Below are 226,849 nucleotides of genomic sequence, written 5' to 3'. Positions count from 1 at the left end.
GCATCAGAGGAGGAGGCTGGGTCCAACCGGGCCTCCAGGAGAAACAGTGATGCCAGAGATGCACAGAAACTGAGGACAAGGCAGGAGTCTTGGGAAGAAGATGCTGAGTTCCATGTGACAGAGGCAGGATGACCATGTTCCCGGACCCTGTGAGGTTATCATGGGCAGGGTCCGGCCCTGTACACTCTCCCCATGTCGGAACTCCTGGGGCTGCTGGAGAACAGGGGGTGTTCCCACTGACAGGGAGCAAACGGAAGGCTTGAGCACCCCAGGAAGGGAGCAGGGGCCTGCATGCAGGCTCCGCACCTGCTCTGGTTTGTCTCCACACAGGCTGTGGCTGCTTTCTGAGCGGGGAGCAGCGGGAAGAGAAAGGCCATGTCAGGTGGGAGTGGGCAATGGGGACACACTCGGGAAACCAGGTGCGTCTGACAGCATGCGGAGCCCCACCTGGGGCTCAGCAACTCGCCGCTCACTGCAGGTCGTGACCCAGCACCACGTCTACGCCCTTGGCCTGAATGGGCTCCTGCCTCTCCTCTCCCGAGATCCCCTGGTCTGCGTCTGGAGGTCCACGTGCCCTTGATATGGTACCCCTTTCTTCATCGTTTGCGCTTTTCAGCACTTTCCTCAGAGCAATGAGATGCCCAGAAATCATACACATTAGGACCAATTCATATATGTTCTCCCAAAGTGTCACGTTCTCCCTCCACCAGGGGGAAATGCATCTCCAGGAACGTGTCCACGCGGCAAATCAGGCCAGGAGGGGGCAGCGTCTCACCACCCACAGAGCACAGAGCTGTGGCCTCTCAGTGGGAACCTCTGGGGGTCACGGCCAGTCCCCAGCTGCTGCCCAGACGGCCGGCAGGCCACAAGGTCAACTGAGCCTTGTGCCTCCTGTGTGTGCACATTTATTCATAGGAGCAGAATGCTCTCAGCACGCAGAGAGGCATAGCCAAGAGATTAAACAAGTAAAAACAAACAAACAACAACAACTTTTTGGTTATGTGTTCTATGCTGGCCTTCACTGAAGGAGCAGAACGACTGAGAAGCAGAATGTTCTTCAAAACCCCAGCCATTTGGCCCCAGGTGCCACGCACATTCCTGGAGCATCAAAGCGTATGTTTCCAATTGTGGCATGAGTCGCTCGGAAGGACCAGCAGGCAGATTAGAAAGCCGGAGAGAGGGATGCTGTGGACTGGCCGGGGAGGCAGGGATGAAGCCCATGGGGGAGACCGCGAGGGTGGCCCGCATGGGAAGCACACAGCCCCGGAGGGCGGGGGCAGGGCTCCCTGGGCTCTCACAACAGGGGCCGCCCGTGAGCACCAGCCCTGGCCGAGCCTCCTCAGGCAGGCCTATGACTGACCCCCCCACTGACTGGGTAATTGAGGAAAGTCTGAAAATTGAAAGAAGAGAAAAGCAACACAAAACAAAATGGGGGTTGGCAGAGAAAAGGACCAGTCACGAAGAGGACACAAGTTGAGGACTCACAGGAGTTCTAGCACAGAAAAGGGAGCGATGACACGGGCGTGGCCTTTCTCAGGTGCCTTGATGCCCAGGGTCACACGATCACACCCCAAGTCGGGAAAGCCAAGTGACCTTCTTCCCACCTCAGGGAAGAGAAACCTGAGACAAAGCAACCAATGACCAAACCAGTCAGGTCCCAGGGCGGCCGCTGACGAGCTGGCTCCTCCCCCTGGTTAGACTCCTCCCCGGTCAGACTCCACCCCCTTATCAGACTCCTCCCCCGTTCTGACTCCGCCCCCTTATCAAACTCCTGCCCCATCAGCCTCCTCTCCCCCAGGTCACAGCTCCCATGTGGATCCAGCAGCAGGCTGTGGGACACCAACCGATTTCAGCCCCAGGGGAGGCTGCAAGTGCTTCCCCAAGGGCCTAGGTCCAGACGAGAAAACCTCACCTGAGTAATGGGAACGATCAGCCACAGGATTTCAGGGGTGGGGGGTGCTCAGGGGCTCACTGGAATCCATATGAAAGGTACATAAGCCCCAAACCTCCCAATGGCACCCGCTGCCCCAGTCATGCACCTGCTCCTGACCAAAGACCCTCCCGGGGTGTGGGAGCAGACCAGGGGCCTGAGTGGGGCAGATGCCTCGAACTCCTGCACCGTGGGGGAGGAAGGGACCCGCTGGCCACTGCACTCTCCCTCCCAGCACTCCTCAGATGCAACCTCGACGGGTCGTCCAGCCAGAGCACGGCAGGCGCTGCCAGCCAAAGAGTTGGCCCATCTTCTAAGGAGTACATCCACCATCACCTTCCCGGTGGACCCACAGGCCACACCTCCAAGCGGGCCTCCCTCCAGAATTCTCCCTCCGCTCCTGACCAGTATCACAGCCCCTCTTCACTTGTTTTGCAATATTGCCTTTGTTCCACGGGTCCCACTGGAAACCACGATTTTAACAAGTGCCATGAGCACAGAGCACTATTGTCTTAGACAGTCGGAGGGCTGCCTCAGCTGGTGGCATCCTGCTTCCTCCACCAGCCTCCCAGCCTGGCCAGCACCTTACACCTGCACTGCCCTTGGGATGATCAAATTCTCCCACCTCTCCACACCCCACTTTATCTTGTATACACCCTACACTGGAAGGACAGCACTAGATAGTATTTGAGAGTATTTGTGAGATTCTGACTTAAATATGAATTTGGTCTTCCTCCCATCCATTGCACAGCTTCTAAAACCCTCGAATTTCCTAAGTGATGAGAGCAACCACACCCAAGTTTATGCTGATAAGGTGACTTTGAGAACCACACCTTGAGATGGGCTGGTTGCCAGGGAAACCAAGGATGGGATTCGAGGTTGGAACTTTCAGCCCTACCCCTGACCTCTAGAGAGCTCAAAGGATGGATGTTGAATTCAATCACTGATGCCCCATCACTGGATCAGTCATGACTGTGGAACGAAACCTCCATAAACCCCAAAAGGACGGCATTCAGAGACCTTCTGCGTTGGTGAACACGGGGAGACCGGGGAAGAGTGAGCCCTGGAGAGGGCGTGGGGGCTCTGAGCCTCTGCCCACAGCCCATGCATCTCTCACCCTGAGTTACAGCCTTTGCAATAAACTGCTGATCCAGTAATGGGTTTCCCTGAGCTGCTCTAGCAAATTAATTGAACCTGAGGAGACTGTGGGCACCTCCGATCTTTAGCAATGAGGTCAGAAGCAAAGGAGACAAGCTGGACTTGAGACTGTTCTTTGAAGGCATTGCTATCTTAGCCTGTGGGGTCTGCAGCTCTGTCCAGGGGGATGATGTCAGAATGGAGTTGAACTGCACAACTCCCAGATGGTGCTGCAAAATGGCCTGTTGGGAGGGAAACTACACAGAGCTAGTGACCAGAAGTGCCAGGGTATTCAGAGGATTTTGTGCAGTGCAGTCAAAAACACAAGAGTTTTCCCCTTGCAGTACCATTTCACAAAAAAGGAAGCCAAAGTAGAAAAAAAACCCAGGTGCTGCAGTCCATGGTCCCAGTCCATGCAGCTGGGGATCACAGACCTGCTGCATTGTTCAGGTACAACATCATATTCCAGAAGCCACAGAATCATGGAAAGAGACGTAAAGAAGGCCAAAAAGGCCTCTTACCTGACTCCAAAGACCCAATGTCTTCATCTGAGGAGGCAAGATCAGCCTGTGATGACGACACAGCCACAAAACTGTCCTTAAATTCCTCGAAGTTAACCTGTGAATTTTAAAAAAAGTGGTCAAAACTGCTTCCGACAGGCCACAAACATAACACATTGGCCTTTGGGGTTTTCTCAGATGGAAGATTCTTATGTTGCCTTCAGCACTGAGGACATTTATTTTTTCAAATATTTACTTAAGGTTTTAAAATCCTGAAGATATAGTGAGGCAATTAAGAGTGAATCATAAGCTCTTCACCGAAAAACACTATTAACAACTCCATAAAAGTAAGTTAGATAAGATAGTTAGAAAACAGTGCAGAAAAGAGGTGTCTGATGACCACAAACATTAGCACATAAAGAAATATCCATGCCTTCACTACCCACCAAGAAAGAGAACATGCCAGCACCTAGGCTAGTCCTCCACCAAGGTTCCTTTCCTGATTAAATCCCCCACCCCTACACTGAGGGGAAAAAAAAGCTCTGAACAGTCACACATATGTCCTAAGTGTTTCTCTGGAGTATACGCACCAAAGAATGGGATTGCTGGGTCACAGAATATACATTTATGTCGTCTTTGCAAATTGAATCTTTTGTCACTAAACAATGCTGACCCTCTTCAGTTCACTAATATTTTTACCCGAGACTAGCTTTCTTATGGAGCTTAAAAGTTTCATTATCAACCAGTTTTACCCTCCTCAGGGACAACACAAGGCACGTCAGATAATTCGTGTCTTTGTTATCATTCATATTAACTCCTCACAAGATATTTTTGTTTTACATAGCCAATGTTCATTTAGAATTACTCAAATATTTGCCACTTTGTTTTTACTTTCTTCCTTCATTTCCTACCTTCTGCCTGGGATACGTTTCCATCTATCTGAAATAGATCTTTGAGACTTACGTTTTGCTTAAATATGCTGGTGCTACGCCCTTTTAGTGTGATTGTCTAAAACATTTTCATTTCACTTTGATTCTTTTCTCAGCAAAAACATAATTTATTAAAAGAATATTGGAAATGATCCAGATGTACTTAAAGAAAATAGGTAAATAAACTGTGATTCAGTCAGACAATGAAAGACGACAACAGGGGAAACAAAAGCACTGACAGAGACAATACTTGGACCCTGACCTGCACTCTCTGAATACAGACTGCAGACATGATACTGAGTAAGAGAACCAGAGTATGCACTGAGCATGTGCTGTGTGTATGTCCACCTGTAGGAAGTTCAGCAACAGGCAAACAAATCTCTGCTGTTCTCATCAAGACAGTGGCAACTGCTGGAGCCAGAGGGACCCCAGGGGCACCTGAGGAGGGATGCAGGATGCTGGGGCCCAGGGCCGCTTGCAATGCATGTTCACTGAGCTGCACACTTCCCAACTCTTTTCTCTGCCTGTGCTTCACCTGACCTCACACAGAAAGAAATCAACGCAGGAGATACTTGTAGGTCAAAATGTCATCAGTATGTGCTAGAGAAGCAGGCCTGGGGCTCTAGTTCCAAGCATGCTTCCCACACCTGGCACAGAACTTGAATGAGCACATTTCTACTGCTGCCTCTGAGCACTAAATGCAGCTGTTGGCTGTGGAACGTCTCTGTCTGGGTTATACACTATCAGACTTGAAGGTGGACTACTTATATGTGTGTTTATCTTCTGGCTCCCCAACTAGCATGTGGTCTCACGGCTGACACATTGTAAATACTCAACAAAGGTCTACTGGATGTGTTGGTCTCTATATCCCTTCAAAACTGAGCAGAATTCACCTTCTCAAGGAGACATTCTTTGACCTTTTTTCTTTAAAAAAAAAATCTATTTATTTATTTTTGGCTCTGCTGGGTTTTCGTTGCTGCAGGCTTTCTCTATTTGTGGCGAGTGGGGACTACTCTTCCTTGTGCTGTATGGACTGACCATTCTAGTAGCCCTCACTGGAAGGTGGGCGTGAATTTGCTAAACTGCTAGTATAACAATGTCTGAAACTTCTTTTTTACGATGATGCATCAATTTCATCCGGTGTATCTATTACTGTTTTTCAATCACAAGTCATGTCCAACTTTTTGTGACCCCATGGACTGCAACACACCAGGCCTCCCCTGTCCCTCACCATCTCCCTGAGTTTTCCAAAGTTCATGTCATATCCGTGATGCCATCCAACCATCTCATTTTCTGTTGTCCCCTTCTCCTCCCTACCCTTAATCTTTCCCAGCATCAGAGTCTTTTCCAATGAGTTGGCTCTTCCCATCAATGGCCAGAGTACTGGAGCTTCAGCTTCAACATCAGTCCTTCCAATGAATATTCCAGGTTGACTGCCTTTAGGATTGACTGGTTTTATCTCCTTTTCACTCAAAAATCTCCAGCACCACAATTCAAAACCATCAATTCTTTGGCACTTAGCATTCTTTATGATCCAACTCTTACATCCGTATATGACTGCTGGAAAAACCACTGCTTTGACTATATGGACCTTAACTAATCTCATATTGAAAAGCCTGTGTCCAGACTTTTGCCATGTGGATCAATACTAGAAAGAACATTCTTGCATAGCTTTCATTTCACAGAGATATTCTATTGCTTTCATTTTACTTTCCTAGCTTCTAGGAGTGCTCTAGCACATAATAAGTGCTCAAAAATACTTGTTGAGGGACTTCCCTGGTAGTCCAGTGGCTAAGACTCCAAGCTCCCAATGCAGGGGACCCAGCTCCACTGTTGGTCGGGGAACGAGATCTCACACGCTGCATCTAAGAGTTCGAATGCCCCAACTAAAGATCCCTCATGTCGTAGAGAAGACTGCTGCAGCTAAATAAGTAAATATTAAACAACAACAACAACAAAAAAACCTTGACTATGTGGGAGCAGAATGAAATGGCCATTTTCTTTGATTCAATCTCAGATTTTTGTTTCATTGATAATACTTATCAGCTTTCCTTTGAGCCATCAAACGGGAGGGGATTTGGGAATTCTCTGGTGGTCCAGTGGCTAGGACTCTGCACTCTCACAGCCAAGAGCCCAGCTTCAATCCCTGGTTGGGGAACTAAGATCCCACAAGCTGTGTAGTGTTACCGAAAATCAAAAACAGGAGGGAATCTGATGGCTCAGTGTGCTGCTGTTTTATCTGAGATCATTGACTGTGTTTCTGTGTCCTCTCCCATCACAGCTCACAAAAGGACAAAGGGCCAGGATAAAAAACATCAAGGAAACCAGATAACCTGTTCATGATGTTTTAACCAGTGTTGATTTTCACAAATGTGCCTTTTGCTCACCTAACCCTCGAGTACAATTCCAGGAGATATCAAGAAGGGCTAGGACATGAGCAATCAAAATCACACCCGATTTTTTTTTTCTTCTGGCCACACCACGCATGGCATTGGCATCTTAGTTCACCAGCCAGGGATGGAACAAGTTCCCCCTGCACTGGAAGCATAGCGTCTTAACCCCTGGACCACGAGGGGAGTTCCCACACCCGAGTCTGAAGTCCATAAAGAAAAAGCAGTAGAGGGAAAGTCAGAGGAAAGCCGGCTGGGGCGGGTGTGTGAGGCAGAGCCCTCCTCACCCCAGGAGCAGCTCTGCTGGCAGCACCGGCCACGCGGGCTCTGGGGGAAGCAACAGGAGGCAGATGCACCTCGAAGCTCCCTGGGGCCAGCAGGGAGTGGTTTTAGGTGGTTCTTCATTTGTTTCTGCCCAAGAACCAATTCAGGAATCTTTCCAGGCTAGTTTTTATTCTCATTCAAATTGAGACCACTTTTATTAAATTCTGTGGGGGGAAATACTCTTCCATCAAAGGGAAGATGACCAACACAACTATAGGCACTGCTTTTTTGTTTCCAGTTTGTTTTTTTTTTTTTTTTTTCCCCAGACTGTGGGATCTTAATTTCCAAACCAGGGACTGAACAGGGCCCCTGGCAGTGAAAGCCCAGATCCCAAGTGCCAGGCCCACCAGGGAGTTCCCAGGCACTGTTTTAAATGAACGCGCGCACCTCCCTGGGGTCTAGTGGTTAAGAATCCGCCGCCACGTTCAAGTCATGTTTAAATGGAGGAAGAAGTCTGACGTCAAATGTTAAGAACGAGAACAACACATCTGTGATTTTCTTCAAACTTTTCCATTTAAGGAAAAGACAGAAAGGTGAGAAAATTTACACACAAGAAACAGTGTCCCAGCAAGTTTCAATTCTGAAGATGTTTAGCCAGAGGGATTCTCTCCTAAGTGTGAGTTTCCGAACTATGGCCCATAGACGGGGAAGGTCCCACAGGGGTCACTGCGGGGATGGGGAACAGAGAAGTCACAGCTGCGGGGCCTCTGGCCGCTCTTCAGCTACAAGGCTCTATGCTTGTCTCCGTTTTGTGTAACACGGTTCCCTGCAGGAGTCTTCTTTTTTAAAAGAAAGGTTCCTTTCTTTGGGAAAAAAAAGAATCTTTTTGTAAGGTATGAGAGTCATTGATTTAGTCAAAGTTCCTAATTCTACAAAAGAAGTCACAAAGGCCATGTCCTTCTGACTGAGCCCACAGTCCTAGGCCAGCTACTTTCTCAGATTAAGAAAAAAACACATAGATTTTTAAATATAACAGACAAAATGAACATGTAAAACCTTGTTATACACTTGATTAATGCTTGTGGTGTGACATGACTTTCGAAGTAAATTATGTGTTTTAAATGCATGAACAAGAATAAATCAATATCAAATTCCTATTAGTCGCAGTCGATACAGTTAATTTAGAAAGCATACGTATTTTTAAACACAGGACAGGGAACTTGAAGGAGAGAATCTTTAGTTGAATCAAGCAGGCCAAACGTGAAGAGATTCAACCTTAAAAGGATGTTCAGTTCCTCTAGATAAAACCTGGCTTGCTAAAATGACTCAGCAATGAATTATCCACATTTTGGGCTATTGAGGACAAAATTTAAAACACACAACAGATCTCTCTTTACTGTTTAGCATACTTCTATCCAAGCTGTCATCATTAGTTGGTATATACAAAAAGCATGAGTGTAAGCTCAACTATAATCTAAATCCGGTCAGAAGTTGCAGTTGAACTTCATTTCTTCAGCCTGAAGTTTCAAGGGGAGCACTTATACTCCTACCCTCCTCATGAGAAGCAAGATTTACCTAACGGGCGAGTTTGGGAGAAGGAACTAAGAAGTGCTTGCCTGGTTCTCAATCTCTTCTTTGAAAAGATGTATGTGCGCACAGCACCATGAACTTGGGTCTGTGGTAGGCAGCCCGCCCCTGGGATGGGGGTCAAGCCTTTGCTTCCTCCTCTTAGGCCTGTGCGGGCAAGTCTCTGACTTGAGATGAAGTGTTTGGAGGCCCGCTGTGACTGCACAGCTAAAGTAAGTCCTCCAGGTTCATGGCTCTCAAGTACTAAGACCCAATGTAGCTCCAGTGCTGTCAAAGAAACCTTAGATTGCTCTATGACGACAAGAAGCCAAATGGGAAAACAGGTTGAGATTGCACTTAACAAGGGTTGCTTTTCTCTGCATCACCAACATCATGGAAACACCATCAAAACCATAAACTCGTGTGCACTGACTGAAATGGACATTTTAATCACAATGATTTCACAATGAAAACTAGCTGCAATTTAAAGACTCCCCTTCATTGCTATCTCAGGCATCATTCATCCAGGTGATGTCAAGACAGACAAAACTGAGCTTCATTTACGAGTTTTAAATATTCGATTTAACTACAAACTTAGAAACATTCTACAAATGCTCAGCAAGATATGTTTTAGAAATTTAAACCAAAATTCTGTAAGTAAAATAGCAACTAAAGTTGTACTCTTGTACAAGAAAAAAACAAAAAATGTTAACCTAAAACCAGAAATTAATCTTTTGATTATGTATCACAAGTTTGTTTAATTCATAAAAAGGATTTATCTAGGATTCCTTCAAATAAAAAACACCCATATGTGGTTAGTGTTTAGATGCCAGTCACTTACACTTAGGGGTAGAAAAACTGTGGTGGAAGCAGCAGAGCCTGGAAATGATTATGAACCACTGCCAAAGTGAAATCAATTAGAAAGTAAATCAAACAAACATCTGAAAGTACACTTTCGGTTACTAGACAATAAGATTTCATTTCTAAAGTAGAATTTCAGTGTAGCTTTTTAAGAAATGTAAGAATTAAAGATGTATCTCTTAAAAACAAGATCTAGCGCAAAAAAATCATTAAATGTCTCATTGATTATCACAGTTGATTATGGTTTTACTTAGCGTGCATAACTCAAAAAAAAACAACTCAGAAGTTTACCAAGTTAAAAATAAGGATCATTTATATCAGAAATTTGAAACCCAGTAAAAAAAATAGAAAAGAACTAACCTTGGTCAAGTAAGTCTCCACGCTGTCATTTGAATGGTGTGGAATTGCGGTAGAAAATCCTACGTTTGCTCCTGAATTAAGATTTGCATTGAACCCTGAAGTAGGATTGAAATTTCCAACAGAACAGGGCTCCAGGACTGGCGTGCTGCTATGATTGCTGAGTAAAGAAAGATCTGTTCTGCTGTTTCTCCACCTCAAGTTTGGTGCTGATCTCTGCCAGCCTCTCATTAGTCCTGGGGAAGAAGGAAAGCACTGATGTCATTCATGCTTCCCTAACACTTGAGCTTGTAAGTTGCCATAATTTCCATTACCCTGTGTGAACACTGAAAGCAGAGCAGACCTGCTGGGAACAGTGACAGCTCTGACCTTGTTCTAAAGAACCTCACCTGTGTCTGGGGCTCCTCAGGTGACAAGTCACAGCTGCGAGAGGAGAGAAAGGGCATCAGAGGGAAAGGGAGGTGGGCTCACAGCGACACCTGCTGCCTCTGGGACATGCCTGCCGCCAGGAAACAGCTCAGGGATGAAGAAACACACCTCCCACAAAGCCACGTTCAAGTGCTTCCTCTCACCACCCTTGTACATACGTGTCACTCATGACCTCGGAGAAATTTAGCACTTGGCTCTGAGGAATCACCTCAAGCCACAATCTCAAGGGGAGGATGAGAAAGTCAGTGGGTGAGACTGAAGAGAGCTAAAACAGCCCCAGGAACAAGGACAAGTATCCCCTGCTTTTCCAAAGTTCACCTTACTTTACTTCACTTCTACGATGGGCCTGTGTCAGCACCTGTTTCTGACGGTTCAAAATCAATCAATCAATCAATAAAGACCCAAAGACAAATTTTGGTCTCATATTTAAAATGCCAAAATTCTAAACAGCGTTCAGTGTACGTTTTAGAGGGAGAGGCACGGCGCTCCCCATGCAGGGAGACTGGCCCCACCGAGCTCCTTCCCCGGAAGCCACACCCCAGCATCAAGTCCCACAGCCCTGAACCCTCTCTGGGAGCCCCTGTGCTTCCCTTGTGTATGCTTATTTTTGGCACTGACTAGCAGAACGTGCCCTAGGTCCCTGCTCCTTTGCTGTATGCTCTCTGGGCTTATGAAAGGCGTCCTAGGAGTGCTCTGCTTTCAGAGGCGGGGAAGCCTGGACTCCGCACTGCAGGTGGGATCTGCCCTTTCCAGCCTCCATACAACCCCTCAGTCAGGTCACCATGCCAGCGGCAGCCACTCTGTGAATTACCCTGCCTTTCACCCCTGTGTGAATGTTCCCTGATTTCACAAGCATGCTTTTACTTAGTGTAGGAAAACTTACCAGGATATCTTATCACTCATTTTTCTTAGGGTGCCCTCTAGCAGTGATTATCTAGTTAGTTCTCACTTCCTACTAATCTCAGGAACTGGCTCTATAAAAATTAGGCTTCAGACACAAATTAATGGACTAAATATATTTTCTGTGATTCTGGCTTTTGACTTACTTGTCTAGTTTCTTTTCCAAGGACTTTCTAACTTTTAGTTCCTCTAGGTAGTGTTGCTTATATTTTTCCAACTCTGCTTTATTAGAATCTTGAAAAGTTTTCCTCTTGGATAGTTCAGATCCCAAATCTTTAATTCTGAGTTCCATCTGACTTCTTATGGAAGCAACATGCTCCTCTTGGGACTGCTGTCAATTTTCTTCAGATGCTGCTTGTATCTAAGTCAAATTTAAAAAGATACTTTTGTTAATGATTATAACCTGAATAATATTTGTTCCATTTAGTTTTGAATCAGTAATTCAGACAGCGATTTTAAATGCGAAAATAAGAAAATTGGAACTTGAAAATAATCATCGTCAATGTGACATGAATTAAATCTGAATTATAAAATTAATGTGGACTCAATGTTATAGTAGTTATAGTAGTCTCCTGCATTGCAGGTGGATTCTTTACCAACTGGGCGATCAGGAAAGCCCCTATTAAAACATCACTAAAGCAAACTGCTGTTGTCACAAGCCCATATATTTATCAGTACCCCCCCCCCATGCTTTTGTGTCTCTTGAAATGTTCCCTGCAGATCAACTTGACAATCCAAACACGGTAATACTTTCAAGTTTCAAGAACTATCTTTTCAAGGCCCAAGGGGTAAAACAGCACAATTCAGCCTCTTTCTCTCTGATCCTCTCTAGCACTTTTACACATACATGCACAGGTACCAAAGAAACATACACTTGTTGGGAGACTGGGACTCACACACGCCACACTACGCACGATTGTTTCTAAAATAGATAACTAACGAGGACCAACTCTATAGCACAGGGAACTCAACATTCTGTAACAGCCCATGTGGAAAAAGTGTTTTTATAAAGAGCGGATATACATATATACACGTAAGTGATTCACTTTGCTGCACCCCTGACACTAACACAATATTGTAAACCAACTCTACGCTCTAAACTTCTTCTCCTGAGAAGAACGGAAGGAACAGACACAAACATTTGGCTATAGACTGACCTGGCATTATGCAGTCATTTTTAGATAAAAGTCACTTCGGACTTTTAGGGTACGAATATCAGGATATTGTCACTGTCTTCAAATTAAAAACAATAAGCAGCCCGGTGGCGGCAGGACGCACGCACCGGCCAAGCCCACCGCTGGAGCCTCCTAGGTTTCTAAGCCGCCCCCCTCCCCCGGACCCAGGCGGAGGGGGCCGGGGTTCAACCGCCGACTGCCCGCCCTTCGGGCCAGATGGTGACCGCCCGCCCTCCCGGCTCCCAGGGCCCCATTTCCGGCTCACACGCCCCCTTCGCAGCAGGCCCGGCTCACTGCGCCCGGGGCGCCGGCCCGCGTGTCCCACTGACAGAGCCCCTTATCCGGCTCACACGCCCCCCGCCGCGCTCCCCAGGCCCCCGGCCCCGCGCCGGCCCCGCTCGCCGCTCACCAGCTGCCGGCTCACGCTCCCCGCTCACACGCACCCCTCTCCCCGCCCGCCCGGCTCCCGGTCGCACGTTGCAGGCTCACGCTCCCCGCTCACACGCACCCAGCTCCCCGCTCCCCGCCGGCCCGGCTCGGCGCTCACACGCTGCCGGCTCACGGTCCCAGCTCACACGCATCCCGCTCCCCGTTCCCCGCCGGCCCGGCTCCCGCTCACACGCTGCCGGTTCACGCTACCCGCTCACACGCATCCCTCTCCCCACCCCGCCGGCCCGGCTCCCGCTCACACGCTGCCGCTTCACGCTACCCGCTCACACGCACCCCTCTCCCCGCCCGCCCGGCTCCCGCTCGCACGTTGCCGGCTCACGCTCCCCGCTCACACGCACCCCGCTCCCCGCCGGCCCGGCTCGCCGCTCACACGCTGCCGGCTCACGCTCCCCGCTCACACGCACCCCCTCCCCATCCCCCGCCGACCCGGCTCCAGCTCACACTCACCCCTCTGGTCGCTCCCCGCCGGTCCGGCTCGCCGCACACACCCCGCCCTCGCCCCAGTGCGCCGGGCCGCGCTCCCCTCTCTCACGACCCCCGACGCCTCACGCACTCCCCGGCCGCACGCCCCCCGCGCAGGCGCACGGCCGGCTCGCCGCCCACACAACCCCCGCCCCCAGGCGCCGGCCGGTGCTCGCCGCTCACACGCCCCCCGAGCGCCGCCGACGCTCTCAGAGGCCCGGCCTAAGTTCTCCGCCTGGTGTCTGCGCCACGTTCTGCGAGAGGCCGTGGAGCCGGCCCTGGACCGCCCCGCGCGACCGACGGAAAGCTGCCTGAGGCGGGGCGCCGTCAGGGCAGAGGCGAGCGGGCGCCTCCTGGGCCGCTGCTCTGGGGCTGCGCAGCCGCGAGCGGATGGCGGGTGTGCCTGTGGCTCCACTCCGTGGCTGTGGGCAGGTCGGTTTCGGCAGCTTCCCGCGCGCGCGGGCGTCGCCGCCACTTCCTCAGCGCCCCCCGCTGCCCCCCGTCCTCGAAGCCGCTGTGCGCGCGGGCTCCGGTGGGCGTCTCGCCCCGGTGACGCGCGGAGAGACCGGGAGACGGGCTGCTGGAGCTCAGGTGAGAGTTACACCGGGGAGGTGGGGACAGCGTAGCCCGGGAGTTAGGGCCGCGCCCTGAGGGCTGCGGTGAGGGTAGCCCCACCGGGGAGCCGGCCCTGCAAGCACCCTCCCCTCCCCGCCGGGGAAGGGCGGGCAGCAACCGGGCTCTGGAGCCTGAGGTTCGCTCTTCACTCACAAGGCATTTCAGAGAAGCCATGGGATTACTCTGTGTTTAGATAGCTGTCGCAGCGCTTATGGCTCACCTGGTCAAGAATCTGCCTGCAATGTGGGAGACCCGGATTCAATCCCTGGGTTGGGAAGATCCCCTGGAGAAGGGAAAGGGATGTTTTGAACATCCAAGAGCACTTGGTCTGACACTTGGGCCATTTAACAGATGGGGAAGCTGAGCCACTGGAATTACGCATCAGGTTAAAGGGCTTGTCTGAACTTGACACTGTTGGAAGCAGAGCCCCAACTTGAATAGTTTTCTTTGGTTACAGTCTGTTATTCTTGCAACTTCAGGCAGTTACCTTATGTAAAAAGTGAGGAGCCCACAGAGGGAGGTTTCCTGGAGCCCTAGAACTCAGAGGGTTGTTGTTCAGTCCATAAGTCATGCCCCGGTCTTTATGGCCGCATGTACTGAGGCACGACACCAGGCTTTTCTGTTCTTCCCTGTCTCTCTGAGTTTGCTCAAATTCATGTCCATTGGGTCAGTGATGTCATCCAACCATCTCACCCTCTGTAGCCCCCTTCTCCTTCGTCATGTCGTGAATCTTTCCCAGCATCAGGGTCTTTTCCAATGAGTCAGGTCTTTACATCAGGTGGCCAAAGTATTGGAGCTTCAGCATCAGCATCAGTCCTTCCAAGGAATATTGAGGGTTGATTTCCTTTAGGATTGACTGGATTGATTTCCTTGCTGTCCAAGGGAGTCTCGAGAGTCTTCTCTAACACTACAGTTCAAAAGTATCAATTCTTCAGTGCTCAGCCTTCTTTATGGTCCAACTCTCATATCCGTACATGACTCCTGGAGAAACCATAGCTTTGACTATAGGGACTTTTGTCTGCAAAGTGATATCTCTGCTTTTTAAAATGCTCTCTAGACTTGTCATAGTTTTTCTTCCAAGGAGCCAGGGTCTTTAAATTTCATCGCTGCTGTCACCATCTGCAATGATTTAGGAGCCCAAGAAAATAAATTCAGCCACTATTTTCATTTTTTCCCCATCTATTTGCCATGAAGTGATGGGACCGGATACCATGATCTTAGTTTTTGAATGCTGAGTTTTAAGCCAGGTGTTTGAGAGGGGTGGAGGCTTTCCAATAAGTCCCCACTAGGGTGGGAAGACTAGATCACACGGGGAGAAAGGAGCGCAAAGGCGCAGACACTGCCCACAGGTGCTGGCTTTTCAGCCTGTGAGTCCAACTGTCTGTTTTGCCCAGACTTGAAGTGTTGGTGTCCCACTTTGGGAAGTGGCAGGGTGGAGGGGGGGAATCAGGGGTGAACTTACAAGTGTAAAGTCACTGGCTTTTCTGGGTCTTAGAGGGCGTCGGTGCACCTTTTCCTGCAGTCCTGGCTGCCTTTGGGGGCTGGCCACTGGGACAGCTGAGCTGGGTTAGACTAAGAATTGGTCTTGATCTGATTGACCCCTCACACCCTGGACCCACACATGCTTTCGAGAATCATGCCTCCGTGGCAGATGGTAGCTGGTTGAGAGCAGGTACTCTGCCGTTTTCATTCCAGAATCCCTCATGGTTAGGTGCTGTGTTTGGCAGATTGGAATGATGCCCTTTGTATCTGCAGAACTGATAACCGTTTGAGTCTTTAGGAAAATTATCTTGAGTTCCCAGGGGTTACAGCTGGAGGTGGGAGCACAAAATGATGCAATTCCCAGTGTAAATTTTAACAATTTAAGTCTTAAAAGTATAACTAAAAATTCAGATCTGGCAACTCGGTTGTATCTTTACAAGTTTATTTCATACTTGTCTTTTGTATACCTGCTGATCTCCTAATCGTGCAAGAGTTTCAGTTGTCCCTTAAAATAATACTTGTGATAAAAGGAATATTTAATTGAATTCTAGTAAATCAGACTTTTCCATGATATCTTTTTAACCATTTGGTGAAAGAGTAGGTACAAATCATGCTTTCATTTTTCATTAGAAATCATTTCATACATCCAAGCAGCATTAAATAGTATAATTTTGTAGTTATACCCATAGTGCTAAAGCATTTTTTTTTAATGGATCTAACAGTAGATGGGTTGTTTATCATTTTGTTTTGAAGTTTGTTGTTGTTGTTGGCTGTTGTTGTTATAGTGTTATTAGGGGGTTTTTTTTGGTAAAAATTTTAATTGAAATATAGTTTATTTGCAGTGTTTCAGATGTAGGAGTTGCTTGTTCACAGACATTGTGTAGCATTTATGAATTTTATAATTCTCATGTTTTTATCCTTCCAAGGGAAGTTTTTTTAGAAATTTGCCAAAGTAGATAGCAGAAAAACTCCTTTGGCCTCTCTGTCTTCTGTCCTAGCAGTGTGTAGGTTTTTTCTTTTCCCTTTTGGTAGTAACCTTTTAAGATCATTTTCCAATAAATAACAAGTAATTTACATGCTTTTGTCATGTGTTATTACTTCTTTAGACTGTTGGTTTTTTGTCATTAGTTTTATTGTGGTATAATTTGTGTACAACACAATACATATTTTACTAGAGTTTTGACAAATGTATACAATCCTTGTAACCAGCAACCCAACCAAGATGTCTGCCATCCCAAGGACTCCCTTTTCTCTTTTGCAGCACTGGCTACCTCCCACCTGCAGCTTGAGGCAGCCAAGGATTTTCTTTCCCCTACAGATTATATTTGTCTTTTTTTATTGTATTTCTGGAGTCAGCATGCCAGCAATTGCAAACTTTTCTGTACAGGGCCAGTTAGAAGCATACAGTGTGTACTCCTTTCTGTCTGACTTCTCAGTACAGTGTCTTTAAGATTATCCTCAATGACTGTGTTGATTGTGTATTTTGTTAGTAATTCATTCCTTTTTTTTTAATTGTGGTAAACAATACAAAACTTAAATGTTGCCATTTCTAACCATTCTTCTGTGTCCTCTTAGTGGCATTAATTATATTCGCATTGTTGTGCAACCATCACCTCTATTTCCAAAGTTTTTCATAACCCCAAATAAACTCTATAGCTTTTAAGCAGTAACTACCCACTTTTCTCCCCCCTCACCTGGTAGCCTCTAATCTACTTTGTTTCTATGAGTTTGCCCATTCTAGACATTTCAGATAAGTTGCATCATACCATATTTGTCCTTTTGTGTCTGGCTTATTTCACTAAGCAGTGTTTTCAAAGTTCATGTTGTTGTATGTATCAGCACTTTTGTTTTTTGACTTAGCAATATTCCATTGAATTGACATACTTTGTATGAACATAGGTTTTCACTTCTCTTGAGTGTATACCTAGAAGAGGAATTGCTGGATAACGTGGGAATTCGAAATTTGACTTTTTGTGGACCCACAAGGCTGTTTGCTATAGGGCTGTACCATTTTACATTCCTACCTGCATTGGACAAGGGTTCCAGTTTCTCCCCATCCTCTGCAACACTTGTCATCATAGCCATGTTAGTAGGTGTGGAAGGACTATTGGTTTTTCATAAGGTACATGAGCATAGAGTATTGCTACAAACTTGGTGGGTGAATGAGGGAGTGTAATTTTATATGTTCCAGGAGGATGGACGGAGGCAAATTCTGGAGGAGATGAAAGTTTTATGCGAGCAAACCCTACCTGATGTGTAAGTTGGTCAGTTGATATTCTAAAACAGTTTAAGAAATATGATATTGATGTCAGATCATCTTTACATTAATTTTTGGATATGTTTTCTTTTTTTTAATTCTCTGTGAGCCTGATCATACCCTAGCTATACAGAAGTAGAAGGATTTGTGTTAATGATTGTTATGTCTCCAGGGACCAGATAGATAGTGCTTGGCACATGGTAGGTGTTCAATAAATTTTCTCATTTGGTATGATTTGAACAGAATTAGGGTGGATCCAAGAGAGATGACACAAGAGCAAGTAAGAGACCTGACGAGTGAAGTGTCTTGTTTCCACTGCTTGTTTTCATCAGGTGAGGCCTTAGTGGGTTTAAAGGGAGAACAGGCAGTTTGCAAATTTACCAGGAGTAGCAGCGACTTCCGAAAGCTTGAGTGAAGTGGGTTGGGAACTCGTGCTGCAGAACACTACAGCTTGGTATGTTAGAGGGTTCTGAAGTTGCGGACTGTTTATAGAGCCAAGCATGGGAGTGGGCACAGAGGAGAATTTGAGCTGAACAACAGACTTCAGAGGACCTGTGATTGGGTGAAGAATAAGACCCAAGACTACTGACTGCTGGAGGAAAAATGAGTTATTGAGAGCTCATCCTGGAGAGAAGTATGTCTGCAACTTGAGATTTCGTCCCTGGCCTTGTTTGGTAGTGTTTTCATCAGTTAGTTGGGCGCAGAAATCAGTAGCGTGCTGTTAGGGTGTGTGGAGGACACAGAACAGTAGGAACACTTTGCAGTGACTGTTTAAAGATAGATGCTGATGAACGAGGAACTGATGTGCAAGAGGTCTGCAGTAAATGTAAGGGAAATGGAAAGTCCTGCACTCAGGTTCCCAAGTTCTTCATTTGTTCATGCAACAGATATGCACTTAGCAGTTATGAGCTGATAAAAGGCTCAGGTGATTCAGTTGTAAACAGCAGAATCAAGAGGTTTGTCCCCGTGGCCCCCAACAGTGTCATACAGAAAGCACATGTTAAATGCAGGTAAAGCAGGTCAGAGTACCTGCCGTGAAGGAAAACACCACATTGGGGGAGAGAATCATGCACTGAAAACGTTGGTAGATTGAGAAATCCGGGAAATTCTCTCCGAGGAAGAGACTCTTCAGCTGGAACCTGAAGAAGCAGGTTTTAGCGAGGAAGTAACTGTGGGCAGAGGGCATTCTAGTTGCGGGAAACAGCATGTGCAAAGGCCCTGAGTCTTGAAAGAGGGTGACCTGCCCAGGGACCTGGGCATTCCCAAAGGCCAGCGTGGCTAGAACTTAGTGAGCAGGCCGAGGGCGACACCAGGGGAGATTTCTAAGCATGTGGGGCCGGTGGTGGCATGTTTGTGTTCTAAGGACCACCCTGGCGGCCATGTGGATAGTGGATGGTGGACTCGAGAGGGAGGATGGTGATCATGCAGGTGACAGGAGGGGTGAGCCAGACTAGGAGAAAGGAGAACAGTTTACACACCTGTTTAGGAGGTGACTGAAGAGGCATTGGTTCGGTAAGGGAATGATTGTCCTGTATTCATACCATGGGGAAATTCAGGATCCAAAATTCTGTGCCCTATCCTCCTGATTTGTTTCTGGGCAGGAGAGTCACAATGACCAGTTTCTGGTTAAAATTCTTTGTCAGAAGAAATCTATTCTTATTTAATTGCTCATGTGAAAATGTGACTTTTTTAAAGAAGTTCTTGTGTTCTTAATCAAGAACCTTGGTGTTAAGTTGGATATATTTTATTTGTGCTATTTCATTATAATCAAAAGAACATTGTAAGCAGTGTGGATAATAAATCTAATGTTTGTAGAGTGGCTGAAATGTCTAGAGCAGATCTAGAGGACGTGGGACATCTACGTACGTGGTACATGTACATCTCTACATGGTGCAGATCTAGAAGACATGGGACATGTATTTTGCCTCTATTTTCAGGCACATACATTTTGTGTTTATCTGTTTCCTTTTAAAACTCCAAAGTAATTCTGTACATCTGGTTTTGTTTTGTTTCCCTTTTTTTTTTTTTTTTTTCAATTGCCGTTAAGATATACACCAGGTAGCTCAGTGGTAAAGAATCTGCCTGCGTATGCAGGAGATGCATTCCCTGGGTCGGGGAGATCCCCTGGAGAAGGAACTGGCGATGCGCCTCAGTTCTCTTGCCTGGAAAATTCCATGGACAGCCTGGCAGGCTACAGTCCACGGGGTCAGAAACAGTCTGGGGTCGGACACAACTGAGTGACTGAGCACACATACTGTTGAGTGTATGGGTGTATTCAAGCCATTCATCATGTCATATAGTCATCACCACCACCACCTTCTCCAGAACTCTTCATCTTACAAAACTGTAACACCATACCCAGTAAACAGTTATAGATCTGATTGGAAAGGGTGATATTATCTGATATCTAAAGAGAGAAATATTTTGTAGGTGAAAACCAAAATTTTTTCCCTCGATTTTCTTTTGGTCACTGGGGCAACTTTCTCTGTGCTCACTGAAGCCCCTGGTCCGCTTTCCTCCTCATCCACTATTGTAATGGAACTGTCAGGATGAGCCAAAGGCTATTATTTCAGTCATCCTTCAAGCTGCAGCTGGGGCTCCATGCTGTTTTCTCACAAGTTTCTGATTGAGCTGGAGTCTCCCTCACTCCTTCTGCCACATTAAATATTTTTTTATGTATAAACATAGCTAATGAGAAACATAAGTGCATGAGCTGTCATAGTGAAAAATATCCTTCTTCCTTATTGATTCATCATGTCCCATAGCTTGAAAAACAATCTTTAAAGGTTTATGTATTTCTTTTTATTTCTGGCTATATCCTTCTTCTACTGCCTCCATCCCTGTGGAACGATCCGCCTGCACCTGACATTATTCTCAGGAAATGTGGCGTTCACCCGCTTCTCAAGCGCCGGTAGCAGTTAAGGCTGGAAACTCAGACTCAAGTAGTCACGGGTGTGCAGCTGTCACTTGGAGGGTTACTAAAATTTCTCTGTCACTGACTTTGTCACCAGTTTATCTTTCCCCCTCAGGAAAAGCTCCAAACACCCACATCGGTTTGGGTCCTGCCAAAGTAGGCAACCTTATCTCCTTACCACCCTCCTCTGCCCTCAGCTCTACATCTAACCAGCCAGACTGTAGGATCCCACAGCTGCGTGTCCTCACCTCCGGTCTTTGTACGTGCTTTCCCCGTCCATCTCCTGCACTTTTTCCTGTCCTCCAGGCATCTGCTTTCATAGCACCTCCACCAGAAAGCTGGCAGTACTGACACGAAGCTGGCTGTCCCTTCTGAGTGTCCCTGTGCCGTCTTTTAAATCTGTTTTGTGTTTATGAGTCTGTGTGGAAGTTGCCTGTTTGTCTGTTTTTCCAGTTGAGGGCATATCATTTTCCAGGGTGGACCTGGGTCACCTTCATCTTATAATTGCGGTCTTTGTCCCAGCACCTTTGCACACAGTTACTGAGTGAACCAATGAAGAATGAGGAAACCAGAAATCTGATGCTCAGCCACACATGCGACCATGAGCAGATTATAGAATTGTAATCTTGTATTTCACATCATGCCACCTATAGATGGATTTCATTTTTCGGAACACTAGGAAAGGTCTCAGGTTTTTTGGTTTTCTTGTTACTTTGTTGTAACTAATACTTAACTCAAGTATTTTAGGTAAAGAACATAATTCTTTCTTTTTCCAATTGATGCTGAATTTGCATCTGATACCTTTAGAGTGTCTCCTTGAGGATCTGCAGATGGGTAAAATGTGTATGATGATCAAATTTTGAAAACAAAAGCACAGTATAAACAGAGTTTGAAGAAAAAATATATGATTTAGAAAGATAAGCAGTTGTCACCGAAACCACAGGAGAGCCTTTCAAGGTTAGAGGTGACGTCTGCTGAAAAGGTCACAGCTGAGAGGAAAAGACATCCATCAGATTTGTCAAGGTGAAGGTCACTGGCGGCCTTGGCGGGAACACTCGATGGTGTCTGAAGACACACAGGGTTGAAGAGCTAGAGGTGAGAAAGACAGAATTAACACCTTTAAAAGGTGATGGTTCCTGGGACTTCCCTTGGGGTCCAGTGGTTAAGACTCTGAGCTTCCACTGAAAGGGCATACTAGGGGCCTGGAAAAAAAGTTGAGGGTCCCCATCCCTCCTACCTATATGCAACACAAACTAACTTTTGATTTTCAAAATAAAGTAAAATTAGCATGTGTGATAAAATTCAAGTAAGCCATTTCTAAATTATCTTAAGCACAACAACCTTAATTTATTGCCACTTTTCACTGAAGTGACCTTTCCTATTCCTATTGCAGTTGTTCCTCTTGGCTGGCTCTTGAAGTGCGTCGCTGGTTTGTCTGTTAGGTAACCCAGCAGGGTATGGAGACACACATGAGGGGAGAACAGGGGGCAGGATGTGTGAAGAAGGGAGATTTGGGCTTTTTTACTTACTCATTTATTTTTAATGAGGAAAGTCTTTGCAAGTATCTGTATAGTCTACAGATAGATACCCAAAGACTTGGATGCTAAAAATGAAAGTGATCAGGACTAATCAACGAAACAGCAGGGTGGAAGATGGAGGTGTCCAGAGCACAGGGGGGGCAGCTGAGGGTATGGAGTGACCTCCCGTGTGCTACAGAGACAGAGGTGCCCCCTCTGAATACAGTGGCCGCAGCTGTGTGGGACAGTGGGGCATGAGGTCTGAAGGAAGGGACAGGCATTGACTGCGGGCAGGGCAGGAGCTAAGGATGGACAAGAGGAGGGAAAAGAGAAATGGGGAAGCTGGCGCCTTTGGGTTGGAACCTGAGGCCCCTGATTCAAGCAACCGGGGGTGAAATTAGATACAGCCTCTCCCTCAGCATCTTCAAGACAGGACTGAGTGGAGGAGGGACCACCGACTTGGGGGACCCTGCTGAGCCTCGTCTGGCCAAGGCCCTTGCCAGAAAGCTCCCACTCCCTGCTCAGGGCCCCCACCCCACGCTGCTCAGACGCCCCCCGGAAGGATGGGAGAGCTGGAATGTTGAAATAGTTCCTACCCAGGCCTGTCTCGGCCTCTGAACTTCCGGCAGCAGCCTGTGGTGGCTCTGGCTTCCTGTGTGAGTATTTGGAAAGATAAATCTCTGCTGAAGGTGGGGGCTGACCCCTGGTGGCCGGGGAAGGTGTGCAGAAGGCACAGGTGGCTCCCAGAAGTATAGACATAAGGGCAGAGATGGCAATTGTGTTGGAAGGAGGGGCAGGCCAGGGGACACTCCTTTTATTCAGATTAAGTGTTTCCTGGATGGTCTGGGTGAGAGTGAGGAGGTATATGTCCAAAAGCCCTCCACAAGTTTCCCTTTGGTGCCACCCTGGAGAGAACAATTTCCAGAATCCTGGGTTCTGGCCCTGGAGAGACACGCTGGCAGAGCAGGAGTTAATGCCTCCTGGTTTGCCTTCCTATGAGGCCAGAATGCTCCACTCCAGACTGAGGCAGGCAGCTTGGGGGAAAACTGCCTATCACCCAATGAATCAGCCATCACATTGAATTCAGCACCTTCAAAGCCTGAGATGAAGGCCAAGGCTGGGGCTGCAGAGAGTAGTGAGGAGGGAGGGGGAAGCAGGTTGCTAAGAGAGAAGCCTAGTTCCCTCTGCGTGAGTAACAGGAATGGTGATACTGATGACTGGGGTGGGTTGATGACGTGCTTGGCACTCTCTGGAATGGCCTGTCCTTCTGTGTCCCCCTGGGGACGAGAGGTCACTGCTTTGCAAGGCCAAGCCCCCAGGGTCTCAGGCTGCATTTCCAGGGTGCACAGACAGCCCCCTCGTCTGCTCGCCCCACCTCACTGCCCTCCTCCACCCCTGACCTCATTCCAGCTCTCCCCCACCCTCCCAGTGAGGTCAGGTTGGTGCTGGGGCACTTCCAGGGTGCACAGACAGCCCCCTCGTCTGCTCGCCCCACCTCACTGCCCTCCTCCACCCCTGACCTCATCCCAGCTCTCCCCCACCCTCCCAGTGAGGTCAGGTTGGTGCTGAGGCACTTCAGGGTTCTGCCTTGCTCAGTACACCCAAATCCAATCGCTGTCAGAGCTGGTGGTCCCTTCCCAGCCACGTGGAAATCAACACCCTCTCTCAGATACAAAGGGCTAGCCTGTTCCACCTGCCTGAAACGGGAGCCAGTTCTGTGGTGCCATCATGCTCTGATGCTCGCCTGAGAACCAGGCTGAGGACAGTCTCCAGATGAGAACACTTCCAAATCCATGTTTAACTTTCTTCCTCTTGTCCTGTCTGGTTCCCCTCACTCATCTTCTCCCAAGAGCACTCCCTAAATAAATACAATAAGTAAATAATCTCTTAATTAAGATTGATTCATTAATCTTAATTTAATTAATGTCTTGATTAAATTAAGATTTAAAACAAATCTCTTAAATAAGAATCTTAAGTAAGAACCTCTAGAGCTTCCCTGGTGGTCCAGTGGTTAAGAATCCATCTTGCAAAGCAAGGGACACCTCTTCAATCTCTGGTCCCGGATCATTCCATATGCCTCGGGGCCACAACTATTGAGCCTCTTCTCTGAAACCTGCAAGCCGCGCCAGCTACTGAGCCCACGCGCAGCAACAACTGATGCCCATGCACCCTAGACCCCATTCTCCCCAACAAGAGAAGCCACCACAATAATAAGCCTGCACACCGCAACTAGGGAGTAGCCCCCCTCTCTGCGACTACAGAAAGCCCCCACATAGCAACAAAGACCCAGCACAGCAAAAAAAATAGTAATAAAAAATATTTTAAAAAATCTCCACTGCAGATGCTGTTCTAGGGACCCCACCCTATGAGAGCCTCTTGATATTCATAATTAGCATCAGCCACAGTTTATTGCCTCTAAAAATTCAGCTTTACCCAGTACCTGGGTGAGGGAGTGAGTGAAAGTCACTCACTTGGGTCCAATTCTTTGCGACCCCATGGACTGTATAGTCCATGGAATTCTCTAGGCCAGAATACTGGAGTGGGTAGCCTTTCCCTTCTCCAGGGACTCTTCCCAATCTGGGAATCCAACCCAGGTTTCCCACATTGCAAGTGGATTCTTTAACAGCTGAGCCACAAGGGAAGCTCAAGAATACTGGAACGGGTAGTCTATTCCTTCTGCAGCCGATCTTCTCCACCCAGGAATCAAACCGGGGTCTCCTGCCTGGCAGGTGATTTCTTTACCAACAGAGCTATCAGGGAAGCCCACACAGTACCTAGAACCTTTTAATACACCCGTTTCTTTTTAAACTGAGAATTAGATTCCGTGGTTTGCACAAAGCACTTTCACCGATACAGTGATTCACACCAAAAATAGTTGCAGCAATCGACACTGAAGGGAATGAGAGTCTGGCGTCCTTAGGGGTGAGATTGGTCATCCTCTCTGGTTGAGTTTGAAGGCAATGAAAATCCTATTAGTAGTAAAGGATGATATATGGTGAGGACTATTCATTTCTTGATTTTATTTTTTAAAATAATGTAATGAGAACCCATGAGTTTGGTACTCATCCCAGGAGCTAAACTATCATCAGTAAGTAACTTAGGTCTACCATGCACTCCTCTCCCATGCAATACTCATGCCTCCTCCAAGAGGTCACAAATATCTGAGGGTTTTATCACATCTCTTGATGCCTAAATAAGATATTGTTTTGTTGTATTTGCTTTTGGTCTTAGTGAAAAGAGTAGTCTTTTGACACTTGCTTTTCCACTCATAATTATAATTATGAAGACTAGCCAGGTTGTGGCACAAAAAGGAGGATCATTTTCACTTTTACTGCTGTGTAGCATTCTATGTGCGAATACACCACAAACCATCCATTCTGTGGTCAAAGGGCGTATGAATTGTTCCTTTCTTCCTTCTCTCTTACAGGCAGTGTTACTGGCAACTAGTTTGTTCTCTGTATCTGTGAGTCTGTTCTTTTCTGTTATATTCACTAGTTTGTTGTATTTTTTTAGACCCCACCTATAAGTGATATCACACAATATTTGCCCGTCTCTGTCTGACTTATTTCACTTAGCATAATGCCTTCCAAGTCCATCTGTGTTGCTGTAAAAGGCAACATTTCATTCTTTTTTATGGCTGAGATGGGGTATATATACCACATCTATAAAGTTCTATTTTCTTTACTCATTCATGTGTTGATAGATACTTACGTTGCTTCCGCATCTTTGCAATTATAAATAATGCTGCTGTGAACATTGGGATGTATGTGTCCTTTTTAATTAGTGTTGTTTTGGGGGGAGGGGTATGTACCACGGAGAGGAATTCCTGGTTCATGTGGTAGTTCCGCTTTTAGTCTTTTGAGAAAGCTTCTTACTGTGTTCCACAGTGACTGTACCAATCTACATTCTCACCAACAGTGTACAAGGATTCTCTTTTCTCCACAGCTTCACCAGCATGTTTTATTTATGTTCTTTTTGGTGATAGGCATTCTCACAGGTTTGAGATGCTCTCTCATGGTGGTTTTGACCTGCATCTCCCTGACTGATTAGCGATGTTGAGCATCTTTTCACGTGCCTTTTGGCCATCTGCGATTCCTCTTTGGAAAAATGTCTATTCAGGTCTTCTGCCCATTTTTTAATTGGGTTGTTTGATTTTTGTTTTTGATGTCAGATTGTATGAGCTGTTTACATATGTTGAATATTAATCCCTTGCCGATCAAATCATTTGCAAATATTTTCTCCTATTCAGTAGGTCATCTTCATTTTGTCAGTGGTTTCTTATGCTATGCAAAAGCTTTTTTGTTTCTTTAGATCCCATTTGTTTATTTTTACTTTTATTTCCTTTAAGAGGTGGATCAAAAAAAAAATTGGTGCAATTTATGTCAAAGAGTGCTCTGCCTATGTTTTCCTCTAGGAGTTTTATAGTATGCTGTCTTACAGTTAGATGTTTAATCCATTTTGAGTGTGTTTTGGTGTATGGTGTTAGAGAATGTTCTGATTTCATTGTTTCATATGTGGCTGTCCAGTTTTCCCAGCAGCACTTACGGACAGATTGTCTCTCCCCATTGCATACTTCTGCCTCCTTTGTGGTGGATTAACTGACCACTCGTGTGTGCGGTTATTTCTGGGCTCTCTATCCTGTGCTGTTTATCTATTTTGTCCATTTTTGTGCCTGCACCGTAACAGTTCTTGACTTTTAAACAATATAAAGTGCTTTCTAAAGATACCTAGTTAACTTTGTCTGAAAAACTGCATTAACTATCAACCTGTTTTCATATTAAATTATCTGAAAGTCCCTTGTCAGTGTTTTTGTACACAATCAACAGCTTTCAAATCATCATCAGTTACAATAGCGTTTTACTCATGAAAAATGACATATGTATTTATACTTCAACTGACTGATAGAATTTCAACATATAAAGCAAAAGAAGTACATTTCACTGAATTACATCTTAAATAACACTTGCATTTGAAATTGAATATTCAGATGTTAATAATCGATCCAAGTTATGTGGCTACTATTGTTATGTTGACAAGATGTGATAGAAATATACACAGTCGGTCACACACAAGTTCAAGGGTGTCAGAAATGATATTGAACTAGGTTGAAGATGATTGTTTTGGGGTTGTGGCATTTGGGGCAATTAAAAAAACCTTTTTTTTTTAGTATGTTCTGCATTGATTTTTATGAGGAACATACGTCTTTTAATGATCATTTATTTAAGAATCTTTCCATAATCATGATATCAAGAATTATTCACAGTTAACCACAGCGAGTATTTTCATGTTACACTGCAATATCAGTGAGATATAGCATAAGACTAAAGCTGCACTTGGCATAAAGATCTGAGTCAGTAACATCTCTCTTAATAGCAGGCAGTCACTTATCGTTTTTCATCTTATTGGCATATAATTTAGATACAGTAATGAGTACAATATCAATTTTAAATACATATATCCCATAGAATCTCCACCCAGATCAAGAATAGAATAAGTCCAGCCTTGCAGAAGACTCTCTCGTGGCTCCTGAAAGTTAGTGCCACTTCCATGGGTGACATCTGCCTTGCCTCTCCCACTGTATTGGTTAGTTATGCCAGTTTTTAACTTCCTATAATTGGAATAATTGGAATATAGCCTCTTGCAACTGATGTCTTTTGGCCAAAATCCTGTGAGGTTCCCCTCTGTGGTGGTGCTGCCCGTACATTGCTCCTTTTTATTGCTGTGTAATATTCATTGTATGGACACATCACAATGTATTTCCCCTTCTACTGCTGCTGGACTTCTGAGCTGTTTCCAGAGTGGGTGATCAGGAAGACAGCTGCTGTGGACACGCTCACCCACGCCTTCTGGTGGACAGAAGCTCTCGTTTCCATTGGGCACATACTCAGGAGGAGACCTGCTGGTCAGGGGTACATGTATGTTTAGTTTTAGGAAATACTGTGGGAGATTTCCAACGTCATTGCACCAGTTGACACTTGCACCAGCAATGTAAGGTTGTTCTGGCTTTTGCTCATCCTTGACTTTAAGATTCATGGTGTTGGGACTGCCCTGGAAGTCCACTGGTTAAGACTCTGCATTCCCAATGCCGAGGGCGAGGGGTTCAACCCCTGGCTGGGCAACGAAAACCCGCATGCTGCAGAGCAAAAAAAAAAAAAAGAAAAGCCTAGCTGAGTCAATAAAACTTAAATTTTTCATAAAAGCATGCATGATTTTGAAAAGACTGAAAAGTAAGTTTATCATTTTTAAATTTGAGGGGTATATGTGTATAGAAAGTAAAAGACATCTGCTTGTATATCTGATCTTTTAAAAAAATTATTAGAGAATAGTTGATTTAAAATGTTATAATAGTTTTGATCTTAATAAAATAAAAATAATATCTCTAAATTCTGTCTTATGTTAGAGTTAAAATGCATTCAATTAAAGTTTTCAGCTAAAATATAGTTTATGATTTCTTTTGAGGGGAGGGAGAGACTGATAACACCAAGAATTGAAAAACATACGAAGTTTCTGTGACGGTGGGTATTGGCAGTGTTGTACTGGTAACTAGTTGACAACTGGCTCACTAGGAAAGAAAGTGTGATTTGTAGAAGTTGCCAGTTTCTGTGGGATAAATACTGTTACCATGACTGACTCTCACACATTGTTGGTAGGAGTGTAAATTGCTACAGCCACTTTATAGAACCATTTGATGAAATCTGTTATAGTTGAATGTGTACAAATGCTGGGAAACAGCAATCCCAACCCTAGGTATGTGTACCAAAATATTTATATTTTCAGGTCATCAAAAACTGAAAAACTAGAGTGAATAAATAGTTGTGTATTCATGCAATGGAATACTATACACCAATAGAAACGAATAAGCTGCTATTACACATAACAACATGAATGAATCTCACACAGACAAAAGCATATAGACTGCATAATTCTAACTATAAAAAGTTCCCCTCCAACTAATAAAAAAAATTAAAAAAATATATACAATTTCCAAGACTCAAAAATAAAATAAAATAAAATAAAACCAACGTATTAAAAAAAAAAAAGTTCCAAAAGAAGCAAAACTACTGGGGTGGGGGTGGTTGTTAGAAGTCAGGGTAGTGGTTGCTTTGAGAAGGACAGAGAAGGTAGTGATCAGGAGCATGTTTCCTGGATGTTGACTGTATGGACCGATTGTTTGTGTTCCCCCAAATTTATGTTTAGTTCAGTTCAGTGTTTATGTGTTAAAATGTATGTGTTGAAACCCTAACCCCGAATATGAGGGTATTGTTACCGAGTCCAAGCTCACACTGCTCACCACGTGACAGGTGTCCCAAAGAGCCATCTTCCCCGAGTTAGAACTCAGGCTGCTCTTGTCCTGAAAGGGTAGGGGATGCGGCTGGTTGTCGCAAGCGTCTGGGTGCTGACCAGACCCCAGAGGGAGTGGGACATCCTTCCGTCTTGTCCACTCTAGGTCTCGTCACCATTCTCCTATACATCTCCAAAAGAGAAAAATTGTCTCTATGTGAATGAAAATTGTTGTATCTTTAATAGTCCAGCCTGGGAGTCCGAGCCCTGAAAAGGAGCTATGATGTGTGTTTCAGGCTGTAGGCGGCATTCCTTTCCAGGGTGCAGAGCCAGCAGGAGTAAGCACAGGAAACAGAGCACAGGGGTTAGAGCTAAAGCCGTAGCTCCGATATGGAGTCAGGTGTGTTCTCTGTTACATTATGAGGTGGGGCTTTGGGGAGGTATGTGCGTGGGTTTAGATGAGATCGTGAGGTGAGGCCCCCATAAGGGGACTAGTGTTTTATGAGAAGAAACCAAAAACTTCTCTCTCCGTCGTTCTCTCCCTCTCTCCCTTCGTCCCTCCCCACCATGTGTACACACAGCAAAAAGGTGACCTTCTGCAAGCCAGGAAGCCAGCAAGAAGGCTCTCACCAAGAACTGAATCTGCCAGCACCTTGATCTTGGACGTCCCAGGCTCCAGAGATGTTAGATATAAATGCTTAAAGTTTGAACCTCCCTGTGTATGGTATTTTTTACGGCCTGAACAGTCTAAAACAGTTATGTTTGCAGATGTGTCCAAGTTATAATGGTGTATTAATGAGCAATTTCAAGTAAATTTTATTAAACTAATGGATTGTTCGCACACACAAAACCAAAAAAACACTTAACATCATTATCAGAATAAATTAGCTTTTTCAATATCTCTTAATTCATAGATAAATCTTCCTCTGTTCATAAATGAAACAAATTATACCTTGGCCAGTTAAACACATAAAGACAGTTTTGCCAAGAGCAATTTAGGCTCATAGTAGAGCAATTCGTTTGCATACTTAACAGAAGCCATTCAAGCAAACAGAATATTTTCTAAATCCCCAGATACTAATTTTTAATTTTTAACCAACTAGCTCTAAATGCAGTTGGATCAAAGACAGTTTTTGGCTGGAAACAAAGAGTGTGGTACCCTCTCAGAAGGAGGAAAAGTTAAACACATATTTAAAGACAACTGTATTCACCATTAAGATGAAATCTCTAACTCATCTCCTCTTACATGCCCTTCCCCCCAAACCCTCCTATTTTCTTATTCTGACAAAAATGTACTTTTATTTACTGCAGGTATACTATCTCTTGGTCCTTCTCTTCTTTTACTTTGTTTTTTTTTTTTTTTTTTTTTAATAATGGCATAGCACTTTTTATTTCTTGTTCCCAGTGAATCAAGGGAATAAGTGTAACCAGAGTATTTTTCAGTTTAACTGATATCTAGAATCGCCCAGGCAGACATCCAGTTCTGCTTGGAAAGTTACTGGCGGTGCCTTCTTATTGAAATCACCTTACTTAGTCCACGTCAAGCGAGGGGGAAAGTTCCTATCTCCATAGACTTAGATTTTCTCACATTTTAAATAAAATCCTTGGGTTATTGCCATCAACTATTCCCATATCTTTCTTCTCTAACCATTTCCTGATTTCTGCATGGTGAAGTTAGGCAAAGCTTCATAGCTCCCAACACACACACACACACACACACACACACACACACACACACACACATGGTGAAGTTAGGCAAAGCTTCATAGCTCCCAACACACACACACACACACACACACACACACACACACACACACACACACACACACACACACACACACACACACACACACACACACACACACACACACACACACAGTGTTTCTTATGGGCCTGCTTCCCAAACACTCTGAAGACCACCCCCTTGGTTTAAAAAAACCAACAAAACCAACTTGCCACATCCAGTCTGATATTGTGTAAATTCACAAAGTGTCCACTAGAGAGCACTATAAACCCACCTCTGACGTCAAATTCCCCAAGGGAAACTTCCTCATCCTATCAACCCACTCGCATGCTTTCATCTGGTTATTGCTTATACTAAGCACCTAAGAAGGGTTAGGTGATATGAATAAGGATGTAAGTAGCGCACCTATCTATCTATGCCCCTCGTCTCGCACCCTTGGCCCTAGGGCAGGATAACTCTCACAATGCAGGCATTCTTTCCCTCAAGATGTGTGCAACTGACAGCAGATGTATTATTAGTGACTTACTGATTTGACTTTGCTATATCCCTATCAGTACTTTAGGAAAAGTTGAAAGGTTGAGTCCCGTCTTGGGTCATCATCCAAACAAAGAATTTGTCAACCGTGGCAGTCCTATCTCAGGACCAGGCCAGATTCTATCTAGACTTAGTTCTGCTCATCACCAAGGTCCCTTTCTCCCTCCTACCCCACCCTTCACCCCAGGATCAGTTCTTATTGTTTTCTCTCACCAAGAAAATCACAACCATCCTCTCATTAGCCCACTCACAAAACCAGATGACTAATGCCTAATGCAATTGCTTTATCTTAGAAAAAGAAAAATGAGCAACTCTTTGTAATGAAAATGCTTCTGTGATTGTACCTTATGAACAAATACAATGTTGCTTCTTATTGCACATTTTAAAATAAAACCTGATATATCTAAATACAAACATTCAAGATGGTAGTTGTGAAAGAAGGGTGCATCTTTTTAAGGCAGAGTGTCTTGATGCAATTTTGGGTTTGCAAGTTACTGAACCTCTGGGCATCAGTTTCCTTAACTGCTAAAAGAGGAAAGTAAGAGTTCTACTCCAGAGAGTTGTCATGAAAAATTTTGTCATTGTTGCTGTCTAGTTGCTAAGTTGTGTCTGACTGTTTGTGACCCTATGGACTATAGCCCTCCAGGCTCTTCTGTCCATGGGATTTCCCAGGCAAGAGTACTGGAGTGGGTTGCCATTTCCTTCTCCAGGCGATTTTCCTAGCCCAAGGATTGAACCTTGGTCTCCTGAATTGCAGACAGATACTTTACTGCTGAGCCACCAGGGAAGTCCTCATGAAGGATAGAAGAGTTAGTCTATTTATGTGGTGTTCTGCAAAATGTGGGTGGTCAGGTGACCCAGGCTTAGCCAATCAGAGTCGTTTCTTTGGGACTGATAGGTATTTGTCTCTTTTCCCCAGAAATAACTACACCTGCGTGACATGAAGAGACCGGCTGAAACCTGGGACCTGGGGCCCTTTGCTGCAATGTTTACATCTGGACAAACATTCCTGGAGCAACAAAAATACAAAGAAACTATAATGCATGAGAAATAACCACGCACATGCAGTTTGGGCAAATTACGGACAAGACATAAAAAGGCCGGAAACCCAACTGCCACTTCTAAGAGCTGGGAACAAAAGCGGGGATCGGGAACAAAAGCGGGGGTCAGGAACAAAAGCAGGGTGTTCGGCATGCCGCCTGCACTCAACAGCCCCTAGGGGTGGGCAAGCCACGCAAGCCACTCCTCTGGCCCAAGCCCTGGACACAGCCCTGACTTCACCCCATATATGGGACCACCCTGCCCTCCCTGCCCAGAGAGCCAGCAAGGGAAACTTACTTGTTTTTGTTTTCCCTTGCTGCAGTAGAAACCCCAATAAAGTCCTTGCCTGAATTTCCTGTCTGGCCTCTTATTTTTTATTGAGTAAGGAAGACCAGTACTTTGGTCAACTGATGTGAAGCCGCGACTCGTTGGATAAGACCCTGATGAGGGCAGGAGAAGGGACACCGGAGGATGAGGTGGTTGGATGGCATCACCAACTCAATGGATGAGAGTTTAAGCAAACTGCAGGAGACAGTGAAGGATACAGAAGCCTGGCGTGCTGCAATCCGTGGGGTTGAAGAGTCGGACACGACTTAGGGACTGACCCACAAGGAAGGCCTGGTCCCTGGTCCGTAACTACAAGACAGGAGCGCTTTTGGCCATGCGGTTTCCTAAGATGGAAGAAGCCTGTGTGAAGTACACTGTAACGAGAAAGGAAGAGAACATTTGAGTCACTGAATTTAAAGCTGCCCTTGTTCTCTCCAGGCCTGAGTCAGAAAACAACACCTACTCTGTGCCAGGCCCAATTCTAAACACTTGACAAGAGTCAGCTCAGCAATCCCAGCACCGCAGAAGGGTGCCGCCTGGGTGCTCCATGTTAGACATAAGAAGACTCATCCAGAGTCACAGAGGGCAGGAGCTAGGATTTCAGCTTGGCAGTTGGGTTTCAGAGCAGGCCCCCTCACTTAGGTCCTTGTGGACTGTGAAGGAACATACTGGCTCTACACGCTACGTGCTGATAGCACACCTTCCCTCAGATGTGGCGACCGAAGCTCTCTCCACACACAGCCAAATGTTCATGGAGGGGAGGGACTTACTGCTGTCTCTCGGCTGGCCAAGAACACATTTTGAATCGCTCTGAGTCACCCGATCCTGTGTTAGCCACACACTCAGAAGTCACCCAGCCTGTGTGTCAAGTACGAACAGTCCAACATCCTTCAAACCTCAAACCCGCAATGCGTTGCCACCGAGACCCTGTGCTGTCTAAGGCCTCACATCACCTACAAGTCTGTGTCTGTGTCTCCAGAGACTTGCTGTCACCCACTGCCCCGTCACTGAGGTCTGTGCAGCCCATTTGCTAGTGGTGTCTGTGCCCCTCTGTCAACCCCCCAGGGCTTCAGGGAGTCAGGGCCTCAGAGCTCTTCACAAAGACAAGGCGCAGAATACACGTGGAGTCGGGGAGACCAAAACACAGAGGCCCCGCACAAGGCCAGGCAGGCAGAGGAGTCCCAGAAGCAGAGATTCACAGAGACAGGGACGCAGAGAAGCCTGGTCCCACGGGGCCACAGCTGGTGAGGCTGCATGGGTCACTGGAGACCTATCAAAGCCCTCCCCCGCTCACCTCTGGATTAGACTTAGGGGTGGAGAGGCTCCAGTTCCGAGGGTAAGGAGCTTAGACCCAGCGTGACAGCTAATCGCCTGCACAAGGTTCTGTCCAGGTCACCGAGCCCTGAGCAGCCCCACCTCGCACAGACACTCCTCTACTCCTCCCATCAGGTACTCAGTTGACAAGGTCCTATCCCTAATGCGTCTCAGCCCAGAAGTGCAGAGGCGAGGGGTCAGCCCAGCCCTGCCTCCCTTCCAGTTCTGCCACCTGAATGCCCTGAGGAGACGCTCACCAGCGTCCAGAGTGCTGGGGTGGTGCGGGCCTGGACAGAGAGCCTGGATTTCCTCCTGGACTGTGCTGGCGAGGACCTGGCTGAGACCGCAGAAACTTCCTGCCCTGAGCTGAGAGACACGGTGGGGAGCAGATGGTCCCTGCTGGTCTGGATCTCCCAGTCCTCAGGGCCCCCGGACATGACCACGATGAGAGGAGCAGGCCTATGTTCTGAAGCAATAAAAGACTTGAAAGCAGCCCCACCCCACTCCCATCCTGTCTGGCCTGGTTGCCATGGTGATGCCCCCCCCCCCCCCCCCCCCCCCGTTGCTCCAGAGGCGGCTGCTGGTCCTTGAAGTGGGAGTGGTGGGGGCTGTGGATCCTGAGCTGAAGAGGGCTGGGGTGAGAGGTCAGCACTGTCTGGGAACATTCCTGGCTGTGGCCGGGGGCCGAGAGCCCAAGGCTCCTCTCCATGCCTGCTTCTCTCGGCTCACACTCCGTCTCTACCCACTCCCCTCACGCTCCAGCCCCCACTTCTGCTGCTGCTGCCTAAAAGGTGCCGTTGGAGTCTGAACCCACCCAGATCTCAACTCCAGGAGTGAGGTTCTGGTGCGATGGTGGGTCACAGGGCCCAGGCATACAGCATGCAGTGAGGAGCTCAAGCCTGTTGCCCCAGGTGAGGGCTCAGAGAGACCACTGGAGAGAATGTGGGGGTGAGGTGGGGGTGAAGGCTCGGCATAAAGCTTCTGGAAACAGTTCCGGCAAGACATCATCAGCAGGGCTCAGACATGCTCTCAGCATGGGGGGGTCTCACCGGCCAGGACCCAACATCCTCAGGGCTCGGGTGCGGATCTGTGCTTGTGTCTCCCTTCAGTGCTAATTTATTGCTAAGAACTGAACTGAACTGAATTGTCCAAGTACCAAAATTCAGCTGGGCAACGTTTTGAATGTGTGAATTAAAAGGGCTTTCAAGTCATTTCCATTCCTAGAGGCTTCTCCTAACCTTTCTGAGGTTGAGTTTGCTTCCCTATAAAATGAGAATCATAGTTTCTAGCCTGTAGAATCACTGTGAGGATTAAATGAGAAAATACATATAAAGTTAACACAGTTCTTAACAAATAATTGCTTTTTTCAAAGGGTGTTTAGAAACAGGAGAGACGGGATGAGAAGGAGGGCCAGTAATTACATACAGCCCAGCCAGACATCTGGCCGATGTCACCGCTCCTGGAGGCAGGAGCTCCTGAGGGATCAGTTTTTCTTCTCGTGAAGGAAGACCAGGCCATACAGGGCGAAGGTGACAAGGTGAACATTCCACAAGGGAGAGAAAACGCCACCAGGCTCCCCGTGAAAATGAGGAAAACCTGTGACTTCTTTGCATTGTGATCGAAGCAGTAAAAGAAGCTTATTCTCTAATAGTACATTAATAATGACAAGAAAAAATGAAGTCTCCTTTTAAAAAATAATGAGATATAACTAATATATAACACTGTGTACATTTAAGGGGACCACATATTAATTTGATACATCTATATATTGCAATGTGATAGCCATTGTAGCATTAGCTAACGGCTCTATCGCTTTATGTAATCATTATTATTATAGGGACAAATAAGATCTAGTTTCCTAGCAAGTTTTTAAACACAGTTTTGTCCTTTTTTAAGTAAAACTCTAATTCAGTGGTTCTCAAGCTTTTTCATCTTAGGAACCTTTAAGTAATGGAGGACCTTCCTGTATCGCACCTCAAAGGTGTGTGGCTCAGATGGTAAAGAGTCTGCCTGCAATGGAAGAAACCCAGGTTCAGTCCCTGGGTCTGGAAGATCCCCTGGAGGAGGGCATGGCATCCCGCTTCAGTATTCTTGCCTAGAGAATCTCGTGGACAGAGAAGCCTGGAAGGCTACAGTCCACTGGGTCGCAGAGTCGGACGTGACTAAGTGATTAACACTTTTTTCACTGTATAGCACAGGGAAATCTGCTTAATGTTATGTGGCAGCCTGGATGGGAGGGGAGTTTGGGGGAGAATGGATACATGTGTATCTATGGCTGAGTCCCTTTGCTGTCCACCTAAATCTATCACAACATTGTTATTGGTCATTCTTAAATATAAAATAGAAAGTTGTTTTTTTTAAATTGAGGACACAAACGTTTTTGTTTGAGTTTTATCTGTTGATATTCATATTGACTCATACTGATTCTCATACCTACTTTTCTATTCAATCTGTTGCAGTAAATGGTTTTGGTTGTAAGATGTGAAGGAAACTCAGCCTCACAATATATGTAGCTGGGAAAGAGAGAAGTTAACATCCTTTTCGGGCCTCCCAGGTGGCTCAGCAGTAAAGAATCCACCTGCCAATGCAGAAGACACTGGTTGGATCCCTGGGTTGGGAAGATCCCCTGGACAAGGAAATGACAACCCACTTCCGTATTCTTGCCTGGAGAATCCCATGGACAGAGGCGCTTAGAGGGCTACAGTCTAAAAATGTTCACAAAAGAGTGGAACACGCCTGAGCCACTAAACGACAACTATAGTCTTTTTGTTTGCTGTGGCTATTCCTCTTTGGTACTACACCAAAACTCAACAGATGTCATTTTGTAAACATCAGTGACAGTGTGGAATCGGAAGCTGTATCAATGAACCCATTATACTCTATTAAAATCCATTGGTCTGTCTTGATTTTTGCATAATGTTTCTGTCTACAGGGCTTCCTTTGTGGATCCATGATGTATCCCCAAAGCAGAACTTAGTGTATTTGTTGAAGAACTTTAAACACACATGCATGCGTGCACACACACACACAGCCTGCTCCTTAGAGCAGCGGTCCCCAGCCTTTTTGGTACCAGGGATCAGTTTTATAGAAGACAGTTTTTCTGTGGATGGAGGGGTGGATGGTTCCGGGATGATTCAAGCGCACTACATTTATTGTGCACTTTCTTTCTATTATTCTTATATCAGCTCCACTTGAGATCATCAGGCATTAAATCCCAGAGGGTGGGGACCCTGGCTCTAAGGGGCTCCCAGGAGTGCTTTCTCTTGGTCCGAACAAGGTAACTCTCACTGGTGGCGAGAGCTGCAAGGGAGGGTGGGGGCAAATGCCCCAGAGATTCCGGCTCTCCCCCTGCCTCAGCGGTCAGTTCCCTGTTTCCTCTTGGTGATCCTTCCCCAATCGTGAGAGAAGTTTAAAAACATATATATCTGACTAGAGCGGGCAATGCAGTTCTACTGGCACAAATGACATTTGGTCGCAGTACAGTTACATGCGTCAAACACACGTTCAGACGTCTGATAGTAATGGCTGACAGAGGTTTAACATTTTCTTTGTGCTCTTTCTATTTTAATTAATCTGAAAAACACCTCACTGGGGCTTCCCTGGTGGCTCAGGGGTAAAGAATCTGCTTGCCAATGCAGGAGACACAGGTTCGGTCTCTGGTCTGGGAAGATCCCGCATGAGGAGGAGCAACTAAACCCAGGCACCACAACTATTGCGCCTGGGCTCTAGAACCCGGGAACTGCAACTACTGCAGCCCACACGCCCCAGGCACTTATGGAGCCTGTGCTCCGAAAGAGAAGCCACTGCAGTGAAAAGCCTAAGCACTGCAACTAAAGTGTAGCCCCTGCTTGTTGCAACTAAAGGAAAGCCTGCACAGCAATGAAGACCCAGCACAGCCAAAATAAAAATAAATGATAAAATACAAAACAGCACATTGATGTGGTTGTTACCATAAGCCCCATTTTACAGATGAGGAAATAGGCCGTAGAGATAAGTAACATGTCCCAATCTACCCAGCCACTCAGTGGGGCAGCTGGAAATGATGCTCTCCAGGCACAACCATGAGACCTCCTAGAGCAGCCCGTCTGGTCTCCCAGGCTTCCAGGTTCTTGACTAGCCCCAAATAAGGCATAGAATGCCTCCTCCTCACCAGCTTCTCAGGAGACCTAGCATGTTGCTAGACTCTTTGACAGAGAGGAATTAATGCCTGTCCTTGATGAGCAATGTCCTAGAGGCTTAGAGAGTTAAAGATACTTGAGAGCTGGACTCAGCCAACTGGCAGTTTACTCACCTGGCAGAATCTGGTCTATGGGAAAAAGGAGAGAGCCACAATTAGCGAATAAAAACCACCTTTCCTTTTCCTGAAAGTTATATTGGAGAAGGATTCTACTTTTAGAAGATGTAAAATCTAGAATCAAAAGGACCTCTAGAAGCAAAGAATGGATCGATTCTAGTTACTTTGTATTTAAGTGAGTTCTGGAGTGTCCTTGTTTTAAAATGTTATATACATTTTGAAGTTTTATAATAACCAAAGGTGGTGGTTTTCAGGTCTTAAATGTCTCCAAAAGGAAAAGGCTTGCCTTGAGAGCCTTTCTAGCTTAAAACAATGCTTCAGCAAGCCCTTACTTAGGAATCATGAGCCACCTTGCTCTTTCTCAAATGGTTCCACTCAGAGGTCATTGCTATTTACTCCCTGCCAAATGGCCAGGCTACTCTCAACCCTGCTGCCTCCCAGAATTCATCTCTAGGCAAATTTGCCTTGTGGCCTCTCCCAGTTGATCTGCTTTGTGCTCTTGAGCCCGGGGACAGATCCAGAGGCAGTAACACACTTGGGCAGTATTTTCCCTTTGGACTGCCAGCCTGACTCAGACCCAGGTGGATGGTGATTCAAGTTGAAACAAACATGGGCTTGTTCCAAGCCTTTGGTTTTGATCTGCAGGGAGACTTTGTAATGTATGCCAGGGAAAAGCAATTTGAAAAATAATAATAATGTGCAGGGAATTGTTACATAAGACCTAAGACTGCTTTAGGGTCCCTTGGCTGGGCTGTTTAAAATGCTGTATTGTGAGAAGAAAAATGTAAAGCGGAAGAATATTACCACGAAGTTTTGGTATAAAAGCATAGCCTTTTAAATGAGGTTGGAGTTGAAGTGCTCTTTTTAAATGACTTTGAGGCCATCATCTGTCGGCTTCTCAATAAGTCAGCCCAATGGCTGATGTTGGTTTCACCCAGATGGTGAGCATGCTGGAGGGTGATGAATTACAAAGCCAAGAAGAAACTTCTCATTCTTGTTCTCATCCTCTGGTGAGAAACTATTGCAAGCAGACTCTTTACCAACTGAGTCATCAGGGAAACCCATATGACGTATAATATAATATAATAATATAAATGATATCCTTTAAAAGACATTGGGTATAAAAGGAGATGTCTTGAGCTCTAAGTTTATTTATGTGCTGTGCTTACTCTCTCAGTCATGACCGACTGTTTGCGATCCCATGGACTGTAGCCCACCAGACTCCTCTATCCATGGGGATTCTCCAGGTGAGAATGCTGGAGTGGGTTGCCATGCCCTCCCCTAGGAGATAGTGCCAATTCAAGGATTGAACCCAGGTCTCCCACATTGCAAGAGGATTCTTTACTGTCTGAGCCACCAGGAAATCCCAAATTGATTTATAGTTTAGGTAAATTTTTGCTTAAGACAACATAGACCCAAATCGACATCAAGGTCATTTATTTCTCCTTTCCCATCATTCAACCAATTTTAATCTATAGAATGAGGTGGATCATTGTAAAAAATTATCCAATCTCATTAAAATTTTATAAAACATGAACTCTTAAAATGATTGCTTCAGTTCTGCATTTATTAACGTAATGCTGATGTATCATTTATAGAAAAGTTACTTATACTCCAGTTTTTCTCTGGTTAAATATTTTTATGATTAACATAAAGCATATTTAATGCTCATAAGTCTAAGAATATGTATAATAACAATCTGCTTAAAATAAACTATCTTTTTCTGCATCCCCGAATTAAAATTTGTCATTAATAAGCAAAATCAATACTTTAGGTATTGAATCTAGGTGGAAGGTGTATGGATATTTCCTGTAAAATTCTTTCAACTTTCCTACATATATGAATTTAAGTAATAAAAAGTTGTCAAAAAAAACTAGACTTACCTGATGTAACCTCTCTAACTTTTTCATTAAAATACCTGAGAAGATACACAAAAGGCCAACAACTGGAAACAGTGCTGGAAACTCAGGGGGAGAGAGAATGCTGTTTGCAGCACTGAAAGACAAGCGCACTATTGTGTCCCTGGGGGAGGGCTGAGGGACACACTCTGGGGCTCTGTGTGCTGCGAATTCTAAACTAAAGCAGCAGGGCTAACAGCAGCGAAGCAAGAGGCATCGATTCACCTCCGCTGCCTGCCCAGAACAAGGAGCTCTCTTGGACTAAAACACCAAAGAAGCATTCAACCACTGACTTGTGCATATGAGTTCTTTTGTGAGCTGGACAGAGCTTTTCCACTGACCCACTCCCAGCCCCACCAGCCGCTCCTTTCTTTCCATATCTATCCAGAAGGTAAAACTTCTGCCAGAGCGCAGGCAGGTAGTAATCTGCTTCAAAATAGCATGAGTTTTTAGAGAATATGGTCAAGAAGAAAGAAAGAGTGAGCCTCAAGGATAACATCTGTGGGGGCTGTGCTCAGCCGACACAGCCCTGACTCTTTGTGACCCCTGGAATGGAACCAGCCAGGCTCCTGTCCATGGAATGTTCCAGGCAAGGATGCTGGAGTAGGCTGCCATTTTCGATTCCAGAGGATCTTCCTAATCCACGAATTTAACCAGCGTTTTCTGCTTCTGGCAGATTCTTTACCACTGTGCCACCTTCCCAAGGTCACCAGAGAGCTGGAGACAAGGGCCAACTCTTTGTTGCAGCTGGAGAACCTGCACTCTGAGAAGAAAAGGCTCTGGTTCCCTTAGGGCAAAGGATTGGTGACCATAACTTGGGTTTTAAATTCAAGCTTTTATGCCAAGCAAGTCTAAAGCTACATATTTATTATCCTTTTGATCCCTTCATTTTTTTTTTAATTGCAAATAATTTTTGACCTACATTCATTCCTGCTATCTGAAGCATGTGGAAATTTTTTTTTCATTTATTTTTATCAGTTGGAGGCTAATTACTTTACCATACTGTAGTGGTTTTTGCCATACATTGACATGAATCAGCCATGCATTTACATGTGTTCCCCATCCCGATCCCTCCCCCCCCCCCCCACACACACACACTCCAGTCCCCATCCAATCCCTCTGGGTCTTCCCAGTGCACCAGCCCTGAGCACTTGTCCCATGCATCCAACCTGGGCTGGTGATCTGTTTCACCCTCGATAGTATACTTGTTTCAATGCTATTCTCTCAGAATATCCCCCCTCCCATTTTGTTTTAAAAGTCTTTCTTCTGCTTGGTATCATTTCCCTACAACCTAAAACCTGTTACTTTTTTTTTTCTTTGTCAGTGACTGTCTATTGGGAAAGAGTTCTTCAATTGGTACTCTGTAATGTCTTTACCTTCATTTTTAAAGGAGGTTTTCAATGGATATAGTAGTTTAGCTTGACAACTTTTTACCCCCCTAATTGCCCTTTCAGGACTAAAGATATGATTCTGGTGTTTTCTGGTCTTCATGATTTCTGAGAGAATTTAGCCTTCGTTCTTACCGTTGTTTCCCTGAAAGTAACAATTTTTCACTATCTGGGTGCTCTTAAGATCTGTTCTTGGTCTTTGCTTTTTAGCAGTTTGATTCTCATATGTCAGGGTTTCCCAGGTGGCATCAGCAGTAAAGAATCTGCCTGCAGGAGACGCAAGGGATTCAGGTTCAATCCCTGGGTCAGGAAGATCCACTGGAGTAGGAAATGGCAACCTGCTCCAGTATTCTTGCCTGGAAAACTCCATGGACAGAGGAGCCTGGTGGGCTACAGTCCAGGAGGCCACAGAGAGTTGGACATGACTGTTCAACAGTCCCACCCCAGCTGTTTTGTATTTATCCTGCTTGGAATCCACTGAGATTCTTGACTCTGTGCGTTGGTATCACTAATCAACTGAAGAAATTTCTCAACCATTATTTCTTCACATTTTTCCTGTGCTCCACTGTCGTCTCCTTGGATTTTAATTACAAGTACAGTGTTCAACTACTGCTGCTATTGTCTTGCAGAACTCAGATTCCATGGCTTTTAAACCTCCTTCCCTCCCTTTATTTAATTTTGAATCATTTCAATTGACTTGTCTATAGGCTTCACTAACATTTTTTTTTTCCGCTGCTGTGTCCAGTCAGCTAAGTTCACTGAATGATTCTCATATCTGTTATATATTTTTTTTAACATTTTTAAAACCTCCAGTTCTCTGTGGATTTTGCCCATCTACTTGTGCAATGTCCATTTTCTACCCACTAGAGCCCTTAGCATTTATCATTTATTAGAGTTATGTAATGAACTTCCCTGGTGGCTCAGATGGTAAAGCGTCTGTCTACAATGTGGGAGACCTGGGTTTGACCCCTGGGTCGGGAAGATTCCCAGGAGAAGGAAATGGCAACCCACTCCAGTACTCTTGCCTGGAAATTCTCATGGATGGAGGAGCCTGGTAGGCTGCAGTCCAAGGGGTCGCTAAGAGTTGGACACGACTGAGCGACTTCGCTCACTAGAGTTATGTAAAGTCCCTGTCTGGTAAGCCCAACATCTACGCCATCTCTGGATTTGCTTTTATTGACTGTTTCTTTTTTCAACCCTAGCTCATATTTTCTTACTTCTTTGAATGTGTCTTAACTTTGGATATTAGACAAGACATTGCACATAAAAGATAAATGCAGAAGGAAGTTAATAATATTTGTTTCCAGAAGAGTGTGTTTCATCTATTCAACATGGCCCTAAGGTTAGGGGCCTGAATTCCTCTAGCCCGTGTGTGAGTCGCTCACACACTGTGTGAGCATCTTGCATTGCAGGCAGATTCTTTACCCTATGTGCTACTGTCTAACCTGTAGTTGAGCTGAGTATGGACTTTGCTTCAGGTTTGCTACCTTCAGGTTACTAGCTTCAAATGTTTAGAGAGAAGAGCTAGCACTTTCCCTTCAGCAGGGCATGGGACCTTGCAGTTCTCTTGTTCTGTAGCCAAGTTACCCAGCTTGTTAAATCATGGGAGATCTCTCTCTGCTCTATAGGCTAGCTGCTAGCTTTTGGGGTCCATGGGAAGTTCTCTTTGTTTTTCATCTATGATTCCCAATCAGGGCTTCAGGAGGTCTCTCTGCAGCCTACCCTCAGGCTTTGGAAGCCTATGCAGTGCTCTCAGTGAGAGACTGGTGTCAGCACTCTGACATCCCTTAGCCATAGGAAGCTGCCAGCCAATGCCTTGCACTGAATGAAACCTTTAGAAGTTTCTCTCAGCTCTTTGCCTGCTCCCAGGCTTTGGCTCAGCACCAGTGTGTATTCAGTGAAAGCCCATGGGATAGAGTTGACAGGACTATGAAGACTTGATCTGTGGATAAGGTTCCTTGGGATTCTAAGCTGTCATGACAACCCATGTGATGCATTAATATAATGGGATACAACTAAAGTCGCCTTCAAGGAAATACTGCACAGACTCTTCCAGATAATTGGAGATAATAGGAGTAAGAATAGGAAAGACTTACTTTGTGAGAGTAGCTTAACTTTGATACTGAAGTCTGACACGGGCAACAGAGTAAAGGACACTCGCATGCAAATCAAAGTGAGTAACATGTAAAAAGGATCATCCATCATCATCAAGAAGGGTTTATATAAAAGATGAAGATATTTTTTAGAATTATTTATGTTTTCATTTCTGGCTTTCCTGGGTCTTCATTGCTGTATCCAGGTTTTCTCTAGTTGCGGCAAGCAGGGGCTACTCTTCTTGCAGTGCATGGGCTTCCCATTGCTGTGGCGTCTCTTGTTGCAGAGCAGGGACTCCGGGAGGCATGGGTTTCAGTAGCTGTGGCTCGTGGGCTTACTTGCTCCACAGTATGTGGAATCTTCCCAGACTAGGGCTCAAACTGATGCCTTCTGCATTGGCAAGCGGATTCTTTCCCACTGAGCCACCAGGGAAGCCCGAAGATGCAGATTTAACTTTAGAAAACCAATAAATGGAATTAATTAACAAATGAAATAAATCCTATAATCACCTCAACATATCCAGAAAAATGTATCTGATAAAATTCATTTCCATTTACGATGAAAAATTCCCAGCAATTGTGAGTAGAAGGAAAATTATTTGTAGACAACCCAAAATCCTTCCATAAACCTCAGATGTGATGATGAGTCACTGGAAGTTGCCCTTTGAGTTCAAGAAAAGACAAAAATGTTCATTACTATTATTTTCAATTCAGCATTTTAGAAGTGTTCCTAGGCAGAGCATTAAAGCAAGAGAAAGGCACAAAAGTTTGATGACTGGAAAGGAAGAAACAAAACTGGCATACTTCACACATGATGGTTGTGTTTATACATGAAAGAATGTAATTCAGAAATACAATATTAGAGTCAGTAAGAAAGTTTAGCAAGGTAGCTCTACATAAAATCAGGACACAAACTCCAATTGTATTCCTGTAAAGTAGCAAATTCTTAAACTTATGATTTACGATAGCATCAAACAAAAGTCAATTATCCATGAATAAATCAGACTAGGGATATACAAAACCTTTAGAGGAAAAGAAAAAAAAATTCAGAGACATTTATCGATTTAAATGGGCTTCCTACGTGGCACAGTGGTAAAGAATCTGCCTGCCAATACAGGGAATGCAGGAGACAATTGGGTTCAACCTCTTGGTTGGGAAGATCCCCTGGAGTAGGAAATGGCAACCCACTCCAGTATTCTTGCCTGAGGAATTCCATGGACAGAGGAGCCTGGTGGGCTACAGCCCATAGGGTTGCAAAAGAGTTGGATATGACTGAAGCGATTTAGCATGTAGCATGCTTTTTAAGGTGAGTTAGTACAAAAACATTTGACATGGATCTAATCTTACAGGATTGTTCTAACCAATAGTTTCTATTTCTCTGTAAATCTAGAGTTAATGAAAGTGAGGTATAACGTGTGTTGTTGAGAAATCATTACACAACAAAGGAGATCTTAACTCACCCAAACTAGTGGGTTATTTCTCCAGTTTATTTTATACGTGGAATTAACAGTTAACTCTGAGGATAAAATCCAACCACAGGGAAATAAAAGCCTGTCCATCCAGAAGCGTGTAAGTCAGTGCTCACAGCAGCATTTTTCGTAGCCGCAAAGTGGAAACAACCCAAATCTCCATCAACGTATGAATGGATAAATGGCTTAGCCACGTACTGTTTCTAGTTTGATCATCAACAGAAACGGAAGAACTGACAAGTGCTGCAACATGGATGAACCGCAAAAACATGACATCACATGAGAAAAGCTAACCACAAAGGAGCACACACTGTGTGACTCCACTTACGTGAAATACCCAGAACAGGCACGTCCACACAGACGGATATTACACTGGGGGCTGCCTGGGGCTGAGGGAGAGGAGGGGGCCATAGGTGGTGACTAAGGGATGCAGGGTTTCTTTTGAGGGGTGATGGAAATGCTCTAAAATTGACTGTGGTCACAGGTGACACCTCTCTAGACTAAGAGATACTGAACTACACACTTGGAATGGGTGAATTATATGATATGTCAATTATATCTCAATAGCTTTTTAAAAAATCCAAAGGCACGATCTAGATGATGCTCTTAATTCTTTATTTTGGATGTACATAATATACTCCATCTGAGGATCTCCTTGCTTTTACAATATATCTCAAATGAAGACAAGAAGGCAATGCCTAAATTCAACGGGTTTGTATAATACCATTTCTGCAACAAGTTATTCTGAAATTCACAAAATAAATATACACAGAACTCTACAGCCGGTCACCAAAGGGAAGATGAGAAATGATAATTTTCTGGAACCTTCCATTAAACATTATCCTCTGATTTTATCTGGCTTACCTCATCATGGTAATACAGCTATCACTAATATATATATGTGTGTGTGTGTGTGTGTGTGTGTGTGTGTGTGTGTGTATATATAGTTCAATACAAAAAAAAAGTCTCTCAACTTGTGTGAAAAAGGATGCACATTTCTCCACTTTCCTAAGGATAAATAACATAAGTAAAAATATATAATGCAAATCACAGAATGACAGAGTTTAAGAAACGAGTGCATTATAAAGATAATAAAACTGGAGTAAATGACTTGTAATGAAAATACAAAAGAAAACTATGAAAATGAGTGTCCTCAAACGCTTTAACCTACATATTAACTGTCCACACATTCAATTTCATATGTACCTGACTTGGGAGTTGACGTACCTTGCTCTTTATTTTTTTGTAATAAAGTTTTATTAAAGTATAAAGGAGATAGAGCTTCTGACATAGACATGAGAAGGTGGTCGAAAGAGTACCCCCTTGCTAGTGTTAGCAATGGAGTTATATACTCTCCAAAGAATCCAAGGAATGTCTGGAGGTTGTAAAGACCTCACCAGACCTACTCCCATAATTTACATTTTAAGATAACAGAATTGGCCAGAAGGTTTAATCCAGAAACTGTCCTCAGGCAGGATACATCCTTGTAAAGATCAGACCTACTCCCATAATTTATGTTTTAGAAAGTGAAAGTAAAGTCGCTCAGTCGTGTCCAACTCTTTGCGACCCCATGGATTGTAGCCCACCAGGCTCCTCCATCCATGGGATTTTCCAGGCAATAGTACTGGACTGGGTTGCCATTTCCTTCTCCAGGGGATCTTCTTGACCCAGGGATTAAACCTGGGTCTCCCCGAGTTGTAGACCTAATTTATGTTTATGTCTAATTTATGTTTTAAGATAACAGAATTAGCCAGAAGGTTTAATCAAAGGCTGTCCTCAGGCAAGATACATTATTGTTATATAATCCTAAAGAATGTAGAGGAAGCCCGGGCCGGGCCGCTGGAGCATGAGGGACCACTCGAATTCCGTCTGGAGTCTTCTTTGAGCTCGCAGAGTAGACATCATGAGCAAAGCACACCCTCCTTGTCCTGAAGGATCCCGGACAAGGCCCCAAGATGAAAGGTTGTTGCTGAATCCCAAAGACGTCCGGGTTCTTGGTCTCCGGAGGAGAAGAATTCAATCCGGGGCCAGAGACGAGGCTGGATCGCTCAGAACGTTTGTGTAATAAAGTTTTATTAAAGTATAAAGGAGATAGAGAAAGCTTCTGACATAGACATCAGAAGGGGGCAGAAAGAGTACCCCATACCTTGCTCTTTAAATCCTGTATCTCATCTTCTAAATTGGCATGGTTGCGTGCCATGACTTCCAGTGCAGCGTCCAACATAGACTGCTTTTTGAGGGTATCAGCCACTTCTTGCCGAAGTGGCAGTCTCACAATTGCCTAATAAGATGCTGTGTCACTGAGTTTATCAAATCACTTTACTATGACGTTGTGTTAATAATAGATAACTCCCACATATGGACTTTGAAAACTATCACCACACACAGCAACTCACCTCCTTTTCCCTCCTCACTGAATCTGGTTACAGACACAGAAGGGGCCACCCTCCGGCCTTTCTGATATTAAGTCACTCAGACAAAAGATGCAGACCCGCTGTCCACGCCGTGCCCCTCCCAATAAATCTGCAGAACTTCACCACCCCACAACCAGAAAGAAATGGGTGTGAATGTGCAACAAGTGGTGGAATACGCCACCCTGTAGAACATGTTCCCTCTTTCTTTATTAGAGGCTTTGATTAACTTCAGATATCTTCACATATTCCAACCAGTGCTCAGATCTTTCCAACAGACTCCTATCCCAGCAAAAAAAATTAGGCCATTCCCTTGTGGCTTATCTATTTTACGTCTAGTAGTGTGTCTATGTTAACCCCAAACTCCTAATTTATCCCTCCTCCCCACTTCTGCTCTTGGCTGACCACAAGGGCCTCCTGGGGAGCACAGGGAGCTCTACTCAACATTCTGCAGTCACCCACCTGCGAAAAGGAACTGGAAAAGGATGCATGTGTGTGTAACTGAATCGATTTGCTGTACGCCTGAAACTAACACAAAACTGTCTATCAACTATGCTCCAATATAAAAGAAAAATCAAATTTAACAAAAGCAGTTGCTCCCATGGCCCTCAAGGAGCCTCGTTATCCTGTCCTCCACATACCTGCCTCTGGACTGCAGCCCCTACAGCCCTCTCCCTGACTCACTCCATTCCTGTTGCCACCCTTCATTTTTATTGGGCAATCTGCTATTCAGATGATAGTAATTGATCCTTAAAATGAGAATTATGAGCAAATTGTTTGTAAACATCTTCTAAGTAAATAGCATAAATAGCAGCGGGAAGATTAAAACAAGGAAGAGTTGGTTAAAGTTCACCACTTGAGTCCCAAATTATGATTTAATGACAAGAATATTTCAATGACTTGTCAATGAATTACCAATTAGTGACAATTCTTTAAAGAGTTGAGAGGCCGTAAGAAGAAATGATTCAAGACTGAAATGTTTTCCAAGTTAATTCAAATTTACATGAATAGAATGAAAATTATACCAACAAGTATGACAAAAAGGTATGACAAGCTACCGAAGCCAAAGTACTATATATATAAGTGGTAGCATCTGAGAAACATGGAATTGACTGTCAAGGTAATCCATGTAACTGAAGCTTAGTTTCAAAATATCCATTTTAGGTTTGAGCATTTCTTTTATCTGCTTCATCATTATACCGACATGCGGTAACATAAAGATTAAAATTATTATAATAGTAAAAGACTAAATTACTAATATCTGTCTATATTAAAAATTTAGAACTTAATCTCTTAACACTTCACCAGCGACACAATATCTCCACTCCAAGTGGAGCGTCTCTCGGGTCTAACTTTTATTTGCTGGATATAGAAGGTGTGCTTTTAGGCTTGTTTAGAGACCATATAGTCACAGCCTGTGTATTTTTTCATTCAACTAGATTCACCATTTAGCTAGAATCAACAATCATTTTGAATTTTCTTTTAGGAAGTCTGAAAATTATTTCTCCTTCTGGATACTTGCTTCTGCTTTCTCATTTTCATACGGACAAATTCTCTCTTTAAATGATTGCATTTGTTGATTAACTCCTATTTCCCGTCTTAGGCTGGCTATTTCATCCTGCAGCACGTGGTTTTTGCATAACAGATCTTTTGCTTTTCTGCCACTATCAGGAACCTAAGTGAAACAAAGGAAACTTGTAGTTAGTACTCAATGAAATGACATTTCACTATTTCCTCTGAAATGAAACACTAACCTGTATCTTTATACAATGAAAAGACTGCAGCAAGTGGCTCTCCAACCAGAAAAATTAAGATTTGATTCAAACCTCAAACTTTATACAAGCAGAAACTCCCTAAGGTTCAAAAACTCAATTGAAGACAAAGAATCCATGAAAGGAAAAAGAAATCCCAAGCGACTTTTCAAGAAGCTCAGAATGGAAAAGGCTTTTCTCTGAACCACAGCAAACCTAGAAGGCTTAAAATAAAGGATCTGTAGCGTTGACTACACTTAAAACTTGCATCCGATATGGAATATTTATACAATGGAAAACTACTAAGCCGTGAAAAAGAACAAAATAATGTTGTTTGCATCAACAGAGATGGACCTAGACATTATCACCCAATGTGAGGTAAGCCAGACGAAGACAAATATTATATCATACTGCTTATATGTGGAATCTAAAATGAATTTGTTTACAAAACAGAAAGAGATTCACATCCACGGCTGATTCATGTCAATATATGACAAAAACCACTACAATACTGTAAAGTAATTAGCCTCCAACTAATAAAAATAAATGGAAAAAAAAAAACAGAGACTCACAAACACAGAAAACAAACTTCTGGTCACCATGGGGGAAAGGAGGGTAGGGGGAGGGAAAAATAAGGTTGGGTTTAACATATACCATTATATACAGTCAAGTGTATGTAAAATAACCAATAAGGATCTACTGTGCAACATTAGGAACTACACTTAATATTCTACTAGAAGAATCTGAAAAGGAATGTGTGTGTGTGTGTGTGTGTGTGTGTGTGTTACTCACTCAGTCATGTCCAACTCTTTGCAACCCGACAGACTGTAGCCTGTCAGGCGCCTCTGTCCATGGAATTCCCCAGGCAAGAATACTGGAGACGGCAGCCATTTCCTTCTCCAGGAGGTCTTCCCAACCTAAGGATCCAACCCAGGTCTCCCGCTCTGCACGTGGATTCTTTACTGTCTGAGCCAGCAGGGAACCCCCATTTACATAATATACACACATATATACATATAGGTCTCAATCACTGTGCTATATACCTAAAACTGACACAACATTGTAAATCAACTGTGATTCAATAAACACCACCATTCGCTGCCTTTAAAAACACTGCATCTGATACCTCCTATACAGTTACTTCACAGTAAGAGCCTTAGCTCTCTATATATTTAAATAGATTATATTTTGTACAGAAATTGTTTTCTTGAGAATATGCCACATTTCTAACATTTTAATAGGCAATTACAGACTTCTACCTACTGACAACTGTACTAAGCACTTCTACAAACATCAATTATCTCATTAGCGATAATGATTCTGGAAAGGAAGAAGTTAAAACTATATAAGTAAGCTGCAGGCTTTTCACCAGGTCTTCTGACTCTATTAGGCCTCTTAGATCAAACCACAGTTACTTCTCTAGTACAAACATATCAGTACAAAATAATCCACCTATTTCATTCATGGTATATACACTAATGGAAAATAAGGTAAAATTTAGAGAGCTCTTCTTAGAGAATCATGAGGTTACTTTCTGTAGCAATAACTTTCATTCTCTCTTCATACTGTTTAAAATAGTAAGATGGGGGAAATACAATGAAAAACATAATAATTATCACTAAATGTATACTATGGCACATCTATCACTGTTTTCAAAAGTTCTTTGTACGGAAACAGGACACTACACAGAGCAGAGGGTTCATTTTCTCACAAGTACAAGAATGACTTCCAAAGTATGGTCTTTGGACTGCCTATAGTTTTCCTCCTTACCTTCAGTGGAGGTGATAAACTAACCTAATGATCTATCAAGGGAGGGAAATCACTACCAAATACCAGAATATGTGCAAGTAGCAAGAGTTTTTGAGTTTTATTCCCTTGTTGGGAGGGAGACTTCTATAAGTTGATTCTAAAAAAAGACCTTGTTAAAGTGTTGAAAAGTGTTTTTACAACTGATGTTGCAGCTTTTACGAACTGAAAAGCTGTAAATGATGTGAAAAGGCCGTTGACAGGGCACTGGTTACAGAAATGAGAGTGGAGCCAGGAGCGGACTCTGACTGAGACACTGGTGGTGATGCGGGCATGGAGGGACAGACGTGCTCCCCGCAGAGCAGAGGGACTTTGTCGGGTAGGGCAGTCGACGGGGGAGCACACGTGGTCTGCCTGGCCTAGACCGCAATCAGGGTCCCAGCTCCTTCGAGACAGTCGCAAAAGATCTGAGATCAGTTCCTATGGAAAATATTAAAGACCTCTCCTTGGATGAGGCCACTGTGTGTCCCTACCTGACTGATGTAGACAAATGGATCTGAACTACACACAGTGCGTTCCTGAGCTCTCCCCGAGAGGTTTCCGTTGTGGGGGATCTGCTGCGAGGACCTCGGGGATGGGTCCCGGTCCGTGTCTGAGAGGGACATTGGCTGGGGAATGAATTCCTTTGTTCTGAGATGCCACTCGAGAACTCAGCAGCATGAAGGACAATCAACTTCAAGAGTGTTTGGTTTCTACCAACTGCTGGAAAAAAATTCTACGGGGAGCATTCCTGAACCTCTCGAGGATGCCAGTTAACACCAGACCTTGAGGACTCTATTGTGAGGGAGAACCCAGCTGGGAAAGCTGGAGCCAGCTCTGAGCTGTTCTCGGGGCAGGTGGACTGACGGCTGACGGGCACAGAGGTAGGGGGTCCACGACCCTCACCCACCTGCCAGATTGAAGGCCAGGGGAAACTTGATGTAAAACTAGGCACAATCGTCCCTCCCCATGCCCCTTCTCTTCTAGACCTATTCACTCAAGGCAGAAGGATCTGTCGCCTGAGGCGAGTGGAGAGCTTAACCTCCAGTTTCTACAACAATCTCAACCCTGTGGTTTCTCAATAACCATCCTCATGGAAATGAAATGCAAAAAGGCAATATGGTTATCTGAGGAGGCCTTACAAATAGCTGTGAAGGGAAGAGAAGCGAAAAGCAAAGGAGAAAAGGAAAGATATTCCCATTTCAATGCAGAGTTCCAAAGAATAGCCAGAAGAGATAAGAAAGCCTCCCCCAGCGATCAATGCAAACAGGGGAAAACAACAGAATGGGAAAGACTAGAGATCTCTTCAAGAAAATTAGAGATATCAAGGGAACATTTCAGGCAAAGATGGACTCGATAAAGGACAGAAATGGTATGGACCTAACAGAAGCAGAAGATATTAAGAAGAGGTGGCAAGAATACACAGAAGAACTGTACAAAAAAGATCTTCACGACCCAGATAATCACAATGGTGTGATCACTGACCTAGAGCCAGACATCCTGGAATGTGAAGTCAAGTGGGCCTTAGAAAGCATCACTATGAACAAAGCTAGTGGATGTGATGGAATTCCAGTTGAGCTATTTCAAATCCTCAAAGATGATGCTGTGAAAGTGCTGCACTCAATATGCCAGCAAATTTGGAAGACTCAGCAGTGGTCACAGCATTGGAAAAGGTCAGTTTTCATTCCAATCCCTAAGAAAGGCAGTCCCAAAGAATGTTCAAACTATCGCACAGTTGCACTCACCTCACACGCTAGTAAAGTAATGCCCAAAATTTGCCAAGTCAGGCTTCAGCAATACGTGAACCGAGAACTTCCAGATGTTCAAGCTGGTTTTAGAAAAGGCAGAGGAGCCAGAGATCAAATTGCCAATATCCGCTGGATCATCAAAAAAGCAAGATAGTTCCCGAAAAACATCTATTTTTGCTTTATTGACTATGCCAAAGCCGTCGACTGTGTGAATCACAAGAAACTGTGCAAAATTCTGAAGGAGATGGGCATACTAGACCACCTGACCTGCCTCTTGAGAAACCTGTATGCAGGTCAGGAAGCAACAGTTAGAACTGGACAGGGAACAATAGACTGGTTCCAAATAGGGAAAGGAGTACGTCAAGGCTAATTATCACCCTACTTATTTAACTTCTATGCAGAGTACATCATGAGAAACGCTGGGCTGGAAGAAGCATAAGCTGGAATTAAGATTGCCAGGAGAAATATCAATAACCTCAGATATGCAGATGACACCACCCTTATGGCAGAAAGTGAAGAGGAACTAAAAAGGCTGTTGATCAAAGTGCAAGACGACAATAAAAAAGTTGGCTTAAAGCTTAACATTCAGAAAACTAAGATCACGGCATCTGGTCCCATCACCTCATGGGAAATAGATGGGGAGACAGTGGAAACAATGGCAGACTTTATTTTTGGGGGCTCCAAAATCACTGCAGATGGTGACTGCAGCCATGAAATTAAAAGACACTTATTCCTTGGAAGGAAAGTTATGACCAACCTAGATAGCATATTAAAAAGCTGAGACATTATTTTGCCAACAAAGGTCCGTCTGGTCAAGGCTATGGTTTGTTTCTCCAGTGGTCATGTATGGATGGGAGAGTTGGACTGTGAAGAAAGCTGAGCACCGAAAAATTGATGCTTTGGAACTGTGGTGTTGGAGAAGACTCTTGAGAGTCCCTTGGACTGTAAGGAGATCCAACCAGTCCATCCTAAAGGAGATCAGTCTTTGGTGTTCATTGGAAGGACTGATGCTGAAGCTGAAACTCCAGTACTTTGGCCACCTCATGCGAAGAGTTGACTCATTGGAAAAGACCCTGATGCTTGGAGGGATTGGGGGCAGGAGGAGGAGGGGACGACAGAGGATGAGATGGCTGGATGCATCACCGACTCGATGGGCATGAGTTTGAGTAAACTCCGGGAGTTGGTGATGGACAGGGAGGCCTGGCATGCTGCGATTCACGGGGTCGCAAAGAGTCGGACACGACTGAGCGACTGAACTGAACTGAACTGATTGTGTGAGCTACTGACGTGACCTTCTCCTCCCTCTGATTGAAAAATTGCACCCAGCTTTTCAGGATTATAGAATTCTTATTTCTGGCCTTGTTACTTGCGGGAATTTTGAATTGTTTTGCTTTTAAGAAGTAACTTAAAATTTCCTATAACACCAAACAAAATGACACTAAATAAATGGTACAACACTAAATAAAGTGGTACTTCTCCAAACAAAGGGGATATTATAAATAATATTGATGAAATAGTGTTAGAAATTTGAAATTTTCACCAAAGATTACTCTGCCTGATTCCGATTATTTCTCATAGTCCGCAGTTCCATTTTGAGTGCTGGGAGAGTGAGTTCTAGTTGTTGTTTCAACTTCTTTACTATATTTGTCTTCTTTTCTTAGCTGCTCCCTAATTTTTTCATTCGACATATTAGCATTTCTTCTATTCTTTTCTTCTTTCTTTAAAGTGAATCTGAAAAATTTAGAGAGTTCTTCTTAGAAAATCAAGGGATTATTTGCTGCTACTGCAATAATTTGGGTTCCCTCTTCACAATCTTTAAAATAATAAACATGGGGGGAATACAATGAAAAACACTCAATAATGATCACTGTTTTCATGCAGAGGCTTAGGAATAAAATTGCATAAAATTTTGTTTTTATTTGTCTTGAGAAAAATGGCTACTTCATACATCTGTGGGTGGGAACGTAAAGTCATATAAACTTTCTGAAGAATAGCTAAGAAATATAGACCACAGACCTTTCTAAAACTTCTCATACTTTAACCAAGTAAGAGAATATTATTAAAGAAAAATGTATTCAAAGTAATTTAAAAGGTAGAAATGAATTTATAGAAAAGACATTCCTTGCAGTATTAAACAGAATATAGAAAAGTGAAAAACAACCGAAAGTCAATTTGGTAAATAACTATTGGGGTCTCCATTATGGTGGACTCCTGTATGGTCATGAAAATGATGATTTGGAAAAATATACATTAAATTATTAGAAGCATTCACTGTTAAGAACCTGCTACATTATTTCCAAGAATTTCACAGTCCACAATATGTTTTCTCCCCTGTAAAACCCAAGAGGATAAGTTAGTCCTTATAACACACCTACATCTCTGTAGTATTAAACGAAGCAACAGTTCAAATATTTCTTTAAAAGCGAGATGTATGGTACCTCAAGCTGCCCAGTTCTCGTTCCCACTCTGCTTTCTGGTGCTCTAACTGTGATTTCACTTCTTCGCTTTCTGACAGCTCTTTTTGTAGCCCACAACCCTTACTTTTTAATTTGTGGGGTGCTCCTCTAAGGAGTTCACAGTGGCTTCTTTGAAAATCTATTAATGTTTCATGGGACAAAGTTGCATCCCGAATTTTCAACTTGCGACCGGAATCTGCATGACAAAGAAAACAAAGATAGAAACAAACAAACAAAAATGTATGTGAGTAAAATTTGAATATAAAGGACTGTGCCTTTCACAGTCACTCATCCAGGCACTGAACAAATACTAAGTGTCTGTAATGGGGAATAGACACTTCACTGGAGCAAGCGTGAAGAGAGACCCTGCGTCCAAGGTAAGAGAAACCCAGGTAAGACGGCAGAGAGGGGATCAGGGGGCAGACAGACTGAAACTATAGTCATGGACAACTAGCCAATCTGATCACATGGACCACATTGTCTAACTCAATGAAACTAAGCCATGCCGTATGGGGCCACCCAAGACGGAAGGGTCATGGTGGAGAGGTCTGAAAGAATGTGGTCCACTGGAGAAGGGAATGGCAAACCACTTCAGTATTCTTGCCTTGAGAATTCTATGAACAGGATGAAAAGGCAAAGAGATAGGACACTGAAAGATGAACTCCCCAGGTCAGCAGGTGTCCCATATGCAACTGGAGATCAGTGGAGAAAGAACTCCAGAAAGAATGAAGGGATGCAGCCAAAGCAAAAATAACCCAGTTGTGAATGGGACTGGTGATAGAAGCAAGATTCGATGCTGTAAAGAGTAATATTGCATGGGAACCTGGAATGTTAGGTTCATGAATCAAGGGAAATTGGAAGTGGTCAAGCAGGAGATGACAAGAGTGAACATCGACATTCTAGGAATCAGAGAACTAAGATGGACTGGAATGGGTGAATTTAACTCAGATGATCATTATATCTACTACTGTGGAAGGAATCCCTTAGAAGAAAAAGAGTAGCCATCATAGTCAACAAAAGAATCCGAAATGGAGTCCTTGGATGCAATCTCAAAAATGACAGAATGATGTCTGCTCGTTTCCAAGACAAACCACTCAATATCACGGTAATTCAAGTCTATGCCCCAACCAGTAACACCAAAGAAGCTGAAATGGAACAGTTCTATGAAGACCTACAAGACCTTCTAGAACTAACACCCAAAAAAGATGTCCTTTTCATTACAGGGGACTGAAATGCAAAAGTAGGAAGTCAAGAAACACCTGGAGTAACAGGCAAATTTGGCCTTGCAGTACAGAAGGAAGCAGGGCAAAGGCTAATAGGTTCTGCCAAGAAAACACACTGGTCATAGCAAACACTCTCTTCTAACAACATAAGAGAAGACTCTACCCATGGACATCACCAGGTGGTCGACACCGAAATCAGACTGATTATATGCTTTGCAGCCAAAGATGGAGAAGCTCTATACAGTCAGCAGAAACAAGACCGGGAGCTGACTGTGGCTCAGATCATGAACTCCTTATTGCCAAATTCAGACTGAAATGGAAGAAAGTGGAGAAAAACAGTAGACCATTCAGGCATGACCTAAATCAAATCCCTTAGGACTACACAGTGGAAGTGTGAAATGCATTTCAGGGACTAGATCTGATAAGCACAGTGCCTGATGAATTATGGATGGAGGTTCGTGACATTCTACAGGAGACAGGGATCAAGACCATCCCCAAAAAGGCAATGCAAAAAAGCAAAATGGCTGTCTGAGGAGGCCTTCCAAATAGCTGGGAAAAGACAGGAAGCAAAAAGCAAAGGAGAAAAGGAAAGATATGCCCAGCTGAATGCAGAGTTCCAAAGTATAGCAAGGAGAGATAAGAAAGCCCTCCTTAGCAATCAATGCAAAGAAATAGAGGAAAACAAGAGAATGGGAAAGACTAGAGATCTCTTCAAGAAAATTAGAGAAACCAAGGGAATATTTCATGCAAAGATGGGCTCAATAAAGGGCAGAAATGGCAGGGACCTAACAGAAGCAGAAGCTGTTAAGAAGATGGCGAGAATACACAGAACTGTACAAAAAAGATCTTCATGACCCAGATAATCACGATGGTGTGATCACTCACCTAGAGCCAGACATCCTGGAATGTGAAGTCAAGTGGGCGTTAGAAAGCATCACTACGAACAAAGCTAGTGTTGGTGATGGAATTCCAGTTGAGCTATTTCAAATCCTCAAAGATGATGCCGTGTAGGTGCTGCACTCAATATGCCAGCAAATATGGAAAGTCCACCAGTGGCCACAGGACTGGAAAAGGTCAGTTTTCATTCCAATCCCAAAGAAAGGCAGTGCCAGAGAATGCTCAAACTACCGCACAATTGCACTCATATGACATGCTAGTAAAGAAATGCTCAAAAGTCTCCAAGCCAGGCTTCGGCAACATGAGAATCGTGAACTTCCAGATGTTCAAGTTGGTTTTAAGAAAAGGCAGAGGAGCCAGAGATCAAATTGCCAACATCCGATGGATCTGAAAAAACATGAGAGTTCCAGAAAAACATCTATTTCTGCTTTATTGACTATGCCAAAGCTTTTGACTGTGTGGATCACAATCAACTGTGCAAAATTCTGAAAGAGATGGGCATACCAGACCATCTGATCTGCCTCTTGAGAAACCTATATGCAGGTCAGGAAGCAACAGTTAGAACTGTACATGGAACAACAGACTGGTTCCAAATAGGAAAAGGGGTATGTCAAGGTTGTATATTGTCACCCTGCCGATTTAACTTATGTGCAGAGCACATCATGAGAAACGCTAGGCTGGAAGAAGCACAAACTGGAATCAAGATTGCCAGGAGAAATATCAATAACCTCAGATATGCAGATGACACCACCCTTATGGCAGAAAGTAAAGAAGAAGTAAAGAGCGTCTTGATGAAAGTGAAAGAGGAGAGTGAAAAAGTGGCCTTATAGCTCAGTTTTCAGAAAACTAAGATCATGGCATCCGGTCCCAACACGTGAAGTGGGCAAATAGATGGGGAAACAGTGGAAACAGTGTCAGACTTTATTTTTCTGGGCTCCAAAGTCACTGCAGATGGTGACTGCAGCCATGAAATTAAATGACACTTACTCCTTGGAAGGAAAGTTATGACCAACCTAGATAGCATATTAAAAAGCAGAGACATTACTTTGCCAACAAAGGTCCATCTGGTCAAGGCTATGATTTTTCCAGTGGTCACGTATGGATGGGAGAGTTGGACTATAAGAAGACTCTTGAGAGTCCCTTGGACTGCAAGGAGATCCAACCAGTCCATCATAAAGGAGATCAGTCCTGGGTGTTCATTGGAAGGACTGATGCTGAAGCTGAAACTCCAATACTGTGGCCACCTGATGCGAAGAGTGGACTCATTGGAAAAGACCCCGACGCTGGGAAAGATTGGGGGCAGGAGGAGAAGGGGACGACAGAGGATGAGATGGCTGGATGGCATCATCGACTTGATGGACATGGGTTTGGTTGGACTCTGGGAGTTGGTGATGGACAGGCAGGCCTGGCGTGCTGCGATTCATGGGATCACAAAGAATCGGACACGACTGAGTGACTGAACTGAATAATGTGGAAGACACTATTCTAAGGTCTGAAGATAAACAGACGCCCCTGGCTCTTGTTTAGCTTGAAGTCTAGTACAAGAGAAAGAAAAATCAAATAATTATGACCTCAGGATAGATACTACCAGAAAAGAGAGTTCTATGAAAACAGAACAGAGCTTGACACAGACTGGGTCCAGGAAACTTTTCCCTGGGGAAGAGATGTCACACTGAGAAATGAAGGATGAGCAGGAAGTGGTAAGCAGAGTAGGAGGAACAACCCTGTGGACAGTCTCCAGCTGCCATATGTCTCTAACCTAGGCAGAGTGAACAGCTACCGATTTACCTTCCTGAGTGGAGCAAGCAAAAACAATACATCAAACAATGGTTTTCATGACAAAGGACTTCAGGGAATGAAGGACAATGATCCCGGAAACACACGAGGTTAGCCTAAGGGACGCCCCAGCTCATTGCCTGGAGAGAATTTCCAGGCCCTGACACAGGGAGAAGGAATGGCAGCTCAGTCCACTGGCCTCCCCAAGTGGAGGTGATGAAGATGAGAATCTGGGGAAACCAACGCGGGCAGAGATCACAGGTCAGAACCGTGGAGAGGAGAGGGTGGAACACAGAACAAAGACCCTGGAGATCTGAGGACGAGTCCCTTGGATATTAAGCAGAGGAACGAACAGTGCACATGTGTGAGAAACCACCTGAGACCAGGGAGAGACCATCTGAAAAGACTACAGGAGACCGTGCCTAGTGCTCGCTCACTCCTAGGAACTCTATCTATTCTCCTGAACCAGCCTGGAAAAACTCCTACGTACCAGCAGAATGAACAGGGCAGTCAGCAAGGTCTTGCCTCCAAGGCAGGAAATAATGAGCCCTAGCCCCAGGGCCCCTCTGGATGCATCGAGCAAATCGTGAGAAGCAAGAGCACAGAAGGATCTCTGGAAAACTCTCAATATTTGGAAAGTAAATCACACGGATCAAAGAGCTAATGAAAAGAGAAAGGACAAAGTATTTTGAACTGAAGGAAAATGAAAATGCTAATACCAGCAGACATTTTAGGGAACTGACAAGCTGATTCTAAAATTCAGTAGAAAGAAGGGTAAAAACTAAAACCAGATGGAACTACACAATTATGACCTTTAACCATACAGCCAAGAGAGGCAACAGTTGGGCTTTAAGCAAGGGGGTAGCATGATGAGACCTGAATGTTTAAAAATCGGCAATAATTACAGTTGCTGTGCAGACCGAGGTTCTGCCAGGTGGAGTGGCAGGGGAAGAAGTCCTGAGATTATTTCAGTTACTCTAGGAGGAAAATGATGCTGACCTGACCGTGGGTGAAGGCACAGGAAAGAAGAAGCATCAACAGAACGTGCAGTGTGTGAGAAGGATCACAGGCCTGTGGCTCAGGGTATACACTCACTTTCATGTCCTTTTAATGCAAAACATACTTCTGAGATGCACAGCACTGTAACATATCTCTGGCTCTAGAGCAGAACTGACAAGGTGTGCATATATCACTACTCTATACACAGACAGGCTTTCTGGTAACATTTACACTGCGGTCCTACCTTTACACCCCATGTCGAGAGGTTCTACTTGCAATGTGGAATTCGTGGAGTAAAGCACGTCGCCATCCTCAGAAACAGTCTCAGACGATTGAGTTAAGTCATCGAGGTCGTTCACGTAATCAATTTGTTCTTTGACCTACATGTAAATAATACTGTTTCACAATGTCCTTAAAATATGTATAAAATATACAAAGTGTACAGAGGTGATAAATCTCTGTATCAAACCAGACATTTCTTAATAGAAGAGATTTGTGTGCCTACCATGCTCCTCCATCCATGGGATTCTCCAGGCAAGAATACTGGAGTGGGTTGCCATGCCTTCCTTCCCAACTCAGGGATCAAACCCAGGTCTCCCACTGCAGGCCGATTCTTCACCACTCAGCCACAATGAGATACCACCTCACACCGGTCAGAATGGCCATCATCAAAAAGTCTACAAACAATGAACGGTGGAGAGGGTGTGGAGGCTGCTGGTGGGAAGGTAAATTGATACAACCACTATGGAAGATGGTATGCAGATTCCTTCAGAAACTGGAATAAAACCACCATATGACCCAACAGCAATCCCACTCCCAGGAGTATACCCTGAGGAAACCAAAATGGAAAAGACACATCCACTCTGATTTTCATTGCAGTGCTATTTATGATAGCTAGAACATGGAATCAACTTAGATGGCCATTGACAGATGAATGGATGAAGATGTGGTGGTACATATATACAAAGGAACATTACTCAGCTGTAAAAAGGAACGCATTTGAGTCAGTTCTAATCAGGTGGATGAACCTAGAGTCTATTATACATAGTGAGGTAAGTCAGAAATATCATATACTAATGCATATGTATGGAATCTAGAAAGATAGTACTGATGAATTTATCTGCAGGGCAGCAATGGAGAAACAGACAGAGAAAAGACTTATAGGCACGGGGGAAGGGGAAGAGGGGAGAGGGTGAGATGGATGGAAAGAATAACATGGAAACTTACAATTCCATCTGTAAAACAGATAGCCAATGGGAATTTGCTCTATCACTCTGGGAACTCAAGAGGGGCTCTGCAACAATCTAGAAGGATGGGATGGCGAGGGAGATGGAGGGGGGTTTGGGAGGGAGCGGATGTGGGTGTACCTATGGCTGATTCTTGTTGATGTATGACAGAAAACAACAAAATTCTGGGAAGCAATTATCCTTGGTTAAGAATAAATGAATTTTTTACAACCCTATTTGAACATTCACAAGGCGGACTGTTTCTTTCCCTGTAAACAGTACACTGACGACTCTAATTTCCTATCTATGTCTTCTGGAATGGCAGGTAAAGATGAAAGGAATGATCTAGACATTTAAAAAAAAAAGGAGTAAAACGATGATTATCCACGTTGAAGGTTTAAAAGTTTTCAAATACATTTATGATGATCAAGCAGGACTCAATAATCACACCGGGAAAGGAAGAAGAAACTAAAAAAATCAAGTAACCACAATGACTAACTTTCTGATATGGAAGAATTTACATGTTAGTTTCACAGGTATAACAAAGAATTGACATGGTAATTTAACATCTATAAAGACTGAAATTAATAAAGTTTCTTAAAAATAACATGGGGGGTGGTCCTAAGATGGCAGAGGCACAGTACAGGGAGACCACTTTCTCCCTCACAAATTCATCGAAAGATCATTTGAATGCTGAGCAAACTCCAGAAAACAACTTCTGAATGCTGGCAGAGAACATCAGGCACCCAGAAAGTCAGCCCATTGTCTTCGAAAGGAGGTAGGACAAAATATAAAAGATAAAAAGAGAGACAAAAGAGGTAGGGATAGAGATCCATCCCAGGAAGGGAGTCTTAAAAGAGGAGAAGTTTCCAAACACCAGGAAACACTCTCACCGGCGGGTCTGTGGGGAGATTTGGAATGTCAGAGGGCAACGTAACCAGGAGGAAAAATAAGTAAATAAATAAATAAAACACACAGATTACGTGCCTAACGGCAACTCCCAGTGCTCGCATCCACCACCAGCAGGAGGGGCTGCATTGCTTATGTTGAGGACCAGGCCTGAGTGCCCTGAGGGCAATCTGAGGGAACTAACATGAGATAGCAACCTAAACTGTAGGACAGCCAGAGAGAGAGAAAGAGAACTATCCCGCAAAAAGCCCTAAACTAAGGCACTGCCAGGTCCGCTCACAGAACAAAGCACTGAGTGAATACCAGAGGAGAGCTAGCCCACTGCAGACCGGCTCATCCCTCGCCGGAGGCAGGGAGGCAGGAGGCGGGCAGCCAGAGCTGGAAAGGGCAAACTCGGCCCCAGAGAGGCATCCTTTACCAAACTGCAAGCACGCACCGTCACTAACCAAAACTTCTTGGGATTCTGAATGGTTGACATCCGCCGGGAGGGTCGCAGCCAGAGATCAGCTCCCCAGAAGAGACACACGGCACACCAGAGATGGCCACGCCCACTGCCACCCAGGAAACTCAGTGGCTGGGACCGGGGAGGTTGTAAGACGCACCCCCCACCTGGGGAGATGACGCTCACCAAGCACCTGGTCACCTGAGCTGCTCAGACCTGCGAGGGGCACAAAACACAGGCCCAACCGAGTCTGCACCTTTGTGGAGTACACGAGAACCTGAACCTGAGCGGCCTAGACCTGGGAAGTGCACACAATCCAGGGCCCGCCTCAGACAGTTCCCCGGCAGAGCAACCTAGAGCCTGAGAAGTGTAGACTGGGAAAGCGCACACGCCATGAGCGGGGGCAAACCCAGTGCGGCCTAGACACTGTGCGCACTCCCCACACACGCCGGTGATATTTGTTCGCAGGGTTCCTCTGTCCCCAAAGCAGAACTGAACAAGTGAGCCTAAATAAGTGACCACCTTCGCCCCTTGTGTCTGGGCATTAGATAATTGAAGAGACCTGCAAACAGAAAAAGCTAAAACAAACAGAGGGAACCGCTTTGGAAATGACAGGTGCAACAGATTAAAACCCTGAAGTTAGCAGCGACTATGTTGGAAGGGGCCAATAGACCTTGAGAGGTATAAGCTGGATCAAGGAACTATGTGAAACTGGACTGACCCCACACTGCCCGCAACAGCTCCAGAGAAATTCCTAGATCTATTTGTACTATTATCAGGTTTTAAATATTTTTTTTTATTTTTAAGTCCTCTATTACTCCTTTAATTTTCATTTTTACAACCTACTGTTACCTTGCCAAAAAAAAAAAGACCCTATTTGAAAAGCAAACTTCATATATATATATTTTATAATTTTCTGTGACTTTGCTTTCTTTTTTTAATATTGTGTTTTTGAGAGTCTAACCTCTACTCTAGATTTTTAATCTTTGCTTTTTGGCATTTGTTATCAATTTTGTACCTTTAAGAACTCAATCTTCAGTACCCATTTTCACTTGGGAGTGTGATTACTGGCTTGATTGCTCTCTCCCCCTTTTGACTCTCCTTTGTCTCCACCAGGTCACCCCTATCTCCGCCCTCTCCTTTCTCTTTTCTACCCAACTCTGTGAATCTCTGTGTGTGTTCTGGGCTGTGCAGAACACTTAGGGAACTGATTAGTGGCTGGATCTGTCTCTCTCCTTTTGATGCCCCCTTTTATCCTCCTGGCCACCTCTGTCTCCTTCCTCCCTCTTCTCTTCTCTGTGCAACTCCGTGAACCTCTCTGAGGGGTCCAGACTGTGGAGAGCACATAGGGAAGTGATTACTGGCTAGCTTGCTCTCTCCCCTTTTGATTCCCCCTCTTCTCCTCCTGGTCACTTCTATCTCCCTCCTCCCTCTTCTCTTCTCCATGGAACTCTGTGAACCTCTCTGGGGATCCCTCAGTGTGGAGAAACTTTTCGTCATTAACCTAGACATTTTATCATCAGTGCTGTATAGATGGAGAAGTCTTGAGGCTACTGTAAGAATAAGACTGAAAACCAGAGGCAGGAGGCTTAAGTCCAAAACCTGAGAACACCAGAGAACCCCTGACTCCTGGCAACATTAATCCAAAAGCCTCATCCAAAAGCCTCCATACCTACACTGAAACCAAGCACCACCCAAGAGCCAACAAGTTCCAGAGCCAAACACAGCACGCAAATTCTCCAGCAACACAGGAACATATCCCTGAGCTTCAATATACAGGCTGTCCAAAGGCACACCAAACGCATAGACATCTCAAAACTCACTACTGGACACTTCATTGCACTTCAGAGAGAAGAGATCCAGCTCCCCCCCACCCACCAGAACACTGACGCAAGCTTCCTGAACCAGGAAACCTTGACAAGCCACCTGTCCAACCCCACCCACAGTGAGGAACCTCCACAATAAAGAGGAACCACAAACTGCCAGAATACAGAAAGGCCACCCCAAACACAGCAATCTAAACAAGATGAAAAGGCAGAGAAATACTGAGCAGGTAAGGGAACAGGATAAATGCCCACCAAACCAAACAAAAGAGGAGGAGACAGGGAAGTACCTGAAAAAGAATTCCGAAGAATGATAGTGAAAATGATCCAAAATCTTGAAAACAAAACGGAGTTACAGATAAATAGCCTGGAGACAAGGATTGAGAAGATGCAAGAAATGTTTAACAAGAACCTAGAAGAAATACAAAAGAGTCAGTCAATAATGAATAATGCAATAAATGAGATCAAAAACACTCTGGAGGGAACCAACAGTAGAATAGCAGAGGCAGAAGATAGGGTAAGTGAGGTAGAAGATAGAATGGTAGAAATAAATGAGGCAGAGAGAAAAAAAAAATAACTGAAAGAAATGAGGACAACTTCAGGGACCTCTGGGACAATGTTAAACACTCCAACATTCGAATCATAGGAGTCCCAGAAGAAGAAGACAAAAAGAAAGACCATGAGAAAATACTTGAGGAGATAATAATTGAAAACTTCCCTAAAATGGGGAAGGAAATAGTCACCAAAGCCCAAGAGGCCCAGAGGGTCCCAAGCAGGATAAATCCAAGGCAAAACACCCCAAGATACAAATTAATCAAATTAACAAAGATCAAACACAAAGAACAAATATTGAAAGCAGCAAGGGAAAAACAACAAACAACACACAAAGCGATCCCCATAAGGATAACAGCTGATCTTTCAATAGGAACTCTTCAGGCCAGAAGGGAATGGCAGGACACACTTAAAGTGCTGAAAGAGAAAAACCTACAAGCCAGATTACTGTACCCAGCAAGGATCTCATTCAAATATGAAGGAGAAATCAAAAGCTTTACAGACAAGTAAAAGCTGAGAGAATTCAGCACCACCAAACCAGCTCTTCAACATATGCTAGAGGATCTTCTCTAGACAGGAAACACAGAAAGGGTGTATAAGCTCAAACCCAAAACAACAAAGTAAATGACAACAGGATCATACTTATCAATAATTACCTTAAATGTAAATGGGTTGAATGCCCCAACCAAAAGACAAAGACTGGCTGAATGGATACAAAAACAAGACCACTACATATGTTGTCTACAAAAGACCCACCACCTCAAAACAAGGGACACATACAGACTGAAAGTGATGGGCTGGAAAAAGATATTCCACGCAGATAGAGACCAAAAGAAAGCAGGAGTAGCAATACTCATATCAGATAAAATAGTCTTTAAAATAAAGGCTGTGAAAAGAGACAAAGGTGGACACTACATAATGATCAAAGGATCAATCCAGGAAGAAGACATAACAATTATAAATATATATGCACCCAACAGAGGAGCACCACAATATGTAAGGCAAATGCTAACAAGTATGAAAGGGGAAATTAACAATAACACAATAATAGTAGGAGACTTTAATACCTGCACTCACATCTATGGATATTTCAACTAAACAGAAAATTAACAAGGAAACACAAACTTTAAATGACACAATGGACCAGCTAGACCCAACTGATATCTATAGGACATTTCACCCCAAAACAATGAATTTCACCTTTCTCTCAAGTGCACATGGAACCTTCTCCAGGACAAATCACGTCCTGGGTCATAAATCTAGCCTTGGTAAATTTTAAAAGGCTGAAATCATTCCAAGCATCTTTTCTGACCACAATGCAGAAAGATTAGAGGTCCATTAAAGGAGAAAACCTACTAAAAATGCCAACGAATGGAGGCTGAACAACACGCTCCTGAAAAACCAATAAATCACAGAAGAAATCAAAAAAGAAATCAAAATATGCATAGACATGAATGAAAACAAAAACACAACAATCTAAACCTTATGGGACCCAGTAAAAGCAATGCTAAGGGGAAGGTTCATAGCAATACAGGCTTACCTCAAGAAACAAGAAAAAAGTCAAATAAATTACCTAACTCTACACCTAAAGCAACTAGAAAAGGAAGAAATGAAGAACCCATGGGTTAGTAGAAGGAAATAAATCTTAAAAATCGGGGCAGAAATAAATGCAAAAGAAACAAAAGAGACCATAGCAGAAATCAACAGAGCTAAAAGCCAGTTCTTTGAGAAGATTTAAAAAAAAAAAATTGACAAACCATTAGTCACAGTCCTCAAGAAACAAAGGGAGAAAAATCAAATCAACAAAATTAGAAATGAAAATGGAGAGATCACAAAAGACAACACAGAAATACAACGGATCATAGGAGGCGACGATCAGCAACTATATGCCAATAAAATGGACAACTTGGAAGAAATGAACAAATTCGTAGAAAAGTATCTTTCCCAAACTAAACCAGGAAGAAATAGAAAATCATACCAGACCCATCACGAGCACAGAAGTCGAAACTGTAATCAGAAGTCTTCCAGCAAACAAAAGCCCAGGACCAGATGACTTCACAGCTGAATTCTACCAAAAATTTAGAGAAGTGCTAACACCTATCCTACTCAAACTCTTCCAGAAAACTGCAGAAGAACGTAAACTTCCAAACTCATTCTGTGAGGCCACCATCACCCTCATACAAAAACCTGACAAAGATGCCACAGGAAAAGAAAACTACAGGCCAATATCATTGAGGAACGTAGATGCGAAAATCCTTAACAAAATTCTAGCAAACAGAATCCAACAACATATTAAAAAGATCATACATCATGGCCAAGTGGGCTTTAACCCAGGGATGCAAGGATTCTTCAATATCCACAAATCAACCAATGTAATACACTACATTAACAAATTGAAAGATAAAAACCATATGAATATCTCAATAGATGCAGAGAAAGACATTGACAAAATTCAACATCCATTTATGATTAAAAAAAAAAAAAAAACCTCCAGAAATCAGGAATAGAAGGAACATACCTCAACACAATAAAAATTATATATGACAAACCCATAGGAAACATCATCCTCAATGGTGAGAAATTGAAAGCATTTCGCCTAAAGTCAGGAACAAGACAAGGGTGCCCACTCTCACCACTACTATACAACATACTTTTGGAAGTGTTGGCCACAGCAATCAGAGCAGAAAAAGAAATAAAAGGAATTCAGATAGGAAAAGAGGAAGTAAAACTCTGTTTGCAGATGACATGATCTTCTACATAGAAAACCCTAAAGACTCTACCAGAAAATTCCTAGAGCTAACCAATGCATAAAGTAAAGTTGCAGGATATAAAATTAACACTCAGAAATCCCTTGCATTCCTATATACTAAGAATAAGGAAACAGAAAGAGAAATTAAGGAAACAATTCCATTCACCATTGCAACGAAAAGAATAAAATACTTAGGAATATACCTACCTAAAGAAACAAAAGACCTATATATAGAAAACAATAAAACACTGCTGAAAGAAATCAGAGAGGACACAAATAGATGGAGAAATATACCATGTTCATGGACTTAAAGAATCAATATAGTGAAAATGAGCACACTAGTCAAAGCAATCTATAGATTCAATGCAATCCCTATCAAGCTACCAACGGTATTTTTCACAGAACTAGAACAAACAATATCACGATTTGTATGCAAATACAAGAAACCTCAAATAGCCAAAGCAATCTTGAGAAAGAAGAATGGAACTGGAGGAGTCAACCTGCCTGACTTCAGGCTATACCACAAAGCTACAGTCATCAAGACAGTATGGTACTGGCACAGAGACAGAATAGATGAATGGAACAAAATAGAAAGCCCAGAGATAAACCCTTGTACCTATGGACACCTTATCGATGACAAAGGAGGCAAGAATATACAATGGAGAAAAGACAATCTCTTTAACAAGTGGTGCTGGGAAAACTGGTCAATCACTTGTAAAAGAATCAAACTACAACACTTTCTAACACCATACACATACATAAACATAAATAAACTCAAAACGGCTTTAAGATCTAAACGTTAAGACCAGAAACTATAAAACTCCTAGAGGAAAACATAGGCAAAACACTCTGACATAAATCATGGCAGGATCCTCTATGCCCCACCTCCCAGAGTAATGAAAATAAAGGCAAAAATAAACAAATGGACCTAATTAAACTTAAAAGCTTCTGCACAACAAAGGAAACTATACGCAAGGTGAAAAGACAGCCTTCAGAATGGGAGAAAATGAGAGCGAATGAAGCAACTGACAAAGAATTAATCTCAAAAATATACAAGCAGCTCTTGCAGCTCAATTCCAGAAAAATAAACGACCCAATCAGAAAATAGGCCAAAGAAATAAACAGACATTTCTCCAAAGAAGACATACAGATGGCTAACAAACACATGAAAAGATGCTCAACATCACTCATTATCAGAGAAACACAAATCAAAACCACAATGAGGTACCATCTTACTCCAGTCAGAATGGCTACAAACAGTAAATGCTGGAGGGAGTGTGGAGAAAAGGGAACTTTCTTACACTGTTGGTGGGAATGCAAACTAGTACGGCCACTATGGAGAACAGTGTGGAGATTCCTTAAAAATATGGAAATAGAACTGCCATATGACCCAGCAATCCCATTCCTGGGCATACACACCGAGGAAACCAGAAGTGAAAGAGACACGTGTACCCTAGTGTTCATCGCCGCATTGCTTACAATAGCCAGGACGTGGAAGCAACCTAGATGTTCATCAGCAGACGAATGGATAAGAAAGCTGTGGTATATATATACACAATGGAATATTACACAGCCATTAAAAAGAATGCATTTGAATCAGTTCTAATGCGGTGGATGAAACTGGAGCCTATTATACAGAGTGAAGTTAAGTCAGACAGAAAAAAACACCAACTCAGTAATATTAACACATACACAGGGAATTTAGAAAGATGGTAATGATGACCCTATATGTGAGACAGAAAAAAAGACACAGACGTATAGAACAGTCTTTTGGACTCTATGGGAGAAGGCGAGGGTGGGATGATTTGAGAGAACAGCACTGGAACATACATATTATCATATGTGAAACAGATTGCCAGTCCAGGTTGGATGCATGAGACAGGGTGCTCAGGGCTGGTACACTGGGATGACCCTGAGGGATGGGATGGGGAGGGAGTTGGGAGGGGGGGTTCAGGATGGGGAACACATTGTACATTCATGGCTGATTCATGTCAACGTATGGCAAAACCACTACAATATTATAAAGTAATTAGCCTCCAGTTAAAATAAAAGATAAATAAATAAAAATAGCAAGGAATGCACATGTTGCCAGAGATATTTTTAAAAGAAAATATATCCTCCATAGATAATTTTATAAACTCTGGTGGTATTTTTTCTTTCTTTATGATTTTATAATAACAAGTAGTCTAAATAAGAAAAAAGCATAAGTCGTGATTTCATTCACTTAATGTATGTAATTATTTGCTGACATTCAGAAAAAAGAAATCAGAATTTCTTTTTGCAGAGGAAAAAATACAGTTAGTTCTCCAGTTTTTCTTTCAGATTGTTGCAGCTGAAAATTTTCTCATTTAATGAAAAGAGATTAAGAATTTCATTTATAAAATTATAAATTATAATTTTAGTAAAAAGGATAGATAGAATGCTTATTTATTTCCTCTTTATTTTCAGAAAGATCTAAAATACCCACCAAGGTTATAGCAAACAGTTTAAGATAAATTAGGTGAGTACATTTAAGTATATAGTGTCAGACACGAATGAGCGACTGAACTGAACTGAAGTTAGAAACCACAAGAAACAGAAGGGCCAAAAATTCTTAATTCATAATACATCTCCTAAGGCCTAAAACAGGGCCCATCTTGAATTCTCATTAAACGAAAGCTCTGCTAGGTTAAATAGAAGACATTGCTTCATTAATTTCAAAGTGAGATTTTTTTTTCTTTAAAGAGAAATCACTTCAAATTTAAATGGACTTCCAGAGGGAACTATATTAAAAAAACATATATACATACACAAGTATAAACAAATCACGTTACTGTACACCCGAAACTTACACGGCATTTTAAACTGACTACACTTCAATCGAAGGAAAAAGCAAGAACCACCACCACCGTCGAAAACAACCACCAAAAACAATAAGGAACACATTTTCTTTCAGTTCTTCATAAAAATCAGCTATATGCCATTCAAAAGAGTCTGAGCATTGTTTTTTCATGACCTCACTTTCTCTTCTTAAGCTGAATTTGAAATAATGTCTCGCAGAATTATACCATAGAGTTCCTGGTCTGACTTACCCCCACTATTTCTGTTGTGTGTGTAAAATAATCTGTCTCATCTTCACCCTCATTCCATCTTATATTCATCTTGTCCTTCATAAAGGAATTCTTCCCCTTCATCCTCCTCCCCATCTTCATATTCATCTAATTGTTTTTCCTAAGTGCTTTGTAATTCAGTACTTTCATAATGGTATACTTAGTATGCCAATATTTAAAAACCTGAATCATGCACATGTATGGCTCTAATAAGAGCCATCACACCATTTTGTACCATGACTTTGAGGGCTTCTATTTCTGTGGTGGGATCCTTTTTGTCTTCATAAGGATCAGGGGAATGGTATGTGAACAAGTACAGGGAAAGAAGAGTTACAAACAGAACCACTTACCTTTGTAGGATCAAGGCCTGCTACAGACTTGAGAAGTTTGGGAACAGGCTCAGGTGATGGGAAGGCAGGCTGACAGATGCCCTCAAACCAGGGTGATGGTTTGGGAAATGTTTCAACCACATCTTCAATGTTACTATCAGAATTATTGTCCTCAGAGAAAGTGGTACTCTCTGGTCTCAAAATGCCACACTTTGCTTCTACTACAGTGAAAACAGGAAAGAGTACATGAGAACATGTGTCATTTCAAATCAGGGAATAACACCAGAAGGACAGTCTTCGAATAACTTACTGTTTCTGTTGGATTGCTGAGAAGTCTTCATGAGCTTTGTCAACTTTGGTTTCACGACATGCTGGAGAAGAAAATAAGAGCTTGAAGAATATAACAAGTATCAACCTGAATAAATTTATAACATCCTCCACTCCTCTATGATCTAACACAAAGAGCACAGGTTCTGGAGTCATTCAGATGTGGATTCAAATCCCAGTTCTGCCACTGACTGACCTGCTCATGGGGAGAGGATTATGACAGATGACATCAGAAGCCCCGGATGTTCCTCTCCTTACCCCTAATTGACAGCTATACAAATACGATGACACCCACTAGATTACTTTCTCTACCAAAATGTTCGAGAGTAATAATTTATCCCCAGGAGTTCAGAGCACTACTGAAAAACTAAGACATTTAAATTAATTGCTATATTTTGAAATCTGCTTCCATGATTAATATATACATGAATTATCACTTGGGAAGGGAAATATGAAAGCTTAGGTTTTAGAAGAACCTTATTTAGATGGGCTAGAACTGTAAACAGGAGAAGCTACTTCTATTCTGTTTGTCAAACAGCTAGAGATATAAAACAGGGGGAAAAAAATCAGCTGCTTCTATGAAACAGGGAAAAAGCAAGGTTAAACCCGTAGGGCAATGATCATGAATGAAAGCCACAAACACTCTAAATAGACAGCCATAAGCAAACATGTGCACAATAGGGGAAGAGAGAGATGGACTGAAAGAACAGACACTGAAGAAATTTGTTCTGTGAGGAAAAGTTAACAGTAAATATTTTAAAAAAGAAATTAAAAAGGTAGAGGAGAAAGAAGAAAGGAAAAGGTGAGACACTCTTAGTCAAGAACAAACTTCACGGGGGAAAAAAAAAGGTATAATAAGGTATGCGGAGAAACACATATATTTAGAATTTATATACAATAGATCAGTAATATATCAGTATTCTTAAGGATATACTATGAGCAAAGCCTCTTTTTCGTATGATTTTATTAATCTAATTATATGCATCTACACTGTTCTTCAAATTCTATGAAAATATCAACATCAGTTCAGGTCAGTTGCTCAGCTGTGTGCGACTCTTTGCGATCCCATGGACAGCAGCACACCAGGCTTCCCTGTCCATCACCATATTCCCAGAGGTTTTACAAACTCATGTCCATTGAGTCGGTGCTGCCATCCAACCGGCTCATCCTCTGCCGTCCCCTTCTCCTCCCGCCTTCAAACTTTCCCAGAATTGGTATTTTCCAATGAGTCGGTTCTTCACATTGGATGGCCAAAGTATTGGAGTTTCAGCTTTCTGAATGTTGAGCTGTAAGTCAACTTTTTCACTCTCCTCTTTCACTTTCATCAAGAGGCTCTTTAGTTCTTTAATTTCTGCCACCATGGTGGTGTCATCTGTGTATCTGAGGTTATTGATATTTCTTTTGGTTATCTTGATTCCAGCTTGTGCTTCATCCAGCCCAGCATTTCGTATGATGTACTCGGCATGTAAGTTAAATAAGCAGGGTGGCAATTTACATCCTTGATGTACTCCTTTCCCGATTTGGAACCAGTCTATAGCTCCATATCCAGTTCTAACTGTTGCTTCTTGTCCTGTATAAAGATTTCTTAGGAGGCAGGTCAGCTGGTCTGGTATTCCCATGACTTGAAGAAGTTTCTACACTTTGTTGTGATCCACAGAGTCAAATGGTTTGGCACACTCAATAAAGGATAAGTAGATGCATTTCTGGAACTCACTTGCTTTTTTTATGATCCAGAGGATGTTGACAATTTGATCTCCGGATCCTCTGCCTTTTCTAAATCCAGCTTGAAGATATGAAGTTCATGGTTCATGTAATCTTGAAGCCTGGCTTGGAGAATTTTGAGCATTACTTTCCTAGTGTGTGAGATGAGTGCAACTATGTGGTAGTTTGAACATTCTTTGGCATTGCCTTCCTTTGGGACTGGAAGGAAAACTGAACACTTCCAGTCTCGTGGCCACTGCTGAATTTTCAGATTTGCTGGCATATTGAGTAGAGCACTTTCACAGCATCATCTTTTAGGATTTCAAAGAGCTCAACTGCAATTCCATCACCTCCACTAGCTTTGTTTGCAGTGATGCTTCGTAAGGCCCACTTGACTTCGCATTCCAGAATGTTTGGCTCTAGGTGAGTGATCACACCATCCTGGTTATCTGGGTCATGAAGACCTTTTTTGTAGAGTTCTGTGTACTCTTATACACCTCATCTTAATGTATTCCGCTTCTGTTAGGTCCATACCATTTCGTCCTTTATGGTGCCCATCTTTGCATGAAACGTTCCCATGGTATCTCTAATTTTCTTGAAGAGATCTCTAGCCTTTCCCATTCCATTGTTTCCTCTATTTCTTTGCATTCATCCCTGAGAGAGGCTTTCTTATCTCTCCTTGCTATTCTTTGGAACTCTGCATTCAAATGGGTATATCTTTCCTTTTCTCCTTTGCCTTTGGCTTCTCTTCTATTCTCAGTTATCTGGAAGGCCTCCTCAGACAACCATTTTGCCATTTTGCATTTCTTTCTCTCCAGGATGGTCTTGATCACTGCTTCCTGTACAATGTCATGAATCTCCATCCATAGTTCTTCAGGCACTCTGTTTATCAGATTTGATCTCTTGAATCTATTTGCCACTTGCAGTGTCTAATCATAAGAGTAAATACTACATGAAACTAAATTCAGAGCATGAAAACAAATTTCACAACAGAACACTTTACCTTGGTTTTAAAATCTAAGACTTCATTGTTTGATGGAGGCCCTAAATCAACGCCAGGTTCGTTGGGAAACCTTTAAAGCAGAAACATACAATAAAAATGAGTGAGCTCATTACTTGAACAAAAGAAAAAAAAAAAAAAGTGAAAGTCTCTCTATATATTAAATAAACTTTCTTGACATGAATTAAATTTGGCCTGTTTTAAAACAGCTTTTTTTTTTTTAATTTTTAAAAAATTTTTTGATGTGGACCACTTTTAAAGTCTTTACTGAATTAGTGCCAGTGGTGCTTCTATTTTATGTTTTGGCTGTCTGACCCCAAGGCATGTGAGATCTTTAGCTTCCCTGACTGAGTATCGAACCCACACTGCCTACACTGGAAGATGTCCTCGTAACCATCTTAACCATTGCACCCCCAGGGAAGTCTCCAAAAAAGTTTTTCATTACCTATTTCTGCTTCCTTGTCTCCCATTCTATGAAATATCTAGTTAACACTCATTCTTAGTTTCCATAACAGAGAGTGACAGCCAATATATCGGCAGAGCCTAAAAATAATTTGTTTTCACCAAAAGTTCTAACAGCTGAACGGAAAATCCAATTGATGGACTGAAATAACTCTTGCTTGCCCAAACTGGAATAAACCTGATGACTTAAAACAAAGCGGAAGAATAGGCTTTGCCTTCTCCATTGTCTGTTCAAGGCTCAGAGACGAATCTGAGTTGGTCCAAAACGGGAGTCTTGGTCCATCAGCAGGGATACCACTTATTGAGATGGCACCACTTCTCTCCTTTACTCGAAGAGGGAGTACGGGGAGTTTCCCCACAATGTCGAAACTTAAAATGTACACAAGTCAAAGGACTAATTCATATCTTTAACTTATATGCTACACGGGTACTTCTCAGTCTCTGCCGAGGGCCATGGGAGTGGACGTGGGAGCCAGGAAGGCCAGCTGTCAAGTCACAGGTCAACTCATTTTAACCAGGGTCAATTCATTAACCTCCTGAAACCACAGTTGCCTAATTAAGTACAAGTAGGACACGGCTACTTTACAAAGCTGCTGTGGTGACTCTATGAGGTCACAAATGTTAAGCACGTAATGCAGTGTCTAACCCAGAGTAGAACACTCAACAAACATTAGTTTCTCTTATTCCATGTTCCCTTAGTTAAACATATAATTTAAAACATCCATAAAATCTTACCTCCTTGAAGAGTCCTCTTCAGAACTCTCATCCGCTATTAAAGAAAAATCAAGACACATTTTAAATCAACAGAAGAAAAATACAGAATATTAAAACCTCAAGACTGATGCTTTGTTTAAAAGTGTTCCTTTCAAACCACACCCGGAGGCCACACTAGAGGAAGCGAACAGTGGTTGTACTATTCCCCCATCCAAGTACTAACCAGGCCCGACCCTGCTTAGCTTCCGAGATCAGACAAGATGGTTGTACTATTCTCATAGGCTCACCTAAGAATGCCTAAGAACCACTCCTCCCCTTTATAGTCATCAAATGCAAAACAAAAAAACAAAGAAAGAACTGCTGTTTACAATGACCATAATCCTAACCAAACTCCAGGAGACTGACAGACAATGATACTATACCAGTAACAGAATCAGTACTATAAGCTGACAATAGCACACGTAAATAGCACAGTATTTCTGGACTTCCATTGCCTGGAGCACTGAACAGAGACTAGAGGTGTCTTGCTGGGACATGACAACTCCTCTGGCTCTTCAGTTAAGAATGAAAACACCCTATCACAGGGAAGCTTGGTCCACAGGCACTGAACTTCAGAGTGTGGTAAAGCATAGGAAACAAAGTCGTCTCTTCCTGGCCCTCTTTCCAAAGGCAAAAGAAGTATGAAAGAAGTACTCATTCCAGGCTTAGAAAGGATTATCTCTTGAAAGGGAGGTGGGGGAGGGCAAACGGGTAAAGGGCATCAACTTGGTGCTGAGAGTGGAGACTATTCTTGTAGACTTGTAGTGGTGAGACTGCAGTAGGTTACACAGAAGTTGAAGTTTTTAAAAAATTTCCATATATATATACACATACACAGACACAGACACACACACACACACACACACAGACACTAACATGTCTAAAAAGAATCTCTTGAGACTGTCTCCTTCTATTGCTCAAGAGTATCTGGACCACATAGAGCAGGATGGTCCAAAGAGTGCTGTGTACTAGTGAGGGCTATCATTATATCAATCCGTCCCATTATATGGCAAATGTTTATAGAAATCATGCTTTTTCAGCTTGGAAGGCATACATCATCACATCCTAAGCTGACGAACAAGGGGAGGGAGGGAAGAATGGAGGGAGCCACGGACTCTGGTTCTGCTAAACAACATTTCCCAGGGGTCGTCATGATCTGATGCTGGAGGGATGACTCACATGCAGTGACTCCACGGGGAAAGGAGCACTGCAAGCTTGAGTCTGGAGAGCAGGGGCAGTGAATTTTAACTGTTTTCACTCTGTGACATCAGAACAATGCTTAGGACACAAAAGACACTTGAAAGTTATCTGTTTAGTGAAAAAATGAGCAAATAAAAAGCATGTTTTCTTCGAAAATTTTGTTTAGAAAAATACAGAAATTAACCAGAGAAAACTCTATGCTATTCTGAGCGTACTGAAGACCAAGACACTCTCATCTCTGTATCTCCTCTGAATAATGTACTAAACCAACCTACAGTTCTTTGATAGATGTTTTTGTTGTTCGGTCACCAAGTCCTGTCTGACCCTTGTGGCCCCATGGACTACAGCTCACCAGGCCCTTCTGTCCATGGAATTTCCCAGGCAAGCATACTGGAGTGCGTTGCCGTTTCCTTCTCCAGGGGATCTTCCTGACACAGGGATCAAACCATATCTCCTGCATTGGCAGGTGGATTCTTTACTACTGAGCCACCTGGGAAGCCCCCTTTGATTAGACAGAGGTCTACTCAGTCAAAGGTATCCTCGGATACCCTGTACAATGTGCTAGATGCCACATGCAGTGGACCTAATGTTGTTTTTGTTAATGCAAAGTGTTTTTGTGCTTTTATTAGACCCTGCAGAGTCCCAAGTCCATCTATTTGGGGATCTATTATGATAATTTTTTAACTGATGGCAAGAAAGCATCTTGTTCTTGCAAAACTATACTGTCATGACAATTGGCCAACACACAAAAGAAAACATCTGGTCCTAATGAAGTCAATCTATCTCACTCTCTTTGGATCTGTAAGGAATGAAGTCGGTAAGCTACACCTGCTTGGTACAAAAATAGGCAAAATAACTGGTTCTCAACCAGGCATTGCTTTTCTGCCTTCGGTACTATTGGTAAGTATTTTTCAGAAATAATCTCTCACTACTATGCTGCACACTGGCTCAGCTTTGCAGTTCTTATTGTTTATCATTTCTTATCCTACCAGGAAGGGATTATTCAGGTTCCCAGTTTTAATGATGGTGACTATTTTACTGAGACTAATCACTACACAGTAACTACTAACTATTCATTCACTAAAAGCAAACCATTTCTATAAATGAAAGTTCACTTTCATAAGAAGTCCAATCTGCTATAATATGACTATAGATGAAATATACATCATACTCACTTAATTTTTTTTTTCTGATTTACACAAAGATCTAATATAGGACTTTAGGGGCCATATTAAATAGATGGATTTCTTTTCAGACAATACTGTCTTTGATGTTAAATCACCTACAATTAACTTCTTAATCACTTCTGAATACTAGAGTATTAAGAAAGTAATTTAAAAAATAAAATACACATACAATTTATGCTAATTTTTCATAGTTCTTTCATTATTGAAACTTCTTCACTCCTACTTTATCTATGGTAGAATCACCAAAAGTAATTTGGTATCAGATGACGTACCTGGGTTGCTCTTTTCAGGAGAAGTTTTAGGTGTCTTTTCTTTATATTCAGAAATCAGTTGGCGAAAGCTATGTATTAAAAATGTGCTAAGTAATATTTTAACACTGATATGAAAAACAACTACCAAATTCTTGGATCATTTCAGACTATGTCACAGATAACATCAAAACTTCAATTGTCCCATACATTTCAAGTTTCTAAGTTCTATACGCTTTTATTTAGCATGTAGTAAAGGAGAAAGTAAAGGTATATTGTCACCCTGCTTATTTCACCTCTATGCAGAGTACATCATGAGAAATGCTGGGCTGGATGAAGCACAAGCTGGAATCAAGACTGCCGAGAGAAATATCAATAACCTCAGATATGCAGATGACACCAGCCTTATGGCAGAAAGTGAAGAAGTACTAAAGAGCCTCTTGAGGAAAGTGAGAGAGGAGAGTGAAAAAGTTGCCTTAAAACTCAACATTCAGAAAACTAAGATCATGGCATCCGGTCACATGACTTCATGGCAAATAGATGGGAAAACAGTGGAAAAAGTGGCTGACTTTGTTTTCTTGGGGGCTCCAAAATCACTGCAGATGGTGACTGCAGCCATGAAATTAAAAGATGCTTACTCCTTGGAAGGAAAGTTATGACCAACCTAGACAGTATATTAAAAAGCAGAGACATTACTTTGCCAACAAAGGTCTGTCTAGTCAAGGCTACCGCTTTTCCAGTGGTCATGTATGGATGTGAGAGTTCGACTGTAAAGAACAGCATCGAAACATGTATATTATCAAGTGTGAAACAGATCGCCAGTCCAGGTTGGATGCATGAGACAAGTGCTCGGGGCTGGTACACTGGGATGACCCAGAGGGATGGGATGGGGAGGGAGGTGGGAGGGGGGTTCAGGATGGGGAACACGTGTAAATCCATGGCTGATTCATGTCAATGTATGGCAGAAACCACTACAATATTTTAAAGTAATTAGCCTCCAACGAATAAAAATAAATGAAAAAAGAAAGAACGAAAGAAAGCTGAGCACCGAAGAATTGATGCTTTTGAACCATGGTGTTGGAGAAGACTCTTGAGAGTCCCTTGGACTGCAAGGAGATCCAACCAGTGCATCCTAGAGGAAATCAGTCCAGGGTGTTCATCGGAAGGACTGATGTTGAAGCTGAAACCCCAATATTTTGGCCACCTGATGCGAAGAGCTGACTCATCTGATAAGACCCTGATGTTGGGAAAGACTGAAGGCAGGAGGAGAACGGGATGACAGAGGATGAGATGGCTGGATGGCATACCGATTCAATGGACATGAGTTTGGGTAAACTCTGGGAAGTTGATGATGGACAGGGAGACCTGGTGTGCTGTGGTTCATGGGGTCCCAAACAGTCAGACACAACTGAGTGACTGAACTGAACTGAAAGGAGAAAGAAAAGGAAGATGAAGCAGTCATGAACTCGGGGTATGTAGAGCTCCAATAATTAACTAGATTTAGCTTGGCATACAGAAAATCTCTCGAGCTTGCAAATCCTAGCTCTATAACCAACTGCTCTTTGTTCCTGGAGGAGTTGCTTCTCTTCAGTTCAAAGTCTTCCTCTACACAACTTGGATCTTACTGCCTGATTTCACAAGAGGACCGAGAGGATTTAATGAGAAAATAGACCCCCAAAATGCAGGTAGAAACAGTCAAAGAATGGAATAATTTGTGCTTGAACTACTTTGGAATTCCAAGTAAAACCCAATGTGTGTTTCTTCATACATTTAACATTCAAGTGCTGCATGAAACTGTTATGAATTCTGGTGATTAGCTGTTCTTCGTGATCTATAATTTAGGGAATCTCAGCTCTTATATAATGTGTACCTAAATTTATTTATAACATATGAACTCACTACATGAGAGAACATAATGATCCCCCATTATTACTGCAACTAATTACACCAAGAACAGAAAACTAATCACAATCAAGACCTGGCCTGGACCGCTACTCTTCCTCCTCTACCTACTCAAACTCTGAGCCAGCAGATCTTTCCGACAATGATGTTTAATCTCCATGTTCCTCTCCAATTCACTTGGAAGACATATCCCTACTCTTACAGTGGATACTGGCAAGTTCTAGACAGGGCTTACCTCTCTGAATTCTTACTTGAGATTCTTACTTAATTGAACTATCTTACTTGAGATTTAGGGATTTCTGCTGAATGAGTTCCTTATGGGGCAGATTCTGAAAACATTTAAGGCAGAGGCAGATAGGAATCCATTGGAAGATTTTCTTTATTATAGGAAACAGATCCCATATGGGGCCAAGCATAATTAGGGAATCTCGGGCAAGCTGGCACCCAGTACTCTGGGAAGGATGACAGGGAACCTGAGGAAAGGTGCCCCCACACCTTCAAGACAGAAAGCTGCCTTGAGATTCAAGGCTAGATACAAAGGAAATAGGGAAGTCTGCTCAATCCCTGCAGGAGCACTTGACCCTCGCTGACAGCCTAAAATGGTCCCCACTGACATCTGCTAACAGAAAAGATAAATAAGAGCCTCAACAGCACCTCATCATGAAGATCTAGGCTTACACGTGGGCTCCACATAAGGTCTCTGAGTGAGGGGGAAGCTAGGAGGCCCAGCTGCCCGAACTGGGTGCTGGTGCTTTGTTTGCAACTGTGACTGAGCGACAAGCTTACGTATGAGAACAAAGGTGCTCTCACTCTGAAGTCGACGTGTGCGTCACCTCAGAGGCTGGGGACCTGGACCCACGGGGGCGGCCTGGGAGCAAAGGTCAATCGTGAGCCCACTGCACGATGAGTTTCTTTGTTTTTCCTTTTAAAATGTTTTATTATAGGTCCTTATAGAGCCACATCCAGACTCCAGATCCAGCTGCCAAGCAGACCCCGTCAAGCCCAGCTGGGGCAGCAGTGCTGCAGCAGCAGAATCAAGGCAAGCAACAGGGTGATGGGAAAGCACTCTTTCCTCCCCTCCAAGTGACTTGTGGAAGAGGACTGTCTCGTTCATCTTAGGGAATCCGCCGGGTTCTTGGAAAATTCAAGGGGAAGCATATAGAGAGGCAAGTCCTCGAGGGAAAACACAGGATTTGCCGCTGAACCAAATATATCAAGACCCAAAGAACTAGTTAGAAATATCACAACTGTGACACTGTTCATGCCCCATACCGAGAGGTCACACTTGGAATGAAATGGCTAATGTCAAGCTTTCTAAGGATCAAGGTCGATATGTCCTGAGATAAAGCACCCCAAACCCACAGCCAAGAGAAACTAACTGGCCTTTGCTTGGCTTTCAGCTCTTGAGGGGGAACATTTCACCACCATTCTACAAACTGCCTACAGCAAACTGCAACTCTCACTGGTCACGTAACAAGTAACAGTGAAAATTATATTTGGCTGTAGTTTAGTGAGAACTGGCATTTTAATGTGAACACTTACATATTAAAACTACTAACAGCAGCATATTCTTCTGCGGTCCATCCACAAACATCTTGAGATAAGATGTCAACCCCTTGCTGAAGAAGAAGTCTGACTATTTCTGGTGATTCATGCTTGATAGCAAGCATGAGGGCTGTTCTAAAACAACAGAGAGATGACTTCAGCCTCAGGAAGTTGAGTCAATTTACTTAAACAGTGAATCTGATATGCTTTACCAAGTGAACGCCTTGCCCTTCCATGAAGAATTGACCATTTACAGGCTCAAGGATTAATCTTTGTAAATCACCTCCAAGGCTAAAATGAAGGGACGGAAAAGAAGCCTCCTGTCCCATTGGGATGCCAGGTAGCAGCACTTACTATTTCAAAAGTCCCTGATGGGGACTTCCCCGGTGGGCCAGGGAAAAGACTCCAGGCTCCCAATGCAGGGGGCCCAGGTTCCATCCCTGGTCAGGGAACTTGATCCCATGTGCTGCAACTAAGAGTTCCCACAACTAGGACCCCACACAGCCAAATAAATAAATAAATAAATGTATTTTTAGAATACTAATAAAGTCCTTAGTGGACAAGAAACGATGCTGAGGTCACTTATCTGAGGCAGGTAAGTGAACTATTTAAGGGATGAATTCCCCATTTTCTCCTTAGTCTGATATATTTGGCTTCAAAGTCAGCTAGAGGTTGGATTAAGAAAAGGCTACTTGCAGGTTTAAATCAAAAATATTGATAATAATGGGAATAAAAGTAGTCATGGTGGCAGTTAATGATGTGGACAAGCATGTGCTAGGCACTGAAAATGAAATACTATATATGAAATCTTTCTCACACACAGGCACATTTGAAAGATGCCCTACTATTTGTCTTGTGTATCAGGAAACTTATTTGCTGATGACAAGTAACCCTAATCAGTAGGAAACCTAGGAATTGAACCTAGTCTGAATCTAAAGCTCATCATTTTCATCTGTATCATCCACCTCTGACTTGGCTTTGTTAAAGGAACTGTTTATCCAATCAAATCTATCTTCCTTCCTTCTACCTGCATTAAAAATGAAAATATCAAAATGTACTAAAATGAGAAACGATAAAAATTCATGAGCCCACAGGATCTGGTGACAGTGAGTAATAATCACCTTTTTGTGGCTGTTGTTATTTAGTTGCTATGTTGTATCTGACTCTTTTGCAACCTAATAACATCAGCGTTCTTCAAAGAAAGTAATTTAAAGCAGTGAGTTATCCAAAAGACGAAATCGAGTCTTTTAGGTTTACTATCCATCTTTTAAAAGTATATACATACAAAGTAGAGGTTAAAGAATTTAAAGAATTAAGAAACTCGATACTGTCATGAGTTAAACTAAAAACCAGAATCCATATTAAATAAAGTCAATAAAACTAATTTGAAATCCCTCAGCTATTCCAAGATCGACAAAACAAACAAAAAACAGGTTGCATATGACATCAGTCAATATTATAAAGGAATATGAATCCTGCTATATATTCCCGCTATATAGTGTTCATGATTCCCAGTGAGAATAATTGATTTTCTACCTATGTGATGATGTGTTGATCACAAATGAATCCTCTTATTCATTTAATCTTGATATTACCATCCTAGAACAGCACTGAGGGTTTTAAAAAGAAAAAGAACAATGGTACCGTTTCATCTTGTCAACCGCACGTACACTTGCTTCTTTGTCTATTAAAAACTCCACCATTTCTCCTCTCCTTTCACGTACAGCAAGTAACACTGGTGTGAGGCCATCCTGTAAAACAGGGAAAACCATTTCTAATGTACACAGTTAACCTATTTCTAAGCTGACATTAAAATCGTGCAATAGATTCTCGCAACTTAAAAATACAATGCAGAAAGTAAATGAAAAAGTGGCCCTCCTCCTCATCGCCCTGTGCACCTTCTTCCTCTTTAACATGCTCCTCCTCTGGGCCTTCCCTGGTGGTCCAGTGGCTAAGAGTCAAGCTCCCAATGCAGGGGGTGCCGGTATCATTTAGCTACTGTATCAACTGCGCATTTTAGGAACAATGCTGAGGCAGAAAAATCTAATACTATCTGTAGCATGCATAACCCATCCAAGGATGACCATGAGTAAACTCAAAAGGTTTTCAGACTTGCCAATGGGAATACTATTCTCTACATGAACATGCAAAGAGAGAAACTTTTTTTTTTTTTCTTTCAAAAAATCAACTGTGGGAACCCTGTTTTACTGCTTTCTCAGAAATGTCTCCTGGAATTGAATCTTACTCATTCTCTCTTCCTTGCTTATGACTCTTTCCACTGCCGTTCCTTAAGTCAGACGTTCTGGCCCACAGGTCAGCATTAGCTAGATGCTAACTCCATGCAGAATGAGCGCCCTCCCCACCTTATCTTCAAAGACCCTTCTTGATGACTCTCATGTGATTACCTCCAGACCACCAGGAGGAAGCTTCCAATATCCCAGAGTTCTGGTGTCTCTCTCGCTGTCCTGCTCTTAGCTAAAGACTGCAGCATAAAACTACCAATAACCACACGCCCAGCATTTCCTGCAGGAGCTGCTCCTCCACGAGCTCTCCCTGCGCTGTCTCTTATAACCCTGTGTGTTTGTGAGAGTCATTCAGTGTGAAACCACCACAATGAACTTAAAATTTCTAACTGGAGAGTTTCAATCTCGTTCCTAATAGATTTTTGAAAATATGAAATCAGTTAGAGATTAGACTGTCTTTAAAACCTTCAAAGATTTATCAAAATAAACTATCAATCAAAAGTTGGAAACTCAAGTGCTTATGGATGGAAAGCTGATGACCTGAGTAAGTGAAAAAGGCAGGTGAGACCGGTAACCCCCAAACACACGTCCCATACAGAAGTGCTGTCCTCTGCACGCAGACCAAACAGTAGGATGGGCTCGCTCAAGGGGGCCCAGATTTGGTCCTTGGAGAAGCCTGAACTTCTGCACGAGCCTCGTCAATTTGAAATGTTGACTCAATGTGTGGAGGTAAACTAAACATACCCAAGGGCCATATTTGGTCTATTGCCCACTTTTGGTTTTATGTTTGCTGTTTCCAAACAGGTGGGTAGAAAGCAAATATTTCTTTGTGAAACCTTTCCTTTCTTTAGTATCATATGTTTCACAAAAAAGTGGGTCCCAACATGTAGTAAATAAGCCTACTGAGACTCATAATTCAATTAAACATAAATTCTTTTAAAAAGACTCATACATCACAGTCAAGAATGCTTCCACTGCCTGTTGAAACTACAAGCTATCTCTAGAATTCTTCTAGATTGTTAACCAAACGTAGAATGAGTTCCTAAGCCCGCTGAAACTAAGTGCTTAAAACAATTCCCCTCTCTACTGTTACTAACTTTACGGGTTTTAAAGCTCTCCTCTGCTTATGCCAGGGATCAGCAATTCTAACAGACACACTGCAACAGTCTGTCCTGCAGCTGACAGCAAAAAAGGCTCACTGAGTTACTATTACTGCACTCAGGAAAACCCTGTTGGTGACAAACATCTGTTGACCTAATGACCTGGATGATAAGAGAAGGTGTAAAATCCTTAAAGGGTCAGACTCTACAGATGAAGTGACTACGTCATGAGCAAATCTCTAAAGACTCGAGGAATGTCACTGAATGATGAGTGGTTGGAAGGAAAAGGAGTTATCGTTCCAGCCCATAGATATTGCCAAAGGTACTCCTTTTAACGTCTCAAACACAGAGGCAGAGAAAAAGTCAGGCTAGTGTTGTTGGAAAGGAGGGAGCTGATGGAAGTAGCTAGCACTGATCAAACTCCAACGCTTCTAGAGACTACTTTCTTTTGTGAAGGGTGCATTTAGAAATTACATGTGTTCACTCCATAGTTATTCATCAAGGACTGGATCAGAATCTCAAGGGAATAGTTCTAAACACACATGTCCAAGTGTTCCTCGATTTACTCAGTCAAAATCTTCAGGGAACAGCCTAGGCTTGTACATTTTTTAAATAAGTTTTCCCAAATAATTGTGGTTCACCAGCAGAATATAGCTGAGACTTAGTGCAGAAACCACTCCAGTCTCATGTCTTACTCACAAAGCCAATTCCTTCTCTTACGTGAGGGTGTGAATAATAAAGAAAAGTGTAAGAGGTAAGAGTCATCAAAACTGCAATGTTGTAGATTTCCCTGGGTAAACAGTAGTAGAACAGGGACTAGTAAACCCAAAAGGCAACTTGATCTCATTATTTATAAACCCCTTCCTTCCCATCAAGACATTCTAGATGGGAGATCAGAGTCTAGACTCTTATCTAAGTGGATGGTTCTGGTTCTGCCAGAATAGGATAATATATCAGTTAATTATTTGTTCTTCTCTCTTAATTCCCACTTAATTGCCACCTGTTCACTGCCAGTCTGCTTTGCTCAGAGTCTTCTTAAAACTGGCACCTAGGCAAGTTTACAATTCACTCACAGTCTTTCTCGAAATAACAATTATTATCCCTGAAAATCACAGAAATATATAAACTGACAGGAATAAAAAGCACAAACTAAAATCTAGGGACTTCCGTGGTTGTCCCGTGGCTGGGTCTCAGTGCTCCCAGTAAAGGGGGCCTGGGTTTGACCCCTGGTCGGGACACTAGATCCTATATGCTGAAACTAAGCCCAGCACAGAGAAATAAATAAATATTAAAATAAATAGATCCTCTTCTTGGCATTTCCCAACTGCCAAAATTCTGGCCTACTTGCACTTTTCACTTGCTCGCTCCTTTTCCTTTCCTTCCCCCTCTTGAGATTTGGGCAGTGACAGAGAAACCATGCTTATCTAAATCATTTTTCATAAAATGGGAATCTGTCAACAGCAGCAAGATTTCTATTGTGTTGTAAAATGCTTTCGTTATGCTTGAATTTTAAGACAAAGTCTACTGAGGCAAATTTTGCTTTACTGTGTTATTTTAGACTGATTCAAAAAAAGAAAACAAAGTTAAGTGGGGGAAAATATTTGGAAAATGTTTTACCTTTAAGAAGTACAGTGTTAGCATAAATCCCGGCCATAAACACATAAAGGAACGCTTTACTATCTAATGCTTGAGAAATATCATGATTTAAAGTGAAATCTTAGACAATTTGCTTCCTTCAAAATACTTTCACTCAGGGAAGACTGGAGCTTCCAAACATGGAAACCTGAGCCCACCTGTTAGAGTGGGGGCAGGTCCTGGCGGGGCTGCAGAGGCTGGACTTCACGAGCTTCCTGAAGAAAGACCAGGAGAGGCAGCTCCCCAGGCACAGCCGCGACCCTGCCGAGCAGCTCTCCGGGGACTGAGCGTGGAGGACCCCGAGGTGCACCTGGTGAACCAAGGGGTCACCAGCCAAGCGAACGCCCTTGCTGGGTGTCAAACAACACCTGACCTGCCTAGTCGGATCTCAGAACCAGGGTTCCTGGAGAGTGCAGGGCTCCAGGAGTGCTGCCTCCCAGGCCCACTTGCACTCACCCAGCTCCATGACGGGCACTGGGTCTCCTTCCTCCTCTGCCCACCCCCAGCGGCACACATTCCCTGAGCCCCTGTAAACAGCCAGTCCCCACATCACTTCCCTCCCCAGAGGCCTTCATTTCCTGTGGGTTCGGAGCCTACCACCCACTCCCACGCACGTTCTCATGGGAAAACCTTCCTTCTGGGGTAGACGGGTGGCTGGCAGGCAGAGCTCTGTCTTTTCTGGGGTCACCGACTTTTTTCACCCCCGCCCCCTGACTCAGGTTTAGAATTGTTTCCATGGTAACAAGGCCTCATGGGCACTATGCAGCTTACCTATTTACATACTGTTGTAAATAAAACACTTGTAGATTAAAAAAAATACTGCACAAACATTTGGTCAATAAAGTTAGCTGACGATACCTTGTTCCTGGCTTCAATATGGGCGTTGTAGGAAAGCAGCTTTGCTGCGAGTGATGTATTCTGGCAAAGGACAGCGTGGTGGAGCGCGGCGTTGCCACAGGCATCCGTGACATTCGGGTCGGCGCCGTGCTCCAGCAGGAGAGTCGCGCAGTCCTCCTCTTGGCATTCTACGGCCTGTCAGCGTTGTGCCAAGAAACAAGAGTGTGAGTACTAGGAATTCACAGTAAACAGTCCACAAGCTTCACCAGTTCCCTCTATTTCAGTGAGACAAATTCACTTTTGGTCTCAGTAAATCACATCCATCTCATGTGGACACGGTTCGCTGCCCCATACCTTCATCAGCGCCGTCCTGTTTTCATTGTCACAGAGGTTAAGCAGGCATTTTCTCTTCAGGAGGAGAGCTACCACCGCTGGATGGCCATTGGCACAGGCCAAGTGGAGCGCAGTCCTACAAAAGCAGGAGCAGTTTTTAGGAAACTGTAGTGTCACTGTTTCAAAACAATCGTTCATTCATGTGATTGAAAACACGCAATAGCATGGTACTCCTATCGCTCTAAAACAAATATTTTGTTTTCTTTTGGAAAAAGAGCAGCATATATTAGCTTTAGCTCCTCTTACACAATATGAAAGAGCAATCTACTTGAATAGAACGCACGAGACCTTGAGATTCAGCTCAACTTGGGTTTGAATTTGACTTTCACTCTGTCCCTTATTAGCTGTCACTCAATCTCTTTGTGCCTCAAGTTCCTCATCAACAAAATGGAGAGAGAGTAGTCGTTATCTCACAGGACACCGCTGCGATGCTTAAATGAGATCCATGCACAGGTAACAGCTGGTAATTGTTAGATTACAATATCAAAGTTACTACTATTGCTACTATCTTACAAGGACATCTGAATGAAGTCAAAGGATATTACAACTCCTTTGCAGATATGTTTTGAGGATTAGAGACAACATTGTACTTTGATGATTCCAATATGCTTAGATTCTCACATGTTAACGTCTCTGACATTGGAATGTAATTTATAATTCACAGGCTTTACAACTGTAAATTGTAGCATTTTTGTTTGTTCATTTCTCATTTTTCGTGTTGGTCTAATTACCATGAGGTGTTTTCGTCTAAGTTTCTTTAGAGATGATGCCTGTTATATATTATTCTATAATAAAGGTCACAACACAGTGATCCCCAACTGTGAACGGCTACACTGCATTTAAACTGACTATAAAATATTAGCTATATTCCCCATGTTGGACAATATATCCTTGTAGCTTGCAGGATTTTAGTTCCCTCACCAGAGATCGAACCGTGGGCCCAGAGCAGTGAGTCTTAACCACTGGATGGCCAGGAAATTCCCAAGATTCCCTTGACTTCTGAAAAGGCTGAAAGTTGCCACAGGATACCAATCCTCACAAATAAATTGAAAGTGACAAATTATTTTTACCTCTTCCACATTCCTAAGAGTGCCAGAAAGATAAACCCTGTCTGTTCACCCGACTTCCCTACAGACAGCTTGCTCTACAGAGATTTTTTAATTTGGGGGGTTGCTAAATCAACTTTCAGATTTTTTTTTTTGTTTTTTTTTTTGGTGTGGAAACCCAGGAAACTCCAGAGTGTTTGCCTTTGAAATCATTCTTAGAAAAGTCTCTGGGGTGGGATATGTGTATACTTACAACTGATTTATGATGTTGTACAGCAGAAACCAAGACAACACTGTAAAGCAATTACCATCTAATTAAAAAGATATGAAGGTTAGTAACCAGTAGAACAAGGAAAAAAAGGTCATTGTCAGTACACAAAAAATGTACCAATAGGAATTTCAGTTTTCTTCTGGTACTTTTCTCACCCTGTGTATTTCAAATGTTTGATCCATACTCCATCTGAAACTTTTTGGTGAGATAAAAATCTAGTTACTTTTCTCTTCATAGTTACCAGGTTATTTCTCTACCATCTACACATAATTTATCTTTACTAATAGAAAACGTCATCAAGCAAATTTTGAAAATCAGAAAGGGCAAATCTTTGCCTACTATACAAAACTTCCAACTTCATCACAATTAAAGACAGCATGTGTAACGCAAAATCTTTAAAACCACGGTCTGTTTATTTAGTTTAAACATGGAAAGACCATATATCCTAAGAAAACGTCTTCCTATTTAAGAACACATTCAGCTTCCGACTTCAAAGCTGTCTTCTAAGGTCCTTCAGCAAGGAACATATACACATGAGTGTACAGTGATATAAAATGGATATTGCATTGTATCTGAAGAATTTTTAACCCAGAAGCTGACCTGTCATGGGGATTATTTTTCTCACTATGCAGATTTCTGTAATATGTAACATTATGGTATAAAAATGTGTACATTAAAAATAAGATGCCGACAACCTCAAAAGTCTGTCCACTGCCAATATCCACAATGGACGATCCATGGGAAGAAGAGTTTTCATAAATCACATGAGAAAAACAATGTGAAAGCCAGGGAGTTCCAGAAGATTTCTTGAGGGCTATAGAACTTGAGAGCTCTTACTCATGAGTACACCATGTTAACGCATGCATAACAACAAATGAAAAGGAGGAGGAAGAAGAGGAAAAATAGATGCTATTCTTTTTTTTTTTTACATTCGTGATGTGCTTAACACAGTACCTGACACAGACTAAGATTTTAAGAAGCTAATTCATTGAGCATGGTGGGGCTTTAGTCACTAAGTCGTGTCCGACTCTTGCAACCTCATGGACTGTAACCACCAGGCTCCTCTGTTCATGGGATATTCTAGTCAAGAATACTGGAGTGGATTGCAAGTCCCTTCTCCAGGGGATCTTTCCGACCCAGGAATTGAACCCATGTCTCCTACATTGCAGGTGAATTCTTTACTGACTGAGCTACAAGGGATAGGATCATTCTGGAATTCTATTAATAGTAAGCTAAAGAAAATAGAGCAGAAAGCCTCTTCATTAGAAGAGGCAGAATGGTGTAGGGGTTAAAGACATGGGCTTTGGACCTATGGGCTTACATCCCAGTCCTACCACTTCAGCCTTTCAACCTTGAACAGACGACCTGAACTTTCAAACCCTCAGTATCGCCATCGTTGAAATGGGGCAATGGTCTCCATCTCTGAGGCTGCTGAGGACTCACACTTGTGTCATTTGCCCGGGGCTTGGTACCTAGCCTCCTTGAATGTGAGTGGCTTTCACTGTCATGGAGACAGAGCAGCAGCACTGACTGCATCCTAGTGGATGCCAAGCACACAGCGGGTCTCCTTTTACAGCAGCCAAGCTGAGGCTGAGGGGTAGCAGGCACAGGGTAACGTGGATAGAGGTCACTGCCTACAGGACAGCTTATGGGCTCTGAGGTGACACCCCCGAGGCCGAGGCCCCATCACTGAACTGGCTGTGTAGAATCGGGCAGTCACTTCACTTCTCTGGACCCTTGTGTCCTACTCTGTCACTGCCCAAGCTGTGTGGAGTATGAAATGAGACACCACACATAAAATACTTGGCCCAGGGCCTAAGGATGGTGGTCATGGTCATGCTTTTCCCTGTTGCCCTTACCACAGCTCTTCCTACCCCTTCTCACCATGTTCTGCCCAGCGCTTTAGTCCTGGGCCGCTGCTGTGGAGCATCTGGGCAAATTTGCTTTCCCTTCTCCAAGTCCTGGGCTCAGTTCTGGGCTCAATGCCAGTCTGTACCAGCCTCAAGACACTGCCCATTGCAGCATTCCCTCGCATCTCTGTTGCTTCAGGTCTCAGTTCACAATCAGAGATTCCTTCCCATATACCCATGTTACCCACTTTACAGTAGGGAAATGGGCCCAGAGAGGGCACAGTTCTCCCTTACAGACACACAGCAGAGTGCATTCCTGGATGGGTTGCGAAACTGAGGTCTTTCACTGTCTCTTCTGGGAAGCCTGGATGTGGATCCCACAGTGCACTGCTGGGCCAGGGCCAGGTCAGCACCATTTACAGAAAATACCAGGCATACCACGTCTGCCAGTCCACCCCTCCTTACCCACGCACTGCCGCTCTTCACTAGATTCCCTCTCCAATGGGCGTTATGCAGGGCTTGGGGGTCACAGAGTACACAATAGGACAGTCACACATTATCAAGCCTTCAAGGAGGCCAGGCCCACCCCACCCCTTCACACAGCACCCTTTCTTCGGGACCCCATCCTCAATTCCACCCCTCTTCTGCCCTTGTTAAAGCCCCTCCCTATAATTCAAGCCCGTCCATAGACTATGGGTCCCTTCCCCGCCTCCACGGATACACTCTAGCCACACGCCTTTCCTCTCCTTGTCGGCTCCTCTCTGGCCACTGTCCTCTATCATCGCGCTCCAACCCCTAACCCCGCCTCCGGACTGACCACGCCCCCTTGACAAACAGCCCCGCCCTCACCATCAGGCCCGCCTCTCAGTTGAAACTCAGGTTCCCTCTGGCCTCCCCATTGCGTCCCTCCTCTCTGATACCGCCCCTCGCCCCGCCTCTCCCGACTGCGGCCTCTGGGGCTCCCTCAGGCCACTGAACCGGGAGACCCACTAAACTCTTCCCTGGGTCTCAGCGAGCGGCCCTCGCGTTCACTTAAAGGGGAGATGCCGGCGAGGGCCCCGCCTGGGCGCCTGTGCCTGGTATTCATGTTTTAGTTCAGTTCTGTGATTACTGACATTCAGTTAAATAACTTTAAAACGGCCAGTAAAGTGCTCTATAAGGGGAATTATAAGCGGGTCCGAAACCAGCTACGGCTTTTGCAGCCTATCAAGTCTGCGGGGTGCTGGATCCCAGGAAGGTGTCCAAGAGCCTTGGAGGGGAGACTCCCAGGAGGGACCCCTGCCAGGCCCTTCCTCCCCGCTTACCTGTTCATCTTGTCCTTGTCATTCAGGCCACTCTTCCCGAGCAACAGCACCTGCTGCACTTTGGCTGCGTTGCCCAGGCTGGCAGCCTTGTGGACCTTCCCGAGGTCCTTGTCTCGGATGCGGTACCCCGGCTGAAAGGTGATTCTATGACTGCCGTCTCTCCCCGGGCTGATGGAGGAGCGGAAGGGCGAGATGCCCTTCTTACTCCTGAAGCCAAAAGTCTTCTTCATCACAGAGCCTACAGACTCCAAACACACCTCACCTCCCCCTCGGCTCTTCACAGGCCCCTAAACCCAACAGGAGCACTAGAGGTAAGCCAGAGCCGTCCTGCCACAACCGCCCAGCTGGGAAGCTCACCTGTTTAGAATCTTGCATCCCAGAATGATCGTTGCTAAGCAACCATCGTTGCTAAGCAACACGTTGCTAAGCAATGTGTTCACCTCTAAACACATTGCCTGTGTGCCAGAATGCCCAGGGTGCATGTGCAAGAACTGGAAGTGCCTTTTTTGAAAGAAACAAATAATATCAATAAAGCCTACCTAAGGTAAGAAGAAATGAGACGAAACTGAAATAAACACAGAAAGGAAAGCGACATTACAACAGATACCTCCGAAGTAAAGAAGCATAATCATAAGGGACTATTATTATTGATGAACAATTACAAACTGGAAAACTTAGAAGAAACAGATAAATTCTGAGAAACATACATGGTGTCAAGACTAAAACAAGAAAGAATACAAAAGTAGAAAAACTCAAAACTCCAGTAACAAATAAGGACATTCAAACATTAATTTAAAAAAAAAAAAAAAACTCCCCAAAGTTAAAAGTTTACGATCACATGGATTCAAGCTCAATTCTACCAACATTCAAGTAAGAATTAAAAGTAAGACTATGCATAAAAAGACTTGACAAAATTCAAAATCCATTTATGATAAAAAATATTCAATAAAATAGAAATTTACTCAATACAATAAAGGCCATTTATAAAAAGCATGAAAAGTGAAAGTGATGGTCACTCAGTCGTGTCTGACTCTCTGCTATGCCATGGACTATACAGTCCATGGAATTCCCTAGGCCAGAATACTGGAGTAGGTAGCCTTTCCCTTCACCAGGGGACCTTCCCAATCCAGAGATAGAACCCACGTCTCTCGCAATGCAGGCAGATTCTTTACCAGCTAAGCACCAAGAATCCCAAGAATACTGGAGTGGGTAGCTGATCCCTTCTCCTGTGGATCTTCCTGACCCAGGAATCAAACCAGGCTCTCCTGCATTGCAGGTGGATTCTTTACCAACTGAGCTAACAGGGAAGCTAGTCTCGCTTGGGAAAACAGCGTCTGATAGGAGGAAAAGCAGGGACCAAGAGGCTTTGACCAGGATGGCTGCCATCTTTAAAAACAAAGAAGCCCTCTGTCCTGAGACTGACTCACGCTGATGCTTGGCAGAAACCAGTACAGCACTGTAAAGCAACACCCTTCAGTTCAAAGTACATTAAACAAAAAACCCTCTCCCTCCACCATGCTGCCCCCTTCACCTGCAGCCTGAACGGTGCTCAACCCAGAACCAAACCCCCTGAAGGAGCTGCCCAGCCCCACGCTCTCCTCCTCGCCACAGCCTGGATTCTGCTCCCTCACTCTGTGGAACTGTTCTCCTCTCTGCCACCGGAGTCGAGAGGAGCCGAAATCAAACGGCTCCCCTCCAGGGGAAGGGGGAGAGCTCTCAGCACTTCAGGTCACGGGTGCCAGGTGGTAAGGCTCAGAGAAAGCTGCCAGTGCTGTTACCAGGGCATAAACATCATGTGGTGAGGCCACGAGCTGGATCCTCACTGGAGGGAAAAAGAGCTCAAGACCCTCAGTCACGTGTCTGTCCTCACAGATGGGGTGCATGCAGTCACGGGCTGTCGTCACTTCCCCACGGTGAGGGGACTCCGATCCTGTGTCTGTGCGGCGGACACTGTGCTCTGATTAAACGTAACCTGGGTGTGGAGAACAGCTGGAGCGCGTGTTCAACCTGCCTCAGCCTCGCTCCCAGGAAAGAGCAATGAGTTTTTTTCTCTTCCCAGCTAGTTGCTGAGGCTGGGAAGAAACAGGGAACACGCATTGGCTCAAGAACACATTCTGATCCAAACTCACAGTGTAATGTAAACCTATCATTTCTGATCCTGCAGGACAGGCAACAGTTTAGCCGCTCAGCCATGTCCAAGTCTCTGAGAACCCATGAATCGCAGCACGCCAGGCCTCCCTGTCCATCACCAACTTCCAGAGTTTACTCAAACTCATGTCCACTGAGTCGGCGATGCCATCCAACCATCTCATCCTCTGTCGTCCCCTCCTCCTCCTCCTGCCCCCAATCCCTCCCAGCATCAGGGTCTTTTTCAAACAGTCAACTCTTCGCATGAGGTGGCCAAAGTACTGGAGTTTCAGCTTCAGCATCAGTCCTTCCAAGAAACACCCAGGACTGACCGCCTTTAGGATGAACTGGTTGGATCTCCTTGCAGTCCAAGGGACTCTCAAGAGTCTTCTCCAACACCACAGTTCAAAACCATCAATTTTTTGGCGCTCAGCTTTCTTCACAGTCCAACTTCACAGTCCAACATCCATACATGACCACTGGAAAAGCCATAGCCTTGACTAGCTGGACCTCTGTTGGCAAAGGAATGTCTTTGATTTTAATATACTATCTATGTTGGTCATAACTTTCCTTCCAAGCAGTGAATGTCATTTAATTTCATGGCTGCAGTCACCACCTGCAGTGATTTTGGAACCCAATAAAATAAAGTCTGCCACTGTTTCCACTGTTTCTCCATCTATTTCCCATGAAGTGATGGGACAAGATGCCATTATCTTAGTTTTCTGAATGTTGAGCTTTAAGCCAACTTTTTCATTCTTCTCTTTCACTTTCATCAACAGGCTTTTTAGTTCCTCTTCACTTTCTGCCATAAGGGTGGTGTCATCTGCATATCTGAGGTTATTGATATTTCTCCCGGCATTCCAGTTTGTGCTTCTTCCAGCCCAGCATTTCTCATGATGTACTCTGCATATACGGTAAATAAACAGGGTGACAATACACAGCCTTGACGTACTCCTTTTCCTGTCTGGAACCAGTCTGTTGGTACATGTCCAGTTCTAACTATTGGTTCCTGACCTGCATATAGGTTTCTCAAGAGGCAGGGCAGATGGTCTGCTATTCCCGTCTCTTTCAGAATTTTCCACAGTTGACTGTGATCCACACAGTCAAAGGCTTTGGCATAGTCAATAAAGCAGAAATAGATGTTTTTCGGGAACTCTCTTGCTTTTTCTATGATCCAGCAGATGTTGGCAACTTGATCTTTGCTTCCTCTGCCTTTTCCAAAACTAGTTTGAACATCTGGAAGTTCACGGTTCACGTATTGCTGAAGCCCGGCTTTGAGAATTTTGAGCATTACTTTACTAGTGTGTGAGATGAGTGCAGTGTGCAGTAGCTTGAACATTCTTTGGCATTGCCTTGCTTGGGGATCGGAATGAAAACTGACCTTTTCCAGTCCTGTGGCCACTGCTGAGTCTTCCAAATTTGCTGGCATGTTGAGTGCAGCACTTTTTTCACAGCATCATCTTTCAGGATTTGAAACAGCTCAACTGGAATTCCATCACCTCCACTAGCTTTGTTCATAGTGATGCTTTCTAAGGCCCACCTGACTTCACATTCCAGGATGTCTGGCTCTAGGTGAGAGATCACACCATCGTGATTATCTGGGTCGTGAAGATCTTTTTTGTACAGTCCTTCTGTGTATTCTTGCCACCTCTTCTTAATATCTTCTGCTTCTGTTAGGACCATACCATTTATCGAACCGATCTTTGCATGAAACGTTCCCTTGGTATCTCTAATTTTCTTGAAGAGATCTCAAGTCTTTTCCATTCTGTTATTTTCCTCTATTTCTTTGCATTGATAGCTCAGGAAAGTTTTCTTATCTCTCCTTGCTATTCTTTAGAACTCTGCATTCAAATGCGAATATCTTTCCTTTTCTCCTTTGCTTTTCACTTCTCACTTTTCACAGCAATTTGTAAGGCCTCCTCAGACAGCCATTTTGCTTTTTTGCATTTCTTTCCTATGGGGATGGTCTTGATCCCTGTCTCCTGTACAATGTCATGAACCTCCATCCATAGTTCATCAGGCACTCTGTCTATCAGATCAAGTCCCTTAAATCTATTTCTCACTTCCACTGTATAATCCTAAGAAACATGATTTAGGTCATACCTGAATGGTCTAGTGCTTTTCCCAACTTTCTTCAATTTAAGTCTGAATTTGGCAATAAGGAGTTCATGATCTGACCCACAGTCAGCTCCCGGTCTTGTGTTTGCTGACTGAGAGGAGCTACCTCACGTCCGAGGTCAGGGAAGGCGACTGAGAGGAGAAACCCCACGTCCAAGGAGCGGCAGCTGTGTTGGCACAGAAGGGCCGAGACGAGCTACTCCACGTTCAAGGGCAGGAGGGGCAGCCATGAGGAGAAACTCCTCCTCCAAGGCAAGGAGCAGCGGCTGCACTTTGTTGGAGCAGCCATGAAGAGACACCGCACGGCCAAGGTACAAAACACCCAAGACAGACAGTAGGTGTTGCGAGAGGGCATCAGAGGGCCAACACGCTGAAACCATAGTCACAGAGAACTAGCCCATCTGATCACATGGACCACAGCCTTGTCTAACGCAATAAAACTAAGCCATGCCACATGGGGCCTCCCAAGACAGACGGGTCATGGTGGAGAGGTCTGACAGAATGTGGTCCACTGGAGAAGGGAATGGCAAACCACCTCAGTATTCTTGCCTTGAGAACCCCATGAACAGTATGAAAAGGCAAAACGATAGGATACTGAAAGAGGAACTCCCCAGGTCAGTAGGTGCCCAACATGCTACTGGAGATCAGTGGAGAAATAACTCCAAAAAGAATGAAGGGATGGAGCCAAAGCAAAAACAATACCCAGGTGAGGATGTGACCGAATAGAAGCAAGGTCCGATGCTGCAAAGAGCAATATTGCATAGGATAATTCATTAGGTCCATGAATCAAGGCAAATTGGAAGTGGTCAAACAGGAGATGGCAAGAGTGAACGTCAACATTATAGGGATCAGCAAATTAAAATGGACAGGAATGGGTGAATTTAACTCAGATGACCATTATATCTACTACTGTGGGCAGGAATCCCTTAGAAGAAATGGAGTAGACTTGTCATGGTCAACAAGAGTCTGAGATGCAGTATTGGATGTCGTCTCAAAAATGACAGAATGATCTCTGTTCGTTTCCAAGGCAAACCGTTCAATACCATGGTGATCCAAGCCTATGCCCCAACCAGTAATGCTGAAAAAGCTGAAGTCGAATGGTTCTATGAAGACCTACAAGACCTTTTAGAACTAACACCCAAAAAAGTTGTCCTTTTCATTCTAGGGGACTGGAATGCAAAAGTAGGAAATCAAGAAACACCTGGAGTAACAGGCAAATTTGGCCTTGGAGTATGGAATGAAGAAGGGCAAAAGCTAATAAAAGTTTTGCCAAGAGAACACACTGGTCATAGCAAACACCCTCTTCCAACAACACAAGAGAAGACGCTACACATGGACATCACCAGATGGTCAACACTGAAATCAGAGGACAGGCAACAGCCAACCTGAAAGGTGGTGAAATTGGCCCAGGTCTGAACCTGGGTGTGTGCTGGGCGGAGAGAGAGGATTCTTTATCATGGGCAGGGATGGGCCCTGGGGCTGTTTTCAGCCTGTGAATGAGGCTGAGGAATGGGAGAATAATTTCTCCAGGATCCAGGCAAGTGCAGCCTGCAGCTCCAAGCAGTGCTTGGGCTCTGTGTCCACATCTGCTCCCTGGTTAATTTCTGAAGCTGTCAGAGCACAAGAAATCTGTCTAAAGGAAAGTGGGGTGCTGGCGTTCAGATGCTTAAATAAACCACATCTGTAGGAGTGCAGAACCCAAAGGCCATGTCTGGGCCCTCAGCATTGAGAAGAGAGATCGTAGTAGTATGTGGATAAGGCAAAGCTCGGGATGCTGGAATCCTTTTGAATTATTACTCTGGCTCTGCCCCAAAATGAGCCTCATATATTTCAACCAATTTATTTTCTCCATTTGTCTATGGATCCATGTATCTATCTCCTGTCTACTGTGATCTCACCCTGCAAATTAGACTGTTTGCCTGGGGAGGAAGAGGGATAGGTCACACCCAGCAAGGCTGTTCTAGCACTCATCTGGCACTAATATCAACTAACCCCCACAGTGATAAAGAAAAACCAAGGGCTGCAGCAGAAAGAGTTAGATTTCGGTGGCAGGCAGGTTGTGCGTGTGCAAATCCCAGCTCAAATATTAAGTTTAAACCCTCAGCCTCAATTGACTCATCCCAGCATCACTTTATGAAGCTGTGGGTGTTGGAGGTTATCACATAGAGTGAAGGGGCATTTTGTTAAGTGTACATATGGCAGCAATCACTACTCTTATTAATTTGTACATTATCACTGTTTCTGCAGAATCAGGGATGTGCCGTCACTAGGTGGAACGCTAGTCTAGTAAGGGTGGACATTAGGTATTAATCAAGGCAAGGCTGGAGAGACAGGAGCGGTCCGGCTGCTCTGGAGAGTGGGCAGGAGGCCAGGAGGCAGTGGGCACCAGGCCCCAGACCCCAGGATGGTGAGTTGAGGAAGGCTAATGATGAAGGTTCTCGACTGAAGAGGAGCAGGACTCAGGCCTAAACAGTTCTGCCTGGACAAGACAAGGTACCAGTGGGCCAGGGCCAAGGAATGTGCTGCTGGGCAGGGGACAGCGGGGAACCCACCTCCCTGGTTCTTCCAGCAGAAGCTGAGCAGCTGGTCCCCTCAGGGAAGGCTAAGTAGCCTCACCAAAGCCACTCTGACAGTAAGTGATGGATCCAAGGTGGAAAACTCAATCGTCTTTCCTACTGTACAGCACGGGCCATTCTGCTCAATGGTATGTGGCAACCTTGGATGGGAAGCGAGTTTGGAATGAACACTGGAGTATGTGTATCTTTTTGAATTAGTTTTCCCCAGATATATGCCCCAGAGTGGGACTTCTGCATCATACAGTAGTTCTATTGCATTTTCACCTTTTTAAGGAACTTCCATACTGTTCTCCATAGTGGCTGTACCAATTTACAGTTTTACCACTAATGTAGGAGGGTTTCCTTTTCTCTATATCCTCTCCAGCTTTTATGATTTGTAGACTTTTGGATGATGGCCATTCTGACCAGTGTGATGTGATACCTCATCGCAGGTCTCTCGTGCATTTCTCTGATAATTTGTGATGCTGAACATCATTTCATATGCCTACTGGAAATCTGCATGTATTCTATGGAGAACTGTCTATTACAGTCTTCTGTTCATTTCTATTTTGTATTTTTATTTATTTGTTTTGCCCATTTTTAAATTGGGTTTCTGGTTATTTTAATTTTCTTGACATAGAGTTACATGAGCTATTTGTATATTTTGGAGATTAATCCCTTGTCAGTTGCTTCCTTTGCAAATATTTTTTCCCTCTCTGTTAGTTTTTTGTTTGGTTTATTGTTTCCTTTGGTGTGCAGAAGTTTTTAAGTATAACTGAGTCCCATGTGTTTATTTTTGCTTTTATTTTCGGTACTCTAAGACATGGATCAAAAAGGATATTTCTGCAATTTATGTCAGAGTGCTTTTTTTTTGGCTGTGCCATGCAACTTGTGGGATCTTAGTTCCCTGACCAGGGATCGAACTCAGGCCCACAGCAGTGAAAGTGCCAAGTCTTAACCCTTGGACTGCCAGAGAATTCCCTCAAAGAGTTTTGGCCTATGTTTTCCTCCAAAAGTTTCCATGTATGTCTTTCATGCATTTCAAGTATACTTTTGTGTATGATATCAGACAATGTTCTAATTTCATTCTTTTACGCAGCTGTCCAGATTTCCCAGCATCACTTATTGAAGAGGGTTTTCCACACTGTCCATCCTTGCCTCTTTGTCATAGGTTAAGCAACCACAGGTGCATGGAGAGAACAGTCCACATCATGTTGTTGAGTCCTCCTACCCCAGACCTGAGCTTTCCATCTCTTCCAGCGTTTACGGTTTTTCTCATTCAAGCACGTACAGTAAATGTGCAGGCAGATGGGGGGTAGGGGGCGTGCAGCAGCCTCAGGAGAGCCGCTGCCACCAGGAAGAGGAAAGAGGTTGGCTGCAGCAGAACAGGGACTGGGCTTCTGTCCAGGAGGTCGTAACAATGTTCTTACACAGCTGCGTGTCTATGTAATGCATATGAATGTTTCCTACAGAACTATTTTTCTATAACAAGAAAGCTCTTTGCCCACAGTTACTTCCTCGCTAAAACCCATGTCTTCAGGCTCCAGCTGAAGAGTCTCTTCCTCGGAGAGAATTTCCCGGATTTCTCAATCTACCAATATTTTGAGTGCATGACACTCTCCCCAAGTGTGGTGTTTTCCTTCAGGGACCGTACTCTGACCCACATTACCTGCATTGAACATCTGCCTTCTGCGTGACACTGTTGGGGGCCACGGGGTCAAACCTCTTGATTCTGCTGTTTACAACGGAAACACCAGAGCCCTTTATCAGCTCATAACTGCTAAGTGCATATCTGTTGCATGAACAAATGAAGGACCTGGGAACCTGAGTGCAGGACTTTCCATTTCCCTTACATTTACTGCAGACCTCTCGCACATCAGTTCCTCGTTCATCAGCATCTATCCTTAAACACAGTCACTGCAAAGTGTTCCTACTGTTCTGTGTACTCCACACACCCTAACAGCATGCTACTGATTTCTGCGCCCAACTAACTGATGAAAACACTACCGAACAAGGCCAGGGATGAAATCTCAAGTTGCAGACATACTTCTCTGCAGGATGAGCTCTCAATAACTCATTTTTCCTCCAGCAGTCAGTAGTCTTGTGTCTTATTCTTCACCCAATCACAGGTCCTCTGAAGTCTGTGAAGTCTCTGTGCCCACTCCCATGCTTGGCTCTATAAACAGTCCGCAGCTCCAGAACCCTCTAGCCTACCAAGCTGTAGTGTTCTGCAGCACGAGTTCCCAGCCCACTTCACTCAAGCTTTCGAAGTCACTGCTACTCCTGCTAAATTTGCAAACTGCCTGTTCTTCCTTTAAACCCACTAAGGCCTCACCTGATGAAAACAAGCAGCGGAAACAAGACACTTCACTCGTCAGGTCTCTTACTTGCTCTTGTGTCATCTCTCTTGGATCCACCCTAATTCCGTTCAAGTCATACCAGTCAAACAAGAAGTATTTATTGAACCCCTACCATGTGCCAAGCAGTATTTGGTTCCTGGAGACATAACAATCATTAACACAAATCCTTCTACTTCTGTATAGCTAGGGTATGATCAGGCTCACAGAGAATTAAAAAAAAGAAAACATATCTAAAAACTAATGTTAAGATGATCTGACATCAATATCATATTTCTTAAACTGTTTTAGAATATCAACTGACCAACTTACATATCAGGTAGGGTTTGCTCGCATAAAACGTTCATCTCCTCCAGAATTTGCCTCCGTCCTTCCTCCTGGAACATATAAAATTACACTCCCTCATTCACCCACCAAGTTTGTAGCAATACTCTATGCTCATGTACCTTATGAAAAACCAATAGTCCTTCCACACCTACTAACATGGCTATAATGACAAGTGTTGTAGAGGATGGGGAGAAACTGGAATCCTTGTCCAATGCAGGTAGGAATGCAAAATGGTACAGCCCTGTAGAAAAAGTCTTGTGGGTCCACAAAAGTCAAATTTCGAATTCCCACACTATCCAGCAATTCCTCTTCTAGGTATACACTCAAGAGAACTGAACACCTATGTTCATACAAAGTATGTCTATTCAATGGAATATTGCTCAGTCCAAAAAAAAAAAATGTGCTGATACATACAACAACATGAACTTTGAAAACACTGCTTAGTGAAATAAGCCAGACACAAAAGGACAAATATGGTATGATGCAAATTATCTGAAATGTCTAGGATAGGCAAACTCATAGAAACAAAGTAGATTAGAGGCTACCAGGCTGAGGGGGTAGAAGAGTGGGTAGTTACTGCTTAAAAGCTATAGAGTTCATTTAGGGTTATGAGAAAGCTTTGGAAATAGAGGTGATGGTTGCACAACAATGTGAATAGAATTAATGCCACTGAAGTGGACACAGAAGAATGGTTAGAAATGGCAACATTTAAGTTTTGCATCGTTAACCACAATTAAAAACAATAAAAAGGGATGACTTACTAACAAAATACACAATCAACACAGTCATTGAGGATAATCTTAAAGACACCTTAGTGAGAAGTCAGACAGAAAGGAGTACACACTGTATGTTCTAACTGGCCCTGCACAGAAAAGTTTGCAATTGCTGGCATGCTGACTCCAGAAATACAATAAAAAAGACAAATATAATCTGTAGGGGAAAGAAAATCCTTGGCTGCCTCAGGCTGCAGGTGGGAGGTAGCCAGTGCTGCAAAAGAGAAAAGGGAGTCCTTGGGATGGCAGACATCTTGGTTGGGTTGCTGATTACAAGGATTGTATACATTTGTCAAAACTCTAGTAAAATATGTACTGTGTTGTACATAAATTATACCTCAATAAAACTAATGACCAAAAGCTAATAGTCTACAGACGTAATAACACATGACAAAAGCAGGTAAAATACTCATTATCGGAAAAGGATCTTAAAAGGTTACTACCCACCACCCCCCCAAAAAACCCTACACACTGCTAGGATAGAAAACAGAAAGGTCAAAGGAGTTTTTCTGCTATCTACTTTGGCAAATTTCTAAAAAAACTTCCCTTGGAAGGATAAAAACAGGAGAATTATAAAATTCATAAATGCTACACAATGTCTGTCAACCATCAACACCTACACCTGAAATACTGTAAATAAACTATATTTCAAATAAAAATTTTACCAAAAAAAAAAAAAAAAAAAACCACCCAATAATGCTGTGACAATGACAAGCAAAAGAAAAAAAAAATCTCGAAACAAAACCACGATAAGCAACCCATTTACTGTTATCGAGCCAAAATAAACGCGTTAGCAAAAAAAAAAAGCTTTAGCACTACGGGTATAACTGCAAAATTACACTATTTAATGCAGCTTCAATGTAAGAAATGATTTCTAATGAAAAATGAAAGCTTGCCTTCTACCGACTCTTTCATCAACTGGATGAAAAGAAATCATGGAAAAGTCTGCTTTACTAGAATTCAATTAAATATTCCTTTTATCACAAATATTATTTTATCGGACAGCTGAAACTCTTGGACGATTAGATCAGCAGGTATACAAAAGACAAGTATGAAATAAACTTGTAAAGATACAACCGAGTTGCCAGATCTGAATTTTTATTTATTTTTTTAAGATTTAAACTGTTAAAATTCACACTGGGAATTGCATCATTTTGTGCTCCCACCTCCAGCTGTAAGCCCCTGGGAACTCAAGATAATTTTCCTAAAGACTCAAATGGTTATCAGTTCTGCAGACACAAAGGGCATCATTCCAATCTGCCAAACACAGCACCTAACCATGAGAAATTCTGGAATGAAAAAGGCAGAGTCCTTGCTCTCAACCAGCTACCATCTGCTGCCACGGAGGCATGATTCTTGAAAGCATGTGTGGGTCCAGGGTGTGAGGGGTCAATCAGATCAAGACCAATTCTTAGTCTAAGCCGGCTCAGCTCTCCCAGTGGCCAGCCCCCAAAGTCAGCCAGGGCTGCAAGAAAAGGTGCACTGATGCCCTCTAAGACCCAGAAAAGCCAGTGATTTTACACTTGTAAGTTCACCCTTGATTTCCCCCCCTCCACCCTGCCACTTCCCAAAGTAGGACACCAACACTTCAAGTCTGAGCAAAACAGACAGTTGGACTCACAGGCTGAAAAGCCAGCACCTGTGGGCAGTGTCTGCGCCTTTGCGCTCCTTTCTCCCCGTGTGATCTAGTCTTCCCACCCTAGTGGGGAGTTACTAGAAAGCCTCCACCTCTCTCAAACATCTGGCTTAAAACTCAGCATTCAAAAACTAAGATCATGGTATCCAGTCCCATCACTTCACGGCAAATAGATGGGGGAAAAATGAAAACAGTGGCAGAATTTATTTTCTTGGGCTCCTAATAATTGTGGATGGTGACAGCAGCGATGAAATTGAAAGACCCTGGCTCCTTGGAAGAAAAGCTATGACACGCCTAGAGAGCGTTTTAAAAAGCAGAGATACCACTTTGCAGACAAAAGTCCCTATAGTCAAAGCTATGATTTCTCCAGGAGTCATGTACGGATATGAGAGTTGGACCATAATGGCTGAGCACCGAAGAATTGATGCTTTTGTTAGAGAAGACTCTTGAGAGTCCCTTGGACAGCAAGGAAATCAATCCAGCCAATCCTAAAGGAAATCAACCCTGAATATCCCTTGGAAGGACTGATGCTGATGCTGAAGCTCCAATACTTTGGCCACCTGACGTAAAGACCTGACTCATTGGAAAAGACCCTGATGCTGGGAAAGATTCACGATATGACGAAGGAGAAGGGGGCTACAGAGGGTGAGATGGTTGGATGACATCACTGACCCAATGGACATGAATTTGAGCAAACTCAGAGAGACAGGGAAGAACAGGGAAGCCTGGCGTCGTGCCTCAGTACATTCGGCCATAAAGACTGGGGCATGACTTAGGGACTGAACAACCACCCCTCTGAGTTCTACGTCTCCAGGGAACCTCCCACTGTGGTCTCCTAACTTTGCAGATAAGGTAGCTGCCTGAAGTTGCAAGAATAACAGACTGCAACCGAAGAAGACTGTTCGAGTTGGGGCTCTGCTTCCAACAGCTGCAAGTTCAGACAAGCCCTTTAACCTGATGCGTAATTCCAGTGGCTCGGCTTCCCAGTCTGTTAAATGGCCCAAGTGTCAGACTAAGTGCTCTTGGATGTTCAAAACAAGACTCACCTTACCCAAAGGCTCTTCCTGCTGACTGCCAGATGTTTACTCTGCTACCTGAGAGAAGCCTCCAGAGACGCGGTCCCTCCCCTCCTCGGCTACTCCTCTCACCTCCACCCCTGTCCTTGTACCTACAAGACCTGTCGTCTCAGGACACGGTGTTCAGCGACCCCCGACCGGGCTGTTGGCCACATCCATCTCTCCTGCTGTCTATTCTAACCCACTGAGAACCAGTCTTTCTTCTATCCGATCCGTTCCCCAAAGTGCTACGTGGTGGTTTCGTCCCTAAATCGTGTCCGACTCTTGCAAGCCTCTAGACCGCCAGGTTCCTCTCTCCATGGGATTCTCCTGGCAGGAATACTGGAGTGCGTAGCCATTTCCTTTTCCAGAGGAGCTTCCCAACCAAAGAATCGAACCCGGGTCTCCTGCACTGCAGGCAGATTCTTTACCGACTGAGCTATGAGGGAAGCCCAGTCATCCGTGGGGAAGCACCTTAATTAGTGAAGTGAAAGTTGCTCACTCTGACTTGTTGCAAAGTCTGACTCTTTGGGACAGTCCATGCCAGAATAGTGGAGTGAGTAGCCTTTCCCTTCTCCAGGGGATCTTCCCAACCCAGGGATTGAATCCGGGTCTCCCACATTGCAGGCAGATTCTTGACCAGGTGAGCCATAAGCGCTGCGACAGCTATCTAAACACAGTGTAATCCCATGGCTTCTCTGAAATGCCTTGTGAGTGAAGAGCGAACCTCAGGCTCCAGAGCCCGGTTGCTGCCCGCCCTTCCCCGGCGGGGAGGGGAGGGTGCTTGCAGGGCCGGCTCCCCGGTGGGGCTACCCTCACCGCAGCCCTCAGGGCGCGGCCCTAACTCCCGGGCTACGCTGTCCCCACCTCCCCGGTGTAACCCTCACCTGAGCTCCAGCAGCCCGTCTCCCGGTCTCTCCGCGCGTCACCGGGGCGAGACGCCCACCGGAGCCCGCGCGCACAGCGGCTTCGAGGACGAGGTGCAGCGCGTGGCGCTGAGGAAGTGGCGGCGACGCCCGCGCGCGCGGGAAGCTGCCGAAACCGACCTGCCCACAGCCACGGAGTGGAGCCACAGGCACGCCCGCCATCCGCTCGCGGCTGCGCAGCCCCAGAGCAGCGGCCCAGGAGGCGCCCGCTCGCCTCTGCCCTGACGGCGCCCCGCCTCAGGCAGCTTTCCGTCGGCCGCGCGGGGCGGTCCAGGGCCGGCTCCACGGCCTCTCGTAGAACGTGGCGCAGACACCAGGCGGAGAACTTAGGCCGGGCCTCTGAGAGCGTCGGCGGCGCTCGGGGGGCGTGTGAGCGGCGAGCACCGGCCGGCGCCTGGGGGCGGGGGTTGTGTGGGCGGCGAGCCGGCCGTGCGCCTGCGCGAGGGGCGTGCGTCCGGGGAGTGCGCGAGGCGTCGGGGGTCGTGACAGCGGGGAGCGCGGCCCGGCGCACTGGGGCGAGGGCGGCGTGTGTGTGCGGCGAGCCGGCCGGCGGGGAGCGACCGGAGGGGTGCGTGTGAGCTGGAGCCGGGTCGGCGGGGGGTGGGGAGAGGGGTGCGTGTGAGCGGGGAGCGTGAGCCGGGCCGGCGGGGGCCTGGGAGAACGGTGTGTGTGAGCGGGGAGCGTGAGCAGGCAGCGTGTGAGCTGCGAGCCGGGCCGGCGTAGGGTGGGGAGAGGGGCGCATGTGAGCGGGGAGCGTGAGCCGGCAGCGTGTGAGTGGCGAGGCGGGCCGGCGGGGGCGGGGGGCGTGTGAGCGGGGAGCGTGAGCCGGCAGCGTGTGAGCGGCGAGGCGGGCCGGCGGGGAGCGCCCGGAGGGGGGCGTGTGAGCGGGAAGCGTGAGCCGGCAGCGTGTGAGCGGCGAGGCGGGCCGGCGGGGCCGGGGGGCGTGTGAGCGGGGAGCTTGAGCCGGCAGCGTGTGAGCGACGTGCCGGGCCGGCGGGGAGCGCCCGGAGGGGGGCGTGTGAGCGGGGAGCGTGAGCCGGCAGCGTGTGAGCGGCGAGGCGGGCCGGCGGGGGCGGGGGGCGTGTGAGCGGGGAGCGTGAGCCGGCAGTGTGTGAGCGGGAGCGGGGCCGGCGGGGAGAGAGGCCCGTGTGCGCGGGAAGCGTGTGTCGGCAGCCTGTGAGCGGCGAGGCGGGCCTGGGCGGGGCGAGGGCGTGTGAGCCGGATAAGGGGTTCTGTCAGTAGCAGGCCGGCGCCCCGGGGCGCTGTGATCCGGGCCTTCAGCGAAGGGGGCGTGTGAGCCGGAATTGGGGCCCTGGGAGCCGGGAGGGCAGGCGGTCACCATCTGGCCTGAGGGGCGGGCAGCTGGAGGTCGAACCCCGGCCCCCTCCGCGTGGGTCCGGCGGGGCGCCTGGAGAAAGCTATGAGGCTCCAGCGGTGGGCTTGGCCGGTGCGTCCGTCCTGCCGCCACCGGGCTGCTTATTGTTTTTTAATTTGAAGGCAGTGACAATATCCTGATTTTCCTACCCTACACTTTGGATTTTGAGTCTAAAAATGACTGCATAATGCCAGGTCAGTCTATAGCCAAATGTTTGTGTCTGTTCCTTCCGTTCTTCTCCGGAGAAGTTTAGAGAGTAGAGTTGATTTACAACATTGTGTTAGTGTCAGGGGTGCAGCAAAGTGAATCACTTACGTGTATATATGTATATCCGCTCTTTATAAAAACACTTTTTCCACATGGGCTGTTACAGAATGTTGAGTTCCCTGTGCTATAGAGTTGGTCCTCGTTAGTTATCTATTTTAGAAACAATCGTGCGTAGTGTGGCGTGTGTGAGTCCCAGTCTCCCAACAAGTGTATGTTTCTTTGGTACCTGTGCATGTATGTGTAAAAGTGCTCGAGAGGATCAGAGAGAAAGAGGCTGAATTGTGCTGTTTTACCCCTTGGGCCTTGAAAAGATAGTTCTTGAAACTTGAAAGTATTACCGTGTTTGGATTGTCAAGTTGATCTGCAGGGAACATTTCAAGAGACAGGAAAGCATGGAGTGGGGGGGGAGGGGTAGTGATAAATATATGGGCTTATGACAACAGCAGTTTGCTTTAGTGATGTTTTAATAGGGGCTTCCCTGATCGCCCAGTTGGTAAAGAATCCGCCTGCAATGCAGGAGACTACTATAACTACTATAACATTGAGTCCACATTAATTTTATAATTCAGATTTAATTCATGTCACATTGACGGTGATTATTTTCAAGTTCCGATTTTCTGATTTTCGCATTTAAAATTGCCGTCTGAATTACTGATTCAAAACTAAATGGAACAAATATTATTCAGGTTATAATCATTAACAAAAGTATCTTTTTAAATTTGACTTAGATACAAGCAGCATCTGAAGAAAATTGACAGCAGTCCCAAGAGGAGCCTATTGCTTCCTTAAGAAGTCAGATGGAACTCAGAATTAAAGACTTGGGATCTGAACTCTCCAAGATGCAATCTTTTGAAGATTCTAATAAAGCAAAGTTGGAAAAATATAAGCAACACTACCTAGAGGAACTAAAAGTTAGAAAGTCCTTGGAAAAGAAACTAGACAAGTAAGTCAAAAGCTAGAATCACAGAAAATATATTTAGTCCATTAATTTGTGTCTGAAGCCTAATTTTTATAGAGCCAGTTCCTGAGATTAGTAGGAAGTGAAAACTAACTAGATAATCACTGCTAGAGGGCACCCTAAGAAAAATGAGTAATAAGATATCCTGGTAAGTTTTCCTAAGTTTGTCCTGCTTGATTCTACTTAAGATTCTCTCCTTCAAGTTCCCTGTCCTCTGTTTAAAAAATATGTATGTTTTCTAAATTAACTATATCGACTGTGACAAATAGGAATTTGATATTGATTTATTCTTGTTCATGAATTGAAAACACATAATTTACTTTGAAAGTCATGTCACACAAGCATTATTGCACTGGATAACAAGGTTTTACATGTTCATTTTGTCTATATTATAGTTTAAAATCTATGTGTTTTTTTCTTAATCTGAGAAAGTAGCTGTCCTAGGATTCTGGACTCAGTCAGAAGGACATGGCCTTTGTGACTTCTTTTGTAGAACTAGAACTTTGACTAAATCAATGACTCTCATACCTTACAAAAAGATTCTTTTTTTTCCCAAAGAAAGGAACCTTTCTTTTAAAAAAGAAAACTCCTGCAGGGAACCGTGTAACATAAAACGGAGACAAGCATAGAGCCTTGTAGCTGAAGAGCGGCCAGAGGCCCCGCAGCTGTGACTTCTCTGTTCCCCATCCCTGCAGTGACCCCTGTGGGACCTTCCCCGTCTATGGGATATAGTTCGGAAACTCACACTTAGGAGAGAATCCCTCTGGCTAAACATCTTCAGAATTGAAACTTGCTGGGACACTGTTTCTTGTGTGTAAATTTTCTCACCTTTCTGTCTTTTCCTTAAATGGAAAGTTTGAAGAAAATCACAGATGTGTTATTCTCCTTCTTAACATTTGACTTCAGACTTCTTCCTCCATTTGAACGTGACTTGAACGTGGCGGTGGATTCTTAACCACTAGACCCCAGGGAGGTGCACGCGTTCATTTAAAACAGGGCCTGGGAACTCCCTGGTGGGCCCGTCATTAGGGATCTGGGCTTTCACTGCCAGGGGCCCTGTTCAGTCCCTGGGTTGGAAATTAAGATCCCACAGTCTGGGAAAAAACACACAAAAAAACAAACTGGAAACAAAAAAGCAGTGCCTATAGTTGTGTTGGTCATCTTCCCTTTGAAGGAAGAGTATCTTTCCCCCCACAGAATTCAATAAAAGTGGTCTCATTTTGAATGAGAAAAAAAAATCTAGCCTGGAAAGATTCCTGAGTTGGTTCTTGGGCAGAAACAAATGAAGAACCACCTAAAACCCCTCCCTGCTGGCCCCAGGGAGCTTCGAGGTGCGTCTGCCTCCTGTTACTTCCCCCAGAGCCCGCGTGGCAGGTGCTGCCAGCAGAGCTGCTCCTGGGGTGAGGAGGGCTCTGCCTCACACACCCGCCCCAGCCGGCTCGGTCACTTTCCCTCTACTGCTTTTTCTTTATGGACTTCAGACTCGGGTGTGGGAACTCCCCTCGTGGTCCAGTGGTTAAGTCACCATGCTTCCACTGCAGGGGGAACTTGTTCCATCCCTGGCTGGTGAACTAAGATGCCAATGCCATGCGTGGTGTGGCCAGAAAAAAAAAAATCGGGTGTGATTTTGATCGCTCATGTCATAGCCCCTCTTGATATCACCTGGAATTTTATTTGAGGGCTAGGTAAGTAAAAGGCACATTTGTGAAAATCAGCACTGGTTAAAACAGCATAAACAGGTTATCTGGTTTCCTTGATGTTTTTTATCCTGGCCCTTTGTCCTTTTGTGAGCTGTGATGGGAGAGGACACACAAACACAGTCAAATGGTATCAGTTAAAACAGCAGCACACTCAGCCATCAGATTCCCTGCTGTTTTTTTGTTTTTTGTTTTGCCGTTAACTCTACACAGCTTGTGGGATCTTAGTTCCCCAACCAGGGATTGAAGCTGGGCTCTTGGCTGTGAGAGTGCAGATTCCTAGCCACTGGACCACCAGAGAATTCCCAAATCCCCACCTGTTTGATGGCTCAAATGAAAGCTGATAAGTATTATCAAAGACACAAAAGAAATCTGAGATTGGATCAAACAAAATGGCCATTTCATTCTGCTCCCATGTAGTCAAGGTTTTTGTTGTTGTTGTTGTTTTCTAATATTTACTTATTTAGCTTCAGCAGCCTTCCCTGCAACATGCGGGATCTTTAGTTGGGGCATTCGAACTCTTAGCTGTGGCATGTGAGATCTCGTTCCGTGACCAGCAGTGGAGCTGGGTCCCCTGCATTGGGAGCTTGGAGTCTTAGCCACTGCACTACCAGGGAAGTCCCTCAACAAGTATTTTTGAGCACTTATTATATGCTAGACCACATGTAGAAGCTCAGAAGGTAAAATGAAAGCAATAGAATATCTCTGTGAAATGAAAGCTATGCAAGAATATTGATCCACATGGCAAAAGTCTGGACACAGCCTTTTCAATATGAGATTAGTTAAGGTCCATATAGTCAAAGCAGTGGTTTTTCCAGCAGTCATGTAAGGATGTGAGAGTTGGATCATAAAGAAGGCTAAGTGCCAAAGAATTGATGGTTTTGAACTGTGGTGCTGAAGAAGATTTTTGAGTCAAAAGGAGATCAAACCAGTCAATCCTAAAGGAAATCAACCTGGAGTAGTCACTGGAAGGACTGACGCTGAAGCTGAAGCTCCAGTACTCTGGCCACTGATGGGAAGAGCCAGCTCATTGGAAAAGACTCTGATGCTGGGAAAGATTAAGGCTAGGGAGGAGAAGGGGACAACAGAGAATGAGATGCTTGGATGGCATCACCGATATGACATGAACTTTGGAACACTCTGGGAGATGGTGCGGGACAGGGGAGGCCTGGTGTGTTGCAGTTCATGGGGTTGCCAAAAGTTGGACAGGACTTATGACTGAACAACAATAAATTAATAGATCCACCGGATGAAATTGATGCATCATCATAACAAAGAAGTTTGAGACATCGTCATACTAGCAGTTTAGCAGATTCACGCCCACCTTCCAGTGAGGGCTACTAGAATGGTCAGTCCATACAGCACAAGGAAGAGTAGTCCCCACTCGCCACAAATAGAGAAAGCCTGCAGCAACGAAGACCCAGCACAGCCAAAAAGAAATAGATTTTTTTTTTTTTTAAAGAAAATAGGTAACAACTACAAAAAAAAATAAGAAAAAAGGTGAAAGAATGTCCCCTTGAGAAGGTGAATTCTGCTCAGTTTTGAAGGATATAGAGACCAGCACATCCAGTAGACATTTGTTGAGTATTTACAATGTGTCAGCCGTGAGACCACATGCTAGGTGGGGAGCCAGAAGATAAACACACTTATAAGTAGTCCACCTTCAACTCTGATAGTGTATAACCCAGGCAGAGACGTTCCACAGCCAACAGCTGCATTTAGTGTTCAGAGGCAGCAGTAGAAATGTGGTCATTCAAGTTCTGTGCCAGGTGTGGGAAGCATGCTTGGAACTAGAGCCCCAGGCCTGCTTCTCTAGCACATACTGGTGACATTTTGACCTACAAGTATCTCCTGCGTTGATTTCTTTCTGTGTGACGTCAGGTGAAGCACAGGCAGAGAAAAGAGTTGGGAAGTGTGCAGCTCAGTGAACATGCATTGCAAGCGGCCCTGGGCCCCAGCATCTTGCATCCCTCCTCAGGTGCCCCTGGGGTCCCTCTGGCTCCAGCAGTTGCCACTGTCTTGATGAGAACAGCAGAGATTTGTTTGCCTGTTTCTGAACTTCCTACAGGTGGACATACACACAGCACATGCTCAGTGCATACTCTGCTTCTCTTACTCAGTATCATGTCTGCAGTCTGTGTTCAGAGAGTGCAGGTCAGGGTCCAAGCACTGTCTCTGTCAGTGCTTTTGTTTCCCCTGTTGTCGTCTTTCATTGTCTGACTGAGTCACAGTTTATTTACCCATTTTCTTTAAGTACATCTGGATCATTTCCGGTATTCTTTTAATAAATTATGTTTTTGCTGAAAAAAGTATCAAAGTGAAATGAAAATGTTTTAGACAATCACACTAAAAGAACTTAACACCAGCATGCTTAAGCAAAACGTAAGTCTCAAAGATCTATTTCAGATAGATGGAAACGTATCCCAGGCAGAAGGTAGGAAATGAAGGAAGAAAGGAAAAACAAAGTGGCAAATATTTGAATAATTTTAAATGAGCCTTGGCTATATAAAACAAAAATAATTTGTAAGGAATTCAAATAAATGATAACCAGGCACAGATTATCAGACAGGCTTTGTGTTGTCCCTGAAGAGGGTGAAACTGGTTGATGTGAAACTTTTAAGCTCCATAAGAAAGCTAGTCTCTAGGGTAAAGAGCATTAGTGAACTGAAGCGGGTCAGCATTGTATAGTGACAGAAGATTCAATTTTCCAAGAGGATATAAATGTATATTCTGTGACCCAGCAATCCCATTCTTAGGTGCGTATACTCCAGAGAAACTCTTAGGACATATGTGTGAGTGTTCAGAGCTTTTTTCCCCCCGGTGTAGGGGCGAGGGATTTAATCAGGAAAGGAACCTTGGTGGAGGACTAGCCTAGGTGCTGGCATGTTCTCTTTCTTGGTGGGTAGTGAAGGCATGGATATTTCTTTATGAGCTAATGTTTGTGGTCATCAGACGCCTCTTTTCTGCACTGTTTTCTAACTATGCTATCTAATTTCCTTTTATGGAGTTCTTGATAGTGTTTTTTGGTGAATGGCTTATGATTCACTCTTAACTGCCTCACTATATCTTCAGGATTTTAAAACCTTAAGTAAATATTTGAAGAAATAAATGTCGTCAGTGCTGAAGGCAATATAAGAATCTTCCATCTGAGAAAACCCCAAAGGCCAGTGTGTTATCTATGTGGCCTGTCGAAAGCTGTGTTGACCACTTTTCTCAAATTCACAGGTTAACTTCGAGGAATTAAGGACGGTTTTGTGGCTGTGTTGTCCTCACAGGCTGGTCTTGCCTCCTCAGATGAAGACAGTGGGTCTTTGGAGTCAGGTAAGAGGCCTTCATGGCCTTCTTTACTTCTCTTTGCGTGATTCTGTGACTTCTGGAATATGATGTTGTACCTGAACAATGCAGCAGGTCTATGATCCCCAGCCGCATGGACTGGGACCATGGACTGCTGCACCTGGGTTTTTTTCTTCTTTGGCTTCCTTATTTGTGAAATGGTTCTGCAAGGGGAAAACTCTCGTGTTTTCGTCTGCACTGCACAAAATCCTCTGAATACCCTGGCACTTCTGGTCACTAGATCTCTGTCGTTTCCCCCACACCAGGCCATTTTGCAACACCATCTGGGAGTTCTGCAGTTCAACTCCATTCTGACACCATGCCCCTGGACACAGCTGCAGACCCCACAGGCTAAGACAGCAATGCCTTCAAACAACAATCTCAAGTCCAGCTTGTCCGCTTTGCTTCTGACCCACTGCTAAAGATCAGAGGTGCCCACGGCCTCCTCAGGTTCAATTAATTTGCTAGAGCAGCTCAGAGAAACCCATTACTGGATCAGCAGTTTATTGCAAAGGATGTAACTCACGGTGAGAGGTGCATGGGCTGTGGGCAGAGGCTAGAGCCCCCACGCCCTCTCCAGGGCTCACTCTTCCCCGGTCTCCCCGTGTTCACCAACCCAGAAAGTCTCTGAATGCCATCCTTTTGGGGTTTATGGAGGTTTCGTTCCACAGTCATGACTGATCCAATGATGGGGCATCAGTGATTGAATTCAACATCCAGCCTTTGAGCTCTCTAGAAGTCAGGGGTAGGGCTGAAAGTTCCAACCTCGAATCTCATCCTTGGTTTCCCTGGCAACCAGCCCATCTCAAGGTGTGGTTCTCAAAGTCACCTTATCAGCATAAACTTGGGTGTGGTTGCTCTCATCACTTAGGAAATTCGAGGGTTTTAGAAGCTGTGCAATGGATGGGAGGAAGACCAAATTCATATTTAAGTCACAATCTCACACATGTCAAGTACTATCTAGTGCTGAAATTACAGTGAACGGTGTAGACAAGATAAAGTGGGTGTGGAGAGATGGGAGAATTTGTTCTTCCCAAGGGCGCTGCAGGTGTAAGGTGCTGGCCAGGCTGGGAGGCTGGTGGAGCAAGCAGGATGCCACCAGCTGAGGCAGCCCTCCGCCTGTCTAAGACAATAGTGCTCTGTGCTCTTGGGACTTGTTAAAATCCTGGTTTCCAGTGGGATCCGTGGCACACAGGTAAGATTTCAAAACAAGTGAAGAAGGTCTGTGATACTTGTCAGCACGTGGAGGGAGAATTCTGGAGGGAGGCCTGCTTTGAGGTGTGGCCTATGGGTCCAGTGGGAAGGTGATGGCGGACGTGCTCCTTAGAAGATGGGCCAACTCCTTGGCTGGCAGCGCCTGCCGTGCTCTGGCCGGATGACCAGTCGAGGCTGCATGTGAGGAGTACTGGGAGGGAGAGTGCAGTGGCCAGCGGGTCTCTCCCTCCCCCACGGGGCAGGAGTTCAAGGTGTCTGACCCGCATAGGCCCCTGGTCTGCTTCCACACCCCGGGAGGGACCTTGGTCAGGAGCAGGTGCATGACTGGGGCAGCAGGTTCCGTTGGGAGGTTTGGGGCTTATGTACCTTTCATGTAGATTCCAGTGAGCCCCCCAGCAACCCCTACCCCTGAAATCCTGTGGCTGATCGTACCCATTACTCAGGTGAGGTTTTCTCATCTGGAGCTAGGCCCTTGGGGAAGCACTTGTGGCCTCCCCTGAGGCTGAAATCTGTTGGTGTCCCACAGCCTGCTGTTGGAGCCACGTGGGAGCTGTGACCTGGGGGAGAGGAGGCTGATGGGGCAGGAGTCTGATAAGGGGGCGGAGTCAGAACAGGGGTGGAGTCTGATAAGGGGGTGGAGTCTGCCCAAGGGAGGAGCCTGATACAGTGGTGGAGTCTGACCAGGGGGAGGAGCCTGACGGGGGAGTTGTCTGATAAGGGGTTGGGGCGTGACAGGGTGGGGTGCAGGCTCAGAGGGAGTCTGCCCAGAGGAGGAGTGTGACCAGGGTGAGGAGCCAGCTTGTCACCTGGCCTCCCTGGGACCTGAAGGGTCCGGTCATTGGTTGCTTTGTCTCAGGTTCCTCTTCCCCGAGGTGGGAAGAAGGCCACTTGGCTTTCCCGACTTGGGGTGTGATCGTGTGACCCTGGGCATGAAGGTGCCTGAGAAAGGCCACGCCCGTGTCATCGCTCCCTTTTCTGTGCTGGAACTCCTGTGAGTCCTCAACTTGTGTCCTCTTCGTGACTGGTGCTTTTCTCTGCCAACCCCCGTTTTTTTTTGTGTTGTTTTTCTCTTCTTTCAATTTTCAGACTTTCCTCAATTACCCAGTCAGTGGGGGGGTCAGTCATAGGCCTGCCTTAGGAGGCTCGGCCAGGGCTGGTGCTCACGGGCGGCCCCTGTTGTGAGAGCCCAGGGAGCCCTGCCCCCGCCCTCCGGGGCTGTGTGCTTCCCATGCGGGCCACCCTCCCGGTCTCCCCCATGGACTTCATCCCTGCCTCCCCGGCCAATCCACAGCATCCCACTCTCCGGCTTTCTAATCTGCCTGCTGGTCCTTCCCAGCGACTCATGCCACGATTGGAAACACACGCTTTGATGCTCCAGGAAGGTGCATGGCACCTGGGGCCAAATGGCTGGGGTTTTGAAGAACATTTCTGCTTCTCAGTCGTTCTGCTCCTTCAGTGAAGGCCATCACACAACACGTAACCAAAAAAGGTTTTTTTGTAATTTTTGCTTGTTTAATCTTTTGGCCATGCCTCTCTGCGTGCTGAGAGCATTCTGCTCCTATGAATAAATATGCACACACAGGAGGCACAAGGCTCGGTTGACCTTGTGGCCTGCCGGCCGTCTGGGCAGCGGGTGGGGACTGGCGGTGACCCCCAGAGGTTCCCACTGAGAGGCCACAGCTCTGTGCTCTGTGGGTGGTGAGACGCTGCCCCCTCCTGGCCTGATTTGTCACGTGGACACGTTCCTGGAGACTCATTTCCCCCTGGTGGAGGGAGGACTTGACACTTTGGGAGAACATTTATGAATTGGTCCTAATGTGTGTGATTTCTGGGCGTCTCGTTGCTCTGGGGAAAGTGCTGAGCAGCGGAAACGGTGAAGAAAGGGGTACCATTTCAAGGGGATGTGGGCCTCCAGACACAGACCAGGGGGTCTCAGGAGGGTAGAGGCAGGAGCCCATTCAGGGCAAGGGTGTAGACGTGGTGCTGGGTCACGACCTCCAGTGAGCGGCGAGTTGCTGAGCCCCAGGTGGGGCTCCGCATGCTGTCAGGCACACCTGGTTTCCCGAGTGTGTCCCTGCTGCCCACTCCCAACTGCCATGGCCTTTCTCTTCCCGCCGTTCCCCGCTCAGAAAGCAGCGACAGCCTGTGTGTAGACAGAAACCAGAGCAGGTGGAGAACCTGCATGCAGGCCCCTGCTCCCTTCATGGGGTGCTCAAGCCTTCTGTTTGCTCCCTGTCAGTGGGAATACTCCCTCTTCTCCAGCCGCCCCAGGAGTTCCCATGTGGGGAGAGTGTACAGGGCCGGACCCTGCCCATGATAACCTCACAGGGTCCGGGAACATGGTCATCCTGCCCTAGATGTCCTCTGTGACATGGAACTCAGCATCTTCTTCCCAAGACTCCTGCCTTGTCCTCAGTTTCTGTGCGTCTCTGGCATCACTGTTTCTCCTGGAGGCCCGGTTGGACCCAGCCTCCTCCTCTGATGCTCCCAAGGTCAGGGGCTGCGGGCCACTTTCGGGTGAGGAGGAGAGAGACAAGGTGGTAGTTAGTCCCTGGGACCATGACCCACCTGTGTGTAACGGTCTCTTTTCCTGGCCTGGCCTTGCTTCCTGGGACCCTTTGCCTTTCTCTCCAACTGGCCCCTTCTGGGTGCTTCCCTTCGAACCCGCGTTCTCTCCTGGTCACAGCCCAGGCCGCACCCCCACTCCCCAGTCTCTCTGGCCACTCAGATTCCTGCAGAGGCAGAGTCGTTTCTTCTCTGCTTGCAGAGTCCCCATTGCTCCGCAGATGCGGGCAGGTAAGGAGGGAAGAAGGAAGTGCAGGGGTGTAATAGGGCTTGAGGGAGCCTCATGGATCCCTAGTCGAAGTCCGCACCTGCGTCTGCCCCCGACTTTCGACCCATGCGAGTCTGAGCCTGCCTGGCTGTGCTGAGGTCCTTGCCCTCTGTGTCCTGTCCAGGTGGGGTGCTGTAGTGAGGTGGGGTCAGGCGGGTGGGAAATGACCTTCTGGTCTCTAGAGAACTTGGATTGTTGTGAGGTTATTTCTTTGTATAAAAATCTAGATTTTTGAATTAGTTTTCTATCACATAGCAAAAGCATATTTTGCTTGGAAACACTGAAGCAACACCGAGCGTTTAGGATGGAAAGTCCTTCTCCGAGCCTAGCTGTCTCAGCCCCGGCCCCACGTTGGCCCTTCCCTGTGTTCTTCTGACATTTTCTCTGTCTGTCCCCGAGAGCCACATCGCATCTCTGAATCTGCATCTTCGTAAGCACAAGTGGGCCCAGAGTCTATTTTAAAGAGCCTCACACACCTCCCATTGTCTTTCCAGTTGTCTCCCGGGCTGTGCCCTCAAAGGACGTGAGCGGCTCTAAGTGGTCCGGCCGTCGGAGCCAGCCCGAGCCCTGTGGCGCTGCAGGTGGAGCCCCAGGTTTACTGAAGCAGCCGGTCAGACCCAGTGTGAGGAGCCAGCTCTGCCGCTCGCCGTCCCTGGAAAGCGTGGAGGTGGGTGGACCCCCCTGGGCACCTCCCCCAGTCACTGCTCACATGACATGATACAGGAGGATGGGAGAGGGCATCTCATCGCTGGAAGAGGGGCTATTTGGGGACCTACATTCGGTCTTTAGGTGTCTCTGGGCCTCTCTGTCTGCAGGGCAGTTCTGGCCACGCAACATCCTCCTTCAGAAACGGGGGCCTCGGAGGATCCCCTCTTCACCACCACCCTCCCCTGGCCCTGCAGGAGGAGGAAAGGTTATTCGGCTGAGGGCAGAAAAAGCAGGTGTTGCCACAGCCACGGTCACCCGCGTCCAGCACTTGAACCAAGGTTCACCCTGCAGAACTTGGCCGGCTCGTGATGTATGCCTCCAGGGCCCTCACTGAGACTCCTTGAGCTGTCCACCGTGGGAGCCTTCAGGCCTTTCTGTCAGAAAGGACATCCATGGGTTAATCGTGGCTGACATCCTTCTCTTTCTGTTTTTCCAGAGTCTCAAGTCTGATAAAGAAGCCGACATCGCGAAAGAGCCTCAGAATGAATTCTCTGAGGTCCAAGGTAAAGCCTGGCCTTGTGGGGGACCTCAAGGACCTGGCCTTGACAGGGACCGTGGGAGAGGGACCCCAGAGGGATGGGAGCATAGCAGAGTCTCCACTCAAGATGTGGAGACTTTGCACACAGAAAAGGAAGGTGCTGGGACAGTGAAGTCTGGCTTGTGGGAGCCAGCAGGTGTCCGGAGACCCACTCATCCTACCTGTCCTATGGGCCGTGCTGTTTTCAGAGCCTTGACTTCAGTGTGGATGAGAAGGTGAACCTTTTGGAGCTGACCTGGGCCCTTGGAGAAGGAGGTCATGATGGTGGGCGGGGTCCCCAGCATGCAGTTTTGGCCTGCTACCCCCAGGAGCTGAGCTTCTGCCAGTAAGAGCCCTGCTGCGGATAGGCGGGGGCGTGGGGTACGACCTGCGAGGCTGGCCTCGCCCAGGGCACAGGCAGCCTGCAGGATGAGAAAGGGTGCTTCCAGCATGGTCACAAAGGACTACATAGCGATTCGGCCAAGAATACGTTCCGTTTTAATTGGGTTTGGCTCCAGTTGACCTGGATATTCAGGCCATCCGTCTGCTGAACCGGTTGGCATAGAGATTGTTATTGTGTTTTTACTGATGCTCTGAAGCTACAGAAAAGGTTGGCAGTAATTCCGGTCTCCATCCTCAAGACTTTGCATCTCGTTAGGTACCAACAGATGAGACCTCTGACATCAGGCAACTCTGCAGAGGAGCCCAGAGGAAGACTGGGAGGATGAGGAAGGGAGACAAGCTTGGTGCTCTCCAGTGGGAGATAGAGGCACCAGGATAGGTGGTGGACTGAGCCTCGGGCAAGGCCTGGGGTGACCAGACAGAGACAGGCATCGCCTCTGCTCTGGGCAACTCCCTGGCACTTACTCAGGTGCCAGACTACAGGTGGCAAGGCTGTGACCGGGCAGGATAATGGGTGGCCAGCCTTCATTCCTTCGTGCGTCCAGTCCCAGGGTGGGTGCTGGGGATCCCTGGTTCTGAGGCCCAGCTGCAGGCAAGACGGAGCAAGGATGATTTCCCACCTCTTGTAAGGCCATCTGGAGAAGTGAGGATTGCCCGCCCCAGGCTCGAACCTCCTGGTTCAGAAACCTGCTAGAAACCCCATTGCAAGCCAGTTGGCTTCTTGCTGTATGTACTTCTGTAAAACAGAGTCAATAACTGCAGAAACCATCCTGGTAGGCGGAGGGTCAGGCTTCCCAGGTGGCCCTAGTGGTAAAGAACCCACTCACCAATGCAAGAGGCATGAGAAATGGGAGTTCGATCCTTTTGTCAGGAAGATCCTCTGGAGGAGGGCATGACAGCCCACTCTAGTATTCCGGCCTGGAGAATCCAATGAACAGAGGAGCCTGGAAGTCTACAGTCCATAGGATTGGATAGAATCGGACACGACTGCAGTGACTTGGCACGCACGCACAAGAGGTGGGTGAGAGCCCAGCGCCAGCCACTGCTCAGCACTCTTAGGCCAGCTGAGTTTGTTCCTTCAGACCGGCTCGCTATGCCCAGAGCAGTGTCCCCAGTGATCCCTCCCTCCTTCCTGCAGGGTGCAGGTGGAGCAGATGGCCAGGGAGCGAGATAAGGCGAGACAAGACCCAGAGAAAGCTGAGCAGAGGAACCTGGAGTTTGTGAAAGAGACAGACGACCTCCATTCCACCCTGGAACATCTCACGGAGGAGAAGGTCAGGTAGGTCTTGCCGGGGTCCTGGCCCAGGGCGGATGGTGGACACAGGTTGCTGCCAGCTGAGGCCCTGCTGTCTCACCTGAGCCCACAGCAGGAAGCCCGCAGACAAAGCATCACCCATGCAGTGGGCTGAGTGGACCCCCGCAGAGTCAGCCCGGGTGGTGGCAGGCAGCCTGATTGCACATGGCCTTCCCCTGCGGCCAGTGCTGCCCTCCCAGCGTGCCCACAAGACAACGGTGACTGATTTCAGGCCATAAGGCAGGGAGCTGAGAATGGATTTGCATTGGTCTCAGCCTAGTTGACCTGTTTCTCCTGACCACCCCGAAGGGACTGGGTGAAGTTCTTTCTGCATTGGAGAACCAGAGACTCGTTATCTCCATCCAAGAATCTGGTTGGGGGAAACAAGGCCTCGAGGGCCACGTAGGTTTTTGGGTTTTGATCCATGAGTAACACAGTATCAGCGGTACACTTTTAGAAATAGCGTTGCTGTTGTATTAGGTTACTCTAACAGAAATGTATTAAGGGAGACATGTTCGTTGTAGAAAACTTAGAAAATACACACACAGGGAAAAATAAAAACAAACATTTCATGTCCACAGATGTTAGCACTCCTAACATTTTTCCTGAGTCCTTCGCTTCTTCCTGTCCACGTGGTTGCTTTCAGAGAGGACTCGTTGCTGTGATGTTGCATATGTTTTCTGAGCACCTGTCATGTGGCCCTGGCGTATGTTACTGCACCTTTCCCCTTTCAAGAGGGAAGTGATAGGATCAAGTTTGTAAAACTCGCCCCAAGATCTGCAGGCTGTTAGGTTAATCACACTCATCAAACTGTTTCCCTGAGTGACAGCTGCCCTTGCGCCCCAAAGCTCTGCAGTGAGTCTGAGGGAGGCCGAGCCAATCATTTCTGGTTTCGGACCACAACCAATTGATTGTGGACCCAGCCAGGCTCTGCCGAAATAAGAGTTTCCACTCATCTTCAGCCTAGATATACTGGGTTGGAGAATCTTGTTAAGCAAATGTTTTAGTGATGTTGTTGTTCAATCAGTCATGTCCAAGTCTTTGTGACCCCATGGACTGCAGCACACAAGGCTTCTCTGTCCTCTACCATTTCCTGGAGTTTGGTCAAACTCATGTCCATTGAGTCAGTGATGCCATCCAACCATCTTGTCCTCTGTCATCCCCTTCTCCTCCTGCCTTCCGTCTTTCCCAGCATCAGGGTCTTTTCCAGTGAGTTGGCTCTTGGCATCAGGTGGCCAAAGTGTTGGAGCTTCAGATTCAGCATCAGTCCTTGCAATGAATATTCAGGACTGATTTCCTTTAGGATGGACTGGTTGCATCTCCTTGCTGTCCAAGGGACTCTCACGCATCTCTCCTCCAACACCACAGTTCAAAGGCATCAGTTCTTTGGCACTCAGCTTTCTTCATGGTCCAGCTCTCGCATCCTTGCATGACTAGTGGAAAAACCGTAGTTTGACTAGATGGACCTTTGTCAGCAAAGTGATGTCTCTGGTTCTAATATGCGGTCTAAGTTGGTCATAGCTTTTCTTACAAAGATCAAGCATCATTTAACTTCATGGCTGCATCCACCATCTGCAGTGATTTTGGAGCCAAAGAAAAGAAAGTCTGTCACTCTTTCCGTTGTTGCCCTCTCTGTTTGCCATGAAGTGATGGGACCGGATGCCATGGTATTAGTTTTCTGAATGTTGAGTTTTAAGCCAGCTTTTTCATTATTCTCTTTCACTTTCATCAAGAGGTTCTTTAGATCCTTTTTCCTTTCTGCCATAAAGGTTGTGTCATCCGCATATCTGAGGTTATTGATATTTTTCCCGGCAATCTTGACTCCATCTCGTGCTTCATCCAGCCTGGCATTTCACATGATGTACTCTTGATATAAGTTAAAGAAGCAGAGTGACAATATATAGTGTTGACATACTCCTTTCCCAATTTCAAACCAGTCTAATTGTTTCATATCTAGTTCTCTCTTTTGCTTCTTGAAACCTGCATACAGTTTTCACAGGAGGCAGGTAAGCTGACTTGGTATTCCTATCTCTCTAAGAACTTTGCACAGTTTGATGTGGTCTCCACAGTCAGAGGGTTTAGTATAGTCAATGAAGCAGAAGTATATGTTTTCTGTGGAATTCTCTAGCCACCCAGTGGATGTTGGCAATTTGATCTCTAGGTCCTCTGCCTTTTCTAAATCCCGCTTGTACATCTGGAAGTTCTCGGTTCATATACTGTTGAAGCCTAGCTTGAATGATTTTGAACATTACTTTGCTAGCGTGTGAAATGAATGCAGTTGTGTGGTAGTTCGAACATTCTTTGGGATTGAAACACAGGGAAATAGAATTTGTCAGTACTTCCACTTTTTCTCCTTCTATTTGCCATGAAGTGATGGGACCGGATGCTGCGATCTTAGGTTTTTGAATGTTGAGTTTCAAGCCAAGTTTTCACTCTCCTCTTTCACCCTCATCAAGAGGCTCTTTAGCTCCTCTTTGCTTTCTCCCATTAGAGTGGTATCATCTGTATAGCTGAGGTTGTTGATATTTGTCCTGGTATTTTGCGTGATATACTCAACTTATATCAGGAGGCAGGTCAGGTGGTCTGATATTCCCATCTCTTGAAAAATTTTCCAGTTTATTGTGATCCACATAGTCAAAGACTTTTACCATAGTCAATGAAGCAGAAGTAGATGTTTTTCTGGAATTCTCTTGCTTTTTTGATGATCCAGTGGATGTTGGCAATTTGACCTCTAGGCCCTCTGGCTTTTCTAAATCCAGTTTGGACATCTGGAAGTTCTTGGTAGATATACTGTTGAAGGCTAGCTTGAAGAATTTTGAACATTACCTTGCTAACATGTGGAATATGTGCAACTGTGCAATAGTGTGAACATTCTTTGGCATTGCCCTCCTTTGGGATTAAAATGAAAGTCGACCTTTTCCAGGCCTGTGGCCATTTCCAATTTTCTGGCATATTGAGTGGAGCGCTTTAACAGCATCATCTTTTAGGATTTTAAAAAGCTCAGCTCCACTAGGTTTAGTGATAAACTAAGGTTTGGCACTGTTTTCCCTACTGATAGGAATGGTTGTTGCAAAAGATCACCTAACCAGGGAACAAACCCACGTCCCCTGCAGGGAAAGCACTCAGTCCTAACCGCTGCACCGCCAGGAAGGTCCCAGAGACCCTTCCTCTTAAGCCTCATGTCCTCCCAAATCTCCCCTACCCCTTATGAGCATACTCGCCCAACCTCTTGTGGTTTCAGGTGTTATAAGCTCTCTGTATTTTCTCCATTTCTCAGTTTCACTGCACTTTTTTCCCCCTGAGTCCCTTCTGTGTGTCCAGTGATGGAAGGTGGTGCCAGGCATAAGAAGTTGGGAAAGGACTCCTGCTCCTTGTTGCTCCCGAAGCAGTTCGGGTCTAATGTCGGTTCCCCGTCCTGGACGTCAGGACCCGCTCTGCTGGGGCCTGAACTGTTCCCCGGGTGCTGGCTCCATGCCCTGCTCCTGGGCCTGGTGGCCGCAGTGGCTGGAGGAAGTGTCTGGCTCTGCCCACAGGACCTGCAGGACCACAGCGATGAGCTGCAGGCTGCCCTGCAGGGCCTGCAGGCAGAGACGGCCCCGAGTCGGCACAGCCACCTGCCCCTGGGACACGGCCCGGCAGGTAGGCGCCGGGTGCTTAGAGGTGGTGCGTCTGTTGGGAGGTGGTGGGTCACGTGCTCCTGCCCCAGGGATGGGGTGGTGGGCCAGCCCGCTGCGCAGGGGTCACAAGTCCTACGGACCATTTGTGTGGGAGAAGGGTCCTATCTGAGGCCAGGGGTTAGGGCGTCCCAGAGCCCCAAGAGAGAGGGAGGAGGATGAAGGTCCTACTGCTTGTACAGAGTAAGTGGCGAAGGTTCTGATGAACTTGCTGTGACCTCAGGGCAGGCATGTCCCCTGTGAGCCTCCTAAGGTAGGGGGGATGGAAGGAGATGCCCCTGGGGAGGGTCATCTGGGGAGGGGAGCAGAGAACGGGCTGGGGGTGATGGGGGGACGGCCTGTGATGGCTCTGACAAAGGGCAGCCCACGTCAGCTGTCCTCGGGGCCTCCGAGGGAAGCCGGGTGGGTCTTCTGTGCACCTGGCCTCTGAGGGAGACCCTCACCTGCACCTGCAGCCGTGGACTCTGCTGAGCCCCGAGCCACAGCCCTGCTCCTCAGCCAGGGGTGGTTGGCGTGTGGCTGCTGTGATCTCATTCCTCGATGAGTGTCAGCGGCCCATGTGGCCACAGGGAAGGGGGCGATGGTCTTTATCCCTCGACGGGCCTGAGCTGCGAGTGTGTGGCCCTTATTGAGATCCAGGAGCTGCGCCCCGGGTGCGGTGGCTGGAAGGCTCTGAGTCGTAGCACCGGAGGGAGCCCTGAGCTTCATGTTGGGGCCGAAGCAGCCACAGCGCTCTCGTGGCTGGAGCCGTGTCTCTTCCCCTCGCCCCCATCCAGGCTCAGGGGGTCTATCAGCCCCTTCTAAGTAGGAGGGGCGGTCAGGACAGCAGCACTGTGGTGCAGAGGTCACATGGGTGGTGGAGGCCCGGCTGGCTATGTATCCAACCAGGGCCACTCCTGACCCAGGTGGCAGCTTGCTGTTTTCAGGGCGATAGGATGCTCTTTCCTCACATGTTTATCCCAAGTTCTCTAGGCCGGATGTTCTCGAGTCTGCCACTCTTTTTCATGGAAAGCAATTTGGGAATTGAAAGGAGCAGGCGAGAAGTCAGGATGTGTCTGCTCCCTTCACTTTCTAGCCCATCAACCAGCATGGATGAAACCCCAGCAGCGGCCAAACTCACATTCTAAATCAAGCCTTGAGTGTGCCCCCTACCATGCATGGCGTGGGGGTCACCTGGGCCCAGGAGGGCTGGCCACGCTGTGGGTCCAAAATCACTGCAGATGGTGACTACAGCCATGAAATTAAAAGATGCTTGATCCCATGGTGTCCTGGGCAGAACATCAATGGACATGTCCTCTTATTTTCAGGCACCATCACGTTCGTGAGTGATTCTGCCCCAGTGAGTACAGAAACAGAGATCATGTTGAAGCAGCTGAAGGAGCATTAGTAAGAACTCAGGATCCAGCTGGAGTCCCAGGTGAGGGGACTGAGGGAGGCCACAGAGGTTGGGTAACTTCCTGCTCTTGAGACGTGTCTGTGCACACATGTGCCCATAGTGAACGTGTTCAGGGCGACCGAGGTTTGCAGGGAATGAGCGTGACCTTGACTTTCTGACTCCACTCTCTTCGGAAGGAGACGGGACAGAAGGAACAGAGTCCCTCCCCGTGTCCAGAGGCTGGTGCAGAGGCCAGAACTGCCTGTTTGCCCTGCACTGGGAAGTCACAGCCCCTGGCTCTGTTGCAGCTGTAGCAGATTCTGGGAGCAGGATCTTAGTTCCTGGGATTTCCCTGTGCCAGGGGCTCCCCAGGTGGCGCTAGTGGAGAAGAAAAGATATGTTGCCAAGACAGGAGACATAAAAGATGCAGGTTCGATCCCTGAGTCGGGAAGATCCCCTGGAGGCGAGCGTGGCAACCACTCCAGCCTTCTTCCCTGGAGAATCCCATGGACAAAGGAGCCTGGTGGGCTACAGTCCACAGGGTCACACAGAGTTGGACACGACTGAAGTGACTTAGCACGCAGGGGCTCCTAGGCCTCCCTGGCCAAGCCTATCTTCTCAGGTGAATGTGTGTCTCTTGCTCTGTTACTCGATTGTGGGGGGTTTGTGGAGGGATGGTACCCATGGCTCGTCAGGGTTCACCATGGCCACGGGGCGGTCCTGCCCCTGGGTTCCTGCTGTGGCCTTGCCTTCCAGGCCTCGTGGAGGTGTTGTTCCCTCCTACCTTCCTCCTGCAGCTGCTTCCCGGGCCGCCAGCCTCCCTTCCGCACCTGCAGGGCCTCCCGCCAAGGCTGCAGCGGAGGTTACAGGAAGTGACAGAAGCAGGCGGCCACACAAGCCGTAGGGGGCCTTTCACAGACCCCGGCGCCCTGTTGAAGCTGGGCCACCCGCTGTTTTGGTGCTGCTCCGGCAGCCTTGACTCATCCAGTGATTGGTGTCTGGGGGCCCCGGTCGACATCACTCCTCCTCTCTCTTGAGGTTAGTGACCACGAGAGGGAGATGGAGGTGATGACAAGGGCCTTTGCAGAGGAGAGGAGGCAGCTGGAGCAGGGCTTCCAGCTCGAGGTTGGCGTGCTTCAGGGTCAGAAGGCCAAGCTGGCGACCTGCACACGGAGTCACAGGAGGTCATCTGAGGCCTTGGGGAGCAGCTGCAGAGGAGGGCGGTGCTGGAGAGGGGCCACGCATGGCAGGTGGGCCGGGAGACGGTGCTTCAGCGACTCAGGCCTGGGGATCTCACATCCAGGGTTCGTTGCCAAGAACCCGGATCTGAAATTGAATTTGAGCAGATTGGTCAGAGTCACAAGTACTCGTTACCCGAGTGGTGAGCCCTGAAAGAACAGGTTATTTTACAAAGGTACTGACTCTACTTTCTGCCGCAGTGTGTGCATTGCCTGAGAGATCTTAGTTCCCTCACCAGGGATCGAGCTTGTGCCCTTGTGGTGGATGCAGGGCGTTTTCACCACTGGACAGCCAGGCAAGTCCCAAGGAGTCTGACTTTAAAAAATGCAGTCTCCCTCATCTGTCATCTCGTGGCTCCTGGGGAGGTGGATAAAAGGCCTAAGTGCTCCCAAATAGCGGGAAAGGCCTTTAGAGTTAGTGGTGTTCTTCAAAGAAACAGATTTGTGAGCAAAGGAGAGGAAAGGTTTGCTTGGAGAATTTTAGCATGATCTTCTGTGCTAGAGAAGGGCCCACACGCCCATCCTCTGGGCCCCACCAGGAAGCTGGGGGCTGGAGAGGCCTGAGGGGAGGCTAGAGGTGGGGAGGCATCTGTGAGCGGGTGATGGGAGCACTCAGGTGTGCAGCCTGGCCCTCCTCCCCGGCCCCCCTGGTGCTCAGGCCGGCACCCACTCCCTCTCAGGAGCCCAGGACTCTAGAAGGGCTTTTCCAGGAGCGTCACAGCAGCACACAGGAGATGACCCGGGTGACTGCAGGCAGGCACAGCTGTGTTGTGGTTGGGGCTCCATGCACTGTCTTTTGGCCCCGTGAGCGCCCACACAGCACTACCGCAAGCTCCCCGCGTCCTGTGGAGACAGGCTTCGTGAGGTGTTGTGTCCCTTGTCTGGGCAGAGGACACTGGCCCACCACACATGCAGGTGTGGCCAGGTGAGGCACCAGCTCCTGCCTGCGTGCTGACCATCGCACGTTGCTTCACTGGTAAACAGATCACGTGGGATTTATAATAAGCCAAGGAATAAATGTCAGAGCACCTCCAAGCTTGAGAAAGGAAATACTAGCATGGCCAGTAGCCCCAGGCTTTGTTCCCAGGCCCCCCCATTTCTCCCCAAGGCATCTGGACTGTTTATCACTCTCTAGACCTGCTCTAGGCCTCTGTCTCAGAGTCAGGGGTCCCCCAACGACGTGGAGCCTTGGTCGTGGTGGGCTGACTTTTGAATTCCCTGCTCCATGAAGCGGAGGTGGTGCTGGGCCTCACGAGTGGCACGGAGCCTCAGGTGAACGTCTGGACCCACTGTTACTGTTGCGGCTGCGATCAAAGGCTGGTCTCGGGCCCAGTGGACCTGTGAGTCCACATCAGGCCCCAGGCACACTCGGGGGCCTTCAGTGTGGGAGCAGCCCAGCGGCCACAGACCCTCTCTGCCGTCTGTCTCGGGCACTTCCTGGGGACAGGCACAAGAGCCCAGTGCTGTCCTAGTGCTTCACACCGTGCCCCCCCCCCCCGGCCCAGTGGGCTGTGCTGGTCCTCTTTGCTTCTCCTGACTCACGGCTCGCCTTGGCTTGTTAACCCCACAGCTAACGTCTCGGTTCCCATCTCAGTGGTCTCTGGATCATTGGACGGGGTTTCCTGGGCACCAGCCACGTGCTGTCACAGCTGAGGCTGCAGCCGGGACTGAGACAGGTGTTTGCAGCTTTCAGCCCCAGGGGGTGTGTGGAGAAGACTCCATTCTCTGACATCTGTACCCCTTGTTACAGGCCTGTTCAGATCTTATGTTTCCTCCTGGGTCTGTCCTGGTAGATTGCTTCAAGGCGTTTGGACATGGTGGTTTTTCAAAACTCCCGACCAGACATTTTACTGAATGGTTCTCAGCTTGGATGCCTGGTTAGATGCTTTCTTTAGGGACCATCTTCTTCACTCTATTGTGTGGTCTTTCATGAAAGTGTCTTTGGAGGACATTGCCTCAGTTTTTGTGTATCTGAAAATGTCCCAGATTCTCTCCCATTTCTGAAGGCCGGTCTTCCTAGGAGCACAGACCTTGATGCGCAGTTGAAGGCTGCCCTCTGCCCTCTGCCCTGGGCAGGCTGCTCTGAGTGAGCATCCATTTTCCATTGCTGTGGTGATGAGTTACCAGGAAGTCAGAGGCTTAAAGCATCACAACTTAGGATTTCACGGTGTTCGAGGCTGGAAATCAGAAGTGGGTGTGACTGGGCGGGAATCTCGGTGTTGGCAGCTGCCTTCCTTTCTTGGAAGCTCGGGAGGAAACCTGCAGACCTCCCATTTTTGATCCACACCTTCCTCCTCCAAGGCTAGCAGTGACTGGTTGCTCACTGTCAACAGCCAAGCTATTGACATCGATGCACTCCATAGGTCTTACTTCCCCAGTTTTGGGGGGGGCTTCTTTTTCTTGGGGGAGTGTTTCATTGCCCCACGGCTCGTGGCACCTCAGTTCCCCAACCAGGGATGGAACCCCAGTGTCCTGCCTCGGAAGGCAGATTCTTAACCACCCGGAAAGGCCACATGCTTCCACAGCTTTACTTCTGTACTCATGTGGGTGTCAGGTCTACATCGTTTTATTCCCTGTGCAGGTTCATGTCTCCACAACCACAGCTGCAACTCCACAAGGTCCTTCATATTGTTTATTCACAACTACGTCTGCCACCTGTCTTCCTGCCCACGTACCCCAGCTTCAACCCCTCAAAACCACTAACTGTCCTTCATTTCCAAAATTGTGTCTTTATACATGTGACACAAAAGGAATCATACAGAATGAGATCTTTGGGATTGCCTTTCCTCACATAGCATGATTCCCTGCCGTGTGTCCACAGTTTCTTTCTTCCTGTCGCTGCATGGTATTCCAAGGCGTTAATGTCCCATAGCTTGTCTTCAGTTCATTTGCTCAGTCGTGTCTGACTCTTTGCAACCCCGTGGACTGCAGCACGTCAGGCTTCCCTGTCCATCATCAACTCCCACAGCTTGTTGAAACTCATGTCCATTGAGTCAGTGATGCCCTCCAACCATCTCATCCTCTGTCATCCCCTCCTCCTGCCTTCAATCTTTCGCAGCATCAGGGTCTTTTCCAGTGAGTCAGTTCTTCACATCAGGCAGCCAAACTATTGGAGCTTCAGCTTCAGCATCAGTCCCTCCAATGAACACCCAGGACTGATCTCCTTTGGGATGAACTGGTTGGATCTCTTTGCAGTCCTAGGGTCTCTCAAGAGTCTTCTCCAGCACCACAGTTCAAAAGCATCAATTGTTCAGCGCTCAACTTTCTTTATGGTACAACTCTCACATCCATCATGACCACTGGAAAAACCATAGCTTTGACTACACAGACCTTTGTACACTTTTTAATATGCTGTCTAGGTTGGCCTAGATATATGGATATATATATAGGCCAGTATAGCTTTCCTTCCAAGGAGCAAGCGTCTTAATTTCATGGCTGCAGTCACCATCTGCAGTGATTTTGGAGCCCAAGAAAATAAAGTCTGTCACTGTTTCCATTGTTTCCCCATCTATTTGCCATGAAGTGATAGGACTGAATGCCATGATCTTAGTTTTTTGAATGTTGAGTTTTAAGCCAACTTTTTCACTCTCCTGTTTCTCTTTCATCAGGAGGCTCTTCAGTTCCTCTTTGCTTTCTGCCATGGGGGTGGTGTCATCTGCATATCTGAGGTTATTAATATTTGTCCCGTCAGTCTTGATTCCAGCTTGTGATTCATCCAGCCCAGCATTTCACGTGATGTACTCTGCATATAAGTTAAATAATCAGGGTGACAGTATACAACCTTGACGTACTCCTTTCCCAATTTAGAACCAACTTGTCCTAATGCTCCCCTTTGAAAGGATGGCTGGGCTGATTCCAGTTTTGGGCTGTCACAGAAGCTGCAATGAACATTCCTAGGCAGGTGTTTGTGTGGATGTAGGTTTTCATTTCACAGGATAAATGCCCAGGAGAGCAATTACAGATCTGTACCGCAGTTGCATGTCTAATTTTATATGAAATTGCCTAGCCGTTATCCAGAGCAGCTACTAACAGTTTATGTTCCGCCAGCAGTGTATGCTAGGTTTAGTTGCCCCACATCCCTGTCCACACTGGGTGTTGTCACTGTTATTTTAGCCACTCCAGTAGGTGAGTGACCCTGAGTCAGAACAGCTAGAGCGGCCCTAGTTGGTTATCCCCTTCCCCTCGCTGATTCCGGCCTGGTAGAGAAGGAGGTTTCCCTTGAGGGCAGAGAGCAGAACGCTCTGTGCACTTCAGAACAGTCGAGGTCCTAGTCTGCTCAGGTTCCATACAGAATGTCACAAGCAGGCGGCTTCAACTACAGGAGTTTGTTTCCCAAGGTTCTCAAGGCCAAGATCAAGGCGGGGCTGGCTTGGTTCCCATGAGGCCCTTCCACGCTTGTGGGCAGCCCCCTCTCACTGTGTCTCCTTATAAAGTCACTGTCCCGTTGGGCTGGGACCCCACCCTGTGAGCACATTTACCCTTAATGACCTGTTAGCAGCCTTGTCTCCAGACAGTGGTGACTTTGTGGGCCCGGTTCTACCCACAGCAGCCACTCTGTTTAGGCCTCCAGCCTTTGACTCCTGGTGAGTTGTGACGCTCTTCGCCTGTTTTTCTTTCCGGTTTTGAGAACATTGGTTTACCCTGTGACTTCAGCTCTGTAATGGATCTCGGAAGACTTGTTGACTCTCAGTGACTCCGCTTTTTCTTTGTTCTTGTTGGGAGGGTGGGGGTGACGACTTCCAAGCTCTTTCCAGGCCGGGGCAGAAACGGTGTTTTGTTTCTCACGTGGGTTTCTGCACGTTCACTGTCAGAACTTAGAAGCGTAGTAGATTTTCACCGGCCGACCGGTGTCCTTGCTGAGTTCCCACTCACTCTGGGAGTGCTTTTGTCGCCTCTGGTTTCTCAGACACCTGCTGTACCCTGGAGAGACCTGCAGTTCCCATCTGCGTCTTCCCACCGCTGCCTGCCTCTCCCCGAGCCTGGGTGATAAGGTGGGAACACCTGCCCTGGGGCGACAGTGATGCCCTTGCCTAGCTGTGCATGAACCCTGCTCCGAGCGCCGAGGGATTCAGACCCTCAGCCTCCTGACCAATTGCTAGGAGAAAAGCAGAGGAGCAAAACATGGTTTGTGTGAAGCTCCGTCTCAGGAGCGAGAGCTCTACATTTAGAGGGAGGCTGCTCTACGCGGCTGATGTGCGTCCCGTTATGGAAGGAATTCAACCCAGCGAAGAACCCAGGAGGTAAACAGGACAAAATAGCTTGATCCTCCCAGGATCTGGCCTGAGGTCACTGGGAGGGCTACAGGCAGACCTTCCAGGCTCTCAGGGTGCAGAAGCCCCTGAATGGAGTTTGTGTTAGTCGCTCAGTCCTATCCGATTCTTTGTGACCGCATGGACCTTAGCCTGCCATGCTGCTCTGTCCGTGGGATTCTCCAGGGAAAATTACTGGAGTGGTTACCATGCCCTCCTCCAGGGGATCTTCCGAACTCAGGGATCAAATCCACGTATCCTGTGTCTCCTGCATTGCAGGCGGATTCTTTACCGTCTGAACTACTAGGAAATGGAGTGTGGGCATCAGATAAATGGACTCTTCAGAATTCGTGAGCTTTCCTGAACACGCTCTTACCTTGTGGGGTGGCCTACCAGGTAGAGATGCAGTTTTCTGTGTCTGGTGGTGACCCTGAAGGTCTGGGCAGTCAGCCCACAACTGCTGTACCTTTTCCCCGGCAGCGGTATGGAGCCACCCAGAGGCTGTTGCTGGCCCGTTCCCAGCTCACGCAGTGGGTGCAGCAGCTGCAGGAGGAGATGGCACAGCGCGTGCCTGCAGGCCGCGTGGCCGAGCTGCAGCAGTTGCTGGAAGGGGAGCAGCGGGCGGCTTGGCGGCTCTAGGAGGAGGCACAGGTGAGTGGGGCAAGGCTGGGGGGCCAGCTGGGGGTGATGGGGAGGGTGAGTAGGATCTCTGGTGACTTAGCCACAAGCTGCCCAGGTGCCAACGGGAGGACGGCCCGACAGCCCTCCCGCCAAGTGGGATGCTTATGGAAGCCACGGTACCAAGCTTCTGTGGGAAACTGGTGGGTCTTGAGCGACTGACCCTGAAGTCCCCCAGCCTGTTTTCTTGGCTGAGTGTGTCTGCAGTCAGCCACACATGTGACCTGCTTCCAGGTCTGAAACGTGGTGATAGAAGGGCCCCAGCAGACAGATGGGCAGGGATAGCTCTTCAGGAGTGCACGCAGGTGCAGAGGTCCTGAGGTGGGCTATGCTTGGCGTGTTCAAAAGCAGCAAGGAGTAGGGGGCTGGTTGGACATGAGATCAGCACAGTGACTTCACGGACTTGGGGAGCCCTGCTGTGTGCCGGCCTCTCATGGAGAAACAGAGTTGCTGCCTTAAGAGGGCAGCAGAAGAGTGGCTCAGAGCGTGCACTGCAGGGGACTGGATCCTGGCTCCACCACCTGAGCCGAGTGATTTAACTGAGTGATTGATTTGGCCCTCTGTGCTTCGATTTCTTTGAACCTCTGGAGGCAGTGGTTCCCACCTCAGAGCAGTCTCTGAGGCATCAGTGAGGGAGCACCTCAAAGTGTGAGCCTGGGAAGCACATTTGGGTCCTCAAAGTTCATGGGTCAGTGGGAGGGTGAGGAGGGGCAGAGGACCAGGTGCCTTCCCGAGGAAGGAATCTGTGCAAGATGGAAACGGTGGGTAAAATCTGCCAGTTGTAAAACACAAATTCTAACGAAGAACAGCCTTATAGCATTATGCAGACACGTTGTGCTGGAGAGACATTTAAGCTAGGACGGATTATTGACAAAGGAAATTTAGTCAGAGATCCACTAGAAAGGCTACCATGTTTGGGGAAACTCACCTTTGAGTCATCTAGGATTAAGATCCTAGGACAAGGAGTCTCTTCTCTGCTCACACTACAGTGAGAAATGCAGCTTTGTGGCTTCTGAGACATTTCTAACCATCCGTTCCTATGGATGAAAGGTTAGGCAGATGCTCAGATTGTGTGCACTTCAGCTGATTTCAATTCTAAGGCAAATAAGCCTGAGATGACTCTTTTTAAAGTGAACCGTGTTGATCTCTAACCTCCTCTCGTTCAGGAAGCACGTGAAAAACAGCTGGAAGCAACAGAAGAGCAGGTGGAGGAGGTGGAGATGACTTGGAAGAACATGGAAGTGCTCCTCCATGAGAAAGTGGGTGAGCTGAAGGAGCAGGTGAGTGATGGACGCCTCGTTTGGGCGACCGGGTAGCTGATGAGGGAGACAGGACCCAAGAGAACCCTGTGTCCCGCGGAAGTGCTGAGGAGGGGAGAGGAGGGCAGGGAGAGAGGGGAGCGAGAGGCCTTGCTGTCCTATGAGGTCTGCTTGGTGCTCCGGGAAGTGAAATGTGAGCATCTGTGGAAATACTTCTCTACACAGGGACCAAATGTGGTTTATCTGGAGCGCCCTGGACCGCGGGTCCCCAGTTCTAGTCTCTCTCTGCAGGCTGCCCGCTCCAGACCCCCACTCCCCATCTGTGTAGCTCCTGTTCTGCCGGCACCGCCGCCCTCCAACCTCGACTGTCCCCAGGTCCTCACTTTCCTTCCCAGCCGTCAGGCTCTTGGTGACCCCGCTACCCCCCAGTCACCTTTGGCAAAACCTCAACCCCAGGTAAATCTTGAGGCTCCTACATACCAGGGCTACATCCTCAGAGTAGACAGCAGCTTCTCTGGTGTCCTCGAGTTTCTGCAGGACCTGGGCCCCTCCCCTCGGGCCCTTGGCCAGCCGACTTGGCAGCTCTGCCTTCCTCACGGGCCTCCTGGCCGTTCTTATCACCCCCGCATGTGCCGGCCTCTGCCCGGGAGGTTTACCCAGGCAGCCTCCCCCACCTCCCCCATGCTCCTCTCAGGGCTGTCTGTTCACCTCAGGCTCAGCCGTGTGTCCCCCGCCTGGGTTCTCTGTGAACACGCCAGCTGACCCTGCGTGCCCTGCTGGCTCCTCCCGTTAGAACACGTGCCTGTGGGAGCAGGGCCGCGGCCGGGCAGCACTTGGCCCGCAGAGCTGCTCAGTAGCTAGTTGAGTGAGTGAACTCAGCGCGGACTTTCAAAGCCCAAAGCTGGGACCCCTGCGTCTTTGCATCTTGAGCGTGTATCCTGTGTCCCCGTCGCTGGAGCCCCTGTCGGTGTCGTGTGGGTGGCACCAAGGAGCCTTGGCGCGTCCTGCTGACACGGTGGGCCTGCAGAGCCCGCTGACATAAGCCAAACAGTTTGGGTGCTCCTGACAATTTCCTTGTTGTCTTTTGGAGGTCTCCAGATTTGGGTCTTCTTGTCTTCATTTCGTGGTAACCCAGTTTGTACAAAGGTGGCTTAAATTTTCTCTACCACATAGTTTGTCATTTTCCTCTCTCATGCCAGGATCACAAAACCTGTCATTACATCCAACATGTCCCTGATTTGTAAGGTTCCCCAAGCTAGCCTGAACGCGTGTGGAGGAATAGGAAGGGAGAGCTGGTGGCGTGGCATGCCTGCGTGAGACGTGCCGTACACTGCGGCTCTCTCCCCTCTCCCGTTTGGAAAGAGCCCACGATCTGATCTGCTGCTCAAGGAGCTCTATGTGGAAAATGCCCACCTGACAAAAGCGCTTCAAGTCACTGAAGAGAAGCAACGAGGCGCCGAGACAAAGTCCCGATTCTTGGAAGGAAAAGTTAGAGCTCTCAGCAAACTCCTCAGCAAGATTGCTACAGCTTCCCTCGCTGTGTAGACTGCTTTTCTTCCTGGAGTTCATTGAAAGAACGTCTTTTAAAGTAAACCAGTGTGACACTGTAACTTATTGTGGCTCGTTGGCTGTATACCCCTCAATAGATGAGGATTGTGATTCTGTTTACCCCACAAGCATTTAATGAAGGTCTGTGTGCCAAATGCCTGGGAAACACGTTGGAAAAGACTACTTTTTCTTTTTTTTAGTGGTCCTTGGGTAACTTCCAGAGTTAAATTCCTAATTTTGCTACTGAAAAAGAAACCAGATTATGGGGTTCTCAGCAAGGAAGATGGTAAAATAAAGCAATTTTCATCTTGCACTTCTGACCTTGGCTACAGAGATTGAAATGCAAAGTCAGGGCTGTGTAGTTTTACCATGGCACTGTTAGTGCTATGGGTTTAGTCACTGACATTCTCGATGGTGGGTCGAAGTAGACAGTCCAGAAACGCTACACTTTCTGTGACTTTCAACTAGCGATAAGGGATAGTGGAAGGAAGCCTTTTTGTCAGGGCCTGTTCCACCGCGAGGGAGGTCTAGACAGTGGTGGTGTTTTAGGGCTGTGGACTCAGGGAGGATGGTATTGTATCCCTTGTGAATGCAATCTTTTCCTCACTGAAATGTCATCACACTCTAAAATGTATTATATGTTTAAAAAAAACAGGAAAAAAGTATAGTTTTCTATTCAAGATATACATAAATTATGGTCATTTGGTTGATCAAAATTAACTACTGTAATATGAAGTCACTGTATCTGCAATAAAATCCTTTTCTATTAAAATATTTAGATTAACTTCTAAATATTTTTAAACTAAAACATTTCAAAGATATAGAAAAGTAGTTCTGTAGGAAACATTCATATGCATTACATAGACACGCAGCTGTGTAAGAACATTGTACGACGTCCTGGACAGAAGCCCAGTCCCTGCTCTGCTGCAGCCAACCTCTCTCCTCTTCCCTGTGGCAGCGGCTCTCCTGAGGCTGCTGCACGCCCCCTCCCCTCCATCTGCCTGCACATTTACTGTACGTGCTTGAATGAGAAAAACCGTAAACGCTGGAAGAGATGGAAAGCTCAGGTCTGGGGTAGGAGGACTCAACAACATAATGTGCACTCTTCTCTCCATGCAACTATGGTTGCTTAACCTATGACAAAGAGTCAAGGATGGACAGTGCGGAAAACCCTCTTTAATAAGTGATGCTGGGAAATCTGGACAGATCTGTAAAAGAATGAAATTAGAACATTGTCTGATACCATACAGCAAAGTATACTCAGAATGCATCAAAGACCTACATGGAAACTTTTAGAGGAAAAGATAGGCCAAACACTCTTTGAGGGAATTCTCTGGCAGTCCAAGGGTTAAGACATGGCACTTTCACTGCTGTGGGCCTGAGTTCGATCCCTGGTCAGGGAACTAAGATCCCACAAGTCGCATGGCACAGCCAAAAAAAAGCACTCTGACATAAATTGCAGAAATATCCTTTTTGATCCATGTCTTAGAGTACCGAAAATAAAAACAAAAATAAACACATGGGACTTAATTATACTTAAAAGCTATTCAACACCAAAGGAAACAATAAACCAAACAAAAAGCTAACAAGGACAAAATATTTGCAAAGGAAGCAACTGACAAGGGATTAATCTTCAAAATATGCAAATAGCTCTTGTAGCTCTATGTCAAAAAAATAAAAAACTGAAAACCCAGTTTAAAAATGGGCAAAACAAATAAATAAAAATAAAAAATAGAAATGGGCAGAAGACCGTAATAGACAGCTCTCCAAAGACATACAGATTGCCAGTAGGCACATGAAATGATGTTCAGCATCACAAATTATCAGAGAGGTGCACGACACCTGCAATGAGGTATCATATCTCACTGGTCCGAATGGCCATCATCCAAAAGTCTACACATAATAAAGGCTGGAGAGGGTATAGAGGAAAGGAAACCCTCCTACCTTAGTGGGAAGACTGTAAATTGGTACAGCCACTATGGAGAACAGTATGGAAGTTCCTTAAAAAGCTGAAAGTGCAATAGAACTACTGTATGATGCACGAGTCCCACTCTGGGGCATATACCTGGAGAAAACTATAATTCAAAAAGATACACAGACTCCAGTGTTCATTCCAAACTCCCTTCCCATCCAAGGTTGCCACATACCATTGATCAGAGTGCCCCGTGCTATACAGTAGGAAAGACGATTGAGTTTTCCACCTTGGATCCATCACTTACTGTCAGAGTGGCTTTGGTGAGGCTACTTAACCTTCCCTGAGGGGAGCAGCTGCTCAGCTTCTGCTGGAGGAAGCAGAGAGGTGGGTTCCCCGCTGTCCCCTCCTCAACAGCACATTCCTTGGCCATGGCCCACTGGTACCTTGTCTTGTCCAGGCAGAAATGTTTAGGCCTGAGTCCTGCTCCTCTTCAGTCGAGAACCTTCATCATTAGCCTTCCTCTACTCACCATCCTGGGGTCTGGGGCCTGGTGCCCAGCTGTCCCAGGGCCACTGCCTCCTGGCCTCCTGCCCACTCTCCAGAGCAGCTGGACCCCTCCTTTCTCCCCAGCCTTGCCTTGATTATACCTAATGTGCACCCTTTCTAGACTGGCGTTCCACCTAGTGACAGCACGTCCCTGATTCTGCAGAAACAGTGATAATGCACAAATTAATAAGAGTAGTGATTGCTGCCACGTGTACACTTAACAAAATGCCCCTTCACTCTATGTGATAGCCTCCAACACCCACAGCTTCGTAAAGTGATGCTGGGATGAGACAATTGAGGCTGAGGGTTTAAACTTGATATTTGAGCTGGGATTTGCACATGCACGGCCTACCTGCCACCGAAATCTAACTCTTTCTGCTGCAGCCCTTGGTTTTTCCTTATCACTGTGGGGATTAGTTGATATTAGTGCCAGATCGGGGCTGGAACGGCCTTGCTAGGCATGACCTATCCCTCTCCCTCCCCAGGCAAACAGTCTAATTTGCAGGGTGAGATCACAGGAGACAGGAGATAGATACGTGGAGCCATAGACAAATGGAGAAAATAAATTGGTTGAAATATCTGCGGCTCATTTAGGGGCAGAGCCAGATTAGTCGTTCAAAACGATCTTTGTCTTATCCGCGTATGACTGTGATCTCTCTTCTCAAAGCTGGGGGCCCAGACAAGGCCCTTGGGTTCTCCCCTCCTACAGATGTGGTTTATGTAATAAGCATCTGAACGCCAGCATCCCAGCTCCCTTTAGACAGATTTCTTGTGCTCTGACAGCTTCAGAAAGGAACCAGGGAGCAAATGTGGACACGGCAGCCCAAGGACCGCTTGGAGTTGCAGGCTGCACTTGCCTCGATCACGGAGAATGATTCTCCCATCCCTCAGCCTCACTCCCGGGCTGAAAACAGCCCCCACCCCCACCCGGGGCCCATCCATGTCCATGATAAAGAATCCTCTCTCTCCGCCCGGCACACACCCAGGTTCACACCTGGGCCAATTTCCCCGCCTTTCAGGTTGGCCGTTGCCTGCCCTGCGGGATCAGAAATGATAGGTTTACACTACACTGTGAGTTTGGATCAGAGTGTGCTCTTGAGCCAATGTGTGTTCCCTGCTTCTTCCCAGCCTCAGCCACTACCTGGGAAGAGAAAAAAGCTCCTTGCTCTTTCCTGGGAGCCAGGCTGAGGCAGGCTGAACATGCACTCCAGCTGTTCTCCACACCCGGGATACGTTTACTCAGAGCACAGTGTCAGCCACACAGACTCGGGGCAGGAGTCCCCTCCCCGCCGGGAAGTGACAACAGCCCGTGGCTGCATGCACGGCAACCCGCCCCCTCCCATCTGTGGGGACAGATGAGGGTCTTGAGCTCTTCTTCCCTCCAGTGAGGATCCAGCTCGTGGCCTCACCACGTGATGTTTATGCCCTGGTAGCAGCACTGGCAGCTTTCTCTGAGCCTTACCACCTGGCACCCGTGACCTGCAGTGCTGAGAGCTCTCCCCCTTCCCCTGGAGGCAAGCCGTTTGCTTTCGGCTCCTCTCTTTGATTTCGGCTCCTCTCCACTCCGGCGGCAGAGAGGAGAAGAGTTCCACAGAGTGCGGGAGCAGAGTCTAGGCTGTGGCGAGGAGGAGGGCGTGGGGCTGGGCAGCTCCTTCAGGGTCTTCGTTTGTGGGCTGAGCACCGTTCAGGCTGCGGGTGAAGGGGGCAGCATGGTGGAGGGAGAGGGTTTGCTTTGGTTTTTTTACAGTGCTGTGCTGGTTTCTGCCAAGCATCAGCGTGAGTCCATCTCAGGAGAGAGGGCTTCCTTGTTTCTAAAGATGGCAGCCATCCTGGTCCAAGCCTCTTGGTCCCTGCTTTTCTTCCTATCAGACACTTGCCCCAAGTAGGCTAGCTTCCCTGTTAACTCAGTTGGTAAAGAATCCACCTGCAATGCAGGAGAGCCCAGTTCGATTCCCTGACTGGGGATCGAACCCAGACCCTTACACTGTGAGCACTGGGACACAGCCACTGGACCACCACAGAAGTCCTGAGGTTTTGGTTTTGTTGTTTTCCCCCTTCAGTTTGTATATTTTGGTAAGGTGCTTTTCAGTTTCAGGTATAATAGTTGTTATTTTGAGAAAGAGATTGAATGAGTTGGAGACTTGCCTAGGTATCAGTTTTAGGAAGACTCTGCAGAAATCAGATCAGCAGTGAAAAGGCGGTGATTAAATTGGAAAGAAGAGAGAAGAACAAATATTGAACAGAAATATTATCCTATTCTGGCAGAAACAACCAGTTAGATAAGAGTCTAGACTCTGCTCTCAATCTAGAAGGTCTTGATGGAAAGGAAGGGGTTTATGAAAAATGAGATCCGGTTGCCTTCTGTGTTTATTAGTCCCTGTTCTACAATTATTTACCCAGGAAAATTTAATTGTTTTGATGACTCTTGCCTCTTACACTTTTCTTTTTTCTTCAAATCCTCAAGTAAGAGAAGGAATTGGCCATGTGGGTTAGAGATGAGACTGGAATGTTTGCTGGGCTAATTCTCAGCTAGATTGTACTGGTAAAAACCACAATCCGTTGGGAAAGTTTATAAAAAAATTTACAAACCTAGGCTGTTCCCTGAAGAGTTTGATGGAATAAATCGAGGAAGGCCTGGACTTGTGTATTTAGAAATATTTCCTTGAGATTCTGATAGGATCCTTGGTGAAGAACTATGGAGTGATTAAGTATAATTTCTAGTGCACCTGTGTCAACAATAAGTAATCTATAGAAGGGTTGGCGTTTGATCAATGCTAGCTACTTCCGTCAGCTCCCTCCTTTGCAGCAATATTAGCCTGACTTTTTCCTCTGCCTCTGTGATTGAGAAGTTAAAAGGAACATTTTTGGCAATATCTATTGGCTTGAGTGATATAACTCCTTTTTCTTCCAACCATTAATTATTCAGTGACACTCCAAGAGTCTTTAGAGATTTGCTCATGGCCAAGTCACTTCATCTGTAGAGTCTGACCCTTTAAGAATTTTACAGCTTCTGTTACCAACCAGGTCATTAGGTCAACAGATGTTTGTTAGCAGCAGGGTTTTCCTGACCGCGGTAACGGTAATTCATGAGCCTTCTTTTGGTGTCAGCAGGACAGACTCTTGCAGTGTGTCTGTTAGATTTGCTGAGTCCTGGCATAATCGAGAGGACAGCTTTAAACATCAAAACCCATGAAGTTAGTACAGATGGGGATTGTTTTAATCATTTAGTTTCAGCAGTCTTAGGAACTCATTATCCATTTGGTTAATAATCTGGGAGAATTCTAGAAAGAGATTGTAGTTTTAGCAAGCAGTGGAAACAGTCTTCAAGTGGGAATTTTGTCTTGTTTTTTAAATTTATTTTAATAAAATTATGCGTCAATAGCAATTTTTATTACATGTTGAGACCACTTTTCTTGTGAAACACATGATACTCAAGAAAAAAAGCTTTCACATACAAATATTTGCTTTATACCCTCCTGTTTGGAAACAGCAAAACGTAAAAGCACAAATGGGCTACAGACCAAATGTGGTCCTTGGTTATGTTTAGCTTACCTAATTCCACAAACTGAGTCAACATTTAAAATTTAGGAAACTCATGCAGATGTCTGCATTTCAGGCTTCTCAGAGACCCAAATCTGGTCCCCCTTGAGCCCATTCTACTGTTTGATCTGCATGTGGAGGCCTCCCCTTCTGTATGGGGCGTGTGTTTGCGGGTTTGCCAGCCTCACCTGGCTTTTTCACTTAGGTCACCAGGTTTCCCTCTCCATAAGCATTTGAGTTTCCAATTCTTGATTTATAGTTTATTTTGATAACTATTTCAAAGTTTTAAAGACAGTCTAATTAATCTATAATTGATTCCATATTTTAAAAGAATCTCTTAAGGATGGGATTGAATTTTTCAAATTAGAATTTTTAAGTTGGTTGTGGCGGTTTCACACTGAATGAGTCTTCCAGACACACAGGATTATGAGAGAGAGCATGGGGAGAGTTCACGGAAGAGCAACTCCCAGAGAAAATGCTGAGCGCATATTTATTGGTAACTTATCTTGTAATCCTTCACTAAGAGCCGTAAAGCAAGACAGAGACCAGAACTCAGGGATTAAGGAAGCTTCCTCCTGGAGGTCTGGAGGTCATCACATGAGAGCCGTCAAGAAAGGTCTTTGAAGATAAGCGTTGTTGTTCTGCATGAAACAGCATCTAGCTAATGCTGACCTGTCAGTTTAACTTAAGTGCGGGGGAAGGAACAAGCAAAGGAGAATGAGTAAGATTAAATTTCCGGAGACTTTGCTGAGAAAGCCGAGAAACATGGTGCCCACAGTTGGTTTTTTTGGAAGAAAAGAAAACAACCTTTCTCTTTGCATGTTCATGTAGAGGATAACATTCCCATTGGAATGGCTCTGAACATCATGAGGTTACTCTTGGTCATCCTTGGATAGGTTATGCATGCCACAGATAATATGATGTATTCCTGCCTCAGCGTTGTTCCTAAAATATGCAGCTACTGAATCAAGTAGCTAATTGATTCTCTCTGGAGGAGTGTTGAGACTAGTAATAGAGCAAGTAAATACTACAATATTCCTGATAAATACTATGATAGAAGCAAAGATCCTTGGAACCAGTAAATGTTGAAAGTGAGTTTTAGAGAATGACTCTGTGGTTCATCTTTGGAAGAGGAAGAAGAGGAGCATTTTATTCTTTACCTTTTCAAAAGACATATTTGGCTGCTCTGGGTCTAGTTGTCACACGTGGGATCTTGAGTTTCGTCATGTGGACTCTAGTTCCCTGACCAGGGATGGAACCTGGACCCCCTGCTTGGGAGCTCAAATCTTAGCCCCTGGACGCCCAGGGAAGGCCAGGAGGAGGAGCATGTTGAAGAGATAGAAGTCGCACCGGGGCTGAGGAGGAGGGACTCCCGTTTATTTGCTTTCTGAATTATATGTTTAAGTTCAGAGAATCTATTGCATGATTTTCAGTTCAGTTTAGAAATAGGTTAACTGGGTACATTCGAAATGGTTTTTCCTGTTTTACAGGATGACCTCACACCACTATTATTGGCCATAAATGAAAGGAAACAGCAAATGGTGGAATTTTTAGTAAAGAAAGAAGCAAGTGTACACGCGGTTGATAAGATGAAAAGGTACAGTTGTTCTTTTTCTTTTTAAAAACTTTAGTGCTGTTCTTGGGTGCTAACATCAAGATAAAGATTAAATTTAAAAGGTTTCATTTGTGATCAACACTTTATCAGTTAGGTAGAAAACCATTTATTCTGACTGGGAGTCGTGAAAAACTATATAGCAGGGATATATAGCAGGATTCCTATTCCTTTATAATATTGAGTGATGTCATATGCAACCTGTTCTTTCATCTGGTTGATCTTTTAGAAGCTGAGGGATTTCATACTAGTTTCATTAGCTTTATACTATATGGATTCTGCTTTTTAGTTTACCTTATGACAGTATCGAATTTCTTAATTCTTTTATAATGATTGTTTAACCTCTACTTTGTGTATATTTTTCCTTAAAAGATGCACACTAAACATAAAGGACTTGATTTTGTCTTTTGGGTGACTCTTTTCTTTCAATTACTTTCTTTGAAAAATACTGATGTTATTAGATTGCAGAAGAGTCCTTCACAGTTTAGTGACTAAACAACAACAAAAAGTGATTAGTAATCACTGTCACCAGATACTGTGGGCTCATCAGTTTTTATCCCTTTTTATTTCTAGTACATTTTGATGTTTTCATTTTAAGTGAAGGTAGAAGGAAGAATGATAGGTTTAATTGGATAAACAGTTGCTTCAACAAAGATAAGTCAGAGGTGGATGATACAGATGAAAATGATGGGCTTTAGATTCAGACTGGGTTCAGCTCGTAGCTTTCCTCCCTATTAGGGTTATGACCTTGGCACATTACTTATCATCAGCAAATAAGTTTCCTTATACAAAACGGCAAATAGTAATGCATCCTTCAAAGGTGTCTGTGCGTATACATAGTATTTCATTTAGTGAAGAGCACATGCTTGTCCACATCATTAAGTGCCACGGTGACTATTTTTATTTCCATTATTGTTAATATTTTTGTTTTAAGCCAGCAAATAGCCTTTGCTTAACCCACCCTCTAGCTGACTTTGAAGCATAATATATCAGACTAAGGAGGAAATGGGGGATTCGTTCCTTAAATACTCACCTGCCTCAGATAAGTGACCTCAGCACAGTTTCTTGTCCATCAAGGACTTTGATATTATTTTTGAAAAGCATTTATTTATTTGACTGCCTGGGGTCTTAGTCGTGGGAACCCTCAGTTGCAGCATGTGGGAGGAAGGTCCCTGTCCGGGGATGGAACCTGGGCCCCCTGCCTTGGGAGCCTGGAGTCACAGCCCCTGGTCCACCAGGGAAGTCCCCATCAGGGACTTTTGACATAGTAAGTGCTGCTCCCTGCCATCCCAGCGGGACAGGAGGCTGCTTTTCCGTCGCTTCATTTTAGCCTTGGAGGTCGTTTACAAGGATGCACACTTGAGCGTGTAAATGGCCAGCGGGGCAGGAGGCTGCTTTTCCGTCGCTTCATTTTAGCCTTGGAGGTCGTTTACAAGGATGCACACTTGAGCGTGTAAATGGCCAGTCCTTCACGGGAGGGCAAGATGTCACCTTGGTGAAGCACACCAAACGAGCTGTTTCTGTAAGTTCCCTCAGCTTCCTGAGGGTGACGCCGTCTCTCTGTTCTTTTAGAACCGCCCTCATCCTTGCTGTCAGTTATGAGTCTGTGAGTGTCGTCAGTCTTCTCCTTCAGCGAGGTGCTGACGTCTTTTCTCAGGATGTCTTTGGAAGGACTGCAGAAGAATATGCTGCTCTTCGTGGTTTTAATACGTAAGTGTTCACATTAAAACGCCCGTGATCACTAAACTGCCCCAAAAAGAATTTTAACTGTCATTCGTTACATGACCAGTGAGAGTTTTCTGTTCGGTGCAGGCAGCCTCTATCCTGTGGGGGCACCTTTCCTTAGGTCATAGGTTCCCTGTCATCCTTCCCAGAGTAGTGGCTGTCAGCTTGCCTGAGATTCCATGGTTACATGGAGGGTTGGCCCCTCATGGGATCTGTTTCCTGCAATAATGAAAATCTTCCAAAGGATTTATCAGCCTCAACTGTAAATGTTTTCTGAGTCTGTCTCACAAGGAACCCATTCACCAGACCTCCTTAAATCTCAAGTAAGTTAGCTCGGAGAGGAATTCAGAGAGGTAAGCCCTGCCTAGGACTTGCCAGTATCCACTGTAAGAGTAGGGTTATGTCTTCCACGTGAATCAGAGATGAACATGGAGATTAAGCATCATTGTCAGAAAGATCTGCTGGTTGAGAGTTTGAGCAGGTAGAGAAGGGAGAGTAGTGGTCCAGGCCAGGTCTTGATTGTGATTAGTTTTCTGTGCTTGGTGTGATTAGCTACAGTAATGGGGGATAATTATGTTAGCTCATGTAGTCAGTTCATATTTTATAAGTAAATTTAGGTACAAATTATATAAGAGCTGAGATTCCCTAAATTACAAACCACAGAGAACACTAATCACCATAATTAATAACAGTTTCCTGAAACCCTTGAATGCTAAACATATAAGAAAACACACATTGGTTTTATTTGGAATTCCAAAGTAGTTCCAACAATAACGTTCAAGAGCAAATTATTCCATTCTTTGACTGTTTCTGCAAGCATTCTGGGGATATATTATCTCATTAACTCCTCTTAATCCCCTTGTGAAATAAGGCAGTAAGATCCCAGTTGTGTAGAGGATGACTTTGAACTCAAGGGAAGCAATTCTCTCGGAACAAAGAGCAGTTGGTTACAGAGCTAGGATTTGCGAGTTGGAAAGAGTTTTCGTATGCCAAGCTAAATCTAGTTAATCTACTGAGCTCTATTGCCCTCAGTTCATGACTACTTCATCTTCCTTTTCTTTCTCCTTTAAATACATGCTAAATAAAACTTGGTAGAACTTAGAAACTTGAAATGTATGGGACAATTGTAGTTTTGATATCGCTGACATTGTCTGAAATAATCTAAGAATTTAACATATTTGGTATTTTTTTTTCATATTAGTGTTAAAATCTTATTTATCACATTTTTAACACATAGCATCTGCCAACTGATCTCTGAATATAAAGAAAAGAGGCCTAAAACTCCTCCCGAAAAGAGCAACCCAGGTACGTCATCTGATCATAATGAATTACTCTTGGTGATTCTACCGTAGATAAAGTAGGAGTGAGGAAATTTCAATAATGAAACAACTATGATAAAATTAGTGTAGATTGTATGTGTTTTTATTTTATTTTATTTTTATTTATTTTTTTTTAAATTTTATTTTATTAGTTGGAGGCCAATTACTTCACAACATTTCAGTGGGTTTTGTCATACATTGACACGAATCAGCCATAGAGTTGCATGTGTTTTTAAATGAATTTCTTAATAGTCTAGTCTTCAGAATTGTTAAAGAAGTTAATTGTAGGTAATTTAACATCAGAGACAGTATTGTCTGAAAAGCATTCCATGTATTTAATTACAGCCCCTAAAATCCTGTATTAGATTTTTATGTGCATTACAAAAACTGTTTAAGTTAGTATGATATATATTTCATCTGTAATCCTGTTATAGCAAATTGACTTCTTAAGAATGTTGAGCTTTAATTTTTACAAATAGTTTGCATTTAGTGAATGAGTAGTTATTTCTTACTGTGTAGTGATTGGTCTCATTAAAAAAGTTACCATCGTTTAAACTGGGAACCTCAGCAGTCCCTTCCTGGTAGGATAAGAAGTGATAAACAAGAAGAACTGCAGTGCTGAACCAGTGTGCAGCATACAAGGAAGAGATTACTTTCGGAAGATACCTTCCAATAGTACGGATCAGAAAAGCGATGCCTAGTTGAGAAGCACCGGTTATTTTGCCTATTGTGTCAACAAGGTCTCTATTACCAATTTTATTCCTCACAGATCCAAAAAGAGCGAGATAGGTTGACTTTATTAGAACCAGATGTTTTCTTCTGTGTGTTGGATAATTGTCATGATAGTATAGTTTTGTAAGAACACCATGTTCTGTTGCCATTATTTAAAAGATGATCATAATAGATTTTCAAATAGATCAACTTGGGACTCTGCAGATTCTAATAAAAGAACCACCGCACTTCACAAGGGCAAAAACACCACCGTGTCCCCCGATGTGGCATCTAGCACATTGTCCAAGCTCTCTGAGAACTCCTTTAAACCTAGTTCACCTCTGTCTAATCAAAGGGGGCTTCCCAGGGGCTCAGCAGTAAGGAATCCGCCTGCCAGTGCCAGAGATACGGCTTCCAGCCCTGGATCGGGAGGAGCTCCTGGAGAAGGAAATGGCAACCCACTCCAGTATTCTTGCCTGGGGCGTCCCATGGACAGAAGAGCCTGGTGAGCTACAGTCCATCGGGTCACAGAGAGGCGGACACGGCTCAGTGACTGCACAGCAACAACATCCACCAAAGAACTTCTGTAGGTTGGTTTTACCCGTTAGCGGCGATACAGAGATGACACAGGGTCTTGGTCTTCAGTATGCTCAGAATAGAATAGAGTTGTCCCTGGTTAATTTCTATAGTTTTTGAACAGAGTTTTCAAAGAAAACATTCTTATTTATTTGTTCATTTGTTCACCAAAGAGATAACTTTCAAGTGTCTTTTATGTCCTAAGCATTGTTCTGATGTCACAGGGTGCAAACATTTGAAAGTCACTGCTCCTGCCGTCCAGGCTCAAGCTTGCAGTGCTCCTCTCCCCGTGGAGTCACTGCACGTGAGTCATCCCTCCAGCATCAGATCATGATGACGCACGGGTGTTGTCCCACAGCACCAGAGTCCATAGCTTCCTCTCTCCTTCCCTCCCTCCCCTTATTCATCAGCTTAGGGTCTGATGACGAATGCCTTCCAAGCTGAAAAAGCATGATTTCTCTCAACCTTTGCCATATAATGGGGAGGATTGATGTAATGATTGCCCTCAGTAGAACACAGCACTGTTTGGACCATCCTGCTCTAGGTGGTCCAGATACTCTTGAACAATGGAAGGTGACAGTCTCAAGAGATTATACTTTTCACATTTATTACTATGTACACATATATATTTAAAACATTAAAAATGCTCAGCCTCCGTGAACCCTGCAGCATGCTCACCACTGCAAGTCCAGTCCCCATCCTCACCACCCATTTACCCATTTACCCTCCCCCACCCCCCTTTCAAGAGATTATCCTTGATAAACCTGGAATCACTACATCTTTCGTACTTCTCTTGCATTTGGAAAGAGGGCCAGGAAGACTTTGTTTCCTATGTTTTACCACGCTCTGAAGTTCAGCGCCTGTAGACCACGCTTCCTTGTGATAGGGCATTTTCATCCTGAACTGAAGAGCCAGAGAATTTGTGTTATGTCCCAGCAAGACACCTGTAGGCTCTGTTCACTGCTCCAGGGAATGGAAGTCCAGAAGTACTGTGCTGTTCAAGTGTGCTATTGTCAGTTTATAGTACTGATTCTATTAATGGTGTAGTATCATTTTCTGTCAGTCTCCTAGAGTTCGGTTAGGATTATGGTCCTTGTATCAGCAGTTCTTTCTTTTTTTCTGTTCTGCCTTTGATGATCATAAAGGAGAGGAGTGGTTCTTAGGCATTAATGGCCCATGAGTATAGTACAATCACTATTCCCTCTAGTGTGGTCTCCAGGTGTGGTCCCAAAGGAATACTTTTAAACAAAACATCAGTCTTGAGGTTTGAATAGTCTGTATTTTTCCTTTGTTGATTTAAAATGTGTCTTCCTTTTTTCTTTAATAGTGGATATGTGTTCTGAAGAAGACTCTTTAAGCAGGTAGGATTTGACGGATTTTTAAAAATTGTACGTGTTACTAGGAGAACACACAGAGAGGAGAAGCTACTCTTTGTTGAGCATTCCACTCCGGGCTAGAGACTGCATTATGGGCGTAACATCTGTGACCTCATCGAGTCATCAGAGCAGCGTTGTAAATAACTGTGTCCTGCTTTTAGTTAATTAGGCAACTGTGGTTCGGGGAGGTTGATGAATTGACCCATGATTCCATGGTTAAAATGAGTTGACCTGTGATATGACAGCTGGCCTGCCTGGCTCCAGCATCCACTCTCGTGTCCCTCAGCAGAGATTGAGAAGTACCCGTGTACCATATAAGTGAAACATATAAATTAGTTCTTTGACTTGTGTCCATTTTCAGTTTTAGACATTGCGGGGGACTCCTGTATCCCCTTTGCACTAAAGGGAGGAATGGGGCCTTCTCCATAAGTGGTTCCCCTGCTGCAGGACCAAGACTGCCATTTTTGATGGACACAGATTAGTCTCTGAACCAGGGACAGACAATGGAGAAGGAACAGCATATCCTTCTGCTTTGAGTCATCAGGTTTATTCCACTTTGGGCAAACAAAAGTTATGTCAGTCCATCAATTATATTTTCAGTTCAGCTATTAAGACTTGTGAAAACATATTATTTTCAGGCTCTGCCAATATATTGGCTGTCAGTCTTTGTTAGTGGAAACTAAGAATGAGTCTTACCTAGGTGTGTCATAGGTTGGGAGAGATGGGAGCAGAAACAGGTAACTAATATCTTTTTTGGAGCCTTCTCTGGGGGTGCAGTGGGTAAGATGGTGAATAAGACTTCTCCTCCCAGTGCCGGTGCTGTGGGTTCAGTCTCCAGTCAGGTGAGCTGAGGTCCCGCAGGCCTCGGGGACAGAGAGCCAGAACAAGGCAGAAGCAGCATGGCAACAAGTTCAGTAAAGACTTTAAAAATGGTCCACATCAAAATATCTTTAAAAAAACAATGTTTGAAAACAGAGGCCAAATTTTAATTATGTCAAGAAACTTCGTTTGCTGAATAGATAGCCAAACTTTCACTTCCTTTTTTTTTCTTCATTTAAAGAAATGAACTCACTCATTTTTGTTGTATGTTTATGCTCTAAAGGTTTTCCAACAAGCCTGGTGCTGACTCATGGCCTCCGTCAGATGATGAAGTCTTAGATTTTGAAACCAAGGTAAAGTGCCCTCTTGTGAAATTAGTTTCCGTACTCTGAATTTAGTTTCATGTAGTATTTACTCTTAAATTCAGCAATGGTGTCCCTCTCACTGTTTTATGTTTATAATGGAACGTTCTTCAGAGCAAACTATTTTGTGGAAATAAGACTGGTGTTTTTTTTGTTTTTTTTTTTTTATAACGTTGGTGAATAATGAAGGTGGGGTGAAGAAATCAATGGGCTGGAAAATAGAGTGACAGGAAAATTGTATTGGAAAAGCTTTCCCACAATGAAGGAACTATGAATTTTGGTCAAGGATAAAGAGTCTTACTGTGAACTTTAAACCATAAGGACATGACTTTTGCAATACTCACAATGCAGTCCTCAGACAGTCAAGAATCTGCCTGCAGTGGTGGAGACCTGGGTTCGATCCCTGGGTTGGGAAGGTCCCCTGGAGAACCGCTACCCACTCCAGTGTTCTGGCCTGGAGAATCCCATGAACCGCAGAGCCCATGGGGTTGCAAAGAGTCGGACACGACTGAGCGACTTTCCCTTCATAGAAGCAGAGACTTTGAATAACCGTAAGATAAAACTTGCAACTTGGGATTTTTTTTTTCTATTGTATTTTTAAAAAGACCTATCCCATGTCCTGTGTCACATTCTAAAACTTCAGATTTCAGACATTTTGTATTATTGTGATTTAAGTATTCATCTTATAGCCCCGTATCAGTGTAAGCTAGTGGAGTTCAGGAAATAATTGTGCATCTCCTGGAGCATGTAGCATAGGTCTCAAGTGTAAGAGCCATGTTAATAGTTTTTGAATGTGAATAAATGAAGAGACAAACGATATCCTATGTAATGTTACAGGTAATATAGTTCAGTTGCATTAGGTCCTAATGCAACTCCTATGCAAGAGGTCCTGCATAACAAGGAAATAAATAAGAAATACGTGAAAAGTAAAAGGTTACAGTATTTTTTTCAGTGTCCACCCACTGTGAGATGAGAATTTTGGGTTAAAATTTTTGACTTTTTCGCCCCATCTTGTGTTCCATTAAATGTTTCTTTTCAAGCCATACATTCTCCCCAGAATTTTGATTACCAGTTCTTTTTCCCAGTGAATAGTTAGGAATATTTCGTAATCAATTTTTCTCTCTCTCAAGGAATGCTTTACAACATTCTTACAATACTTTACAACAGGTAGTGATAGATGACCATGTGTGGCTAATCAAATGACACTTTTTATATTGGCAAAATTCGACTCTAATACGGTAGTATTTATAAACAAAAAGTTTTCGAGTAATACAGGTTGCTATATTAGGGATATATTATGAACAAAAGCCTCTGTCTTAAGTATATGTTTTATACACAACGTATGTTGGTATTTTCATAAAATTTGCAGAACAGTATAGATGCGTAATTTATATATTAGTAAAAGCATACCAAACAGAGGCTTTGTTCATAGTATATCCTTAAGAATACTGATGTATTACTGACCTATTGTATATACATTTTAAATGTACCTGTTTTTCCACAAGCCTTATTATGCGTATTTTATTCCCTTAAGTTTGTACTTGACTAGGAATGTCTCTCACTGCTTTCTTTTCCTCCCCCACCTTTTTTGCTTTTTTTTTTTTACTGTTAACCTAATTTTTCCTTGCAGAATACTTTCCTTCAGTGTCTATTCTTTAAGTCCATCTCTCTCTGCCTCTGTTGTGAACATGTTTGATCATGGCTTTCTGTTTAGTGTGTTTGTGGCTTTCATTCGTGATCATTTCCCTACAGGTTTACTCTTGCTCTTTCTCCCTTTTTCTTCGAAGGAGCCGATTTGAAACAATCATTTGCCTTTAGCTGTTTAAAAAACAGAATAGAAATAGCTTATCTTGTTTGTGCTTGTAACCTATCTAAATAAGGTTCTACTAAAATCTAGACTTTCATATTTCCCTTCCCAAGGGATAATTCATGCATGTAGAAATCATGCAAGCAAACTTCAGAATATAGCAATTAATTTAAATGTCTTAGTTTTTCAGTAGTGCTCTAAACTCCCAGGGATAATTTTTTTTTCTTCTAGAACATTTTGGTCGAGAAAATAATCTAGTGGGTGTCATAGTATTTGTAGAGCAGTCAATTGGGGTAAGGAGAGGAACATCTGGGGTTTCTGATGTCATCTCTCATTATGCTTACCCCATGAGAAGGTTCAGTTCAGTCGCTCAGTCGTATCTGACTCTTTGCGACCCCGTGAATCGCAGCACGCCAGGCCTCCCTGTCCATCACCAACTCCTGGAGTTTACTCAAATTCACGTCCGTCGAGCCAGTGATGCCATCCAACCATCTCATCTTCTGTCATCCCCTTCTCCTCCTGCCCCCAATCCTTCCCAGCATCAGGGTCTTTTCCAATGAGTCAAGTCTTCGCATGAGGTGGCCAAAGTATTGGAGTTTCAGCTTCAGCATCAGTCCTTCCAATGAAAACCCAGGACTGATCTCCTTTAGGATGGACTGGTTGGATCTCCTTGCAGTCCAAGGGACTCTCAAGAGTCTTCTCCAACATCACAGTTCAAAAGCATCAATTTTTCGGTGCTCAGCTTTCTTCACAGTCCACCTCTCACGTCCATACATGACCACTGGAGAAACCATAGCCTTGACTTAGATGGACCTTTGTTGGCAAAGTAATGTCTCTGCTTTTATATATGCTATCTAGGTTGGTCATAACTTTCCTTCCAAGGAGTAAGCGTCTTTTCATTTCATGGCTGCAAGCAGCATCTGCAGTGATTTTGGAGACCAGAAAAATAGAGTCTGACACTGTTTCCACTGTCTCCCATCTATTTGCCATGAAGTGATGGGACCAGATGCCATGATCTTAGTTTTCTGAATGTTGAGCTTTAAGCCAACTTTTGCACTCTCCTCTTTCACTTTCATCGAGAGGCTTTTAGTTCCTCTTCACTTTCTGTAAGAAGGGTGGTGTCATCTGCATATCTGACTTTATTGATATTTCCTCCAGCAGTCTTGATTCCAGCTTGTGCTTCTTCCAGCCCAGCGTTTCTCATGATATACTCTGCATTTAAGTTAAATAAGCAGGGTGACAGTGTACAGTCTTGATGTACTCCTTTTCCTATTTGGAACCAGTCTGTTGTTCCATGTCCAGTTCTAACTGTTGCTTCCTGACCTGTGTATAGGTTTCTCAAGAGGTAGGTCAGGTGGTCTGGTATTCCCATCTCTTTCAGAATTTTCCACAGTTGATTGTGATCCACACAGCCAAAGGCTTTGGCATAGTCAATAAAGCAGAAATAGATGCTTTTCTGGAACTCTCTTGCTTTTTCTATGATCCAGCCAATGTTGGCAATTTGATCTCTGGTTCCTCTGCCTTTTCTAAAACCAGCTTGAACATCTGGAAGTTCACCGTTCACGTATTGCTGAAGCCTTGCTTGGAAAATTTTGAGCATTACTTTATTAGTGTGTGAGATGAGTGCAATTGTGCGGTTGTTTGAGCATTCTTTGGGATTGGAATGAAGACTGACCTTTTCCAGTCCTGTGGCCACTGCTGAGTTTTCCAAATTTGCTGGCATATTGAGTGCGGCCCTTTCACAGCATCATCTTTCAGGATTTGAAATAGGTCAAGTGCAATTCCATCACCTCCACTAGCTTTGTTCATAGTGATGCTTTCTAAGGCCCACCTGACTTCACATTCCAGGATGTCTGGTTCTAGGTGAGAAATCACACCATCGTGATTATCCGGGTCGTGAAGATCTTTTCTGCACATCCCTTCTGTGTATTCTTGCCACCTCTTCTTAATATCTTCTGCTTCTGTTAGGTCCATAGCATTTCTGTCCTTTATCGAACCCATCTTTGCATGAAATGTTCCCCTGGTATCTCTAATTTTGTTGAAGAGATCTCTAGTCTTTCCCATCCTGTTGATTTCCTCTATTTCTTTGCATTGATCGCTGAGGAAGACTTTCTTATCTCTCCTTGCTGTTCTTTGGAACTCTGCATTCAAATAGGACTATCTTTCCTTTTCTCCTTTGCTTTTCGCTTCTCTTCTTTTCACAGCTATTTGTAAGGCCTCCTCAGACAGCCATTTTTCTTTTTTGCATTTCTTTCCTATGGGGATGGTCTTGATCCCTGTCTCCTATACAAGTAGTCTCCTGTCCATAGTTCATCAGGCACTCTGTCTATCAGATCTAGTCCCTTAAATCTATTTCTCACTTCCACTGTATAGTCATAAGGGATTTGATTTAGTGATACCTGAGTGGCCTAGTGGTTTTCCCTACTTTCTCCAATTTAAGTCTGAATTTGGCCATAAGGAGTTCACGATCTGAGCCACAGTTAGCTGCCGGTCTTGTTTTTGCCGACTGTGTAGAGATTCTCCATCTTTGGCTCCAAGGAATATAATCAGTCTGATTTCGATGTTGACCATCTGGTGATGTCCATGTGTGGAGTCTTCTCTTGTGTTGTTGGAAGAGGGTGTTTGCTATAACCAGTGTGTTCTCTTGGCAAAACTCTATTAGCCTTTGCCCTGCTTCATTCTGTACCTCAAAGGCCAAATTTGCCTGTTACTCCAGGTGTTTCTTGACTTCCTACTTTTGGATTTCAATCCCGTATAATGAAAAAGACTTTTTTTTTTTGGAGTTAGTTCTAAAAGGTCTTGTAGGTCTTCACAGAACCATTCAACTTCAGCTTCTTCAGCGTTACTGGTTGGGGCATAGGCTTGGATTACCATGATATTGAATGGTTTGCCTTGGAAACTAACAGAGATCATTCTGTCATTTTTGAGATTGCATCCAGGTCCTGCATTTGGGACTGTTTTGTTGACCATGATGGCTACTCCATTTCTTCTAAGGGATTCCTGCCCACAGTAGTAGATATAATGGTCATCTGAGTTAAATTCATCCATTCCAGTCCATTTTAGTTTGCTGATTCCTAGAATGGCAACATTCACTCTTGCCGTCTCCTTTTGACCACTTCCAATTTGCCTTGATTCATGGATCTATCATTCCAGGTTCCCATGCAATATTGCTCTTTACAGCAGCGGACCTTGCTTCTATCACCAGTCACATCCGCGACTGGGTCTTGTTTTGCTTTGGCTCCATCCCTTCATTCTTTCTGGAGTTATTTCTCCACTGATCTCCAGTAGCATATTGGGCACCTATCGACCTGGGGAGTTCGTCTTTCAGTATCCTATCATTTTGCCTTTTCATACTGTTCATGGGGTTCTCAAGGCCAGAATACTGAAGTGGCTTGCCATTCCCTTCTCCAGTGGACCGCATACTGTCAGACGTCTCCACCGTGACCCATCCGTCCTGGGTGGCCCCACACGGCATGGCTCAGTTTCATTGAGTTAGACAGTGGTCCTGGGATCAGATGGGCGAGTTTTCTGTGATTGTGGTTTCAGTGTGCCTGCAGGTTAGTCAGGGGCCCAACTGGGATCTGAGTCCACACCTGAATGACTCCAGAGCCTGTGCTCTTTGTGTTAGGTCATATAGTAATGGGGGTGGGGGATTATGATTCTTTTATTCAAGGTGATTCTTGTTATGCTTCAAGCTCCTATTTTCTTCTCCAGCATGTCCCGAAACCAAACTCAGCAAAGCTACTGAAGGCTTTTCAGCAATCCAAGAGAGACGGTAAGTTATTTGAAGACTGTCCTCCTGGTGTTATTCACTGATTTGAAATTACACAGGTTCTCATGTACTATCCCCTGTTTTTACTGTATTAGAAGCAGAATGTGGCATTGTGAGACGGGAGAGTACCACCTTCTCTGAGAACAATAATTCTGATAGTGAAATTGAAGATGTGCTTGAAACCTTTCCCAAACCATCACCTGGAGTCCAGGGCTTCCCTCATCCTGCCTTTCCAAGGCCTGATCCTCTTCCAAAACCACTCAAGACTCTAGCAGGCCTTGGTCTTGCAAAGGTAAGTTGTGTTGTTTTTAACTCTTGTTTTCCCCTGTACTTTTCCACACACCATTCCCTTGATCCTTATGATGATAAAAAGGATTCCACCGTGGAAATGGAAGGCTTCAATGTCATGATACAAAATGATGTGATAGTAAGAGCAATATATCTGCATGATTCAGATTTATAAATGTTGGCATACTAAGTATGCCATTTAGAAAGAAAAGAATTACAAAGCAATTAGGAAAAAGAGCTAGATGAATATGAAGATGGGGAGGGCGATGAAGGGAAAGAATTCATTTAAGAAGGATAAGATGAGTATGAGATGGAATGAAGGTCAAGATAAAACAGATTATTTTACAAACACAGCAGACATAGTGAGGGTAAGTCAGATGAGGTACTCTATATTATAAATATGAGATGAATTATTTGAAATTCAACTTAGGAGAGAGTGAGGTCGTGAAAACTCAATAGTTAGACTCTTCTGAATGACATATAGTTGAGTTTTATGAAGAACTGAAAGAAAATTTGATCCTTAGGTTTTTTGGTTGTTGTTTTCGAGGTTGGTGGTGGTTTTTGGTTTTTTTTTCTTTAATTGAAGTGTAGTCATTTATAATACTGTGTTAGTTTCAGGTGTATAGCAATGTGACTTGGTTACACTTGTATATGTATATATCTATATTGAATATAGTTCCCTCTGGAAGTTCATTTCAATTTGAAGTGATTTGTCTTTTTAAAAAAATTCTCACTTTGAAATGAATGAAGCAGTGTCTTCTATTTAATCTAGGAAAACTTTCATTCGTAGGCAGTTCTAGCTGAGCTCTGTTTTAGGCCTTAGCAGCTGTGTTATGAATGAAGAGTTTGTGGCCCTTCTGTTTCTTGTGGTTACTAATTTACTGTTTGATACATACTTAATGTACTTAACTAATTTATCTTGCTGTTTGGTATAGTCTTGGTGGAGGTTTTGGATCTTTTTGAAAATAAAGAGGAAATAAGTAAGCATTTTATCTTCTCTTTTACTAAACTTATAATTTATAATTATATAAATGAGATTCTTAAACTCTCTTCATGACATAAGAAAATTTTAAGTTGCAACAGTCTTAAAGAAAAAAAATGTAGAAATTTCCCGCCCCCCCCCCCCCCCGGAGAGATTCTGATTTATCTTTTCCTAATATCTGCAAGTAATGGGCAATTGCACATATTAAATGAATCAAATCACAGTTCATGATTTTTTTCTTATGTAGACTACTTGTTATAAAATCATAAGGAAAGAAGAATTACCAACAGTTTGTAAAATTGTCTCAGAAAGATAATTTTTTTACTTTTTAAAATATCTATAGTAATATGTATATTCCATTTTAAGAATTTTATTAAAGAGTAAAATTTTAAGAGTTTTTTCTAAGAAGTTATTTTTAAGTTAAGTTTTATTTTTAAGAAATTTATTTTTAAGAAACTATTAGCTTCAGTATTTATAGGTGTTAAATTAGCATGTCAGTTCTTTGTTACACATGTTAAACAAAAATGCGAATTCTTCCATATCTAAAACTCAGTCATTGTGGTTACTTGATTTTTGCAGCTCATTTGTTTTTTCCTGATGTGAATATTGAGTCCTGCTTGATAATCATAGATGTATTTGAAAACTTTGAAATCTCCAACTTGGATAATCATAGCTTTACTACTTTTTTTATATCTAGATTGTTCCTTCAATCTTTATCTGCCATTTGCAGAAGGCATAGATAGAAAATTAGAGCCGTTAGAAAAGAAGAAGACGAGGAAATTTTCAAATGGGGTTTTTAGAAAATGTATTTATTCTTTAATTGAAGGATAATCTCTTTCCAGAATTTTGTTGTTTTCTGTCAAACATCAGCAAGAATCAGCCATGGGTACACCCGTGTCCCCTCCCTCCCAAACCCCGTCCCACCTCCCTCCCCATCCCACCCTTCTGCATTGTCTCAGAGTCCCTTTCTGAGCTGCCTGAGTCCTACAGCAAATTCCCACTGGCTCTCTAGTTTACACATGAAATTTTATATTTCCATGTTACTCTTTCCATCCATCTCACCCTCTCCCTCCTCCCCTCCTCCATGTCTCTAAGTCTGTTCTCTATGTCTGTTTCTCCATTGCTACCCTGCAAATAAATTGATCAGTACATTTGTAGATTCAGAATCTTTGTAGATTCCATATATGTGCGAATAGTATATGATATTTATATTTCTCTTTCTGACTTGCTTCACTCTGGAGAATAGGCTCTAGGTTTGTCAGCCTTGTTAGAGCTGACTCAGATGTGTTCCTCTTTATGGCTGAGTAATAGTCCATTGCATATATTGTTCTAGTTCTGTGAAAAATGCCATTGGTCATTTGACAGTGATCACACTGAATCTGTAGATTGCATTTGGTAGTATAGTCATTTTCACACTATTCATTCTTCCTACCCAGGAATATGGAATATCTCTCCACCTGTTTATGTCGTCTTTCTTTTCTTTCCTCAGCGTCTTAGAATTTTCCGTATACAGGTCTTTTGTCTCCTTAGGTAGGTTTATTGCTAGATATTTTATTCTTTTTGTTGCAGTGGTGAATGGGATTGGCTCCTTAATTTCACTTTCTGATTTTTCATTGTTAGTGTATAGGAATTCAAGTGAGTTCTGTGTATTGACCTTGTATCATACAACTTTGCTAAATTCACTGTTTAGCTCCAGTAATTTTTGTTTACTAGAAAATAGTTTCTCTTGGGTTTTCTATGTGTAGTATCATGTCATTTGCAAAAGTGAGAGTTTTACTTCTTTTCAGATCTGGATTCCTTTTCTTTCTTTCTCTTCTGATTGCCATAGCTAGGACTTCCAAACCCATGCTGAATAATCGTAGTGAGAACGGACAATGTTGTCTTGTTCCTGATCTTAGAGGGAATGCTTTTCATTTTTCCTCATCAAGAATAATGTTTGCTGTGGGTTTATCCTATATGGCCTTTACTATGTTGACATAGGTTCCTCCTGTGTCCATATTTTGAAGCGTTTTTGTCATAAACAGGTGCTGAACTGTGTCAAAGGCTTTTTCTGCCTCTATTGAGATGATCACATGGTTCTTATTTTTTAGTTTGTTAAGATGGTGCATCACATTGAAATTGGTTTGTGCATATTGAAGAATCCTTGCATCCCTGGCATAAACCTGAATTGATCATGGTGTATGAGCTATTGAATGTGTTGTTGAATTGTGTTTGCTAATATTTTGTTGAGGGTTTTTGCATCTGTGTTTGTCAGTGATATTGGCCTGTAAGTCTCTTTTTTGTGTTGTCTCTGCCTGGTTTTGGTATCAACGTGATTGTGGCCTCATAGAATGAGTTTGGAAATGTTCCTTCCTCTGCAGTTTTTTGGAAGAGTTTCAGAAAAGTAGGCATTACCTCTTCTCTAAATGTTTGACAAAATTCCCCTGCAAAGCCATCTGGCCCTGGGCTTTTGTTTTTGGGAGATTTTGGATAACACTTTCTATTTCAGTGTTTGTAATTGGCTTGTTTGTCATTTTTATTTCTTCCCTGATTCAGTTTTAGGAGGTTGAACTTTTCTAAGAATCTGTCCATTTCCTCTCAGTTGTCCCTTTTATGAGCGTATTGTTGCTCATAACGTTCTCTTATGATCCTTTTCATTTCTGTGTTGTCTGTTGTAACCTCTCCTTTTTCATTTCTAGTCTTGTCAATTTGGTTTTTCTCCCTTCTGTTCTTGATGAGTCTGGCTAGTGGTATGTCCATTTTGCTTATCTTCTCAAAGAACCAGTATTTAGTCTGATTAATCTTTGCTATTGTTGCCTTCATTTTCTTTTTCATTTATTTCTGCTCTGATCTGTATGATTTCTTTCCTTCTGCTGACTTTAGGGGGTTTGGTTCTTTTTCTAGCTGCTGTAAATGTAGAGTGTTGCCTGTTCAGTGCTTTTCTTGTCCTTGAGGTAGGATTGTGCTGCTATCAACTTCTCTCTTGGAAGTGCTTTTACTGAATCCCATAGGTTTTGGGTGATCGTGTTTTTGTTGTCATCTATTTCTAGGAAACTTTTGATTTCCCTGCTTATGTCTTCAATAACCTTTTCATTATTCAGTAATGAATTGTTTAATCTCCATGAATTTGTGTTTTTTGCCATTTTTCTCCTGTAGTTGATATCTAGTCTGATAGTGTTGTGGTCAGAGAAGATACGTGATACATATTTTCAATGTTTTAAAATTTACTGAGGCTTGGTCTGTGGCCCAAGATGTGATCTCTCCTGGAGAATGTTCCATGTGCAGTTGAGAACAAAGTGTATTCTTCTGCATTTGGATGGATAGTCCTGAAGATATCAACTAGGTCCATTGGGTCTAATGTTTCATTGAAGTTCTGTGTTTCCTTATTGGTTCTCTGTCTTTTTTTTTTTTTTTTTCATTTATTTTTATTAGTTGGAGGCTAAATACTCCACAACATTGCAGTGGGTTCTGTCACACATTGACATGAATCAGCCATGGAGTTACATGTGTTCCCCATCCCGATCCCCCCTCCCACCTCCCTCTCCACCCGATTCCTCTGGGTCTTCCCAGTGCACCAGGCCCGAGCACTTGTCTCATGCATCCCACCTGGGCTGGTAATTTGTTTCCTTATAGACAATATACATGCTATTCTCTCGAAACATCCCACCCTCGTCTTCTCCCACAGAGTCCAAAAGTCTGTTCTATACATCTGTGTCTCTTTTTCTGTTTTGCGTATAGGGTTATCATTACCATCTTTCTAAATTCCATATATATGTTAGTATGCTGTAATGATCTTTATCTTTCTGGCTTACTTCACTCTGTATAATGGGCTCCAGTTTCATCCATCTCATTAGAACTGATTCAAATGAATTCTTTTTAACGGCTGAGTAATATTCCATGGTGTATATGTACCAGAGCTTCCTTATCCATTCATCTGCTGATGGGCATCTAGGTTGCTTCCATGTCCTGGCTATTATAAACAGTGCTGCGATGAACATTGGGGTGCATGTGTCTCAGATCTAGTTTCCTCAGTGTGAATGCCCAGAAGTGGGATTGCTGGGTCATATGGCAGTTCTATTTCCAGTTTTTTAAGAAATCTCCACACTGTTCTCCATAGTGTCTGTACTAGTTTGCATTGCCACCGACAGTGTAAGAGGGTTCCCTTTTCTCCACACCCTCTCCAGCATTTATTGCTTGTAGACTTTTGGATAGCAGCCATCCTGACTGGCGTGTAATGGTACCTCATTATGGTTTTGATTTGCATTTCTCTGATAATGAGTGATGTTGAGCATCTTTTCATGTGTGTGTTAGCCATCTGTATGTCTTCTTTGGCGAAATGTCTGTTTAGTTCTTTGTCCCATTTTTTGATTGGGTCATTTATTTTTCTGGAATTGAGCTTCAGGAGTTGCTTGTATATTTTTGAGGTTAATCCTCTGTCTGTTGCTTCATTTGCTATTATTTTCTCCCAATCTGAGGGCTGTCTTTTCACCTTACTTGATTCTCTGTCTTGATGATCTGTCCATTGGTGTAAGTGGGGTGTTAAAAGTCCCCCACTATGACTGTGTTGCTTTTGAATTCCCCTCTTATGCATGTTACTGCTTGCCTTGTGTATTGTGGTTTTTCTATGTTGGGGGCGTAAATATTTCCAATTGTTATGTCTTCTTCTTGGATTGACCCTTTGATCATTATGTAGTGTCCTTCTTCGTCTCTTATGATATTCTTCATTTTAAAGTCTGTTTTGTGTGAAATAAGGATTGCCACACTGGCTTTCTTTTGGTTACCATTCAAATGGAATATCTTTTTCCATTCATTTACTTTCAGTCTGTATTTGTCTCTAGGTCTGAAGCGGGTCTCTTGTGGGCAGTATATATATGGCTCTTGTTTTTGTATTCATTCAGTTATTCTGTATCTTTTGGTTGGTGCATTGAATCCATTTACATTTAAAGTACTAATTGATATATATGTTCCTGTTGACATTTTCTTAATTGTTTCTGGTTTGTTTTTGTAGATCTTTCCTTTCTCTTGTGTTTACTGGCTGTAAGTCCCTTTAGTATTTGTCGTAAGGCTGGTTTGGTGGTGCTAAATCCTCTTAACTTTTGTTTCATCTGTAAACCTTTTGATTTCTCCATCAATTTTGAATGAGATCTTTTCAAGTAGGGTTTTCTGTTTCTTTCTTACATCACAGTAGTACTTTAAAATGCCTCATAATTCCATCCTCACATAAACATTTCTCTTCTACAAATTAAAACTTGTCTTTTAAGATCAATTTTAAAACAGAGTCTTCTTGTAGCATCTTGAATGGGTGTTTTACAATTAAACCTTTTCATTAAACTTAAAAATGCCTATTATGGTAATATGTCAGAAACAAGTATTTGCATATTTTTTAAAAAGTATATTTTTATATCCTTGAAACATGTTGAAATATATAATTGACCATTTTAATCTCATAGTTTTCTTCCCCTGGTATTGTTTTATTTTCAAAAGTTCAGAATTCTGCCTAGGTTTGCATTAATTATACCAAGTTAGTATCTTTTACAAATAATTAAAGTATATGTTTTTCCTGAAGAAGTTAATCTATTTCTAATTCAAATGTTTTTACCCAAATCCTTTCTTCTGAGTCCCTTGCATGCCTCAAAATAATTTATTATACCCCAAACTGAAGGCATTATCCCTGACGCTTCCCTCATCCCTGACTGTTTATAAGCTGTCCCTTCATCTGTCCTCCCCATCCTAGTAGACAGCATCACTGAATTTCAGCCACAGTAGGAAAGATCCTGGACTCCAAACGTCCTTGAAATTACCAGCTCCAGTCACTCAGGAAGTTCAGTATTTTCTGCCTGCTTATCAGTTTTCATATCTTATCACCATAACTCACTGTCTCACCTATAATCTTGAAATATTCTTTTCTAGTTTGGCTACCCTGATGTTCTTTTTTATGTTGCTGCCAGAGTAACCTTTCTAAAATATACTTGCTAATCTTTTCATTCCTCCTGGCTGTGCAGTTTGTTTTAGAATGACTGTTACCATTTCTGTTTGGCTGTTTTCAAAGCCAAATTAGCTTTTTAATTGCAGTTGCATGGACAGTTTGGGTGATGCACAGTGTCTGGTGTGCTTACTGCCCACGTGGAGATTTGCTTACAGGCTTTTGGTTTCTGTTTTCCTCTTTACTGCCCTCCTGTACTATACTGTCATGTTTGCTGCTTCCTTCAGTCTGCGTCTGAATTTGGCCATAAGGAGTTCATGTGCTGTGCCACACTCAGCTCCCGGTCTTGTTTTTGCTGACTGTATAGAACTTCTCCATCTTTGGCTGCAAAGAATATAGTCAACCTGATTTCGGAATTGACCATCTGGTGATGTCCATGTGTAGAGTCTTCTCTTGTGTTGTTGGAAGCGGGTGTTTGCTATGACCAGTGTGATCTCTTGGCAGAACTCTATTAGCCTTTGCCCTGCTTCATTCTCTACTCCAAGGCCAAATATCCAAATAGGGAAAGGAGTACATCAAGGCTATATATTGTCACCCTGCTTATTTCACTTATGTGCAGAGTACATCATGAGGAACGCTGGTCTGGATGAAGCACAAGCTGGAATCAAGATGACTGGGAGAAATATCAATAACCTCAGATATGCAAAGGACACCACGCTTATGGCAGAAATTGAAGAACTAAAGAGCCTCTTGATGAAAGTGAAAGAGGAGAGTGAAAAGGTTGGCTTAAGACTCAACATTCCAAAACCTAAGATAATGGCATCCGGTGCCATCACTTCATGGGAAATAGATGGGGAAACAGTGGAAACAGTGACAGACTGTATTTTCTTGGGCTCCAAAATCACTGCAGATGGTGACTGCAGCCATGAAATTAAAAGACAGTTGCTCTTTGGAAGAAAAGTTATGACCAATCTAGGCAGCATATTAAAAAGCAGAGACATTACTTTGCCAACAAAAGTCCATCTAGTCAAAGCTATGATTTTCCCAGTAGTCAAGTATGGATGTGAAAGTTGGACTATAAAGACAGCTGAGTGCCAAAGAATTGATGCTTTTGAACTGTGTTGTCGGAGAAGACTCTTGCAAGTCCCTTGGACTTCAAGGAGATCCAACCAGTCCATCCTAAAGGAAATCAGTCCTGAATATTCATTGGAAGGACTGATGCTGAAGCTGAAATTTTGACCACCTGATGCGAAGAACTGACTCATTGGAAAAGACCCTGATGCTGGGAATGATTGAAAGCAGGAGGAGAAGGGGACGACAGAGGATGAGATGGTCGGATGGCATCACCAACACAATGGACATGAGTTTGAGTAAACTTTGGGAGTTGGCAATGAGCAGGGAGGCCTGGCGTACTGCCGTCCATGGGGTCACAAAGAGTCGGACATGACTGAGGGACTGAACCAAATTGAACTTGCTACTTCCTAGTGCAGGGCAGTCTTTTCCCTTTCATTTGAATAAAAGCATGGCACCTAATAAAATAAAATATTTTTGTGTTGATGTAATGCCTTTACTTGTTTAGTAGATCCCCATCACTTGAAGGAAGAAGATGACACTTGCTTCTTCCTGTGTGAACCTGGTGCTCCAGTTTTGTCTCTCGATACAGTTCCCAGTAACTGTGATCTGTTTTCCACATGACTTGTTGACGTTGGTGCACACCGCATCTGTGGGTTCGGGCCGCCCTTCCTGGAACCCCCCTCCCATCCCGGCTCCGCACGCTCTGTCTCTGAGACACAGCCCCTGTCCCAGCGTTCCGTGCGCTTCGCGGGTCCTCCCGCCTCCTCGCCCCTTGGAGCCCGTGCTGCACTCTCTGCCCCTCAGCTGCAGAGCTGCCGACGGATCCTCTTCTGCTCTTGTTTGCTTTCATGTGTCTCTGCCTCACCCAGACACAGAGCAGAGTCACTTTTCTTTACAGTTCTAACTCCTCCCGGGACATCCTAAAGGATGTCCTAGACACAGTGATTGCTTGTCGTCTTACTGATGGACTGAATGACCAAATGAATGAGTATGTTTTCTGAAGTTGGGTTTTGGTTTCATTTTGTCTTGTTTTTATAGGAAGGAGCCCCCAAACCAGAACTTGTTGAAAAAGAAAGTGATACTTCTATTATTGAAAGGGCTCCCCAAGAACAAGCAAGTCATGACCATTTGACTTCTGTTGATAGAGCACACAAAAATAATAAACATGGTAAGTTAATGAATGTCTGTGAATTTTTTCTATACTTAAAAGCAAATATAAAAACATGTAAAGGGTATGGATCCAAATACGATATCCATTTTGTTTTAAGTACATTTCTTTTGCTCTCTTTCTTCCGAAGTGTCCTACCTACTACCAACTTTATATTCCTGAAAATGCTTCAACCCTCTGAAATTCTTTTCCGCTAGTTTATTTTATTGAAATATTTGTGGATAGAGATAGACTTACATATGTCTTTAAAATTCATAGTAGTGAATGTTCTCATTAATGTATCTGTGACTGCATATTACAGACATGATGTCAGCTGTAGGACTGGGAGAAGAGGAAGACACAGAATCGCCTTGGGATTCTGAGGTACTGTCTTCTGTTACTATTTTGAAATGTAAGCCCTGAGTAATAAGAACATGAAAGCAGGAGATGCTGTGACTTTCTCACCTTTGCATTTCCCCATCAAAACTTTGTTGTTTCTTTTAACCTACACTCCTTGCTAAATATTACCACATAGTACACTTTTGTTCATTTGCAAGGTTCACCTAATGGAGTCAGTGTAGTACAGAAACCAAGGCTTAGAGATGGTAAGGAATCTGTTTGAGTTCTGAAGTTACATTTATGTGAATATTGAAAGATTGTTTCAGGTCAGTCCATGGCCACATGTTTCTTTGTTGTGTGTGTGTGTGTGTGTGCGTGTGCGTGCGTGTGCATGGCCACATATTTCTTTGTTTTGTGTGTGTGTGTGTGTGTGTGTGTGTGTGTGAGGTCAGTCCATGGCCACATGTTTCTTTGTTTTGTGTGTGTGTGTGTGTGTGTGGTCAGTCCATGGCCATGTTTCTTTGTTTTGTGTGTGTGTATGTGTGTGTGTGTGTGTGTGTGTATGTGTTTATCACCTCTTTTTTAGATTCTTTCCCATATGGGCCATTGCAGAATATTGAGTGGCATTCCCTGTGCTAGACAGCAGGTCCTCATCAGTTACCTGTTTTATACACAATAGTGTGTAGCGTGTATGTGTCAGTCCCAATCTCCCAGCCAAATGTATGTTTATTTGGTACATACGCATCTGTAAACCTGCTAGAGAGGGTCAGAGAGAAACAGGTTGAATTGTGGTTTTTTATCACTTGGACCTTGAAATATAGTGCTTGAAACTTGAAAGTGTTACTGTGTTTGGATTGTCAGATTAATCTGAAAGAAACATTTCAACAGAAGCAAAAGCATGGGGAATAGTAATAAATATGTGGGATTGTAATAGCAGCAGTTTGCTTTAGCAGTGTTTTAATAAGTACAAACCATTTTGGATTGTTTAAGTAGCAGGGGGACTTCCCTGGTGGCTCCGACCGTAAAGCGTCTGCCTACAACGTATTAGAGCAAGGTTCGATCCCTGGGTCGGGAAGATCCCCTGGAGAAGGAAATGGCAATCCACTCCAGTACTCTTGCCAAGAAAATCCCATGGATGGAGAAGCTAGGCGGGCTACAGTCCATGGGGTCGCAAAGAGTCAGACATGACTGAGTGACTCAACTTAAGTAGCAGGGCAGAGCCCCTTTATGGCAGCCGTACCTGAGGTAACATAAAGTAACGATGCCCTGTTTGAAGGTGGCAGCTATGGAAGGAGATAGGAAGGGCCTGATGTCTTCATTGCTGGCAGCCACTGCCTGGTGATCCAGCAGTGTATGAAGTCAGCATCCAGGTTCTGTCAGTTGGCAGCTGTGAGATCTTGGCAAAACCTGTCTTAACTGGGTTAAATGTAGGCAGTTTTTAAAAGTAGGGTATTTTCTTAAGAAGACATTAGGAAACCTTCATGGAACTCAATATTCATTTTAACAGAGTATCTCTGAGAGTGTTCCACAGAAGTTTCTGGATCATTTATCTGGAGATGAAAGAGGAAAAAATACATTAAATGGACAAGCAGAAGGTAAGAGCTCTATTTTATAGAAAGGTTATTTGACAGAACATTGATTTAAAATGGGAATATTCTAACAGGCAAAAAAAAAAAAAAAACAAAAAACACCCCACCTGTCAGATGCATAGGGAGGAAAAAGCTGAGAAGAGGAGGGAAATTGTGTATCTTATCAGGTGTCAGGCACAGTTGAAATTGAGAATCCAGTTTAAGGAGCTAAATTATTAGTTCCTGGACTTCTTGGAGGTCCAAATATTAAGACTGTCCAGGGCAGGGGTGGAGGCTCGATCCCTGGTGAGGGAACTAAGACTCCACATGGCACATGGACAAAAGAAAAAATTATTGGTTCTGTTTCAAGATACTCAACAGCCAAAGGAAGGTTGAGAAATAAGAGGAAAGAGGGAATGGAGGATGACAGAGGCAGAGGGCACAGGGAGGAAATGAAGGAAAAGGAAGCAAGGGCCTATGGGGGAGGGGCCGTAAGTAAGATAGGTCTTTAGGAAAAGGGAGTATTTGACGTGGGCGGTGACTGTGAAGTGAACTTCTAGCACCTAAACTTGTCAGAGAAGAGCAGCAAACTTTCCCCCGCTTTCTGTTTTCCTCATTGTTACGAAGTCATTTGGGGCTGTGCGTTATCCTTTGTGGAGGAACATGGGCATAGGTGCTCAGCTGTAAATGTTTGCAAATTGACATCCTACAAAATGTCGCTGCTTTATAGGACGGTGTCACATAGGCCAAAATAAGAGAACTGGAAAGGAGAGAGCGGGGGACATGATAGAGAGATCAAGGCACCTACAGCCTGATAGAGAGTCCACTGTAAAGTTTCCAGCTTGTCATGCAGTTTCTGTTTGGGGGGAAGTGTTAGAGTGAGGAAGTTGAGGCTAAGATTTCAGGAGAATAGGTTAAGTTGAAGTCATGTAGAAGCAGACTGTGTAGACCAGTTTCTCAAATTTTAATTAGGCGCCTGGGGACCCTGTGTGAAGTGGACATGCTGAGCGCGAGGTCTGAGATCCTGCATTTCTAACAAGCTCTCCGAGTAGCAAGGGTCTAGCCTTGCTTTTAGAGAAATCTGGAAGAAGAGCACTGGCTATTGCAGGACATAACAGGATCAGGGGAGAGCATTATTTTGTTTTTCTTTCTGAGCATGTCTATAGCCAGCGGAAAGCAAAGAGTTGAAGTAGCAATTATAGGTGTAAGATACCATTGCTAAGCAAAGAAGGCAAAAGAAGTGGTGGGATGATCCATAGAAAGAATGTAAAGGGGGAAAGTTAAGACCACGGATCCAGAGATTATCCTTCATAGAGGAAAGACTCTAGTGAAAGGACAAAGGGAGGAAAGGAAGGCCTTAGGGAGGTGAGTTTGGAGTTGATGGTGCACTTGAGAGAACACCTTCTAGATGACTTCAGTGTATTTACCCTGAAAAGAGATAAGATCATTATTGCTCCAGAGAATCCTGGAGGTGGGAGGGGGTGCTAGAAGTAGGGTCAACCCCAGCCACTCCAAGTAGCTATAGACATCAAAGATGTATGTTGTACTGGTATTTGTTATTCAAATTAGATTGATTTGAATATGGAGGGATTGACTTGTTTTTTAGAAGATAACTGATTTTTTGACAGTTGTTTCATAGAAATCCTTTTAAGCATTAGCATGATGTACCCAACCAAACTAAGTTTTGAAACAAAACAGATTGATAGGGTTCATTCCCTAAATGCTAGAATTGGTATTTTCAAGAAATACTACACTGATTTTAAAACATGCAAGATTTTTAACATCTAATAATTGTGTGGCAATTAAATTTATTATTTCCTTTTTGATCATTGTATTTCAATGTTGAAAATCTTTGGGGCATTATTTCGTAGGTGTGTCTTACATGCCTTCTTGCGTGAGTGGATCGAGAAACTTTAAGATGGCTGAACTAGAGGAGCCCAGACATGCAGGCATAGCAGTAGCCCACGTGGGTGTGGAAAAAAATGAATACTTTTATGAAACGTTTTTCTACAAGTGTATATTCGAGCTAGTCAGGTCATTGCTTTCTCTGATGAGAAATGAATTATATTTTCGGCTGAACGGTCATCCCAACTGTGCACTTCTTACATGACTGGACAGATTGAAGAGCATGTTAAATACTTGTATAACGGTGTAACTGTTACTCTTGTCTTGGATTCAAGATATACTGTTGCATTTTACCATCAGCTTTCACATTTATCTTCTTGGGGTCATGATTTGCTCCTCTGATTAAGATTAATTTTCTCCTCATCAGTCAGCATGTTCACGTTGGTCTGTGTGCTCTTTAATATTTTCTATAAAGTCATTGAAAACATGATGTTACTTTTGAAATCTTACTGCATGTTTTGGTAAACCTGTATTCCTGTTTTTCTTCACTGTCTATAATGGATTCATAAGTCTGTCTTGCCAGTGTCCTAACATCTCCCTAAAAACGAGACACTGAAACCGAATGTATTCAGTGTCAAGGCTGAGCACGAGGATTCTGCTCGGTACTAACTCTGCATGAATGTACGGCTGGCTTTCATATTTACATGTGATTAACTCTATGTCCTTTTTGCCTTTTAGAGTCTCCTGAGAAATATCCTAATGTGAAGGTAAAAATGTTTATGCTTTTATCTTGATTTATGAACTGTGGATTGTATCATATGCACATTATTTGTTAATCAACTTGTTTCCAAACCCATTCAGCCCACAGTCGGAGTGAAAGATTCTGTTCCTAATAAAACAGTAGAAACGAAGGATCCACAAACATCTATTTCAGGTAAATTTTGCGGTACGCACTTAACTCTGGCTCCTGCATTGCAGGCAGATGCTGTACCATTGAGCCATCAGGGAAGTCCCTTCAGGAAAGAGGGACACTGAAATATTTGAAATGCTAGCTCTTCGTACTCCTAACTTCTTTTTGCAAATTTAATTGAAGAATTGGACATACATAAGGAAAATGTTATTTTTGGTACCCATGTTTTAAAAGAAAAGATATTCACAAGCATATGAACAAGAAATGTTTAAAATGTAACCTTGAACTCAAGATGTTTGTGTATATGTTTCGTTATCCATTAAATTCTCAGTTTGGAATCTCTATACTCTCAGGAATTCTCAGAGATTAATTATTATTAGACCCTAAGATTTTTCCAGTGTCCAAAAATGCTTATTTTTGAACTCTGACCTTTCCCTAAAGCTTCGCTTGCTAATATGTCAGTTGTATTTCAGCTTATAATTATTTCATTTTAGTGTTCTTACACAGATGAATGTAGGCCAGTCAGATGTTTTGATTAGCAGACTGAGTGTGTGTGTGTTTGTGGTGTCTTTGATTATTAGGAGTAGGAGAAGTAATCATACCTTAGATTCGATAGACATAATCTTTCAAAACAGGGATTCTGAAAGTTTTTGGCTTTAGGATCCTTTTATACTTCTCAAAATTATTGAGAATTCCAAGGAACTTTGTTTATTGTTGTTCACTGTATTGGAAAATAAAACAGAAAAACTTAAAATACAAGCACACACCATCATAGTTGCTAATTCCATTAGTCCTTAGTGTTATGATATCACATATCGTGTCTCTGAAGAATGCCACTGCTCACAGAACAGCATGAGAATGGAGGTAACGTTTAGTGTTGTTGTGAAAAGAGTTCTGACCTCTTGTACCCCCTGACCCGATGGGTCTCTGGACTTCAGCGATTTTGAGGGGACACTTGAGAATCACTGTTTTAAACCATTGAAGTGGCTGTATATAAAATGATAAAGGGGCCCTTGTGTTGACACAGGGTTAAGTTTCACTTTTACATTTCTTGCTTGTTTCTTTGACTTCTGTTAAGAAATTCAGATCTAGCAGTTTTAGTATTTTGTGGTGTATTCATTCCTGTCTCATGGCCCTCTGTGCTCTTTGGATCCAGTGTGGTCCTAGACTTACCTATTTTCACATGGAAACAATTAGTCACACACAAGGCTATCATTTCTTATATAAGTTTATGATGTTTTTGTTTAGTCGCTAAGTTGTGTTCAACCACTGCGACCTCATGGAGTGTAGCCCGCCAGGATCCTCTGTCCAAGAGATTTTCCAGGCAAGAGGCAAGCGTACTGGAGTGGGTTGCCATTTCCTTCTCCAGGGTATGATGTTTCTCCAAGGCTTTCAAAATGAGTTCTGAAGATATATGTACATCGAGGAAAGACCATCTCGTTGAAATTAAAGTACTTGTTGATGGTGGTGGTGTTCAGTCGCTAAGTCGTGCCTGATTCTTTGTGACCCCATGGACTGCAGCCAGGGCTCTCTGTTCCTCACCATCTCCCGGAGTTCAGCCAGGTTCATGTCCACTGAATCAGCGATGCTGTCCAAAACATCTCATCCTCTGCCGCCCCCTTCTCTGCTTGCCCTTCTGTTCTCATCCTGCCCTCAGTCTTTCCCAGGATCAGGTGCTTTTCCAGTGAGCCAGCTGTTCACATCAGATGCGCAAAGTATTGAAGCTTCAGCTTCAGCATCAGTCCTTCCAGTGAATATTCAGGGTTGATCTCCCTTAGGATTGACTGGTTTGATCTCTGTGCTGTCCAGGGTTCTCTCAAGAGTCTCCCCAGCACCACAGTTTGAAAGCATCAGTTCTTCGGCACTCAGTCTTCTTTATAGTCCAGCTCTCACACGTGACTCCTGAAAAACCAGACCTTTGACTCTACGGGCCTTTGTCAGCAAAGTGATGTCTTTGCTTTTTAATATGTTGTCTAGGCTTCTACCATTAATTAAAGTAGTACCATTCATTGAAAGTGTTTTTAAAACCATGGTCTCTAGAACACACAATATCATCATGCAAAATTAAATGTAAAATAAATTAGAGATAAATTTTGTTAATAAAATATTTGTATGTTGAAGGAAAATAATAATAAAGTTCTTATGAAATAGAGAGTATGTAATAAAGATTGAGTGAGTCAAAGTAATACTAGAAAATTGAAAAGTAGAAGAAATGAGACATCCTAGTTAACATCTCTTCATGATTGACAGTGGCATGAAAGATAGAGTCACCTCTGAAGGGTAGTGAATTTGAGGGGAAGAAGGATGTGGAACTGATTCTCTGAAGAAAGACTTTGTACGAGGTAGTCAGAGTTGTTTCTTCCTCAGATCCTGATAAGTGGAGACTTTGTTTTCACATTTTTCAGACTGGGATTCGACTAGTTGGAGCCTCAGTAGTGAGACTTGTCAAAGAGCCGGGCATTTGAAAGCTGATGATCGGCGTCCGTTGGTGTCCCAACTGGTGACCAAAAATCAGTCAGCACCCACAGAACTCGGACAGAAGACCGCAACAGATAAAGAAAAGATGAAAAACGCAGCGATGTTTCTGGTAGGGAATTCCATGCCCCATCACCCGGGCCAGTCTCCGCTGCCAGAAAACAGAGAAAGCAAACAAGGTAATGCAGAAGCCCAGGGCACTCAGCCGTGCGCCACCTGGGCACGGCCTTACCATCATTCTGACGGATCCGGATTCGAGTTTGTGGCGAAACCTACCTTGTGCTGACTCCTTTTATGCAAGCTACAGCCAAACACTTCCTCTTAGCAAGGTGTCTGCATTCTCCCTCTGACCATGGTAGTATAATAAATAACAAAGAGAGTTTGGAGGAAGCAAGTTTGTTTAGGCTAGTATTTAGCATACATCTGAGAGTGGATAGCAGGATTATATTTAGAACTCTGGGACTCTTTGTGAGATCTAGGTAGACAAGTAATTATTGAAAAAACAATAAAGACTGTTCATACTAACGTGATTTTAAACAGCATGCCCTCTGCAGTCTAGAAGCCAAGAGGATAGAGATGTGAAGAAATAATTCACAGTTTAGATGTATATCGATCGCTAGAGAAGTCTATAAAGATACACTAGAAAAATCTATAAAGTACTAAGGTAGCTACAAGGAAACAGAGACCTATTTATCTGGGGAAAGATAGCTGTAATCAAGGGCAACTTCACAAAGCAGGTTGAGTCTTAAAAGATGAAAAGTAAATTGTCAGAAGAGCACAGGGAAGCGTTTCAGATGAAGTAATTGATAAAAGCACAAAAAGTAAGAGGAATTTGCAAACTAAGAATAATAATGTAGTTGAAGCTTGGCATGTTGTTAAAAAGATACTGTCATGAAGTAGAGAAGATAATATACTGTGACTTTATATGTCTGCCCTGTATTTTGAAATTCTGTTTGGTTTCTGATTGTTTTTTTCACTGATGCTTGGATGAATTCATGAATGAATCTTTGAGGTGTTTGTGTGCCTGTATCCTGGTGACATCTGGTGTTTCCCAAATGGTTTGTTGAAGTTTTGATCATTGGAAGTATTTCTTTTTTTTTTTTTTTTTTTTTTTTTTAAATTTTATTTTATTAGTTGGAGGCCAATTACTTCACAACATTTCAGTGGGTTTTGTCATACATTGACACGAATCAGCCATTGAGTTACACGTATTCCCCATCCCGATCCCCCCTCCCACCTCCCTCTCCACCCGACTCCTCTGGGTCCTCCCAGTGCACCAGGCCCGAGCACTCGTCTCATGCATCCCACCTGGGCTAGTGATCTGATTCACCATAGATAATATACATGCTGTTCTTTCGAAACATCCCACCCTCACCTTCTCCCACGGAGTTCAAAAGTCTGTTCTGTACTTCTGTGTTTCTTTTTCTGTTTTGCATATAGGGTTATCGTTACCATCTTTCTAAATTCCGTATATATGTGTTAGTATGCTGTAATGTTCTTTATCTTTCTGGCTTACTTCACTCTGTATAATGGGCTCCAGTTTCGTCCATCTCATTAGAACTGATTCAAATGAATTCTTTTTAACGGCTGAGTAATATTCCATGGTGTATATGTACCACAGCTTCCTTATCCATTCATCTGCGGATGGGCATCTAGGTTGCTTCCATGTCCTGGCTATTATAAACAGTGCTGCGATGAACATTGGGGTGCACGCGGAAGTATTTCTTAAACAAGTAAATATTCATCTGAAGATAAATTTTCGACTTAAGCTGTCATTTGGTACAATGTTTTAAATCTGTGTTTTAAATAAAGATTATGTTTTTTGTCTAAATATTCTAAGTAATTTTAACTAAAGATGCAGATTTGTCAGGAGAACTAGACATGGAAGCGATATTGGAGGAAGAAGAAGAAAAACTTCATGGAAATGAAAATAACCATTCACAGGTGAGGAAAACTAGAAATTTAAATTTCTGGTTTAATACCATTTTCTATGCTTTACCAACACAATACAGTGTGTAACAGAGTCCATAACAAATAAAATCGGCTTTCAAAATTATGCTTTTAGAATTGGTAGATAATAATTTAATAATTTAATTTTTTTAATTTAGTAGTTTTTATATTATTTAATATAATAATTTAATTTAGTAGCTTAATAATTTAATAGTTTTTATAGCACTTTTATTATACAACTTAAAATACTGTTCGAATCTATTATAATTTATAGCTCGTCTTTGGAATTGAGGGAAAAAAATTTCCTGACTTGTTTACTTTTGCCATTTTTATAACTTCATTACATGATTAAGAAGGTGATATCAAAGACTGAATCGTAAGATTAAGCAGTTGAAATTCTGAACAATATGACGGCCCCTGACCTAGATACATGTAAAGAGAAATCATTCCCAGTGGCTCAAGGTTTTCCATTGAAATCGCCAGTCACTGACGTCAAGATGAATGATTCATTCTGCCTGTGATCTCAGCATAATCGACTTAGGGATGAACATTCAGGGAGAGACTGGGGTCATAGAATCAACCCAGTTGCCTATTAAGAGAATCGAACCTTCTAGATTGGACCTTTGTTTTTAGGGTACAAATAATAACGTTCGAATTTATTTCTTTTCAGGGTGGGAAATCAGTAGATATTACTAAAAATGCTTCATCCACTTTCTTTGGTGGATATTAGAACATAATATAACTGAATGTTGGGGCTTCCTGGGTAGCTCATCTGGTGAAGAATCTGCCTGCAGTGCAGGAGACCCCGTTTCAATTCCTGGGTCGAGAAATCTCCCTGGAGAAGGGATAGGGCACCCACTCCAGTGCTGTCGGGCTTCCCTGGCGGCTCAGACAGAAAGAATCCGCCTGCAATGTGGGAGACCTGGGTTCGATCCCTGGGTTGGGAAGGCATGGGTTGAGGAGGGTGTGGCAACCCACTGAAGTCTTCTTGCTTGGAGAATCCCCGTGGCCAGAGGAGCCTGGGGGACTACAGTCCTTGGGGTGGCAGAGAGTCAGACACGACCTAGCACACACAGAGCTGAATGTGAGCAGGCAATATGTACTGATGTACAGCACTATCATGATATATGATTTACATTAAAATTTAGGAATTGGTTCCTCTTTCTGATTAGTGTTAATTGACTTTGGCTCCTGGTCATATAAAGTTTGTCTGTTCTCCAGATATTAGTCCTTAAAAAAGAAAACCAAAACTTTAACAGGCATGCTGTAGGGACTCCCCATATATGGTATTGTGAAGTGAACTATTTTTAAGGGAAGAAGCATTAGTAACATTAAAAATCATCTAATTCATTTTTGGTAGATTTAATGTGTATGAATTGTTTAATTCAGTCAAGCAGTGACAAAATTGGGTTTGTGAGTTACTGTTTTTCTCCTATTTTCCGGTAAGGCAAGTTACTTTTCACTGCTTAGTTGTGATCTGGTGATTTGTGAGTAGTTACATATAAATGAAGAAGTTTAACAGTAAAATTTTAATGAGTTTCTGATTTTTATTTATCCATACTATTAGTTAAGGATTATATTATTTTGCACACATGTACCCTGACAGAAAAGACACCTGAAAATCAAATCAACCCAATTAATCTTCCACTTTTGCAGCTGCAAAAATTGCCTCAAGAACCAGAAATGAATAAGGAATGTGGTAGACAGGACAGATCTGTATGTTCAAGGCCTCCTTGTGTGGAGAAGTATGAAAAAATGTGGATCAAACATGGCAAATTAGAATGGAAAGAGAAGTTAGAACCATCACAAATGACTTAAAGCAGAAGTTAGGTGAAATTTGTGAGAAATACAAAATTATCATCTGTCCTAAGGAGGAGCCACTATATGATCACCTTAAAGAAGGAGCAAAGAAAGGAAATACCTCCTAACATGACAAATAATATAGCTGATTGTGGGGAGAAAGATGCATTTGGAGTATCTGTCTCTAGAATTCCAAGTATGTCCTGAACAAAAAGAACCCAGTCTCGAAAATGGTTTTTCGTCGCATGAACTATGGGTCACCGGGATACGCTTGTCAGTCATCTTCAAAGCTTTGTTTCAGGGAAAATAAAATAGACCTTGAAAGTGATAAACTAGATATTGAACATGTGTTTATCAAAAATGAGGAGAGTTTTTATAATGATGCAGAAAATAAAAAAGTAGGGGAGCAGGTAGTTACATTTGAAGTGAAAGAAGACCAAGAGTTTGATATGCAAATATCAGACAATATGAGGCAAAATCCCATGAATGGGAAATTAGACATTGGATAGACACGTCAGTCTAGTCTGTGGCTTGTCTGCTCCGGTAAGATGAAACACATAATTGAAATAAAAAGTCACGGTACTCCTGCTGTCATGAAAAATCCTGATAAGAAAAGCAAACCAATACAGGACTGGTTCCAGAAGCTCCTGCATGCAGGTAATTGCAGTGCTAGTGACGACGAAAGCGTGGAAGCCGAATTTGAAAATGGGAATTCTCCTCCACCGAATAGTCACAGAGCATCCAAAGTGTATCTAAGTGAAGAATGGACAGAAGGATATGCAGAGGTTTAAGAATGAAATAGACATGTTACAAGTAGTGTTGTTAGCTTTGGGAAAAAAGAAAATTCAACTTCCAAAAGAGGTAGAGTTTCATTTGCTCTTGCTTTGGTTTTGCCCTTTCTGGCTGATCTGGTCCATTTTGATTTTCTACTTATGAATAAAGTGGGGTCATTTAAATAGGTACTTGTGTAGAAATAGATTATTTCTGCCTTCCACATAATAGGAATTCAGGAAACTGTTTTCATAGCTTTTGTCCTTCAATCAGTCTAATTCTGTCTCTGTCAGTCTTGCATATGGACTGGGAAACTCATTTAGCTCCTTCCCATGTGACCTTCTGAGCCAGAATAAGCACCAAGGAAAGTGTTGAAGGAGTATGATCAACGAGGGTTTTGCAGGTTTTTTTTTAACTCTGTTGGATTAAATATAAGTTGTATTTCCACAGAATGGGAAGAAAGCAGAAACTGAGAGAAGGGACATGAACACGTGTTCCCTCTAATCTCTTCATTGTGGTGAATCTGTGTGATCTTCTCTGCTTTCCGCAGTCCCTGGGCACTTAGATTTCCAACATGGCCACTTCAGGATGTTTTTAATAACAAATACATGCGCTCCCACATATGCTTTAATCACCACTCGCAGATGTCTCTTTTGAGAGAGACCGCTTCACTATGTTGTTTACTAAGATGTAGTAAGTTTTGACATGTGTGATTTTGTCACATAGCTAGTATGTGTGTGTGTGCGAGAGTTGGTCAGTCGTGTCTGACTCTTTGTGACCCCATGGACTGTAGCTGGCCAGGCTGCCCTGTCCACGGATTTCTCCAGGCCAGAATATCATTGGAGTGGATAGCCGTTCCCTTCTCCACGGGATCTTCCCAACCCAGGGATCGAAGCCAGGTCTCCTGCATTGAAAGCAGATTCTTTAACATCTGAGCCATTAGGGAAGCCCATAGATAGTATAAACTCTCAGCACAAAAAAAGAGAAAATAATCAAGTGTTTATCTCCAAAGGAAAAACTGAGGTTGGAGATGCTGTGAGATTTTTCTTTCTTCAGTAGTAGGTTTTTAAATGTGCTTGCTCTTCTGTGTAAGACAAATAAAGAGGAAAAAGTAGCTATTCTCCTTTAAAGAAAAAGGAGAATGAACCCTACCCCCAATTAACGAATTAAATTACTTTGCCAAAGTCACGCTTTTAACTTACCTGATTCATTTGAGGAATTCATTTGGTAATTTTATCAGATTCAAGATGACAGAATTGTATCATCTCTTTTGGTGCCATAAAATGTTAGGGAATGCCACTTTAGGGGCTTTGAACAACTCATTTAACCTTTTTTGATTTTAAAGCTGTTATTGGTAAATAGTGGAGCAAAGATAGATAGTTATTTGTATACCCTCTAGCTATAAAATTGGATGGTTATTGAATGTGGAATTGGGAAGCATTCCTTATATTCCAGAATTCCAGACTAACACCTCCTCAGTTTCATTCTGCTCCTTGTGTTTTGGTAAACTTTGGTTCACATATTTCAGTGAACACCATCAGATTTTTTGCTGTCTCCTGGATCCAAATGAAAAAAGAATTGGAAAAGGCAGTGGGGAAGGAATAGTTTTAGTGCAGAAAGAAGAAAGCTGCTTTTCTGTTTCTGAGGCACTAAGGTGTCACATCCTCTACATCTGACTGTTCAATGGAAAATCCAGGTGGTAAAAACTGAAGAGGACATATGTGATGTGTTTTTATTTCTCTATCTCTGCCAATCAGATGGGGAAGACTGATTGTGAATAATTGTATCTTATTAAGAAATCCTTTCTTGAAATTTTGGGAATTTTGTTTCTTTCCCTCAAACAGAAAGAAGCACATTTTACAAAACTTTCAGTGACTTGTGATAAAATTAATGTAAGCACAAAAATATTTTTATCACTTAAAATCTGGGCAAATGCTGAGTCAAATAATCAATTGAAAACAGAGTCTTTAGAATTAAGTAATAGCAATTATTCTTGGTGTCAAACTTTCATTAAAGGTTGAAGAAGAAAAGAAGCACAAAAGTAGTGAAGTGGAAGTATCAGACAATGTATGCGATGCTGCTGCTGAGAGTCGATTGATTCAGCAGAGAAAGAGTGGAGGAAATAACAAGCAGGAGTTTCCTGCTATGGAGAATAAAGGTCCTGATGGGTAAGCCTATATCAGTATTTAACAGTAGGTCATTTGTTATTTTCCGGTAAAATGATTTCTAACTTGAGCTAATGTTTGTGATTTACGAATTTTATATTTTACTAGGGGTATAGTTATTTTGAATACTCTTATCCTGTAGCCTTAATTCTAGTTACTTTGTTAAACATACCACCATGTTACATATTAGAGTATTCTGGGTTTGACTGCATACTTGCCTTAACCAGTGTGTTGTATATTTAAATTTATTTTATGTCACTAATGAACATCCTTTCATTTCAGTTTGAGGACTTCTTTCAGCATTTCTTATGAGGCGGGACTAGTGGTGATGAACTCCATCAGGTTTGCTTTGTCTGGAAGAGTTTTTATTTGTCCTTCATTTCTGAAAGACAACTTTTCTGGATAGAGTCCTCTCGGTTGGCAGGTTTTTCTCCTAGCACTTTGGTTATGTCCATGGATGGAGGCCAGATTGCTGTTGGTGGCGGGAGAACCGATGAGGCATGGGTCTTTCAGCCATGCTGCTGCTGTCACCGCATCGTGCGGGTGGTTTAAAAGTAAACTCTCCTCCCCTGGCCTAATATTTCCCTGATTTCTTCTTTCATGGTATATGTGCCTCATGTCGTTTGAAATACCGCCTGAAGCGTTACTTTTTCTGTGAATTCTCTTTTTAATCTGTTTCTGGCTGCGCTGGGTCCTTGCCGCTGCGGTGCTCGGGCTTCTCACTGTGGTGGCTTCTCTTGATGCTGAGCGTGGGCTCTAGGCTGCTGGCTTCAGTCGCTGTGGAGCACGGTTTAGTTGCACCATGGCATGCGGGATCTCCCCTGACCAGTAATCGAGCCCCTGCCCCCTTTATTGGTAGCACTGGACCAGGGAAGTCCCTAAGTTCACCATTATTATATTTAGTAGCAAAATTAAAAATATAGTGTAAATCTACTTGTGACTCCCATGTGTAAGAGTCAAGGTGCTTAGCCAGTGGATTCCATCCGGGTTTCCAGTGTAACCCTTGAGGTTCTTCTCGGTGTCTTTCCAGATGCATCTCTCTACTTCCTTCCATGTATTCTTTGCTCTTCCTTCCAGATGCCCTGTGCCTGATGTATGTGCTCACATGCGAATCTCCAAGTGGAATGATTTTCTCCCTTTTCTGTTTCTCCTGACCTCCTCTCTTCACTTCTTCTGCAAATCCTTCCTTATTTCACTTATCACTTTCATATGTCAACTTTTATATATCATATTGTATCATAAACGTATCTGTGTTTGAAGGAAGAATTTGTTTTCTTGCATATGGTTAGTACTTCATAACTATTCTGTGAATTAATCAATGACTTAAGATGGGCAAGAGTTGGAATTTTATAAGAATTGGTTTTTATTCTTTATCAGTTGGATTATTAGAAAACACTGGCTTTTCTGTGGGCTTTTAAAGCAGCGACCCTGGTGTGCACAGGAGGGACGTAAAGAAAGAGAACAGTGGCAAATGGGCAGCAGGAGGATGCGGGATGGCCCCAGTATTTGAAAAGACCGATTCGCTGACCGGTGGTCTGCTGCACGCGAATGATGACAGCGTTTCAACGGAAGTGGCTCAGAGTGATGACAGGTACCTTCTCCAGATTCCTTGTTTGTAGGGGAAGAAGTATTAGCGCTGAGTTCTTCTGGAAATAGAGCAGCATTGTACAGTGCTCAGGCCAAGACGAGAGGTTGCTCACCTCTAGTGACGGACACTGCTGAAAGGTCACGGTGAGGACAGTGCCTCTGGCCGGACGTCATTTCAGTAAAGAGCCCCCTCGGAAGCTGGACTGTAGGGAATACACGTAAACGTTCCGTAGGGAATGTTATTGGGACAGGCAGTGAAGAACTGGATGGTAGCTGAAGAGGAATTGGAGTTCACAGGTGTTTCTTGTTTTATGTTAAGAAGGGAGCTTTTAGAGTGTGTATGCTATTGGAAATGAGCCAGCAGAGGACGTGTTTATTTAGTTTAGTCTTGTTTGCATTTCCAACCCTAGAAAGCTTATTGATTGTATGGCATTATCTTTAAAGTATTATAGTAACGTAATTGTACATAATACTCCTGTTCATGGATAGTTTTATGGTAAGGGCTTGTTCATTGGTTCTGAAGTGTAAAATTCCTATGTAATGGACTATGCAGATGATTGCTTAAGTTAATTCTATCATATATAGATTTTCACAAATTACATAATTGTGAATTTACAAACACTTAGGCTATACTGAATAGGATATGGTCATTCCTTGATGATTCTAGTTGATAGTGACATGGTGAGTAGCTATGATTTTGTAAGGTGCTCTGAAACATCACATCATATTACTCTTCATAGTTGTTTATAGATTCCAGGGAAAAGGGGAAGATTTTGTTTCTATTTAATAGAAAAACATTCTTAGCAGTCTTTCACAAGTTATTCCTTTTGGATGATAAAGATCTAAATGACAAAAACCATGCTTCCTGTATTAAGTGTCATTAACACATATTGGGTGTTTATGTCAGATGCATGAAGAAACAGCAGAATGGTTGAATGAATGCCTATTGATGAATTTCTTTGCAAAAAACAAAACTTCATGGACAGTAGATTTCCAGTCTTGCCTACCTCTGAAGTCTTTTTAGTTTTTGAGAAATATGTTTTAAGATTCAGAAATCATTTTTTATAGCTATAGCTAGACCTGACATAGTACTATAGATTCATTTGCTATCATATTACTTCAAAGGCTTTTCAGTCTTACTTTCTCAGCACGTTTAGGAAGAGCAGTGTTGACGCCGACTCCCTGGTTGAATTCTGGGAGGTTGGTGACGTGCTGAGGGGCGTGGGTGCGTCCCGCAGCCTCTGTGTGTGCCCATCTCCCAGAAGGACTGTGAGGCCTGAATGCCTGCAAGACACATCAGGTGCTTCTAACAATGCATGGATGATGCATAGGATGTCCTCAAAAAGCTAGTATCTTGGTCATTCAAATGGGTTTCTTTCTTAGAAGGACTGGAAGAATACCTCCTAGACAGGTCACATTGCCATAAAAGTTAGTTCTTAATGAAAAGAACAGGTGCAAAAAACACTGGTATACTGTTTCCTATCACACAACGCAGGTAACTTTATGTTTTTCCTTTTCCTTGGATCTAACTTTAATACTTTATTAATATTACTGATATATTTTCTGTGTCCTTTAATGCTGCTCTTATTTATTTCTGCATCCTTTGTAGACAATTACTTGCCAATGCAAAGAGTTTATATAAAACAGAAAAGTTTAGGTATTGTTTGTATTTTTGAATATTTACTATTAGCCTGAAAAGGATCATTTGTTCTTTTAGGCCTGCAAGGATAACACCGCATGAAAAGAAGAAGGTATAGTAAAAAAAAAAATGAACTTTCAAGAATATTACCCTTGTTGCAAAGACTTTGTAAAAGGAATAGTGGTAAAATAGAAAATCTTCCTTTGTTCTAGAGAGGTTGACTTTGAACACATCATCTAGAAACACTGTTGATAAAGTTATCCTTTTGATAAAAATCTCTTCTTTTAAGAAATGTCTGTTTTTGTTTGGATACAGAGATTTGTCACCTCTGTACACTTAGTATATTTTATACATATTTTAAGGGTGTTGTGAAACAATATTATTTACGTGTAGGTCAAAGAACAAATTAATTACGTGAACGACCTGGATGACTTAACTCAGTCTTCTGAGACTGTTTCTGAGGATGGCGACATGCTTTACTCTATGATTTCCACGTTGCAAGTAGAACCTCTCGATGTGGGGTGTAAAGGTAGGAGCGCAGTGTAAATGTTAACGGAAAGTCTGTCTGTGTACAGCGTAGTGATATGTGCACACCTTGTCAGTTCTGCTCTAGAGCCAGGGATATGTTACAGTGCTGTGCGTCTCAGAAGTATGTTTTGCATTGAAAGGACATGAAGGTGAGTGTACAGGCCTGTGATCCTCCTCACTCCCTGAACCTTCTGTTGACGCTTCTTCTTTCCTGTGCCTTCATCCACGGTCAGGTCAGCATCATTTCCCTCCTAGGGTAACTGAAATAATCTCAGGACTTCTTTCCCTGCCATTCCACCTGGCAGAACCTCAGTCTGCACAGCAACTGTAATTATTACCTATTTTTAAGCATTCAGGTCTCATCATGCTACCCCCTTGCTTCAAGCCCAGCTGTTGCCTCTCTTTGCTGCTGCTTTCTGGTTAAAGGTCACAATTGTGTAGTTCCATCTGGTTTTAGTTTTTACCCTTCTTTCTACATGAATTTTAGAATCAGCTCGTCAGTTCCCTAAAATGTCTGCTGGTCTTAACGTTTTCGTTTTCCTTCAATTCAGAATACGTTGTCCTTTCTCTTTTCATTACGTCTTTGATCCAAGGGTAACTTAGATCGTGTGATTTAGTTTCCAAATATGGAGAGTTTTCCAGAGATCGTTCTGTGCTCTTGCCCCTCATGATTTGTTAGGTGCATCCAGAGGGGCCCTGGGGCTAGGGCTGATTATTTCCTGCCCTGGAGGCAAGACCTTGCTGACTGCCCTGTTCCTTCTGCTGGTAAGTGGTTTTTCCAGCCTGGCTCAGGAGAATAGATCGAGTTCCTGGGAGCGAGTGAGCACCAGGCACGGTCTCCTGTAGTCTTTTCAGATGGTTTCGCCCTGGTCTCAGGTGGTTCCTCACACATGTGCACTGTTCATTCCTCTGCCTAATACCCGAGGGGCTCCTCCTCAGATCTCCAGGGTCGTTTTTCTGTGTTCCGCTCTCTCCTCTCCATGGTTCTGACCTGCAATCTCTGCCCGCGTTGGTTTCCCCAGACTCTCAGCTTCATCACCTCCACTCTGGAAGTCCGGTGAACTCAGCTTCCATTCCTTCTCCCCATGTCGGAGCCTGGAAATTCTCTCCAGGCAGTTAGCTGGGGCGTTCCTTAGGCTAACCTCCTGTGTTTCGGGATCATTGTCCTTCATTCCCTGAAGCCCTTTGTCATGAAATTCATTGTTTCCTGTATTTTGTCGGTGTTGTTTTTGCTTGCTCCACTGAGGAAGGTAAACCCATAGCTGTTCCCTCTGTCTTGGTTAGAAACACATGGCAGCTGGAGCCTGTCCACAGGGTTGTTCCTCCTCCTCTGCTCACCACTTCCTGCTCATCCTTCGTGTCTCAGTGTGACATCTCTGCCCCAGGGAAGTCTTTCCTGGACCCAATCTGTGTCAAGTTCTGTTATGTTATCATAGAACTGTCTCTTCTTATAGTATCTATCTGACGTCATAATTGATTGATTTGTCTTTCTCTTGTACTAGACTTCAAGCTAAACAAGAGCCAGGGGCGTCTATTTTATCTTCAGATCTTAGAATAATGTCTTCCACTTTATAGACACTTAATATTTGTTCAGCGCCTGGATGAGTGACTGTGAAAGGCACAGTTCTTTATATTCAGAAATTACTCACATAATTTTTTGTGTGTGTCTATCTTTGTTTTCTTCATCATGCAGATTTTGGTAGCTTGTTGAAAATTCGGGATGCATTTTTTTCCTATGAAAGATTAGTAGATTTTCAAAGAAGTCACTGTGAACTACTTAGAGGAAAAATTTACAAAATGAAAAGTAAGGTTCGTGGGCTACAAAACGAGCTGTCAGAAACCAAAGAAGTAAAATCACAGTTAGAGCATCAGAAAGTAGAGTGGGAACAAGAGCTCAGCAGCTTGAGGTACCGTACATCTCGCTTTTAAAGAAATGTTTGAGCTGTTGTTTCATATAATACTGCAGAGATGTAGGCGTGTTATAAGGACTAACCTATCCTCTTGGATTTTACAGGAGAGAAAACGTATTGTGGCGTGTGAAATTCTTGGAAATAATATAGCAGGTTCTTAACAGTGAATGCTTCTAATAGCTTAATGTATATTTTTCCAAATCATTGTTTTCATGACCATACAGGAGTCCACCATAATGGAATCCCCATTAGTTACTTACCAAATTGACTTTCGGTTGTTTTTCACCTTTCTATATTCTATTTAATACTGCAAGGATCATCTTTTCTATAAATTCATTCTGCCTTCTCAAATTATTTTGAATACATTTTTCTTTAATGATATTGTGTTATTTGGTTAAAGTATGAGAAGTTTTAAAAAGGCTTGTGATCTATATTTCTAAACTGTTCTTCGAAAAGTTTATATTACTTTACATTCCCACCCACAGATGTATGAAGTAGCCATTTTTCTCAAGACAAAAGAAAAACAAAGTTTTATGCAATTTGATTCTTAACCCTGTGTATGAAAACAGTGATCATTATTAAGTGTTTTTCATTGCATTCCCCCCATTTTTATTATTTTAAACATTGTGAAGTGGGAACGAAAGCTATTGCAGCAACAGCGAATAATCCCATGATTTTCTAAGAAGAGCTCTCTAATTTTTCAGATTCACCTTAAAGCAAGAAGAAGAGAAGAGAAGAAATGCTAATATGTCATATGAAAAAATTAGGGAGCAGTTAAGAAGAATAGAAGACAAACATAGTAAAGAAATTGAAATGAAACAGCAGTTAGAATTCAGTCTCCGAGCACTCGAAATGGAACTGAAGACTGTGAGAAACAATTGGAATCAGGTAGAGCAATCTGTGGTGAAAACTTCAAATTTCTAAGACTATTTCTCAATATTATTTATAATGTCCCCTTTTTTGGAAAAGTACCATCTTATTTAGTGTTGTGCCATTTATTTAGTGTTACAGGAAATTTTAGGTTACTTCTTAAAAACAAAAGCAAAGAAATTCAAAATTCCCCAAGTAACAAGGCCGGAAATAAGAATTCTATAATCCTGAAATGTTGGGTGCAGTTTTTCGATCAGAGGGAGGAAGAGGTCATGTCAGTAGCTCACACAATAGTTACTGAGGAACCACAGGGTTGAAATTGGTGTAGAAACTGGAGGTTAAGCTCTTCGCTCTCCTCAGGCGACAGATCCTTCTGCCTTGAAGGACCATTGGTGAGTGAATAGGTCTAGAAGAGAAGGGGCTTGGGGAGGGAAGATTGTGCCTAATTTTACATCAAGTTACCTCTGGCCTGCAATCTGGCAGGTGGCTGAGGGTCGTGGACCCCCTCCCTCTGTGCCGTCCAGCCCTCCAGTCCACCTGCCCCTGAACAGCTCAGAGCTGGCTCCAGCTTTCCCAGTTGGGTTCTCCCTCACAGTAGAGTCCTCAAGGTCTGGTGTTAACTGGCGTCCTCTAGAGGTACAGGAATGCTCCCCGTGGAATTTTTTTTTCCAGCAGTTGGTAGAAACCAAACACTCTTGAAGTTGGTTGTCCTCCATTCTGCAGATTTGTCGAGTGGCATCTCAGAGCAGAGGAATTCACTCCCCAGCCGATGTCCCTCTCAGACACGGACCGGGTCCCATCCCCGAGGTCCTAGCAGCAGATCTCCCTCAATGAAAACCTCTCAGGAAGAGCTCGGGAGAGTCCTATTTGTAATTCACATCCATTTGTCTACAGCAATCAAGTAGGGACATACAATGACCTCGTTCAAGGAGAGGCCTTTATTATTTCCCATAGGAATTGATCTCAAATCTTTCACGACTGTCTCGAAGGAGCCGGGAGCCTGATTGCGCTTTTGGCCAGGCAGGCTGTGTGTGCTCCCCACATCGATTGCGCTACCTGACCAAGTGCCTCTGCTCTGGGGTGAGCGTGTCTGTGACTGCATGCACGTCCTCACCTCCAGTGTCTAAATCAGAGTCTGCTCCTGGCTCCACTGTCATTTCTGTAACCAGTGCCCTGTCAACGACCTTTTCACATCATTTACAGTTTCTCAGTTGGTAGATAACTGAGACGTCCATTGTAGAAGCACTTTTCAACACTTAAAACTGTTGTTTCTTTAGAATAAACTTATAAAAGTGCCTCCCCCGTACCAAGGGAAAAAAACACTTGCTACTAATAATAGTTATTCTGGGTTTTGGTGGTGAATTTCCTTCCTTTATCAATCATTAGGTTAGTTTATCACTTCTGCTGATGGTAAGGAGGAAAGTATAGGTAGTTCAGAGACCATATTTTGGATGTCATTCTTCTAGTGTCTGATTTCAGTACAAGTAACTTCTGAAAGCAGTGACAGATATGCCATAATATATATTTAGTGATAGTTAATAAGTGTTTTTCATTGTATTTCCCCCATCTTACTATGTTAAACATTATGGAGAGATAATGAAATTTATCGCAGCGGCAAATCATCTCATGGTTTCTAAGAAGAGCTCTCTAAATTTTACCTTATTTACCATTAGTGTATGTGCCATGGATGGAATCGGAGGCTCATTTTGTGTTTATATGTTTGTACTAGAGAAGTAACTGTGGTTTGATGTAAGAGGACTAGTAGAGTCAGAGGACCTGGCGAAAAGCCTGCAGCTTACTTATATTTTTAACTTCTCCCTTGCCAGAATCATCATAGCTAATGAGTTAATTGATGTTTGTGGAAGTACTTAGTACAGTTGTCAATAGGTGTAATTCTTGTAATTCCCTATTAAAATGTTAGAAGGTAGCATATTCTCAAGGAAAACTTTCGTACGAAATTTTATCTATTTAAATATATACAGAGTTAACACTCTTACTGTGAAGCAGCTCTATAGGAGGTACCATTTGCAGTGTTTACAAAGCTAGCGAGTGGTGTTGTTTATTGAATTGTAGTTGATTTACAATGTTGCATCAGTTTCAGGTATACAGCACAGTGATTCAGATGTATTTGAATATGTGTGTGTATATTACATAAATGGGGCTTCCCTGCTGGCTCAGACTGTGAAGAATCTGCCTGCAATGCAGGACACCTGGGTTCAATCCTTGGGTTGGGAAGATCCCCTGGATAAGGAAATGGCTACCCACTCCAGTATTCTTGCGTGGGAAATGCCATGGGTAGAGGAGCCTGGCGGGCTACAGTCCATGGGGCCACAAAGAGTCATACATGCGTGAGTGACTAACACACATACACACTCACTTACACACACACTCACACGTACACACATATTCCTTTTCAGATTCTTCTTGCAGAATATTAAGTGTAGTTCCTTATTTTGCACAGTAGATCTTTGTTGTTATTTTATATCTACTAGTGTGTATATGTTAATCCCAACCTCCTAATTTATCCCTTCCCCTACCTCCCCTTTCCCCTGTGGTGACCCTAAGTTTGTTTTCTGTGTCTTTGTGTTTTGTGAATAAGTTCATTTTAGATTCCACATATAAGCAGCATGATATAATACTTGTCTTTGACTTACTTCACTTAGGGTGATAATGTCTAGGTCCATCCCTGTTGCTGCAAATAGCTTTATTTCATTCTTTTTTATGAGTTAGTAATTTTCCATTGTATAAATATTCCACATCAGATGCAATGTTTAAGTACAGTCAGATCTAGAAATCTTTTATTTTAAGCCTTCTGGGTTTATTGTAGTTCAGAGAAAAGCATCTCCAGGGCTGAGCTTCTTGAAAAGTCTCTTGGGATTTTTTTTTTTTACTTTCATGGATTCATTGTCTTCAATTAAAGTTTTGAACGTCTGAACATTTCTACTTTTATAAAATCTGAGGTTTGCATAGAACCTTATTTTTTCCAGTTGGAGACACACTTGGTGCAGCCTTTTCAGTGTATAAACAGACAGGATAATCTTTCATTTCAGAGGAAATCATGAAATATTACTTTATTGTGTACTAGCTAAAAATCTCCTTTGTTTCACTTAGGCTTTTGCTGGTCATGAAGAAACAAAAGACCTGTTGCACAAAAACCACATTCTGCAGGAAGAAATTGCCAGCCTAAGACTGGAAATAGATGCAGTGAAAAGTCAGAACCTGGAAAAGGAAAAGAACTATTTTGAGGACATTGAAATTGTCAAAGCAAAGAGTGATGATGCTCAAAAGGCGGTAAAACTGACTGAGGAAATATTAACAAAGACTATATCCCAGGATACAGGCCAGCCTCATGTTCTGGCAGCTGAGAATACGATGCTAAAGTCTAAGCTGGAGAACAAAAAAGAAAGCAAACAAAGACTGGAAACAGAAGTGAAATCCTACCGTTCTAAACTGGCTGCTGCCTCACATGATCACGATCGAGGTCAGACATCACCAAGAGACCTGGAACTTGCCTTCCAGAGAGCAAAAGACGAGTGGTTATGCTTGCAGGACAAAATGGAGTCTGACGTGGCTAACCTAAAAGATAACAGCAAGGCGCTTTCCCAGCAACTCTCTACAGTGGAGCGTAAATTCAATAAGCTAAAAGTCAAGCTGCAGCGCACAAGAGATGATCTTAGAGTAAAGACCTTGACATTAGAACGTGTCCAGAGAGACCTTCACCAAGCAGAGTGTCAAAAGCAGGAAACTGAACACATGTATCAGAATGAACAAGGCAAAGTGAATGAACACCTTGGAAAGCAGGAATCCTTAGAGGAGAGATTATCTCAACTCCAGAGTGAAAACACGTTGCTCCGACAGCAACTGGATGATGCGCAAAACAAAGCCAACAGTAAAGAGAAGACAGTCATTGGCATCCAAGACCAATTTCAGCAGATCGTCAGAAAACTCCATGCCGAAAGTGAGAAACAAGGTCTGATGCTAGAAGAAAGAAACAAGGAGTTAATCAGCAAACGGAATCATCTAAAAGAGAGACTGTGTCAGTACAAAAATAAGAAAGCAGAAAGAGAAGTAAGTATCCAGAAGGAGAAATAAGTCTCAGATTTCCTGAAAGAAAATTCAGAGTTTTGAATTTGACTAGATTCTGGCTAAGTGTTGAATCTAGTTGACTATAAAAAAAAATACACAGGCTGTGAATCTGTGGTCTCTAATCCAGGCTAAAAGCACACCTTGTATCCAGCAAATAAAAATTAGACCCGAGAAATGCTTTATTTTGACTCGAGACATTGTATGTTATGAAGTACTAAGAGATTCAGTCCTAGATTGTTTATATAGACAGATATTAGTAATTTACGCTTTTACTTGTAAGGTACTAATTTTAATTTTTATGTTACCACATGTCAGTATCATGATGAAGCATGCTCAAACCTAAATGAACATTTTGAAATTAAGCTTCAGTTACATAGATTACCTTGATAGTCAATTACAGGTTTCCCAGAGCCCATGTCATACTTTGGCTTCAGTAGCTTGTCATAGCTTTGTGTCATATTTGTTGGTATAGTTTTATTTTTATTTATGTCAATTTCAAAGATGTCAATATGGGAAACATTTTAGCCTTGAATCATTTATTCTTAAAGCCTCTCAACTCTTTAAATGCATCTACTTATCATTAAAACATAACTTGGGACTCAAGTGGTGAGCTTTAGCAAAATTCTTCTTGATTTAATCTTCCCACTGTTATTTAGGGTTTACCTAGAATATTTTTACAACAATTTGCTCGTAATTCTCATTTTCAGTATCGGTTACTACCATTTAGATACAAGCGTGTCCACTAAAAATGAAGGGTGGCAGGACTTGAGAGCAGCAGGAATGGAGGGAGTCAGGGAGCGGGCTGTAGGGGCTGCGGTCCAGAGGCAGGTGGAGGCCAGGCTATCGAGACTCCCTGAGGGCCATGGGAGCAACCTCATTTGTAAATTGTGTTTTTCTTCTGTGATGGAGTGTAGTTGGTTTACACTTCTGCGTCAGTTTCGGGTGCCCGGCCCGGTGGTGCAGGTACACACGTATCCGTTCTCTCCCAGGTCCTCTCCCAGGCGGTGACTGCAGAGCACTGAGCAGAGCCCCTGTGCTCCGCAGGGGGGCCTGGTGGTCAGCCAAGGGCAGAGGCGGGGAGCAGGGGGAGATTAGGGGTCTGGGGTTAACACAGACACACCACCAGATATCAGACAGATAAGCCCCAAGGGAATGGCCTCATTTTACTGCTGGGATAGGAATCTATTGGAAAGATCTGAGCACTGGTTGGAATATGTGAAGATGTCTGAAGTTAACCAAAGCATCTAATAAAGAAAGAGGGAAAATGTTCCACAGGGTGGAATTTACCACCACTTGTTGCACATTCACACCCATTTCTTTCTGGTTGCGAGGTGATGAAGCTCTGCAGATTTATCGGGAGGGGCAGGCATGGGCAGTGGGTCTGCATCTTTTGTCTGAGTAACTTAATATCAGGAAGGCCGGAGGGGGGCTCCTTCTGTGTCTGTAACCAGATTCAGTGAGAAGGGAAAAGGAGCTGAGTTGCTGTGTGTGGTGATAGTTTTCAAAGTCCATATGTTGGTGTTATGTATTATTAAGACAACGTCATAGTAAAGTGATTTGATAAACTCAGTGACAGAGCATCTTATTAGGCAGATGTGAGACAACTTCGGCAAGAACTGGCTGACACTGTAAAAAAGCAGTCTATGTCAGAGGCTTCACTGGAAGTCATGTCACGCTATTGTGCTAACTTAGTTGATGAGACACAGGATTTAAAGAACAACTTCCGTCAACTCACAAGTCAGGTATGTATGAAATTGAACGTGTCAACAGTTAATATGTAGGATGAAGTGTTTTAGGACATTCATTTTCATGGTCAGCTTTCTTTTGTGTTTTTGTTAAAAGTAATTTACTACAATTTTCTTGTCTTTATAATGCACTCATTTCTTAAACTCTGACTTTCATTCTGCCGTTTGCAGTATATATTTTTTCTTATATTATTTACCCTTAGGCAAGTTGAGAACTGTGCCTCTTTGTTCACACAAGTTGAGAGACTTTGTTTTCTTTGAAACAATACTTATTTTAGTGATAGCTGTATTACATGATGAGGCAAGCCAGATCAAATCAGAGGATAATGTTTAATGGAAGTTTCCAGTTAATTGTCATTTCTCACCTTCCCTTTTGTGACTGGCTGTAGAGTTCTGTATATATTGGTTTCATGGATTTCAGAATAACTTGTGCAGAAAGGGTATTATAAAACCAGGTGAAGTATAGGAATTGCCTTCTTTCCTTTTCCCTTTAAGTATATTGTAAAATCATGGAGGTAGTCAGATGTTGTATAGTACATACATACAAACTAGAGAATTAAGAAGATTATCTAGGTCCTGCCATTGGATTTTTTTTTAAAAACTATTGAGATATAATTCACATATCATAGAATTCACATATCGTATCATACACTCAACTTGTGTAGTTCAGTATCTCTTAGTCTAGAGACATGTCACCTGTGACCACAGTCAATTTTAGAGCCTTTCCATCACCCCCCAAAAGAAACCCTGCATCCCTTAGCCAGTACCCGTGGCCTTCCATCCCTCAGTCCCAGGCAACCCCCAGTCTAATATCTGTCTCTGTAGACATGCTTGTTCTGGGTATTTTGTATAAGTGGAATCATACAGTATGTGCTCCTTTGAGATTAGCTTTTCTCATTTGACGTCCTGTTTTCGAGGTTCATCTGTGTGATTGCACGTATCAGTTCTTCTGTTTATTGGTTGTCGATCAATCATCAGTACGTGGCTAAGCCATTTATCCATTCAACAGTTGATGGAGCTTTGGGTTGTTTCCGCTTTGGGGCTGCTGTGAATATTGACATGTTTCTGTGTACATGTTTTTATTTCCTTGTGGCTGGATTTTATCCTCAGGGTTAACTGACTGATTTCACCTTTCTTGGCCCCTGCTCAGGCTATCCTTTCTATCTTTACAGTTTCTTTTCTTCTTGACTAGTCCTCTATGATTTGAGACCTAGTGCTCAGTCACTCCTCCTTCATGGAGCTTTCTTTAATGTCAATCTCCCATGGAGCCTTTTCACTTCAGCCATTTTTATCTAGTCTCTGAGGAAGAGCTTAGCCCCTAATTTTACACTGTTGCCATTTTTTCCATGAGGGGGAATCTTGTCTAAGTATGCATTGGTGTAACGGAATATTTCTTGATATGCACAGCACTTGTCTTGCATAAATGGACAGTAACAAAGGATTACAAGAATGAGGCATTTTGTTGTTGTTGCTGTTCAGAAAAATGTATGGATCATCTCTGTAAACTGTTAGGAGGTGGGATTTCTTTAACTTTGTGAATCATTTCTCTTTGGACTGCAATTAAAATTAGCAAAAAGTCTTTGTAGTTCAGGAAAAGTCTTATGGAATAGAATCCGTGTTTATAAGATTTATTAATTAGCGTCTTATTCTCACAGACTTCTTTTGGGAAGCATTTATTAACTTAGCCCTAGATAACTAAATATAGTATCCCTGGAACTACTTTAAAACCCTGGGACGTTAAGACGGAGGAAGGATTAAGAGACATTCTACTAAGAAGGGACTTGTAGTCATTTTTTGGAGGCAAGATGGAAAAATATTATTGTAGAACAAGAAAAGAGTATGAAATCAATTGCAAACGTTGTGTGACAAAGATGCCAGTGAAGAACATATTTTGTGACTCTTGGTGATGTGAACATCTTTCTTGATTCTCTGATTAATCCCTGGTCCTACATTCTACAATACAGATAGCATTGTTTTAATTTGGTCCTGGGTTTGAGTTAGGCTGTGCTCAGTCCACATTCCTCATTACCAAACGGTATCATTTTCTTCTTGAAGACTGATGATTTTCCAGCAGAGATGGAAACTGAATCTTCAAAATGTCTGCACCTGGATGCAGAAAAATCAAGTGTTTCAACAGGAGGTTTTATCTATGAAACTAATGCAAAAGAAATGTGAAAAAAAACTAGAGAGAAGAAAAAAAGTTGGAGCAAGATGTAGTGACCCTCAAAAGTCATAAAGAAATGAATGTGATAGAACACAGTCAAGTAGAGCAGTATCAACAGGAGACTGAAGAAAGAGCGAGACAGGATCTAGTAGAGAAATGAAAGGAAGTCAACCTATTTTTGCAGGTTAATTTGTTGATCTGTCATGTGCTTGAATTCACTTTCACTGGACATTACATTTTGGATGTATACAGCTTGTGTGTTTCCTCTGCCTCTCTTAGAACAGTTTTTTTTTGTAGATTTCTGGAAGGACGGGGGGGGGGGGGGGGGGGGCACTTGTTTTCCCTTTAAATATTTCCGTTTCCCTCACAGTTATCACTAAATTGACCTATCAGAATGATCCTCACTAGAGAATCCTCTTACTTATAAGACCAGTTGGTATAAAATAAGACCATTCGGAAGAAAAGAAAATACTGTGGTTTAGAACCAGTACCATCCTCTTAAATTCTTATGCTGTCTGGTTCAATTTTTAAAATGTTATGTTGATCCTCTTCTTCATTGAATTATCAGATTATATAAGTACTACTATTACCGTCATTCCACTTTCATTTTATAATTCAGATTTAATTCACTTCACATTAGTGATAATTAGTGTTTTAAACTTCTGCTCTTTTTTTTCACCTTTGTGATCACTCTCTGAATCAGTGTCTCAACACGAAAGGAAACAAATCTAATTTTCCAGGTTATACTTATTTTAAAGATGTTATCTTTTTCAATTTGCCTTAGAGACAGGCAGGATCTCAACAGGTGGAACTAAGAATTAAAGACTTGGAATCTGAACTCTCTAAGATGAAAACTTTGCACGAAGATAATAAAGCAGAGTATGAAACATATAAGCATCTCTACCTAGTAGAATTTGAAGTTAGAAAGTCATTGCAAGATGAACTAGACAAGTAAGTCCAAACACCGAATCACAGAAAATAAATTTAGTTCCTTATTTTGTCTCTAAAGCCTAACATTTATAGAGCGCGGTGCCTCAGATTAGTCGGAAGTGAAAGCTGACTAGATAGTCACTGCGAAGGGGGCGCCTTAGGACAGGCTAATTTAGTCCTGTATCAAGTGTTTCCACACTGTGTAGAGGCATGCTTGTGAAAGAGGAGGAAATTAACGCAGATGTGAAAGGCAGGGTAATTCACATGGTGGCCTGACTGAGGGGTTGTATGGAGGCTGGAAAGGGCAGATCCCACCTGCAGTGCCGAGTCCAGGCTTCCCCGCCTCTGAAAGCAGAGCACTCCTAGGACGCCTTTCATAAGCCCAGAGAGCATACAGCAAAGGAGCAGGGACCTAGGGCACGTTCTGCTAGTCGATGCCCAAAATAAGCATACACAAGGGAAGCACAGGTGCTCCCAGAGAGGGTTCAGGGCTGTGGGACTTCATGCTGGGGTGTGGGGTGTGGCTTCCGGGGAAGGAGCTCGGTGGGGCCAGTCTCCCTGCTTCGGGAGTGCCATGCCCTTCCCTCTAATGTGTACACTGAACGCTGGTCAGAGTTTTGACTTTTTAAATGAGACCAAAATTTGTCTTCAGATCTTTACTATTTTTTTTTTTTTTTTTAATTTTTTTTTTGGCGGGGGGAGCATCAGAAAGAGGTGCTGACATAGGCCCTTCGTAGAAGTGAAGTAAAGTAAGGTGAACTTTGGAAAAGCAGGGGATACTTGTCATTGTTCCTGGAGCTGTTTTAGCTCCCTTCAGTCTCACCCACTGACTTTCTCATCCTCCCCTTGAGATTGTGGCTTGAGGTGATTCCTCAGAGCCAAATGCTTAATTTCTCCGAGGTCGTGAGTGACACGTATGTACAAGGGTGGTGAGAGGAAGCACTTGAACGTGGCTTTGTGGGAGGTGTGTTTCTTCATCCCTGAACTGTTTTCTGGGGGCAGGCGTGTCCCAGAGGCAGCAGGTGTCACTGTGAGCCCACCTCCCTTTCTCTCTGACGCCCTTTCTCTCCTCTCCCAGCTGTGACTTGTCACCTGAGGAGCCCAGACACACGTGTGCTTCTTTAGAACAAGGTCAGAGCTGTCACTGTTCCCAGCAGGTCTGCTCTCTGCTTTCAGTGTTCACACAGGGTAATAGGAATTCCATTTACTGTGTGGCAACTTACAAAATGCAAGTCACTTAGGGAAGCATGAATGAAATCGGTGCTTTCCATCTTCCCCAGGACTAATGAGAGCCTGGCAGAGATGAGCACCGAACTTGAGGTCGAGAAGCAGCAGAACAGAGCTTTATTCAGCACTCCTAGCAGCACGCCAGTCCTGGAGCCCTGTTCTGTTGGAAATTTCAATCCTACTTCAGGGTTCAATACAAATCTTATTTCAAGAGCAAACGTAGGGTTTTCTACCTCAATTCGACGCCATTCAAATGACAGTGTGGAGACTTACTTGACCAAGGTTAGTTCTTTTCTATTTTTTTCATTGAGTTTCAGATTTCTGATATAAATGACCCTTGTTTTTAATTTGGTGAACATCTGAGTTGTTTTTTTGACTTACACATACTAAGTAAAACCATAATCAACTATGATAATCAAGGAGACATTTAATGATTTTTTTTTGGTCCCAGATCTCTCTTTTTTTTTTTTTCCATTTATTTTTATTAGTTGGAGGCTAATTACTTTACAGTATTGTGTGGCTGATTCATGTTAACGTATGGCAAAGATCTCTTGTTTTTTGAGAGATACTTCTTAAATTTCTTGGAAAGCTGCATTGAAATTCTACTTTAGAAAAGATATCTTATTGTCTAGTAACCAAAAGTATACTTTCAGATGTTTGATTTACTTTCTAATTGATTTCACTTTGGCAGTGGTTCACAATCATTTCCATGCTCTGCTGCTCCCACCGCAGTTTTTCTACCCCTAAGCAAGTGACTGACTGGCATCTAAACACTAATGACATACGGATGCTTTTTATTTGAAGGAATCCTAGATAAATCTTTTTTATGAATTAAATAAGTTTGTGATGCTTAATCAAAAGATTAATTTCTGATTTTAGGTTAACATTTTTTGTTATTTTCTTATACAAGAGTACACCTTTAATTGCTATTTTACTGACAGGATTTTGATTTAAATGTCTACAATATATCTTGCTGAGCAGTTGTAGAATGTTTCTAAGTTTGTAGTTAAATCAAATATTGAAAACTTGTAATGAAGCTCTTTTGTCTCTGTCTTGACATCACCTGGATGAATGATGCCTGAGATAGCAATGAAGGGGAGTCTTTAAATTGCAACTAGTTTTCATTGTGAAGTCATTGTGATTAAAATGTCCATTTCAGTCAGTGCACTCGAGTTTATGGCTTTTGATGGTGTTTCCATGATGGTGATGCAGAGAAAAGCAGCCCTTGTTACATGCAGTCTCAACCTGTTTTCTCATTTGGCTTCTTGCTCTCATAGAAGATCAACCTAAGGTTTCTTTGACAGCACTGGAGCTACGTTGGGTCGTAGTACTTGAGAGCCATGAACCTGGAGGACGTGCTCTAGCTGCGCAGTCACAGCGGGCCTCCAGACACTTCATCCCAAGTCAGAGACCTGCCCACGCAGACACAGGCCTAAGGGGAGAAAGCAAAGGCTTGACCCCCGTCCCAGGGGCGGGCTGCCTATCACAGACCCAAGTTCACGGTGCTCCGTGCATACATCTTTTCAAAGAAGAGATTGGGAACCAAGCAAGCAATTCTTAGTTCCTTCTCCCAAATTCACCCGTTGGGTAAATCTCCTCGCTTCTCATGAGGAGGGTAGGAGTATAAGTACTCCCCTTGAAACTTCAGGCTGAGGAAATGAAGTTCAACTGCAATTTCTGACCGGATTTAGATTATAGTTGAGATTACACTCCTGCTCTTTGTATATACCCACTAATGTTGACAGCTTGGATAGAAGTATGCTAAACAGTAAAGAGAGATCTGTTGTGTGTTTTAAATTGTGTCCTCAATAAACCAAAATGTGGATAATTCATTGCTGAGTCATTTTAGCAAGCCAGGTTCTATCTAGAGGAAATGAACATCCTTTTAAGGTTGAATCTCTTCACTTTTGGCCTGCTTGATTCAACTAAAGATTCTCTCCTTCAAGTTCCCTGCCCTCTGTTTAAAAACTATGTATGCTTTCTAAATTAACTATATCGACTGCCACAAATAGGAATTTGATATTGATTTATTCTTGTTCATGCATTTAAAACACATAATTTACTTAGAAAATCATGTCACACCACAAGCACTATTCAGTTGTATAACAAGGTTTTACATGATCATTTTGTCTATGTTATACTTAAAAATATATGCTTCTTTTTTTCTTAATCTGAGAAAGTAGCTGGCCTAGGACTCTGGACTCAGTAAGAAGGACATGGCCTTTGTTACTTCTTTTGTAGAATTAGGAACTTTGACTAAATCAATGACTCACATACCTTAAAAAAAAGTTCTTTTTTCCCCTAAGAAAAGAACCTTTTTTCAAAAAAAAAAAGAAAAGAAAAGAAAACTCCTGCAGGGAACCGTGTAACATAAAACGGAGACAAGCATAGAGCCTTGTAGCTGAAGAGCGGCCAGAGGCCCCGCAGCTGTGACTTCTCTGTTCCCCATCCCTGCAGTGACCCCTGTGGGACCTTCCCCGTCTACGGGACATAGTTCAGAAACACACTTATGAGAGAATCCCTCTCGCTAAACATCGTCAGAATTGAAACTTGCTGGTACACTGGTTCTTGTGTGTAAATTTTCTCTTTCTGTCTTTTCATTAAATGGGAAAGTTTAAAGAAAATCGCAGATGTGTTCTCCTTCTTAACATTCGACTTCAGACTACTTCCTCCATTTGAACACGATCCTCACCTAGAAATCAAAATAAAGGTCTCAGAAGTACATATTAGGGAAGCAGCTGTTAGGGGGGAAGATAGTAATCTTGTGGGTCGTTCCTATGATTATGGGTCATTCCCTCATTCTTTCAAATTACGTGTTCTCGATTACTGATATTTATTGTACTTTTTATCAGATTGATCTAAAAAGCATTCCATAAATATGCTCTGTTATCTGTAAGGAGAATAAGTAGGAATTCATTTTCTTTTATTTATGTGATTTTCTTTTATTTATGTGATTTTCTTTTTCTACTGAAGTAATCTTGAGGTTAGGTCTAGTGTCTAAAAGTATTATTTAAAAGTCACATTTAGTAAGTTTGATATCATTCCTATGATAGTATCTCTTGTTTATCTAAACATAAATAATATTTGACTTATTTCAGATGCGACAGGAGTTGGACAGGAGTATAACTAGAGAAGTAAGGAAAGGTATGTTACCAAAACATACGAATTAAATTTGGACATTGATTTCTGAAATATACCATAAGCAGTAAATGGCATATCTTTCCATTGTTTGGATAACAGACACCATGTTAAATATTTTTTCTTACATACAGCTAATGAGAAATGTGAATGCATGAGCTGTCATAGTGAAAAACACCCTTCTTCCTTATTGATTCATCATGTTCCACAGCTTGAAAAAACAATCTCTAAAGGTCTATACATTTCTTTTATTTCTGGCTATTTCCTTCTTCTACTGCCTCCATCCCTGTGGAACGATCCGCCTGCACCTGACACTATTCTCAGGAAACGTGGCGTTCACCCACTTCTCAAGCGCCGGTAGCAGTTAAGGCTGGAAACCCAGACTCAATCTGTCACGGGTGGGCAGCTGTCACTTGGAGGGTGACTAAAATTTCTCTGTCACTGACTTTGTCACCAGTTTATCTTTCACCCTCAGGAAAAGCTCCAAACACCCACACCAGTTTGGGTCCTGCCAAAGTAGGCGACCTTATCTCCTTACCACCCTCCTCTGCCCTCAGCTCTGCATCTAACCAGCCAGACTGTAGGATCCCACAGCTGCGCGTCCTCACCTCCAGTCTTTGTACGTGCTTCTCCCCTCCGTCTCCTGTACTTTTTCCTGTCCTTCAGGCATCTGCTTCCATAGCGCCTCCACCAGAAAGCTGGCAGTACTGACACGAAGCTGGCTGTCCCTTCTGAGTGTCCCTGTGCCGTCTTTTAAATCTGTTTTGTATTTATGAGTCTGTGTGGAAGTTGCCTGTTTGTCTGTTTTTCCAGTTGAAGGCATATCATTTTCCAGGGTGGACCTGGGTCGCCTTCATCTTATAATTGCAGTCCTTGTCCCAGCACCTTTGCACACAGTTACTGAGTAAACCAATGAAGAATGAGGAAACCAGAAATCTGATGCTCAGCCACACGTGCAACCATGAGCAGGTTATAGAATTGTAATCTTGTATTTCACGTCATGCCACCTATAGATAGATTTCATTTTTCGGAACACTAGGAAAGGTCTCAGGTTTTTTCATTTTTTTGTTGGTTTGTTGTAACTAATAGTTACTTAACTCAAGTATTTTAGGTAAAGAATATAATTCTTTCCTTTTCTTTCCAGTTGAGGCTGAATTGGCATCTGATGCCTTTCAAGTGTCTTCGCGAAGATCTTCAGATGGGTCGAATGTGTATGATGACCAACTTTTGAAAGCAAAAGCAGAGTATCAACAGATTTTGTTTGAAAAATATAAGATTTAGAAAGATAAATAGTAAACGTTTCCCTACTGAACTGTTTCCATGATATTTCGTTGTTTCCCATTAAAGATGATGACAAAATCTTTTTGAACAGAAAATATTTTTGTGTTACGTGTGTATGATGAAAATTTACATAGTATTTTAAGTGGTGTTTCTCTGCATCTAACTTACTTTTAAGCAGATTTAAAAACCAGCACTGTTGAGTTTTCCATATTCTAAGCGATAGTGTTAGTCACTCAGTCGTGTCCAACTGTTTGCGACCCCATGGACTGTAGCCCACCAGTCTCCTCTGTCCATGGAATTCTCCAGGCAGGAATACTGGAGTGGGGAGCCATTCCCTTCTCCAGGGCATCTTCCAGACCCTGGGATCAAACTCGGGTCACGTGCATTGCAGGTGGATTCTTTACCATTTGTGCCACCAGGGACGCCCTTTACATCAGACGCGCCCTAATACCCGCTGTTTAAGCAGCACCCAATGAGCCAGACTTGTCATTAATATTTAGTGGTGTTGATTGATAGCTTTTTTGTGTGTTCCACTTTTTATCACTATATATAGACCCAAAGATTTAGATACTGCTGTTATGGCTACCATCAATGTTTTGATGTGTTACAATTGTTAGTAGTGGCATAAAACTTGCTATAAGTAACTTTAAACACAGATTCAAAAGTCCTTCCTCATGGAGAAATAAGGTTTGCCTGAGTTTTCGCCTTTTAAATGAATGAACGTTTATATATTAAGTTTTCATTTTTATTTAGAAGATAATATCTTTACAATATTGTTATGGTTTCTGCCATACATTGACTTGAATTGGCCATAGGAATGCATATAGCCCCTCCCTCTTGAACTTCCCTCCCACCTGCCTCCCCATTCCACCCCTCTCGGTTGTCACAAAGTACCAGCTTTGGGTTCCCTGCATCATACAGCAAATTCCAAAAAGACACATGTACCTCAGTGTTCATTGCAGCACTATTTACAATAGCTAGGACATGGAAGTAACCTAGATGACCGTCAACAGTGGAGTGGATAAAGAGCTGTGTATTATTCAGCTCTAAAAAGAAATGCATTTGAGTCCGTTTTAATTGACTTCTGATTTACTTTTGGAGACAGTGTTAAAATTAGAGAAAGTTCTTCGTTCCTCCTGGCAGTGACTTCTCCTGTTGCAGAGCCCCGGCTCGAGAGTGCAGGCTCAGCAGTTGTGGTGCTTGGGCTTAGTTGCTCCACAGCCTGAGGGGTCTACCCAGACCAGGGATCGAGCCCCATGTCCCTTCCATTGGCAGGGGATTCTTAACCACTAGACCAGCAGGGAGGTACACGTGTTCATTTTAAAACAGAGCCTGGGAATCCCCTGGTGGGCCAGTAATTAGGGATCTGGGCTTTCACTGCCAGGGGCCCGGGTTCAACCCTGGTTTGGATATTAAAATTCCACAGTCTGCAAAAAAAAAAAAAAAAAGCAGTGCCTATAGTTGTGTTGGTCATCTTACCTTTGAAGGAAGAATATTCCGCCGCCCCCCCCCCCACACACACACAGAGAACTCAATAAAACTGGTCTCATTTTGAATGAGAAAAAAAATCTAACCTGGAAAGATTCCTGAGTTGGTTCTTGAGCAGAAACAAATGAAGAACAACCTTAAACCCCTCCCTGCTGGCCCCTGAGAGAACTTCGAGGTGAATCTGACTCCTGTTACTTTCCCCAGAGCCCATGTGGCCGGTGCTGTCAGCAGAGCTGCTCCTGCGGCGAGGAGGGCTCTGCCTCACACACCCACCCGACCCGGCTCGGTCACTTTCCCCTCTATTGACTTTTCTTTATGGACTTCAGACTCAGGTGTGGGAACTTCCCTCGTGGTCCAGTGGTTAAGACTCCATGCTTCCACTGCAGGGGGAGCTTGTTCCATCCCTGGCTGGTGAACTAAGATGCCACATACCATTTGTGGTGTGGTCAGGAAAAAAAAAAGAAACTGGGTGTGATGTTGATTGCTCATGTCCTAGCCCCTCTTGCTATCACCTGGAATTGTATTCGAGGGCCAGGTGAGCAAAAGGCACATTTGTGAAAAGCAACACTGGTTAAAGCAGCATACACAGGTTACCTGGTTTCCTTGATTTATTTTTTCCCTGGCCCTTCGTCCTCTTGTGAGCTGTGATGGGAGAGGACACAGAAACACAGTCAAATGGTATCAGATAAAACAGCAGCACACTCAGCCATCAGATTCCCTCCTGTTTTTCGTTTTTTTGGTAAATGCTACACTGCTTGTGGGATGTTAGTTCCCCAACCAGGGATTGAACCTGGGATCTTGGCTATGAAAGTGCAGAGTCCTAGCCACTGAACCAAGAGAATTCTCAAATCCCCTCCTGTTTGGTGGCTGAAAAGAAAGCTGATAAGTATTATCAAAGACACAAAAGACATGAGATTGGATCAAACAAAATGGCCATTTCATTCTGCTCCCATGTAGTCAAGTTTGTTTTTCTTTTTAATATTATTTTTTGAGCTGCACCAGTGTTCCCTGCGACATGTGGGATCTTTAGTTGGGACATTTGAACTCTTAGCTGTGGCATGTGAGATCTCGTTCCGTGACCAGCAGTGGAGCTGGGTCCCCTGCATTGGGAGCTTGGAGTCTTAGCCACTGGACTACCAGGGAAGTCCCTCAACAAGTATTTTTGAGCACTTATTATGTGCTAGGCAACATCTAGAAGCTAGGAATGTAAAAGGAGCATTACAACATCTCTGTGAAATGAAAGCTTTGCAAGAGTATTCTTTCTAGTATTGATCCACATGGCATAAGTCTGGACGCAGCCTTTTCAATATGAGATTAGTTAAGGTCCATATAGTCAAAGCAGTGGTTTTTGCAGCAGTCGTGTATGGATGTGAGAGTTGGATCATAAAGAAGGCTGAGTGCCACAGAATTGATGGTTTTGAATTGTGGTGCTGAGGAAGATTTTTGAGTCAAAGGAGATGAAACCAGTCAATCCTAAAGGCAATCAACCTGGACTATTCATTGGAAGGACTGGTGCTGAAGCTGAAGGTCCAGTACCCTGGTCACTGATGGGAAGAGCCAACTCATTGGAAAAGACTCTGATGCTGGGAAAGATTAAGGCTAGGGAGGAGAAGGGGACAACAGAGAATGAGATGGTTGGATGGCATCACCGATATGACATGAACTTGGGCAAACTCTGGGAGATGATGAGGGACAGGGGAAGCCTGGTGTGTTGCAGTCCATGGGGTTGCAAAAGTTGGACATGACTTGTGACTGAACAAGAATAAATTAATAGAACCACCTGATGAAATTGATGCACCATCATAAAGAAGAAGAAGTTTCAGACATTGTCATACTAGCAGTTTAGCAAATTCACACCCACCTTCCAGTGAGGGCTACTAGAATGGTAAGTCCATACAGCACAAGGAAGAGTAGTCCCCACTCGCCACAAATAGAGAAAGCCTGCAGCAACGAAGACCCAGCAGAGCCAAATATAAATAAATAAATATAAAACTTTTTTTAAAGAAAGGTGAAAGAATGTCTCCTTGAGAAGGTGAATTCTGCTCAGTTTTGAAGGATATAGAGACCAGCACATCCAGTAGACCTTTGTTGAGTATTTACAATGTGTCAGCCGTGAGACCACATGCTAGGTGGGGAGCCAGAAGATAAACACACTTGTAAGTAGTCCACCTTCAACTCTGATAGTGTATAACCCAGGCAGAGACGTTCCACAGCCAACAGCTGCATTTAGTGCTCAGAGGCAGCAGTAGAAATGTGCTCATTCAAGTTCTGTGCCAGGTGTGGGAAGCATGCTTGGAACTAGAGCCCCAGGCCTGCTTCTCTAGCACATACTGGTGACATTTTGACCTACAAGTATCTCCTGCGTTGATTTCTTTCTGTGTGAGGTCAGGTGAAGCACAGGCAGAGAAAAGAGTTGGGAAGTGTGCAGCTCAGTGAACATGCATTGCAAGCGGCCCTGGGCCCCAGCATCCTGCATCCCTCCTCAGGTGCCCCTGGGGTCCCTCTGGCTCCAGCAGTTGCCACTGTCTTGATGAGAACAGCAGAGATTTGTTTGCCTGTTGCTGAACTTCCTACAGGTGGACATACACACAGCACATGCTCAGCGCATACTCTGGTTCTCTTACTCAGTATCAGGTCTGCAGTCTGTATTCAGAGAGTGCAGGTCAGGGTCCAGGCATTGTCTCTGCCAGTGCTTTTGTTTCCCCTGTTGTCGTCTTTCATTGTCTGACTGAGTCACAGTTTATTTACCCATTTTCTTTAAGTACATCTGGATCATTTCCAATATTCTTTTAATAAATTATATTTTTGCTGAAGAAAGAATCAAAATGAAATGAAAACATGTCAGAAAATCACACTAAAAAAGCTTAGCACCAGCATACTCAAGAAAAACGTAAGTCTTAAAGATCTATTTCAAATAGATGGAAAACTATCCCAGGCAGAAGGTCAGAAGTGAAGGAAGAAGTGAAAAACAAAGTGGCAAATATTTGAATAATTCTAAATGAGCCTTGGCTATATAAAACAAAAATATCTTGTAAGGAGTTAAAATAAATGATAACAAAGACACAAATTATCAGACAGGCTTTGTGTTTTCTTTGAAGACAGTAAAACTGGTTGATATGAAACTTTTAAGCTCCATAGGAAAGCTACTCTCTAGGGTAAAAAGCATTAGTGAACTGAAGCGGGTCAGCATTGTATAGTGACAAAAGATTCAATTTTCCAAGAGGATATAAATGTATATTCTGTGACCCAGCAATCCCATTCTTAGGTGCGTATACTCCAGAGAAACTCTTAGGACATATGTGTGAGTGTTCAGAGCTTTTTTCCCCCCAGTGTAGGGGCGAGGGATTTAATCAGGAAAGGAACCTTGGTGGAGGACTAGCCTAGGTGCTGGCATGTTCTCTTTCTTGGTGGGTAGTGAAGGCATGGATATTTCTTTATGTGCAAATGTTTGTGATCATCAGACACCTCTTTTCTGCACTATTTTCTGTGTTATCTTATTTCCTTTTATGGAGTTGTTAGCAGTGATTTTTGGTGAAGGGCTTATGATTTCCTCTTAATTGCCTCACTATATCTTCAGGTTTTTAAAACCTTAAGTAAATATTTGAAAAAATAAATGTCCTCAGTGCTGAAGGCACATAAGATCTGAGAAAACACCAAAGGCCAGTGTGTTATGTATGTGGCCTGTCAAAAGCAGTGTTGACCGCTTTTCTCAAATTCACAGGTTAACTTCGAGGAATTTAAGGACGGTTTTGTGGCTGTGTTGTCCTCACAGGCTGGTCTTGCCTCCTCAGATGAAGACAGTGGGCCTTTGGAGTCAGGTAAGAGGCCTTTGTGGCCTTCTTTACTTCTTTTTGCGTGATTCTGTGACTTCTGGAATATGATGATGTACCTGAACAATGCAGCAGGTCTATGATCCCCAGCTCCATGGACTGGGACCATGGACTGAGCACCTGGGTTTTTTTCTTCTTTGGCTTCCTTATTTGTGAAATGGTTCTGCAAGGGGAAAACTCTTGTGCTTTCGTCTGCACTGCACAAAATCTTCTGAATACCCTGGCACTTCGGGTCACTAGATCTGTGTAGTTTCCCCCGCACCAGGCCATTTTGCAACACCAACTGGGTGTCCTGCAGTTCAACTCCATTCTGACACCATGCCCCTGGACACAGCTGCAGACCCCACAGGCTAAGACAGCAATGCCTTCAGACAGCAATCTCAAGTCCAGCTTGTCACCTGTGTTTCTGACTCAGTGGCTAAAAATCGGAGGTACCCACGGCCTCCTCAGCTCAGGGTAACCCATTAGTGGATCAGCAGTTTACTGCAAAGGCTGTAACTCAGGGTGAGAGGTGCATAGACTGTGGGAAGAGGCCCACACACTCTCCAGGCCTCACTCTTCCCCAGTCTCCCCGTGTTCACCAACCCAGAAGGTCTCTGAATGCCATCCTTTTGGGGTTTATGGAGGTTTCGTTCCACAGTCATGACTGATCCAGTGATGGGGCATCAGTGACTGAATTCAACATCCAGCCTCTGACCTCCCTAGAGGTCAGGGGTAGGGCTGAAAGTACCAACCTCTAATCACATCGTTGGTTTCCCTGGCCACCCGCCCATCTCAAGGTGTGGTTCTCAAAGTCAGCTTATAAACCAAGCATAAACTTTGGTGTGGTTGCTCTCATCACTTAGGAAATTCGAGGGTTTTAGAGGCTGTGCAAGGGATGGCAGGAAGACCAAATTCATATTTATTATAAGTCACAATCTCACAAATGTCAAGTACTATCTAGTGCTGTCCTTACAGTGAACGGTGTAGACAAGATAAAGTGGGTGTGGAGAGGTGGGAGAATTCGATCATCCAAGGCGCAGTGCAGGTGTAAGGTGCTGGCCAGGCTGGGAGGCTGGTGGAGCAAGCAGGATGCCACCAGCTGAGGCAGCCCTCCGCCTGTCTTCTGTCTCAGACAATAGTGCTCTGTGCTCCTCGGACTTCTTAGAATCCTGGTTTCCAGTGGGACCCGTGGAACAAAGGTAATATTTCAAAACAAGTGAAGAGGGGCTTTGATACTGGTCAGGAGCGGAGGGAGAATTCTGGAGGGAGGCCCGCTTGGAGGTGTGGCCTGTGGGTCCAATGGGAAGGAGATGGCGGACGTGCTCCTTAGAAGATGGGCCAACTCCTTGGCTTGACAGCGCCTGCCGTGCTCTGGCCGGATGACCCGTCGAGGCTGCATCTGAGGAGTGCTGGGAGGGAGAGTGCAGTGGCCAGCGGGTCCCTTCCTCCCCCACGGTGCAGGGGTTCGAGGCATCTGCCCCACACAGGCCCCTGGTCTGCTCCCACACCCCGAGAGGGGCCTTGGTCAGGAGCAGGCGCATGACTGGGGCAGCAGGTGCCATTGGGAGGTTTGGGGCTTATGTACCTTTCATGTAGATTCCAGTGAGCCCCCCAGTGCCCCCTACCCCTGAAATCCTGTGGCTGATCGTTCCCATTACTCAGGTGAGGTTTTCCAGTCTGGAGCTAGGCCCTTGGGGAAACACTTGCAGCCTCCCCTGGGGCTGAAATTGGTTGGTATCCCACCGCCCCGGGCTGGAGCCATGTGGGAGCCCTGACCTGGGGGAGAGGAGGCTGATGGGGCAGGAGTCTGATAAGGGGGCGGAGTCTGATAAGGGGGCGGAGTCTGATAAGGGGGTGGAGTCTGACCAGGGGGATGAGCCTGACCGGGGAGGAGTCTGATAAGGTGGTGGGGCCTGATGGGAAAGGAGTAAAGGAGTCTGACCGGGGGAGGAGTCTAACCAGAGGTAGGAGCCAGCTTGTCAACAGCCGCCCTGGGACCTGAAGGGTCTGGTCATTGGTTGCTTTGTCTCACGTTTCTCTTCCCTGAGGTGGGAAGAAGGCCACTTCCCTTTCCGGACTTGGGGTGTCATCGTGTGACCCTGGGCATGAAGGTGCCTGAGAAAGGCCACGCCCGTGTCATCGCTCCCTTTTCTGTGCTGGAACTCCTGTGAGTGGTAACTTGTGTCCTCTTCGTGACTGGTACTTTTCCCTACCAACCCCTGTTTTGTTCTGTGCTTTTCTCTTCTTTCAATTTTCAGACTTTCCTCAATTACCCAGTCAGTGGGAGGGTCAGTCATAGGCCTGCCTGAGGAGGCTCGGCCAGGGCTGGTGCTCACGGGCGGCCCCTGTTGTGAGAGCCCAGGGAGCCCTGCCCCCGCCCTCCGGGGCTGTGTGCTTCCCATGCGGGCCACCCTCGCGGTCTCCCCCATGGGCTTCATCCCTGCTTCCCCGGCCAGTCCACAGCAACCCTCTCTCTGGCTTTCTAATCTGCCTGCTGGTCCTTCCCACTGTCTCCTGCCATGATTGGGAATATGTGCTTTGATGCTCCAAGAATGTGCGTGGCACCCTTGGGCCAAATGCCTGCGGTTTTCAAGAACATTCTGCTTCTCAGTAGTTCTGCTCTTTCGGTGAAGGCCATCACAGAACACATAACCAGAATGTTCTTATTGTCTTCTTTTTTGCTTGTTTAATCTTTTGGATATGCCACTCAGCATAGTGAGATGTTAGTTCCCTGACTGGGGATTGAACCTTTGCCCCCAGCATTGGCAGCGCACAGTCCTTACCACTGGACCACCAGGGAGATCCCAAACCAATGTATTTTTCACTTGTAGAGTTTGGCATTCTGCCCCTATGAATAAATACGCACACACAGGAGGCACAAGGCGCGGTTGACCCTGTGGTCTGCGGCCGTCTGGGCAGCGGGTGGGGACTGGACCTTCCCACTGAGAGGCCACAGCTCTGTGCCCTGTGGGTGGTGAGACGCTGCCCCCTCCTGGCCTGATTTGCCACGTGGACATACTTTTCTGGAGGCGCATTTCCCCCTGGTGGAGGGAGGAGGTGACACTTTCAGAGAACATTATTAACTGGTCCTAATGTGTGTGATTTCTGGATGTCTTGTTGCTCTGAGGAAAGGGCTGAGCAGCCAAAACCATGAAGAAAGGGGGCACCACATCAAGGGCAGGTGGGCCTCTGGACACGGACCGGGGGATCTCAGGAGGGGAGAGGCAGGAGCCCACTCAGGCCAAGGGCGCAGACGTGGTGCTGCGTCACGACCTCCAGTGAGCGGCGAGTGGCTGAGCCCCAGGCGGGGGTCCACGTGCTGTCAGGCGCCCCTGGTTTCCCGAGTGTGTCCCCACTGCCCACTCCCAACTGACATGGCCTTTCTCTTCCCGTTGCTCCCCGCTCAGCAACCAGCCACAGCCTGTGTGTAGACAGAAACCAGAGCAGGTGCGGAGCCTGCACGCAGGCCCCTGCTCCCGGCATGGGGTGCTCAAGCCTCCCGTTTCCTCCCTGTCAGTGGGAACGGCTCCTCCTCTGCAGCATCCCCGGGAGTTCCCACGTGGGGAGAGTTTACAGGGCCAGACCCTGCCCATGATAACCTCACAGGGTCCAGGAATATGGTCCTCCTGCCCTAGATGTCCTCTGTCACATGGAACTTGGCATCTTACCCCCCACTCCTTCCTTGTCCTCAGTTTCTGTGCGTCTCTGGCATCACTGTTTCTCCTGGAGGCCCGGTTGGACCCAGCCTCCTCCTCTGATGCTCCCAAGGTCAGAGGCTACGGGCCAGTTTCGGGTGAGGAGGAGAGACACGAGGTGGTAGTTAGTCCCTGGGACCATGACCCACCTGTGTGCAACGGTCTCTTTTCCTGGCCTGGCCTTGCTTCCTGGGACCCTTTGCCTTTCTCTCCAGCTGGCCCCTTCTGGGTGCTTCCCTTCGAACCCGCGTTCTCTCCTGGTCACTGCCCAGGCCGCACCCCCACTCCCCAGTCTGTCTGGCCACTCAGATCCTGCAGAGGCAGAGTTGTTTCTTCTCTGCTTGTGGAGTCCCCATTGCTCCGCCGATGTGGGCAGGTAAGGAGGCAAGGAGGAAGTGCAGGGGTGTGTTAGGGCTTGAGGGAGCCTCATGGATCCCTAGCCGAAGTCCGCACCTGCCTCTGCCCCCGACTTTCGACCCATGCGGAGTCTGAGTCTGCCTGGCTGTGCTGAGGTCCTTGCCTTCTGTGTCCTGTGCACGTGGGGTGCTGTGTTGAAGTGGGGTCAGGTGGGTGGGAAGTGACCTTCTGGTCTCTAGACCACTTGGATTGTTGTAAGGTTATTTCTTTGTGTAAAAATCTAGATTTTTGAATTAGTTTTCTATCACATAGCAAAAGCATATTTTGCTTGGAAACACTGAAGCAACACTGAGACTTTACAATGGAAAGTCCTGTCTCCCAGCCTAGCTGTCTCAGCCCCGGCCCCACGTTGGCCCTTCCCTGTGTTCTTCTGACGTTTTCTCTGTCTGTCCCCGAGAGCCACTTCGCATCTCTGAATCTGCATCTTCGTAAGCACAAGTGGGTTCAGGGTCTGTTTTAAAGACCCCACACACCTCCCATTTTCTTTCCAGTTGCCTCCTGGGCAGTGCCCCCAAAATACGTGAGCGGCTCTAAGTGGTACGGCCGTCAGAGCCAGCCCGAGCCCTGTGGCGCTGCAGGTGGAGCCCCGGATTTACTGGAGCAGTCGGTCAGACCCAGTGTGAGAAGCCAGCTCTGCTGCTTCACATCCCTGGAAAGCTTGGAGGTGGGTGGACCCCCCTGGGCACCTCCCCCAGTCACTGCTCACATGACATGACACAGGAGGATGGGAGAGGGCATCTCATAGCTGGAAGAGCAGCTATTTGAGGACCTACATTTGGTTTTAAGGTGTCTCTGGGTCTCTTTGTCTGCAGGGCAGCTCTGGCCACAGAGCATCCTCTTTCAGAAACGGGGGCCGCGGGCCACCCCTCTTCACTACCACCCCCCTCCCCTGGCCCTGCAGGAGGAGGGGAAGGTTAATCGGCTGAGGGCAGAAAGGGCAGGTGTGCCACAGCCACGGTCACCCGCGTCCAGCACTTGGACCAAGGCTCACCCTGCACAACTTGGCGGGCTCGTGATGGATGCCTCCGGGGCCCCCACTGAGACTCCTTGAGCTGTCCACTGCGGGAGCCTTCGGGCCTTCATGTCAGAAAGGACATCCACGGGGCAGTCCACCCCTGCGGGTTAATCGTGGCTGATGTCCTTCTCTTTCTTATTTTCCACAGTCTCTAGTCTGATGAAGAAGCCGACAGTGCGAAGGAGCCTCAGAATGAATTGTTTGAAGCCCAAGGTAAAGCCTGGCCTTGTGGTGAGTGCCCCCTTTGCTCAGTGCTGGGCTGTCAGGCAGCAGGCTGTCTGAGAAGGAGAGTTTCCTGGGAGGTGCCCAGTGTGGGTGGTCTCTCTGAGGTTCCTGAGGTCAGACCCTTGGGCAGGGACTGCTGGCTAAGAGAGAAGCTAGTTGCTTGGCTAGGGTCACAGTGATCCTCGCGACCGGCAGGCCTGGGCCAGGGGACTCCTTCCTAACGTGCCAGGCCTGGGCCAGCAGCCTCCCCCCTCACCAGAGGCCCTGACTGTGCCCCACGTGGAGGGCGAGACGTGGCTCTGGTCCTGGGAGCCTGGCGGAGCTCCCGGAAGGCAGTCACAGGTGTGCTCAGCAACGCTGGGTGCACCAGCACGCGGGTGTGCGGGCTCCTTAAGGACGCCTCTCACCAGAGTGAGTCACAGGGCAGAAGGTGCAGGACCACGGCTCCAGCGGGAGGCCAGAGCTGACCTGGGGCTTCTCCTGAGTGAGAGGTCTGCACCGGTGCTGAGCACCGTCCAGACTGTGGTCCTCGGGGCCGAGGCTGTTGCTGGCTCAGCGCTGAGCGTGGGGAGGTCAGCCGACTGAACCACGTGTCTGTGCTGCTGGGTGAGGCAGGTGGACCTCTCTGTGTCCAAAAATCACTTCCTAAATTAACTGGACTCAGAGTAAATCCAGGGGACGAGAGGAAGGGCTCCGGGGAGGTTATTCACTGAGTGATTTTGAGCTCTCTCCCCAGAGACAGCTTGGGGTTCTTCTTTCCATCCAGGTAAGAACTGACACTCGTGCACAGACACTAATGTCAGACCTTAAAGGACTTACTCACCCTCTCTGCCCGCCCTGAGAACACGCCCTGGTGTCAGAATTGCTTTTCCCTCTTCTTGGTTCCTGCCTTTGTTTATTTATTTAATTTTAAATTAAAATGTATTTATTTGGCTGTCAGATCTCAGCTGTAGCCTGCAGGATCTTCATACGTCATTTGGGACCTTTCATTGCAGTGCTCAGGTTTCTCTCTAGTTGCAGGCCACAGGCTTAGTTGCTCCACAGCACGTGGAATCTGAGTTCCCTGAGCAAGGATCGAACCCGAGTCCCCTGCATTGCAAAGTGGATTCTTAACCACGGGACCATCAGAGAAGTCCCATTTTTCCATTTTTACCTAGAACGTTCAGATGTTTTAAGCTGAAAGCGGTCTTGGAAGTGGACCTCCCCTTGTGTTTTCCTCAAGCCGAAAAGCAGCATCATTCATGAGCAAGGAAGCCTAGCTTTCCTCAGGAAAGGACTTTCCTATTATTAGTTGGGTTATCACAGTAAACGCCAAGGTGACTCCTCTCTGGAGAGCTCCAGACCACTGACTGAGAGCCGGGGTCTGGTCAGGTGCAGGGGACCCTCGTCCTGTGTCGGGCAGGGTGGTGCAGTCTGGGCGTGGAGGGAGCTCTGCTTTGAAGCCTTGCTTATCTAAAGAGAGCTCTTTGTGGCCACCCCAAGGTCTGTCCTCTCCCAAAGGGTGTTTCTGTGGCCAAGCTTCAGAAACCTCAGAAAGCCACCTGGCTAACCTAGAAAGGCTATGAAACCTGGCCGTCTGTCACCCGGACTCGCTGCTGAGTCTGCATCTCAAAGACACTTATGGCTCCTGATGTGAGGTGGTATGGAGACAGCCCACCTTGGGGTGTTTTTGCTGGGAGAAAAAAATAAAAAAGATAACACTCAACCTGCATCTAAACTACCCTTTGGTGCTAAGTTCCTGTTTACAGGAGATATTAGGGATGGAGGTCCATGAGGACGGGGAATGGGGGGTGGGTGGGAGGTGATCCAGCAACTCTGGGGGAGTAACCACACACACAGGGAGGATTCTGCATTAATGCTGAGTTGAAGAAATCAGCCGTCGGGAGACTTGGGTAGAGAACTGGGACGTCGTTGTTGGGTTGTAGGGCCATCGTCACACTGGGGTCAGGAGTACATTTGAAACACTCAGGGGTGAGTACACGGCAGCTGGGATTTGCCTTCAAATAGTTGGGCCAGGGACTTCTGCGGTGATTTATTGTCTAGGACTCTGCACTCCCATTGCAGAGACCCCGGGTTCCATCCCTTGTCTGAGAACTAGAGCCCCATGCTATAACTAAGAGTTTGCATGCCACAACTAAAAAGATCTCACGTGCAGCAACCAAGACCCAGAGCAGTCAAATAAATATTACAAAAACAAGATATATGTGGGCAAGAACAAACAGGTAGATGAAGCCAGGACGAGAGGCTGCCCCAGGGACAGGGTCATTGACCTTCGTTGGACTGTGCTCTTTGCTTTGGGCAGGTTTGAAGACCTTCTAGACATTAATGTTTTAAACCTGGACTTTTTATTCTAAGCACAAACCTTGTAGGCGTGCTCCTAGTGCTACAGCTTCTGTAGGCTCCCTTCAGAAAATGCCTTCCCCATGTGCAGCAGAGTCCCCCCTTTATTGTGAACTTTTGCATAGAATTAAGTTGGAAGAATTGCTGGTGAGCCCCGTGTAGCCACCATCGGAAGCTTGACTCTCCCACGTGTCTGTCTGCCCATCTGTCAGTCCATCTGATTTCAGAGTGAAGTACCGCCTTGGTGTGTTTCCCCTGCTTCAGGCCAGCTGCCAACCTGGGGTTCTGAGGTCTTCAGGAGCCCCCGGAAACCCCGCAGCCTCTCCTTCGACACCCTCGAAAGCCGGGTCCGGGGCCTCTGGGAAGAGCTGGGTGTGGGCAGCAGCGGCCACCTCACAGAGCAGGAGCTGGCCCTGGTCTGCCAGACCATCGGGCTCCAGGGCCTGGCGAAGGAAGTGAGAAGGGATGGGACGGACCGCCCCGAAGGGCTGGGTGTTTGTGGTTGGTACTGGGCCTGGAAAGCCCCTTCAACCTCAGCCACTGATTCGGTCGTCACTGTCCAGCCTAAAATCCTGGGCTGAGTCCCAGGGCTTGTGCCGTCTCGGGTCATCTTCACACAGGACACTCCTCTGCCTGGAGCTCTCTCCCCTCTCTGGCCTCCCTAGGCCTACCGCCCAGCCCGTGGGTGGTGCCCATAGCCTCTGGCTCTGCCCCCGGGCAGCTGTGTTCAGCCCTTCCCTCCTTCGGGGCCCAGGGGAGGAGGGGGCAGTGTGAGTGGATTTGTGTTAATGATTGTTATGTCTCTAGGGACCAAATAGTGCTTGGAACCTGGTAGGTGTTGGATAAATGCTTCTTGATTGACTGGTATGACTTAAAAGTAATTAGGGTGGATCCAAAAGACATGACCCAGGAGCAAGTAACAGACCTGACAAGTGAAGTGTCTTGTTTCCACTGCTTGTTTTCATCAGGTGAGGCCTTAGTGGGTTTAACGGGAGAACAGGCAGTTTGCAAATTTAGCAGGAGTAACAGTGACTTCCGAACGCTTGAGTGAAGTGGGCTGGGAACTCGTGCTGCAGAACACTACAGCTTGGTAGGTTAGAGGGTTCTGGAGTTGCAGACTGTTCAGAGCCAAGCATGGGAGTGGGCACAGAGGAGAATTTGAGCTGAACAACAGATTTCAGAGGACCTGTGATTGGGTGAAGAATAAGACCCAAGACTACTGACTGCTGGAGGAAAAATGAGTTATTGAGAGCTCATCCTGCAGAGAAGTATGTCTGCAACTTGAGATTTCGTCCCTGGCCTTGTTCGGTAGTGTTTTCATCAGTTAGTTGGGCGTAGAAATCAGTATCGTGTTGTTAGGGTGTGTGGAGGACACAGAACAGTGGGAACACTTTGCAGTGACTATTTAAGGATAGATGCTGATGAACGAGGAACTGGTGTGCAAGAGGTCTGCAGTAAATGTAAGGGAAATGGAAAGTCCTGCACTCAGGTTCCCAGGTCCTTCATTTGTTCATGCAACGGATATGCACTCAGCAGTTATGAGCTGATAAAGGTCTCAGGTGTTTCCGTTGTAAACAGCAGAATCAAGAGGTTTGCCCCTGTGGCCCCCAACAGTGTCACACAGAAGGCAGATGTTAAAGGCAGGTAAAGCGGGTCAGAGTACCTGTCGTGAAGGAAAACACCACACTTGGGGGAGAGAATCATGTCCTGAAAACATCAGTAGATTGAGAAATCCGGGAACTTCTCTCCGAGGAAGAGACATTTCAGCTGAAGCCTGAAAGAGCAGGTTTTAGTGAGGAAGTAATTGTGGGCAGAGGGCATTCTTGTTGGAGGAAACAGCATGTGCAAAGGCCCTGAGTCTTGAAAGAGGGTGGGATGCCCAGGGACCTGGTCATTCCCACAGGCCAGTGTGGCTGGAACTTAGTGAGCAGGCCGAGGGCGACACCAGGGGAGATTTCTAAGCATGGGGGGCCGGTGGTGGCATGTTTGTGTTCTAAGGACCACCCTGGCCTCCATGTGGATAGTGGATGGTGGACTCGAGAGGGAGGATGGTGGTCATGCAGGTGACAGGAGGGGTGAGCCAGACTAGGAGAAAGGAGAACAGTTTACACACCTGTTTAGGAGGTGACTGAACAGGCCTTGGTCTGGTAAGGGAATGGTTGTCCTGTATTTGTACCATGGGGAAATTCAGGATCCAAAATTCTGTGCCCTATCCTCCTAGTTTGGTTCTGGGCAGGACAGTCACTGTTACCAGTTTCTGGTTAAAATTCTTTGTCAGAAGAAATATCAGTCAGTCAGTCAGTGCCGGGCCAGCCGGCTAAGGAACAGGTTGAGGACGCAATCACCAGAGCACCTGAGAAATCAAAGACTAGGAAAGATGGGGTTGAGAGAGACGGAGTCAGCTTGTAACTGATTCCGACGACTTTATTGAGGGGTAACATACATATATATGCTCACAGGACTCACCAAATTTTAGATCAAAGACATGCATACGTGCAGAACTGCAGACACTAGTTTTAGCTCATGAATTTTATCTCAACTCTTTAAGACTAGCAGAGGATGGCACTGGCGTCTTACAATCAGTTAAAGATTCACAGGAGCTTGATAATCTTGTCAGAGTCAGGAGAATGGGCAAATGGTGGCTGCAGCAATTTCCTTGAGGGAGGTGAGAAAGGCCAATTTGCACTTTAATAAATCAGGGGTGGCGGGACAGAGAGAGACCCTTTGATCTCTCCCAGGGCCGAGAAGGGGCCTGAGCAGTCAGGCCGGCTCCCCGCAAGTCAGTTCAGTCGCTCAGTCGTGTCCGACTCTTTGTGACCCCATGAATCGCAGCACGCCAGTCCTCCCTGTCCATCACAAACTCCCGGAGGTTACTCAAATTCATGCCCATCGAGTCGGTGATGCCATCCAGCCATCTAATCCTCTGTCGTCCCCTTCTCCTCCTGCCCCCAACCCCTCCCAACATCAGGGTCTTTTCCAACGAGTTATCTCTTCACATGAGGTGGCCAAAGTATTGGAGTTTCAGCTTCAGCATCAGTCCTTCCAATGAACACCCAGGACTGATCTCCTTTAGGATGGACTGGTTGGATCGGCTTGCAGTCCGAGAGACTCTAAAAAGTCTTCTCCAACACCACAGTTCAAAAGCATCAATTTTTCGGCGCTCAGCTTTCTTCACAGTCCAACTCTCACATCCATACATGACCACTGGAGAAACCATAGCCTTGACTTAGATGGACCTTTGTTGGCAAAGTAATGTCTCTGCTTTTATATATGCTATCTAAGTTGGTCATAACTTTTTCCAGGGAGTAAGCGTCTTTTAATTTCATGGCTGCAGTCAACATCTGCAGTGAATTTCGAGCCCAAAAACATAAAATCTGACACTGTTTCCACTGTCTCCCAATCTATTTCCCATGATGTGATGGGACCAGATGCCATGATCTTAGTTTTCTGAATGTTAACCTTTAAGCCAACTTTTCCCCTCTCCTCTTTCACTTTCATCAAGAGGCGTTTTAGTTCCTCTTCACTTTCTGTCAGAAGGGTGGTGTCATCTGCATATCTGAGGTTATTGATATTTCTCCCAGCAATCTTGAGTCCAGCTTGTACTTCTTCCAGCCCAGCGTTTCTCATGATGTACTCTGCATATAAATTAAATAAGCAGGGTGACAATATACAACCTTGATGTACTCATTTTCCTATTTGGAACCAATCTGTTGTTCCATGTCCAGTTCTCACTGTTGCTTCCCGACCTGCATACAGGTTTCTCAAGAGGCAGGTCAGGTGGTCTGGCATTCCCATCTCTTTCAAAATTTCCCACAGTTTATTGTGATCTACACAGTCGAAGGCTTTGGCGTAGTCAATAAAACAGAAATGGATGTTTTTCTGGAACTCTCTTGCTTTAATGATGATCCAGTGGATATTGGCAATTTGATCTCTGGTTCCTCTGCTTTTTCTAAAACCAGCTTGAACATCTGGAAGTTCACGGTTCACGTATTGCTGAAGCCTGGCTTGGAGAATTTTGAGCATTACTTTACTAACTTGTGAGATGAGTGCAATTGTGCGGTGGTTTGAGCAATCTTTGGCATTGCCTTTCTTAGGGATTGGGATGAAAACTGACCTTCTCCAGTCCTGTGGCCACTGCTGAGTTTTCCAAATTTGCTGGCATGTTGAGTGCAGTACTTTCACAGCACCATCTTTCAGGATTTGAAATAGCTCAACTGGAATTCCATCACATCCACTAGCTTTGTTCATAGGGATGCTTTCGCACTTGACTTCACATTCCAGGATGTCTGGCTCTAGGTGAGTGATCATACCATCGTGATTGTCTGGGTCATGAAGATCTTTTTTTGTACAGTTCTTCTGGGTATTCTTGCCACCTCTTCTTAATATCTTCTGCTTCTGTTAGGTCCATACCATTTCTGTCCTTTATTGAGCCTATTTTTGCATGAAATGTTCCTTTGGTATCTCTAATTTTGTTGAAGACATCTCTAGTCTTTCCCATTCTGTTGTTTTCCTCTATTTCTTTGCATTGATCCCTGAGGAAGGCTTTCTTATCTGTCGTGGCTATTCTTTGGAACTCTGCGTTCAAATGGGAATATCTTTCCTTTTCTCCTTTGCTTTTTGCATCTCAGAAGAAATATATTCCTATTTAATTGCTCACATGGAGATGTGAACTTTTTAAGGAAGTTCTTGTGTACTTAATCAAGTACTTTGACATTAAGTTGGGTGTATCTTATTTGTGCTATTTCTTTATAATCAGGAGCACATTGTAAAGAATGTGGAGAATAAATCTAACATTTGTAGATTAGCAGAAGTGTCTAGAACGGATCTAGAAGACATGGTACATCTATGTACATGGTACAGATCTAGAAGCCATGGGACATTTATTTTGCCTCTATTTTCAGGGCCTAGAGCAGGCACATACATTTTGTATTTATCTGTTTCCTTTTAAAACTCCACAATAAATATTTATTAATTCTGTACATCTGGTTTTGTTTTCCTTTTTTTTTTTTTCACTTGTGGTTAATTGAGATATGGGTTCAATCCCTGGGTGGTCAGGTAGATTCTCTGGAGAAGGAAATGGCAACCCACCCATTTTCTTGCCTGGAAAACTCCATGGACAGAGGAGCCTGGCAGGTTCTGTCCATAGGTCAGAAAGAGTCGGACACGACTGAGTGACTGAGCACACATACTATTGAATGTATTCAAAACATTCATAATGTCGTATAGCCATCACCACCACCACCTTCTCCAGAACTCTTCATCTTACAAAACTGAAACACCATACCCAGTAAGCAATTGTACATCTGATTGGAAAGGGTGATACTTATCTGATATCTAAGGAGACATATATTTTGTAGGGGAAAACCAAAATTTTCTCCCTCTCTGTGTAAAGGGCCCTAAAGTACACTCATGCACATTGTTGAAGATCAAGAACTACTTCTTAGATGTGTGGAGGAGCATTTGACTTTAGAGTCCTTAGCTCACATTATGAGAATGAGGATTTGGAAGTACTGATACCTTAAAAACAGGTCTCCGTAGGATGAGAACATGATGTGAGGCCATGATCTTATGCACCGTGATATTTGATCTTTTATTCCAGCATGAAACAGGGATTCTAAAAAGTGAGGCAAGCGTTTGTCTTTTGGAGACAATGGAAATTAATCAGTGTGCAAAATGCAATGTGCCACATGGCTAAACAAAACAATGGGACTGTGATCCTAGGCAAATTAGTTAGGTAATAAATAATCTCCAGATCTCTAAATAGCATTATGGCTAAATAAAGCAACTCAAAAGCATAAATAAATCTATATACAGTCACGTGGTATGACCCTTTGATGTATTTGGTGGAAAATATAATCTACATACAGAGATTTTTTTTTTCTTTTTTTTTTCTTTTTCGCTCAGTCCTGTCTGACTCTTTGCCACCCATGGACTATACAGTCCAGGGAATTCTGCAGGCCAGAATACTGGAGTGGGTAGCCTTTCCCTTTGCCAGGGGATTTTCTCAACCCAGGGATTGAACCCGTTTGATACATACACAGTGCAATAATATTTATGAAAAAGATACCCTTGCATATATGTGGACCTGCTTGCAAATGAAAGAAAACGGTTTGTAAGGACAAACTCCCACTTTTTAACACTTCCATTAAGAAGAGGAGCATGATAGAAGGAAGTTTTAGGACTGTGCTTTGGGTTCTTCTACTCCCACTTTTTATTTTATGCATTTACTTTGAAATTTTTACAAGGAGAACGTTATGTCTGTAAAGAATAACTAAATGATGTATACCAGGTTCACCAAAGCCTTACCTGAGAACCATGCTTCCGGATGATCCCCTCAAAGGTAAAATCTGCCACTTAGAAGTCAGGGAAGTTCTGTGCCTTTTGTGTGCAGGTGTGTGTGTGAGTATGTGTCTGTGAACAAGCCAGATTCTCCCAGTTAATTCTGAGTCACCTAAGCACTCATTTCATTCACGTTTAAGAAGTGCTTCATCCTGAGAAGATGGGCACCAGGGACAAATTTGGGGCTAGTTAAAGCATGACATGTGGTCCCATCACTTTATGGCAAATAGATGGGAAAACAACGGAAATGAGAGACTTTATTTTCTTGGGCTCCAAACTCACTGCAGATGGTGATTGCAGCCATGAAATTAAAAGATGCTTGCTCCTTGGAAGCAACGCTATGACCAACCTAGACAGCATATTAAAAAGCAGAGACATTACTTTGCCAATAAAGGTCCTTCTAGTCAAAGCTATACTTTTGCCAGTGGTCATGTATGGGTGTGAGAGTTGGACTATAAAGAAAATTGAGCACCAAAGAATTGATGCTTTTGAACTGTGGTGTTGGAGAAGACTCTTGAGAGTCCCTTGGACTGCAAGGAGATCTAACCAGTCCATCCTAAAGGAAATCAGTCCTGAATATTCATTGGAAGGACAGATGCTGAGGCTGAAACTTCAATACTTTGACCTCCTGATGCGAAGAACTGACTCATTGGAAAAGACCCTGATGCTGGAAAAGACTGAAGGTGGGAAGACAAGGGGACAACAGAGGATGAGATGGTTGGAAGGCATCACTGACTTGATGGACATGAGTTTGAGCAAGCTCACGGAGTTGGTGAAGGACAGGAGGCCTGGCATGCTGCAGTCCATGGGGTCGCCAAGAGTCGGACATGACTGAGCCACTGAACTGAACTGAACTGAGGCTACCACGTGACTGCCTAGGACGCTCTAGCATTCAGGTGCGAGCAGCCCAAGTTCAAACAGGCTCACTTGGAACTTCTCCAGGAAAACATTGGGTGGATGGAGAGGGGCGCTCTGTCCAACAACTCTTTTCTGATCTCCTGTGCTGTTTGAGAACCTGGTCTTTATTCCTGGAAACGAGCATTAATCCCTCAAGTTTTCACTGGAGGCAGCGCAGGAGGTGGGGCAAGAGCCTGTGTCCAGTCCCGGGGCCCAGGTCAGAGTCGGGGCCTGACCTGGAGAGAGAGATCTGTCTCCCCGCAGGGCCTGGCCTAGAGCCTGAGCCGCCCTTGGCCTCGGGTCAAGACCAGGAACCGAGCTTGGCTGGGCGGCGGGGCAGAGCGCAGAGCCCCCTCCCGAGTTGCGGCCGAGGCTCCAGTACCTCCACAGGGACCGCAGTCTGAGAACCGACCGGCCCAGCGGCCCCGCTGCCGCACCAACTGCCTGGAGCCACCGCTGTCTTGGGCCTTCAGGCAGCTGGGCTGGAAGGTGGGCTCGCACCCCGGGATCTCCCTGCTGCTGTCCACGGTGTGAGTGGCTGTTCTCAGCACTGGCCTGACTTACCTGCCCCAGGATGAGGAGGAAGACCTCAAGGAGCAGTACACCCCAGAAAGGAGCCCTGCCAAGGCTGAGCAATGCTTTGTGCAGGAGCATTTCACCGCCACCAACTCTCTCATCTTCTCCATCTCCAGGAAGAGCACTGAGGTGAATTATGCCTCCATCCTAGTGATCTCCAAGACCGAGACACTGCTGAAACCAGAAATCTTAGCAGAAATTAGCAGGGTGGAAGGTGCGGTGCAGGCTTTGACTGTGACACAGGACAACATCCCCTACAGCAAGGTGTGCACTAAGAACCAGGGCCCCTGTGTCCCCCCAACCCACTCTTGTTTGCCTGGAAAAGGGACAGCGGCCTCAACCTGAAAACCATCACCTTCCCCATCTACAGCCTAGCCGGTCAGATGGTCTACCTGGCCGACATCCTGGGAGGAGCTGTCTTAGGCGAGAGTATGGGGCTGATCCAGGTACTCCTCCAGGCCAAAGCCCTGCGGCTACAGTACCACCTGAAGACAGGTGAAGGAGAGGAAAATGAACGTAGCAAGGTGTGGATGATCCTTTTCCTGATGCAGGTTGGCAGCCTCGAAAAGAGTCTGGCCTTGAAGAAGATCAAGGTACCTAGCGGCTGGGGTTAATAGAGAGGCCAGGAGAAGGTGGGAAGGATAAGACTTGTTCCAAGGACCATAGCAGCAGCACTCCCAGATTATCAGATAGAGTCCTTGACTGGAAGCTAGGTGTGCTCTGCTTTATTTGATCCTTAATCCAACTTTCTTAAAGTAGCACCCTGAAGAAAGCCACAACAGATTCTAAAAAAGAGTGACTGTGTGCTTAACTGATTCACTCTGCTGAACACATGACTAACACAACATTGTGAAGCAACTACACTACAATAATTTTTTTTTAAGTAAAAAGAAATAGCACCTAAGGAAAAAAAAAGAATGCCGCAAATCTTAAATCCTTGGTAACATTCTGGTTAAAAACACAATTTGTACATTCTCAGATCTTCAGGTTTAGTTTGGTTTTCTGGTCAAATTACTCTGCAATTCTTACTTCCAGTTTAAGCCTTTGCTGTTTCTAGGAGCCCCCTGGACTTTGTTTGAAGTTCATTGGAATAAAAAAACAAACCTTTAAACAACAGTTTCATGATGTTTTTGAGGAAGAAAGATGAGCATTTTAAAAGTAAATTATAGCATAGTGCCAGTCACTTGTTATCTGTCCAGTAATTTTTGGGCTGCAAAACCTAATGCTCTGAGTAAAACTGGTGAAAATGAGAAAACACCTTCTGGAAGAAGCCTTTTAATACTCAGGCCTTTCTGAAATGGTGTTTCTCCAATGAAAATAGTGAAAGATAACAACCTAATAGAAGTTTAGAAAAAGTCATAATGTCACAGTTATTAATGCTATCACAGTTTCATATAAGATTCAGATTTTGTATATTCAAGAGTTGTAAACTTTTGATTTTTGAAAGAAACTTTGAAAAGCATGCCAGAGATTTGTGGGAAGAAGCAAATCATCATTACTTTCTTATTCTAAAATCCTAATCCATATATTTTGATTTTAACTAAATTTTAATGTTTAAATCAATAAGCTGTAGTGTTTCAATATCATATGTAACACACACAGTATCAGAATTGAAAGGTCTTCACCTGAATATATTTTTGTGGTAGGTCCTCTCCATGACTTTCTAGACAACTGGAGTTTGAGGCAAATTCTATGACAGTGGTCCCCTTGTTTCACTTGGCATAGCTTCTAATCATACTATTTGCAACTGTATCATGCTACAGGTAAAACAATTTTATTAGTAAACTCTAAAAAATGTTTTCTTGTGATAATAAATATAATGTGTAGATATGTCAGGGGAGTATGTAATTTCCTTGGTTCAGTCTTTCCACAGCAGAGATTGGAAACACACTGGACGAGGGTTACAGCTTGCTTATAGCTCAGAGTTTTATTCAGCAAGCCAAGGAAAGCACACCCTCGAGGTGTGAGAGCAGGTCGATCCCAAAGGCGAGGCCTCGATCCATCTTGGTTTCCTCTTTTTATACATTTGTCTCTTGCCTCTGCGCCTGCCCTGTGGAAATTGGCCTAGCCAGGGGGGCTGTTTTTCCCACCTGAGGTTCTTACTCTGGTCCTCAGATTTTCTTTTGTTCCACTTTTGCATGCTTTTTGCTTTCTTTGTCTTTTATTTTATTTTATTTTCATTTATTTTTATTAGTTGGAGGCTAATTACTTTACAATATTGTAGTGGTTTTTGCCATACATTGACATGAATCAGCCATGGATTTGCATGTGTTCCCCATCCTGATCCCCCCTCCTGCCTCCCTCCCCATCCCATCCCTCTGGGTCTTCCCAGTGCACCAGCCCTGAGCACTTGTCTCATGCATCCAACCTGGGCTGGCGATCTGTTTCACACTTGGTAATATACATGTTTCAATGCTATTCTCTCAGATCATCCTATCCTCACCTTCTCCCACAGAGTCCAAAAGTCTGTTTTACACATCTGTGTCTCTCTTTCTGTCCTGCATATAGGGTTATCATTACCATCTTTTAAAATTCCATATATATGTGTTAGTATACTGTATTGGTGTTTATCTTTCTGGCTTACTTCACTCTGTATAATGGGCTCCAGTTTCATCCATCTCATTAGAACTGATTCAAATGAATTCTTTTTAATGGCTGAGTAATATTCCATTGTGTATATGTACCATAGCTTCCTTATCCAGTCGTCTGCTGATGGGCATCTAGGTTGCTTCCATGTCCTGGCTATTATAAACAGTGCTGCGATGAACATTGGGGTGCACGTGTCTCTTTCAGATCTGGTTTCCTCAGTGTGTATGCCCAGGAGTGCGATTGCTGAGTCATATGGCAGTTCTATTTCCAGTTTTTTAAGGAGTCTCCACACTGTTCTCTGTAGTGGCTGTACTAGTTTGCATTCCCACCAACAGTGTAAGAGGGTTCCCTTTTCTCCACACCCTCTCCAGCATTTATTGCTTGTAGAGTTGGATAGCAGCTATTCTGACTGGCATGTAGTGGTACCTCATTGTGGTTTTGATTTGCATTTCTCTGATAATGAGTGATGTTGAGCATCTTTTCATGTGTTTGTTAGCCATCTGTATATCTTCTTTGGAGAAATGTCTGTTTAGTTCTTTGTCCCATTTTTTGATTGGGTCATTTGTTTTTCTGGAATTGGGCTGCAGGAGTTGCTTGTATATTTTTGAGATTAATCCTTTGTCTGTTTCTTGGTTTGCTATTATTTTCTCCCATTCTGAAGGCTGCCTTTTCACTTTGCTTATAGTTTTCTTTGTTGTGCAAAAGCTTTTAAGTTCAATTAGGTCCCATTTGTTTATTTTTGCTTTTATTTCCAATATTCTGGGACTTTCTTTCTCTTTTAGCCACCACCATTTTGGACTCCTTTTTCCTATTCTTCCTATTCTAACTAACATTCCCATCTCAAGAGATAAGAAGCCCATTTCTTAGGGAATAGAGGCGTCAAGCTCTCTCTGGCTATTTCCTGCTGAGTTGGGATGGCGAGGGGCACTGGGCCTCCCCCTCTTGCTAGTCTGAAGCCTCAGAGTCCTTGTAATGGTGTTCATCTAAGGGTGAGTGATGTTTTCCATGGTTGGGTGTAATTTTATATATCCTTGTTGAACTGGCACTGGATGTTGAGACAAAATGGGTTAAACAATCAACAATACATGGAGCAATCATAGGCCGCATCAGTGATAACGGGGATCAGTAGGGGCATTAACCAACTCCAAATTCCCCATCCCCCAGAGAGAGATTGTAGCCACCCCGAGAACTCTGCAGCTCCTTCTTTGAGACCCTGTAGGATCTGAACACTTTTCTTGAGGACTGTGAGACTTTCTTTAACTTAGCTGGAGATATTTATCCAGAAACAACATGTCTCACTCAAGATGGTTCAAGTCCCTCCTTGTTCAGGGATCAGGAGATCTATCTCCTGTCTATTTTGGAGTACAGCCCCTGCCAAGCAGTGTTGGCTCTTTAGAGCTACCCTGAGAAATCTTATCCCCAGAAACTTAATCTTGGAGGTTATCATAGAATGGCACTCATTTGTAGTCCTGAATAGGCATCTGAGATCTCCCACTCCTGTTTTGCCCCCATGTTCCTTAATTCTACAGAGTTTTGCATGATTCTGTGTATTCTTTCCCACCGGCCAGGTACTCCTATCCACTCTCAGCTGGTGTTCTGCATGCACTTCTGTGTCTGAAGGTATATTGCTGTTGTATCTGTGGAGAGAGATATACTCCACGTCCACCTCTCCTCTGCCATCTTGCTCTCTCCTCTCTCAGGATATTTTAAATAACATTTTAAAACGGTATTTCCAAGCCAAGGAAAGATGCCTTTGCTTTTAGATTATTGACTATTCTTAATGGTGCGTTTTCATCAGATTGGGTTGGGCTAATCAAGAATCCTGTAATTGGTCTTTGATTTGTTATGGTTGTTCAAACTAACTTTCAAAAAACAGTTAATAATACTGGGATACAAATTAGTCCATGAGCAGCTCCAAATACCATCACAAGAAACAATCTTAAAAAATGTCCTGAATAAGTACGATTTAGCTGCAGACAAGACACACACACCTATTATTGTTTAAAATGCACTTTGTAACACAGGGTGGCCCAGCAGATACAATGCCTCAATGGCTTTTTGCCGGGGTCCAGCCCAGCAGGATCCAGGGGAACCCTCAGGATGAACGGCGTCGGCGAATGAGAGAGAGAGACAGTGAGACAGAGCTCAGGGCTGAGTCTGAGGTTTACTTTCGCCCGGCCCCTTTATGCCCTTAACAGCGTCCTTGGGGGAAGTGCATGTTGCTCACACACAGGGCATCTCAAAACATTACAGCAACTTGACCATCAACAGAAACTGGATGTCACCCACATACTTTTCATTCACAAGAGTCTTTCTTATCATTTGGCCTTCAGGCCTGCTAACATTTAAGGCTTGCACCTGGTGTGACTTAAGCAACTTCCGTAGCCGACCCTGTTTTTCTTATAATTAATCTATTTTCTTTTTAATAGGCATCGTCTCTATGGGAACTAGACAGGATTACATTTTTACAGAACAGAAATGCGAAGGACTGCAGAAACAGCAGATATGGCACAAAACAGGCTCTTAGTCTAAACGTTAACTACCTGCAAGAAGTCGCCAGCTAATCCCTACCTAAAGTATTTTCTATTAGGCACATTTGTGACTATTATTTGTGGAGCTTTTCTCACCCCGCGGAGGGGCCTATGCTTAATAGTTTCTTTTGTTAGCGTACAGTGTTTAGGATGTTTAGAACAATCAAGAGCATTTTTTTGCAATGAGAGCACATATTTATCATACAAGCCAGAATGCCAGCAAAAGGGTTTGAATTGAAGCATCTTCTTCATCTCTGGCCCCTTCATAGGGTACCAGCGTCCAAGAGATTTATTAATTAGGGTTTTAAGTTGGTCCTCATTCAGTGAAAGAGGAGCAGGAGAG

General features: G+C 44.4%; 3 protein-coding genes and 3 long non-coding RNA genes across 9 annotated transcripts; 5 read left to right on the top strand and 1 right to left on the bottom strand.

The window, feature by feature from the left end:
* Positions 1-48,888: 48,888 nt before the first annotated feature.
* LOC136158991 (POTE ankyrin domain family member A-like) lies at positions 48,889-107,303 on the bottom strand. Its single transcript, XM_065920829.1, has 14 exons — positions 106,776-107,303; positions 106,523-106,681; positions 92,688-92,974; positions 88,178-88,292; positions 87,845-88,018; positions 83,653-83,759; positions 82,006-82,143; positions 78,586-78,653; positions 75,909-75,942; positions 74,715-74,784; positions 71,994-72,054; positions 71,705-71,904; positions 60,809-60,944; positions 48,889-49,604 (listed from the first exon to the last, which is right to left on the bottom strand). Exons 1-14 carry the CDS (start codon positions 107,301-107,303, stop codon positions 49,597-49,599), a joined length of 2,085 nt encoding a protein of 694 aa, XP_065776901.1. The 3' UTR covers positions 48,889-49,596.
* Positions 107,304-107,701: 398 nt separating this feature from the next.
* On the top strand, positions 107,702-114,155 carry LOC136159117 (uncharacterized). Of its 2 annotated transcripts, none has more exons than XR_010661413.1 (3): positions 107,702-108,130; positions 108,932-109,146; positions 114,084-114,155. It is a non-coding gene; the product is annotated as an uncharacterized lncRNA (long non-coding RNA). The 2 variants fall into 2 exon arrangements; XR_010661412.1 differs by lacking the exon at positions 114,084-114,155 and adding an exon at positions 109,720-109,876.
* A 6,619-nt stretch (positions 114,156-120,774) lies between these two features.
* LOC136159107 (ninein-like protein) lies at positions 120,775-134,659 on the top strand. 3 transcript variants are annotated; one of them, XM_065920939.1, is made up of 5 exons: positions 120,775-120,883; positions 121,005-121,145; positions 124,694-124,799; positions 133,177-133,347; positions 134,541-134,659. In XM_065920939.1, exons 2-4 carry the CDS (start codon positions 121,021-121,023, stop codon positions 133,333-133,335), a joined length of 390 nt encoding a protein of 129 aa, XP_065777011.1. In that variant the 5' UTR covers positions 120,775-120,883; positions 121,005-121,020; the 3' UTR covers positions 133,336-133,347; positions 134,541-134,659. The 3 variants fall into 3 exon arrangements, 2 of the variants coding, with proteins under 2 accessions (XP_065777011.1, XP_065777010.1); XR_010661401.1 differs by lacking the exons at positions 133,177-133,347; positions 134,541-134,659 and adding an exon at positions 126,142-126,214; XM_065920938.1 differs by lacking the exons at positions 120,775-120,883; positions 121,005-121,145 and having other exon boundaries at positions 124,499-124,799.
* A 15,942-nt stretch (positions 134,660-150,601) lies between these two features.
* LOC136159110 (uncharacterized) lies at positions 150,602-173,844 on the top strand. Its single transcript, XR_010661402.1, has 9 exons — positions 150,602-150,673; positions 156,204-156,264; positions 156,357-156,553; positions 165,546-165,675; positions 165,977-166,038; positions 167,501-167,588; positions 170,145-170,173; positions 170,268-170,340; positions 172,722-173,844. It is a non-coding gene; the product is annotated as an uncharacterized lncRNA (long non-coding RNA).
* A 7,123-nt stretch (positions 173,845-180,967) lies between these two features.
* On the top strand, positions 180,968-194,961 carry LOC136157100 (ankyrin repeat domain-containing protein 26-like). Its single transcript, XM_065919132.1, has 8 exons — positions 180,968-181,068; positions 182,782-182,815; positions 183,097-183,232; positions 184,925-185,138; positions 185,846-186,029; positions 189,123-190,079; positions 191,687-191,839; positions 194,791-194,961. Exons 1-8 carry the CDS (start codon positions 180,971-180,973, stop codon positions 194,959-194,961), a joined length of 1,947 nt encoding a protein of 648 aa, XP_065775204.1. The 5' UTR covers positions 180,968-180,970.
* Positions 194,962-196,195: 1,234 nt separating this feature from the next.
* On the top strand, positions 196,196-200,665 carry LOC136159113 (uncharacterized). Its single transcript, XR_010661406.1, has 3 exons — positions 196,196-196,445; positions 199,262-199,307; positions 200,446-200,665. It is a non-coding gene; the product is annotated as an uncharacterized lncRNA (long non-coding RNA).
* Positions 200,666-226,849: the final 26,184 nt, after the last annotated feature.

The sequence above is a fragment of the Muntiacus reevesi genome, chromosome 2, assembly GCF_963930625.1.
Source record: "Muntiacus reevesi chromosome 2, mMunRee1.1, whole genome shotgun sequence".
Lineage (NCBI taxonomy): Eukaryota > Metazoa > Chordata > Mammalia > Artiodactyla > Cervidae > Muntiacus > Muntiacus reevesi.
This window is presented reverse-complemented; position numbering and strand designations above follow the sequence as displayed.

Coding starts and splice junctions, on each gene's coding strand:
- LOC136158991 (XM_065920829.1), bottom strand. CDS start 107,303: ATGCGCCCCTCTCCCCACCCTACGCCGGCCCGGCTCGCAGCTCACACG. Junction 88,019..88,177: donor ACAGGACGGCGCTGATGAAG/GTATGGGGCAGC, acceptor CAACGCTGACAG/GCCGTAGAATGCCAAGAGGA. Junction 82,144..83,652: donor GCGGTTGACAAGATGAAACG/GTACCATTGTTC, acceptor CTGTTGTTTTAG/AACAGCCCTCATGCTTGCTA.
- LOC136159107 (XM_065920938.1), top strand. CDS start 124,560: ATGTCGGTTCCCCGTCCTGGACGTCAGGACCCGCTCTGCTGGGGCCTG. Junction 124,800..133,176: donor CCTGGGACACGGCCCGGCAG/GTAGGCGCCGGG, acceptor TTTCCCCGGCAG/CGGTATGGAGCCACCCAGAG.
- LOC136157100 (XM_065919132.1), top strand. CDS start 180,971: ATGGCCCCAGTATTTGAAAAGACCGATTCGCTGACCGGTGGTCTGCTG. Junction 185,139..185,845: donor CAAGAGCTCAGCAGCTTGAG/GTACCGTACATC, acceptor CTAATTTTTCAG/ATTCACCTTAAAGCAAGAAG. Junction 190,080..191,686: donor ATAAGAAAGCAGAAAGAGAA/GTAAGTATCCAG, acceptor GCATCTTATTAG/GCAGATGTGAGACAACTTCG.